Source organism: Liolophura sinensis, chromosome 1 (assembly GCF_032854445.1).
Source record: "Liolophura sinensis isolate JHLJ2023 chromosome 1, CUHK_Ljap_v2, whole genome shotgun sequence".
NCBI lineage: Eukaryota > Metazoa > Mollusca > Polyplacophora > Chitonida > Chitonidae > Liolophura > Liolophura sinensis.
Genome location: NC_088295.1, coordinates 15,354,247 through 15,640,318, shown reverse-complemented (window position 1 = coordinate 15,640,318; position 286,072 = coordinate 15,354,247). Strand labels below are relative to the sequence as shown.

The 286,072-nt window shown below is 38.8% G+C and overlaps 5 protein-coding genes across 8 annotated transcripts; 1 reads left to right on the top strand and 4 right to left on the bottom strand.

Annotated features, from left to right (window-relative positions):
• Positions 1-6,023: 6,023 nt before the first annotated feature.
• Positions 6,024-47,514, bottom strand: LOC135475710 (multidrug resistance-associated protein 1-like). 4 transcript variants are annotated; one of them, XR_010445065.1, is made up of 32 exons: positions 47,395-47,514; positions 46,908-47,033; positions 46,500-46,637; positions 46,028-46,153; positions 45,391-45,452; positions 44,504-44,635; positions 43,936-44,175; positions 42,176-42,353; positions 41,420-41,674; positions 40,765-40,830; positions 39,804-39,941; positions 38,874-39,020; positions 38,182-38,266; positions 36,920-36,986; positions 36,517-36,643; positions 36,037-36,213; positions 35,442-35,609; positions 34,270-34,462; positions 33,620-33,640; positions 31,403-31,481; positions 29,512-29,725; positions 27,746-27,959; positions 24,251-24,561; positions 14,236-14,435; positions 13,596-13,722; positions 12,690-12,791; positions 12,008-12,154; positions 11,532-11,690; positions 10,608-10,774; positions 10,104-10,298; positions 7,323-8,995; positions 6,024-7,215 (listed from the first exon to the last, which is right to left on the bottom strand). XR_010445065.1 is itself a non-coding variant. In XM_064755646.1 (31 exons), exons 1-31 carry the CDS (start codon positions 47,395-47,397, stop codon positions 8,881-8,883), a joined length of 4,479 nt encoding a protein of 1,492 aa, XP_064611716.1. In that variant the 5' UTR covers positions 47,398-47,514; the 3' UTR covers positions 6,024-8,880. The 4 variants fall into 4 exon arrangements, 3 of the variants coding, with proteins under 3 accessions (XP_064611716.1, XP_064611727.1, XP_064611734.1); XM_064755646.1 differs by having other exon boundaries at positions 6,024-8,995; XM_064755657.1 differs by lacking the exon at positions 24,251-24,561 and adding an exon at positions 16,580-16,890 and having other exon boundaries at positions 6,024-8,995.
• Positions 47,515-93,338: 45,824 nt separating this feature from the next.
• LOC135482008 (uncharacterized) lies at positions 93,339-109,279 on the bottom strand. The gene is made up of 2 exons (XM_064761817.1): positions 109,043-109,279; positions 93,339-97,378 (listed from the first exon to the last, which is right to left on the bottom strand). The coding sequence occupies exon 2, from the start codon at positions 97,376-97,378 to the stop codon at positions 96,497-96,499; it is 882 nt and encodes a 293-aa protein (XP_064617887.1). The 5' UTR covers positions 109,043-109,279; the 3' UTR covers positions 93,339-96,496.
• A 5,236-nt stretch (positions 109,280-114,515) lies between these two features.
• On the bottom strand, positions 114,516-128,809 carry LOC135477623 (uncharacterized). The gene is made up of 2 exons (XM_064757791.1): positions 128,346-128,809; positions 114,516-118,413 (listed from the first exon to the last, which is right to left on the bottom strand). Exons 1-2 carry the CDS (start codon positions 128,357-128,359, stop codon positions 117,759-117,761), a joined length of 669 nt encoding a protein of 222 aa, XP_064613861.1. The 5' UTR covers positions 128,360-128,809; the 3' UTR covers positions 114,516-117,758.
• An 849-nt stretch (positions 128,810-129,658) lies between these two features.
• On the bottom strand, positions 129,659-218,383 carry LOC135482067 (short-chain dehydrogenase/reductase family 42E member 1-like). Its single transcript, XM_064761899.1, has 11 exons — positions 218,375-218,383; positions 215,124-215,293; positions 206,041-206,136; positions 174,082-174,139; positions 157,799-157,914; positions 156,605-156,763; positions 136,810-136,947; positions 136,261-136,326; positions 135,457-135,518; positions 134,386-134,461; positions 129,659-134,113 (listed from the first exon to the last, which is right to left on the bottom strand). Exons 2-11 carry the CDS (start codon positions 215,289-215,291, stop codon positions 133,883-133,885), a joined length of 1,170 nt encoding a protein of 389 aa, XP_064617969.1. The 5' UTR covers positions 215,292-215,293; positions 218,375-218,383; the 3' UTR covers positions 129,659-133,882.
• A 261-nt stretch (positions 218,384-218,644) lies between these two features.
• On the top strand, positions 218,645-264,050 carry LOC135482176 (sperm-tail PG-rich repeat-containing protein 2-like). The gene is made up of 12 exons (XM_064762039.1): positions 218,645-218,751; positions 219,830-220,000; positions 220,686-220,807; positions 221,263-221,397; positions 222,698-222,862; positions 224,189-224,416; positions 230,185-230,298; positions 232,069-232,231; positions 236,528-236,781; positions 250,522-250,705; positions 257,489-257,604; positions 263,219-264,050. The coding sequence occupies exons 2-12, from the start codon at positions 219,892-219,894 to the stop codon at positions 263,348-263,350; spliced, it is 1,722 nt and encodes a 573-aa protein (XP_064618109.1). The 5' UTR covers positions 218,645-218,751; positions 219,830-219,891; the 3' UTR covers positions 263,351-264,050.
• The last annotated feature ends 22,022 nt before the right edge of the window (positions 264,051-286,072 follow it).

Below are 286,072 nucleotides of genomic sequence, written 5' to 3'. Positions count from 1 at the left end.
TAACGGCTACATGATAACTGTCCAAATCCACGTGTAGCGGCTACATAACTGTCCAAAATCACATGTAACAGATACATGATCACTTTTCAAAACCATATGTAGCGGCTACTTGATAACGCTCCGAAATCACATGTAACACCTGCTTGATGACGGTCCGAAATCATGTGTAACGGCTACATGATAACGGTCCGAAATCACCTGTAACGGCTACATGACAACTGTCCGAAAAAGCATGTAACGGTCACAGTTTCAAAACCATTCGAAATCTTGTTTAAAAGCCTTTCTTGTAAACTTCCCTTTGCTAACAAGTGCAGATTCAGTTTTTGAGAAGACAGGCGAAAGTTGATAACATGTAACTTCAAGCCCGCCTTGTCTTTTGTGATATTGAAGAAGATTCGTCCAGAACATATCTCAGAGTTGTGAAAATAGCATGTCACAAAGGAAGCCATGCAATCGTCCAACGGTAGCACCGTCTGTGAATATTTCGACACAGAACTATTCATTACTAAATAAATAATGTTTTCTAACGTGTAAAATACTTTCTCATGTCTGTATAGTAACAAATATAGATATTTAGCATTATAGTGTTTAGATAACTCTCCCTGTACCACTTTGTTATTTACTTCACCAGTTTCTCTTCAATTTTGGTATGTACCATATACTGTTGTCACGGTGCTGACTTGAGATCATCGTTTTCTTGTATTTATGTCGGGTAATATCGAAGTATCGCTAAGCTTATGTTGTGTTGGTGGGAAAATTGATTGAACACCTCTTTGCTGGTAGGAACTATCTAGTTTATTACACTCAAACCATTCAAGGTGGTACAGGAAGTACAGCATTTTACATACTTACACAGTATATGGCGGCTATACATATACTTACATTTGCGACAGCGATGAGGAATATCATTAAAACTTATACATAGTAACGTCTTCCTTTATGAAAAGGGATAGTCTATTTACGCTGATCGCGTCTATAGATTGCAGAATAAATTTCAATTTAGCTTGCTGTGTGCAGGCATAAGGGTTATCTATTTTGTACTTTGGGGCCTCCGTGGCTCAGTTGGTTAGCGCGCTAGCGCAGCGTAATGACCCAGGAGTCTCTCACCAATGCGGTCGATGTGAGTTCAAGTCCAGCTCATGCTGGCTTCCTCTCCGGCCGTATATGGGAAGGTCTGGCAGTAACCTGCGGATGGTCATGGGTTTCCCCCGGGCTCTGCCCGTTTTCCGCCCACCATAATGCTGGCCGCCGTCGTATAAGTGAAATATTCTTGAGTTAAAACACCAATCAAAAAAAAAAAAATTGTACTTTACTCGCAAGTTTTGGACAGATGACTAAGAAGTGATATTCGTCACCAGTGCAACCTGTTTCACAAGCCGTACAGAGACGTTGCGATCTGTCAGTTTTAGACCATCCTCCTTTTTCGATTGGAAGTCTGTAGCTGGATGTCCAAAATTTACTTATAGCTTTTCTGTCGTTTTCCTTTAGTGACAGAAGATATTTTTCTAGCTGGAAATCTGTTTTATATATCTTGTATATTTTTTCTTTGGGAGATGATTCAATATCACTGAACCATTTCTGGAGGAATTGACCTTTTACTGTTTGTTCCAGGACTTTTATGAGACAGATAGCACTGTTTACAGTTTGTGTGTCCCATATAAAGTTTAGACCTGTTGAATATAGAATTGTTTTAACATTGGTAAGCCATAAACTGTCATACATTTCTTGACTGTATATAAACCTGTACATAAGATTTCCCAGCTTTGTCTCTTTACCCTGGATGATCTTAACCCAGGATGAGATTTATTCTCAGGTACACCTTTATATACAGAGGGTAAATATACAGGAAGATGGATCACTAGTCCATGGGTAACGCGTGACCGACGTGCATAGCCTGCCAGCGCGGCGCAGTGATCCAGGAGCCTCTCGGCAATGTGGCCGTTCTGAGTTCAAGTCCAGCTCATGCTGACTTCTTCTCCGGCCGTAAGTGAGAAGATCTGACAGCGATATGAGGAGGGTCGGGGGTTTCGCCCTGGCTCTGTCCGGTTTCCTCCTACCACAATGCTGACCGCCGTCGTATAAGTGAAATACTCTTGAGTACGGTGTAAAACACCGATGAAAGAAATAAATAAATAGTAAATCACGCGTTCAACTCAATACATAAGCATTCTTCGTATCTAGACTTGAGCAGTCAAATACATAATCATGAGATTAAAATTTTCAATTATGGAGCATGAATATGATATGACTCTTCATAGGGACTCAGTATTTTGGAAAGCAAGATGGTCGTATAAATGTCAGGGAGTACCAATTTTAAGATGCGTTCTCTTGTTGTTTAGTTAGCACTTTTTATGCAGTTATTTTAAATAAATGTATATGTAGAGTGTAAGGGAACAAATAGGTAATATTTGGCGCTAATAGGTTATTAATATTAATTGCTAATTCCTGCGATACTTGGTCGATCTGTTTTATACAGATTGTCTATCAGTTTGGATCGTATTGTTATTCGAAACTGCTGAGTGACAGCAAATATGTTTATATCAGCTCAATCAGAACTCTTGGCTTCCCGCGGTTTTGCTAACCTCTGGAATTTCCGACCTCGCCAAAGAGTTGCACTCTCAGAGGCAAATAATGTGGATGTATCTGTATGATTTATACCGTATACATTGTGCTACTTGTATTTCGTGAATAAAATAAAATGAATTGAATTAAACGCAACGGTTTGAATATCTATGGATAGCTTTTTTTTTTAAATGGACCCTCAACAATAGAAACTTCCCACTCAGTTACGGTTGAACCTAAATTTAAACATTTTATTGATGTGAAAATCGTTTAACTAAGAGTACAAGGACCCACGAGCAAGATAATCACAAGACGATATATAACACTATTAACCCTTATATTGACCATCCGGGAAAATTATCATAAGACAACATCTTTGTATGGAACATCCGGGGAAATTATCATATGGCAACATATAGTACCCCTCACTCTTACACAAATCATCCGGGAAAATTATCATAAAATAACATCTTTGCACGGAACATTCGGAGAAATTAACAAATGGCAGGATGTAATATCGTTCGCTCTTACATGAACTATCCGGGAAAATTATCATAAGACAATATCTCTGCATGGAGCATGCGGAGAAATTATCACATGTCAACATCTAAAACGTTATTGTTCACCATCACACGAACCATCCGGAAAAATTATCAGACGATAACAGCATCGTTAAACCTTGCATGGACCACCTGGTTCTGCTCTCACAAGACAACATGAAGTACTAAAGATTATCAAAAGACAATTACAAATAGCATCATTAACATCTATTGGGGGAGATCATAGCAACGCAGTTTCACATAACATTATTAACTGTTACAATTCTGATAGGCAATGATCAGAAAGTCTGCCAGCAACCTGTAAATGGCCGTGGGTTTGCCCTGAGCTCTATCTGGTTTCCTTCCATCATAATGCTCCAAGGCCTCCATCACAGTATATTTAAATATTTAAATATCTCGATGAGGCTTTAACTTAATATTTTTAAAAGCTGCATAGCTTGAAGCGTAGTCTTGTAATATTTGTTCATGCATAGCTATAGTCATTGCAATTGAATTGGTAATGTTGTAGTTTTCTCTACTCCGTTATTGATCGTAACGAAATATGAATAACTACAATCAAGGCGCAACAGAGAAACATATTTTTGACTAACGACAATTCATATATTATACCATAGTACTTAGACTGGATACTGATTATATCAACGCGCCTGGAATATTCCGTAGGTCTTTCCAGCATCACAGAAAACCTTTGACTACATGCTTCGTTTTACAGGATTCCGTCCCAGTTTCTTTCCTTGTATACTTGCTCTGTTCTTTGGGAGACCGTCTTTAAAGTTGATTAATGTGTGTAAACAACCATACAAAGAAACCACGTATGTAATTTGGTAGGCCTTCATACTCACATAGACCACCATTAATTCTGGTTCGCCCTTTTGTGCTAAAGCTTTGTGACAGCTATCGTACCTGAACTCCGTCGGTGGTCCATCTACCAATGATTGTTCAGCATTAGTACTCCTCTTGTTCGCTATTCACCAGCACGGTCTGCTCTTTATGGTCTGATAATTCGACTTGGCAAAACAGCGTGTTTTGCTGCGTCGCCCGCTTGGGTAAACATAAGTTACCAAAATGACTGAGAAGCGAAATAAGGAGGATATACAAATGAGAGAAACCTAATGGGTCTTAACTAAACAATATTAGTCTGACATGTCGTCGTCCTGCACGTTTACTTGTAATTAGTAAATTCATATGGTTAATTAAAACACATCAACGGAATTGTGACCAAGATCTGCATGAGACTGGAGATCGTCGAGTGTCTCTTTGGCCGGAGGTTAGAACAGTAATGAACAGAGAAGATGCTCACCATAAATATCGTAGTAGATCATTTATGTGCTAATCCGTTCCGGCACATAAACTGGTACAAATTCACTAGAGTAGCATCACAGAACCACATATTACATTCCACCAAAACAAATTTACACTTGTTCCTTGAACCGTCTGATTAGTTCATATAAAACACCCTCGGTCGATGTTTGATATTTTCGCTGTGCAATAGAACTCATTTGTTCCTATCCAATAGCAGTGAACAGTTGGACTTACACTAGTAGACAGATCATCCGCTCACTGGAATACATCACTGAATAATAACAACTGGAGGGATTTTTAAAAGAAATGATGGTGACTCCATTTCAACCAGGTTCAACGCCAGATCGAACCAAATTTATAGAAAAGGTTTCCATGACCAGAAAGTTAATTGAAAACGGGCTTTGGTAGACGCGAACGCCATTGTCTGCATCCTTTCTGCACGAGGCAATTTTACTACAAAGAAAACAGGCGTATGTAATTTGGCAGGCAGCGAAATTTGGCGCGAACGAAACCGTCGGTCGCGCAACGGTTACGTGCGGTTCAATTTGGCTAACCGGAAAATCGGTTAGGCCAACTGTCCAACGAGAACGTCCTTAGAGTCAGTGTGCATTAGGTAACTACAGATAAACTGGACTGAACAGCTTTCATAATCACAACGCGGCCAGTATGCGGTCAGCCACAGCCAGCTGCCTGTGCTGGTCACATGGAAATGTAATCATTCATATATGCTTTACAGGCTTTGAGATAATACTCAAATTATTTATTTTGACTTATCTTTTCACATATAAGCCTGTATAACGGAATTTCACGTAAAAATGTGCCACAGGAGTCAAGTACCAACCAGGCAACACACAACGTTGAAACACCGTGTGAGTGTAAAATTTCTCTTTCTTTTGTTCACCAACCTTACGGTATGAGCTGCTAGATATAGAAAAGAAAAACAAACATAACATTGAGCTGAATACTTTTATTAATGATCCAGAATGATGCCTGAAACATAAACCACGTAAACAGTTAGCGTAACCGATCGGGTTGATAAACATACGTGGCGTAACCGAATGATCGGTTAGGCGAGGCGGAAAAGACGTAACCGATTTCTGGGTTTCGCCGGCAGGCCAAATTTCGCTGCCTGATTTGGTATAGAAATGGTTAACGCGATTGATGTCAGCGACTATCAGGCGCATGACAAACATGGTCGCGAGTTCGATTCCAGAAGGTCGATGGTTTACACCGAGCCCTCCGGCTTCCTCCACCTAAACACATGGGCTCAGGTCCACAAAGCCGCGTATATCAAATTTCCGTACCTTTACTCGTAAATTACGTCACCTTATGACACCATAACCTAGACAACGTCTTTTACGAGCAAAGCCAAGAGAATTGACTTACGAAATTTTGTGAAAGTGGTCCCTAACCACTGTCATGTAAGTGAAAAGCCTTTAAACAAGGCGTTGAGAAGCAACCCACCAATCAGTTGCTTTACGATCTTTTCTGTTTATTCACAAATGGTGCTTACATCACCGAATTTTTAGTGAATAACTTTAGCCATGACGGAATAAGCCACTTCCCATGTGCTTAAAATGAAGCAATAGATTTTGCTTATGATAATCCTGGGAAACAGAAATTTCTGGTTGTAAGATGGAGACACTGGCTCAATTGCGAGATAGTTCAGGCAATTGAATACTTTGAAATGGGTATTTTTGGTATTTGGCACGCCTATTCCCAGCTAGTGGCAGCAGGTCTTCGCCGTGACTCGGTGAGATCTCGTCTGGTGTTTCTCGCAGGACGTTTCAATGAGGCAGCACCAGACTACGATCCGCAAGGTGACAACTCACTGGTTTTTATGTTTGTTCCTAAAATATTGTGGTCCATCATGCTCGGTGCATGAGAAACCCTCCTATATTTTGCATATTTAAAACCTCTAAAAAGCATTGGGATTAATCAAGGTGAAACGTTATTGCTGGGAAACCTGTAGCAAAAATACCTCCAATGGTCCTGAGCTTGTTTGAGAGTTTAGCCCTTGTGGTCTGATTTATTCCATACGGAAAACTCGACAGGAGTGAGGAAATCTTCTGGGCGTTGCTTATTTACCAGTGGCTGTGTTGGCACTGGGCCACGATGACCATGGAAACTAGAGAATTCAGTGTAAGATCCTGAGATTAAACCATGACCAATTGTGCTTTTTGTCCACGCCAAACACATATCTTATTGCCGTCTGCGTAGTCCAAAATACATTTTATTTATCTGATTGTTTCAGGCCGAACTAAAGAATATTTCACTTACACAATAGTGACCATTATGGTGGGAGGAAACCAAATCCATGCCCATCCACAGGTCTTCTCACGTGCGGCCGGAGAGGAATCCAGCATAAGCTGAATCCAAAATGTTTACAAAGCAACTGTTTGATGTGCACATCAACAATATTCGCTATATTCTTTGTGGGACACAATATAGTTTTTTTTATACCATAGAAACATGCATACATGGAATTTACAGTTAACAAATACTGATATATTCTAAAGAATTTTGATGTGAAAAACAAGCTGAAATGAATAAGAGACAAACCAAAATATGAGACTACAACTAAAAGGCTTTCAAAACTGGATTCTCAATAGGGAGGCTATGATACGGAAGTTGAATGAAAGTTTTCAACAACGCTTATCATAGAAGTTTAGTCTTGAGACACATACACATAAAAATTACCTTCTCTCAAAGTTGTAAAGTGAATATGACATCAACAGTAAGCCTCATGCAAATTCACATGCAAGACGAGTTTCATTAAATATTTTGTTTCCTTTCTCTTCTATCCAAAAACCAAACCTTTCTCTGTTATCAAGAAAACCAAACCTTCCTCTTCTATCCAGAAAACCAAACCTTTCTCTGTTATCAAGAAAACCAAACCTTCCTCTTCTATCCAGAAAACCAAACCTTTCTGTTATCCAGAAAGTCAAACCTTTCTCTTCTATCCAGAAAACCAAACCTTTCTTTTATAACCAAACTTTTTGCTTCTATCCAGAAAATCAAACCTCTCTCTTCTATCCAGAAAAATTAAACCTTTCTCTTCTATCCAGAAAACCAAACCTTTTTCTTCTATCGAGAAAACCAAACCGTTCTCATCTACCTAGAAAATTAATCCTTTCTCTTCTATCCAGAAAACCAAACAGTATCATAATAAAGCAATCATTATAAAGCTTGCCTGAGACGACCCCTGCCTGATGCTCACGGTTTGTTATTTTCTCTACAAACCAGTGCATTGTACTTTTTGTCATCCTAGACATTGCCCCAACATAATGCTGTACACCCATAAATGTGATATGATTTAATAAGAACCATTACCTCTATAACTGACTAGGAATTGCAAACGATTATGTCAATCTGGCACCACAAAAAAGTATAAACAGACAACCAACTAAAAAAAGAAAAATGAAAACATGAAATTAGCATTTAATTACTCGGTGTTGCACAATATGAAACAAAACCAAAATAGTGCAGAACTTTACAAAACAAAAACACATGATGATTTATGTGCATGTAATATGCATGTAAATGACATCCTTATTCAACTATGAATTCCACACAAGTAACACTTGAGTTACCCGTGAAAAATAATTTTGAATTTTTTACAGAAGTTTTATTTCTTAAGTGAGAAAACCTACTCCCTATAGCCAAGAAAAATTGTATCCCTTCTACACAGCAGTTTCCTAACTTCTACATGCAACTACATCAAACAGCTTCCCAATGTCATACATGTAGTTAGAGTAACACAAAAATATAGCCACCAATTCGGTGGCTGTAGCACATACATACATGTAAGATCACTTCAGAACATAGAAACTTCATTTACAGAGACCTAATATATACATATACATGGCTCTAATGAAATCTAGTCCACATTTTCACTTAAAAAAATGATGTCAAAACTAAACTTCACCTGTAAAATATTTGCTTTCATTTAAAATGAGTACTCAAAAATGCATTTAAATATTGCGTCTCTATAAATACTACATTTCACCATAAACGTGAATATAAACGTAAAATGGAAAGTCACAGTGAAGTATACAATAAAAAGCTTTTTTTATAACAACCTAATAAATTACAAGGCAAAAAAGAAAAGTAAAAATTCATGGTAAGAGTAAGGGCAAAACGTGAATGTGTTTTCATACTGTGAGGGTTTCCTCAATACAATTTTAACCCAGCAAGGTAACAACTACAATCATCAGAACTCAAGCCTTATCCAAACTTTGGAGGTACACGCAACGCTGTGGGAACATGCACACATTCACTTTCGTTCTCTAGACAGCACTTATTTTTCCTGCTGGCATAGACACTTAGGCCACCAGAATAGCATCTTTAGCCACACTGTAGGAAACACTGGGATTCTGTATGAGAGCATGTGAGTTGTCAATCTTCTTCATTCTTACAAGGGAGAATATTTAACACATGTATTTCTATTAGAAAATTAGGCCACCAGATTGGCATCCTTGGCCATACCATAGAAAACACTGGAATTATCCTGTAATAGAGTCTGTGGGTTGTCAAACTCCTTCACCCTGCCTGCATCTAAGACCATGATTCTGCAACAAAAGAACACAATATGAAAACATAAGAAGGGGGAGCTTCCCACAGAATGGGGAAATTGCTGTTTGAGGGAAGGAGGATGGAGGAGGGATGAAGGATGGATGCTTTATTTTCATGGACCTAAAAGTAGCTCAAATTCAGGTCAGAAATTTGTGCAAGATCACTGTACTGATTACAACAGAGCACTGGCTCAATTTAACACCATAGCACACAGTCAGCTTGTGAAAACAGTCAGGATGATAGGTGGAGGAAACCAGACAGAATCTGGGGGAAACCAGGCAAGAGTCTGGAGGAAACCCCTGCTCTTATATCAGGTGCCAGCTTCATGACAAGAAGTCCATGATGGTATTGGGTCTGCATGCAACATACAACGTAACATACCCACCTAGAATAGTGTAGTGTAGATGGTACTAAGTCTATGAGTGATGATAAAGGACGGTACACATTTGATGTAGTCCATGGTTGTATTGAGTCTATGTGTGACGATAAAGTATGGTACACGTTTGATGTGATATAACATATACACCTGATGTAGTCCATGGTTGTATTGAGTCTATGTGTGAGGATAAAGAAGAGTACACATTTGAGGTGACATAATACATATACTTGGTGTAGTCCATGATGGTACCGAGTCCATGAGTTATGATAGAGAATGGTACACATTTGGTTTATTTATTTATTTATTTGATTGGTGTTTACGCCGTACTCAAGAACATTTCACTTTCACGACTGGGGCCAGCATTACGGTGGGCGGAAACCGGGCACAGCCTGGGGAAAACCCAGGACGATCTGTAGGTTGCTGACAGACCTTCCCACATACGGCCGGAAATGAAGCCAGCATGAGTACACATTTGAGGTGATATAACATATATACCTGGTGTAGTCCATGATGGCAATGAGTTTATGAGTGATGATAAAGGATGGTACACATTTCATGTGATGTAACATATATACCTGGTCCATGATGGTACTGAGTTTATGAGTGATGATAAAGGATGGTACACATTTCATGTGATGTAACATATATCCCTGGTCCATGATGGTACTGAGTTTATGAGTTATGTTAGAAGACGGTACACATTTGAGGTGATTAAACATATATACCTGGTGTAGTCCATGATGGTGTTTAGTCTATGAGCAATGGTAAGCACGGTGCAGTCTGCAAACTCTGTACGGATGGTGGCCTGGATCAAATCATCCGTCTCCAGATCCACTGCTGCTGTGGCCTCATCCAGGACCAGGATCTTTGTCTTCCGCAGCAAAGCACGTGCTAGACACACCAACTGTCTCTGACCAACGCTGAAACCACAAAACACACAACACGATCACAGGTAAGCATACACTTATATCATACAACAGATCACACAATTAAAGGTAAGAATACACATGTGGCTATTAAGAAAGTACTCATTTGTATAGTGTGTACATTTTATTTACTCATTTGATACTCAAGAACATTTCATTGATTTTGACTGTGGTCAGCAAACCAACAACTGGTAGACATGCACGACCAGTGAGGAAGTCAGCATGATGGCATTGGTGAAAGGCTCACCCTATGAATAGCTATACAGCTAACCACCTATTAAAGGCAACAATGTCTGAGCCTACCTGAGATTCTCTCCTCCCTCTGTGCACTTATACAGCAGACCCTCAGGTAACAAAGACACAAAGTTCTTCAGGTGAGCATGCTCCAGAGATTTCCATACATCGTCGTCTGTGTGTGCATCAAACGGGTCCAGATTCATCCTCAGTGTGCCAGCAAACAACACCGGGTCCTAAAACAGACACAGGTAAATGTCAGACAGGCAAATACAGGAACATACATGTATGAGCTCTTTATAATACATGGATACGTCATTACAGTTACAACAGTAAGTATTTACAAATACAAGGGTAAGTCTTTACATGTACATGGCTTAGTCCTTACAGGTACATGGCTTAGTCCTTACATGTACACGGCTTAGTCCTTACATGTACACGGCTTAGTCCTTACAGGTACATGGCTTAGTCCTTATATGTACATGGCTTTGTGCTTACATGTACATGGGTTAGTCATTACATGTACATGGCTTAGTCATTACATGTACATGGCTTAGTCCTTACATGTACATGGCTTAGTCCTTAAATGTACATTGCTTTGTCCTTAAATGTACATGGGTTAGTCATTACATGTACATGGGCTAGTCCTTACAGGTACATGGGTTAGTCCTTACAGGTACATGCCATAGTCCTTACATGCACATGGCTTAGTCTTTACAGGTACATGGCTTAGTCTTTACATGTACATGGCTTAGTCCTTACATGTACACGTCTTTGTCCTTACATGTACACGTCTTTGTCCTTACATGTACATGGGTTAGTCATTACATGTACATGGGTTAGTCCTTACAGGTATATGGCTTAGTCCTTACATGTACATGGCTTAGTCCTTACATGTACATGGCTTAGTCCTTACAAATATAAGGCTTAGTCCATACATGTACATGGCAAATGTGCCCAATATTAGAAGAAAAGAGACAGCAGTTTTCTTACCTGAGGGATAATGGTGATCTTAGACCTCAAGTCATGCAGACCAATCTTGGAGATATTGATTCCATCAATGATGATGCTTCCCCCGGCAGCTTCTATGATTCTAAACAATGCCAAGGTCAGGGAAGATTTACCCGCACCTGTTCTACCCACAATTCCAATCTGTCAACAAAAGCATATTACCCTTTCTTCACACTCTATGGCAATACTGGACCTTAACCTCCGTGTATCAAACAGGCTATGTTGACAATCCAGAACTTTATAAAGGTACAGCAATATTTTGCCTTCCTTTCTTCAGTCAGCACTTGATATAAGAGAAATGCAGACAAATGAACTCATTGGATTTTTGTGAGTGATTAATGTAATAACCAATATACGTCAAAGTTCGAGACATTAATATATCTGGTTTGACATGAACCACATGCTTTTCAAAATCTTGGTCAAAAAAAGTCTGCCTTCCAAATGCTCTTGATTCTTACCTTTTCTCCTGGTGTGATTTTACAATCAATCCCCTTAAGCACCAGGTCAAGCCCCTCTCTGTATCGGACACAGTAGTTCTCAAATTCCACAGTGCCTTCCTCTGGCCATTTGGCTCCTGGCCTGTTGTTCTCTATTACCCAGTCAGCCTGGAAACCAAACAGCAGAAACAGACCTTTGGAGATAATGACAAATTACAATACAACTACAATAAGGTAAGGTTGACAAATACATGTAAATGATAACCAAATTACAATGATTAGATATGCTGAAATGGTATAAATGTATTGAAAAGATGAAGTCTGATAAGAAAACAGACTGTTTTAGCCCTCACTATCACTATCATCATGATTATCATCAGCATTATTAATCACATAAAAATTGAGGGCAGAGACATTTCCTACATGTATATACATTACTGCGAATGAGTATGTGATCCTGGCCAGTGGGGATTAAAAACACTTTGCTGTTATGAGAGGAGTGGAGACTTTATTGAGTGAAGTACATGTGTCCTCTATAGCCTGGACATCCCCTCATTACCAGTCTACATTTATTCTAATTTATTCTGCCCTGCTGCTAAGTATTATCTACATTCCTAGTTTACTCTTCCACCGCCATCTGTTTTCCTGGCCTGTGGAGGTTTGAGAATGTATCATGATCACTAACAGTTAGAACTTTTCTCACCTCTGTAGGAGTTTCAGAGTACTCCTTAACTCTCTCCACAGCCACAATGTTAGTCTCCAGTTCGCTTGTCATCCGCACCATCCAGTTCAGTGTTTGGGTGATCTACACAACAGACACAGCATACATTACAAGACAGGTTCAGTGTTTGGGTGATCTACACAACAGACACAGCATACAGTACAAGACAAGTTCAGTGTGTGGGTGATCTACACAACAGACACAGCATACATTACAAGACAAGTTCAGTGTTTGGGTGATCTACACAACAGACAGCATACAGTACAAGACCAGTTCATTGTGTCAGTGATCTACACAACAGACAGAGCATACAGTACAAGACAAGTCCTGTGTTTGGGTGATCTACACAACAGACAGAGCATACATTACAAGATTAGTTCATTGTGTCAATGATCTACACAACAGACAGAGCATACAGTACAAGACCAGTTCAGTGTTTGGGTGATCTACACAACAGACACAACATACAGACAAGTTCAGTGTTTGGGTGATCTACACAACAGACACAGCATACATTACAACAGATGGGAAAGGGCCATCTCCCACCCATTCAGTTTGATCTGTGGACATGTGTAGGGGTTCCAGCCAGTAGATTGCGCAGGAAGGGGTCGGTAAAGGGCTGCCTCCCACTACCGTGGTTAGGACAGGTGTGGGGACAACACCATTGGTTGTGTTGTTCCTTATTGTATGTATAAACATGTGTAGCTTTACATTTCACGATGCTTTATCTTGCTTTAAATATATTTTTCATTGGACTCTGAAGTACATGTTTCCTATATATTGTTTTCTTTGTGAAGGCCTTGGGAAGAACAGTTTCATTGTAAACTGACCGAGTTACCTTGAAATGAAGATATTATTATACTATGAATGCCAAACAGGCCCACTTACACTGAGAGCGTATGTGATGGACAGCCCCACAGTACCAGGTTCCAGAGAATCCCTCTGTATGACGGCAAATAACGAGGCAAAGAAAACGATACAATTCCCAACAAACTCCAGGCGAATGGCCAGCCATCTGAAAAATAGAAATAGCTCATCATCAAACTCATTCCATCAAAATCAAAAAACAATACTAGGGTGACAACAGATCTGGTTCTTATCAGTTAAAGACAATACTGGGAAAACAACAAATCTTGTTCTCACCTGTTGCAGACAATAGTGGAGTAGTAACAGATCTGGTTCTCACCTGTTAGAGACAATAGTGGAGTAGTAACAGATCTGGTTCTCAACAGTTATAGACAATACTGGGGTAGTAATAGATCTGGTTCTCACTTGTTGCAGACAATACTAGGGTAGTACCAGATCTGGTTCTCACCTGTCAGAGACAATACTGGGGTAGTAACAGATCTGGTTCTCATCTGTTGCAGACAATAGTGGAATAGTAACAAATCTGGTTCTCACCTGTTGCAGACAATAGTGGAATAGTAAAAGATCTGGTTCTCGCCTGTTCGAGACAGTACTGGGTTAGTTATAGATCTGGTTTTCAGATGTTACACAATTCTGGGGTAGTAACAGATCTGGTTCTCACCTGTTAGAGACAATACTGGGGTAGTAACAGATCTGGTTTTCGTCCACTCTGGCCTCTGACTCCTCCATAAAGCGCTTCTGTTGTCGATACGCTCTGATTGTTGGGGCACCTGTGATCGTCTCCCCAAAGTGGGAATAAATGGGAGAGCGACTGACAGACTCCAGACGCTTGAGTTGACGTGAGGTCGCCACATAAAACCTCTATACACATGGATTACAGGACAGAAAAAAAAACAAGCTTAGATAATAAAGACATCTCATGAACAGGTTTTACAATAAACCATTTACAGTCAGGACAAATTTTCAATTAAAGTTCTTGTTTTATCAGTACAATGAAAAACATTTTGTACCATTTACTTAATGAAAAAAACACTACTCTTAACAAGAACTTAATGCACTGATAATGATATTGGTATTTAATTAATTTACATATTCATGAAAAATGTATTCTGTAGTAATAATATTACTGTTTAATTATGAGAACAAATACTTTCTGCTGAGATACACTGACAAACTCAATACTAGTCTCTGAATACCTAGTGTGTAGTAAGATATAGAAAAAGACAGGAAAACACTTCCAAATAGCAGAATTTAGAGTGAACTGCTTGTAACAAATTGTAACAGACAAGGTGAAAATTTTGAGTGGCTCTGTGAAAATCATCAAATTGTAAGGCACCCCCAGGAAAGATCATGCAGAATAACATCCATCATAGTACAAATGGAAACAAACAAGCACAGGTTAAGAGGAGATCTCAAAGTAAAAAGCCGCTAAAGCCAAAAGGTAGCAGTGCAAGCAGGAATACACACATGTATTAGTTTGAGAAACCCTGCAACTTTCTTTTGTTATACACATATAACTTGTGGCTAGCCACAGAGTTTGATCTCAAACAACGGCAAAGTCTTGTCTTGGAGAACTTGGATTTAGTCCAAGGGTTCCAAACAGCACGAGATATACTGACAGATCTTATTAAAAACAGTCGCAACTACCTACATGTACATTCTCACAGGCGTACTAGAAGGAATCTGCTACTGGCGCTTGTTAGTACCTTTCACTTCCTCCACCACTAACGGGTTGGTTATTAATTACTCGATCCCCAGCAGACAATAAGCTCTCTGCTCTATATTGTGTGATTATGAAGCACTCAAATCACCTAAGGGGATTATACATATCTCAATTTCAATAGAAAGCTGCTGAAGATTGGCTTCAAAGGGAGGCCACCGTGAGCCATTCTTTTCACACAGAAGCTGAACTATGTTAATGTAACATCAAAGCATCTACCACTTCACATCCAACTGGTTCATGTCTTAAGCACTGGTATGTCTCTATGATCCCAACTAAGTATATACCTGAGATGTTGACACACACCTGGTGAAGGGCTTTGCAAATCACATTTCCATTAAACTCACATTAAAATCGGAATGTCACTGAACTAAATGTACATGTACGTAATTTCAAAAGGGGGGCAACACACTGATAACCAAAGCATGTACACATATTAAACACTGATGACTGAGGTTTTCATTGATTTGATTGCTGTTAAAACAGTACTGTCAATAATATTTCATTTACACAATGGAAGTCAGATGGATGCAAGATGGCTTTAGGATGGGTTTAAGATGGCAGTGTTTAACATTAGACTCGAGAATTTTTCACTTAAACAATGACGAGAAAGTCTACGGGTCCTTTCTTGGATGCTTGATAAATCTTGCATTACAGATTAACAGGCGCAGCTGAATCAGAAAGAGCCTCACTCATCAGGGGCTGAACACCTACGAAAAGAATGCTTCAGCCCAGCGATGCATCTGTGTTTGTGTAATGTATCATGTCCAAATATATACTTTGATTTGTTTCATCAAAATCTTCTATGGCTAAAAAAATTATATATACATCTATATATACATTAAACATTTTCTATTTATTTACTTTATTATTTATTTATTTATGTATTTGTTTATCATCATAATATCCTGAGGGAGGATTAGAGAAAATGAGGGCAATGTACTGACCTCTGACCGTGTAGGACAAGAGTTCAGATGTGCATGTACAGATATAGGCAGAGTTTACTGCTAAGTATACACACCCTCCCACCACCAGAAGCTGAAGGTCCTCATTCACGAGTCAATATCCCATGTCACCAGCCTAGAAGTACTTCCAACTGACAGTGAGATAAGAACCATAATTAACCATAGGATCAGTGCAGTGTTAGTAGTCACAAGATCAGCATTTCATTTTGTTGCAATTAAATATGGAGATATTCTGATGATTATGTGTGTAATATTTGATTCCTGGTTGGTTGGTTCTTTTTTTAGATTATCAGTGCTGTTAAACTCTTAGACTGTTTTACCTGAACAAAGAAGTAAAGAATCACAAGGGGGATAACTGCTGCCAAGAATTGCCATGTGCTGAGCGAAATGATGATGATCGTTGACAAAACCCCCAAAAGGCAGTACAGAAGCATGTGTACTTGCTCCGGAATCAAGATATCAATCACATCCAGGTCTTTGCCTACGCGATTAACCACACGGCCCAGAGGGGTTGTATCAAAGAAGTTCATTGGCGAATGAAAGATGTTGTTGATTAAGTTTGTGTGCAGAATTCGTGAAGCTGTGAGAGCCCCAAGTGTTCTCAGCAATGCGGCAAGTAGAATGAAGATACCTGGTGGTTAAATCAAAAACACATACCCAATAGAAAAACTTAATCACAACGCTAAGTACTGTGGAGTGATCTGGTACTGGAGCATGGAGCCATTAGGAATCCCAGAATTAGCTATATGTATACCTAAATGCAAACAGGTAGAGTAAATAGCTTCCTTGACACGTTATCTTTGCAACGCATGTCACACTACTTTTCCCCACAATTTTACTTTAATACAATTGTGTTAGGATCTTTTTTTTTTTTTTTTTGTGTTTTTTTTTTAGGGGGGGGGGGGGTCTACAACTATTATATTCAGCTTTCGTTTATTTCACATGTGTTGTATGCCGTACTCAAAAATATTTCACTTATACGACAGCGGCCAGCATTGGTGTGGGAAGAAACCGGGTAAAGCCCAAGGGAAACCCTGGACCTTCCACATGTTGCTGGCAAATTTAACACATCTGACCAGAGAGGGAGCCAGTCGAGTAGGAGAGGAAGCCAGTTGAGTTGGAGAGGAAGCCAGTCGAGTAGGAGAGGAAGCCAGTTGAGTTGGAGGGGAAGCCAGATGCATTGGACTTCAACTCACAACGACCACATTAGTGAGACTCCCTAGAGTAATTGCATTGCACCCGCACACCAACCACTTGGCCATGGATTTTTTGTTGTCAGGGCCTCTCCATTAACATTTGTTATATGTTAATGCTTAGATACTAAAGTTTCAGATAACTTGACTGTTTAATCTTGTCATCAACAATATTAGGTGAATGACAGCCAATCCATCCTCACCATCATGACATCAAAAAGGTATACTCATCACCAATGAATGTAATTGGTTCCAACAAGGCTTCATGTAGATGTTGCAACTTAAAACATGTGTACAGCCTATACTACCTCAGCTCCACTCCAAATCCTACCAGGAATTGGGAACATGGTACAGAACTTTCATGCACCACATTAGTATTCAGACTGATAAGCAAAATCAACTTGTCCGCTGAGATGTCTGAATGCCTGCCAACTTTCACACACATGTATTTTTACACTTGAAGCTTTCATTGACCCTCTCCCACTTTGAAAAAAAAACTACTGCTACAAAATGGTAAATAGCACTGTCTACACAAAGAGATAAATAAAAGATACGTTGGAATGTAGCAGCATGTATATAGACATGCCATGACATGTAGCGCTATCTTTGATCGCACAATTCAATATTACAGACTACAGCACAGGTTAGCAACAACTGGCATGCAAATAAACCACAGCACTAACAGGAGCTGAAGTAAAAAGTAACACTATTACAGCTAATGAACTGGTTACGCAATCAAAAGCATGGACATGGACTGGACAAAACTATAAATGAACAGAACTGTTAAAGAGGCATCTCTGGTCAGGATGTCTGGGTCACGAGATTGCTAAGCACAAGGGACGGAGACATGTCAATCACGACAATCATGCAAATAAAGACAAAGAATACTAGGGCAGGTGAAGAGATTCATCATGCCGTGTTTACCTGAAGTAAAAAGTAGAGAATTCCCAGAGGGAAGATGACGGTCATGAACAAAGGTGTGCTGATTGACACCACCACTATGGTGGAGAGTACCGACATGACGCACATGAGGAACATGCCAACTTGCATGGGAATCATGATATCTATTACGTCTATATCCTTGGCAAAACGATTGACAATTCGACCCAAGGGGGTCGTGTCAAAAAATGCATTGGTGAGCGGATGATGTTGTGTAAGCAGTCCAAATGCAGCACTCTGGAGGCGGCCACTGCACCCAATGTACGCAAAATGGCCCCCAAAAACACAAAGATACCTGTAACCAATCAAAGGGCAGAACATTCCCTTGAGTAACAAAACATGAATGGGAACATTTCCTGAAACAGAAATAACAAAGCTAAAATAACAAAATAAAGAACTTTCAAGGATTTATCTTAACACCAAACTGTTAAAACGGAACATGAAAAACTGAAAGATTTTCTTCCCAGCTGAATAAAATATACATGTACCTGCATGTCCGGTGGGGAGAGACGCCACTTAAGTTCCACTTTGCAGTTTAATCAACGTGATTACCAGAGTCAGTAGTTTATTTACATGTACGAAAATGTTGCAGCATTTTGATCGTCTGAATGTTTACCAATTAATCACTGATGTATACCTGCAGACATGTAAGTGTTTACATGAACCTTGCTGTTAACATTCTGTCTGCCCTCAGATATCATATTACCCTCAACCCACTCTGATGACTGTACATCATCGCCAGCTTAAATGTTACCCCACATTAGTCGCGAATAACCTTTTGATAATACATGTATGCACCGTTTGAAACTGTAACAAGGTGTTTGACAGGCAACAACAGGTCCTGACATGTTGTCCTTCACAGCTATTTCAAAAAACATAAATAAATAAGATGAAAAAAAATTTTCAAGAAAAAAACCAGGGCATCCTGATATTAAGTGTACATGTAATGACTGGATTGCTTGGACAATCAGATACCAATATCCCTTACAAAATATTATATAATATACATTTTGACTGAGAGAGATAGAGGAGGCAAGAAATAATGGGATGCTATAATGTTGGATTCAAAGATGTTGTGGATGGGTCAGGACTTGAGCCTCACAAACAACACTATTCTCATTGTGATTCATTAGCATACTGCATGAATTTAATTTGAAGCTGTGCTCACGGTCAACCAAGTGGCAGCGAGGAAATCTATGAAAGGACAAAATGAATTACACAATGAATTACACAATTACCATGCTACTGAACAGAGAAGCTGAAACTCAACCTTTAACCTGAGCTGTCAACAAAAAACAGCCTCACACATTTTATCAACCTACATACCTGATTTTGCTTATGCAATACAGCCAAAAATGAAGTAAACAGGTAAACTGAATTACATCAAACTTTACAATTAAGTAAATAAATGCCAAAATGTGAACAGTGCTGTATGTGAACAATAATGTGGCTGTGTTCACGGAAAGCTTAAGCAAGCTGGTCTCAACCATTACAACTAACACTCACAGGGATTCATCTGTCTGCCAATGCAAGATGTTGGTTGTAAGAAATATTTAAGCACAAGCCATGACTGTAGTTTCTTGCCATCAAGAACGAGCACAAATCCGCACTGCGTTTTCCCTCATGAACACGTAGCTTTTTGTGTTGTCTTACACTAAGTTCCCTCATTAAAGGGATGGCCCATGTTAAAAGATAGGATGTCAACAATTTGACCAACCAGTACTGAGACTGGCAGACTTTTACAGCTATCTCACAATATAAACTCTGTAACCTTTCCCCAGAGCAGCACAGCTAGACAGATGTGTAAGCATTAGGAGACAGAAATCAGAATCATAACACAAAAGGTAATGTTCACAAGGGTTAGCCTCAGCCTGTACAACTGATAATTTGCAGAGCCACACAACATGTACCAAATTATTCAGGTACAGATAAACAAAAACTTTTTACAAGACAGCCAAGGTAAGCATGTTATTAATAACCAGATTAAAGTGAAAGACAGCACCTGACTGATGTTTATGTCCACTGAAAGACTACCATTCAAAGTATCTTAAACCGGCACTATATATTTTTCTAGATTTTTTTTCAACCCAGTAAAGTTTAGTGAAACACAGCTTCAGCACGTCTCCATTATCGAGAGCAAGGTGACCTCACATTAACTCTAGTTTTCTAATGTCAAAGGTATTTTCCATATAATAGTTTAAGCAGTAGCCTATGGCAGATAAAATTTGTGGCACAACTTCTGCAATAAAAGCCCAAGTGATAAATATAGTTTTCTGGGAAACTGGACATAGTCCACTGCTTGAACTGTTGATACAGGATGCCTACTATATCATTTACAAGGAAATCCAGTGACCCTGTTTAAATAGCCTAGCTGCAGATGCATGGCCGGGGTATTCCGAAGGGATCGTGCCGGTGATTTTGACCCCTTTAAACATTTACAAAATTACAATAGGATTGTTGTACAACTATTCATTCAGACTCAATTCTGAAACAAATGGAAATAAATCTAAGTACCACTTAGGCTGATCTAGGCATTCGACTGTCGCTTTAATTTTGTAGCAGTAGCATCCAAGATAAAAGCAATGCTCTCCTAGTTATCGCATCATCAGAGAAAGCACCACGGTTTGAACACAGCATTTCAATAATCTGACTGTATTTTATAAAAGAAAACAGAAAAAACATCCCATGTATGCAAGAAAGACAAAGGAGCAAAATTTAAATTCTTGAGTTGTAATAAATTCAGAGAAACAAAAAATTATAAGATTTAATGTTAAGTGTTATTGTCTTGAGATGCCGTCTTTTCAATCCCATAAACCTTTGGCATCCCTAATAAATTTTGCAGTGACTCTGATATTTGTTATTTAGAAACTGCTGACTAAACGCTAAAATGTATGACAAAAAATGTATTTGGGGAGATGAATGTGGTTTGGGCCGAGACAGAACACTAATGTCTGACACAATTTGTGATACCGTCATTGTAAATGATCTCAGAATGATGTCTTCTGCAGTAGATCTGTGTTACAATATGTCACTTCATGGAGTGAATGGGAAAAGGCTACATAACCATTCAGGTTGCACAATCTGTTAGCAATGTGTTTGATTGGATAAAATTCTCAAGATGGCTGCCTCAACTCACACAAGTCATTATGTTTTAGCCAGGTGCTGTCTTGTCCTTTAGTATCAGGCATGATCATCTTTTGTAAGTCACATCCGATTTACAACATTTCACCAGCAATACACTGGTCCCTGGATTACAAAGTTGCATGGGCAAAATATCCAAATTCTAAAAAAAAATTAAATCGCTAAAGTCTGTAAAACTGCATGAAAGCTCACTGATGTTAACTGAATTTTATTACATGGCAGATAAAACCCCACACTTATTAAAACTCCTTGTGAATTTTCAGGTCTATTGCTAAACACAATTAATGTCATCAAAGGCATATTCTTGAGTGCGAATTAAAACTCTAATAAAATAAATAAAAGGCCTATCAAGAGATAATAAAAATTAAAAAAAAAAAAAACAGGCACCAGTCAGACTTTCAGAATGGTTTGAAGGCCTTCAAGGCTTTAAATAATATGGAAAATGTGTGAAGACATTCACAGTATACTGTGTGCAGGAAGGCATTATACTGTAGGTAGCAAAGCTTGAGTCCAATCAATTTAGCCTTATGCTGGAATAAAGCAACTTATTACTGAGTTTCACAGGGATTTGCATTAAAACAATCTAGATTTCTCTTGGACAACTTAAAAAGATTTAAATTTAGATAGAATAATGTATGTATTGAAGCAATTTTCTGCTGAATGCTGGCATTGACACACATGTAGGAAACTGGTTCAATTTAGATATGATTGTATTCTACTGTGCCTATTTCGGGACTTAGTGCCCGTAGGTACCGTTTATTGACAAAGTTCAAGGACACCTCATTTCTTGCCAACAATGCATTGCCCTAAACCTGCCAAGTACAAGTAAATGTATTCTACTTGAGGAGTTAGTTAGATGGGGTGATTAGCCTGGGGAAGGGCTGAGCCATTAAGATGCTGTACCCTGCGAAGTACCTGAATTAAGTAGTAAAGAAGAGTTAGAGGAGGGATGACAACAGCAAACACTGGGGTGCTGAAGACAACCACTCCACAGGTAGACAGCGCCTGGATGACGGTGTTCAGCATAGAGCGCACCGTAAACGGAAGCACGTAGTCAATCTCGGCCATGTCCTCTGTTAATCGATTCGTGATTCGTCCCAAGGGTGTCTGATCAAAGAACTGGCAAGGTGCATGAAGCAGGCCAGACACAAGACAACGGAAAAAGTGACGGGATGCCACAATTCCTGCAGCGGCCATGACCGAGGCACTTAACACGACCAACACACCTGAGACAAAAGACCATACCCATGTCACTGTAATAAGCCATCATAAATCTACTTAATCAAGTCAACAACCCAAGTCTAGTGCTTCAACGCACGTATGAGCGTGACATACATGTGCAGTAATTGCACAAAAATCATTATTGGCTGAGAGGAGATCCCCAGAAGACATGATAAAAAAAACTTGCTTTGGACGACACAATTGGCCTTTTTTGCTCTAAATCAAAAGTCTGCTACTAGATCAAAATTAATGCTGAAGACAAAATTTGAAAAAAAAAAACAAAAAAAAACAGTAGCTGACACGTGTCAATTCTGCTTTACTTATAATTTTGCCATCCTTGGATGGTGTGTATGGACAGTTTAAAAGATTGATAAAATGACTACAGGGATCTCTTTTCAAACAACTGATCCTAAGATTATCAAGCATGGAAAAAATTAAACTTACTAGATACAAAACAATTCCTATATTAAAACAGAAGTGTTGTACATGTAATGAAAGTCTTTCCAGATGAAAGGGTAAATAAACAGTTAGTACAACACATCATTCCAGTAAAAGTAAATAAATTTTTCTTTTCTGGAAAAAAAAAAGTGAAAGTAGTAAAATTCAGAAGAAATACTGACATTATTAAGCTGCTACACACTCTCCTACTTGTTAACAACTGGATTTCAACTCATCCAACAGCCACTCTCATATGAGGTTCACTTCAGTAAGGTAGAAAACATTATTTAACTTGAAATTAAAGGTTGGAGGAGGGTGGATTGGGGATACCGGAGGTTGCAGCCAGAGAACATGCCATCCTACATGTATAATACTCTCATATCCAAACTAGAACGAAACATAAAATATAAGATGAGTGGAATCTAACGCAGAAACTACATGCAATAACAGTGAAGTGGAATGAATGTATGGTACAACTGAACCAAACATGAAACTGTTAAAAATTCACGCAAGACCACAGAAAAACAATTATCTGAGATAAACAAGCCGGATGAATTGCCTTGAATAAATCCACACCCATCCAGGGTCATGAACACAAGACACAACATCCACACTGTGTAAACAGGCTTCCATGGCTTCCATGCAATCCATGGAAACAGAATTGAGCACATTTACCTGCAACTAAGAACACCTACCAGACAACACAGATAACCGCAGAATTGGCGATGACATTTTCCCAGGAGGGCCAGTTCAACTTTAATTTTATCTTAATCTAAGAGTAGTATGGCATGGTGTTGGCACATTACTGTCCAAAGCAACACATTTTGACTTGTTACATAGACATTCATTACAAGCTAAAACAGCACATGTATAAAACATCCCATGTCTGAGTGCCTCACACTTTGTCATTGCACAGAGCCATTGCGCAGAAAGCTAAATTTGCCACCCTTCATTAGCTTACCTGTTAATTATCTGTGTGTGTAGATGTATGTGTTGTGGATTCAGGTTTCCAATACAAGAGGACAACAAGCTGGTGATTGGTGTTTGTGGGTTACTAACCTGAACTAAGAAATAGATGAGGGCTAGGGGCAGGATGACAGCTACAAATGGCGGAGTGCTGATGCTTATCACTAACAGCACGGCCACCACCTTCAGCACACAGGCCAACCACGAGCGGAAGATCATTGGCAAAGTCACATCTACTACATCTAAGTCTTTACCAAAGCGATTGATTGTGCGGCCAAGAGGTGTGGTGTCAAAGAAGCTCATGGGGGAGGCCAGGACATTGGTCAGCAGGTCACAGTGCAGTACTCTGCCTGCTCGGATATTCCCCCGATATATCAATAGTGCCCCAAGCAGAACAAATATCCCTGCAAACAAAACCATGCCATGTATTCCACAAATTATACCAGAACAAGTATGTGTGTGGCATAGAAACCTTGATCAGTGAACAGTGCTGAATGTGATCAGTGCAAAATTAATGTTCTCTCCTCCTATTGTGGACTTATGGTAATGTAAGGCACTGCTGATACAGTACATGTATTCAGTTCCTCTGTCCAGTCTGAAGATGATGGGTGCACGCTTAAGGATCTATCCAGTCAACAGTGTGCTGCAGGATTAACTGCATATAATTTGTACAAATCTTCAACAGTCCGCACACATCTTCAACAGTCAGCACACATCTTCAGCACACATCTTCAACAGTCAGCACACATCTTCAATCATCTCTTACTCATTACAGCCCTGTTGTTAGGGAACAAATCTGGCTACCATGTTATAAAAAGGTGCATGTTACACACGTACGTTCTTTAGCCTCTGATAGCAGAAGACAAATCTGACATGGGAACAGACAGTGTTGTGCTGAATGTTAATTGTATTCCAATTCAGTACATCAAATTTCACTCCACTGAAAAATTAAATAATAACCAAGCCTCTGAGCACTAAGACAATGGCAATCAGATCAATACAAGTGCTTGGTCCAATGTACAGTGCAACCAAAGTCAGGATGAAACTTGAACACCTGTTGATTTAGTGTATATTTATTTACTTATTTATCTATCTGATTATTCTTTAATCCAATAGTCACAAATTTTTCACATATATAATGGTTGTCCGTTTTATGGATAAAGGAAATGTTCACTAGTACACTAATGACGTTTGCTGTTTGATGAGTTACTGACAAACTGCATGTATCCCACAGTGAGACTTGCACGCCATTTGACAGATGAGCAGTGTTCCCTGAATGTAATAGTGTGTAGAAAATGGCCATACTAGGGCTACTGGCTGCTTCCTGTCACCAATGCCTCATGACAATGAGAGCAGGAGAATGTAAAAATTCCTTGTCCATGATGACTCACACCCCTTGTGTCCCATGGTCTGATGTCATGCATCTTACTTGATGGGTCTTTGTCCTGCCCATTTATCCAATGTATAGCTACATGTAGCTGTCACAAGCAATGATCGAGCAATAGGCTCTTCTTACCTACATGTAAGGATCTAGAGCATCCTGCTCAATCAAAAACAAGACTACCATCAAGTATTTCAGCCACAGATGTCTAATTTGATTTGGAAATCATAGGATTAATGTAGCAAAGTAAGGTTAGATAAATCAGCTGGTGTTTGTACAGCGTTTTAAAAGTCTTTAATTAAGATCAAATTATAACAAAGGATTAATTCAACAAAACTGACTTGCCATGTCAATATGGTTTCTCCTAGGCGATATCAACCAGCACTGAAGAAACAAGATGGAGTGAATCCATCACCGCTGAACTGGGACATGATATTTAGCTTATTGTTTTATACTCTTGGCAGAGTAAAAAGAAAAAAAACTCCAGATTTCTTCAAACATGAAGAGATACATGTACATGTAAACTTCAGACTGATAGGATATGCAGGACTAAATGTATTATCCAATTTCAACCTGCTAATCTCCTTTATATATGTAGTTATCACATTATCTAAATCCAGAAGTATGATAGGACATCTGGACCAACACACAGCCTTAAGTAGCTTGATACAACTTTTTAATAATAAATTTAGATGCGAAGTACAATATTAAACAGTTACGAATAAACACATTACATATTTCATATCTCTGTCACTGAAAGTCAAAGCCTTCATTAAGACAAAGTTGTGTGATTCCTCTATTAGAAAAACAAGAACACTCAGATGAACGAAACCACTTTTTTTTAAAAATCCAAATATACCGTGTTCAATGCAGAAAACAACAGTCAGGAATGTAATTCACATTCTATCACATCACCTGTATATAATGCTACATTGTGACAGTCTGTGCAAAACAGGAGGCTGAAATGAAACATTTTACTTCAACTTAAAAAACTGTTTAACAAAAAACACTGCAAAATAAGCCTAACCAAACTTTAGGCTGTTTTGTTTACTTTTCTTCTAGGCAAAAAAAGTCAAATGTACAGCTTGGCATCAGATCTGGAACATATTCAACAGATAATATTAAGAAAAAACTTAATCTGAATGTAATCTGAAGAGGAGAACTAGACATTCACTAAACTGACCAAAATAACGTCATGAAAGTGCACAATGATGAATGCCTTCGTGCCATTGTCTAAGTAACTTCATGCAAAAAGTTATTCTAGAGGAAAAGATGGGTCCAGAGAAAGAAGCAGTGTACAAATTTGAATGAAACCTGACAGATTTAACAATGATGGCTACAGTAGAGTTAACTAAACAATGATGTTTAGAGGTAAAAAGGAAAACAATGAAAAGTTTTTTGTTTGTTTTGTTTCGTTTTTGTGTTACTGGTATTTTTTTTTCTTTTTCTTTTCAACAACTAACAATAGATTAAGATGGTGCTATAACTGTGAACTGTCCAGGTTTACAGCTGTCATACTAGAGTGATAGTCACACTAGAGTGCCTCAATGCTGTATACTCACTATTTCAAATTGAAGAAAAGCTGAAGCTAAGGAACATGCATATACCGTACGGACTGAAGAGGACATTGTTGGTCTCCCCTTATTTCTTACACACAATGTGATACAAATATGTAGGAGATCACAGCCTCACAGGAAATGACCCAAGTCACCCAACTTCTCTGCAGTGTCTTGGGAACATGGTTTATACACTGGATTCAAATAATAAACTGAGTAAAATATTCTTACAATTGCAATACTATAATAGTGGAACATGCTTTTTCTTAATCAAGATTTGCAAATTTATTTTAAACCACTCATCTCATTAATATCATATATTTCATTGGTGTTTTATGCTGTACTTATTAAAATATATGTCACTTACAATGGCGGTCGGCATTATGGTAGGAGGAAAACAGGCAGAGCCTAAGAAAGATTCACGACAATCCACAGACTGACTTTCCCACATACGACCAGAGAGGGAGCCAGCATTAACAGGACTCCCGAGTCAATGTGTAGCGCTAGCATGCTATCTACTTGGCCATGGAGGCCCCCTAACAGATCTTTAAAGGCCTTGAGAGTTGTTTTGAAAATAATTCAAAGCACTAATTCAAAAGTACCATTTTTCAAGTTTTCAGTAAACACATTGAGAATAGCTAGTTGCCATACCTTGTAGCAAACCCAGTGCTCCATAAACCCCTAGCCTCATGTCTCTCTGTTCTGTTCCCATGGTAGCGTTCTGACTGGCATCATTGCTCCATTCACTCAGCCAGATGTTGGAGTAGATACTGGCCGCATTGTTCAGCACGTAGAACAAAACAATAAGGCAAGACACAGGTAAACCTATGGCCTTGAAGTATGCTAAAAACACTGCCAGCTTCACCTGGAAGTAGAGAGCAGAAGAAACAACACATCAGCACTGCACAGTCGCAAAGTTTATATTACAAGATCAAAAATTATAATAAGGATTCTTTCAAAAATAGTTACAAACACAAACAGTCAATCAAATGTGTCCCTATGTGTCCCTGTCATGCATGTCAAACTATGGATTAAATTAAGATGTCCACACTTTCATTCTGAAACAAGCTTGAAGGAACAAGCTCAGACAATAACAATGTAGGTTGTAAAAGATCTAACAATAATCTTTGTGTGGAAATTTTGGGGAGGGGGGTTCAATCTATAGCTGATTGAGTGTATTCAAATATAAACAGCCAAGCCGTCCTGATATGCAAATTGTGACTGCAATCTGACCAACTGTTGTTTTGGTTTACATGTATGTGTTGTGAACATCTTTGCAATACAATCTTCACTGGGCACCTGACAATATGTAAATGTTTCGACCTCCGTCTACTTGATTTGGCTGTAGATTTCACAACTGTGGGCAGGCCATGAAAATGAGGTCATCTAAATTTTACGACATTTGCGTGCATGCAAGTTCCAAGAAAATGTGTGTAGGAATAGAATTAGCCTTGCATTATCATAATGTTTAAAACTGTTGCAATATGCACTAACAAACACAATGTTCAAGCCATACATGTTGAGTTTATGATCAAGATTTCATGAAATCGGGAATGTCAGGAGACTGTTCTTGTCTACCATTAAGGGCTCAATGCAAATTTACTGATGTACAGACATGGCAATAGGCTGTAACAACACTGCAAGAATGAGAAAAAACTAAAGTTTGTTTCAGAAACCTTAACAGTGTATATATACTTTGCCCAACATTTTACAAGAGATTTACAACAGATACTTGTTAGTCAGGTCTTTATCATCGAAATGCATTAGCATGCTGATTTGTTACATTTATTTATGGTGCTGTCGTTAGCTTGCCAGGCTGATAGGAACATGCTTAGGAGTGAAAGTTCTAGAATTTACAGATTTGTAACAACTGTCTTTTGATACTTTCTTCACTTAATTCATGGATAAAAATAACGGTGTTGTCTGGAATTCTCCAAGCATATATGTGACTGACTTTGATTAGCAGCCCAAACCTCTGCGAATCTTAATAATGCAAAGGGTTTGTTTTTGTTTTGTGTGTATTTTTTCAAGGGGCAGCTAGGTGGTTAATCAGCTTTTTCTATCATCTCGCTGCCTACTGTGTGAAAATAACTGACAAAAGAAACAACTGTTTAACGATGGCCAGACCAATGAAGAATCAGAGAGGTCTAGGATGGATTCCAAACTTTATCAGAGGTTCCACAAAGCCAACTTACACACGTAAGTTTACTAAAATTGGACGATATTTGAAGGAACTATTGCACAGAAATCAAAGCTTGACAAACTGACAGATTGAGATGGAAACACCCAAATTTATATTGTTCTCTTTTCGCCGATTTCATGCGAGAGAGAGAGAGAGAGAGAGATCCAGAAAACTGTCAGGTCACGATGTAAATAGAGTAGGCTGACAAACCGTTCAGTGGGTCGCAGTTCCTTACCCTGCCTGTCATAGACACCTCCTTCTGGATCAGTTTATCCTGCTCCTCTGGGCCCTTGTACCAGGATGGAGGTTTACACGTCTTCCCATCTACATCCACAACCTTGTTCAGGGACAGCTGGGATGTGGAGTTCAGTTTTGATGCCTGTGATGCTGTCCTGGACACTGGTTTCTCTTCAGAATTCTCTGTCTGAGTGCGCACACGAGAAATTTGCCTGTGTATTGCCAATAATCAGTAAACAAAATCACCACCATATTATAACAAAAAGTGTCATTTGAATATTTTCATACATATCACAACTGTTACATATTTTAGGCATCAATATTTTACTTTATGCTATAAGAAGGGGAATTTCATAATTTACAGGAAAGATTGGTGGCTCAGTTTAAGTAAAAATCTGCTTCTTTAGAACCCTTCCCCATAAATCATTGCTTTAGGTTCAGTTAAAACGAACGAAACAAACAAACACTCAAACAATAAACAAAGTTTGTGTGTTTTGACCTAATTGAGAAAATCAAAGGCCCCATTTCCTGATTCCCTGATTCCCCACCAGAACTTGCTTGAAATCAGTAGAGGGAAAATGTGACTGTACCCGTCATCCATCACACACAAAACTACGTACACTTCATGTGGCACCTGTATCCCTGTTAGGTGTGAGGTTCTGGAAGGTATCCATCAATTTCCAATACAATATGACTGCCTGTCTTAATAATGTCTGCAGTAAATTTAGAACTGTGAATGGCTGCATAATCCATATGCATATTTATATACAATTAATTATCCTAAAGGTATGCTCGAATATACGAATGATGCAATATGACATGGAGTAAAGTCTATTTAAAGCAAATACATTTCCTCTTCTCCCATCCCTTGGAAGCCTCACCTCAGGCTTCGACTGAAGCGAATTATATTCTTGACAAACTTTTCAGTTGAACGATAATGACACAAACTATACAATGTATATGGGTAACATCACACTGAACGACAACTGGTACAGGTATTTACTTTAGAAATTATTAGCAGATAGAACAAACACAAAAGCACATGCATGATTAAAATATTACTTGAGAATTCAGACAAAAGCTGAGGCTGACAGCTTGTGTAGATTTTTAAGTAGCTTTCCGTAATCATGAATACGCCCGCTGGCAGGCTTACTTATGTTTGTGAATGAAAATTGCGTTCCGTCACATAAAGAAATCTGCACATTTTGTTTCACCAAGACTTGGTGTGAGTAGATGCTTGCACCTGGTTATATATGACAATTAAAACTTTTAATCAATGGGAAGCAGGGCTTGATCAGCAGGAATCCTCAACACCTGCCAGTTCCAAGGCTGGATATAATGTACAGATCATAATTAATGACTTAAATAGTCTTTATTAGATCTCAAGCACAGATCTGTACAAACATCAATACAGTGGTCAGCGCTCAACATCGGCTGGTATGAATCCTGCACAACACTGTATGATTCGGAACACGTGGACTTGTACGGAGAAGCCTAGGCCTGTACAAGTTTCTGCAATATATGCCCCACCACTTATTTAGACCTACGTATTGGCTATTGGTTGACTCTGGAATATCGTGAAAATAGGTAGATACAAAACTTGAGTTTCTTTTGGATAGGTATCACAAGTGGAACTAGTGTTGTTGTTGTATCTTTGGACATGTTTTCTTGAGCATTGAAAGCCTCTTTACCGATCGCCGGTTTACACAACGACCGATACAGGGATTCATTTCACTCCCTTAAACCTCGTTTAAACCAAATGGACAAATGAAGGGTGTAGACTGAGTTCGATTTATGGAGACTGTGCCTTACAGGATTGCTACCAGGGTAGAGTAAAGGGGACTCAGTGTGACAAGATGATGGAAACACTTATAGATGATGCTACTAACCTGTTGATGAGTTGTTTTGAGCCTTCATCTTCCATTATTGAACCCAGATGAGAAAGAATTTCTTCCCGTAATGTGGCAGCTAGAATCAGAACATCAGGGGAGATAATATAAATAACAATAAATGGCTTTTAACAACAAATATATCCATACGATTCACGTAATAAAGTCAAGCACACGAGAAGGTTTATAAGCTTAATGAGGTTAGGCTGTCATTCACCAAACATACTGAAAATAAATCCCAAAGTATGACGAAATCCAAAGCTTTCATTAAATTCACACATTTCATTGATCTAGTGGTCACTTGTATGGCAGCTGTCAGATTTATAACGGGAGGAGGAAAAACTTGATGACTATACCCATCAAATTAAACTTTTTAGCAAATATGGTCTTTTATAATTCTGTTGATATTTATTTTAGGACATAAGGGTATTTGTAAATATCTTTGTATGGTAGGTATTTGTGACCACCATTTGGTATTTATTTATATAAATTTGTTGTTTACATATAAAAATATGCATTTAATCTGAAAATTGATATTTATGAGTATATTAAAAACATAAATATGATCAAAATCCAGGTTGAACACATTTCTTAGCTATAAAAACCAAATTCTAGAGCAAACATAATTATTAACCAAATGCTAAATCCTTATTAATATGATTATTCCACAAAGACCATATATTCACAAAGGTGGTCCCAAATACCCACCATACAAGAATTATTTTCAAGTGTCTTTTTCTCTTTAAAGAAAAATTGAAAAAAATACTGAAAACCACATTTACGACTAACTTTTTGCACTCTTTCACCTGAAATTCATGTAATTTTAAAGTTTTCTCCATCTTTAAAACAGCAGCCGAACAGTCGCTTTAGTCAACTGAGCCAACAAGGGTTTCTCAAAATTGTTAACACTGTCATTAAGTTATACAGTTAACAACAGGAATAACAATTAGAGTAATCAAAACTGACTATCACTGAACCATTTTGCTCTTCATGTTGGATATATCATAAATTAGCATATTATTAACAATATGCATATTTTGAAATAGATATATTGAAAGTCAAAACAAAACAACTGTGTAAACACAAATCAGTAAAATGGGTTATTCAATCTACTTGGAGGTATGCACTTCAAACAGTAAATGAAATATTACGTAGACATCTGCTCACTGTATAGTACAGGCAGGTGCTTGTATATATCCATCAACATTCCATTACCCTCAACATCAGTAGATTTGTTTGAAAGAGAAATAAAAAAAGCCAGTCTACAATATGAACATATGCCTCATGTTTTTGTTCATGCACAGATATAGATATTCCACGCATTATCAATACAAATACCACACATTCCTTCACAATCATCTATCTCATACAGAAATGCAAATTCAAATAACTTTTGGGGAAAGCTTACACAAATGCCACTGAAATAATAACATTAAGGACAAAATTCAATGACAGCTGTCAGACACATACATGTAATAAAACATAGTGCACTATTCAAGTTTCATTAGACTTCTTCTTCAAGGTTGCCTCAAAATTTCTCTTTTACGGAGCTCTATTTTCATTTCAAAAGATAAATACTATTTTTTGCAGCATAATTATCACAAGTTTTGAATGTATTTCCTAAGCTCTATTCAGCTAATCAATTTATTTACACGTCATTTCATGTAAATATGACAATCACAATACTTTAGCAGGTCAATAAATACATTTTCAAAGAATAAAAGTTACAAAGCCTATCTGCACTGTAAACACAGCATCCGGCAAAATGAATCTTGCAACATGCAAACTACAAATAGAAGTTCCACGCCACACGTCTTCACATGAGTAAATAAACTAAATTTTCTTTGTCAAATCTAGATAGGCTTGTGTTCACATAGTTCTAATGATATGACAAATGAGGCCATAAATTTATATTAGCACACAGCATGTTCTCAAATGAAAAAAAAGAAAAATATAAGAGTTTTTTAAACAGATTTTGTGTAGACAGTGACAAACAGGTGTAAAGACAACTTTAAAATTTTGTGGAAAATTGTATCAAAACTGACAAAAAAATACAGCAAGAAACATTCTTTTGTAGATGTTAGTAAAAGGATATACACTGAATACAGATATATATATGTTAGACCATGACTCAGAAATGCATCAAAACATTCTCAACACAAACAGTATTATATAATTAAGAAGGCTGGTATTAACACAAGCTGTAACTACTGATACCTTCCATGTTGCTTACAGGGTCTATGAAGAGCATTCCATAGAGAAAAAGGTCAGAGAATTAGCAAGGTGCAGAGACACCGAATAGTATATAAGTATATTACAGACTCCACTCAATGTTTTAAACTTCAGATCTTTGAAAAATGCAATTTTCCATAAAAATACTGTTGCAGTAATATAGTGTCCTCTCGTGCAAAAACAACAAGGGGAACTAATTATTTTTAACTGTGTACAACGTATTCAAAACTATACGCCTTTTTTAAGCATGTGAAGTTTTTATCTTTTATTTTTATCATTAAACATCACTTTATTTAATGTTGTAACAAAGAATTTGTCACATATGCCATAGCAGTCAGTCATATTGGTGGAAACACGAGCGCCTAGTGTAAACACACCACCTTTGGTAAGTTACTGACAACCTTTTCAGCTTGTGATGTTCAGACTTGTGATATTAATGGAGGACAAATGGTCTTCACAGAATGAAGGTCAGCTGCACAAATGGCTACACAAGAGTCACCAAGAATCAACACAGTGTTCAAAGCTGAGCTTGAACCCACACTGTGGAAATGGAACACAAGCACCTTTAACCACTAGACCACAGCTTGCTCCCTTTTATCTTCATACTGCACACTATTTACACAGTTCACACTGACCTTCAGGATCCAGGATCTCCTCCTCTAGATCCTCTTCAGATGTCAGGTAATTCTTCAGGAAGTCCGCAAAAGCTCCAGCATGATCCATCAACTCTTTGTAGGAACCCACCTCAGATATCTGACCATCCACTAACACAATGATCTGATCTACCTGTGGCAGGTAACCTATCCCGTGGGTCACCAGGATACGGGTCTGAGGCAAGCAAACAAGAGTAGATGTTAATACAGGTAACCTATCCTGTGGGTCACCAGGACAAGGGTCTGAGGTAAACAAGATTAGATGTTAATACAGGTAACATCATGAGTCACCAGCACAGAGGATTGAGGCAGGTAAACAGTAGATGTTACCACATGTAACCATACCATGAGTCACCAACACAGAGGACTGAGGCAGGTAAACAGTAGATGTTACCAGATGTAACCATACCATGAGTCACCAGTACAGAGGGCTGAGACAGGTAAACAGTAAATGTTACCACATGTAACCATATCATGAGTCACGAGCACAGAGGGCTAAGGCAGGTAAACAGTAGATGTTACCACATGTAACCATACCATGAGTCACCAGTACAGAGGACTGAGGCAGGTAAACAGTAGATGTTACCACATTTAACCATACCCTAGTCACCAGCACAGAGGACTGAGACAGATAACTGTAGATGTTACCACATGTAACCATGCCATGAGTCACCAGCACAGAGGGCTAAGGCAGGTAAACAGTAGATGTTACCACGTGTAACCATACGAGTCACCTGTACAGATGACTGAGACAGGCAAACATTAAATGTTACCACATGTAACCATACCATGACAGAAAGCATTTTGGTGGGAGGAAATCGGGCAGTGCCCCACGACCATCCACAGGTTGCTGCCAGACCTTACCACTTACAACCAAAGAGGAAGTCAGTCGAAGCTAGCCTCGAACTCTCATCCACCGCATTGGTGAGAGACTTGGGTGATTGTGCTGCTCTAGCATGCTAACCACCAGTCCACAGAAGACCCACAAGGATTGGAAATAAAATAAATCACGGAAGACCCCCAATGATTGGAAATAAAATAAATCCCGGAAGACCCACAATGATTGCAAATAGAATAAATCATCAACTGCTGTGTAACACAAGACAACATTCTCAGGTCAGATGGACAAATTGAGAGACCCACATAACTCATACCTTTCCTTTCAGCACTCCATCTGGACCAATAACTTGTTCAAAGATATGCTTGCCGACATGCGAGTCTACAGCACTGAGAGGGTCATCCAGAAGATAGAGGTCAGTGTCCTGGTAGACTGCCCTGGCCAGACTGACCCTCTGCTTCTGACCACCACTGAGGTTTATACCCTGGTCAGATAAAACATGGGAGTATATCACTGGTCAGGTGCATAAATGACTATACAACATACACAAGTAGGTAAACCTCTGACTTACTTTATTTATAACCTTTCTAAAAGAACGATTAAGAAGTTTTGAGGCACAATTTGCTTTTTATCAGTTTGGTTGAATTGTAATTGAGGCACAGTTTCCTTTTTATCACATTTTGTCGATTTGGTTATCATTGTAACTGTGTCATAGGATTTGACTTTTTTCTTTACCACAATTTTTCCTCTTGTCACAAGCACTATAATCTCTGCCATACACACAAAACATTGTCCACTCAGCAACCATGTGCTCCAGAACAATGTTGGTGATACCAAAAACATTTTTTACAGCCATTTTGAGACTACATGAAGTATATGCTCTAATTAGGTACACCTGACCTAAGACCTACCTTTTCTCCTATCTCTGTTTGATCAGAAGCAGGTAACATCTCAAAGTCAGACTTTAGGGCGCAGGCATCAATCACCTTGTAATAATCACAGTCCTGTAAGCTCTTCCCAAACAGGATGTTGTTCTTCAGGGTGGCATTCTGAATCCAGGCCTGCTGGGGCACATATGCAACTGATCCCTACAACAAACACATTAATATGTGTTCATATCAATATGAACTGAAATCATCCTGAATACTTTTCTGAATTCCTGAAGAAGCTGTGGTAAAAGTATCCACTATATCTTGTCAATGTCATGAACATTGACTTTACAGATTAAATCCTTAGATTTTGAATTTTTACTTGTCTGAACCAAGTACAGATAAGAACCTCAAAATCCATTGGAACAATTTTTCAATTCTTAATGTCCATTCTCTGGAGAAAAAGACCAGTATGACTCCATTTTTAAGTAGTTATCTGTACTAAGGTAGAGGTTTTCTAACCTTGACATTGACAGACCCAGAGATTTTCTCCATGTCCCCTAGCAGAGCTGACAGCAGTGATGACTTGCCTGACCCCACAGCCCCGACCACAGCCACCAGGGACCCCTGGGGTACCATCAGGTCAATGCTGGAAGGTGACACATCAGGTTAACATCATCAGTAACTTTACCCAGTAACTTTAGATGGCAATTTTATATAAATCATGAGCTATTTCCAAAATAAGATGCTCTTACATATTCATATTTATAGCTGCTTTAACCACAACAATTGCAGTACAAGAAATGCAAATATATGTTGGTAATGTATCACTTATATATATATATTCTTGAGTTAGAGGTAGGCTTAGATTTGCTCAATGAAGTACATCTTTATACAATGGTGAACAATTCACAAATATGATTACCTTTTTAAAATAGGGTCGCCATCCTTGTCCCAGGTAAATGTTCCCTTTTTCACCTCAATAGCATGCTCTGAAAACCATGCATTAACATATCACCTGATGTCATTTCACCATTCCACATAAATGTATATGTTCCATCAAAACTTTACATTAACAGCAAGCCTGCAAATACTCAGCCAGACAGGGACATTGTCCAGTACAAAAACAGCCAATGTCAGAGGTCTGTGAAAAGATGAGATATTCAGCTGTGTAATTGTCTCTTATCTACTCATGACCATGCTTCCATGAGTTTGTTTCAATAAAAGAACATTCAGCTGTCAGCAGTTCGATTTTATTGATGCTTCTGTGTACAACATATTTTAGAACTAACATGTCTAAAACAAATTAAAAAGGTTTCTCGGGCGATTGGCCATTACAGCATTATACATCGTCCGAGTTCCATTACCTAGCCACTGCACATCCACAAGTTACTGATGATGTAAACAATAAACTGGGTCATTATGTATCGAACAGAGATGATGTCTTGGCTTCCATTCTTTTATCCTAATAGCATGTGGTGTTTTACTTATTCAGTTAAAAACAAAACAGGGTCAAGATACAGTTAATCTAAACATGTGGAGGGGATATCATAGAGGGCCCTGTTTAAAGTTTTCCCCACATAATACATGCTTGGTTGGTCAGTAGTAATATTTAGCTATGTCGCGTAGATATAATATTCTAACAGTGTCAATTCAGCAGAATCAGAAAAAATTCCATTCAGAGTATAATTTAGAAGTTTATTTGGTTGGGAGAAAAAGTAAGGCAAGAAATCCATTGAAGCCAAGATCTTACTATATACACTTCCATTATTTTCTCCTTGTGCGATTTGCATTTAATATCTCCCTCTAGACCAGAAAAAAATTTGTCCGCCACAAACTTTTAAATGTCAGGCACAGTCATTGGTACAGGACACATTGTCAGGTGCCACTCAAGTAGTTTTCTGCAGGCTTGTAAGTGATAGCAACAATAAGATCTGCTTGCAGGTTAAAGGTTTCAATCTAATATAGTAACAAACAAAGATTTACTCTGAAAAAAGACAGACTATGCCAACCAAACAAGAACACTGGTACATACCATCAACTATTCATGCGTTATTTCTTTACAAAATTTTTACATGACTTATTCTTTGGATAAGTTTTTGCATATGTTAAAGTCTTTTAGTACCGTTACATGAAAGTCATACAAAACCGTGCTGTAACACCATTACAAGTGGTTGGACAACTCACTGGCTTCCGGGTTGGTCTGAACAGCATCTGGATCCAGCTCATCATTACTGAGAAACACACGCAGGCGTTTCATGGAGACTGAGGTCTAGTGGGAGAAAAAACATATGATAGTTTATACTAAAAATTTACATGAGATACATGTGTGCAGTACCATAAGTTACAAATTCCCAAAAACAATAAACATACCAAAAACTAGTTGTGTGTGAAATTTTTATTCCAACACTGTTAACCATGTTGCTAATGAGTCGAAGTAAAATTCACAAGCGGAGAACTCACCTGCAGCATGATGCTGATGAGTTCAGGTAACATGGACAAGGGCACAACTCATCTGTACCATGCTACTGAGGAGTTGAGGTAACATAGACAATAGGAGAACCTATCTGTACCATGTTGCTGATGAGTTCAGGTATCACTGACAAAAAGACAACTGACCTGTACCATATTGCTGAGAAGTTGAGGTAACAATGACAAAAGGACAACTCACCTGTACCATGTTGCTGATGAGTTCAGGTATCACTGACAAAAGGACAACTCACCTGTACCATGTTGCTGATGAGTCGAGGTAATACTGACAAGGGGACAACTCACCTGTGCCATGTTGCCGATGAGCTACGGTAACACTGAGAAGGGGACAACCCACCTGTACCATGCTGCTGATGAGTTCAGGTAACACTGACAAGAGGACAACTAACCTGTACCATGTTGCTGATGAGTTGAGGTAACATGGACAAGGGGAAGCGCAGAATGTTGAACAGGGACAGAGAAACAAATGCTTTCTCTGCATCAAGGACATTTTCCGGGCTGGAGAGAACATACACTGCAAATGTGATCAGGGATACCTGTTGGGGAGAAAAAAAAAGTAAAATACCGTGCACTGCAAGAAATACTATCCAAGGTAAAACAAAATTGACCAAACTCTTGAAAAATAAATGAGTTCTTCCTAATATTTAAATGAGCATGTGGTATAAAATTGTTTTAAAAGGTTCAGGAAGAAGTATTAACAGAAAAAAGGACGATTGTCAACTGTTATAGCATACCCATTGATCAATTTTGGAGCAGGGTAAAATAATCTTGAAATTACATCATCCATTTAATCTATTCTATTTTTGACATCTTCCAGTAGGAAGTCTTTAAATCTTACAAATTCTGTCTTTATGTGTGTACCTCCAGTCCTAACCATGAAAAACAACAAGCTACAGCTGTACAATCAACCAGGGTTGACTAACTAACCATCCATGGACATAAGCCAGAGCTGAGTAGGCAGACACATACATGTAAGAAATGCAAAGTCTGTATGAAAATGAAAGGCACATTAGTTTTCTAAGAGGGGAACAAGACAGATTTATAAATTTTTGGTCATCTGCTATTCAATAGTTAAGTTTAGTTAAAGAAAACTTCACACATCATTTGTGTTTTGTGTGTGATAGTCTATTTCGACAGTTACTGAAGACTTTGTGGGTATATTGTATCTAACAATCTCTCATTCAAATATACTTCTGTCCGTACAAATGAATCTGGTTGAACATCTGTAAAAAAAAAAACAACAATGATCAATAAAAATATCAATTATAAAAAAATGTAGGAGCTACACTAAGGACATGTGTGTGTTATATAGCACTTACCAGGAATGGGGCGCACACCCACGTAAATGATGTGCCTGCATTCAGGTAGGCAGCCTTCCTCAACTCTACCAACTCTTTGTTCCGGATACCTAGTACTCTCTCCTGGAATGATCCTTCCCATGCATACAACTTCAGCACCTGTGAATCGGAATATTGGTCCCATTTAAACAACACATATTCCTTGACTCACAAATCTAACATATGGAAATAACTTATGGCAAACATTCATCATGTGATCTATCTCATGAAGTCATTAGGCAGTGGATTGCCCCATGTGTCTACTGATGCACAGACACAAGGACATGCAATTTATGCAACAAAACATCTTCAAATTACATGATTAAGAAAAAGGGGATAAAACTAAAAAATGACTGTTCGGCTGAAACCTGGTCAACAATCACACAGAGCACAAAATACATTCCTAACTCAATGAAATTAAAAACTGAGACAGGCTTTTGCACTTTGAGGAGGAAACCACACAAAATTTTAATTGTTTAATATTCCCTATGATAAAGTCAAGAAAAGTAAAAGCTTGCTTAAATTATTAACTTGTTTAATAATGAGTCACAAGAGTTGTAAAAGTGCAATATTTCTTACAGCAGGCAATATTCTACACGAAAGCAATCTATAACAACAAAAATCAACCACTTCAAATGTAAGAAAATGGTGTTAATTGACAGCACTAGAACCTGGCACGGTGACATACTCAACAGCCCTAAAACCTGGCACGGTGACGTACTCAACAGCCCTGGAACCTGGCACGGTGATGTACTCAACAGCCCTAGAACCTGGCACGGTGACGTACTCAACAGCCCTGGAACCTGGCACGGTGACGTACTCAACAGCCCTGGAACCTGGCACGGTGACGTACTCAACAGCCTTGGAACCTGGCACGGTGACGTACTCAACAGCCCTAGAACCTGGCACGGTGACGTACTCAACAGCCCTGGAGGATACTTACCTTGATACCATTCAAAATCTCATTCATCAGCTTTATTCTCTCATCTTTAAGAGTCATCTGCTTGACCTACAATCCAAACGTAGAGAATGAATCAATGAATATGGCTGAATGCCACATCGGCAATGTTTCAACCATGTCATGGCAACCAAATGTAGAGAATGAATGAATGAATATGGCTGAATGCCACATCGGCAATGTTTCAACCATGACATGGCAACCAAATGTAGAGAATGAATCAATGAATGAATGAATATGGCTGAATGCCACATCGGCAATGTTTCAACCATGTCATGGCAACCAAATGTAGAGAATGAATCAATGAATGAATGAATGAATATGGCTGAATGCCACATCGGCAATGTTTCAACCATGTCATGGCAACCAAATGTAGAGAATGAATCAATGAATGAATGAATATGGCTGAATGCCACATCGGCAATGTTTCAACCATGTCATGGCAACCAAATGTAGAGAAATCCAAACTCATGACCCTTATGTACATGAATGGTTTGAAATAGCAAGGACAGAACTTTTGCAATTTAAATGTTGCTATCAGAAATCATCTCAGTACAGACCACAAGTAATACTAGCAAACAAGATGCATGAGTCGACAGCTAAATGGACAGGCTAAAAATGTCTTCTATACTGCCCATACCTGTAACTGTTTAGTCTTGTTAGCGATGACGGCGTTCACAGGTATCAGTAAGATCATGACACCAAGCCCAGCCAGGACAGAGGGCCCCAAGGTCTGCCACAGGAAGTAGAGCGACACTGCTATCTGGAACGGAGCCGACCACAACATGTGGATGTAGGTCATCAGATCCATGAATCTCTGGGCGTCCACAGACATCAAGTTCACGATCTCTCCCACAGTGGATGACTTGCGAGCAGAGTTTGACAACAGCAAAGCCTGGAAACAACCAACACATCACGCATGAAATACACCTTTACCACTAATCAAAAGGGTTTGACTGAGAACGTTGGCTGTGAAGTTATACACATAACAAGCATGCCTGACATGAACACCTGGCTGGGACAGCAAAGACTGGACTAGGGCGGGCAATCCTAATGAACAAGGGCTAAAATTGGTTTATGTCATCTGAGGTCCTACTACAGAAGATCAATCTTCTAGGATTTTAATACAATAAGAATGCTATGTTTCCATAGTCTTATGCACAAACTTTTTCACCACATAAGTTAAACACATTTAACAATGTGTAACATACACACATTGGCCTATAACTATAAAACTGCTTTAATAATGAACAAGTATAAGTGAAAAATTCTTGAGTATGACACTAAAGCCATACCCATGTTAGATTTGCTTCATTCTTCTTTTTTAGACATAAACATACATGTACATATACGTATGGAAGTAAACAACTGATGTCATCCAGGAAACCAGCATTACCTTATTGTAGACGGCAGCAATAATGGCTGTCCTCAGCCTCATTCCCAGCAGAAAACAACCGTGGAAGTATTGGTGCAGGACAAGAGACTGAATGAGGGCAATGATGACCATCAGGGCGGCATACAAGTAACCCTTCCAGGTAGGGATGGACTTGTCATTTGTAAACTGTATCATCAACCTGAAACATATGAAGACACAGGCTGGTTTTCATCCACAAACTTAGAAAATACCATACTAGCCACAGATTTTAACTTGAACAAGGTCATAGATGTAATAATGCTCTTGAAACATTCCAAAATAGTAAAACAGATGAAGAATTCACTCTCCACATACATGTGTATATATAATGACACTGGACACACTGTACACATGTATACAAAGATCATTAAAGTCAGGGAAGGCACCTGACTAATGTTTATGTCCACTGAAAGACTACCTTTCAAAGACATCGAATAATTTTTTAGATTTTTTCAACCAAGTAAAAGTTTACTGAGATTTTGTCTTGACACAGCTTCAGTACATCTCCATTATCGAGAGCAAGGTTGTTGTCACGTATACTCTACATGCTCTAGCTCTCTAACGTTTAAGGTATTTTCCACATAACAGTCTAAGCAGTAGCCTATGGCATATAAAAGTTGAGAACTTTGGCGATGTAGTCCCAAGTGATAAATACAGTTTACTCGGAAATTGGTGATTTTGATTTTGACCCCTATTAAATGTTTTACAAAATTACAATAGGACTGTTACAGATCTAGATTCACGCTCAATTCTAAAACAAATGGAAATAAATCTAAGCACGATTGAGGATGATCTCGCCATTCAAATGATGCTGATTTTATGCTTCAATTTTGTAGCGGTGGCTTCTAAGATGAAAGTAGTGCTGATCTACTTATTGCAGACGTCAGAGAAGGCACCTCGGCTTGATCATGGCGTTTCAATAATTTTACTGTATTTTATAACAGAAAACAGAAAAGAAAGACAAAGACGAAGAAGCAAAATTTAAATGTTTCAGTTGTAATAAATTCATTGAAAACAGATTATCTGATAAGATTTAATCAATTTTAAGCATTGTCCGGTGAGATGCCATCTTCTCATAAACCTTCGGCATCCCTAATGAAGTTTGCTCTGACTCAGATATATGTTATTTAGAAACTGCTGACTAAATGCTAACATGATTGGCAAAAAATGTATTTGGGGAACTGAATTCTGTTTGGGCCAAGACGGCCTGCGACTGTCATAAATCGTTGAATATTATACAGTTTGTACATCAACTGATTTTACGTCTGTGGTTATTAATGATACAGACCTGCCCCACAACACTTTGTGAAATCCCTCCTAGACCACACATAAATAAATCATTGTAACCAATCTCAAAATGATGTCTTATGCAGTAATTATGTGTTACCATATGTCACTTCAAGGAGTGAATGGTTAAAGGCTACGTTGCAGCTTATGCCACACAAGCTGATAGCAACGTGTTTGATTTGATAAAATTCCCAAGTTGGTCCTCTCAACTTCCACCGGCTATTGTGCAGTATTGTCATTTTGTTCTACATGTTATTCGATGAAATCTCATTAAAATAATAAAGTACAATACTTTTAGAAAGCTTGAGTATCCTGCTTTCAACAGAAATATGTTTTAGCCAGGTCCTGTCTTGTCCATTTAATGACAAAAACTGATGTAATCTTATCTTTAATATTCAGAAACAAATTGTTTGCAATCAAATGAATTATAATACAAAACAGACTTTACTACTTACTTCAATAAATAGGGGCTGACAAATATAAGAATATCGTGCATGAGTTTAAACAACCCAGCGATGACTCCCACCGTCCCAAACGCCCGGGTCAATGCCATAAACAAGGATGGCTCTTTCTTCTTCTGTCCGTCCACGACTGTGACTTCTGTATAGACCGTACCATCCTCATAGCGGGTACGCGTCTCTTTGTCAGCTCCTTTCCCATCACTCTGGCCTTCTTTAGATATCTTGTATCTTCCACTATAGAATTAACATCAATTCAAATGTTAGGATCTATGGAATAAACTTGTCTTGCAAGGACATCTGGGAGTTTGATATAAATAAATTAATTATGTTTGTCATGGTGGTTTTAGGTACCATACTGGTGTCTGAGAAATAGACAAACTTCTCTACAATTCCTCTGGCATAAAATGCGCCATTTATAACCTCTGAACTGGTATTGAGTGCCGTGTCTTCGTCCATGAGCAAAAAATTTATTTCTTACTTCATGTATTTGACAGAATACAGAAAGTGTATTTTATTTTAATTCAGAATTAATAATTTGCATAAAAAGAACTGCACAACATACCACTTTGCTTTCCGCAATTCTTTGTCCCACTCTACTGTGAATTGTGGCACGACAGAGGAAGATTTGTCATCAGGGTTCAGTGACCACAGAGAACTCCTCTCCAGCGGATTCTTAAATCCTTTAATAACTAAGCTGAAAAATAAACATAAAACATATTCGAATATATATCACCTCAAGATAAAAACTTTCACTATTTCATGTCTATTTTAACAAAATTTATCTTTTTCCGGGTGACACATTTCTGTTGATTCTGTAAAGATTCATTCACCTTTTAGGACCACAGAGTTTTTTTTCTTTTATTAATCTCTTATCAGAAAATCTTGCATGATAACATCAAAAGTATCCTTCTAATGCCCTTTGTGCTTCTGTTCTGTTTCTTTTGTTCACTCTACATCAACCACTTTACGTAGAATACAGCAGATTGGATTCAATGCCACAGTACCCTGCCATATAGACGACTAATCTCTAGACATAACCACTGCCATATAGATGACTAATCTCTAGACATAACCACTGCCATATAGATGACTAATCTCTAGACATAACCACTGACAAAAGAGAAAGTTCTGAGCCTCAGTTTCAGGAGCACAAACCCATGAATGCTTTCAAGAATTGTAAAATTAACCAGTCAAATCACTCCAAACTTCCATAAACTCAAGAATTTAAAATATGAGAAAAACTAAAACTCATAACAGTCCAAGATTTTCAAAAATATTTTATGGAATATCTTTTAGACCATTGAGAAATGCATTCTTAAGCAAAAAATTTAAATGAAAAGTGTAATACATAATCTTACATTTCTGGGCAAACTAAAAAGCTGAAAGCAAAAATTCTTGCAAAATTGCATTGGTTATTAAAAGGGATAGTATTAGAAGTAATTTCCTCACCCAGTAAACCACCAGAATGTTATCCTGGAGAGAAAAGAGGCACTTCTCTCTGGACATGGATTCTGCAAAGAAACGAGTCCAAATATCATCTCGCATCAGAGAAACAGCAATCCTATGACATACAGTATAGGCACCACATTTGTACTGAGAAACGGCTGTTATATCCACACTTTCTTTGGCATATACAGACTATTAAGAGATAAAGGGAATTAAAAAGCTTTAATTTCAAAGATCTTCACTTTATGGATGGTGAGGTGGGGGCAATGTGCTCGCAATTGATACACTTCATAATGTCACAAGTTTATTCCAACCGATGAAAAGTTAATGTGACCAATACTCGTACAAAAAGTTCATATCAAGCCTATGAGCACTGATGTCACTTTGTTACATAAAAAGATAAGAAAGACAAGTACAGAACTTGTGGGCTTTATCTATGGTGGCCATCTGTTCTTAAGTTTTGCTTTGTCATAGTCCTGTAAGAGTTATCTCCCTTCTCCACAGCTCACAGGGCCCATCCTTTCCCACTAAAAGTTTGACAATGATATTCCATTTTAACACTGCATAATTCCATTATAAGTGCAATGAGTCATTAAGTCTTGCAGCAGATTTAGAATACACCACATATTGTACAACTTACCTCATCTCGTTCCACCTCATAAGTAGCAGGTTCTAAATCCACCAAGGCAGCCAGGACTACCTGAACTAGAACTATTGGGTAGAATATATAAAATGCAACAAATCTTGCAACATCTGTAACTCCTCCCTAAAATAAAAAAAAATATAAAATAAGAGGAAATAATACAGACCTTCACACTAATATTTGCCTTCTCAATAAACACAGCAAGTAATTATAATGCAGAAAGAAAATTGAATGACTTAGCAGAATTGAGTCATCTAGGCATATTACTCAATGACCTTAAACACTTACTGTTACATGATACTTTGACCTAGAAACTTGATGTCAAGTACATTCCACTCTCCATATTATATTTCCACAATGAATTACATTAAATAGCTACCATATTTCCCATTGTAAATTCCTCTACTTGCACAAGAGTTAGACAAAATGACAACTTTTTTTTTCACAATGTTATTGAATGGGTACTCACCTCAATAAGAGCCACTCTTATTTTGGAGCGAAATGTAACAATTTCAAACAATGCTAAAAGGAACCAAAATATAAATAGATATGCTGACGATCTCAATCCATGTATACGCTCATAATTGATGAGGAAAACTGTGAAGGCCTGAAGAAAATAAAAAACAGAATTTCTCACAGGCACATATGCATGATGACCACAAATAACAATGATTTGTGCTACCATGTTCAACAATCTCTGACTGTGGCCCTAAGAGGTAATGACTTTAATAAGCAGGCATTATTACTTGATATATCATTTCATCTATATTTACTTGTACACAAAGGAAGAAGTCAAGTGCAAATCAAACATATCACACCAAAGAAACGATAAGACAGGAAATCACATTAACAAAAATGGGTGTAACATTTAACCTACCAATGTTAAGACAAGAATTAATGATGAGACAAAGTTCACAGGTGGTACTGTTATGCCATTGGTTCTCTCCTGAATCCCCTTAAACACATCCACCAGGGTGAGACAAGCCAGGAGAACACTGCACACCTGTCAGACAACAGCAGCATATTACGGCACACACAAATTCATCCCACACTATCATGTGCATGTATTTAATCATACATTTAGCTATCTTTTGACTTTCATTTTTTTCTCCTGTAAATGCCTCTCAAGATGAAATATACTCAAAAAAATTAACTTTGTGCAGTTAGATCCAGGATTTGTGGAGGTGTTATTATTTGATCAAATGAAGCCACCAGACTAAGACAATCTTCAGTTCCTATGTTTTCCATTTAAAGCTAAGGAAAAGATCTTTGAAAGTTTTGTTTACTTGATTATTTAATACTTGTGTTATTTTTACAGATACTGTCAAGCCCTAGATCTAATGCTGATGACCAGAAAGTCTTACCATTTTTGTAATGTTGAACCATGATAAAGGTATGACCCCGTCCTTGCTCTTTCTGAGGGTATACAAGTGGTACGGGGCCAGTAGCAATAGAACCCCACAGGGCGCTAGGACCACCACTGTCTTTTGAAAACATGGTGTGAAGTCGGGATCTGTGGTATTACTGATGGACTGGTGATCCTACAAGGATTAAAGCAATGTGTAAGTTTATTATTCAATATTGGGTTTGGTTTACTTTTTCCCTGAAAATAAATAAGTAGTTACACTGCTAAACAAAACTGAACAAATAAGAAAACCATTTAGTGCTAAACACTAATAAACATGCAATAATTGCAAGCAGGTGTTGACTGTAAACAAGGAAAAAAGCGGGGATGTTTAATGTCATGATGCCAATGAAAGAGACACAGCTCTTGTCATGTTATAAGGTTTCCATTAACAATACTTCAAACCTCTAAAATTGTCAAAAACAACTGACAGGTAGCGGAAAATTCCCACTTCATTTATGATGAAAGTTCCTCTTGAAATTAAAACAGAAATTCCTGTTAAGAGTTTGTGGTAGATGAATAGATCATCTGCTAGGAACAGTAAATTGCTGATCAAGATTTAACTCATTTGCCTCTGATGAAGCCTTTAGACATCATAATTCTAGGTCTAATTTCTAAGGTCCCACTATAGTGATGTTGGCAAGACTGATTGATTGATTGATTGATTTGTGCATACCCCATACCATTTTCCACTTAAATGATGACAAGTCAGGTTTATAAGTCGAGGAAGACCCTATGTCTGGTGAAAACTACTGACCTTCACCTTAATGTTACAGAACAAGGTTCACCTTAAAGAAACAGTACCACATTTTAATATCTTTCTCACTCAAATCAATTTGGGCATTCGGTGTTGACGTCAGCAATTAACGTACTGAAATAATCAATTTTAATAACAGTGATCAATGGAACTGGGTAAGTGGAAGCATCGTGAATTACAAGTTTAGCCTGTATCACAAAACTACATATATGCACTGGGCAAAAAGGAAGTTCAACACAACTTGGCTACACCTGGGTAAATCATACTAGCCACTTGTAAATCTAACCAGAATTTGTTCGCGCCCTTCTTTAAGTTAAAACTTATGCCGGCGGGAATGTGACGTTTTCAGATCATGAGATGATCAGTTTTCGTCACAACTCGTAAGACCACGGCAGCCGTGCTTTCATTTCCACGCCACCAAAAAGACAGGGGGGGCAGTTGCAAACGTTGTATTCAATTTACTGCTATTTTAGAGTCGGCGGTATTTCAATGTCTTTTGAAGAACTTACCCAAAACGGAGAGGCACAAAACCCCTCGTTGTCTGCGGCCATGGTTTAAAGGTCAAGAACGACAACCCTGACTTGCACTTTCTTTTTATAGTTGGCGTCGGTCTTGCGCAGTTATTCTGATAAGTTAGTTGCCTTGGGCACTGCATCAATTTACCCTCAGAGGAGAAGTCTTTTAAAACCAACAAAAAAATCTGTACTCATTTATACAGTTCACGATGCTTCCTGTCTGACATTGTGATTAAGCAAAATGTTAATGGTATGCATAAATTATGACGTAGCTATCTCGATAACAAACAAAGGCACTTAACGGCATCAGTACGTGGACTGAATACAACAATGGCGGGTGGACTGAGAAGGAGGGCATGCCATGCATGCTTACTTTTTTGGCCAGAGGTACACAGGCCTATATATAGGCTCAATAAGTGTAAGCCCTTCACCAGCGAACACATAGCCTGAATTACTATGAGAAGACCTTTATGTAGGCATCAAAAGTGATCCTTTTTCTAATGAAGTTCTGTAAGTGGGTGGCAGCTGCACCAGTCTATGGAGTGTAGTTGGCTGAACACCTGTCACAAGGGCGAAAATCAGGTTTAGTTACAGACGACAACTGTTGCAGTTAGCCAGCATATGATCATGAAACAGGTTGATTTATTTATTGATTGAATTTTTCAAGCCATATCGGTACTCAGGAATATTTCACTTCAGTGTGACGGCAACCAGCATTATATGGTGGAAGGAAATCGGGCAGAGCCTGGGGAAAACCGCCGACCGCCAACACTTTTGCTGGTAGACGTTAAGTTTCATGCACGAACGACCAGAGAGGAAGCAAATATATACCATGAGCTGGACATGAACTCTACTGTGTCATTACGCCGCGTTAGCCACCTCGGCCACGGAGGTCCCTAAAACACAAATTATTGTGTACAGCCGTCCATTTGAACCACCGGGCCGATGTATACCGGGTATACGATAGCCCCAATCCTGACTTGAAGCCGCAGCGGGGACCATGCAGGCGGTAGATGCGCTTTACCGGAAAATGGTAATTCACATCGTGTATCATGCACCCTCAGCACAATCGGATCAAATTTTGCTTGTGATGAAAATTTAATTAATACGAATGTAAGGGACTAGAAAGAGCTACACTAAGCAGACATATCAAGATGCAGATTTATATACATGCCGAAGTGACATGCATAAGCACAAGAGTTTTTTTTCTGCGAATGGGTCCACGGAGATGAATAATATATAGTTAATTAGTTTTGGATTGAATTGTCATGAGATTTTCTGAAACCCAAATACTCATGCAAAGCGATATTGTAAAAAGTATTTATGCAGTAGGCTACATGTCATTTACATGCTGTTTTTTCAAACTATGTCACAACATTTGGCCCCTATGGTCATTAACCTACATACGTATGTCAAAAATAAACTTCTTAAATTTGCAAGTATCGTCAGCGGGCGTCCCCATCTATCCATTTAACGGTGCAAAAAAAGCCGATTCAGATCTACACTAGTTGTTTTTCCATTCGTTTAATGGATAATTTTTAACAGGCTTTTGCTGTGAGAAAGGTGAAGGAAAAACGAATAAAAACGTTATAGGCCCCCTGAAACATTTCGTGCACGAATACATAAACAGACTGCTCTATCCGCTAATGCGCTTACAATGTTCGTTGCAACAGCAACATCTTCACTGGCAAGAAAGGATTTAAGTTACATATTCTGTCTGCATATCTTTTTTTGCAGGATCAAGGATACCACTGTGCTACACAAAATGCTCAAATAAATTCACAGAGAAGAGTGTAGCCCTGGTGGTGGTTGTCCTCGCCAGGTATAGGCTTAAACATCTATCGAGGTGTGCTGGCCGTCAACGAACAAGGATTTTCACAGATGGGCTGAAAAAGCGGAGGCGAATTGTTATGCTCAGAACATTTTGGAGCACATAATCTGGTGTTAACTATGTTCTTTTTTGTTCGTTTGTTCTTACAGTTATTAGTTATTATCCCTTCATGTGTAGTAAGTTTAGCGTGCTGACCTGACAAACGACAAGAAAATGCCCAATTTCCATCGCATGGACTCACCATGTGACTAGCACGCACATATGGCTTGGTTCAACAGGGGAAGAGGAGGGGTGGGGTGGGGCATCAACGGACGCTAGGCCTACTACATTCACAAGTCTGCGATGTAAACTTTACACGTTTTCAGTCATGGATCAACAGAAAGTTGTCCGAAGAAACTGTGTGTAAATTTCTGTGTCAGAATTTGTGATAGTATTTGTAGGTGTTAAACTTCTACGCAGTGGAGCCCAGATGTTTAGGTATCCATTTCAAACGAGAGGCCAAGATGATGCCAATACGAAGAACGTCAATATGATAAAATGTCGTGTGAGCAGACGAATGGGCCGGACTGAAATAAAAATTTCTCAGAAAGTCCCATGATTGTAACTTTATGTCCTAAAACAACGGTTTGTTGAGTTTTAGATTCATAAAAAGTTGAAAAGCCTAGAGATACACGCCTATAGGTGGGCTAGAGGGGCAATGGCGATTTGGAAATTAATTAAGGAAGTGGTCTATGATAGGATGTCATTTGGGTGTCAGGAATTAAGACCAAGCAAGTAAGTTATATTGCAGTATACATAACAATGATAATTCATGTTTATCCGACCTGTTTATATATCGTATAACTTTGCGTTTTCATGAATGATGTGCAGGTGAATCGAGAAAAGATACTGTAGCGGGTTTTTCTTCCAATCGTTATCACTGTTCAAGTGTAGAGCGATTATATTTCCATTTACTCTGAGAATCTTATGGTGAGTACCAGTTCTTGTGAACTCATTCACCCTTTGGTAGCGCCCTGTGAATTTTGGTACAAACCAATGGATGATGTAAACATTTTATACCAAACTTGTGGAGGCACCGCTACATAATTTTGAGTTCCAAGTAGATTCCATTCTTCCTTGTTTAAATAAACCGGCCTCCATATTATAGACTGCAGAAAAACCATGAATTCCAGTGGTGAAATAAATGTGAATTGATGAAGGTCCAGACAGAATGTTCATCATTAAACAAGAACAGTTTTAATTTCCCAGTGTACAAGTACGTTGATGATAGAGATGTGGTGGTGTTTTTAATTCATCAAAACAAAGCATTTAGCCATCATTATGGTGAACCTATTACCCCAGGAGCTTCCCAGTTTCTGATACTTCATCTAGTAGACTCTATCCACAGACTCTATCCACACTAACGTTTAAACACTGCCGAAACTTCCTGTAAAAATATTCTACATCGACCGATCCCATTAACGTATAAGTTTTTCCCTCCATGACGTTAATTAAAAAGCTTGTCTCACACCTTTTGCTAAATGTCCAAAACAATGTCTTCAACTACGAATGGGAACTACCAACAAAATTTAGTTCTCAAGGATCGATCTTATAAAAACTCAGCTAATGTCACTGTTCAAAACGTCACCAATTATTATCTTTTAAACAACAAGTGACTATGATAATCTACATTCATACTGAAAAATAGTACTTACAAGAAACCAGATCTCTTATAACTGTAGCAACAACTATGAAATGTTAAATACTATACTGGCATTATCAATCAATCAATCAATCAATCAATAATGGAGCTGCGCCCATATATACACAAAAGGGGTGGGGTAATAAGCGACCACAATGATTAAAATATACTTATATCCAGAGTTAAACTCTGCTATAACGAGTCCGATATTCAGTAAAGTCAAATCTAGTGATGGTATCAGTCCCGACGCCTTATCTGTAAACTGTGAAACTTTAGACGCTCATGATGAAATGTGACAGGCAAATTGTGACCTTCGAAATATCAAAGGACAGGCAGTCTACAAATACATGCATATACCTGTATACACATTTGTTAAGGGTTTTGTTATGGTCTGAAGTGTAGATCTCTAGACATATATGTGTAAAGGTAACAGCTAAATCCATCCACGTTCAGATATTTGTTGTGTCCAAATGAAATATAGGCCATCCTGAAAACATCTTCACAATCGCGAAGGCCCCAGATTATCTCATTTCTATAACCAAGATATAGATGTCCTCAATCGCGATTTACATCACCCTGCATGTACGTATTATGAGGTTGCATATAGGCATCAAGTGTGGAGGGTGCAGCTAAGGAATTTTTAAGTCTGTATTAGAACTGTGCCTTTAGGAAAATTATGACATCGGCTACAGGGGAAAACGCGTAGTGTAGGAAATGCATGTACCAATTGTAGGCCTATAAATACTGGAGTTGATTTTGATATATATAGATATGCCTACATGCATAAATTACATAAAGAGCGCAGTTAGATGTGTATATTCTTATATAAAGTATGTACATACGGATGTTAAAGAAATTCAGGATACTTAATTGTAGGCCTTCATTCCTTACATTACATATATTCGTTTGCATAGGATTGCATATCGTGTTTCTCTACATAATCAAATGGTGAACTGTCGATGAACGTGCTGGTCTTCATGCTGCTCTCTCCGTTAAAAGCGATGTATACTTTGTTATATCATTAGATTAAATAACAACCGCCTGCATGTTTCTTTTTGTTGGATTGAAGACTGCTGAATGCTATATCATGAGCACACCTTTGTCGTCTCAGTCACTCGACTTGATCATGCAGAGCAGGGACCGGTTTCATGAAGTTCACTTAGCAAAGTTTGTCATAAACTACCATGACACATGTGTTGTAGAGATATAAAGTGCACTTAGCTAAGGGCTACTTAACACTAAGTATGCTTCATGAAGCCCCTGGACCACAAATCAATCTCAGACTTAAGTGAAAGTTTCAAATCACTTTAAAATTGTTGTTTCTTACATAACAAGATCAAAAAATTGCTTGACAGCATAAATTTTTGCTAAGTTATTGTAAAACAAATATCAGCGAAAATAACGAAAAGGAACATATGAAGTTTAATAAATGAAATTTTGACTTAAGTCTAAGATCGCTTTGTGACCCCGCTGCCAGGCCTACAGTAAAGTGAGCCTACACTGGGATATACCGTTTTGTACACCCATTCTGGCTGACCCTCTTGTCAACAGGTCAAAACACTACCTCGTGTATTCAGGAAGACACGCACCAACACACGCATGAAAAGATTAAGCGTCATAGAAATAGCCTTTAACTAGGCCTGAGTATGCGGCAAAGTGTTTATATTTAGCTTAAACCAACCGTGTACAAACTTTGTCAGTCAACGGTGGACGGTTTTGATGTATGCAGTCTTCATTCCTCCTGTCTCCTATATACAGGCATTTATACATTTAGAGGTGACATGCAGGATTCAAATTCTGAAGGGTGATAGTTTATGCGTATAATAAGTCATCTGTTACTTACAGCGCAGAAAGGGGTCGGTGGAACTAAAGACTTCAATATCTGTATTGATCTTTTGCGGGACCTAAAGGGAACCTCCAAGCTTACAAGGATCGATATCTAGAACCGAATGCTCTACTAGCTTCCGTGTATATGGGACACGGAGTTTAATGTTGGTAGGAATCACCATACAGCTGGCGGCTACCTAAACAGATCCACATTATAACCACCTGTAGACGTGTGAGGAAACAGAATACATTCTGAGGAATCATCATCGCATTTTGTTACGTTTCCAATGTCCTTGTGGATTCTCCAAGGCAGTGACAGGTAAACCCGACCAATGTGTCCGTTACAGGCCTGAATTGGGTACAGGCGATATACGATCCCTGTATCGTTACGATCGAGTGGTAAACGCACCTCGGGAGCTTAGTGTGGTATAAATACGCTTTCTATATAGTAGTATTAGTAGCGCTATATGCTTTACCTGTGTAAATAAAGAGTAGTGTACTTGAGATATGGTGATACAGGCATTAAGCCGTATGATATTAGATGAGAAGGTCTCGGTCCATTGGCTTGTTTGCAAATCAATCCTTGCCAGTGCATGGATAATCAAATGTACACGTATTGTCAACGGATTACACGTGCATGGAAACGCATTATATGATCATTAATGAATTATTTAAAGACGATTCAATACCCTTGACTGTACCTTCAATATTCAAAGCATTGTGACCACAAATGCTATGTGTGTAATGTGGCAAATGTTTATATGCCAGTTATGATTTGCAAACCATGTATTTCGCCACGATATTGCTGCAATATTGCCAGTGTCGTGTACGTTAATCTTTCATTCATTCATTAACATTCATGCCCGGGCTTTCCTGGGATTACAGAAATCATGTGAGTGAGTGAGTGCTTGGGGGTTAACTTCGTACTTAAGTTTTCAGTCATATGACGACGAAGGAATCCTTAGTGTGCATGTAATGTGCCTCCTCGTTGCAGGACGGATTTCCACTGCTTCACTGAGACGCCATACAGAAGGCAAGTAAGTCGCCCCGCACGAGCCATTATACTGATACGGGCCAACCAGTCGTTGCACTATCCCCTTAATGCTGAACGCCAAGCGAAGAATGTTTCAGAGCGTAAACACTGTAACAGTTAAGTAACAGTTAATTTACCAGTTAACACACAGTTTGTGAAATGGTATCCTACCTGGCAAAAGGCAAACTAAGTGAAAGGCAACAAAAGCACTAATGTGACGTATATATGTATGTCTGATGAAAAATTATTAAGCACTGTCCATGAAAATAGCCCGATTTATATGAATTTATTCTTTCTATTTCAAGTGAATAAAATGCGTAATTGGAAAATGGAATTTTTGACCACATCGTGGCCAGTGGCGTCACTTCAGGTTTTTGCCATTCGATATATACTAACACTACTAGACTTTTGCATTCAAAGTACATATTCATATAGAGTTATAAATGCAATTAATTCTAGCAAAAATATAGATGTGACCGTTGCGACGCCTTTGATACCCATTGGGTCCCAACAAGCCACCACAGAATCAAATGATATACCGCATGTCAACTCTTGGAGCCGCCACAATGTACCAGGCGTGCAAGAACATATAGTAAACTTGCTGATCGTGATCTCTATGCTCACGCGTGAACTCACTATTATCACTAGAGTAGTTTGTTTAAACAGAACTTTAACATGCCAAACATGACGACAGAATGCCATTAGCGCAAATGTGTGGATTTTATCCAATCATAATTGCTTTTCATCTTGTCGTTGTATGTTAAGCGCTTTTAGGTCACTAATGGTACACCTCATTACTTTGAGTCGACGATTTTGACTCTTATGAACATGTACATGTATGCATGTGGGCTTCATATCGCGACCTGATCGCATTTGTAATCATGCATGCACTGTGTAGGTCTTCCAGAGTTTTATCAGGGTAATTAAGGCAATTCAGGCTTATGCTTTTGTTGGTGATGAACATGTTGATAAGCTTTTCTCTTGTTCGTTGTTCGGTGAGGGAACTTCCCAGCCCCAAATCCATGCAGGTAAATCTCTTTGGAGTGGGCCCGGTCCTTCAAAACTGGCTTAAGACTTAATACCACACTTAACTTTAATCCAAGTCTTCAATTTTGTACTTAGCCTAAAAAAATTGTGTATCAGTATATTAAATGTGAACTATGACTGCTGCTGTTATACTTTGAATTTGAAGAACAGCAATGGCTGCGAAGTTTAGCTAAATTTTAAATATAAAGTATGACTTAATACCAGCATTAGCTGATACACTTTCGAACAGCTGGACCCAATACTTAAGCGCAGATTATATAATTCTGAAAGACATCCACTCATGCGACTCGAATTTGTGTGACAAGAGAAAGATACATTCATATATGGCGAATTGATTATTTCGTAGAATGATGCCTTATACTCCTTGGCCGCTTGCACGAAGTCTTCTGAACGTTACGGGCACGTAACTACCATGGAAACCAGCAATGTAAGGCATTACGTCGCCATGGCCGTTACGTGCTGGTAATGTTAAGTGGGCTTCATACAAGTGGGCCCTCATCTGTTACAACGATTGGCATTTATATGGTAAGTACACACAAAATCTGTTTTCTGCTCCGGCACAAAGTCGTCGCTTGGCGCAGTGAAATAGATATTGGGAAAATGGAGACTGTAATGACGATGAATGAGAATGTGCACATCTGGACATGCTTATACTTTGTGACAACGTATTAGTGCTACATATATGTCGATATTCTTCTAATCAACCCATCTATCGCGGGCATTGGCTGCAAATTTAGGCGGGTATTAGGCGGTCGAAAGGTAGCCGACCTATCTTTCATCACCAGCTGACAAAGTGAGATCATAGAATAAGTGTCGTCTGCTTCGTACATGTCGTTAGACCAGTCAGAAAAACATGGGCGATATGATCTTCCTCTTCCTACGTACAACTGTACGTAGCCTACGTTGCTTGTATTGTCCAAGAAACTCTCTTTTTTTGGATGTCATCCCTTTGCTCTTAGTGATGAACTATATGTAGCGTCTGCTCCCTAATGTACGGTGGATTCCTTCATGATCGACTAATATCCTACTTAGAACTAACTCGATTGTTTCTACACTCTCTAAATCATTCGTGTGCGTATCCGCTTTCATTAAACGCTTCTCACCTCGATCGTCCTCGCATGGGTCAGTTAATGCAAATCGATACACTGTGTAGTGTTTCCGTGATAGATAATGAGATAGGCTTGTTTCTTCAATTTTTGCATTGATCGCATTTGTCAGCGTACTATTTCTTATAAAATTTAGAAGAATACAAATTATACAGTGCAGAGACAGAAACGTAAAAACCTTTTGCCTATCATGAATTCCAATTATAGACATGAGTGTCAGTACCCCATACACCCGTCAGATGTATAGGCTGTACTTCCGAACATTCCTATGAATAAATATACACCAATAACATTTTCTGTAAAACTTAGTAGGAATATCTGCATTATCCAGATCGCTTACTGAACCCGTTTGGTTACCGAGGGCAGAAACGTTTTTCCTGGTGATCTGATATCGTCCGTAACTCTGGCAATCAAGACTCGTCACTCAAATTTCTTCCGTTATTCCTGGTGCTCTGGTGACTGTAAGGTTACTGTAAATTAGCACAGAATAGGTTTGATCCCGTTGGCTATATATGCGGAGCTAAGTCATCCTGTTTTGCATGTGATTTGCTTCCGCTGTTTCACGCATTCAGAACCACACAAGTCCCCAGGACCTTATTCGGCCTTACGTAATCCTATAATCAGAGGACCGACAATTGTCATTAGTACGCGGTATTGATGACATTTCCACCACAGCCAATTCTCAGGGAGGTGAAATGCATACTGATGCCTAAAAGCACCTAAATACATGTAGGTTCAGCCGTTCTTTCAGTACACGCATTCACGCAGGCGATTGTGCGTCGGGGTTTTGAAAATGTACGTATTTTCAACCATTTTGCCTGCATGATTGTATATACGTAATGAGGAGAGTCAGCTATTATAATGTACATGTAAAGGTGCGTCATACATTGAGTCTCTTCTCAACCGCGGTTGCTACTTTCTCTGGCGGTTTTGACTGGAAAATAAGGCTTTACTAACCGGTCCACTTGCTTATATAATGGAAAAATTTTAAGTATGAATGTAATGACAAGCTTGGTTTGTTTATAGGGGCCTCGCTGGTTTAGTTATGTAAAACGCATGTAACTCTCCAATTCTGTATGCAGTACTAACCTGGTCGAGTAAGCTTTGTATGCATGTATGCCAAACAGCAGCTGTACATTTCAGTTCTGTAGCATCTGTTCTACTTTATGCACGTGAATCTTGCGCAATATCAGCACTGGTTGTTGACTGAAACCACTCGGACTGAAACCTCCCGGGGCCATATAATACTTTCAATACGTGCCAACGCCATGTAGATGTTAACAGTACTGAATTGTTTGTTTGTTTTCTTTGGGTTAAAACTTGCTTTCAGTGTTGTTAGTTTATCTCACGATGGAAATATCACCTTGTGCAGACAGATTTCAATACCGTGTACCACATACCAACACACATATTAATACAGTGCTGCCTAACCGTAACGCCATTTCCAAGACAGTAGGTGAAGCTATAACAGCTTCGCAGTTTACTGACATCATTCTGCCAAGCAGTTGACCTGAGTACCAAACCATGAAAACTCTTAGGTCTGAGTAAGGCTTGAACCCGAGTACCCTATAACCTAGCTGAACTAGATGAACAGTAACCCAGCGGTTTAACCTTTTGAATCAAATAAGTTGAACCAACGTTCGCCATATGTTTGGAATTCGAACTTGCAGCAGGGTAATGGGCCGCGAAAAGTGTATCCCAGTCAACATTCTCTTTACAGCGCATGCAATTCTTAAAGAGAATATTGACTGGGAAAATTTTTCGCGGCTCATCGCCCTGCCGGAATTTCGAATTCCAAACGTTGCTTCGACTTCTTCGATTCAAAAGTTTAAACCGCTGATCAAAGATCGTTTACCGATGCTGGCTTTACATTTCGGTACATCCAGGTAGCTTTGGGCTAGATTGTCCAAGAGAAACCTCAGTTTAATATGCACGACTATATTCCTGAGCACATTACCATATTCTTATGATTTTGTCATGTCTTGGTATTTGTTTATCTATGCAGATTCCCTGACACTACGAGGATGTGCACCCCAGGCTGAAGTCTGATGCCTCGAAAACCCCGATTACCCCGCGCCGGGAAACATGGGAGACTCATCACGAATCGCTCCCAGACGCTGCAGCGAATTGGAAGCTGTGTCGTGTTAGTCGGAGTGCCGCTGTCAATCATGGGCGTCGTCTTCACAGTGGTTGCCTATGGCAACACAGACGAGGACGAACGTGTACCTGGATTTTACATTGCCGGGCCATTTTTAATCACCATTTCCTCCATCTGTTTTATTGCTGGCTTTATACTATTCCGAATGACGGAAGACAACCTTTACTGGTGTCACACCCGATGCCCCTGTCCGTCCTCTATGTCAGAACTGTGCATGTGCCTCCTTTGTTTCTTATGCCAACTAATAGCACTTCATACGTCAAAGGCAGATAACTCTCGTGCTCAAAGTCCCTCGCCAGTTTGTTCCGTGCCACCAAAGTCTATATTATCGACATCTGCATTCTCAAACAGTCAGCGCACCTCCCATAAACAATCTCACAATCACGTCCGGTTTGACGGCTATCAGGACGACGAGGACATGACGGAAAGTGACTTGTCCGCATCCTCAACATCTCTGCATCGCCACTGTCGCATTCTTCCTACGAAATCTGGGAGTGATGAGAACTTGAATAAGGTCCAGATGCATCAACCGCCAGATACGCTGACATCTCGCACAAATAAAGCGTAAGTCAAATTGGTAAACAATGTGCCCTATGTCAGATTTTCACCGTGATCTTTTTCTATTACTTTTGTAGAAAACAGTTACAAGACAGAGCAACTGTGACTAAATAACTGTGTAAAATATTCAAAATTTGTGAATCATTTTACAGGCAAGAGTACGCTTTGTTGTATTCCATAGGCCTACATTACATATCCAAAGCTTCATTTGTGTTCGTTACTTCTTTTGGAAGGTCCTGTGTGCGACAACGCGTGATTCTGTCCTTCAGACAGTAGGAAAAGTAAAACATTAAAGATGACCAAAAACAAAGGTAGCTCATAAAACTTGATCAAAAGAGTGTGTTCAAATTTCAATGTCGTGAGCTGACACTTCACCACTGTCACATTGAAATAGCGCCAAAGGTGTCCAGTATACTCCATACGGTTACATCTTTCGGGGTGTAATTATTAATTACAATATATGGAGTTCAAATTGTTAAACTCGTAGAGCTGAAAGAACTAGGTTGAAAGGGTACAGGCTGTCGAGTTTGAATTCATGCGGAGGCCAGTCAAGCTGTCATTTAAAATTTGTTTCCTCTTGTAACATGTACAGCCATTTTTTCTCTTGGCCTCCACCCCTTATGATAGTACAGTAAATGTGATGACCACACAACATTTTCAGTGCCTCTTGACATTTGACGTCTAATAAACTGTATTTTACATCACCGACATTTTTTTCACCCAGTCCTGTTTAAGCCGTGGCGCTGGGGGCGTATAAATGGCTAGTTTTTAAGCGTTTAAGCGCTGGATTATGGTGAAAAGTTTATGGTCTAACCATGTGCTGTTTTGGATGCATTTCAAGTTATAGCAGTTTGAAGATGGATTCTGGACTGTTGAACATTGAGCTTGTCAGCGCATCTCCTCTTATAGCTTTAAACAGATTTTCCTGACACTAGCGTGAACACGGCTCAAAGAAAGTTTTCTGTCTGTTGCAGGGATGGCCTGATGAGACAGGTGATGAGAAGGGGAACTGAACGACCTGCCAGTGCCAGTGACGTCACCGCGGTGTTTATTGTTAGCAACCATGAATTACCAACTACCTCAATGTAGTGATGTAACAAACGGGACCGAAATCGTTTTCTTGCCGTTAGCTTATTTGTACATGTAATATTCTGAGACTCAGTGTTCTACCCAGATACATGTTAAGTGCAGACTTATTTTAAAGTTATGCATGTGTACATTATAATAAAAGTAGTGGATTTATATATTAAATTATGAGAAAAAAATGAAATTTATTAAAATAAATATAATAAAAGAAATTAATTGATTTTCATCGGTGGTATATGTGTGTCTTCTTATAAAAGCGTATGATCGAAAAGGATAGCAGTGTTATGGATCTATCCGTCGAAACAGACATTCACATATCAGCCGTCAAACAGTGAGGACGTTCCAGGTCAATAATCGCATGGCCAATTCCCAAAAAGAACTAAGTACAAAAAGAGCGAAAATAGGATACCATGATTATCCCTGTGCCCATTTTGGTTTGGTTCTGTCCCGCTTGTTCGACGCCCTCTTGGCGTTTAGTGCACATCACCGGGGTCCATTTCTACTAAGCTGCCTGGACTACTGCCTGGGCAACTTGGACCAAGAACAATGTGTGTTCGTGCTGAGACATTTTGTCATGCATGTAAGCCAGCTTTGTGAGACACAAATGTAGGAGTTTCCAACGAAAGGAACTAATTAATCCTAATATTTTAAACTCAGATAAAGTTTTATTCCGACTGTTCCTTAAATCAAAAGGCCATTTACTTATTTCGTGAATGCATTATTGACAAGTGATAAAGATCTTTTCTGTTTTTTTCTTTTTTCAAATAAAAAGCTCATAGGTTATACAAGAACGTCGTGTGTAGACCGCCATGTCTCATATTTGTCTCCAATAATGATGCCTAAATTTGAATTCTTTCGGATGATAGCTCCTGTCGCCTGTTTCTTGTTTTGAGTATTTGGACCTAACTGTGTGATTTATATGAAGTATTAGTCCATTAGCTGCTTCCAGAACTTCCTAAACCAATTGTCAAGTCGTATACCACTCGTAGACCACGAAGGGGTGTTACAAGTCGACCCATTTCCATAGCAATCGTAAACACCAGTTCCAAAAAGGGTGTGAAAGAAATAATACATACATATTAAATAAAGCTGAGTGGTAACTGAATGAGAGACACAGACGGAAGATAGTCAGTATTCTAGGCATTACATTCATAAAAGCATCAATTTCGTGTAATAAACATGGGTGCTTATACACACCCTGATTATAGCCTCGGGAAAACAGAATTACATGTCGCAATGACACATCTCGTCAGAGATCCTGAACGCTCTGTCTAAATTTACTAACAAGACACAGAATTTCAAAGCGTTTATCTCAGTGGTGATATTCGTTTGTTTTGGATAGTAAACGTCAATATATTATGTTCAGGTATTTCTTTTCTTTTCTTTAACACACCCTAAAACCGTGTTTTCTAGTAATTAACATCCATCAAATTCCACCAGTTGAATGAAAATTGGACTTATTTCATATACGATCTGTTAAATTCTACAAATCGGATCGACAAATCGCACCATTTAAGGGTGTTACGACCCAAACTGTCTGTATTATAAAGAGATGGCTTGTTCGAAATACACGATAGTTTAGCCGCACAAAAAAGTAACCAAAACCAGCAGATTTTATTTTACAACAATTTATTAGGTTTAACAAGAACAGATAACAAAACTTTTACAAATACTAAAGTACTTAAGTTTAACAACAAAGGATAGCAGTATCTATACAAATACTAAAGTACTTACATGTACAATGGTGTCAAGTCCACATGGACGCATATATTCCACAATGCGGAAAACCATACAGGCATAAATGCACAAATAAGAGGGAAAATCCACACTATAACTGAGTGTATGACGAAATATACACAAAATTCCACAGACAGGGTCCGTGTACTAACAAGCGCTGTGTACACAAGAGCACAAATTAAATATACAAGTTCAGACTGAACAAGTGCTCGGTGGAGACATGATATAACAAAGCAAGAGGCTATAAAGACACCAAAATTCAGCACAAAAGACCTACTAAAGTAACACACAGCGAAAGCATCCAAAACTCTCAATAATTCTCCTTTCTCCTTGACCTGCTTTCGTAGGTCTTATATAGACTGTTGGAATTGTCTAGAATAAGAAAATTCTTAAACACTTGTTGTAAACAAACAGGCCACGAACTGAGGGTATTCTGGAACATTCTAAGGCAGAGGCAGACAGCAGGCCCTGAACTTAGCATATGTAAACAGTGGCAAGCTAAACTTAGAAGCTGACGGCAGTTGTGCACATAACAAAGGGGGGCGTAAATTAAACATTATCCACGACGTCTCCTCTCCATAAGAGCGTGCCTTGAACGAGATAAAGATAATAGATTTTTAATGGACACACTGTTTGATTACACGACTGGTATATAAAAGAGGAATGTACGACTTTATCCAAATAAATGTATAGGCGTCGTAACTGATATTCCTCTTTACCAATTTTGAACCATAATGAACGTTTCAGGTTAATAATTGCAAGACCGGGGAACAAACCGTGGTCGAGAGGCTAAGGTCCTTGCCTTTCAAACACCATATGTAGGATAAAGCTTGTGTGGATTTTCACACCCTCACGGCAAAAACTGGTATGTTAAGGCTATTCTATCAAATACATTCATTCCAAGTTTCTTAAGTTTTGCAATGGATTAAGTATAATTATCTTGTAAGAATCTCTGGCACATTATCTGCTCCAGAAATATGTCTAATTTCGCCTAACTAGCGGCAAGATATTCGTCATGTTGAATTAGATCGCCAAGACGGATATATGAACAGTTGCAATCAAAGCGAAACTGAGATAAATATTTTGTTGCCAACAACTTATATACTAGCATGGTACCAGCTTTGAATACTGATCTCACTCATTCGCCCAGAACACTCCTTGCGTCTCTCCAACAACATTGAAAACTCTTGTATCTGGATGCATGATTCCGTCCTAACTTCGTACTTTAGATCTTTTCTTACCTCTGTGGTCGTTAGCGTTAGACTCCGTTTTTGGAATTGGTCTTGCGGCCCATTTTGGTTGACAGCTGGTATCGACGCATAGATTTAGTGACTATAGACGATTGACGATGCTCGTGGGGCCGGTTGCTAGATGTAATGTTTGATGAAGACCACTTGTCTTCTGTTAACGTTGTGTGAATGTTTGTACAACACATATGGGGAAGTTCGGAAGTAAAAATACCTGCAAATCGGAACTCCGCTTTCCTCCATTCATAATAGGCCTACAAGTGAAAAATGTTTGGGTACAGTAATCAACATTCGAATAAGAATAGCAACAATCAAATAAATAAACAGTAAATAAGCCAGATCAACTGTACAAACAACAAATTAACCATAAATGATCTAGGAAACTGTACAAAGTCAGACATTATGGGACAGAGTCATAACGAGAATCCGCCTTCAACAACAGTTGTCAACGATTACGCTGGAAAGATGCAAGTGATATTATATGCTCGCAAACATTTTTATTACTAACCAAATCGGGATCCATGCTTGTTAATAAGTCGTTGTTGATCGTTGTAGTCTCATCTGCGCTTTGTTGGCAAATGTTCAAGTGTCCAACTTGGCGACGTTATTCAACATGGCGGCTGCATGCATGTGTACCTCTAGCCAGTGTTAAGCGGAAGACATTATTTCGAAACAGATCACAACAGGTTTTGGACACTCCGTTTATATTTACTCGTAAGACAATTATTCTTATTTTAAAAACTTAGACAGAAGGCGTTCGGTAGAATATCCTTGGCTTATTTATTTTTAATAATAATTTTTGACGTTGATCAGAAAGAGAATATGCCTTATTCCGAGTTCTTGTGAGTCTCAGAATCCAGGATCAATATGATATTGCTGCACACGCGAAATAAGGTTCACGTACACCCAACTAACCACTTAACATCACTATGAGTTTATTCCGATCGGTTTTGAAACTATTTGCGAATGAAAATCCTTACGAAAACATAATGTGTTAATTTCTTTTCAGATTTCTCAATCATGAATTGGTCGAGTATACCTGTAAAATGGACTAAAATTAATTCTGCAAATACAGCTTTCTGGGTATACCGTAAAGTAAATATACGGTATACAGCTTTGATGTATACCGTAAAGTAAATTTATTTTTTCCATACGAACTCTATAGCTGATGGAGAGCTACTGTAGTTCACAATTAACGTGTGTTTGGATAGGTGAGAAAGTACTATCTATAGTTTTAGTACGTCTCTACATTATATGACTGTATTATATCAAGCCAATATGTACCATTTCTACTTCGACAGTTGGCATCGTTTGGAGACTCGTGTGTAACCATATTTAACTCAACATAGTGACAAAAAGTGTCTTTGTCCATTCATGGTGCGTAACAATGTCTTTTATCCGCGTTTTTATTACTTGGTGCTGTACATCAATACTCCGCCAGAAGTAATCCATACAGACCCGGGAGAACATACAGGTCCACCTTAGCAACAGGGTTCGACACACACATAGACAGGCACACACATTCTGCACTGTTTATCTAAACCGATCAATAAGAGTTCATTGGAAACCATTAGGTAGCCGTTATACCTAGGTTTACACAAGGCGCCGTGATTCCTCTGGGTATATGTGGGTGAGAGTTAGTGGGTTTGGTGACCTGCGGGGCGTGTTTTGCTAGTTGCGCATGGTTTCCTAACCCACGGGGCATAATGGTGGCCCGTAGCAAATATGTCAAAGAGGGTTTTTTTTTACGATATGTAGTTACAACTTAAACTCGCTCTAAAATTATTACAACAAATAGCAGTTTCCATTTTCCCCTGTTCAGGTCTATGGACACGAAGCTATGCACAGGAACTTACGTAGGTTCGGCCTCTTCCGGTTTTCTCCATCCATGACACGTTGTCGTCGGCAAACAGTTCTTGAGCACAATGTATCAATAATTACTCCTGTGAATGAAAGCCCAATCAAAAATTTCCTGTACTTCTCTTGTTCATGTGGTATTTGTACACATCGGTTGACGGCCGATATACGAATGTCTGTTTGGACGCATTGATCCAGAAGAGTTTTCATGGATTCCACAGGTCGTCTTCACCAAACACCTTCCCAAAGCGTTTGATGAAACATTTGAAACTCAACTTGGGGCTGGTTTGGCAAAGAGATCGTAGTGTGACTTTGAAGGCAATGTATTACATCTATATAGCATCATCATGTGTAATTAACGCTGCAAAAGCTTTCTGAATTAAACTAGTCCACGAACTTAGAATTGATTGGAAAAGCAACCTTTCCTTGAGACTTTTATTTCCACAATATCGGTAATGAATGTCGTGGAATACTTGATGACTTTATTGTTAGTCTCTGACGTCATTCCGATTCTTATACCTGTCGAGACTATTCCATAGTTAACCACAACCCTTGCTGGGCATAGAAGTCGTATTTGTATTTGCACACACTTGTATGCTAACACTGGAACAGAAGACAGACTAGTCACACTAGGCAGGCCTTTACGAGAAATTAGTGCGTTTATCTGTTCCACTTACAAGCAGACTTAACACAACATAAGCTTTTCACTGGGAGCAATGAACACAACCCCGTACAAAGGAATGAAAAAGTAAATACAGCACGAAATTGAGTGATATTGCGCCAGTCCAGGTTTAAATAAATATATTCTGCTCAGAAATGTACAGATAAGGGGCAGATCGTTCCACCGGGATGGGGGGGGGGAGGGAGCTCTCAAATTCGTCCACAGGTAAAGACAAAATCTCATCTTTCTGGGTCATACTGCAATAGTGCTTACAATAATTACAAACAGCTGCGATAATTATAGTGTCTTTTACATATTACCATGAAAGGGAGCAAAACCAGAGCTGCGGCACCAGCGTGATACCTGGAAAATAGTCGCACGTATTTACGATGAAATCCAGTCGCTTGCCAATTTACGAAGTATTTAACAAGTTATAACTAAATATTTCCAATATTACAACTTCAATAAAATTAGGTAAAAACATGAGTGGTGATAATTTCAATTTATTAGACGTCGCTAGTCTACAATTACTCAAAATGTTGTGTTGTCATCACTTTTAACATACGAATACATTAAAACAAGCACATTCCAATAGCACCAGTCAGTGTAAATGGAATATGCAGTTCCAAATACGCCTACTTCAGTTGATAACATAAGGTATTCTTCTGAACTCTCGAGGCCTATTCTTTGGGGCGATTTTTTACTTATATCAAAACCAGTATATAGTGCTTATAGTGTATGGCCAAAAAAGCTGAAATTGCGACGATTGTCTATACGCCTGCTAGGCACACACAATTTCATCTCTGAAGCGCCGACTTACATCCGCGCAGCACTGGTTCGTCCTTCAGACATGTTCCTAATCCTATTGTTAATGGGGAATAATGACAAAGGCGGTTTGTTACGAAAAAAAAGTCGTGAGTAATCCCACGAGGATTTATTGGTGTGCCTGTGATTGGCATGAGCGCGATGAGATCACAGTCAGAGCATGAGCATTAAGTGTGCAAGTGACCAACAGATCAGACATCACAGAGGAACAACAACAACAACATGGATATATCACAGACCATAGATGAATGGATTAAAAACATCTCAATAGTAGAATATATGTACATAAATATATACAAATTTAGACAAAATATCATTTAAAAGTGACAAATAATCGTGGAATGTATAACAGTACTGGTTCATGCCATCACTCAGTGAATACATGCTTTTTATGCCATTCCCACTACCGGTACCTAAGAAGGAATTGTTGGCCCCACCCCAGCCTTACCCTCAACACCACATAGTAAAAGAATTGGGTTGTGTTTCATCTTGTCGCTCCTTACCATTAAATATTTCAATAATCCTGTGAAAACATACTCGTATGACTCATAAGGTTGACAATGATGTCAAAGATCTAAGCGTAGCAAGACAAACAATGACGTCAACTATGTCTTAACTAAATATGTACCTATCTACAATATAGAATTGTTACTTAAAATAAATCAAATTGGATTTTAAAAAAAATAAAATGCTTTTTCAAGCTGAACACACTTGTAGTATACACGCTCTTGAGATCTTTGCAAAGTTATTAACAGACAATCATATCAAGTCTATTTTTCGTACTAAATACTTTATAAAGCACTTTAATGTCTAAAGCCAAAGATTGCTATACGTGTGGTGGGGGGGGGGGGGGGGGGGTGCGGATTAAGCTATGAAAACATTTGGCTTATATAATAATAGTTTAGAAAGTTCATAGGATTGTCAAGTAGAAGGAGTTTTGATAACCTTAACTATGGATATACCAATTTTACGATGCATTTTGAAGAGTGGTTAGGCTCAACTTTCTCGTCATCAGATCGACTTCTTGTTTTGGCATCTTATGGTATGTTTACACTCAGATCAAGTTATTGCACTTGGTCCTTTTCAGAACTAAGCTGTCGTGCTGGTAAGGTCTGCCTTGGGGCTGTATGTGAACTGTTTACTCGTATCCTTCGCTCACTGGACGACAGATTGTCCTCGCTGTAGCTCTCTGAGACGTCCGCGTCATCTTCACTAGTGGACAGAACGAAAAGATTGGACAACCTCTTGCCAGAAGCTCCAGGGCGAGATGTCCGGTTTATGGGTGGACTGGTGTCAGTTTCACTGAAATATTAGAGAAGATTTATTTAGTTAATATAGCACATTAAAGGGTGGGCCTACATTTGAAATGAAGAAAGCTGATTACAAAGATAACTGTATTGTTCACACGTATAGACGTCACACTTGTACAATAGGAAGTCATGGGATAAGATCAAGAAGCTCATTAGAAACTACATTTTTTTTAATTTGAAACTTAAGATTAGGTCGAATAACAATTTGCCCTGATGGCAGAGTAAAAAGGTACGGTAAGTGAATGGAGGTTTAGTTGAGCTAATGGAGACGGTCTGTTTATATTGACCCAGTCAATGGTATTTAAACAGATTAGACTTACTACTAAATCAACAAAATACTAATACTAATTCTTCAAGCCACAGAAATATTCCACAGTGTATCACAGTAGATATTCATGTTCAATTACACGTTCATTTGACTTTTACAATTGTAATCATATATCCCAAGTTTTTCCGGAATGGAAAAGTATAAATACATTATTTAAAGTATTAAAATGATTATGGTTTGAAAAAGATATAAAAACCGGCTATATAAATATTAGTAAATTTAATACCGATTTAGAGCGGCAACATGTGCACAGACTAGGCTGATATCTGAAGAAAGGTAATATATGGACAATTCTAAAATAACAGAAAAAATTCAATTGAATTTGCGCTGATCGATAATTTGCAAAATTATCTACGATATATCCTCTTTCAAGTAACCTTGTGGACTCAGTGTTGATGCGATACTGATACAGAAAGTATGATAAAACGACTATAATAGTTTTTTTTAATACGATGTTATGACACGCTTAATGGTAATTTAAGGATATGATTAGCCTGTAAAATTCAAACATTTTATAGAGTAATAACGATTGCTTAAAACAAGGCCGTTAATCAGCTTATAGCAAATATATTTAGGCGACGCGAGAGTTGTTTGTGCAGCTTACGAAGCCTGTGAGTTCGAGGTGATTTTTGTTATTACGCTAGGAATAATCGCCAATGGTGTTTTAAGAAGTTTGCTAAACAACAAGCAAGGAGCCAATTTGATTTAGGTCGTAACTCTTCCCTATGATGAAATAGTTTTGGGGGTTGCTTAATACGGTGGTAGTTCCCGACGAAGAAATGGTATTCTATGCAGATTGCTAGCTTTGAATTATCAAAGAAGAACTGAGCCTGTGATCAATGTTGTCTTGACTGCTTTGAATGAAAACTGGGCTAAAACTGTAAAGATTGTACCAGAAGGTTTTGATTTTGATTGAGATTGATTTGCGCGGTCATTTCTAGAAACGGTCATTACTGTCAATGAATAAGATAAATTGTTTACTAACAGTACAGGAGGAGCGACGAAGTATGTGAAAGAAAGTTGACAACTCACTGAAATCTGTAGTTTCATGTGATTCCGGAAATGCCGATACCCCTGGACTTATACCAGTTAACAAAATGAGAGGAAATGAACTTGTTCCTTGTTTTTTCCTTGTGTGCAAGGAAAATGACGGATCCAGTTGTTAAGCGTTGTATTAGGTGTAGTTTTAGACTGTATTAAAACTGTACATATATTTGTATACTGGTTTGGGTTAAAAGTTTAGTTTTACATCCCTTTTTAAATAATAATTAATACCATTTGAATAGACAGTTGAATTTGAATTTGTCGAGGTAGACACAAAATGAGCAAACAAGTACATGGATGGTGGGAAGATGAAGCAATACTGACCACCATAAAGTCACAACCAAACAGCAAAATGTAGGTGGGAAATCAAGAAAAAGAATTGGGTTGACAAATGGTAAGTGGATTGGAGTAGATTGGGAAAACAGCAAAACTAAGAACAACAATTGGTGTCTTTGGACTTGATGATCTCAGGAAAGAATGTGAAGCACATTGTTGCTGCTACTGCTACGACTACAAGTGCTACTACTTCTAGTGCAGGCTACTGTATCATCACGGGATAATGCGACGGCTGTTCACATACCTGTCGCTTATATACCAGGCTCTGGTCGTTACAGAGGAGGGTTTGAGCTCCTCTGACTTCACGTCCTCATTTGGTCGTATACCAGTATCATTATAATGATAATCACCTGAATTTTGAGAACCTTCCAGTCGCGCTAAGTTGGCACGATGTGAACCAGTGTCGTGTGTTAAGCTCTCGAGTTGCGTAAACTTTCCACGTGCTGCCTTTTGTGTTGGTCGGTGAACAGTTTCAACATTGTTAGTAGCTACAACACCATCAGAAGCTGCGGCCACTGTGATGTTAGTAATTGTTTTGGGCTCAGGTGGGGGTGGCCTTGGCAGGGATGTTTCGCTAGCGCTGGTAGAGGTATCAGTACTAGAGTAACTACTGGACGTGTAGTCATCACTGTCTGTCTCCCCACTGCTTGCCTCAGAGCTGTCGCTTTCCACTCTCTGACGAGTTGACTTGTCTTTTGGATTAGTAAGAGAAGTAGATGGTTTTGAATTAGTAGCACTTACGTCATCATTTTGGCGGTTGAATTTCTCCGGCAGTTTCGTCACTTTGGACACCTTGTCCGATGAACGATGATTTTTCGCTTCATTCTCTATTCGAAAGCAGGTAGACGACTTGGCTGAGTTTGGTCGGATCTCAAAGGTGGGTCTATTATGGAAGTAGAGCCGTTGGCTATGTGTCAGTCGGAGGTCTGCATGAGACATAAGAACGATGGGCAGAGGTCCGACCTTAACTCTGAACACATTATACACCACACATCCTGCGCAGATCAGAAATATACCGATAGCCAGGAACACAAAGCCCGTGACGTGCAAACCTGTGAATGCTTCCACCCCCGTGTTACTAGACAAGGCCACACACGTTAGAGTCACCCCAGGGATCATCAGCGGGATCCCAAAGGAGATCATACAGGGACCGCAGCAGGACCAAGCCCTCAGCTCCCGCCCACAGAACATCTTCCGCTTCACATCCACTTTAGATGCCATCTCTGTCACACAGTAGGACACACACACCGGACTTACAAGTAAATCAGCTCCGATAGCACTGAAACAATAACCTCCCGCTCATTGCGTGCTGACCCCGGGGGCTTCGTACAGTGAGCAGAGCTCCCGCTACCTGTGAGAGAGAAACATTACACATTATTTACCATTTTAACCTCTGTGTGTAATGGACTGTTCTAATGGTCAAAATTAACTGTGCATGTTTATATACAAAAAATAGCAATGTTGTGGTTTGTACTCTTTCAAAACTGAGTTTGTTTTTTTTTTTCAACTTAATTAATTACACCTATTTTTTAACATGTCCACAAACATGTACATAACGTCAAGCCATTCAAGAGACGGATAATCCTCAGACCCCAGGCTGTAAATAATGAATGTACCCGCACAAACAGTTAACTATTGTCTCATTAATGTTACATATACGTTCAAAGAGAACATACCACCAACTTTAGTTTTCCGCTCCAGCGAGTAAAGTCGAATGCTTCAACAAACTAATACCGATATTTAGCTATGGGACAGGCTCTAAGCTGGTATACCGAACGTAACCCAGTTTAAGGTTGGGGAAAATGCTAAATGGAGTTCTATTCGGATTCGTCATTCGTACTGGAAAAATCAATACAACCTGACCAAAACCAGTCCGATGATAGTTTTCTTACCTGATTTATATTTGATACTGCTTCCAGTAATCCCACAAACAAGTAAAACACCAGTGATCACGGTACTACCGTACGGTTCCCTGAACGCCCCTCCATGTTCGGCTCTATTTCAAACGCCATTGCTTTCCGGGCACCTTACATCTTAACTCATTAACATATGCCGATTCTGAGTTGAGATCAATTAGGCGCCGTGACCCTGCTCTGCATTAGGGCACTCACAACAAATTCTGCCCTACCATACTAGCATATTCAATACAAACTACTCATACTGTCCATGTCACAATGGCTAGGTTGTATGGTCATAGCAGATCAAAGTAACATACCTGTTTGTTTACCTGGTCGGCATAACACCAGCTATAGGCCTAATCGAACCCGCAGGTATATTGGAAAACAGGCTCGCAGCTGAAGCACAAAACCAGGGGACGTCACTCTGATGTGGATCAATCTACAACCTTCGGCATTCAAAAAACATAGTGACAAGATTGCGTCTGCTCCAGGCTTTATACTCCTGCCTGTGCTGAGGCTGTCACAGCGGAGATCTTTCTCTCTACAGGGGACCTGTCTGAACGATATTCTCATACAGTTGTCAGCTTAGCCTCACCCAAGCTGACAAACAATATCAAACCTAGACAGGTGAGGAATAAAAATAGACAACATAAAGTCGCTTAGTCCCGTGAGTTTAATTTTTCAGAATAAATATCTGTAAACATTAAATGTCCAAAATGCAGATAAGAAAGGCAGGTAAAGAAGAAGAGATCCGGAGCTTACGGTGGGAATAAAAGGAATCGTTTGTTTATTACTCACACAGCATACTACGTGCCGTGTTTTTTCTGCAGCAAGCGATAATCAAAGCAGTGGTGAAACAGAATCGTAAAAATCTGTAGATCGTAGTCAACGTGGTGGGAAATCAACGAAGTCGTCTGTTTATTATCTGCATGGTACACCACGTGCCGTTTTTCCATTTTTTTTTTGTTTATTTTATTTATGTTTTTCGTGAACATCAAAACAGTACGTGTAAACAGTATCGTAAAAAAGACATCGAGTAAATCCCGAAGACATGCTTTATTTAATCAACTAGCGCCACAATCGTTCTTTTAAGTATAAAGATATCATGGTAGCAAACCTACATATTACATAATTCATAACATGGTGTGCTTAAATAGCACAGGACCCAAATTCTTCCTTCAGCAGTGAAATAATAATGCAAGCGGATGACACAGTAGCTATACAGTTTATGACGATGTTCTCATTTGTCCTTTAAAGGAAAAGAAAACCTAAAAACATGACACTATAGGCTGAAAAGAGCACGTTTTTTCTTTCTGGTGGTGCCTGCTGCATAATTTTACCATTTTTCCTCGCCATACATGTAATGCCTGAAAACGGAAAAGCTGGCATAAATCGCCGAGTCCATCGCGTCCTCCATCTTTAACACCTTGTAATTTATGCTGGGGGTGTGTTGCCTCTCGGCCAATGGGAGTCGTTAAAACTGCCGGCCTGTTCGTGTAAACTCGGAACCTACGTCCAACATTCCCGGTTTCCCGATCGTCAAGAGGAAAACGAACTGTAATGTTCGCTACCTTGGGGGAAGAAGAGTTCTACCGGAAATGTACGAACTGCACTTCGGCGATTTCCGACGGCAATTCTCCTCCTAACACAGAAGACTTCAGGGCTAGTTCTAGGCAAAATGGAGTCGCCCAAAACGGCTTTTTGGCGTTGACTTTATTTAAAATTTATCAACTTGAGGCACATGTTAGAATTTTTTATGGCATGCACCTGCAAGGAAATGCATACCCTTTTTAAATGGTATTTGTTTGATATTTTCATTTCTTCTCCTTTAAAGGTAGACTAACTACTCGGAATAACAGTTATGCAACCTCATAATCAACACTGTTTGTCGGAATTCACACTGATACAAGGGCATTTGTTACCTCGATTAGAACACCTAATGTCCCACATGTACATGGTGTTATTTAGGCTGGATAAATGAAGACACCCACCTGGATATTTAACACACCCCCAAAATCAGCACGAATATTCAACAGCGGGATTCGAACACATGTACAGTGGGAAAAGGAACAAAAATTTGTTCTATTTGGTCTATGGATACTATATACCATGAACCTCAATGCACGCAGATGCATTTTTGAATTATGTTAAGCTCCGTTCCACAATACTGTATTTAGTTTTACTGGCTTAGCTATACAGGTACCGTTACATATATTGAGGACGGTCAGTTAACTTACACGCTACAGTTCACTGAGGTATAAGACTAACCGATGAAGTCTGCTGGATATGTACATGGCTACACGATTTGTCCCTCTTAGACTGTGCTCCAGCCGTCGCGGATTGAAGAGCCTATGAAGATATCACAACAAGTGTGATAGTTGACAAATGGTCTCACGCATAAGCTGAGAAATCCTGAGAAATAGTTCTTATCAGTTTACCTCAGTTAGGGTTTTATTGTAACCGTTATGCAAAGGCTTAACGATGTTTATCGATTGTTTCTTTGATTACAGAGTTGACTGTGAATGTTTGTTGAATATGTTTGTTGCCCTAGTATGGTCACGAAAAGGATTCCAGCAAGATACACTGTTCTTCGCTTATAAATAGCTAACCCCGTTAGTAAATACTTCTAAAAAAATTATCACAGTTAACGAAAATTCAAAAACGATCTTTTAATAAAACATACTTTATTTTTGGATACACCTATTTATATCACTAGATCCTTCGGTCAATAGTAAGCTTCCATCTGTACAACAGCACACAAGAAAGCCTGACTAGAAAGCCGCGCTTTGCATGTTTTATTTTATGATTTGTCACGCTATTATCACTTGAATTTAATTTATTAGCTGAATCAGTCAGTGAATGAACCAATATACATGTATAGCCTTGATTGAACAAGGATGTTTCCAGGGAGCCTTGATCTTCGGCTCCAAAAATTACAAGCTCGGCGCAATGACCCCATGAGCCTCTCATCAATGCGGCTGTGAGATCAAGTCCAGCTCCTGTTGTCTTCCTTTCTGGTTGTATGTGGGAAAGTCTGTCGTGCAGCAACGTGTGGATGATCGTGGGTTTCTCCTCGACTTTGCCCGGTTTACTTCCACCATAATGAAGGCCGCCCGTCGTATAAATCAAGTATCCTTAATCGGAGAATGGCGTCAAATACCAGTGAATTAAATAAATAAATATACTTCGCCAAAAATATCTTTTTTTTTCTCATGGTTAATTATAATTGACAATAAATTCAAAAACGAGCTTTCAATAGAGCAGGCTTAATTTTTATAAATTAGTACAGATTGGACCGGCTGTCTGTTCTTGTCGACAATGAAGGAATTGCACCGTCTACAGATGACAGCTCGGTTTTCCACTATTCCAGTGTAAACCCTTGCATGGCTATCTGCGTCTATATTGACTCGGGACTACTGGTCATGAGAAGGAAGTATTGGCTCTGAGACACTTAACAACGTTAGCTGTTAGTTTATGTTTGGAAGACGATGAGCACGCGAGGAGATCAAGGGATGCAACTGTGGAGGATTTCATGGAATCCATCATCGCTGATGGTATAGCATTTTGTTTCTAGACATGCCAGTAATCGATGGATTCGATTAGCAAATTACTATTCTCGTCAATAATAAATGATTCCAGAAAATTTCGAGGAAGTGTCGAGGATAAAGCTTAGACTGGATTGATGCAGTCCGTCTACCATTAAAACAGACATTGCGTTGATGTTGTCACTTCTAAGGTGTAGCTTTCACACTCATGGTGTTATCCCACCTAGATGCACGACCATAAATTTTCATATGCAGATACTCGTTTAGAAAACGAACTTATATCGAAATAATGATAGTGTGAGAACGCACGCGTACTGAATGTGAAATAAAGTGAGTTAATATAACCCAGAGACGGGAATAAAATTGCAGTGTAACAACAGCTGTTGGCTTGATCAGACATCGAATATAGATGCACAAGTTCAACGGCCGGCTTATTGTTGTTGCTGTAGCATGTCGATGTAGCATGTTGTAGGCCACCAGGTGTGATGAGAAGCGGCAGGTAGCTGGGATAGATCGTGGTGACGAAGCTAATATGTTACAATAAACTTGTGGGGAACCTGGAAGACGTAAGTACAGTAGTGGTTTGAGGGTGAACCGCCGGGATATTGCGTGTATACCGCTCTAACTCCAACATGGGTTGAGGAAGACCTGCGATGACATATATACATATAATAGTCGGATACATATATCCAGATTCTATAGCCAAGCGTGGGTACAACGCGACCGCGATATTGGTCCATCCATTTGGTTTGATTTGTATACAATCGTATGAAAACTACAAACAGCAACGGCGAAGGACAGAATCGATGTCCGCGGAGTCTGACTTCACTCTGGTTACTGCCCAAACACGACGTTCTGACAGCGGACACACGGGACCTCTGATAATAGCACTCGGGACTTTCAGCCGGGACAATTTGATTAGAACGTTCAATTGTCAGGAATTACCGCCCCTGTCGTTGACTTTGGCGTCGTTTCACTGTATCCTGTAACGGCAGCCAGTGGGTTTCACACGAGGATACCACACAGAAGTGCGAGCAAGCTTTGAGTCGGCGTGTTAACCACAGCTGACATTATCGGGTAAGGTATTCATGAACCCATGTAATATCGACCCAATCCATCTGTTAAACATATCCATGAAATTGGTGGACGATATAACCATGACGTGTCTCAGCATTGGCTCTTCTTGGTTCACCATTGGTAATTTGATTTGCACGAGTCTGCGTGATCAGTATCATCCTTAAATCCATAGCGTGTTCAAAATCTCGATCAAATTGCTTTGCGTCCTTACCTTGTAAATCGTGTGTAACACATCTTGTGGGTACTGTCTCGTCATGTCCTCTATGGTTTAACCTCATTAATCAGATAAACTGATGTTAAACTATATTTGTAATACCTCACTGTATGTATATACCTCTTGTAAATCTGGCAGATTTGGACACAGTTTTGAGAGACTTACTGTTCGCACTTCTCGGCTGCCACATGCCTGTTGCGCTTGATGAAATACTAGCTACTGCATGTCTCCACAGACCCATGCTGCGGTTGGCACGACAAACAAACAACAGCATCACGTAATAAGTTGTAAATGTCAGAGCTTACTGTGTTAGTTATCTTCGGATTGTGGTCGGGAGGTTGTTGTTTAGAGTAATAAATTACTCGATTAGGTGAAGAGAGCTGGTAGAGGTATAGTCCTGTGACATATTGTGTGACTCCAGTGCCCATAATGGATAATCGTGCAACAGATGGTCAACAGACCCACAGATCTGGATTCTTTATGTTATATAAATATATATTAATACGTTATCTTTCCCATACCAATAAATGGTTTCTGCAAACCAAGTAAAACTCTGCTTCAGATAAGTTTTTAGATCTTCTAGCGTTGTATGTGAATGCACACTGTATGTGAGTAAACACCTTACAGTTCCAATGTGTGTTGGAGTGAGGTGGGATGGATACCGGCAAATCAGTAGGAAATTATCAGCCGGTTTCATTTAGGAAACTGATGTCAGTTTTTAAAGCTCAAAGTCTCAGAAAACAGAACAAATTTCTACATGTAACTATGAAATACTGAACCCCTGTATTTGTTCAAGAACTATAGATGAAATTAAGGTAAATCGAGATTTCATAAGGAAAGGGGAAGGCGCCTAAAAACTAACCTGTCTAAAAATGTGTTTGGCTATTAAAAAGCGATACAGTTAACAGATATTAGCATAAATATGTCGTAAAGCGAATAGTAGTTATACTTTAAAACGATGAGTACTTTGTCATCGTCCTGATCTAAAAGTAGAAGCGTTCAGAAGTTATCAATGACGTTACAACCACATATTATATATGTAGATTTATTTTACTATGTTATATCTATTACAGCAAATAAGGTGAACACGCACTGACCGTATATACTGTTAGCATTGCAAAGTTCAAATAAAAAAGAGAATTTAGTGCCCTAAGATGAGATTTCACTGAAAAATTATAATATACTGCATCATTTTTATATACGTACTTTTTCCTGACTTGTGGAGTAAAATAATATACTTCGCTTCTAATCTCTGAGCAAATAATTAATACCATAGTTTAATTAACAGACTTCGGGCAATTTCAGAGATGCCCTTGGGTTTTTTATCCATAATTATCGCATGTTTCGATCCTCAGCGGACTGGTGTTATTTTTATAGCTCAATGAGATTGGGTTCGCTACTTAAAAGTTGGAACGACTTCTACCTCTTCAATTGTCTGCGTCTATTCTCTCTTCATAGATTAACCCTTTGTACTTCATGGATATAATCCAATGCTTTATTTATCAGTTTATGTTTGTTTCCAGGCACAGATGCCATGCTGGATGAGCCGTCCCAACACTTCGAATTCCCAATATCCTGTTATAAGTTCAGTTTAATTCAGAAAAGATATGTTTTGAATATCCTGGTACAATTGTGTTTTCCTGTTAATCTTATGGGTGTATTGCTATTCCAGTTGAACACGCCTAAGAGGTCCATATGTGCCTAATGGATAAAACTTCATCGTGGAAATACAAATTCAACCAATGGGGCATTTATGCTGCAAATTCTGTGACTCGATAAGGGCTATGTATTCGCACTGGCCATCTGCTACCATGATTGTGAGAGACTAGCGTTAGCCTGGATTGACCGCTGTGTTGAAGGCCTAGAAGGTAACAGCTAGGGTTGTCAGCATCTGCGTAATTGCTGCAGGCGACTGGGTCAATTGCAGTTGTACATCATGGTTTTAGGGTGTTTGAAACATGTGCTCAAAAAACGTATGTGAAGAGTGAACAGGTGCCCGAAAATCGAGATTGATGATTGCACTAGTTGTGTAACGGCCGAGCTATGGTTGTCAAAAAGAAACGTGAGTGTAGTTGCAAAGACCGTAGTCCTTTGGGACTAGTGGGCATCTTGCTCATCACAGGTGGAGTCATTATCGCTATCTATGACGTCAAGGACGCCTTGCCCAACACGTCGGCTTCGTACGTTGTCGTGATTGGCGTCATCTTGAGTATAATGGGCGTGATATGCATCATACTGGCTTTCCTGGGATACAGGCGGTCACGTGCTTTGTTACGGGAGACCAATGGCAAGGTGAAATATAACGGGAGAAAGAAACTTCAGCGTCGACAATTTCGGCGAGTGAGCAGCAACTCTGCCAGCAGTGGCTTTAATCGGAAGGACAAACAAAACGATGAGTCTGGAGAAAAGATGGATGGGCCCGCATTGGTTTTGCTACCCCAGAATTACAACGTTGCCATTCCGTGTCATAACGGACAGGGTTTCCGGAGTACCACAGGCAGTGACAATTACGGCTTCGAGAAAAGCCCCACACATGTGCAAACATACACGATACTAGACAGCTCAGAAAACTGTCAGGCTAATGCCAGAGGTCCACCGAGACAAGCCTACCACCACCGCAATTCTGTATGTAGGTAGGTATCAGTGTATCATTGTTTATGAGGCCTAGATTTCGCTCAGTTGCTTTTAAAAGCCATACTTGCGTCAGTTTTACGTACCTCGTGGAAGTTTTCCCTGACATAATATTAAAGAACAATATCTGAGTCCAGTTAATAAGTGATCTGCGGTGCTCGCTATACACTTTTCATATTGATTTTGTTTTGCAGATATTTGTAATACGGTCTTGCGGGTTTTGATTTGAGGCACTTCACACATTTTTGTTTTAGTATCCAGAGTAAAGTTTCTTTTTTATAGCTGTTATTTAGAATATCGATTTTTTAAAAACAATTTATATTTTATGAATACCTGATGTGTGTTGACTGACATCAGAAGTGTTAGTACTGGATATTCCCTCATTGTTTTAGGTCAGTGATTGATCGGGAAGGATTGGACGGCACGTATTACTCACCCCCTCTTCCAAACACAACCAATGACGACGTGGCTAATTACATGCCACCTGTGCCCACTAATGTATGAATAACAAACTGATGTATAACTCGTGAGCAATAAGTTTCTGTATCGCGTAAAAAAGTTGTATGCGACTGTATTAACCACGTGTAGAAATGTCCCAGGGCTAATGAGCGCCTCAGTTTGTACGGACATTTTCCTCTGTATAAATGACGTCAACGTATGGCGCTACATCTCGGAAAGGCAGATACCCACACGAAGACAATCGCTCGAATTATGATTCAAATGGCATGTAGGTCATATTTCATAAAGCAATGTGAGCCTTTTGGTCATCTTGTCGCTTAAACTGTATACAACAACAACAACATTGCAGTCTTGGCCAAGCTTAGTGTGTCCCGGGGATATGCACTACGGTGTGAGCAACTGATTGACATATATTCATATTGTTAGTATCACAATATGAATAAAGGATAAGCGCTTAGCACACCCGACTTCTCCACCCATAAACGCTATATGTCTAAATTACTGGCAACAGAAAACATACCATATATTTGTAAAAGAAGAAACGCTTGTGCCTGCTGTCCGTGACGCACAGAAGTGGTTTGTGAGATGACTGCAATCACTTAAGCACGTCACAGTGGTGTTAGGATGTCCATGACACCAACGAGCTGAAATGCTTTATGAAATGACTGCGATTACTCAAATGGAGTGTACATGTATGTATCGGGGGACACAAAAGAGTTGAAAGTGGTGTGTGTATGACGTTTAGTAGAGAGACCTTACACTCCAAAGTATTGTCAGGGTGATGTCAGTAGTGTCAGGGTTAACCGTTATGTCAACTGTTCATGGATACAAAAGTGGTGTGTGCATGACGGTTATTAGAGAGACCTTACACTACACAGTGGTGTCAGGATTAATCGTTATGTCAACTGTTCATGGATACAAACGTGGTGTGTGCATGACGGTTATTAGAGAGACCTTACACTACACAGTGGTGTCAGGGTAGTGTCAGTAGTGTCAGGGTTAATCGTTATGTCAACTGTTCATGGATACAAACGTGGTGTGTGCATGACGGTTATTAGAGAGACCTTACACTACACAGTGGTGTCAGGATTAATCGTTATGTCAACTGTTCATGGACACAAAAGTGGTGTGTGTATGACGGTTAGTGTAGAGACCCAACATTCTCAAGTGGTGTCAGGATTAATCGTTATGTCAACTGTTCATGGACACAAAGGTGGTGTGTGTATGACGGTTAGTGTAGAGACCCAACATTCTCCAGTGGTGTCAGGATTAATCGTTATGTCAACTGTTCATGGACACAAAGGTGGTGTGTGTATGACGGTTAGTGTAGAGACCCAACATTCTCCAGTGGTGTCAGGGTTAATCGTTATGTCAGTAGTCCAAATACACTTACAATCCACAGTGGTGTCAGGATTAATCGTTATGTCAGCTGTCTAAAGACACTTACACTGTGCAGTGGTGTCAGGGTGAATCGTTATGTCAGCTGTCCAAAGACACTTACACTCCACAGCGGTGTCAGCTGTCCAAAGAGACCTAAGAGTTGAAAGTGGTGTATATAAAATGGCTAGTAAAGAGACCTTATACTCCATATTGGTGTGAGAACTAATCGTTATGTAAGCTGTCCATGGACACAAAAGAATTCAAAGTGGTGTATGTGTGATGTTAGTATAGAGACCTTACACTCCACAATAGTGACAGGGTCAATCGTTATGTCAGCTGTCCATGGATATGAATTGAAAGTGGTATGAAAGTTTATGACGGTGGGTCTACACACCTCACACCCAACAGTGGTGTCAGGGATAAACCTTATATCAGAAGTCTGTGCCAAAGACTTTATATTGGTTTGTGTGTGTGTGTGTGTGTTGGGGGAGGGGGGGGGGCGTGTGTGTGTGCGTGCGTGTGCATACACACTTGATTATGATAGACAATCACTTGATGAATTCATCGTTTCACGTAGAAATATGTACAACTCTTATTGTATTAATGTATGTGAAATGCAATACCAAATGGCAATATTGTTGCTCAAGCGGCGACTTCACAAAGCGTTTGTAAGCTAAGTTGATGGTAACTACCATGGCCACACATGCTAAAAGCATATGTTGCCATGGCAGTTACAGGCAACTTAGGCTGGGATCGATTTGACAAAGTGGTCCCAGTTGTTTATAGTGTTTAACACTCCAGAGAAAAGACTTTTAATGGTTGAGCTGAGTTCAGTTAATGTGGACAAAGGAAGACTGACAAAGTGACAGTCGTGGAATAATTCGCAATATAATAGCATCCCACTGTACAGATGAATCAGGTGCTGAGGAGTAACAGCAGACAGAACCTCCTTTTAACAGGCAAAGCCATACAAGTGCTAAACCTATCTAAGTCAGGCTCAGTAATCCTTGGGTAATGTTTGTCTCTTCTTCCATTATTACATGGCATGCTTAGAAGATAAACCCTTAAATACAACCGATTCAAGGGAAAAGATGGAGGTGATCTTCAAGGACAATCAGCGACATGAAATAAGTCTGAAGATAGAAGATTCCTTTTCACCTGATATAAGACGTTGCTAGTTTTCCTTATGACGATCATTGTGCTGCTAACGGTATTACTTTTACATTCAGTATGATAAAATTGCATATGTTATTGCTATATTTAATCTCAGCTTCCTTCCAAAAGAATAAATTTGATATCGACGATACATGATTTCGTTTGTAAGAGTAAAGTGTTACTGTGTTATGAGAAAAGCTATCAGACGGTGCTCTGACACTGTACTACATGTATATGTTTGAAACATTTAAATTTTTCAGTGTAATATTCGTTTCGAATTAAATGCAAAACGATAGATTTCAAAGACGAGCTTCAGATCTCTACGGACATTAAAACATAGCAGTTATGTGAGGTGACAAGGACATTCTTTCATCTTCATGTTCATGTTTATGGGCACCAATCTTTTGAACTTTATTCATAATACTTATGTGAATTTATTTGAATTTTAATGATTCTTATTTTATTTATACAACCATGTCTGTTACAAGTATATTTCTAACGTATAAAAGTGTGCCAGCTACATGGGGTATGCTACTGTGATACATTCCGTCAAGGAAATATTTAAAAAATAGGTAATGCTCTTTTTCTTATGTATAGTTTTCAGTCGCCGTGCGGTGATATTTAACTTCCAGTACGATTTACGCTTTTCAACTTCTGTAAAACAATATAAATGTTTGTGACGTATGTCCGTGTGAAAACACATTTTGTACTGTCAGTATTTCTAAAAGTGTTATCTAACGATTTTGAGTATGTTGTTATGCATTTTGATCTGTAATGTGTGATCAACTATATGTAGTTATAACCGCTACATTATTTTGCAAATAAACCGCTAATCATTCAGTCCATAATCCCATGGTGCTGCTATCTGTTACCAAGCTAACTGTAGATGGGACACGCATGGGAAAGGGGGTAAGGTACTCAACCATTCTGTACCTAAGATACTTGAATAAGATACTTGACAAACCTCCTGTCTCCAAACCATAGCCAATGCAATGAGTTCAGGAAACAACAATGCTGGAGACTACCAGCTAATGAGTTTTCCCTCATTTGAACGTGGCGTGCAGAGGGGCAATGTGTCGCTGCATCTGTGTATATATTTTATATGGAAAGCAGATTAGAGTTTATGTCCATGACGTCCCTCTTGGTTTGCCATCTCTGCATATCTGTCATGATTCAATTAATGAAGGTAGGTTTTATAATTCTCCAAGAAAACCTTTCTTTTTTATTGATTTCCAAAAAGAGGTCCCAGACTCAAAACTTAGTGCCGTTGTGAACATGTTTTCATCGAGTTCAACTCCATGAAATATGATACTATGAAACTTTTTAATTGGACAAAAAACATAGTCTATTATACATTCGGACTTACTCAAGTGCAGTACAGTATATGCTGTATCCTCAAAATGGTTTTCATTTGGCCTGTTCAGTTAATACTTTGTTGAAATAGTCTGTTGAGCAGTCTAGGTTTGCATGAAGAGCATACCATTACACATAATAGATGACATAATGGTTGCCAAAATCCCCACCGTCATTATTACGGTCCGAGCTCAGGCCCCGTCTTTTCGGAATAGCCTCTCTGCTTGGCATGTCGATCTTTCTCCTGTACTAGGAATCCTGGGTATTATTTTCACCTAAAGATGTCACCAGAAGTCATTGCTTCAGCAATGTTGTAATCTTTAAGTACAGGTGTATTAGTTTTGCATAAAGACACAACGGACGCTATATGTCAAAATCATTTATTTTGTTCTCTCGTTCACAATCGAAAAATTAGTGTTGGCCAACACCACTTTATAGTGTAGACTTCTACACCCAAAAATGGTATGGCCTTAGGCCCTATACAAAACGTATAGTGTAGATTTACATTGAAAATTAGTGTAAACCTCTGTTAAAATGTAGTGTAAGCCTGCACCGAAAGTAGAGTTGGCCTACACTTGAAATAAAAGAGTGAGTGAGTGCTTGGGGTTTAACGTCGTACTTAACAATTTTTCAGTCAAGGAATCTAAGGAAGGAATCCTTAGAGTGCATGTAATGTGCCTCCTTGTTGCAGGACGGATTTCCACCGCTCTTTATCTAGTGCTGCTTTACTGAGATGCCTTACCGAAGGCAATAAGGCGCCCCGCCCGAGCCATTATACTGATACGAGTCAACCATTCGTTGCACTATCCCCTTCATGCTGAACGCCAAACAAGGAAGTTACAACTTCCTCCTTTAACGTCTTGGGTGTGACCAAGGATTGACCCTGGATCTACCGCTCCCAAAGCGGACGCTCTACCACCTGTGCTATCGGGGTCGGTCAAGAATGTTATCTTACATGTTTCTGGAAGGTTCGAAATCGCGACCGTCTGCGTGAAGCAGACGTGATAACCACTACACTACGACAGCCACACTAAAACAAAAGAAGAGAGAAGGCTGTATTTCTATCACAGAATGTATTCATCAGGTAAGCCACACTTAAATGTGAAGAAAACATAAAAGGCATGGAAACTTCAGATGAAGTGGTTTAAAAGGTTATTTGCGATCTTAAACATTTTCGTAAAGAGAAAAGGACATCTGAAAATAATTTGTGTACGTGGTGGTTATTTAGAATTTGGGGTAATTATGTTCCAAATCAGGATGTTATGAATGTCTAAAATAAATTTATATTTTATAAATAAATTTAAGTTTTAATTGAGGTAAACAGACTGAACACTGTCCAAATATACAAGCAAATGGATTTCTCCTTTCATATATAATAAAGTAAGAAATGTCAAGTATTTCGGGTATGTTTGACAATCCATCCATGTACGCTTGCGCCTACCACATCCAAAATACAGACAGGGTTAATGCACCTATAACAGAGGCAGTATCATTCCACAGGCTATAAGAATTACGTGACACGGTATAGGCTACAATATATACTGTTGGTGTAAATAGCAGCTGAAATAAGCCCAGCAGTAGTGTATATACGCGAATAAATAATAGCATATAAACAGTGCGAGAGTGCAGTGAACAGATAAAGATGGTTGAGTTCATATCTACGGTGATTTAGTTTGTTTGACCTAATATAATATGGTATTTATACCATTCTGTGATAAGAAAAATGACATAAACGAGGTAAAAGACACACCTGTGTTACATTGTGAAACAATTGTTGATGGTTACGATATTTCACAACACTGTACCACAGTGTCGACTTAACGTCTGTAATATATTTTAGTGTAGGCATCTATCTACACCACTCCTGTGCACTACAAAAGTAGCGCAACCATGGTTTTTAGTCTACATTTTACCGTAAGCCTTACAAGAAACTTTTGGCTGTGTTGAAACAAACGTCAGCTGATCTGCATATTCAAATTAGCTGAATATATCAAAGTGACTCTTTTGTCATGTTTACTGTTTTCAAGTAGAATTATCAAAACAAGTCATGTTTTTGCTGAGGCAAGCGCTGTTTTGTTAATCATGCACTATATAATTTTAGGTGAAACACTTGTACCTGCAATGCATGGTAACATATTGCTACTAACATACTAACATTCTGTGCTTCGCAATGCTGGGTTACATACTAAGCGATTTGAGATAAACCTAGCAGTGGTTTTTCTGGGATGTTGTTACTACTGATGTGACATGAATGTGTTCATCGGAGGTGCAGATAAGCGAAGAAAATGCAGAATGCGACTTAACATCCGAGTATATACTATGTATAGACTGCATACCCAAGACCATGCCAATGATTGTTTTGTCGAAACTCGGAGAGAAGCAAAGGTTGATCTCCAAGAATGAGAACCGTGAAAGCTTCTCTCACAAATTATGGGTAGGTGCTATCATGTTTTCTTATGATTTTCTTATGGCTTTCTTCATTTCTGAATATTATCTCTTTCAGAACATGCAGAGACGATAATAGTTTACCTTTAAATCTTTGGTTTTTCTTTGTTGTTGCACTTTTCAAAACTTATAAATGTAAAAAAATGTTAAAATATCACCGATAATAGACACAAATACCGTTTAACTTATTATATACATAGAGGTTATATAAATACAAGAGACGTGTTGTTTTACGAGGCTCTTTAACATCTGTGGATCATTAAGAAGCGAGTGTAGCTGATTTATTCATAGTCTTGAATATTTATGAGGTCAGAGGCCTTTGTACCGTGTGGAAACAGAACATAAACATTATGAAATACAAAATAGGCCACACAAAACAAGCCCCTTGATGACTATAATGCTTATAGCCGACAAATAAAGGAAACGCCCCATTTCGTTCGAAGCATATTATTCACTCCCATGAACATTCTCTTCAAAAAGCAGACTTTACATTTCTTAGAAGATCATTTTTGTTGGCAGTCCAAGCTGGAGCCAAAGCAGTTTTTGCCGTGTGCAATCTTGTAACTTCATCAGTTTTACAAAGACAATGGAATGGCAATAGAGGTGAGCAATGGTCAAGAGAGTCAAGGAAAAAACTGCAAGTGAAAAAATATTACTCCGTCACGTTGAAAGCTTTCACTCCATTTCACTAGTTCATTATGACAACAGCAGAGAATCGCTCACAAGTGGCAATATCGGGGTTCGTTGTAGTGTGAGAAAAAGGATTACTTCCGATGAGGTTGTCAGCTGAAAAGAATGTTTCGTTCCTGGGTTCTCAAGTTGAACAGTCTGAAAAATTGAGCAAAGCACGGGGAATAATCTTGCTTCGTTCTAATCTATGTGTCGAAACAGACAGTGGTCAACGAAAATGGACGTTCCGGGTCAATAATTCCCAAAATGTACAAGATCATTTCTCAAATCATTAGTTATACCACTTGATACATTTGATATTTTGAACAATAAAATCCCAACTGATTTATTTGAGGTAAACAAAAACAAATATTGATTCGCCCTTGGAATACTTCTTGTAATCTTGGCTAATGTTCTGAAGATATGTAGGCCTGTATCGATATTAGGAGAGCAACATAATTTAATGGGATCATGGGCTGAGAATAATCGAGGGCAAATAGTTTGAATTACCATTTCTATAAAATAACAAGGTCTAATTGTTTGAATCCAGAAAACAAGTGTAGCCCAAATATATCAAGTGCTATATAATACAAGACAATATGATTAGACCTGTAATTTAAGAGTGTCTCTTTTAATTACGACGTTTCTAAAGGAAGGTCTGCACATCATTGCATGTACATGTATACATGGTTCATGGCACTTGTATAGGAGCATCTGTAATAGCCTAAGCAATTTCTTCCTGACGTGCTTGAAAACACTATAAATCAAGTTTTAATCTGGAAATGCGGTATTTCAGATAAAATAGAAATTAGACGTCGCGTGAGCTGAATACTACTCTCATTCACTCGATTTGACAAAAAGGTAAAAGAGAGATCGTTGACGTCATCATTGACAAAGGTGACAAGATGGTGGCGTTTTCGATTTTCTACATTAGCGCGATTTTGGTTACTTTGAACAGCGATATCTTTGTAATACATCTTGAAATGCAAGGTATCGCTGATTTTAAGAAACATTATATACAGTTTGGGATGTGCGTGGAAAGCAACCCCAAATTGTATATAATGTTTCACGCACATCCCAAATTGTGTATAGTATTCCTTAAAATCAGTGATACCTTGCTTCTTAATAGCCTCTGGCATAGCTCTGACATTTAACATTGTCTCATTTCTTTAATTTCACTCAAAAAAATAATCTGTTAAATTTAACAGAATGTGTGTTGTGTGAGTGATGCCGGAATGTATAGCCTTGTAACATAATGCTATGTGATATTCAACGTACTATCCTGTCTAAAATAATATTTATGTTGATCTGTTCGAAAATTTGTACTATATGTAACAGAACAATCTGCTACAACAACAGATCAAGTTGTACCATCACTCATAATACAGACATTCTGTTAAATTTAACACATAATTTTTCAGACAATCAGCACACGTGGGTCCAAACGAACAACAAAGGGGTGGGGAAATTGTTCCAGATATATCGCCACTATTTTGGTCGAAGTAATCCAAGCGAGAGAGCTCCTTAACACCCCACCCCCACGTACTAAACAAATACTTTGTATCAATGAGATTAGCTATGCACGCTATATAGTCTATAAAGACGGATTAGTTTGTTCTCTGTGGTGTTGTTGTTGTTTGTCTTATGCTTGTCCTGTTACTTGGGCTTAGTCTTGTTTGCACGGGTCAGCCGTATGATTATGTCGGGTCGTCAGTGCGTGGCGCTGCACAGGCAGAATGGCGTTGTTTTGGAAGGCAAAAATGGTAAGTCTTATACAAGCCCATGTTTTGGTGAAGAGAAACTGGTGTACATCATTTTTTTCTACGAAAGTGGTGACAATTTATCCTACAAATGATACATATGGCAGGGTCAAAGTGTTGTGGAAGAAGGGTAGGTTGTCCTTTATTATCTTCAGTTTTTACTGTGCCCAGTATTACAGTGTTTATCCAGGTAATGTTGGGAACCATGCTTCCCAACAACGCGTCATCTTCTACGACATGTGATATGATCTATAACATTACCAAATCATTTATTTCGTCATGTCTGACATATTGAATGTTCCCAGCAGTACATGCACATGGTTATGTATGCATTATAAGGTGCGCCAAGAAGTTACATAGGCAGATAAATACGTAACCGTCAGTATTCGATGCAAATCATTTCGAGAACATTGTTTCATGGAGTCGATATAACACCATTGCCATTTCTCATTTTGAGTTACCAACGAAAACCAGTACGTCAAACGACCAACATATATCTTTACCAACGGGTTTACTATTTTACTAAATGTTATGAGTTTTATTTTGCAGAAGTTCAGACGTAACCATGCAGGAGCGTATGAGTGTTGTTGGTGCTCAGTTGGGGTTTTCTTTCCTCTTATTGGATTTAGCCTGTTTTTCACAGGTTGCTGCATTGTGCTAAGCCACCACACCTTCCCTGGTGACAGTTCTTCCCCACGCTGGGATATGACGCAGGCCAGCTTAATGTTTGGCTATGTGCTATTAAGTATTGGACTCGCCTCTATTGCTGTCGGGGTATTGGTAGCTATGATATACTTTACCGGTAACTACAGGACATACAACAGAGTAGGCTGTGTAGAAAATGGACAAATACCCGGCGTGGTGAAGGAAGGGGTTAAACCCAGCAAGACCAAAGGCGCTGTGAGGAAATCCGTGTCCCCAAAGAAGAAAAAGGTTCCCAGCAAACACAAAAGGCACAGACATTTTCATCGGAGGAAGACAGGATGGTTAGAGCCTCATCCAGAGTCCCCCAAAGGGAAACAGTTGGAACTGATAACCTTTAAGAATCGGTGATGCCGTAAATTTTGCGCTTTTGTTATTTATTTAAATCAGGAGGTGAATCATCCATCAACCTCACATGCTTTGTTTCCTCCACTGTGTCCTATCTGTGTCACTTCTGAATGGTGTAACTTTCGTGGATACGTCAAAGGCAATTATTTGATAGCTTTGAGAAAAGTTGTAAAAATGTCTGTATTTCGTAGAAATTTACTGTCCTCAGCTATATTTGTTTACCCCTTTGTATATCATGCCCATGTCTCAGTACCATATCTATAGTGTAATGAAGACAATGTATATAACCACCTCTATTCCATCCAGTGCCAAATGATCTTACCAGTATTTGACACTTGTGCCAAACTCCATGCAGTACACAGCCCAACGCAAATCACAAGGAAGAGCCTGGTTACGCTGGATGATTCTCGATTTTTTCGAGACGAAGTTAAGTCGAGTAACATTCGCTTCAAAGAGTTGCAGTTTAATATCTGATGTTGGTCTTAGCGGATATTACATTGTGATTTGGGCACTTTGTTATTGAAGAATTTAAACACCTATCACTGAAACAGCAATCGTGCAAATGGATCTAATGATCATCAGCGATTCAGTCAGGTTCTTGAGTACGACATTACACGAAAATCATATAAACATACAGTATAAATTTACAAATAGTTCACTAGTTTACTATATCACCGACAACCATTATTGTCATAATAATGCGTCAGAATTAGATGCATCTTTCAGAATTGTTTCATTTCTGTATGTTAGTATAATGATACCTGTATGTTAGGTAGCGATAACATGTGGAAGAACAGTCTTACTTGAACTTCGATGGAGATGGCTCACCTTTCACCAATACAGAATACATCTGTACGTCAGGTGTAGGAAAGTTTGTTAGATACTGGCCAAAGGTAGAGGTGTTTTATTCTGACAAAAAAACCTACTGCTCTCCCCCTCCCCACCCATTCTTGAAACCAAACCACCGTCCTGTAAGTTAAAAAGTCTTTCAGTACGAAACCAAACAACAAGCAAATAATCACTGTTTATTGTATTTTGAATGCCTTACAGATTTAAATGACGGGAAGCCGTAAAAGTATCGGGCAACATCCTTGAACATGTGCTAAGGGTGTAAATGAGAGTATATCCAGCTCAATTATCTGTCTCACTTTTGTATACAAAATTTCAGTGATTAAACAGTATTTGCATTTATACAATATCCGTTAAATACTACAACATTTTGGAATTGCATTGTGATGTTTAGGCAACATACTATATGCAAAATCCATGATTTCTTCGTGTTGTTTCATTTGTTAATGATGTATGTTGGGCTTTCTCTTATTTATATTAAAGATACGTCCAGTTTTGATATATGTTTTGCCAATTGGCATAAAAGTCGTTTGTTGAAGGTCTTAACCCTGTGTTATACTTCTTGAAAAATTATTATGATTTTGCCACTTGTACGTGCGAATCATCGGTTGAGGAATGTACTTATTATTTATTTATTTCGTTGTTGTTTAACGCCAACCACAATAATATTTCACTTAAACGGACAGCACGTTACTGACCAACATTCTGATGTGTGACATACAGCTACACCCATCACATTGGTCGATGACAAGTCATCTTCAACGCAGGTTAAATTCTGCAAACGGCCACACAAGCGCTGTCCACAGCTTATATGCTTCAATAATTATCATCACACACACTGATCACACCTTATAAAATGTGTCAAAATTTAGATTAATTACTTCAACTACAAAAATATGTTACAATGTGTTAAACGGCACTTATTTGTTCTAAAATATAGCGAATTCGTGTTCAGTTGTATTCACTGAAAATGTAAACCACCGAACTCCTATTGTTAACACTTTGACTCTACGTGCCACGCAGTTTATTTCGATTATGACAATGTTATAGGGAAATGTGTATGGAATATTTAGAATCATCAAGGTATTCTTTAATACAGTACTGGTATTTCACAGTGAGTGAGCGAGTATATTACAGGCTACATTGCATTTATCATTTGCAAGATTTATCTCCCTGTATACGAGTACGTGACTGGCATGTGTAATATCCACTATGAAATGGAAATTTGACACCCCTACACCACCAAATATGTCTCCTGATACCGCAGGAAATCAATGATTGATGGCACTGTCGGGTCCCTTGTCTATTCTTTTCATCTGATGGACAGTATTAGTCAGAATTTCTGCGTGTTTGTACTTTCGTTGGAGCTTACTCCATGTTTCGCCGCAATATGGCTGAAATATTATCTATGTGGCGATAAGCCATGTAACCATTCCTCCATTCTGTAATGGGTTATGTTAAAAAGAAATATCTGGGCTGAGAGATTTCTTCATCGATTATGATAAAACTGTCACGTTGGAATCATAGCGCAACTAACATGTTTATTTGACTAACGACAACTAATAAACTAGATTAGAAAAAATTGTATACTGGGTGAATTTACGCGCCTATATGTAGAACATTTCTGGTGTTTGTCGTGTATCATTGTGAACAGTACCAACGCAAACTGAAACTTGTATACTTAGGCTGACAAAGATGCAATTAAATGCGCATCCTGAAATATTTGCTAGCTATTAGTAAATATTTGCTTACAGAAGTTGATATAGAAGTCTGTTTATTAGTTAATTATTAAAGAAAGAAGAAAATTAAAATAAGAAGTAAGGTTCATCAAACAGGCAACTGAAAACTTTATTTAATTTTCTTTAGATTTTTTACGTGTGCTGACAGGCATTCAAATATTTGAATACTATATTCAAAATAATCGGCGTTTATGAGCAATACTGACGGTATCTAGGAACTCTGACATCACATCACCCTTATTTCCTCATGTTCACCAGAAGGAATGAATTTTGAGGAACATTATTCCAGTAATCTTTTACTCATGGGTAAAACAAAATTATTCCAACATTCAGTGTCGTGATTAGAGTTGGATAAACTTTCTGTGACGTCAGAGTTACTAACCTCTGATAATATGTTTCATAAAGCCCACCATAGAATTCAAATGTTTGAACGTCTTTCACTCTTTTCACAAAAACCTAAAAAAGTAAATTAAAGCATATTTATACATAGTTTTAAGTGGTCTGTTTAGTGATGCCTCCTTCGATTTGAGGGCTTTTCCTTTCACTACCTTCTATGTACCTATTCTTTTACTGTAACGAAAGCCTCATGCATTCAGTTCACCTGCATATTGCCTGATGCTCCCCATTCCTCTCGCTTTAAATAATTCGTTGCAGTAAACCCAAGAATTTACAAACTAAATCAAAACCCAAGAAGACAAGTTTGAGCATCACAAATTTTATTCGGATCTTGCTCCAATTAGGCCACAGAAAGAAGTCAAATAAAAAGCAAAACAAATAAACAACTTTAAAAACTCAAAAGAGATGCAATCATCTACAAAAATATGAAATAACATTACATTATAACAAAGACGTTCTTCGTAATCTTTTATTATTTGCGTAGACATATTCAAGATTTTCTTTAAGCATGTATAAGCATCTGAAATTTACTAGCTGACAGATCAATGGTGGTCTAACCGACAGCAAATAAATAAGAAGCAAAGCTAATTTGATTATCAATATGCACAGGAAACTGTGATCCTATATACCAACATCTATCAGTAAATACTAGTAGATACTTGGAATATCGTAATCCCATGTTCGATACAAAGCAGTTTGTTTACTAAACTCGGGAATATATATTTTATGAAACATCATTACTGTGAAAAAACAATTAATTCATGTGGACGGATGAGATATCACATATAGCTGTATCACCGAAATACTGTAAAAAGTAGAATTAATAAATACATATTTTGCATTGACATTATAGAACTCTTTAAACGTCTCCGGAAACTGCCATGACACCTTCAGCAATACGAGCACATTTTACACACGCTTACACTGATAGAAAGTATTCTGCGATTTTGATTCACAAGGAAAAATAAAACAAGGTACTCTCAAAAAGAACTCCAAAATAGAGATGAGAAAAAAAAAACATCAGCAGGCCTATTGGGACTAACGATTTGTTCATTTGTTTCGTTATCACACTGGCTCACATTGAACACTGTCAAATTAATGATATAACGAGTAAAACTCAGTGACAAATATTTTCATTGTACATGTACATAACAGCAGTATATTTGATGAGCAATGCTATTCTATCCACAAGACCTAGAAAACGATGGTAAAATAAAATGTGCTCAAAAAATATAATTATCACATATGAAAATGACAACTTTGTTACATATTAACAGTGGTTGAGCGTTACCCTATATACGACTACCCTAGAAATGCAATCTTCGAGCAATACTTTAGCCCGGGGTCCTGTACGAGTGCAGTAAACACGTTTGCACGTGAACAAATAAACATCCACTACAAATAAGTACTCCACGTTGAATAACCATCTGAAAATTGCGTATCGTTTAATTTATTAAGCTTTTGACATTTGACATTGATAAAGAGTTCAAGTACAGTTAATAAATGTAAGTCAGCGGGGTTGTTGTGATCTTTGGTGTAGGTTATAGGAATTTGGTAAAATCCTAGGTCTCATTTGGTAAGACTGCACAGAACAAACAACTGCGGTCATAAAGGGCGACAGCTCTCACCGTCTTTTTTCCCCACCAAAACAATACTGGACATGTAATTTTAGCTGAATGTGCACAGCTAAATATTTTACTGAGGTCACTACAGCGAAACAATGGCTACCGACATATTTAAACCACTGAATGATCGAAACAAAACATTAAGACGTGTATCAACAAGTTTGTCCACATGCTAAACAGGAACTGCAGAATTGAACGTTGATAGAATTAAAACTATCGTGGAGTTTCGACACTCCAAAAGGGTACCGGTAATTAAAAATGCATTGAAATAAATACCAGAATGGCATAGATTAAACTGATCAGTGTCTCTTCTTTACTCTGTAACTACTATAACAACTTATGTGTTTAGTGTTGTAAATTGTTTATTGTTGTAAAGGCAATATGTTTTCGTAAAATGAATAATGCTCTGTGTGACTAATTAACAGTGCAGTAAGCCGTACGAATTAGTTGCCTGAATAAAATCCTGAATGACTGCCTATAGAACTATCCGGATATACATATTAGACAGACTTGCGCATAAATGACATATTGTTGATAAGAACTGGTTCGTTTAGTGCTGGTGTATGCAGACATGTAATGTGTGAAAGTTCTTTGAAAACAAAAACAAAGAAACAAAAACAAAAAAGGAAAAAACAAAATAGCCCGTTTCTTTAGAGATACATATAGAAACCACACTTCATACCTGAATAGTATCACCAATGGAGATTTATAGATTAATCTGATCTTTTGTACAAACCACTGTCTAATCTGAGAAATGGAACGTAAAATAATTTTTGTGACTGCTTGTGTTTTCAGCTATACAGTACTGTTTACATTTGGTATCCCTGGACAACGTTTATCGCTTCCGGGCCATTCTGTGCGCTGTCGGTGCGGGCGTGAGCATGTCTTCATCGATTTGGCGACGACCTCGTTGTATCACGTGACACCGGAGTGAGCAGCATTGTGGGGTTGCCCTTTGCATGTGTCTAAATGTATAAGATCTAACTCGCTAGACAGTTTTCTTTCTTTACTTGTTTACATAGCGTGACTGAAACAGGTTCAAAACGCTGAACACATGTATTACAACCAATAATTGCCCACATACGTCATACGGAAAGGCGTAGACAATAAAAGACCACAAGGAGATCATCCAGTACCCTGTTTATCAAATTTTAACGACGAAGTTGGCGATCACAAAAAAGGAAATAAATTCAAGAATACTAACAACTTGTACCAAATATTAATAATTAATAACTGATCTTAAACCTATGTAAAATCAGCTGTGCGTAGTATACAAGCAGTCAACAAACTGAACTACATAACCGTTCAGCTTTTGGTCGTAAAATTATGATCTTGTCAAACAGGAGTGGTATCAGGAGTGGTATATTTCAAAGCCCGTATATATACGGGCACTTCGCAGTCACCGGTAACGGAAAATCAAGCTAAATTTACAGCTGAATGTAATCCCCCGCAACTTTACAAATTGCTTTGGCATGACGTGTGGAATTTTACTCGGCCTTCCAATGCATGTCCAAAATGTTTCGCATGCCAGTGACAAGGACATGTGTTTTTTTTCAAGAACCATTGCATAAGATTGGCCAATTCGCATATCGATTAATTCGTAAATGAAGCATGTATAAGGGACAATCGATGGGTTATGGCGATCTACCGACCGGCGACTAGCCAAATCCATATTCCTATAAACTTCCTACAAAAAGGTACAATTTAGTCAGGCCGGTTTTACAGACGTTTTACTTGTTTGTTTTAGCACCTTGTTTGGGATATGGATGTGGTGAGATCACACTTGGTCGGAGACAGACGCATGGCGTCCATATTATCACAGATTGCTTGGTCCAGAACTTCCAGGTTTGAACAGGGGACATGGAAACTGACTCACTTGAGGATATCAGACAGTTCTCTGTCAAACGTTTCCTGCTGTGCAGTATCGCGCGGACTGGGCCATGGACGGACAGTGTCTTCAGTACTGCTGGAGGCAATGATAGACACACTGCCCTCACTGGACATTCTCTCTGGACTTAACCGAAACACTTCCGGTTCGTTGAATTTGGCTAAGCTAGTATTGTCAGCATCATTGATGGAGAACTCCTCCGGTGCAGAAGCTATGAGTAAAGGGGGTAGATTAGTGACAGGTTTGACCGCGTCTGACCCGCCGTCCATGTGATCAGGTAGTACGGCGCAGCCAGATTCTAGCTTCTGTGTTTCTCGTAAATGCGCGGAATTGGCGGAGCGTCTTTTAGCGCTGCGAGTGTCTCTGCCTTGCGGGTAATCATAGTGTTCCTCTATACTCTCGTGGTGAGTCTCCAACTGAACGAGGGCCTGCTTTCGTGATTTTTTCCTGCCATGCTTCCCTTTGCTGCGGCGATGTGACGACCTAGTCGATGTCGTATCAGAGGGTTTTGCCACAGTTACCACAACACTTAGCTTTGATGGCGATTCCTCTACGGGGTTAGGTCCCTTGGCTCCCGTCTCGCTGTCATGTGACCCTGTGCGACCCTTGTAACAACTGGTAAAGAACAGCACACTGGCCACCACACTGATGGTGAGAGACAGAACAGCTGCAAAGATCAGAATAATACCGAGATTCCGCTGCCCATCGGAGCTCTGCCAGCCCGAGGGCAGAGAGCTCACGTCGAAGGCGCCATAATCCAGGACCATAGAGATGCCTGTGGAAAGCAGCGAAATTCCGAGAAAGGTGAGGAGAACCCCTGAAACACAGCAGCAACAGTGAGTCTGCATACCCTCTTCCTCGGACATCTAAAACAAACAAGATGGAGATCGATCAAATGATTGATTGATTGACTGACTGATTGTTTGATTAGTGTTCAACACCGTGCTTAGGAATTTTTCACTTACATGAAGACGGTCAATTAGAATTTACGGATGGAGGAAACCAGAGTGGAAGGCAGTTCAACATCACAGTTCTTGTAACACTGTAGAAATGTCACGACCACAGTATATTCCTACAAGCAAACTTTTGACATCCAAAATTATATTAGTTCTAAAAATCGGTACGTGTCCTGGCAGCTCATTAACAGTTACTGTCATTCTCACCAATGCACCGTACTTATCGGCACCCTGCAGCTCATAAACTATCCTACCAGCGACTGGCTCATTGCATAAGAATAGCCAAATTGCATGTGGATTAATACATATATAAAGCATGTGTAAAGAGCAATCGATGGGTTATGGCGAGCTCCCGAACGACGCCAAGCCAAATCCGTATCCCACAACCTTCACAACTATATTGATTACTGGCGTATGCAGAATTACGTCAACACCAATGGTGCAAGGTTGATGAGGCACAATCACGCTACTTGCAAGACGAAATGCAGGTCAACAAGCATGACTAAAATCTCTTTTATAACTGTGTGTATAATACACTAAATACACATGTATTTGCACGCAAGTATATCTCCTATCAAAGACACTACTGGTCAATGGTTATGATCTACACCCGTTATTGCATAATTTACAGCATACTTACGACTTTAACATAATAATGTGATATGGCAAAGTTGGGTTTTGAACTTAAATATCTATTTATTTATTCATTCATTTATTTGACTGGTGTTTTACGCCGCACTCAAGAATATTTCACTTATACGACTGCGGCCAGCATTATGGTGGGAGGAAACCTGGCAGAGCCCGGGGAAAACCCACGACCATGAACTAAAATACGTGTGCATGGCATAGGCTTATGAATGTTCATTATAATACAACAGGACATATAAATATTCATCGAATGGTTCCGTTGGCACAGATTCAAAGATATGTCTTGGTTAAACATTTTCATCTAAAAATTTCATAAGCTTTGATTCAAGGATGTACCTCGATCATACATTCATCGGATGTTTCTGTTAGCTTGGATTCAAAGTTGTATCTTGGTTACATATTCATCTAATTCTTGTATTAGCTTGGATTCAAAGTTGTATCTTGATTACATATTCATCTAATGGTTGTATTATCTTGGTTACATATTCATCTAATGCTTGTATTAGCTTGGATTCAAAGTTGTATCTTGGTTACATGTCCGTCTAATGATTGTATTAGCTTGGATTCAAAGTTGTATCTTGCTTATATATTCATCTAATGATTCATGTGACATTTCTTTAGGCTTTCATTCTCTGGAAGATACTTCTAGAAGGTTGAACTGTGTTATGTTTATGGCATACACACGCTTCAATCTATGAATTCGCCTCATATCCGACACAGCCAAGTAACGGTTTTAAAAAAGGACAGAGGCCTACTGACAGACCAGGTAGTAGCTACAGCATCACCGGACGTGCTGTGACGGTCAAAAAGTCAGTTTGATGGGTTGGCGTTACGCTCCACGTGATATGTAACAACGGCAGAACCGGTGAAATATCGGTAGTCTGGAGAATGGGTAGTCGCACAGCACGGGCAGAGCACCCTTGGGAAATCATGTTTCGTTTGTTTATATACAATTCAGGAACATTGATCTTACGAATGCTGCATGCCAGCTCAAACATGCACGCATAATGCAATGACCTTTCTAAAAACAAGCCATTGACTTCACAAAAGTAAGCGACTGTTAATGGGTTAAATGCGGATGTATTAATATTTTCGTCTGACACATTCCCTTCATTGTTTAGAGCCATTTGACGAAGGAAACTCAACAAAGAAAAGGTGGAATAACACATCCTAATGACAGGCAGGATACTTTTTGATGAGACAGTAAACTAAGCATTAACGTTATCTAGTAATGACTACACCACCTTTCACGTGAATCAATTTATTTAAATATTCTAAGCGCAATTAATGTAATATTTAAAACCATTGAGAGAATGGTTGTCAAATAAATTAATATGATAATTTATGATTTAGCGACTCATGCCATATTCAAAGATATGCGAACGCGACTCTGAACTGCTGAGAATAACATCACCCAGGCCTAGCAATCTGGGTTTCATACATCGTGAAACCCACTGCACTTAATTAGTCACTATGCATGTATCTTATGTTTGGATCTGCCAACACCAACAAGGGCATTATAACACAGTGCGAACCCCCCAGTCTTTTGTATTTATTATTTATTTGACCGGGGTTTTACGAGGTACTCAAGAATATTTTCCTTATACGACGGTGGCCACCGTTTTGTGAAAGGAAACCGGGCAGAGCCCACGACCATCCACAGGTTGCTGTCCGACCTTTCCACGTGCGGCCGAAGAGGAAGCCAGTATGAACTGGAACTGAACACCCCCAAACACCACCGCCACCCCACCCCCCATCCCCACCACAATCCTCCACCCACATCCCCCGTCAACACAACCCTCCACAGCCAGTCTTTGTAAGATAGAATCCGTCATAAATTTAAGACAACTTAAATTGCACCAGAGTTGTGGAAAGGGCATATTCCATCATCTCACCACGCATCCTAGTCTGAGGATTCCAGAGCATGCCAGTCAATCCCAAATGAAACCATGAATTCCACAGAAAAATGACACATGATTTAAGTCGGCATAAGTGACACATATGTGTACAGCGTATACATGCATATGTTGTATCTGTCTGGTTGACCTATATATATATATATATATATATATATTATATATATATATATATATATATATATATATATATATATATATATATATATATATAGGTATATTCACATATCTATACTTAGTCGTATAAGATTTCGTGTGAGCTTTCGTGTGAGTGCAGACCTGGCGTTGCCTTGTATTGTCCTGTCCAGAGACGAATGGCATTAGGCCAACTCAAACCTCCAATAATCCCTACATTCAAAGCTCTACAAAATGTGAAGCATGCTGGGGATACATTTTACAAAACTGCATGAACAGCAGTTCCTTACTGACGTATTGTTGCAAATATGGCTTCACTGCACTTCTATACTCAACATTGTGGTAAACCTCGTGTACAATTTTATTCAGTTCAGCAACGGAATACACATGTCCCATGTTGTGACTAGCAACGGTCCTCCCAAAGAAAACCCGTGAAATTCGTAAGTGTATTGTTCACACGGTCGCTAAGCTTATGCCGAGAAGAATATTTCGCATGGTCAACCATTATGGAACCACTACCTCGACACTGACAGTACACTTCTTTCAATCATGATGTCAGAAGTGATCTCACTGTACACAATAGCCAATCTCGTGTGAAAATAACGAAAAATCCATAATTTGGATTTCCTGTAGGAATATAAATAAAAGACTATACCATAGAGAGTAAAACCAGAGCAGCCATGATGGTTGGCAAACGGTCACACATAACCAGTGAAATACAGCCTCTTGTCAACTTACCTCAGTTAGAGTATTTTTCTGTCTGAAGAATAACCAGAAAGTCTGCACACGACACGTGTATACCAGTCTAGATGACAAATTTCATTACTGTTGTATTGGTACAAAGGTCGTTTCCATACACGCCGCCTTGATAGCTTGAATTTTGACACTGTTAATTGGCCATAATTACTTGGATCGCAATATACCGAACTATCCTACATGTGACGTGTATTTATGCCTACATATCTCTCCTTGTGGTAATAAATCCAATTTGTTCGACAAATCTCCTGAAAGAAATGCCTAATACCTGTCATTCTTTGTTGCATTTGGAGGCCATCAACTTCCACATTTCGGCAAAGGGTGGGTTGGTACTGCTATAGTATGACAACATACATAATTCAGGAAGGCCAAAGTTTGCAAAGTGTGTATTCAAGAACATCCTGATGGCATTATTCTGTTCTGATATCGCTTCCTTTACCTCCGCAAGGCATAGGGTTATAACATGAACAACATATACTGTAATTCTTCAACCTTTCGGCATGCTTGCATATTCTGAAGGCATTATTCTGTTTTCAGTGATAAAATCATACTTTTTGCGACGCCTTAAAACTGGCCAAGACAACCACTGTAGTTTTGTTTCAAAAATCAAAAATATGTAAAAAAAAATGGTCTAAATATGCATAAATTGCACTGAAAGTTGCTCTTTCATATGCGAAAAGTTGCTGATTTAGGGTACATGCCGATATTTACTTATGTCATTGCGATATCCGGAAGTTATCCCAAAACTAGCTTGGACACTACTTACCTAGTAGTGTCACAGTTGGTTTTGGGCTATATTCACGGTACTGATCAGAAGAGAAATATAAATTTTCAGCACGGAATGGATATACCTATTCCTTAGTATTTGTACAACTCACAACATATACCTGTATAAAACTGTGTGTTTCCGCATGTTTAAGGTGTCCGCCACAATACATGATAGGTGGCTGCTAAATTCTTAATTATTGGTGGGCTTTTCGGCAACTGCACTGGTAGAATTTCTAGTAAACGTTCAGCAAATGCTGTGTACGTTTACATATATTGTGTAACTGTTTACCTCGTATAGCAAACATTCCACATTTATACGATGAACTACTAAGGTGTTTTTACTTGAAATAGTAATCGGATACATTGGGTAAGTAAGGGTCAGTAAACATGCACATGTTCGGGTACGGGTATATCTCACTCTCCACCCAAATAACTGAACGTTTACATTTGGCCATTTAAGATGAATGTGTTTTGTTAAATTATGTATATTAAATCACTACTTTCCTAAAGCAAATAGGCCTGTAAGCCGACTGCAGCATGCAAGAATGAGGTCTACAAATATATATGCTGCATTTTTTTTTTTAGTAAATGCTTCAGTAAAGGTTTACAGTTGACCGGTAAAAGTATACCAAGCTATATACATTACAAAAGTAAACGTACGCTTTTATGTGAAGCTAAGCTGCACCTTTTTCGGTAAACGTTTACGAGAAAATTTTAACAAAGTCACAATATTTCAAAGTACAATTTACTTAAATGAGACTTAAGATCCCACAATTTGTGTTTTCCATACAGTTTAAGCCTAACTGGGAGAAAATCAGTTGTCCGCGTGATATCTTTATGAATGGGCTGAATGTTCCGAGACTTGAGTACTGACCAAAGCGGACTTTTTTCCAACAGTCGAGACAGTGGACATTGGGAAATTAAGTATAAGTCCGTCCCGATTTGAATGCGTTGAAGACTTAGACCTGTTGAACACAATGAACTGTGAATCCAATTCCCATGTACACAGACTTGAAGAGCTTAGCTAGATCTCTGTAAACACTCGCACTCGACATTTTGTGATGAATGTTTGCTGGACGTGGCCGTTAAAAAATGGATAAATCAGCTTGTTTACTCTAATAATTGTTGGTTTTTAATAACCGAAATATTAAACACCAAAGGCGTTTTATTGAACACAGCTATTGGGATTAAATCGATAATTCTTCGTCCAAATACATATATTTGCGTTCTATGCATGTCAGTAAGTAAAACAGATATACACTTTCACTTCTAAGGAATTGTTGCCGACTTTCGTAATATCGTCGGGATGCAATATAATCCATCAGACAAAACAGGTGGACGTGATATTTGATTTAACTAATACACAACCAACATATAACACCAAGTAAATTTTGATGGATATGTTTGGAATTATATCATGATTGGTTGAATAATCATATCATGACTGGTTGAATAATTATATCATGATTGGTTGAATAATCATATCATGACTGGTTGAATAATCATATCATGATTGGTTGAATAATCATATCATGACTGGTTGAATAATCATATCATGATTGGTTAAATAATCATAAAACATAAATAAACATTAAAGCTAAAACTATGAGTTTTTATTCCTAAAAACTGGGACATAATATTGGGATTATGTATTGCCCGCTGAAATCCTATTTTTATAAACCTCATTGATTTACAATGTATAATATGAGGACAATGTTACAGTGAACAATCACCCTGATATCATACTGCCCTGCATTACAGCATGTCTTCAGCAGCCACAAATCAAATAGGCCATATGCTGTCAACAACCAAATCACGTGTTCCACTTGCACCTAAAAACCTGACAATATATACCTGACCTGTGAGTTAGTATATATATTTGTACAGAAATCGTTTGAACTAATTCTGGTACCTTATCTGACTTAGATACAAGCACATTATTTTGTATATGGTCTTACACATCCATAGTTTAGTCGCTTGTAGATAAGAGTGGAATTAGGAATGAAAATTATGGTGCATCTTGCTGGTCTTATCCAAGCTGTTTCAGGTCTCTCATAAAAACTTCATTTAACCTATAATATATTTTCCGAAACAAGCATATGCTGCGACAAAATTATCCTAAATCGTTGGGTCTGTTATGCGCATGCCTCGAAGAGGACGAAATACCATGATCACACTCCACTTACCACATCAGTGATACAATGTTTTGACAAGCAATTGACATCGTTGATGTGGTTGCTATAGCCATATCTGCAAACAACCGCATCTCGGAGACCTAATTAAAGATCGTTCTACATACCGCAGATGAATGTAATAAGGACACGCGTCACAGTTTTTAGCAATCTCTGGTCATTGATTATCAGGACTTTATGTGCCATTATTAACAATGATGGTGGATATGTCCAATGAGATAAGATAGATTCTGGTGAATGGGTCTACTTACCGTTTTACATTTTTGTGATCCTAACAATTTATATGGCCAGGTTTCTAATAAACCTGTAAGGCTTAACGTTTCTGAAACGTTCAATACTTCCATGACACGGTCAGTTTACGGTCAATTAAGTGATGAGTTGGTGTGTTTGATTATACTGATGTCCAAGGAACATGTCCATGCGCGTTACCCATGTAAATGTGTGTACTGTTAATATGTTAACTACAAAAGCTGCAAGAGATAAAGAAATTCTGAACAACATGTATTTTATAGGAGGTACAAAAGTTCTGAATTAAATATAGAAAATGTGAACTAGCTTCAAGGGATATAGCAATTGTGAACTACATATACGAAGTACAGACATTGTGAATTAGCTTCAAGGGATATGGCAATTGTGAACTACATATATGAAGTACAGACACTGTGAATTAGCTTCAAGTGATATGGCAATTGTGAACTAAATATACGAAGTACAGACACTGTGAATTAGCTTCAAGAGAAAAGGAAATCCATAATTACCTTTTAAAACTCTATAAAAGCTAATTCTGTGTGATATGGCGAAGGCTCGTGTTAAAGAACTAATATGTTGCTTGTCACCTTGACTGGATTGTTTAGTTACTTCATTACACATGAAAGATACATCATGATATCAATATCTATTAAAAATCATATTTTTCAGAGGGCTTATAGTGGTTTGTTTTCAAATTCGAGCAAAAACATCACATATTCCATTACCTTCCCAAAGTTGATGTAGGCGTTAGGCTAGCCTTCTATTTTGTTCTGTTGCGGCCATTATAAATATATATGTCGCATTTGTACTCGACAAACAAGATGTAGCGGAGATGTCAATTGCCTTTCAAACCATTGATACGGCTAAAGGATTTCAGCAATCGATAAGTTGATATGCAGAGATTGAACCGCGATGAATTGGGGCTAACAATGATCATATCCCTATGTATCATCATAGATAATGCTATCAGGGCCTCTGAATAATGATGTCTATTAGAAGCCGATATGCTCATGTCGTTATCATTCCTCGCACGCAATACCAAGGTGTAGTATATTGGCCACTGCTAACAGAAATGCTAACAAACGCTAAAATGGATCATTAAACGAAGCATTTAGATCCACATGTACTGGAAAATCAAGGAAGCATGCAAATCTACTTATTAACATCAATATTTCTATCTCGACACAAAAATTAATCATCCTTGGCAAAATATTTCAGTTCCAAAAGCGAAAGTTTCGTTTTCATGCGAAACGAAAGCATATATTTAAATTATGCAACAAACCGTCACATCATTTTCACCTTTCATCAACTACTATTACGTGCTTGTGCGAGATGCGTGCTATTATCTCGCTTGATAGAGAGACCCATTATAAAACTGACAAAATATATTAAAAAGGTATCCTATGTGTCTCGAAACTGTTGCAGAACACAAATATTCTGTCAATCATCGTGACTAATTTAACCCACTGCCAAACGACACAGTATTTATGGGTATGGGGATGTCGTGCCAAAAAGAATTTACTTCTTAAATCAATGTCAGTAATTCATTTAATTGATTTACAGTTGCTGGTACTGCATGAAAACAGCATGGTTAGCCTATGTTGTAGACATCCTTCCGCCATCCACGACCAGCCTGGCATTGCCAGGCGCCAACACTGTTCACTATTATAGCCCGAGTATATATCAACGAGTACGCGCAATTGTGCCTGTGACGCCATCCTCGTCAAGCAATATTAGTTGCTGTCTCCTTCACCCTCCCCTTCGATGCTCTTGATGACGTACAAGTACAGAAAAAGTCCATAGCATAATCAACACAAGTTTTTACATGCATATAAAATTTAATAAACATGTCAAGCATATATCTATAGTTAGGTCTACTGAAAGTAAATATGTCGTAAACAGCCGGCCTGTTTGTTTATTTTGTTTTGGTGGGTCTTTTACACCGCACTCAAAGAATATAATCTAATCAAATTCCATACAATCGCTTTCAAATTTGAATTATATCTAGTGAATTAAATGGTGAATGTCAGTCAATTGCGTTTATCTTAGGGTATAGTATAGTATAGTATAGTATAGTATAGTATAGTACCTTATTATGTTAATCAAATATAGGTTGCGTTGAGGGTTATCCTATAGTATATATTGGTCTTGTGTCATTTGCATATTGAAAACCATATATATTCACTATTGTTTGTTCTAATCCAATTAAGACTGCGTGACACATTTATTTATAAGGGCTTTCAAAGATAAGGCGAATGAAGCGAGATAAGAGAAGCTTTCAGCACAGTTATATAATTACATACGCAAGAAAAAGATGTTGTTGCGCGCATAGCAGGCTTTAGTTCAAAACGGTCGTGCGAACAGAATCATACTGTCATTAATGTTCCCTACTCAGATGGTCAATTGGCGTGCTGCCTAATGAATAACTCAACAGATCCAATGTCAATGCACCGTGCTCAAATGTTTGAAAATGTTTTAGCTTATCTGTGAAATCAGCCTTACGCATTGCGTAACCCTCTGGGCGTGTTGAGACACAGCTCATTGACGGGTTCGTCTTTTATCTGGTCCAAATAACAACGAAAGGGACAGTTTGAATATTTCTTTGATAAAAAAAATAGATGTCCTGTACAGAGTATGTATGTACAATATGCCTTTATTTCGTTTCTGATTAATTTTGTTTGTTTATTCTTTTGGTGAAATATCAGAATTGATTTTTTGGATTGGTGTTGTCAAGAATATATCACAACATATATATACTGACAACATATATGATTGTTTATATATGATTGAAAGTAAATCTCTAGACGTATGATTCTGAAAACCTCCTGAGGTCGCCTAGAGGTGAGATAAACGCCAACTGTCATGCGGGTTGGCAAAATATTTCGCGAATTCTACTGTTTTAGTGTGGCCTTCTCGCAATATCTTTCTGAAAGACACGTTTTGAAAACTGAAGGGGCAGGATTAAATACTTACCTCGCAAAATTTGGTTAATAAAATGTTATAGGATTATAATGCCTGACCTCGCGCTAAATGTTTATCTGTGTGTTTGAAGGTATCATAAGAGAAGTTATTTCTGGTTATACAACTCCACTTATTGACACGATCTAGGGCCTAGATGTTAACTTGCCGAAGCTATCGACTATTTCTGAAGATTAAGATTAAGACGATTTCTGAAGACTATTTCTGACCAGTTTTCTCTTGCACAAAACCATCCCTGAGTTTATCTTAACAGTTAAATGTGATTAATAATGTGATTCTGGCCCTTTTCAGTGAGACATACATACGTTACCTATTAATGATTCCCTGATATCAGAGTTTACACAATATATATCTGATCAATAGAACATGGCAATCTTGGCTAGCTGAATTCCAAGCAAGATTATTAAATTATATCATCATACTCCTTTGTCATCAGTCCGCCTCGGTAGTTATTAATTATAAATACAGGTAGAGAATGTCCAAATGAAAACTATATGAACTTCGGACAATTTAAAGTTCTGACTTGAAGGTGTTTGTTGCCTTCAGTATGATTGTTCATCACTATAAAGCATTGATGTCCGTCCTTGTATAGTCCTGCACAATGATGCATGACGAAGTATTCATTTATTCTAGAATATCTCAACGAAATCCTCATTTGAAGGCAAAATAACCAATTTAACGTTTTAGTTTAAGGAGAGATCAATCAACAACTCAACCGTTTATTGCCCTGCTTAAGTTGAACATCTTTTCATACGTAACGCAGTTTTATAACGGAGATGACGCCACTGTGCGATGAGTTGTGAAGTCTGACTATTGCAATCAACGACAATGGACGAACCCGCTGACCTACCCACCGATATAGTATGTTCACATATCCAGTATATCAGGATGATTTCACAATACAGGTCAAGTGAACCATGACAACCTTTACAACATAGGTATACACTCATCTCGGCTGAGGTTACCCCAATGGAAAGGCCACACAAAACAGTCACAACCATTCCTTATAGTCACAGTCTTGGCCGAGAAGTCAACACATGCGTGCTCGTCTAGCTATTACCTCACAAACCTTTGAGGAATTCACGAGGAGCTTCAAGCAAAAGCACGAATCCAGTATAAAGGATGTGTACGATAAAACAAACCCTGAGCCCTAACAAGTCACCACCAATACGTATACCAAACCTGAGTATCCCAAATCTTTGCACACCAAATTATCCACGTTCATCCCACAGAAACTCGAGCTTCACGTCAAGTCAGACTTGTCATTAACCGACCAACTTCGGCTAGTTAAACTTTCACACCTGAGAATATGTAACTCAGAATGTGCGTGAATAATTAACGAAGCATCATTGTGCGAGGAATGCTCAAGCAGCTTTGACGTATGGGCGATACAACGATTTGCTACGTACGGACCTGCCATTTGCTACATATGGACCGGTAATTTGCTACATACGGACCTACAATTTGCTACATACGAACATGAAATTTGCTATACCAACATGAAACTTGCTACATACGAACTGGCAATTTTCTACATACGGACCCGCAATTTGTTACGTATGGACCTGCAATTTGCTAAACAGCTATATGACTTCCTTGTCGTACCTCACGGGTAAAGCCGCCGCCGAAATAGTGATAGCTGGGTTTGAACACACGACCATTATGAACATTGGCATTGATAGGGTTTCCAGCAGAATAACATGCATGTTTGCTGTAGAAAATGAAACTGACTTACGCTATATATTACAAATATTTGCGTTTGAGTCACCTATCGTCATGCTCGTTATGCTATGAAATTAGCTTATACGTTATGAAATTAGCTTTGTTAGATCACCTGTCCTGGTACATCGCTGGACACAGGCGTTTATCCCCCAGGCTGGCTGCCCATGCTGTGTATAAGGAAGGCAAGTGTCAGTGTAAAGAGGACTCACCTATTGGGCTGCCGGATGCTACTCTTGGAGATCTCAGATCGTATGTAACTCCCCGTCCCATGTGAGTACCTGCCCTAGGACACACCCCGTCATATCTCTCGTGACATGTCCAAGCCTCGTACTGCTTCACAGTCTGCTTCACCCAGCTCACAGCTCGGCAAGCCGATATAAGACCATGCACAGCAAAGTCATGGGCCTTTTGTTCCACTCCACCGTCCTTGGTTAACGGGATACTGGCCCGATCCCACACGCTTCGTCCTATTACTGTGTGAGCGGGCCAGGAATCTATGGGCGTTCAATCAGGCCCTATCGACCCATGCCCTACTTAGTATACGGGGACTCCACGGGTGTTTGTTTAAGTCCCGATCACCACCACGTTCGGGGGAACGTCAGTTATGTACCTTCTTTTATCAACGTACTGACAAGTAGTGACAGATCAAAACGCACACAGCACGCACCACATTAGAAACACACAGATCATATTATCGAACTTTCTAACTTTAGCAGCCTTTCTAATATACACTGACAGAGATTGAAAACGATAATCACTACACCTTGTTTGGTTATCAGAAACAATTTGTCAGAAATCTTTGATGGTCTCCTCAGGTTATATTCAAACAAACCAAGGAAAAGCCAAGCACTCTTTGTCCCATATCTCCACGTTCAGTATAATACATGTGTTCTAGCTGGGACAGCAAGTATGGATGGTGGAAAACTTCACAGAATATTCTATCTATTCACCGCTATAATATATAGGTGTATGCGCAGTATAACTATCTGGCGAATCTTCTAAAATGAGTAAGCCTATTTTTTAAGCTCGTGTAACGGAATTCGCGTTGTTGACTGAGAATGCACCCTACAATAAACCAAACAGAAAACCGGAGAGATATTATAGAAAAGCCTCCCTATTCGCCAGGTTCCGGGCACACTTGCTCCAACCGGAAAACAACACACTTGTAGCAAGTTTAATTGGTCGTAAATTCTTACACTATATATACATTTTCCTTTATCACACTAGATGTAAACAAATTAGTAAAAGTAATTCTTCATTTATAACCTTGAAAAAGTAAAGTGTTGACGTCAGGAAGAGGACATAAAAATAGTGATTGTTATTCTCATAGTTAGTCCACATGGTGACTAATCCATGGCTAACATGTAGGATTGCCTCCACTGGCGAGATTTATGAAGTGTATCGAATACATGTTAAATGGAGGGATGAACTGTGTCTTGTCACCAACTACACAATTATGCAGGAATGGATTCTTTCTTCATGTTAACGTTTATGGATGCACCTTTAATTCAAGCTTATACCTTTTGGGTAAGGCATGCAACTCTTTGTTTAGGCGACAGGTATAGGCTTTAAAACACATTCTCAATGATATTTCTGTATTGCCTGTCTTCAAGCACTCTTCACGAACACAACAAGGGTTATCGGTCTTTGGTGTTCAACAATACTATCAAGCAAATAAACTGTCCAAATTTAAAGCTTCGTCTTACAGCAAAACTGCATGAATGCACCTATACAACACAATAAACAGCGACATGCTTAGCCCCGTACTTGTAGCTATCTGTTTATATTAGGGCTAAATGTGTGTTTTATTGCAAGGATATACCAGCGAAACTTGAACCATCCATTGTTAAAAGATACCTGAAAAGCAGCTCCAAAAAGGGGAATATGGTTTTAATGGTAATGAGTAATTGATGAGTCAACAATTTATTTAAATTTCATCTTTGACCTGCAGATGGTGGTGGGGCTCCCTGGGGTCTGTCTGGTTTCCTCCCATCACAAATACTGGCCACCGTCTTATTGACATATTTTGAGTACGGGGTAAAACACCAATCAAATAAATAAATAATTTCATTTTTGAGGCTTGTTTTATATTTCTCAGTAACGCCTCTATTTTGTCAAGATACAGTCTCCGAATTATTTCAGTTCATGTGAAAGGCAAATGCCGCGTGGTTTTACCTATCTCGTGCTGCACGTTTGTCAAATGATGCTAGATTAAATCACCAATTCTTTCATTCATTCATTCATCCATTCAATCATTCACGAGTAGTCGCTTCCATTCACGTTACATAACTGCCAGACTTGGGGGCAGTTCATGTTTATTCACAAACCCGGCCAACTCCTAATTACTGCGGGATACATAGTGACAGTTTTGGATGACATTTTCAACATCTTTTCCCATGCTCAGTTGGACTTGTCAAACTTTTCCAAAATGTTAATTTGTTTTTCAGAGACGGTATTCATAGTTTTTTGAAGTGAAAACCATTGGGGAAGGAGCCGAGGGGCAGGTCTGTACCTTTGGGTGGGGATGTTGATACATGTATCTTTTCGCCCATCTCCTCCAGCTGACCGTTTCGGTGGCCCAATGGTTAGAGCGTCCACCTCGAAGTTGGGAGGCCCAAGATCAAACCAAAGACTTTAAAAATGGTAGTTGTTGCTGCCTCGCTCAATTGGCACCCAGCACTGATGGGTTGGAGCATGGATTGGTTGGCCCGGTGACAGTATAATGTGATTTAGTATAAGGTAACCAGGTGAGGTGTCATGTCTAGTGTCTTCCACATGACACCTCAGAGGCGGCAGCTCTTTGTCAGCATGAACTCGCAATGCTCATCAGAAGACACAGTATACATACACAAACCTAATTACCCGTAACTGAAACGCCAATCATCCATTCATTATTCCTCTCCAGTTTTGGTCTTGCAGAATTGTCTCCTCGATTAATAAAAGTTAAATTGATTGAGAGAAGTATACATGTACCATAATTAATGCTTGGTCACCTCTTCAACCTCATGGATGTAAAATCTTTCATAACGTAGCTATCCAAGAATGTGGAATAAAATCCCATAATGTAATAATTAATACACTAGTAGCATTTGCTACCGCTAATGCCATTGCAGTATGAGTAATAATGACCGAGTGCTATCTGCCAAGTAACATGTACTACACAAAGGGTAGGCCTGCCCCAAACATGTTTCTGAGCATTTGTTTCTATGCGCCCCAATTGTAATACCCCTGAATTCACGATACATGTACATGTATGGCCACGATAAAAACATATCGTCCTTCCCCAATTGTCATGCCTCATTATCCTCTGATCTTATATCAGGTAGGCGTTTAGCGTGCTAGCGCGGAACAATGATCCACGAGCCACTGCAATTGCTGTGAGTTCAGCTCATGCTAGCTTCTTCCCCAGATGTAGGCCTACGTGGGGAGCTCTGCAAACTGCAGTTCGGTTTCTTTTAACCGTACTGCTGGCCGCCGTCGTATAAATGAAATAATTTTGATACATTGCTTACAGTTTGGACTTCCTGTTTAAGCTTGAACAATCCCAAATTCAAGAATTTATCATTATTCGGATATCTATGGTAAGACAGTTTGGTCTTCCTGATTAAGTTTAAACAATCCTCAAATTCAAGAATTTGTCATTATCCGGATATCTATAGTAAGATTTCTTTTGTAAAATGTTAGTGTGTTTAAATACATGGATATAGGAAACCTCACATAGTTCCTTAGTCAGGTTCCTGACAAATCACCTCAAGGTACATGTAAATCCACAGTCGTATGAACGGCCATTAGTTTCAAGAACGAGAACTATTTTTTAGTCAACACCAGAAATCTCTGCGGATGTAAATAAATGTTATTACATAATGAGCACAAAAAGGATAATCACTATACCTATTATGTAATACACTATAATGATTACAGTATGGTTAACATGCAGTAATGGCACTAATTATCACACTGCGGGATTTTTTATTACACTAAATCTGAACTAAAACAGACCGGTACAAGAAGATATGCACAATTGATTTGACCCGAAATGAAGAAAAGGGATACAACTCACCGGGCTTTATCGGCAATTCTCCCATGAGAGTAGCGTCCCTTACATATCGTTGCCTCAAATGATCCGCTCCCTCATTATTTCACGGTAACCTGTATGAACTATTTGTCTTAGCAGCGCTTGCGCCCTCCAGCCCTTGTGCTATGAGGTCAGTCTCTGGAATTTGGCTCACAATGGTTGTGTGCGCTGATTTACTTCGTGTCTCAAAATGGGTAATCAATAGTGAAAATAACGTCCCAGGTATAAAATCATGAAAGCGTATGTAAGTGGAAGCCTACATGTATATGGGTTGGATTCGTAATCCTTGATTCCGGTCTACATGTAGATTCCATTTTTGTTGTAATGAGCAGACATACTCTCTGAAATTTAGCTTGGAATAATTTTGGTATAGAGTAATTGAAGAACGTTTAGCCCAAATATCACAACCCCAATTTGCTTTTCCATCAAGTTAAGTTATTATGCTTTAAATTAATCCTTTTCCTGTAAAAAAAATAAGGCATGCTTTGCGATATACTGAGATTTAAAACTCAGGACCGTTACACATGTAGCAGTACACCTTGTCTGTGACATCGGCCAGGGAACGTTTCTCCCACTCACCATTTTATTTTTTATATTCAGTGACCCGTGAACTAGATTTGCGTTTCGGAAAACTAAACTCGGCAGTCACATTCGGGACCAGCAAAAATAAACACCCCACAAGTATGCCGAGCTCGTCTTCGTTACATGCCTGATTATCAACAGTTATTTGCAGGGTTTTTGAACTTGCTTCTAAGTTGGAGGGAAATAACGGTGTCCGTGTGATGTAAATCTGCAAGTGCTCACGTGATAGGGAATTCATAGTGAGGTCATCACCCCTACCGTTACATGAACTATTATAAAAATTTCCTTCTCTTATACCTTCATGAAAATTTTGGTTTTATCGCTCTTGTCGTTTTTCGATCACCGATGTTCCTGTATTTCACCGGTGCTTTACGTCGTTCTCATGCTTTTTATGTGAATGTGATCAATCATGTTTATGGGTGGGAGAAACCAATGTGTCCGGAGTATAAATCCGCTCTTCGCAAGGTGCCTGGCGCCACCGCCTTACTTGATCACAGCTATAGTAGCGACAGCTGGATTCGAAGATGCTACCTGATTTTTTGAAGGGCCTGACAGTCCCTGGGAACCAAGGCCGATATATATCAAATGTTTTAAAACTGAAGCCAAAACTTCAAACACAGTTACAATTACACTTTAAACACGGCTACAATTAAACTTTAAACACGGCTACAATTAAACTTCAAACACAGCTACAATCAACTTCAAACACAGCTACAGTTAAAATGTTTTTCACTGAGTATAAGCTGTTTAACATTTATGTTCTGTTAGAGGTAGTCAGAGACAGGGCAAAAGTTCTTTCGAGATAGTACCGGAATCGACAACGATTACAAACAGGACCGTATGCAGGCACATTTAGCCAGTGTAATACCATATAGTACCAAGAGTTGTTAATGGCGATAAGTCTGCGAGGTAACACGATACATTTGTCTTAGGCCTCTCTAGTTTTAAAAGCAACCTTCAACTTTTATCGAAAGCAAACAATGTGCAGCCTGTAAAATGCAAATGACAGAAAATGCAACCCTCCAATCATCACGAACGAACTTTATTGTCTGTAGAATGTAAACAAAACCTGTTTCACTTTCTTCTGTTACCATATAAAATCTTATCTTGATGGAATGTCAAACGCCCTCATGGCTAATCGGCTCAACATACCAAAATATTGAAACACAAACTTAATAATACTTATTGTCTGTCAAATTGCTTTCAGCACACCTCTATCTCTTCAGCTGTGATGTCCCTAATTTTGTGTGGAGACATTATCATACACCTGCACGGTACAAAAGAATAAATGTATATACATAATCGGTTAGTATAAATGCTACAATTAATCACAATGATTTCTGAGTGAATACTAATTTCTGTTGACCCTTCCATCTTCTAACCCTAGTAACTAAGTAGCAGGACATGTAAAACCATGTCACAAGAATATCGTACATAAACTGATGGTTTTAATTCCAATACCCAGTCATACTCCTTACAGCGCATGCGACTGTTTCGCTTTAGATCACTGCTACCACTATAAAAGCTTGACCTTAGAGGCCTGCGCGCGACACGTAGGACTGTTCACGCTTAACCCCACCCCCCGTGTCCTCTCGTAGATTAGTTAATCAGCATTCAGCAATAAAATTGTTTCAGGTGTTGATTAGAAAAATGTTGTGCGTGCTTTAGGTAAACAGAATGTATGTGTATAAAGTATTATTAGAAACATTAGAAAGAGTTGTGGTGTTTTCTTACATCAATTCCTGCCTTATCACCATAGCAGTGACCTCGGCGTAGTTCAAGATTTATATACAAAATTTGCCAGAGGTGGCGGTGATGTAAAGAACGTTGGGAGCGGCGCATGCGCATAAGGAGTATAATTTCCGATGCCTTTAGGGTGTATGATGTCGCACGTCCTGTAAAAGCGTTTAATACTATTATAACCCGGTCAACAAAAATACATGCAACATTATAATGTCTTTGTTGTAATTATCCGTATTGAAATGATACAAGTTCACAACTCTCATCACACTGCTCTTTCACACATTTGTAAAATATAACAAATGTAGGCTAACCACAAAAAAACCCACCATAACCAGTATTCTGCAAGATGAAACAAAAATTCGAGTGGTAGGAGTTGCCATGAAGTGCTGATGATGGAACTTTACCATTCCGCTGAGACGGCATCTTCAGTACACAGTGACTCTTTCATGACCAGGCATAAGGTTGTCATGACAACCTTGGATAAATCTGGTTGTGTTACCACATGTTGTACAAACCTGTGGTATCGTAAGAGTTTGGTCAGCTATGGATGAACTATAGAACCACAGGTCTATTCAAGACGCCATGCAACAAGTTTGATACCTGTGAGCAACAAAAGATCAAAGATCTCACTGGGAAGACATCTATATAACATGGATCGATAAGAGCTTGTGAAGAATGGACAACAAAGCAAGGAGTAGAATCCCTCGCTGTACATTATCGGACATATAGAGTCAGGAGTAGCTGACTGGCTGCATGTCTATTAGCGCTAAAGACAAGTCAAACTCCACCGTCATATCATTATAAATCAGTATACTATATTGTGATTGCACATGCGGAGATTTTTGCCAAGTAAAATTGTAAACAACATTTACACTAGTGGTATACTCTACACGTATGTATTACCAAGAAAAGTGAAAGACGTTAGGAATCTATACCAATATGGCTCGCAGTCCTGTGTGGGCCATCTATATACCATGCAGGGAAAATATCAACCTATAATTTGTGTCAAACGAAAATGTGAATATAGCAACTCTAGCACACTCTCAATGGATATTTCGAAACAGAATGCACGCATGTTCATCCATTCATGGAGAGTGTTTACATTTAAAATGTCCTTCATACATGACACTTACAAATACCCTGGACACATCGTTACTTATCCATACCTAACATACACTTATCTACACTCATTCCCTTTCCGGATTTGAACAAGGATACCGTCATTTCATAAAGACACGCACAAATATAAAAAGATAAATCCTATATTTAAGTTTCAGAAACCGTTATGGTCCAAAATTGCCATACGACACTTGTTCTGGTATAAAATGAACACAAAATGGTCAATAAATAGCTTAAAAATATCACCTGCTTTACCGTTAAAGACCAGGTAGCTTCATATCGATGGGACATAATGTATCTCATACCATTGAAGGCTTGTGTGGTAATGACACCATTCATTCCTGCGATCAATGTATCACCTAACTACGACCGAATTGTTGGTATCGTGGACAGATCGTAGACAGATGGTGTGATTTTCCGCAGAAGTCCTGGGTGATGATATACAAAACTTCTGACCTGCGATTTCAAATCATAATACTCTGTATGCACGAGAGCCTAACTGGTCGTATGCTGATGATCCCAGTGGCTGATGGCCGTACGACTGTGGATTAAACCAACATGCACATAACGACTGAAGCTTAAAGCCTAGCTCATCTCAGCCAGACTGCTGCGTCGGCTTGTAAAAGCTTATATATGATAAATAACGACGCAACTCAACTGGAGTTGTCCTGAAGTCGTTAAGTGTATGAACTCCATATGACCTTCAGCGTCTTGGGTGAATCTTGTACGACCCGTTGGGTTGAGTTAAGTCGTGTCTTATGCTCTCCACTATGCCGAGCTTTACTGGTCGCAGAAAGGTCGTACCACCAGTTGAGCATGGTTGCACCACCTGTCGTGGCTGATCGGGAATGACGCAGGCACACGATTGGTCGTGCAGTGCTAATGATCGTGCCAGCAGATGATTGGTGGTGTCGGTTCACCTCACGATACAGATTCCAAAAAGCCAGTTCTGACTTAAGTCAAAAATTGGGAATACGATCTTAACGCGTATTTTGTTCCCCGCCTTATCAATGTTTTCTCAAGACAAATGTGTCTAAATTTCAACTTTCAGTACCAAGAAATAATCAATTTGAAGAGGTTTTAAAGTTTGACTTAAGTCACAAGCAGCTTTGTGGAGACGGACCCAGAAATCATATAGATGTACGATCCAGTGTTACTGCGGATTAAGTGCATCATGAATATATGTACGTGCAACTGTGATAACAATAATTCTCTTCCTTCCAAACACAATATTACCATGGAATTAATCACTATAATATTACGCAATTCACATCAGGAATATTATGCAGCTATATATCGCGGCGAAAACAGGTTAATATCAAGATTTTAATAAAATGATGTCAATCCATGCATTTTATCTTTGAGTATTGCACAATTCCCTACTGTATTTGGCACTTTATGTGGAATTATATGGTAACGCTGTGGTATCTATGGACATCTGGGAACGTCTTCGATGCGTCGAGATTAACACTGGGATATTCTATCCGCGGCTCCCTATCCATGTCGAGGTCTGTACAAGTCTCGCCCTCCGATACACACTCAATGGCGTTGTTTTCTACCCCATCATTTCGCTTCGGAGATGGCTGTTGGAGAGCCTTAGCACCGGTGTTTTCCTGCTCTATAAATGCCACGTCGTAAGCACAGTCCACAAATGATACACTCTTTACATCAACAGTTCCGGACGACTTCGTTCTGGATTTCCGTTCAGTTTGGCACTTTTCGGATTCCTGTTTTTTCTCAGTTTGGTCCTCGCTATCGTTGTGAAAAATCTCGTATTTGTTATGTGATTTTTCTTTTGACTTCGGGGTCATACCAGTAGTGAGACAGCAGAAGGCTAACAGAATTCCGCTAATGAACATAACAGCACCAGCACTGCTTATGACAATGCCGGCAACTTTCGTCCAGTCCCCGGTCGGAAAGGTGCGCTCCGTTGAAGACATACCGCCAAATTTCTTGTAACTAAGAAGGAGGCAGACGCCTGTGGATGTGGACATACTGCCGAACACACACAGACAGAGTGTCAGGGCGCACACACAGCAGTTCCCATGGTAAGCCATCGTCCTGTCAAACAAAAACAAGCAGAATTTTATCCTCACCAATATATACATATATACACGTATATCTATTTCATACTTCAATATGACATTAACGAGCAATATCTTTACTAAAGATAAACTAAACATTACATAACGCATCTGAATCCACATTCAAGTAGACTACACATGCGTTTGCATTAGCTTAACCCTATAATAATAGCTGGATAATCTACCCAGTTACTTTCGGGATAAATATTTTAACAGATCTTAAATGAGTTTCCTATCAGGTTCACATACATGCATACACCGCCATTTTTGCTCTCAGCCTACCTATCAAGAATGAAGAACACGGAACATGAATACATGGTCTACTTCATACAACAACGTATTGGAGCATAGTCATATAGCCACGTAAAAGATATATCAAAACATTTACCTAGCATGCATTAATGTGAATTCACAAACTGTCAAATCAACGAGAACAGTATATTTCATCAGACATAAGAGTGAAAATGCAGCAAGTCATGCTTTCTTACTCATTCCGTGAATAGGAATATATGTATTTGATATATAGACTGTCGTGTTCGCCATGACAAATTTATTTACACGATATAATTGTGTTCAACCTCCCATTATACATTGCTGCCAGGAAGCCACCAGGCTCCTCCTTTGGGCACTATACATTTACCACAGCGGAGCTAATTCATTAACGAGAAAAATCTCCCAAAGTTATATTCTTCCACAAGACTGACAAGTTTGCTGACCAAGCATGTCTTAAAAACAGCCGCGATCATTTTGGTATAGACTGTGAGGTGTTCCGCAAAGACTCGAGATGATAACTGATGCACAAGTAATAGAACTATAAATTCTGAAATAAATAATTTAAAACTATTTATGTAACTATTAAATACTGTAAAACACATCAACCTCATACGGTTACTATAGGCGCATTATACCGACCCTTTAATATCATGCCAATCGCTTGGAAACGCATTTAGGTATACAGTCATGCGCACAACTTAGCAAACGACTAAGCTTACACACGATGATGATGATAGCAAATCAGAAATGTCAGATCACTTCATAGATTACCTTTGTAAATTATCACAGGGTGGGGGTGGGAGGGGGGGGAGGTGGTGGTGTCCATAAAAGTCAGCCACATATACCTCCATCATGCAAGTGGCGAATAACGGCATGGATATCATATAATAATGATTCCAAAATGACTTAAATGATCTTCTTGACAACATTCCATGCAGATATCCCTCTCTCCAATATTAGACACTACCAGGCATTCGGAACTACCATGGGCATTAGCGCGTCATCTGAATACACAACCTATACCTGCCGCGCTCTGTCCAATTACATGTAGATAAATTTATGAATTTAAGCAGAATTTAACCCTTAAGTTTCGTATTTCACAGACGTCATCATTGGTAAATCATACCACCACCCAGTGGACCACCTGTCTGTCGATCAGTGAACACCTGAGCGCCTTCGATCTTATACGCAGTTTAGTGCTTATGTACTTACCAAAACAGCTTCGATTACAGTGATGGATTGATGCACGGATTTATCTCTAACTGACCAGACTCGCCGACAGAGTTGCTTATTTATCTAAGAGATACACCACACACCCTAACTACCTGTCAACAGGTTTCCATGGTAATACTGTATATAACAATCATCTGTCTAATCCGTTCCCTATCCTACCGAAATGCCGTCTGGTGATTGTTGTTAATTAAAGACACGTGCGTTTGAGGTTAGTTATACTGTGAGTGATGTCACTTACTCATCACAGGTGGGACTCTGCCGATGTACAGAACCTAGGGAGCTTATGTAATAGACTGTAGATCAGCACGTGGAGGTGGAAATCGTGTGTCAAAGTTCCATACCATACTAATCTCGATGCTCGAACAAAAATCCCCGTATATCAAAATCACATAACACAGACAAATAATAATCATCTTTCAATCAAGCAATATAATGACATATTTGCTTTTAGCATGTTACGCAAGCCATGTATAATTTATGACAGCTAGTTGTTGCGTAATTGCCTGAAGTGAAAGTCTTCACACCTAGTTTGATCTGCGCCTCAGATATCCCCTGACATAAGATAATACTCATTTGATTTTATTTGATTGGAGTATACTCAAAAATATTTCAAGAAACTGGACGGAGTCTGGGGGAAGTCCACGAACAGAAGGTTGCCGGAGACAGTCGGGGCTTCTTTATAACTGTATTTCCCCCCATCTCTGCACTTTGATGCATGAATGTGTGACTGAACAACGCCGAGGTCCCTGGGGTCACAGTGATGAGGCAGGAAGTGATCACAGAAGATACAAAATCTCTGTCTATACTTAATGTTTCCATTAATGCTTGATGTACAAGCATTTCTCTCTATCTACAGTGTGCCTAAAGTATATTCTAACAATCACGTGACACAGTTTTATTGATGAATGCTGATTATAGGCCCGCGCAAGGACACCAGTGGCTCGCTCAGGCTCCAAAGGTCAAGCTTGTCTAGTGCTGGTAGTGATCTTGAGAGAGGGAGCGGCACATGCTGCCGTTTACATGTATGCAATGTACATGTCTCTTCACACTAACTGAGGTATATTAGCATCCGGTCACAAGCTAGTTAACATACGCACCATATATCGATGAAGGCATACGACGTAAAGCCGCTACCATCCATACAATGAAGACACGATGTTTTACACTCCAAACTTTTCTATTGTATTTTTCACAGCACTGCCTTCGCTCTGCTAAACATACCGCCTATCCACTTATCTTGTGACGATGCATGGCAACATTTTAAGTCAAGCCTTAGCAGAGAGCTTTTACTTTCCCACTTATCATCCCTTCCACCCTGACTGAGTGAGCGAGTGAGTGCTTGGGGTTTAACGTCGTACAAATTTTCAGTCATATGACGACGAAGGAGTCCTTGGAGTGCATCTAATGTCCCTCGTTTTTGCAGGACGGATTTCGAACGCTCTTTTATCTTGTGCTACTTCACTGAGACGCCTTGCCAAAGGCAAGTAAGCCGCCCCGCCCGAGCTATTATACTAATACGGGTCAATCAGTCGTTGCACTAGTTACAACTTCTTGTCTTTAAGGTCTTAGGATTGACCCAGGATCTGCCTCCCCCGACGGGAACGCTCTACCAACTGTGCTATCGGCAATGCTACGTGACCTCGTGACCCTTCTTAACCTTGGTTATATACTAATATAATGTAGCGTGTGCCTGTATGTTTTGGTAGCGTATTGTGATGCCGGTCACAATTTGTAATCAGATTCACACTAGCTGATGTAACTTCAGCTATGGCACAATTGTATCGCAGAGTCGGTGGTTCCGGGGCTCTTGGTTTACTTGACAAGTGACAGTACATTTTTATACAAAAACATACAGCATAGCAAAAAAGTTTTAACAAGGTTTACAGACATACAATTCTAACAATAACGTACATGACTGGTCCTGATATGCAGCGTTGCGGTGGATTAAAACAGTAGGTGGTCACCAAGCCTACAGTTCCACTGCAAGACCAGATTAAAACAGATTATAGCCCCGTTTACACTACCGCTTTTCAACCGGGCTCGGCCCTGATGGGGCACGGCCCGGCAAAAAATTGGGTAGTCTAAACGGGTTAAGCGTACTCGGCACCGTGCCAGATTTGACCGGGCCGAACCCCTCAACAGCCGCGTTTAGACTACAGCCGGGCCGGGCCCATTTTAGCAGGGTCGCGCTTGATCAGGGCCGAGCCCCCTTGACAAGTACCGTTTACATTACACGCCTCGCTGGCGGGCCAAATCCATTATCACAAACAGGAACGACAACTCAGGTTGAGTTGGGCTATTTATTTGTGGCACTCTTCAGACATTGGAGGTACAAACACTTTATTCAGCTGCGAAAATGGCGCTGCCAGTAGTTGCAAGTCGAATCCGCCCTTCTCTGCCAAGGATGCACTGATCTGCTCAAAAATCTTGTGGTTGTGACGAGCGCTCTCAAGTTGCGCCTGCACGTTTTCCTCGCCCCAAATAGCTAATAGCTGTTCTGTCTCCTCTTTTGTCCAAGTAGCGCCACGATTTGTTGACATATTTAAATTCTTATTGTTCGAAAAAAGTGCGCCAATTGAAAAGCCGCAAGTGGAAGGTCAGAGGAAGTTGCCTTTAAGCATGCGCAGTTAAGTCCTCTGAGCGGGCCAGGCACGTTGACGCGTCTACACTACACGTTTGTCTAGCCGAGCCGAGCTTCAGCTGGGTCGAGCCTACCTCTCGTTGAGGGGTTCGGCCCGGTCAAATCTGGCACGGTGCCGAGTACGCTTAACCCGTTTAGACTACCCAATTTTTTGCCGGGCCGTGCCCCATCAGGGCCGAGCCCGGTTGAAAAGCGGTAGTGTAAACGGGGCTCATGAGAGGTAGGCTCGACCCAGCTGAAGCTCGGCTCGGCTAGCCAAACGTGTAGTGTAAACGCGTCACCGTGCCTGGCCCGCTCAGAGGACTTAACTGCTCATGCTTAAAGGCAACTTCCACTTCCGGCTTTTCAATTGGCGCACTTTTTTTCGAACAATAAGAATTTAAATATGTCAACAAATCGTGGCGCTACTTGGACAAAAGAGGAGACAGAACAGCTATTAGCTATTTGGGGCGAATTTGCAAACGAATTCTCCGAGACTGGCTATGAAAATAATTCAACGAGAACATCATACGGGTGGATGTATATGAGTTTCGAAAAGGCCGTCTGTATCTTTGCCTTACAACTACTGGCAGCGCCATTTTCGCAGCTGAATAAAGTGTTTGTACCTCCAATGTCTGAAGAGTGCCACAAATAAATAGCCCAACTCAACCTGAGTTGTCGTTCCTGTTTGTGATAATGGATTTGGCCCGCCAGCGAGGCGTGTAATGTAAACGGTACTTGTCAAGGGGGCTCGGCCCTGATCAAGCGCGACCCTGCTAAAATGGGCCCGGCCCGGCTGTAGTCTAAACGCGGCTTATGTGTAAGGCCTGCTAACATTCACAATACAACAAGCGTATCAGTGGAACCAGGGTTACCTTCTCCGCAACTGGTCGCACTAGGCACCGGCCTAGTCACGACGGAATTTTAATTCAAACTGATCTGGTGTGGTCAAGAGGGTTGGAGGAGAACGCTGAAACGACCAACTGTAATGCAATAAAGATGAACACAGAACAAATCGGAGTGGTTTATTCAGAATGTACACAGCCTATAGAGAGCCTGCTGAATATGTCAAACTCCCCTCAACTGTTTCACGTAGCACACCGAACGTCGGTGACTGACCGCAAGATACCCGTGCTTTGTCAGAGATTGGTTTCTGTACGTCAAAGCGTCCAAACCCGGTTACATGTCAAGCAGTGTGTATCCACGACAAACGTGAACAGAATTACGGAGCTTCCCAGTGAAGGTATTGTGCAGGGTTCCACGGTATTTACTAACGTGCATAAAAATCTCTCCCGGCCTAACGGCACTCTCGCCCAGGGCTGTCAAGGATAGCGACACATAGCTCCCGCTGTCTTCTCCCTAGGCCTTCAAATTTCCCGGCTTTTATATTTTATGTCACGTGATAACCACACACGATAAGTTACCAAACATGGATGTCCTAACCAGTAAATCCAACCACACGACTGACGAATAAACACCTAATACACGTCCCGCAAAACATGAAATCTATCATGTATTTGACAATACCAAAAAATTTGACAATAGGGTAAGCACTGATGAAGAAAACAACACAGTATTTACCAGGGAAAGTAGTTTTATTATCGCCATGGGCGATATTAAGCTTCTTTAAAACATGTAAGGGCCGGTAACTCAATTCGCTACAATAATAACCAAATGTGTTCCCTTTTGAGTCCATTAAATTCTGTAATTTTACCGTCTCATATGGTTACAGTGTGCATGTATACAATACATGGAGAAACCCGGAAGTAAACTAGCAAGGATTTACGCATGCTGTACATAATGCATGGTTACCTAATGGTCGTTAAAACTTTAGTATAAAATATAACAGCATAAAGAGTAAAACCAGAAGAGTGATGACTGTGTGGTAGTTGACAACTGGTCACGTAACAGGTGAAATTCGGCTTCTTTGTCCATTTTACCTCAGTGTGTCTAAATGTAAATGTCTTCATGTAAATGTTTAAGCAGTAGCAACCTACACGCTCCCTAGCACCAGTGCTGAAGCAGTATTTCCTAAAGAAAATATGCACTGATGAAAATTAAAATTTATTACAAGTGACTGGTCTACAAAAAAAAAACGTTAAATAAACAAATCATGAAAACCTATGCAACGATAAGTATGCCTCGGGGCTTCATAGTCCACCGGCAGATCCTTGTTTATACACATGAATACCACATGAAAAAGACTCCATTATACAGAGTAAAAACAGAGCAAACGATGATAGTGTGATAGCCCTATATGAGAGGTCATGCCAGTGTATCACAGTCAAGATAAGGAAAGTTAACGCTTACAACTCCCTACCAATTTTCTAACCTAAATCCTAAAATAGACAATTATCGTTCAGATGATAGTTCATTCTTTCAGAATGCAAAATATTACAGAAATGTAACCTGAACTACGGTTATAAGAATTATACCTTTCTACAGTGAACGGTAAAGTTTTATCCTATACGGAATATATTTTGTGTTGAAGCTCGGCATGCGAAATTCCACATATCTAGCTCTGTGTGTTCAACCATGTCTGGCGTTTAAATTTGCATCCCTTGCTCAGACAACGGAGTTTCCACGGAGCTGAACTACAAGACAGCCTATATAGTACTATTATCGCTTTCTCGAATAGTGCATGGTAACTTCCGTGATGCTATTCAACACGATAATTGTTTTTTTTCCACACTACACTAGAGATAATGTGGCACCTTGCACACAACTAACGCAAGATCCATTCCAGAGTATCACCCACATAAATCCTATTTGTGTGTACGTGCGAGAGTGGTATATGTAGAAAATTTTTGGATTTTTTTTGACTGTTTGGAGAAGGGTAGAATGAGGTACAAATTCCAGTTCGCACATCTCCCTCCGCCTTGATACCTATAGATCAGTACCTTGGAATGTGCTCCATGTTCCGATGCAGTTGATGATTCATGCATCTGTATACTAAGAGATGTAGTGCCTGGTCACAATATAGAGAGCGATGGTATCCGGAAAAGATGACCGAAGCAATGTGAAAACTCTCGATTAATATTATATCTTTATCTGTTACTGTGTATGTCATAGTCCAAGTGTTGTTTTAAGATCGCTTCAATCCTGCCCTTACCACAGCGAGTGCAGGTGTATTAAAATTAACAAAAACCAAGGTTGAGACAGAGGTTTTGTGTTTTCTGATATCACTTCCTGCCGTGACCCCCAATGCCGTTGTTTCGGTACAACTTTTACGTGGTGGAGGTGATATACAGCAAACGTATAGAGAGCGGCACACGCTCTATGACATATAACGCAATGCCCTCTGGGGTAGTCATTCTTTTCCTTAAGGCAGATGCTTGCATGCTTCATGTTACCCGCGCTGCAACTCCACCACGGCACGCATTGTGGAACCTTGGTCATTACGACTTTAAACACGTTCAGTACGACTTCCACCTCGTCCAATACGACTTCCAACTCCATCAATACGACATCCATCTCGGTCAATACAAGTCAATCATTAAGCGAGATAGCAGTATCGAGTGTGCGTGGCACCCCGCACCTTCTTCGTAGCGGGGCAAACAAACCCGCGTGACGATCACACAATTCGGTAAACTCTGTGTATTATAGGTGTATATTTGTGACACTACAAGTTCGTCTGAAGTTGGCCTACATATACCAATCGTCAGCCACAACAGAGGTCAGTAACCGCAAGACCTATTTACAAAACCACTTTCAACACAGATGCCAAAGAACAATGGAAGAAAATAGTCCTAATACACCGGAACCATTATCCATGGACTTGAGTGTTGTTTCAAGTCCTAACCTTACAGACACAAATCGCCATTGGTTAATCGTTTTTATAGATGGAGCATGAACACGATGCTGCACACAGTGATCATCCATACAAAATTCTTATACGGTTTCTCATCCATATGCTTCAATGAATGAAAGTGCAAAGATCGTGCTGAAACCTGTCATGTGTGCAGTGAAGGTTCTTCATGTGTTAACTACTCAACGGTTATCAAATAAAGCATCTTCTCTAGCAATCACGGGACTGGCATCCATCCAGTCGGCGTTTATGACATGTTTTGAGGAAAAAGGCTTATAGGCGTATGTATAACACGCACATTATACCAGGCTAGCTTAGATCAGCATTGTTTCCAACATTGACCTAAAGGCATAATCTGCCCTCTTGATGTGTGAATAATTTCTTAAAAATTGTGAAAATTATATGACATGCACACAAGTATGATGACTTATGGTTTTCTCAGAACTCTACAACTGGCTATCAATAAATAGATCGTTCGCCTGCATCAGATGCGAGTGGATTCTTTCGAAAGGCCACTACTACAAAAAAAAAAAAAAAAAACGGAACTATTTTCATCAGACTACAGAATCATGCCGTGGTTAAGGTTAATATCTAATATCTTATATTAGTATACAACTGGTGATGAAGGCAGATATACAACTTCCAGATATGTATACACATCGGTGCTTTACATGACCGACTCGAATTCCATGAAGGCATGTTCAAACTTAGCCCAACTTACGGTAGGTCACTGCATGCTATAGCTGTACAAAAAACACAGGACTTCTCAAATACAAGTTTAGCCTGCAGAAGAATAACTTCTGTTCTTAAAAGTAGACAATTTACATCATAACACAACTCATACAGCTTGTGGTCTATTATAAATCAAACAGTAAAATTTTAATATCTTATATTTCGACGTATTCCATTAGCAAACAAATATACCTGGTTATCCGACTTCAACAGCCCCTGTGTGTGCAAGTCATAACCGTATACCAATAGCATGACACGAACACAACCAAAGAGGACGTGCCGATATACAAGCCTCAGACTGGTTTAAAAACATGACTCTACAATTTGTCAGATGACTTCAGCTGAAGTGTCTTTATGAGGTTGAATAAATATTGTAATTATGAATATGAGATACACATTAAGACGGACACTGCATCCCATGGGAATGATGGGCTTTCAGACGGACCTAAGTCCCAGAGAAAAACAAACCAGAATTGAATTAGGCAGATTAGAGCTTGAAATTGTGTTGTACTGTGAGAAAACTACACTGAAAAACCAATTTCACTGGATACCATACTTTAGCAACGGTCATATAGGGAAGAGGTTGTCTCTTATAGAGGTAGGATGTAGGGCTGGCGGAGCCATTGACCTCCATGCAGCAGCGTATTTCAGAGGGGTAACGGTATTATTGATTTATCCCAAACTAGGTTCATTTCCAGATTCGGATTACCTCGACCCTTCCATCGTATTTATATTAATTACTGTTCGTTACATATCCCCACACGCGAATAGCCGAAATAAAGGGAACAGTATGGCCGGTCAACGTGAAAATGTGCTCGTCAGCAGACGAATAAAACTGGGTCCCTGCCTACTTCTTTTCAGAAGCTAGGATACGAGACGATCTACAGCTACTGCATATAGCTGTTATGTGGTTTTTATTTGCCCCAAGACATTTACTAAAACGCTCAGCAGGAAATATAGGCCTACTTGGTGTTGATTGAACAGTCGTGTTAACCAGACGATATCTCGAGGAATGTCTGTCTTAATATGTAGGCCTACATAAGAGATGTAATCAACCTTCGGGACAGCTAGGCCAATGCAGTCCTCTAAACAGGCATATCTCTTAGCAGAGTATACATGGTATAGAAGTGAACTGCGTCTTCTAGTAATGAATGCAGGAGTCATAGCGTAGACCGGTCGGGGGCAGGGACACCAACCGGTCACACTGTTTAACACTTGTCTACTGTACCTTACGTCGACTTACCCTGACCTGTACATAGCCTCCGTGTTACAGCCTGCATTCAGCAAGTATCCCTTCCTCCCTGTGTCGGCACATCACTGCCTGTTAGCTAAGGAACTGACAAACCGTATCTTCTACAGACTTGGTCCAAATCGCCGAAGGCTATTAATGACGGCTGTACCACGGTCATCAGTGGCATGCAGGGGAACAGTTTTTTACTTCAGATCTACTGTCAGTGGTGGCGGGGGTTTTCCTGGCCAAAGCGCAGTTGGTCTGACTGAGCAGACTTGTGGTTGCTTTCCGTGGATCTCTCGCAGGCTTATTAACATACCGTGGTCAAATCAGAGGCACAACTAGAGTTGGGCTCTACGTAGCCTGACATTTTCAGGTCACATACACCGCCAGGAATTTCATTTCCCATCCGTCATTCACGGCTGCACACAACCTCACTAACATACATCACGTCCTATTTTAGTCTGTGATGACAATTTTTTTCCGGCACACCAAAGTATCAAGAATGAACTGCTGATACGGTTATCAGAGTCCAACGTCCTATTGACACGTGCCGCGCGCTGCATTCCCGTCAGCTGGGTAGGGTAAACACAGGTACAACGATTGAAAGGTCCGTGCACTCGATACCACCGTGTGAAATCGCCTCTTATTTGTTAAAAAAATATCTAAACCAGCTGTTTGCTACAACTGTACCGGTACTTCAATTAATACTTGACAAAGACTCGTACTTCCCTATAGCTGCCAGAAACTCGTAATCCTATCCGCGAATTCCTTGTGAAAAACAGTGTATAGTTATGGTCCTCCATTTAGACCCAGAACATCAAGTCAGAATTATTCATCAGCCAAATACAACCTGGCTAATATATGTGAATGGCTTACAGCAATGCTTGTAATAACAAAAACACACAACCCATCTGAATGATCTGATCATGGCTAACTACTTACTGGCACATAAGTGACTAGAGGACACACTGGAATCAGCCTAAAACTAGTCAACTATTTGTGAAATCAGTAGGAATCTTTTTAAGCACTCCCACACAAAAGAAAACTCAGTCTTCTACAGGTGCTGCAGGTATTTCATTCAGTTATCAACTGATACAAATCAATGTTGCTTGCCTTGCACAAACTAAAGCCAGATTAAAAAAATTAATAATACTTTAATAATAGATCCAATACTGAGACAATTCTTTAACATTTTTTAATGCTTACTAGCCCTCTAGCCCATTCAATGTAAAAACCTACAATCTATAGATCTAGCTTTATTAATTATGTATTATTATTGATAACAGTAAAGTCACTGACAAAACAACACAAAACTGTTCAAACATTAGTGTATTTTATTGAGAGCATCAGACAAGCACGTCCAATGGTTTGTGTGATTGTGATTAATACAAAGGCAATTGTAAGCCTATATAAACATTACATATTAATACCGCCATAATAATTCAAACAAAAAAACATTTTTTAAAAAATATAAAGTTTGGTGCCGACAATGTTGCAATCAAATATCATCCTATCCTTCAAAAGAACCTGTAAACACCTTCCAAAAAACAATACAATGCTCCGAATAAGAGGGAATCAGTATTCTAGTCACAGACAAAAACCTCACACACTGTACACATTGAACACATTGGACATTTTAGTTTGCGTCCTAAAGATCCCAAACACAAGTACTGCACAACATTGGCCACAGACAAATACATATACATTACACCTTATCCAAAAAAGACTGAACAGTTTGCAAATTGTCACGAGCAAGATGACACAGTACATATGTAAGCTTCTCAAAATATAGCCCGAGTACACAAACCATGTGAAGACATATATGTGGGTCACACTTCTATAGTCACCTGTAGAAAATTATCCCACATGTGACACTTGTATTTTCAGGTGGATGTATAAGAGGTTACATGTACATGTATTTACATATACAAGGCCTTGAGCCTTTCAAAGCTAAGAGAGATAACCATTGTCTACATACAAAGCCTTACACACTGGCCAATCACATGTGTCTGACGGGCATATATACAAAGATGTACCTATGTATCATCCAGCAAGTTTCTGAATAGCTCTAAACAGGTCAGAGGGGCTGACTGAGAACTTCCATCACATGTGTCTCACTAAAGACAGCCATGGTCACTGTGGCAACATCTAAGTTCATTTAAATCAACCTCAAGAATTAAAATTTGATATTATATGACAAAATGAATTTCCTGGTTTTAATCATATTTCTGCTATTCCAATCAGTAAATACTCTTGTAAATACATATCATTTCTCAACATTACCATGAGAATAAAAAATGTTCATTAATACACGTAGGAAAGTTGTTACTAATTGAAACAAACTGCCGAAGTCAGATACACACCAACACAAAATATAATTCGTACTTCTCAGGCAACTTGTCATTGGCATTATCACAATTTTCCACGATATACACATAACAGACAAATCACAGTAGTCAAAACTGTGTCGGGAAACCGTCAAAAGGTCAACAGAAAGAAATGATACCATGAGAATAAGTCACAATTATGCACAAAGGAAGTGATTGAAACTATTAAAACATGACGTTACCATGGAAGTATGCAGTGGTTTACATATTTTACCATACATACACGTTCCCGCCACGATATAGCTATAACACTGCCAAAGAGGCATATAGCTATAATCATTCACTCATTCATTCATATACGTATCCTAATACTTCAATCTTTTCAACCACCTCTGCGACCTACATTTTGAAACATCCTGAGAGAATTGTGAAGAGTACGAAAATAATTTGCACAGTTTTATGAAGCTTGTATATTTCATAACACAAATAAATCATGTTTAGCATCATTTTCATACTAATTGTATGGATAAATTCCACTGAAAAAAGTGCTTTAGTTTTTGAACAGGTTGAAGATTTACAGTATGTGTAGGTGATAATGGGAGACAAGATAAAACACAACAACCACAAAAGAAATGAAGTTGACACCAGTCGTAACACTGAGTATTCAGAAAGTGAAGCATCCATTTTGCAACAATGGTAAAAAGCTTATCTTGAATACCATAGAACAACAGATACAGTAGTCTCAATATAAAGTTCTCAGGTACTGCATCTGTCTTAGTACAACTACAGTAAAAACCTGAATACCACAGAACAACAGATACCATAGTCTCACTATAAAGTTCTCAGATACTGCATCTGTTTTAGTACAACTATGGTAAAATCCTGAATACCACAGAAGATGAAAGAACAGACACCCAGTGGTCAATCATATCAAAGTGGACACTAAAACATTTTACATCCAAGAAAAACCTGAAGACCTTCAAAAACAGTTATATTCTGCTTGATGGTCAGACAGGGGAATCACCATATAGCCATGGCCAAAATGTGCACATAAATTTGCAAGAAAAGGAGGCAAAGACGGGAATAAATGTATTACTGCCGCTTTAATTTTGAATGTTTTCAATGTCTTAACACTCATTCCACTTAAAACCAGTGACCTACAAGTACCATTCACACCAAATTAAATAAAGTAACTGTTTTCTGCAGTTATTACAACAAGTGAGGTATGACAAAAATAAACTCAGAACAAACTGATTAGTTAAAACATAAAGCACTTAACAATGAATGAAGTTAATGGTCAGGGTCCTCAGTGCCTCAAACTGTTCATGTGTTGACTTACTATCAGGCCTTTCAATAATGCCAAATGTTCTTTTTTCCAATAAAGCCTGCAGTTTAGTCAAGAGATCTTCCAGGTCCCTGGTGAAGGGTGGTGGAATACCCCAGGGAAGCTTGGTCCATTAAATTGGTCATCATTGTAAAAGTCCCCAGTACAGAGTTAATAATACAAATAAATAAATACAGACATCAACAAATGATTTTAGGTTTTAACTGACAACAGTTTTTGTACGAATATCAGGACAGCACTTTTATTACATCTTGTTTACACATGACAAATCTTTGGAATTTTCATGGTTAAAATTAGCAGTGTTGAACAAATCTACCCTGTACTTACCCAGTAAGAAACTTCATATTGTTAATTTTCAGCATACAAGGTAAATACACATGCATGAATAAACAAATTATAAACACATGCCTATCAATCTGTGCCCCACATCCCTTAGAGAAAAAAACAAACAAATCCATTGCACTCTAATGCAATACCCTATTTAATGAATGATGTAACACCTGCTGACTTAATGTCTGTACCATACTTGATATCAATGTCAATCGTGTCAGCCAATGGAAGAAGCAGTATTTAGAAAACAGCCATATTTATACAAAACATTTTTCGTTAATAAATATAAATGTTTGCATGCTTTGAAATTTGGTGGATAAAGTGCAGTGTAAACTTCTGTTCATTTATAAAAGCATGCAAACCTCTCAGGCCTGGGTAATGCTTTTCAGTCTGATTAACAGATTGCATTTACATTCACATGCCATAAACCTAGCTTAAATGTCAACATTCCCATAAACCTAGCTTAAATGTCAACATGCCAATTTTAAAACACAGCTCTGCTGAGAACTCTATGTTTGTCTTAAACCTTCAACCTAACTCACGCTACAGAACCCAGTCTTAACACTTTATCGGGAGTTGCATGTATAGGCCTACATGCATTGTGTTTACAACAAATGAGAAAGCCAATGAACAGCCAATATAATCTTATTTAACATGTGCAGGTATTTCAACCACAAATATGAATAGACAGTCCATTCATTCACTTTTCTTAGTTATCAACATTTCAACTTTTTGCATTTAACGAAAAAAACCTTATCGACGAGTGACATCCCGATCCTGCACAACTTTGCTAGTCTTTCAGTGATGTGTTTTGAAGCGATTGCGGCTATGTCATGCTGTATTTTTTAAGTTGCTTTCAAGTACAAGTACAATTTATTGGTTTGTTTGTTTGTTACTTAAAAAAGACAGCATAAACAAACCCTTATCAGCACAAGACTACAGTGGGTAAGGGGCTTTAAGTCATTGCATGCGGGATTAGTGTTGGTTTGGTTGGCTGAAGGGGACCCGGCTGGACACGTACTGTGCACACACACAAAGTTCTGCAAAGACAACATGCAGCGCAGTTTCGGTTTTCACAGATCTGATTATCAATGCTTGTACAAAAAGGGGCTTATAAATACATCCGGTGTTCCGAGTTGACAGCTTCCTGTATATTGAGGCGGCTGGTGTTGACAGGATTCCAGTATACAGAGGGTCTGATATTCACAAGTTTCACTGAACTACACTCTGTCTAAATATTATATACAACTGATGTGGGTCAGGACCACACTTGATGTTCAATCAAAGTTCATCACACAAAAAACACAAGGAAGAGCAGTTCATTTATACTCAACTACTGCTGTAACATATCTGGTTCTCCAGGGAGTATTAACCATTGAAAATATTAGTGGCAAGGAGATACAGGTTTCAGTTTCAAGTTTAAATAAATCATTGGTAAAATGCAAATACCTACATCTTATAATAGACGAAAACAAAAATCGCTTACAGGTAAGAACTGGCATAAATATTGCATAAAAGTTAAAATACTTATACATTTTGAAAATCTAAACAACCACAGGTATAAATGCCATGATGGCGATGGCACACAGAATGGCCAGAAGTAGACTTATCAGGATTTGTCGGCCATCAGACCCCCTTTTCCTTGCACGCGTATGACCCGTTTTACGGAAATATTCCACAATCCCGCCCATATCATTCTGACGAACAGGGGTATAACCCAAGTCCCTCTTCGCCTTCTTCACACTGAAGTAATGGGTCACCCCTGTCTTGTACACCTATGGGATGAACAATGAGGGGTGGATAAAAAACAGGTTAACAAGAAAATAATTACAGACCAACACACATTTGCTCCCAATTAGCAAACATTTACAAAAGGCAGACAAAAGCTGAGAAACAAGTACTATTTATTGAGATCTTACATTCATATTGTTACGTAATTTTAATCTTCTTTCTTTCATAATAGTGAAAACTGGTTAGCAAACTTGCTCAGCACTGTTAAACACTGCATTAAAGGGGAACAACTCCTTGAACTAAAAATTCTACTCACCTCTGTTCTGGTGAGCATGGGCTGAAAGTTGTAAATGTGACCAATAAAGAAATGTAACCATTCTGTTAGATAGGCTGAAAGATAATGGGAGGAAAAACATGTGATATATATAACATACAAGACTGTGCAACCTTGGAGAGGTAAAACCTGTAACACATCTGAATATAGCAAGCCACAGATGCTGATGGCATGTAGTTCCATTATATAACAATACAGCTTTGTTGCTCAGTACACTTTTATGTTCAGCCCAGCTCTAGCCATACAATTTTATGGTGAAATTTGTTCTGCTAAGGTCTATGCTCTATAACAATTATCATCATGATGATCCATAATGTCATTTCATGATGATCCATAATGTCATTTCATGATGTTCCATAATGTCATTTCATGATGTTCCATATACGTATATTTCACGTTAGAAATTCAGTACCAGTTATCAAATTTTGTCCACGTTGAACACTTTTGTTGTTGTTGTTGGTTTGGCAGTTTGCATAATAAAGCAGATTTCATTTTACCCTGGATGTAGACGCAATATTCAAGTCATACAAATAAATGTACGGTTAAAAATGAACTTTGAACAGATCACAATCTATTGAGTTGGTAGATGTGAATCTAGTGAGACCAATAAAAAGCCTCTTTAAATTATCATCAAGCTATTAAGACTGGTAAGAGAATGTTGATCAGTGTAGGACAAGCTTTGCTACAAAGCTGTATGGCAAGAGACAGGATGGACTGGGGTAACAGGGGAGGTCAGTTATGGATTAGAACTACTGGAAACCAGCTTTGGAGGGTCAGTTATATTTCCTTAAAACTAATTTCAAAACAACTTAAAATTTTATTTTGCAATAAACAGTAATCAGGTTGTACAATAAAGGTAGCCTGTATTTCAAAAGGTAACTTTTACAAGGCCCTTACATTGATTGACAGTTTGACAAACCTTATGCACTCAGTGCATGAAACGTTTCATATTTCACACATTTAATCCAACATTATTTGATCCTGAACTATATCTATGCATTAGGTCACTTACCACACATACACAAAAGAATTCATGCTTAATGTACTTACCAAAGAAAATAGACCAATATCATAGGTAGTTTGATGGATGGAAAATCATACCCTAAACCTTCAACCTGTGCAGTAAATCACATCTGTATTATTTCATTTCCTTCCATTTTGATTCACTTCATTTAGATCTCACCATATATTTAACTGTAATCTGCTACTAGACATATTTAAGTTCAATAATATATTACACAATAAATCACAATAAGTTACTTTATGAAACATGTACTAAATCCAGGATATTCTACACATACATTAAGATATTTACTTTTCATTTCACACAGTATCATACATTTACATCTAATCCCAACTTACCCAATAATTCCATTTTACAAGAACTAAGATCTTGGGCTAAATTCCAACAATATATCATACCATTAGAGTCATCTTAGAAGTCCCATATGAAAATTGAAGTACAAGTACTTATTACTACAAAAAAAATGATTAATTTATTTATCTGATTGTGTTCAATCCGTACTCAATAACACTTCATTTATACAAAGGTAGTCAGCATTATGGTGGGAGGAAACCGGACAGTGCCCTGAGGTTGCTTGCAGGCCTTCCCAGGTATGGCCGGAGAGGAAGCCAGCATGAGCTAAACTTGAACTCAAAGCAAACGCATAGGTGAGAGGCTTCTGGGCCATTGCGCCATGCTGGCATGCTAACTAAGGAGGCCAAAGAGGACCCTGAAAGAAATTAAGAACAAGGGCTAAAGTTAACAGTAAACCTATTTATCCAGATTCTGGCGTCTCAACTTGCTTGTACACATTATTTTCACCTAAAAATCTATTTATGATATGTTTTTCTTACCAGAGGGCGGAAAAATTCAAAATTATTGACTGGTTTGTTGTCCGAGATAAAATATGCTTGTCCAGCCTGAAAATATATAAAACCATCCGGTCAAAAGTTCGAGCTGGAACATGTGTTAAAGGGACACAACTCTGCAAGACCACAACAGATGAACATCCTTTTGCTAATGTCTGTTTGTACAAGCTTACTAGTGGAATACTAATATAGCAGTCTCCTAAGTCGCACTTCCAACTGAGCATGTTGTACTGCATGTTTTTAATTTTCCTGATATCAGTAACAATTTAAGCATGTGCCTTGTTTTAACTCAATTTTGCAATGAAAATGAATATTGTGCACTTGAGTTGTGGATGCATGAGGAATACTTTCCCCGATTCCAAAATAATCTGTTCAGATTGGCCTATTTCACAGAAACACTTTTTTCACACCAACTTTTCAAACTTTTCAAGATGTTCCCATAAATTTTAGGTTAACCCTCTTGATGAAAGCAATGACATTTTTCAAGAAAGTACTTATTATGTGGTGTTCATTTAAAATAAGACATAAACTTACTGCCACATATCCCTTCTCCTGAGTTAGGGCTTGAGCTGCCAGAAAGTGCACCTGCACTAAGTTGTCCACATGGAGGAAGTCTACAAGGTTAGTGGACTTGCCATAGGTGAACCTGAACATCCCCATCTCCAGGTAACTCTATAGCAACAACAAGACAGCTAGTTATAAGACCATGAGGCTATGTTCTGAATAAAATGGAACCTAGGAACCTCACATGAATTTATAGCAGTCTTGTCAGATCATTGTACCCAATGTTAACTTAGTCAGTAGTACTGTAATTTAGAGTTACCTCTTTGCAAGTACAAGCACAAGAAAACTGCCCACGGCCGAGCACTGTACAGCATGTCATCCAGAATAAAATTTAAACCCATGACCTCACTGCTGAGAGATGAAATGAACTCCCGACAGTAAACTTTTTCTCTATTTATGACTTTATGCTGCACAATTATCAAAGCCAACTGTTGAAGTAACTAAACCTTGTTTGCCTCAGCAGCTTGGGTTATTTTGTAGCAGTGTATACCTAGCCTAACATGTGCTTTGTCCACAGTGCACAGGTACATCTGCAAATAACTTTGCACCTTAAAGGATTAGTGTCCAGATTTAACTAATTGTCCTTAGCATGAAGATTATAACCTGTTTACCAATATGTTACCACGAGGGCCTCTGAGAAGGATAATTACAACTTCAAATCCATCAAAAACAATAGATTTACTACCCTAGCCGATCTCCAGCTGGTCGCCCAGTAAAGCTCAGAGGGTGGCGTCATAGATGGCCAACTCAGGTCTAGCTGGCCCATACGACCTAGGAATTTGTATCAAAACCATGTCATTTTCGAGGTGGGTTCTAGTGACACACAAGTAAATATACTGCCATATCAATTTGAACCCACAGTGAATGATGTTGAAGTTCCGAATCATGACAATGACATCTTTGGTCAGACTTCAGATTCTGACTTTTTAGGAATTACATTTGATCTTTGTCCAGGTATTTCCAACCACAATGACAATACGGACTGGTATAAACTATAGCTTTATCCTGTGTTACACTGTAGGTTTACGTTTCGTGTGTATATCAGATTCAACATTTACTATCCCTTCCTTCTGTCCACTTCACAGTAAATATCATTCTATTCCGTGAGTGAATTGGCTGCAAAAATGCTTGCAAGGGAATTAATGTTCGTGCATTTAACCAAGGCAAAGCTGAAAAAAAAATTCTTATTATATCACATGAATTACTAAGGCATGTCATACAGGTATTATAAAGGGTGGCTTTAATCTTCTTTTGTTTCCTGCGGTGCATTCAAAGAGATGTCTGTGCACATCTAAGTTTCTAAGTGGTCATCTGGGAAAGCGGCATTGTGTACAGATACTTTATCAAAATAAAAAGTGTTCAGGTTTTTCCTTGCAAAAGCATAAGTAATTAATTAAACTGACACTGGGATATAGTTAAAAACAGACTCATAATTTGCCAGGGGAAATAAAATTGTGTGAACTTGGGTAATCAATGTGGCCATATTCATGCCTGTTATATGATTATATGTCCACAGACACCATCATCCCATTGGTACATCTACAACAGTTACACACATATGACAGGGTCCTGCTTGTGTAACCATATCTCACATCAGCTTATCATAGACGATTGTTAGATTTACCCAATTTATTTCTGATCAGACCATTACTAGGTTTATTACAAAAAAGAACCGGAGCCAAAGCAAAGACAGAAGCTCAAAATTAATTGATTCAACAAGCAATTAGCAAAAAAGCTGCGAATGTTGGAGAGCTGAGCGCTTGGTTTCTGGCCAAGGTGCGTCTTAATGGTTGAGAGCATGAGGGTCGGCACCATGGCAGACAGCATACGTAAAGCCTCTTATGATGGCATTCAGCACACAATGCGGCGATTTGCCACAATTAAAGAGATTAATGTTCCGTTTGCATGATGAAGATTAGTTTCTAAACTTCCTGTACATTTGTGGAGGTTCTGTCAGTAACAAGGTAAGACTTGAAGCCGATTATAGCCTGATGGCTAGGCAAGCTCTTTTTCTTGTCAATCTATCACTGGTCTATCAACTCATACGAACACTTCAGAAGTCACCGAGGTCAGCCAAAATCAACACTAAAATCAATATACAACCAATCAGATCAAACTTTCATCATAAATACTACGTCCCAGGAACAGAAGGAAAATGCTGTTTGTTTTCTCTTTGCTTGTGTGAAATAACAAAATGGCAACAATCCTGCTTTGATCCAATTTCCAAATCAATATGACAGATGATGGTTTAAGCTGTGACTGTAGTGAATTGCTACTAGTGAGAAGCAATACACATTCCACAGCAGGCTCACCATCTCTATGTGCACAAAACAACTTTTACAGCAAGAAAAAAAAACACAATGATGTATCACCTGTCAAGACATAAATACGGTTACCTCCATCAAATGTCAAATCTCTGAATGCACAACTTTAAATTTCACTACAGCATGTACACAACTGCATGTGGCTTGGGTTACAGGCAACTTCTATTTTTCTTTCTAATCCATCTTTGTTACACTGTTCATACAAAGACCAAACTCTTCCATTGCACAAGTTCTCAGATGCTAAAAAGTTCTGGATAAAGGTGCAGAATTTTTCACAAAAAAAAAACAAAAACAAAAAGAAACACAAAAAAATGATTCTAAAGGCTTTCACAATACCAAATTGTCTGACAATATTTCCACCTGAAAAAAGAAACTGTTACAAATATTATTTTTAAAAAAGTGTTGAAACAACAGAGGAGAACATCTCTTGATAGATAATCTCATCTGACAATTATTACAGAAGAATATCAAATTAGTGTCACACTGTTACTCAAATTACATGTGTGCCAGCTGAAAGCATGGATCAGTTTTGAGCCATAGTCATTAATGAGATACATATATATGTAGGGTAAGAGGAGCAGTAGGCAAGTTAATAGTAGACCTAGCAGAGATGTAGACATAGAGCAGATCGTGGCTGGCAGTGGTCGTCTGATGCCAGTGATTTTAATCCACTGATTGCTGGCCCTGCATCATCATCATCCACATTGGCCTCATGCCAGACCTACCCAATCCCCAACAATAGAACATGTCACTAACAACACTAACCTATAAATCCTAGACTAAGAAGGATGTGGGATTTGTGTTTTCTCAGTAAAGCTGCAGACCTTGCCGTAATTCACGGGTGGTGTGAGATGTCCGAGTTAGCCCGACCCAACTGATCCGCACGTTAGTCAGGTCTCGAACCGCTAGAGTACCAATTGCAGCAGAGAGCGACATCTGAACGGCCGTACATGATGCTGATAATAGCTGCACATAACCGCAGCTGTTCAACCTACAGTTGTGTATACAACTGAATCAATGCTCAGGCTTTAAGATTTTAATAACCAGCCCAACTATAACGAAATCACAGAGGAGGTCCAGAAACTATAATGAGCAAGTACACGGTGTAGTACTGTTGTTCTAGCTCTAAACACCTAAGAAAAAAAAATACTTACGCATCAAATTCCATTCAAAGATAACAATTCATTACATCAACCAGTGTCAGTTTCAATAATACAACTCCAAGTGCTAAAACAAAGACGTGTAATCACTGAACGGCATGTACAAGAATTGAAGACCTAAATTTTCATTTTGAACTCAAAATGACAGCAAAGATCATTCAAGGACATAAGACCAATGTTTATGACCTAGCTACTCTAAAAATGATAGTGGAGTTCTAAACCAAAAATGTACCAAGAGTAAGTAATCAGACAATAGCAAGCAATATGGTAACACTTGTACAACACGATCTTTATATACATGGACACTGCAACAGTTGGCATCACCATCTGTGATAAAAGGGACTCAGTAAAAAGTAATCAACAAGTGTGAAAGGGACAGAGCTTGTTGGCCTTGCTCCTGACTGTACTGATCCCAGGCAGCCACCCTACACTGCTATGCAAGCCTCCCCACAAGCTGACTCATTCCAATACCACTAGGCCAATTCCAACTGCACTTTTTGTCAAGATTCTTGATTAAACTCTACAGTAGTCATATAAGAAGTTAAGCGCTAGAGATCTGGCAGAAATGACAGTGCTGTTTTGAATTGAGGAAAGGAAATGGTTTGTTTGTACAGTTCAAACTCTAACTAAATGGAGCCCGGGATAAAAAGCTACAGGGTAATATGGTAGAGTGGTATCTGCAGGGAAATTAGTGAGCATTGCAAATGTCCAGTTTGTCAAGCTGAAGTCAGGAATTCAATCATACCACATACACACCGATATTTTCACTTCATGACATGATAAATACATGAAGTCAATGCACATGAAATCTGCTCAACAAAGAAAAAAAAAGTGAGTAAGTACCACATATACTGTAATGTCCTATGAGGGCTTGCTCTCCCAGAAAGATGATATTAAATCTAGAAATCTATCGCATAGATTTATCATTAATTACAAAAATGCAGAAAATATACTGATTTATTTCAGGCTAATCTGATATGTATGTATAGTCTAGTTTTTAGTAACGTAACTTACTTATATTTGATAGATTAAGGTAGTCTATTTTTCTTCCACAACAAGACTATTCATCTCTGACACATTTACATCCTATGTATGAACATGGCTATTTCCTTCCTTAGCCATATTTTTCTGACCCATGAGTACACATATAATTAACTAACACTATTCATTAATTCGGGGGGGCGGGGGGGGGGTGCATGAAATAATCCCCTCAGTAGTAGTAATATTTCGACTACCATAATTGTGATCATCATCATGCACACATACCAAAACTAATCAAAAACATCAAACTTCTCAACTGGATCTGAGTCACACTCTCTGTGCTGCACATGTACATGTAACAATTCTAAACCTCTTTTATGACACTAGTACAAGTGCGTGAAATAATCCCTCAGTAATAGTAATATTTGGACTACCATAAATGTGATCATCATCATGCACACATACCAAAAACTAATCAAAAACATCAAACTTCTCAACTGGATCTGAGTCACACTCTCTGTGCTGCACATGTACATGTAACAATTCTAAACCTCTTTTATGACGCTAGTACAAGTGCGTGAAATAATCCCTCAGTAATAGTAATATTTGGACTACCATAAATGTGATCATCATCATGCACACATACCAAAACTAATCAAAAACATCAAACTTCTCAACTGGATCTGAGTCACACTCTCTGTGCTGCACATGTATATGTAACTGCATCAAGTTACATCCTTCATACTGAAGTTTCACTAACTGAAATCACAATGATCGTTCAAGAAACAAATAAAGAAGAGTTTAAAGGGCATAAGGAGTTCAGAATACCCAAGGTTCACAAATATTGCTCCTTTTTGTGAAAGCTTTGGTCTTTATGCAACCAATTAGCCTGTCCCACCGATTCCACAAAACCCTAGCTCTCCAGCTCTCTCTACTTTGGCATGTGTCTGATATCTGGGATTTCATTCACCCACAAACTGGACTGCTGTCCAATATAAGGTGAAAAGTTCTTTAGTACTGCATTTAATTACCTCCTGAAATTAATCCATTAAATCAATAATTAAATAAATAATATAACTAATAAAAAAATCAACCATAATCATCTGATCTTCTGAGGTGAAAATGCATATAGCCAGACCAAGGCTTTAAATGGTTCTATCACATTTATTTATCCAAATACATACATGTTGATTTTTAAGCAATGATTGAGTGGAGATGTACTGATATTGAGTAGGCATCGCCAAACTTAGAGATGGAATCCGTATTCTTGACAAGTCTATCTCTCTGGATCAGTGCCTAGTTTGGTCAGCTGACAATACCTTTGATGCTACTGTAGGAATAACAACCTGCTTGATGATGACGTCAAGCTGTTCGTGGAGCAACTCCTCATTGGAGAAAGGGGAGAAGCAAAGGATCATTATCAGAGCATTTTTTGGTCTAGTCTGAAACCATTTGATTGACTAAAATAACACTAACATTGTAAGGATGTCTGTTAACATATCCATTTTCCCTGTGTGATCATTTTAATCACTGTCCACGTATCATAAAAAAAGAAAGGTCATGTTTTGTACATTACGTCAACATTGGTCTTTCAGTTCAAGCCTGCTCTAGTGAAGTCATCTCCTGTCCTTCAATAAAGGCATTCAATTAAAACATACATTTAAATTTTCCAAGATTATTTGGCTCAATCCACTTGGGATAATCTGAAGTTAATTAAATCAAATCAGGAACTATTTAGTTAGGAAAAGCACCAATTTTTTCTTTGTTTAAATAACGGGTGAAATGCTATATCATTTGGCTATTTATTCACCAGTCTGTGCCTAATTCCCTCCGAGAACTGGTACAAAACTCCAGCTTAACATTACAACTATCATAAATTCATGTAGCTCCTGAGACAAAAGGCAAGAGCAATGATTGTCAGCAATGTGGATGGATTGTCATGGAGGGCAAACTGACAGGCGGCAGACATCAAAGGCCTCATATCAATCTCTGTCTCCATGTTACTATAGCATTTCAGCATTTTTGGAACTACACCAATCCTGTACAATGCAATCCCATTTCCAGTAAAAACAAAGCACAATGACCCAGTCACAGTATACAGCAAATTCCGTGAATCCATGTGTACTTGGCAGTAACTCTGGGATTTATAATGGACAAAGTATCACATGACCATCAGCACTCAATACCATCAGAATCCTAAACAGAGCAAACTCTTCATGTACTTACATAAACAATGTATGTTTAATGCAAATAAAGGAATCTCGTTTTACACTATTCATGGATTCACAATATTCTCAAATGGATTTTACTGCAAATGGGTGTTATTTGCACACGCAGTGTTGGGTGAATGGTATTCTTCATATTGTCAAGGCAGTTGTGCTGTCAAAAATCTACTTTTGTGCTGATTTGCACATTCTGAACTTACAAACATCTTACATTTTCTTAAGGAATTACATTTTCTTATTTTATTGCAAATTTCAATTTGGACTCATGGAAACATGCAATATCTTATAGGAGGATGGAATTCATGTGAGCCAAACAAGATGTTTTATTTTGCGATACTGATATAGTTCACATACCCACTGTAGAATCTCAGACAGAAAATAATCCCAGAATGAGAGAATTAAATAGTCTGAATGCAAGTTTATAAGTGTAATTGGTGGACACGGTGTAGCAACAAAGGCAGTTCCAACCATACAACAATTAATCCCCAAAACAACCATCATAATTATGAACACTCATCATAAATATTCATCAAACACTAATATGCTACCTGTCATGAAGTACATTAAAGTTTTCGTCACAGCGGATCAGAGGGTAGTGTATGGGAAGATAAAAACATAATCATTTTTGTGGAGAAAGTTGCCAGACAAGTTAGTTATTTTGTGTCCTTTGGAAGGGATACTTTTCAGACCTATATCACGTAGTAAAGTGTCATTGCTGATGGTCCTAGGCAGAGGGCTATCTGAGTGGACAAGGTAGTGGACATACCGGTCAATTAGAGAATGATTTACTGACCCTGGTCACACCAAATGAGAACTACCGCTGGACAGTTATGACATGAAAGGGAGTATGGTCGGACAGACGGACTGAATAAATGGCTTTCTGAAAAGGGATATGTGAAATGCCACACCAGAGCTGAAGGAAAATGATAGGGTCATGGAATTAGAGGTCATTACAGAAACAGGCAATCAAGAAAAAGCTGGGGCAGCATTAGATTTGAGAGCTGTTGGTTGAGCAGAGTCTGGTCACAGAGGTTGAGCATGACAGACTATCATACACACTCATTATTACAGCGCCTGTGTATGACAATTCAAGGAATTTCAACTGGGCCTTCAGACAACTCAGTAACTATCCTCAGTCCCTATAATCAGCACCAGTTTTTCTACCTACTGGTTTCCATGGCAATCACTGTCAGACTTTACCATTATAGCCCTAATATTAGAGATTTGGCTGACCCTTCAGTTTTCCCTTTCAATCAAAAAAAGGTGACCAGTTTCTTTTCCAGACAGCTGGACCTCTGCCAGTAATTCTTTGAATCCTCTCAGGTCTGCCATTCAACCTCACACCATTGTCTTCCATGTTGGCACTCTTCTCTGGAAAGAACTCATGTTGTCCATGACAGACTGTGTCTGAGGGAAAACAAGGTTGAACACAGTAATGTGGCCGAGCTGGAACTTTCTGTCCAACATAACGGAGGACTGAGACAGAAGGGGATCCAAAGTCATATATCATCTTCAATCCATTCATGTCAATAAACATTGAAATATGAGATGAACCAAAGAGAAAGACCATCAATATATCATTAAAGAAATATTAATATAATATTACGATTTTAAGAATTACAAAAGGTGACTTAAAAGAGAAGAAAACATAAAAATGATGCCAAAATCAGATGAAAGGGCGTCAGAACTTATCTGCAAATATGATCTTTAATATTTTTTTGGATTTTTTTTTTTCAAGAGAAAAGGGTATTTGAAAATATTTTTGTACGGTGGGTATTTGGGACCAACTTTTGATATTTATCATTGTCGCATAATAATTTTCTAAATAAGGATGTCATGCTTGTCTAATAAATTTATTTCAATATATATTTGTTGTTTATATCGAAAAATATGCATTTAACCTAAATTATGATAATATTTATGAACATATTAAAAATATAAATATGATCCAATTTGAGGTTTAATACATTTGTAAGCTGAAAAGAACAAATTCTAGTGCAAAAATATTTATTAAACCTGTCTTACATCCTCATTTATGACATTATTAAACAAAGACTATAAATACCAAAAGGTGGTCCTAAATACCCACCATACAAAAATTAATTTCAAGTGTCTTTTTCTCCTTAAGGAAAAATCGGAAAAAATATCAAAGACTGCATTTAGGACTAACTTTTCGCACACTTTCATCTCAACTTCATGTCATTTTTATGTTTTCTCCACCTTGAAGTTCCAAGACAGAAAGTCTGTAATCGATCTTGTTGCAGATGAAAAACTCGTATGTCTGTTGATAATCCTGCAACAGTTGACCAAATTAAAAGTTTTTAATGAGGAAAATGAGCATTGTTGTAGGGGGCATTGCAATGGCTACATGTCAGTACCTGAAACATTTTTTGTTTGTATTCCACCTTCAATTTACAGAATCATTGCCGTGAAAATGTGTCATGTGCAGCCTTAAACACTAATCAAATAAATCAGTCAAACTACTTAACATGTTGCAGCCACTCAGAAAATTGGGTTTAAACAGACAACAAATCAACCAAAAAATGTATGTCAACTTTATAAACTTATTTAGTGTATACCTCTTTTGAGCTCATGCTTGCTTCCTCTCCGTCCATACGTGGCAAGCTCTGTCTGTCTTGGTTTCTTTCCACCATAATGCTAGCCGCTGTCGTATAAGTGATATATATTTGAGTACGGCGTAAAACACCAATCAAATAATATACCTCTTTTGCTGTTACTAGTGGGGTTTAAAAGTGAAAAAAAAAAATTATTACATTAATTCCCTTTGCTAGGCACCTGACAAAAATTTGAATGAACTTCACAGACATGCCTTATTGGTAAGGGACAGAGAACAATGTTTCTACCAAAGTGGTTGAGGGTCCCTTCATGAAATGAAAATGGCAAGGAGAAAAGGCCTATGTACCATAATACACATATTTAGTAAAAGAAAACTTGCAAATGTTTTTTTTTTGGAGTTATCAAAACAAAACTGAATTGTTTTTCAAGAAGTGGAAATCTCCATACAAGCAACTGAAACATGTCAAGGAGACCTCACTTTAAAAAAAAAAAAAAAAAAAAAAAAACAGACACAGATTCTATAATACATGTATCTAAGCAAAAATAACAAATTTAATAACACTAACAGATATTCTTAGACAACAAATGCCACAAGTCTCCCAAAACAGTTGATATTAATAATCTTTTTGGTGCAACAGTTTTGTTATTTCCAAGGAACATACATGTAGAGGAGAAAACAGTATATACAGTTTTCGTGAATGTGATAAGAGTTGGGTGGACTGACATGGGGAGGAAGGATTGAAGAGACAGCCTCGGACAATTGGAGATTAGGACGTCAAGACCATAAATAAATGACTTCATCATCTGGAGTGAATCCCTACAAATAAAGACGAGAAAAGTTTGCCGCTCAAGTGGTTAAATCCACTTGGACAATGGCTATTTTGTTATGGCAGCCAGTCCTATGATGGACTGGTAAACGGTGGCTATAGCAATGATAGGCAGTGTGATCGAGAGAATCAATACCCAGCATCCAAGAACATAACACTCCTACAATAAGCCTCTGCAAACAGTTTAGCTACAATTCTTCCTTAATGACACAAGTCTCTACTGCACATCTACCTACATCACCGTGCCTACCCTGTTGGCAAGTACAGGATGCTTTCTGTCTGGAGAATACAGCTATTCCGGAACTAAACAGTAAAAGTTAACCGATCTGACCAGCAGGCTGCATGGGCTGGGGTATGGGATGCTGAGCACAAGGTGAGTGTGTGAAAACTTCAGGTTATGCACTATGCAAGCGATACAGTCGCCTCCCTTGACCATTCTTTTTCTTCCATACGAATGGTGCATGGTATAAGTTTCAAGTCCAATCTGTTTAAGACACTCAAACTCATACCTTAATATATGTTGTCCTCTTATACTGATAACACAAATACTAAAAAGGAAAAGCTGTACATTTTTACGTGCCCAAAGTTGCCCACGTATTAAATGTACATAACTACAGCTTTATAGCTGTTGTGCATGCTGAGCTGCAACCATCTGAAAGGATTTCAGACAAGATGTAGATAAGTAGGTATTGCCTTGCTTCCTCACAATAATTAAATTCAGTTCTAAATGCATTTTCACATATTGACCCACAAGCTAACATGTGAATTGATGGGTTGACTGGAGAATATATGGTTAACATTTGCCTATAGCAGTTACAGATAAATACGGACTGTACAGGCCTGCATGTAACTCGGGTAGCACTTAATGGTTTTAGCTCTGGGATATTATCCTCATTGATTCTTGTATTACAGTTTAACATTGCATCAGAGGTATTTAGGCATGTAATTGGCTAAGGAAAGTGTGAGTAACATACGATCGTGATGATTGGCTGTAAGAGGAATTGCTGCACGCCAGGAGTTAACTCTTGCTTCCATCTATGGCATATGCCTCTAAGTAATGATCAACTCTGATAGACATACATACATGTAATCTTTCCTTAAGAGCAATATTATCGCCATAATTTAGAAATCCATGGCACAAATACAGACTAACAGAAATGTTTTCATTTACATATGCTTCCATGTGATACATCTTATCTTCTTAAACAGCCACATGTAAATAGATGGTTCAATGTGACTATTAGGTCCCTTACCATTGTGGTTATGAGTTCAAATCCAGCTCTCACTGTTTTGGCAGATTCGTTTAGACTTTTGTCAGGTACTTGAAAAAATCAGTGGTTTCCAGAGAGCATTCTGGTTTCCTCATAATCTAACTGCTGTCACAAGTGAAAATGTTTTTAGCATGGCACTAAACCTCAACCTAGGAATCATTCAATAGTAAGATGCATACCCAATCAGGAAATTAAGGATACATGCACCACTGCCCACAGGTACCAGCGCCTGACAAATGGAATTTTCTTTTAACCAGAACCTTTCAGGAAATAACACACTATAACAAAGCTATTATTAATACACATACTGATGTAATAATACCTGTACACATTACTTTTCACATGAACTATATAATACACATTTATTTAAACTACACCAGAAATTTCTTAACATTGCAGCAGCTGAATGATCATGACAAAAATAATACCAAATATAGCTGCTAAAGCAGCGATGCCGGGGTTCATGCCAGTATTTCCAGCCTAGGTGACATCACCTTTGGTTAATTAAATTGTGTCTTTATGATCCATTACACACCAAGTTAATTAGAAAGTGTATATTCTTTATAGCCATTCATACATTGTATTACACTATATAGCTTGTCAATCTGGCACATGTGCTAAATCTGCCTTTGCACACTATACGAAAGTATGCATGGCCTGCGTTTTTTGACACAGGTCAAAGATTTTCACCATACATACAGTACATGTAGATCCCTTTAAATACAGCGATTTTCAGCTTTACACCTAAAATGAGAGACCAAAGCTGAATTTAACCAAAAATGAGAGAAATTGCAATTTTCGCGTTAACATGTCAATTTGCGATAAAAATACAGAAGAAGTAGAAGTTTTTCAATTTTGAAGACATAGAAAAGGCAGTTTTTTTTTGGCATGTACTACTTACAGTTTGCTGAGGTCACTTCCGGGTATGTAGAAGTTGTCTGCTTGCCTTAAGATGATGTTAGGCCTTAAGATTGCTTTTCTAGCTTTATTGGTTAAGGAGATGTACCCACTTCCAGTTTTGATAACGTCATTTCCAGTTCTGCTAAAATAGCATGTTCGAAATCAGCGTCCATAACTGCATCGGACAGAAATATTTGCCAGACATCATCTTTGGAAGTGTAGAAATTTTTTACTCACGTTTTCACCCAGCAGCGAGCTTGTACAATTTTCAATGGAGAAAGTGCAAATCACATCCTGAATATACCTAGGCTTTATACCACTGCAGTTAAAATTTCAGCTCATTCACATTAGCCGTTCTGGAGAAGATTTTTTTAAGTTTTCATGAAAATCCAAACAGGCTGCCAAGTCACGTGACCATTTCTACCCAAAAGTTATGATGTACAACTTCAAGTCATACAAACAAACATATTAAAATTTCATAAAACAAATTGAGCAATTTCGCTAGAAACTCGGTACAGTTATTAATAATAACTAGAACTGCATGCAGTTACATGGCTTCCAAGCAATCTGTACACAGCTTTTAGCATCCACTCACAAAAAACTTTCCACTTTCTCCACCACAGATCATTCAAATCTTTTAGTTCTATGCTCTTCTGAAAAGACCCCAAGTTTGTCTAATACCAGCAAAAAAAATTAGGCATAATTCATATTAGGCAACCCATTCCTGACTAGGATTAATGTAGAAATATTGTAATAATAATAAGTATGCCACCCAACGTGCGATCACAAATCCGCTTTTATTTTTTTCTTGCGATGTATATTTTTGTCGTAAATTGCAATCAAAACGCGAAAAAGCACAATTTCCCCCCATTTGTGCAGATCAAGTGACAAAACACTCTTACAGCTCTAAACCTGAAAATCGCTGTATATAAAGGACTATACACGTACTGTATGTATGTTGAATTTAGGCAGATTTACCACATTTGGCACATTTACATATTCAAGCTACATAGTGTAATACAAGGTATGAATGGCTATGGAGAATATGTATGATGTATATGTTCTCTGGATTATCACTGCAGTTGCAACTAAGTCACCCAGTGCCATTGCAGCCCAATGCTGTGCATGTATTTCTGAAAGTCAGCTTTGTTTTACGCAAAGCTTGTCTTTCTTTACTACAAGCTAACCAGGCCCCGGTGATTGACAGACATCTACATGTGCTCTGGTCCAGGTGTTCATTTTATGACAACAGCCGAGCTTTTAGTAAAGCAGTCATGCTGCGCATGGCAGGTAATGGATTCAGGGGCCATGTTTTTTGCGCTTTTTCTTAAAAAAAGGCATGATAAGTCTGAGAAGGGATCGCTGTTTCTCAATGGGTATAGTGCAGTATCATCAATCTTGCCGATCTATTCGCGGGAATAGATCTATTCGCCAACTGCCTCAGTGATACACGGTGTAAGGTCGCATTGAAAGTTTCAAAGCTGTGTATCTGGTTATGTATTTATTTTCAACCAATAACTTATGCTCTCTGAAGGAATAAGTGTATAGAAAATGTGTAAGGAAATTTGAAGTAAAAATTGCAACTGTCTATTGAACTTAGTTACATATATAATAGAGTAGATAGTAAAAGAGATGCTAGCAAAATTTTCCCCGACTTGGCCTATTTACAGAAGGAATTAAATGCTAACCGTCTTCCGGCTGTGTGGTATGACGCAGATGTGTCTCGGGCAGTTGAACCGTGAAGATGACTGATGTCAGGAAATTGACATTAGGCAGATCACGCCAGGCTTGTATCGCTCAGGCAGTTAGTCATGTCAGAGTTCGATCCCAGCTTACCAAATCTGTCACGTGATTAAAATTTTCTGAATTTAAATAATTTAAGTATGCTACTTGGCATAGTTTGATGTTCTGATCACTAATCTGGTCTTTTTATTTATGTCTGATGCACAGTTTTGTCGCGAATTGCCCTTAAGGCTGAAAAAAATACAATTTCCCCCCATATTTGGAGGTCACGTGACACAAACCCGCCAAAGCTATGAAGCTGAAAATGGCTGAGTGTGTACTGTATGTATGGGGAAAATCGTTGAAGTGTCTTAATAAATGCCGGAGTTGGAGTGCTTGAAAAATTATCCAAAGGCTGATTTACTATATTTGGCACTTTGAAGTCCCCATGTTACCCAATGTTGTTTTGCTTTTTCCACCTTCACCGGTTTTAGAGATATTGCAATTTTACCAGCTGACTATGAATAACATAACAAGTTTTAAACGCATTTTAATGGCAACACAATCAGTCGTAGCTACGCAGTCCAAAATAAAGATCTGTACTTGATCTATCCACTGACCAATTTTCAGCTTCATAGCTATCAGGGTGTTCGGTCATGTGACATTTGAAAAAACTGAGCTATAATTGCAATTTAAAGAAAAACTATACATCGTAGGAAAAAAATAAAACCACGGTTGTATTTTCAGCAGGCCAAACTACATCTAACTGATATCTTGCTTTTTCAAAATTCCTCCACAGGTCATCACCTGACTAAAACGACCAATAGCGAGCTTCCACATTTCTCAACCGATTTGCACAAAATTTTCAATCCTGATACCCCCAGTAGTCTTGTACATACATATCAATTTTCAATGCAATGGGATCAGCAGTTCTGGAGAAGAAGTTTTTTTTTTAGATTTTTGTGACCGAAAAGTGGGTCACAGGTGGGTAAAGTTTTATATTCAAGCAGGTAGCGTGTAGAAAGTGAACAGCTGTGACACGCAGTTTTCTCACAAAACAAAAAAAAATTTTAAAAAAGGTGTCAAAGGAGAAGAAACATAATCTGAGGAAGAACAATAGTCTTCCAAGCAAAGCTTGGAAACACAATAAAAACAAATAATCCTAACAGATATAGTCGGGATTCAAGCCTGAATGGCTTAGTGCATTATAAGGTTATATAAATTATAATGTTTCCTATGTTTTGTTTTGACAAAACATTTAATACCTGCTGGAGAAAGGCCAATGAATTTGAAGGTATATCAATGGCAAATATGTGGCCAGAAGGTTATTGATTTTTATACAGAGAATATAAATACAGCTCCACAGACTCCTGGGAAATGGCAAATGTGGTTCCCTAGTGGTTGATGAGGCAAACAGATCCCTGTTACCGGGACAAACCACATACTACCAGACTGAAAATGGAAAAATAATTATAATGACTAAAGAACAATAATTACTAAAGGCAGCTGTTGATGAACTAATAATTTAGAATAAATGTCAGACTGATCAAACGTAAAGTAGCACATCAAAGCCATGAAAAGGCCATCTGCATTGAGAGGGAATAAAACAGCCAGCATTGTATTCCCAAGACAAAGTCATTACCAGGAGGCAACATGCCAGCGTGGACTAAAATTACAAGCAGGGACTTCCGGAAATGCTGGGATAAATACGACAAATCTGGCTGAAGCCTGATTAATGCTCACACCCATATACAATATTGCTTTGGAAAGGTCCAGCTGAGCATGAAATCATTAGTGACACAATGTCTTGAACACGTTGCTATTGAGACCTCAGTTAATTCATACAAGCGTTTTTAATGTATTCAAGGAAATTTGTGAATCAATTCCTGACTTTCTTCAAAGTGGTCAAAGAATGATGTGTTTCGATTCTGCCAAAACCATTAGCTGATGGCTGAACCAAGGCATGGTGAAGTTCGCGCTTGACTAACAATGGAAACACGATGTTTTCTGCCTTCTTAAACACACAACAACACAGAGGCACTAATGCAGATCTAAAATGGCTGGGAATAAAACCAAATGATAACTGCATCACTGAAAACATTTGTTGTTATGGCAACTGCAAAAGTGTTTTCAAAATTCCTTTGATGACTGAAGCAGTCATAAAACACAGAGTTCACATCTTACAGAGGGGATTTCAGAGCTCTATATAAAAAGCTCCTGCTAACAGATGTAGGACAGGAATTATTTATAAGAAACTTGTGTCTGACAAATCAGTGGAACGAGAAAATTCCCACATGTACATGTACCACAGACAAGACATTTTCCCCTTGCACTCCCCAAAAATTAGACACCAAAAGACATCAGCAACTTCAATGTTTTCCTCATTACAGCATATAGTGGGGGGAAAAAAAACCATCTCTAGAGCTGTAAGAAAGACATTTAAAGTTCAGAGCAAACCAATTTTAAATGTAGTAGTTTTTAAAGAATGCAAAGATTTTGTGATGCCCTGTATCTAAAATAAAAATTAAATATCTCTATTTAATCATTTTAAAATGTCCAAAACTGCCTAAACGTTATTGAAAAAAAAGAGGGAAATCATATATCCACTTTTCTAAACAAAGCGCCTGGCTCTATATTATAATGTTCTACAGAGGGTGCTGTCCTAGAGAAGAAGTGGATTAGTCCATTCCCAGAACAAAGGGCTTTGAGGGCAGTTTTTGGAATATAGCGTCATGTGCATTGGCTGAAAGCAATCAGCTGATTATCAGCTTCAGTAGGTATGAAGCCATAAGCAGTTACCAAACTAGATAACCGTCTTTCCTCTGAGGCAGTGTAGAAATGACATCAACCTGTCTGGCACAAGCCTGATTGCTGTTTCTATCTACTGGCCAATCTGGACTGCATATTCCGGACCATACCCTAAATTGATCCAAAACTAATTATATCAACAGTGACTGTCCCAAATAAAGGAGATTGCAATTGATTTTTGGACTGTTATTTTCCAGCGATGTCATGACCAAGTGGATTTGTACGTGCAACAAGAATGCAAGTAGTTAGGTAATCTCTAATGGGGAGAATATGAGCCTATAGGAGACACACGGAAGGTGTAACATTGTCAGGCACAGGGTGTACGCGAGGCCGGTGCTTCCACCTCCCTCATCCTATTATCCTTAACATCCCCACATCGGCTGGCATGCACCCAGCACCTACATACAGTGCCAGCCATGTAATTCCAGGAAAAAACTTTGTCCTTTACATACTCGTCCAGGAAATGGCTATAGATAACTGTATTTCCGTCCAATGTGTGGATTCTGCTCTGTGCCAGATAATAACCAATTACCGTATACTGTAATTGTAAGGCTCGTCTTTCTTATAAAGTAATTACACAGCGCCTTCAGGCAAACAGAAAAGTCTATATGATTCCTGGCTCTGTCAGACTGGAAAATGCTTTCTACAAATACCCATGTAGATATTATAGAAATTATACGACCTAATACACTTGTCAATGGTAAATACTAAATCCTTCGAAAATGGTGATTTTCAATCACCCGACTTGTTTCTGAACTGGAAATAGTCAAATAATTACAAATTAGTTCCGAATGTCTGCATTAAAGGAGCTATTAAATAGCCACAATCACTAGAGCATGTTGTTTTTTCCTCAAAAAATCAATAATTGCTTACAGTGTGACAAGTGAATAGAATAAATGAACGAATGAATGATTGTGCCATATCAGCAATTTTCAGCCATCACTTAAATAGATGATGACTATACACACAGACATAGGGCCGGAACATCTGTTGAGAAGTCAATTGAATCCTATGCAAAAACAGCTCTGTTTTACAGCTAAATAGTCAATTAAACTGCACTCTAATAACCAAAAGTACATGTCTTCAGAAAATGGAAGGTAAATGGATGAATTGGGGGGTCAATTAGAACCACTTATACCAATCAATATACAGTATTTTTGGCAAACCTAGCTTCACATATATACACCATGATCAATTCCTTCAGACCATAAGCTGATTTAGACAGTAGAGTAGTTGTCTCCTGATAGTATACAGATGTATTGATATACCTGGCTAGCCAGTCCTCTCCATTAGCCACATGTAGTTTTGTTCTACCAAGGCTGGTTTACTATAATCCAGTTGACAACTGACCAATCCCCTTATGTCCTTAACCTGGACGCTGCAATCTGGCCCAATAACCCAATGAGTGAGACCGGTTCTAGAAGCAGCCAAATCTAACGGTGATTTTATTTACCACTAACTGCACTTGAAAGGACGAGTGGAGAACAAACATGTCCAGATACAGCCTCCTGCACACCCACTTAAACCCTACCAATCCAATTTGATCATGAAGCAGATGTTTCCAGCCTCTCTTAGCAGATAATAAAACTCTTCTCTGATACTAATACAAGGTATAATGGAGAAATATCCATTTGGACCGGCACTGTAGTGGTCCATAAATTGAGAGCAAATCATTGTCATGACTCCAGAACATGTGATGGCCTACAATCTCAGTAAGCTATATAACACAAGCCATTACAGAATACAGCGATATTCATACTGATCGATGTACTGGACATTGCACAGCATAAAACAATGCTACATGTATCTTATCACCACTGAACAATCAAACAGTACTTAAATCATCAGATTTTTCCCTTCAGCATTTCTTTACTGTTTTTTATGCTCATCCTCAACTCGGGTTGAGCTGGTGGATCAACAGACGATTTTGTACTTTAAATGACTTCTCTAATGATACACACTCACATATCATCTGGAGACCACAGCATACAATTTATTCCTCATATTCTCATAGCATTTCCCTATTTATCTTATCTATATTATGCAAATCATATTTTTATTTATTCTGCCAAAATTGACTACATAGCAAAGGAAAAAACACATCATACAGGATTTCGATATTCGTAATAAATGATGTCCTATGTCTAGCAAAAATGTGAGACATATGTCCGGCAAATTTCTGATGAATCCATCATTTGACAACTTCACAGGGAAAAACAAAATGAAAAAAAACATTCCAGCTCTGAAACTATACCTCAGAACATTACAATTCACATCATAAACACCTGTAATATCAAATTGGGTGCATTGCTGACTCCGAGGGTCAAAGTGATGGCTCACTGCAACTATCTGGTCCCCTAACCACCGATTTCTTGTGTTCACATCCAGCTCTAGCTATTTTGGCTATCACTTTAAAGGCAAAGAAAACACTAACATGAGGTATATCTCAGAAAAAAGACTATTAAAAACTGTCCAATAATATAGTTGGATCAATGTTTTTAGAATTTTCCAACCGAGTAAAATGGTTTTAAAACATCAGATTATATGATGGTCTGTAGTGAATAAGAGTATATGAGTGACGTCACATATATATTTTTTACTGGAAATGGCTCCTTTCAAGGTCCATTCAGTGACAATATTCATAAATCTATATGAAAATGCTTGTTTATTGATGAAATGTAGTAGTCTACGTTTGTTAAGTGGCAAAAACCTGATGTGACATTACTGGACCTGATATTGTCAAAGGTTGCTGGTTTACTCCACCTATAAACCTGAACACTTCAATACAAGTGAAACGACCTTTAGGATGGAATTAACCACTAAATAATCAATTAATATCAAACTGACCTTAATATTTAGTCCTGAATTTGCTATACAACCAAAGGATACGAAATTCACCACAATATGAAAATCTTGGGCAACAGGCTTATACTGGTATAAATATTTTATAAAGATACTTTCATTACTTACCACAATTCTGGGAAGATGGCGCAGTTCCCCAGGTCCGTACACTCCCGCCAAACGCAATGCGCATGTCCTCAAAGTGCCATTTCCCTTTATAGAACTGCCATTTGCCTTTATGACCTCAATCTCTGCTAAAGCCTTGGTTCTGGAATAATGGTCAGGATGCTGAAATCCAACAGTTTATGCAATAATAACATCTAATGATATGAAATCAGTGATTTCACAGCTTACTTTAACTATAACTGTGTTCATCTGCGTTTAAAAATGCTATGTGTTACACCATATATAGGCTGGGCATAACAAAAATGGGCCACATTTTGATGCTGCATTGCTCCATTATCCTTTGTTCAAACGCTGTCAAACTTTAGACATTCAAATGAGATGATTTTGTTAATATACTGACCAATTTTCAATGTCATAGCTTGAGTAGTCTGTACACAGGGTTAAAATGAAAACATAGCCTCAAAAAAAATCTTAAAGGATGAATTTGAAATTTAGTCTGTATACTTAGGACATAATGGCTTTTGAGTGTGTAAATTCTTAGAAGCTGACATAAGAGGGTTCTGGACACATTGAGTGTCAAAGTACGGCCCATTTTTTTATGCCCACCCGATATACAAATTTACACCACTATGGTATATGTTGTCTGAACAGTACTGTAAATGAATTATTTTAAAAAAAAAATTAAATTTATTTAATGCAGCACACACAAAATGTTCCTGTATATGAAGGTGGCCAGTTTCATTTGTAAGGGAAAATGAAGAATTTACACTGAGGAAAAGCACTGACCTTTGCCATATTGCTATACCTTCAAATGTAAAACTGTTCAATAAACTGTGCAAATTACCTTTCTCTTTCTTCAAATGTTAAACTATAAAAAAAGATGGTAAATGATCTAAAATTGCACCCAAAAAATTCCTCTTTTATCAGCAAAATAATGTCATAACATATTACTTTTGTTGTTGAAACTTACATTTTTCCAGTAGGATATCATTCTACCTTCTGAACAAACCACAAAACATCTCTCCATATCCGAAAAAAATTCAACTTTTTAATGAGCAAAGTTTTAGGTCATTTACTGTAAGGATTCAATGCTCCTTGCTTGATCTTTTATAAAGAAATCCTCAGGCAAACAAGCTGACTACATCCATTAACAGTAATAGTTTACTGTGTGTGGCATGATTCCAATCTGAGCGTTACCTGATCAAGAGGTAGATATGGTAAAGATTCATCTCCGTTAATGATCACCTGTCCTCCAAAAACAACATTGTAGGTACTGGTGTACACCAGTCTGGACACCCCACGCTTACAGCATGCTGAAATAGATAGAATACAGATAGAAACTAAAGACTGTAAAGAATTTATTAAATAATACTAATGGCCACAAACAGGCACTGTAATACTTTCATGAATAGGTATAGCTACACACAAAAAAATACTGTGCAATGGACTAAGGCATAGGTTTTAATATCTGAAATGAATGCATAGGCCAAATGACCTTAAAAAACATAGGCCAATGTCAATGAAAAACAAAAAGATTTTTCCACATAGGTGTGTGTGTGTGTGAAAAGTTTGATGAAACTTTCTCTCATCTCTTGAAAACTAATCTCTCATTGTCATGTTTACAGGTCTGTTACAAACCATAACTTAAATGTCACCTAAGACCTTGAAAAAAAATTGGCCAATGTCACCAAAACGAACAGGGCTCGTGTAAATGTGGACAGACAGGTGGACAGGCCTTAGGAAGGACAGGCACTGACAGCAAAAACCAGGGATAAAACTAAAATCATTAAAAAGATAACCTTCATCTTTGATGATCACCTTCCTTTTTATGTCACAGTAGGTATTAGAAACCATCTTGGCTACCAGTATTTTAGGTATCGCATTGCCATGGTAATTTTAAGTGTACGTACATCTATGTGTAATGTGCTTTGCAAAATAGATCCCAGGGGATTGTTGCACAAAGACATTCTCAGCCATATTCTTTTTTAATCTACCTAAAAAAATATGTTGTCAACATAAGTACTCAGATAGTCTTTATTCAAGGTTTATATTGAATGGTTTTATAATAATAAAAAAAATTGCAAAATGAAACATCAGGCTACCTGACAGCAAGAAACTGTGAGCCTATATAGCACCTTCAGTTTTAATGCTGAATGGCAGAAATAATACGACAATAAACGTAAGACGAGGAAAACAATCCCCAATCCATCCAGAGGGAATCCTATTCATTTGAGTGCTACATAAAGTCCTTTGAGAACGCCAATATGCACCTTACTTCCGTATCCTTGGTTTATAACTGACAATCCCTACAACTTACAAGGGCTTCAAAAAATCTTATCTATCACATCTGAGACCAAGTTGATCAGAATCAACACAGGAAGACATGTTAAATTACACGAACTAGATTTTCATCCCTGGGGATACATCAAAACCATATTTTATGCCAACTTTCATAAACATGTCAAACATACGTATCTCTTGAAGAAATGATCTGAGGAAAGTTTAATATGTTGCCGTTCACCAGATGAGGTAAGATATTATTAATGTCAGGTGACACTTGTTATTTCCTCATCGTTTTTCTCCACAATACGTGGAAGGTCATCTAACAAAGCAGTATATAGGAGCTCTAATTTAGAGGCTAGGTCCCTAAGTGTGTTTTTTTTTCTCTAAAATCCAATACAGCATTCTCCTAATATTCCTTGAAGAAACTCATTTTTCAACCTGACAAATGTGTTTTTAAAGAGCTAAAGAACGTTGACTTTCTATAGCAAACTGACTGTACACCAGCCTGATAGTTAATCAGCTGCAGGGCTTGCAATCTTTCTACTTTTTTAAGGCTGACATGAAACATTTCAATGAAATAATCAATAGTTCAATCAGAACAGTGTCATATATGATAGATGGTTGCCAAATGAATGTGCAAAAGGTCATAAAACCTTGTAGCCGGTCTACCTGTATGAGGTGACCTAGAGGAAATAATCTGCTGTCCGAGGAGATTTGTGGTGGTTATTAAATTCCTTGTCTAGTCAGAGTCACCAGGTCACACAGGCCAGCTGTACTTAGCTTTGTTAATGTATGGTGTCAAAGTGCTGCTTGAATCCAGTGTTAAACATTGTTTACACTGGTACACATTTGTAGCTACATGTATACATGTAAATATGTTTTTATCGGATTATTACTAGTTATTGTGAATTATTCCTAACCAAAAATATGACCATGAACTACGCCATTTGGCTTCTGCCAACATACAAATACACAACCATATGAGTGCCTGCCTAGATTGGTAGCTGGTCAATCAATGAGTTATATATGTTCTCACACTACATGTACAGCTTTTTTGCATCTGTATTGACCCGTTTGAAATGAATATACACAGATGTATATGTATCTAAGTTCAGCCTTATTTCTTATTTGCACATTTTTATTTTGATATTAACTCTGTTTACATCACAGCCAAATCGTTAAAGATCACTGCAGGTGACACAATGTTGAGTTTGCTAAACAATCTGTGCTCTATTCTATTTACTGTGCAGCTTTCAGAGGAGGTGTGGTGGAAAGACTGAAGGTGAACCTTTTTCTAGACCAGCACATAAATCCTCGGAGAAGCCATTGTCCACACTGGGGTATTATCTAGTTAGAGCACAGATTTATTGCTAATCACAGCATATGCTCGTTGTCTTCTCGCACAATGTGAGCTATCCTTGTCACTTCATTGTTGAGGTATCAGCATTTAACTGATGATCATTGTATATTGACTGTTCCCCGCCTGGTGATTTGTTCTCTGAGCAGTTACTGGGACATTTGAACTGCTCATCCAGGCCAGCATACATATAGCTTATTGATTCCAGCATACACCAGCGCTATACTCTCAAATATACCCCGTGTACAGCCTTTATCAAGGTACACAATGTAGGCAAATCAGTTAACACATAAGTGGACTATTCATTGTACTGGCCAGGAAACCTGTCACAATTTAATTAGGCTTAAACCTAACCTCTCCATCCATTACTACTCCGGCAGTGTACAGTTTTAGCTGATTACAAATGACAACTTTAAAGTCAATGTGTGCCCAGCATATCTAAAGTATATCCAAACAATGATCACAGCTCATAGCAACTGATACATCTAGGTCTCCCTATGTAGCTAATATTGCATGATCAATCCATTAGATGCCAGCCCAACACGCTGACTCACTAATCATCATGATGGACAAACTTATACACACTGACATATGAAGAGCAATTGTTTGCATGTCCTTGTTCTTAATGCATGTCACCTGTGTAATGTGAACTTTTGGTATACATGTAATTTGTCTGATAGAGCATGTACATAAAGTAATATGCAGTAAGTTTCATCTAAATTAATTAACTACATTTACCATGTACATACTGTACTTCAGAATATTTCAATTAACCAATGGCTAAACACCTAAGGTCTCAAAAGAATCTGGACCAGATTAAACAAAAAAAAACTCTTTCTTAAAGATACATTAATTTGAGCATCTTTTTCTAAAAAAAATCACCTCCTACAAGAGACAGAAGCTTTGGAATGTTGGTATAGGCACGCAAAGCTAGGTGGCACCAAAAAAATGGAATACATCCTCAAGTCAAGAACGACATTTTATTTCAGCCTACATGACAGCAGAAAAACTATAGACTTATCTGAATTAACATAAGAATGACAGTTGTCAGGTTTATGGGAAAAGAGGAAATTAGACAGTTGAGAATAAAAATTCCACTTTTTCTGACTTAATTAAACCTGATATATCCTTAACAAGCATCTCACAATTGAACATGCACAACCATATCTTACACCATCTAAATGAGAACAATAACAAACACTGTCCTTGCACGCCTGCATTGCATATCATTTCCAAGGAAACATGGATAGGTTAGGCAATACCTCTGACGGCCTACCTAATAACAAGCGTTTCCTGTCAGTGATTCTTGAGACCCTGAAACTCCCACGGCTTCTAAAGTGCTCTGTTCAGGCTATACAATAGTTCTTTCAGACACTGTACTATGTACATATGTTGTGGAATCTAAATGGTAGGTGTCTGGCAAGGGTCTACTTACTCCAGCCTTTCCCAGGGTACAGATAACCCAGAGATATGATCACACGAAGGAAGGTCTGCATGTGGTTTGAACAACTTCTGTTTAATACACAGATGAGTATCAGAGAAGGCATTTCACCCAAACACAACCCATTTCTTGGTTTATGAGGACAGAACAGATACCATCTTAGTATGGGTACTAAGATAGACTTTCCACTGGCTGGCATCCATGTACGTCTTAATCACCTTTGCACATATTTCTACCACTTAATGTCCATCAAATCTGTGAAGTTGATACTGTTTTACTGCTCACTAAATAGCAATCACAGGTGGCAAGGGCAATACCTGATAGCTCTTGCTGGAACTGGGATATGTAGCAATAAAGGTAGAGATGTACAGTTGTACAGTCATGATACCTGAGTATTGGCTGACAGGTGTGCTGTACAAGGATTTAGAGGAAATAATTCTGCTTCTGAGTACATAAACCAAAGCTCTGCCAATTATCAAGAGCTGTATCACTGTACATGTAATTGTACTTGCTTTCAAAAATCTTACGTCCAGGTGACAGAACTGCTTCATGGAAAATTATTGGCTAGAGTACAGCATGGTCTGCTAACTCTAAATACTTCAAATTTCCAGGCATTTTCATGGTTTTTCAAGGCCCCAAATCCACATCTTCCAGGCTATGTGGAATGAATATTTTGCACTTAAACAAGCTTAAAGCAATGCAAAATGACCTTAATAAGAACATCTTACAAATACAAAAAAAACCTTGAATTTAGAAAATTGCAAATTCTTGGCTTTTTAAAAGTTAACAAGGCCCTGTACAGGTTTCAGTCTTGCTGTTTAACTACATGAGATGTACATGCATGTTCTTCATAGAAGCAGAATTCTATTTCCAGTGCAGAAGAAACATGTAATACAAAAAGTAAAAGTGTACGAAATACATACGTACATTACACAGTGAAGCTGAAACATAAAAGATAACCAAGGACACTAGAAAATAAATACATGTACATGCATCATATTTTTACCTTTCATGAGAACAATATTTAAGGAAAGCACTGACTTCAGTTTTACTTATTGTTCATATCAATAATTGCATAAGTATGAAGTAAGGTTCTCCCACAATAGCAATTTATCTAGGTGTGTGAGAACAGATGCATTATTAAAAAATTTGAGGTGTGAACTCCCATGTTTACAGGGCAAGCAGATCAGGTAGTAACTTGTTTGACACCTGTATAATATAGAATGTCTATGAGAAAGACTCTACTCTTAAACCACGCCCAATGAGGAAAACACCCAGGAATTCACACACACTGGCCCAGACATCAGCAGTTTTACCTGACAGGAAGCACATTCAAGTCTATTTTATCTTCGTCATTTTGACATGGCAGGCTTTTAAACATTTCCACCTTGGTAATGTTTTACAATAGTGACATACATGTATGCTGAAGGCAGGTTTTGAAGTGATCTTGCAGGTTTGCTACCTGGTCTTTGTGGAAAAGAGGCATTACAAGGTGCACCTTCGGCCAGCCCAAGCCTACTTAATGGATAAATTGCTTCCTGAATTCTTTTAACTGGAAAATCAATGCTAGTTCTCCTGCAGGTCGAGCCATTGTTGTGACAAGATTAGTTCATAGGGCGTTAAGAAACTATTGGCCTTGCAAACATACAAGTGCACTTGCAACGACATTTATTCCTTTCGCATGTGGATGAACATTGATGGTGTTTCAATGAAGTCAAGCAAAAAATATGCTGGGCATTGTGTCTGTTGATCTGTAAACTGCAAACCTTGATGGTATTTGTGATATACAGCCCTTTCACCTTCAGGTTTGGTCCAAGAAGAAGCCCTAATCAAGAAAGTTCATTTCACTGTGATAGTATAGAGCACAGTTCATCAGACACTCACGATGTATTCACACAACCAGTACAAACATCCAAGACCTATATATTTCTGCCAAGTAAATTACAAATTAAATGTCCATCAATGATTTATTTTCACACACAGCCACATATGCATCCTCTCAAATTCAGTTTATTGGAACCTATCAATATGCAAATCTCATTTTATACCCTGACAATATAGAATCTGCATGTGTGCTGGTATAATCAACCAACATTAACGAACTATCAACTGGCAAATTTTGTCTAAAATTGGGTCTGACAAGTTAATATCAAAATCTGGGGCATCCAAAGATCAACATCCAAAAAGCAGTAAATTGCCAACTTTACCTTTGTAACCAAAAGGAAAACAACATCCCTTGTTTTCTCACTCAATGCATAAGTTAAGTAAAAGATGACTTCTTATAGTGGTCTGAATAGCTGCAAACACATACAAAGATTTTCCAATGTACTGTCCAGGCAACCGTATCAAAACTTGCCAATACCATCCTATTAAGGTTATAACCTACAGCATATGAATGTTTCACCACCTCCTCCCTATGTATACCTTAATAAGTACCTGCTGGTAAAGCTTTTGATTTGGGTGCAAAACTTCCAACTTATGCATCCCTGACTTAAAACTTGTTGAAATGATGTCCCAAATGGCATCTGGATTGAGCAAGAAGTGTTGGCTTTTTACAACTACATGTACGTGAGATGATCTGTGCGCTGCGTACAAAATTTAACATACACCCGTTCAGGATAACAACAGCGACTTAGTCTTTTTTTTATTAGATTTGGTGTTCAAGTTCCTGTCAACAAGAGAAAAGCTTTACCTCAATGAGTTTGAGAGGGCCTTACATACATATATATAACCAAATTAAAGGAGTTTTTAACAAATACATACTCCAAGGTATCCATATCAAAAGGGAGTATCCATGCCTCACAAGTTCAGCACCTCACAACAAGAGTACCGATAACTCACAACATGATTTACCCACTGAAACAGTATCAATACTTAACATCGTCTATACACGTCATACCAACAGTATCTACACTCACCATAAGAGTATCCATACCTCACAACATCAGCGTCCATATCTCAAATCAGCATCCATACCTTACAACACCAGCATCCATGCCTCACAACAAGAGTGCCCATAGCTCATAACATCAACCTCCATGCCTCACATCAGCATCCATTCCTCATATCCATATCTCACAACATCAGCAACCATACCTCACAACATCAGCATCCATACCTCACATCAGCATCCATACCTCACATCACCATCCATACCCGACAACAAGAGTACCCATTCGTGTACCTCATAACATCAACACCCATACCTCGCAACATCAGCATCCATGTCTCACAACAAGAGCCCATTCATGTACCTCATTAACTCAACATCCATACCTCACATCAGCATTCACACCTCACAACATCAACATCCATACCACACACCATCAGCATCCATACATGTACCTCACACCATCAGCATCAATACCTCACAACAAGAGTACCCATTCAAGTACCTCACACCAGTGCCCATACCTCACAACATCAGCATCCATGCCTCACAACATCAACATCCATACCTCATAACACCAACATCCACACCACACAACATCAGATTCCATACATGTACCTCACAACATCAGTATCCATACCTGACAACAAGAGTACTCGTTCATTTACCTCAAAACATCAGCATCCATGCCTCACAACATCAACATCCATACCACACAACATCAGATTCCATACATGTACCTCACAACATCAGCATCCATACCTGACAACAAGAGTACTCGTTCAAGTGCCTCATAACATCAGCATCCATACCTGACAACAAGAGTACTCGTTCAAGTGCCTCATAACATCAGCATCCATACATCACAACAAGAGTACCCATACTTCACCTGCATACATAACACACAACAGCATCTATGTCTAGCATCATATATACCCATACCTCACAATATCAACATCCATATCTCACAATAACAATATAATACCACACAGGAGTACCCATACCACAGAAGACTACCAACACCACACAGGAGTACCGATACTACAAAAGACTACCAATACCACTCAGGAGTAAACATACTACAGAAGACTACCAACATCACTCAGGAGTACCCATATTATAGAAGACTACCAACACCACAAAGGAGTACCCATACTATAGAAGACTACCAACACCACACAGGAGTACCCATACTATAGAAGACTACCAACAACACACAGGAGTACCATACTAGAGAAGACTACCAACACCACTCAGGAGTACCATACTACAGAAGACTACCAACACCACTCAGGAGTACCCATACTACAGAAGACTACCAACACCACACAGGAGTACCATACTACAGAAGACTACCAACACCACACAGGAGTACCCATACCACAGAAGACTACCAACACCACACAGGAGTACCCATACTACAGAAGACTACCAATACCACTCAGGAGTACCATACTACAGAAGACTACCAACACCACTCAGGAGTACCCATACTACAGAAGACTACCAACACCACACAGGAGTACCCATACTACAGAAGACTACCAACACCACACAGGAGTACCATACTATAGAAGACTACCAACACCACTCAGGAGTACCCATACTACAGAAGACTACCAACACCACTCAGGAGTACCCATACTACAGAAGACTACCAACACCACTCAGGAGTACCCATACTACAGAAGACTACCAACACCACTCAGGAGTATCCATACCACAGAAGACTACCAACACCACACAGGAGTATCCATACTACAGAAGACTACCAACACCACACAGGAGTATCCATACTACAGAAGACTACCAACACCACACAGGAGTACCCATACTACAGAAGACTACCAACACCACTCAGGAGTACCCATACTACAGAAGACTACCAACACCACTCAGGAGTATCCATACCACAGAAGACTACCAACACCACACAGGAGTATCCATACTACAGAAGACTACCAACACCACACAGGAGTATCCATACTACAGAAGACTACCAACACCACACAGGAGTACCCATACTACAGAAGACTACCAACACCACTCAGGAGTACCATACTACAGAAGACTACCAATACCACTCAGGAGTACCCATACTACAGAAGACTACCAACACCACACAGGAGTACCCATGCCACGGAAGACTACCAACACCACTCAGGAGTACCCATACTATAGAGGACTACCAACACCACTCAGGAGTACCCATACTACAGAAGACTACCAACATCACTCAGGAGTACCCATACTATAGAAGACTACCAACACCACACAGGAGTACCCATACTACAGAAGACTACCAACACCACATAGGAGTACCATACTACAGAAGACTACCAACACCACACAGGAGTACCATACTACAGAAGACTACCAACACCACTCAGGAGTACCATACTACAGAAGACTACCAACACCACACAGGAGTACCCATACTACAGAAGACTACCAATACCACACAGGATAATGTTGGCCCCAGTCTCAAACAAGCACATAATACCACACAGGAGTATCAATATCAAACAGGATAACTTTGGCCCCAGTGTCAACTAGGCCTGTAGTACCACACAGATGACTACAAATACGACATATGAGTAGGCCTACCCAAACTACAGAAGGCTACCAACACCACACCCATCTCACAATGTTAATCATCCATACCTCACAACTAGAGTATCAACAAAATGCATGTATCTAAAACAAGCACTCGTACCTCACAACATTTTAACATGAATAATACATGTACGTCCCTATTAACCAAAGAACGTTTGCTACACTTGGGCCATAGTGGCAGAGGAGGCACTTTTACGGTCATTATCTCCCTGAATTCATCATCCCACTCTCCCAGTGTTGCATAACCACACAACCATTCATCTGACAACTGTAAATATTTTGTTTAGTGGAGTTTTAGCAAGCACTTTCTACTGAACCTACACACTGGGATAATTTTGGCCCCAGTCTCAACCAAGCTTGTAATTATACACACAAAGCCCACTGCTGCAACTCCCTCATTTTCTTCAAGTCACTGTGATTTTTCTTCAACACACCCAGAAGACTAAATAAATATCTTATCTTCAACTATCTGAGCAATTCTAAACAAGCATAACAAACATCTGTACAAACAGTTCCACTGCTAATACCACAAGTAACAAACTTCTACTTTCTGCCTGTGACAGATAAAATACATGTGATCTTTAGATTAAACCCAAACATAGCATTATGTGCATCACCCTTAAACACATTAAGCGTACGCCACAGTTGCAATGTGTTTCTGTTGTAACAACTGCAGTGATGCAATGTCATGGGGCTACACAAATAAACGAACAAAACTACGATAGAAATAGCTGGAAGCTGCAAAAAGTACCTCTTACAAAAACTCGTCATGATGGACACGAAATTGGGAAAAGCTATGTGGCCTGGTTTTATCTTTCCTCCTTGTTTACTTACCACAAGAGAATGGTAGCAAGATGGGCTTACCATCTGTACGGGACCAACCCTCACGCAACCGCTTAAGTATGTTTAACTAAGGCCAAGAATAGTTGTTAATTCAGGTCTAGGGTAGATAGGTATTGGCTTTGTTTATCACATACCTACTGATGGGCTGCCCACAGACTCTCCTTTTGCCCTCTATGGAACAGTCAGAATCATGAACTAACTCAAATGGGAAACTCACAAAAGCACCATCATTGACAGTGATAATAAACAGAGTGCTTTCATTGGCCAGATAGCTTCAGTTTGAACACCTTCAGTGGTTCCTGATGCACTTGAGATGCAAGAGGACAGGTTTGAATGAAACAAGCCCTTTACCAAACTTGATATGTTGAGGTGTTACAACTGGCGCTTTCCACTCGCTCATGCCCACCTTTGATTGCCCATCTTCACAATCATGCCATCATTAAACGCCCCCAAACACCCAGCCTGCAAACAGTCAGCCGAAATAGGCCAGATAGGGTTTCTTATAATTAACCTTATCTGTTAAATCTTTTACCACTGGCTGCTCCTGAAAGGTGTGGGCAACAATTCAAACATCTGGTAAAACACAGGCTTCCTGTTGGAGTTGTACTTGTGGGGAATAGTGTGAGGAAAACCTATGAGAAATGTTCTTGATTCCTCTTTCTATCAATGTCCTCTCTTTACACCATGACCCTATGCTCATCCATTACATCAGCCAGATGAGGCCTTACCCATATTCAAAGTGCAACACGCCCCACATTTGCTACACGCAACTTCATTGCAACGTTGTACAAAAGAAAAGTTACAGCACATTCCACTTAGTGGGCCTTATTTTGTACTCTTGTTATGTAGTGGTAACTATACTAGTGAAAGTATGAATGTCTTTCTCCACAACAGCACCCTTATGTCACTATATATATATATATATATATATATGTATACACATATATGTGTGTGTGTGTGTACACCATGGGAGTAAATGTGTGCAGGCAACAAAGAAACTGTGCTATCTGGAGCACATCTTTATAAAGATATTGGTTTTATACCTTCTTCAAGGACAACTGTGTTACAGGACCTTTTACCATGTTGGTATTTACAAATATCAATATAACGGGAATAACTAGATTTGTTCAAACCCCTTTACATTGCATTAAAGATCAGGTTTCCAGAGAAAAGACAGTGAAAAGCGATGTCCATAAGTTAAAATTATTTGACCCTCTGGAATCACTTAATCACACGGTATGTTGCCAACGCTGCCAAAAGTGTGAAATTACAAGAATGTCAGAGTCTGATGACTTGCATAGTCTGGTAGCTGCTGGTGTCCCTGATGCTTCACCCCAATACCTGTAGAGAACACAATCAGTGACAGACTGGGAGACATGTTCCACTAAAGTACGATCGTGTCCAGCTTCCAACCAATGGACACCCACACAATAACATCTCGTGTTAATACCTACTGTTTCCAGACAGCTCAGTGGGCTTAATGGTCGCCGAAAATGGCTAACACAGGCACAACATTTGTTCTCGTAAGTCGCCAGGTTAGACACGGTCAATTGGATAGTTCTTAAGTTTTTAGACACTGGGGAGCGCTCTTTTTGGTATGGAGGAGAATTATCAATAGGGGTCCACGGCTATCGATTTTGGAGCGTCTCTCACTGAAAGTTATCCCTTCCGGAGAATCATCTTCCAAAGCAACATAATATCCTTGATCAATCTTTGTAATTAGTGCAACCGTCCTTGGCATTGTCCACCCAGTTACCTTAGCCAAATCCGGGTCAGACTTTCTCATGTACTTTGTCTCAGAAATCTCCATCTCAGAGATGGAGGTCATTTATGGCCTGATTCTATGCAGATAGTTCACATCTCTAAATATGTAACCAAACTGATTGGTCAAAACTTGGCACATATACAGCAATACTTCAGAATAATTGCCTCTATTGTCTTCCTCATGGTTTGTATCTGTTAGCAGAATCGCCTTGGAGACTGTCCAACACCAGAACAGAGAATCTAACACCAGTCTTGCCAACAAAAAGCCATTCTGTGGATGGTCTGCCAGGCTATATGCACCAAGCACTATACAGGGTTAGCCGGTACACATTATACACACCAATACACTACGACAGAATCAAGCTCAGAGTGCATCCACTGAAACTTCAGTGAGTAAAATATGCCCATTTCTCAAAGTGAACATAAATTCATCCACTAAACCTCAATTAATTAATTAAGTAGTATTCCAGAAATGTTCAAAATATATTTTAAAAAATCTACACTGCTTATCAACAAACCAAATAGCAAACAATTATCAATACCTAGCCACTCATTTGGCGATGCCATTTTGCCATGTTATAGCTATCAGAGTGACGTCACAAACCTAGAAGCTCTCCAGTACACTCAATATTAGACAATGTGACAATAAGAAAATACAAACAAAATGTCTGATACCCAGCCAAAGAGTATCAGATGTTTCTTTCAGTTTGGCACTCACTCAGGGTGATGTTCGTGGACACAAGCATCATGCTTTAGTGGCCCTGCGAATTCTTGTCCTGCATAGGTGTAACCATTTGGCTTAGCTGGCTGTATCGACTTCAGGGAATTTACCGAACATAGCAGGACCTTCTGACTGATAACAGACCCTTTCATTCAAACTTTGGGAAGATATTTTCGTAATAAATCTGACTTTGCTAAGGAAAAATAATGCAAAGCCACCATATTTTTCATCAAGTAATGACTCTCCCGAGGCAGTTTCCTTGCCAGCTCACCCTGACAAGTTACTGTAGTATCCTGCCCAATATGTACGCATAAATGTGACACAGGCAGCTGTTCTCAGTTCCCTGCTTATGAATGTGTGGTTCAAAATGCATCATTTTAACACTTAAACTCCAAAATCCAAATTATTGCATCCATATCTATCTATTCACCATAAGAAATCACACTGAAAATTGAGAGTTAATAGGTTTTTTGATGTGACAGCCAATTTTCACATGACGATTTCAGCGCTAGTGATTGGCCAAGTTCATAAGGGCCTCTACAAAATCGATACTCGGAGTGAATTGTCCGTTAGTGCCACATCCCCAATGGTGAGCTTCATCTTTTCCGCTTTCAAAACTTTACAGAATTTTTTACATATTTTTTTGTGAAAACTGTGTCCTATATCATTTTTTCATGTACATAGTGGCAGACTTTAGCGATACAGCATGTAAAACTAGTCTGTCTCGGCACCCACATGACTCCAAGGAATCAACTTTGGTATCAAAAAAATGCCAGAATCAAATAAACAAGTTATCATATTAGGCTCGTACCATCTGTTGTTAAGAATGAACTAACATCCTTCAATAGGTCCATGGTAATGAAAAGGCTGTTACAAGGTCTGTCTCCTAAGCTGGAGACCAGGTTCAATCCTAGGTAGGGAAATTCCCATAGATTTCAACATTAGAAATTTTTGAAAGTTAGGCCTTTGCTACAATTTAGTATAACCATTTAATATGTATGATTTTTAGGTATTAACTACATGTACACTAAGTACATAAATAAGCACAGCTGGAAAAAAAACAAGGATGATCCACAAGTTTAAAGCTGTCAGATACGTGTGCCCCGCATGAATATTCCAAATTCTGTGGTGCTATATAACACCTGTTTCTTATAAAATCTGTGTATTGCTGAATTGTATTGCTGAATCTTTGAATAACCCTATTGAAGTGTTTTTTTTCAGTTGATAATAAATTAATATTAAAAACAATCTATCTGTAACTTGTCCAACAACCACCCTGTCTTTGAATGATTTATGAAATAAGACTAGCTTTTCCTGGAAGACAAATATGGTCGTAATTTCAGCGAAGATCAGTACATTTATTTCTTTATGTATTTGTCTGTGATGACTGTGGTTGTGTGGAGCAACTCAGACAGAGAAAACCAACACAATCATTCCTTTACGTAGTACATGACAAATGTCTTGCGTTCAAGTTGTTGCATTTTGGAGTAAATGGCACACTTTTGAAATGCCTTATAAGCAAAATGGCAAGAATTAGGTCAATGTATCCCATACAAGTAAAAGCAGAAACAGGTGTGGAAAGATGACCTTCACCTCTGGTATAAACAGTGAATGATGGGCTACAGTTCCCCATCTTACATTAGTATAAGACCCAGCAGAACTAAACAAGACAGCCAAAGAAGATCCCCTAATGGCAGATCTTAAGATTAACAAGCTAAATGCTGGTTAATACCAAGCCCAGGCATGGAGAGATTGGGCCCATAGACACTTTCATGTCTATCTTATTTTGAGAGATTGATTACAAAAATATCATATTAACTAATATATAAGAACGGCTTGACCATCTGCCTAGTACAGGTATATATTAAACTTTAATGATAAACAAACCTTGACCTGTCCTGTAAACTTCAGCCAGGAACTTTTCTTATGAAGGTTGTTATGTACATTTCATAACTTGCTCTTTTATGGAGTTTTTCTCCATTAATTTCTTATGAATCATAGGTATCTCTTAATCAAAATGAAACTGCTATCCAATACGAGATCTGTTTAAAGGAGATCCTCAATGACTATTTTCACACTAAATGTTCCATAGATAAAATATTTATGCTATGTTAGTCTGTAATCTGCATTTAAAAAAAAAAACATTAAAGTTGGATCCTCTGTCCATCTTGTCCACCGGGAAGATGTAGCCTGGTGATGTCATGCCAGTAAGACCTGCTGGGATTATGTATTGACACGCACTGTAGAGCACTGTCGAATCCATGCATTAGGCCTACCCACTGCATGTGTGCTTTTCCAGAAGCCAAAATATGACCTGATCTGTAATTACCCCTGCGTGTACACCTTTTAATTACCAGCTTGGAAATAATATGAGTACATCAGTTTTACAACAAATATTTTGAAAGATAGGCTACCAGAGCTAGATCCAGGAAAACCAGGTATAGCAGAGCAACTGGGCAATACCATGACCAATTTCTTCTCACATTCCAGCCATGTAGATGACACAAACATGCTCCCATTTGGTTTGTCTGACACAAATTGGACATCAACAGAATTATGGAAATATCTGTGGAGAATGTGGCCAGGTTTTATAGTCCACTATGAATTTTTATAGCCAGGTCAAGCGAGACCAGCTGCAACACGAGGATCCATGCAGTGCGGCCAGTGGATTGTGAGTTGGAATGACAGACGAGAGTCTGTCATTAACATCGGTAAAAGTAACACTGGAGCTAATGTTCTATGTTTCAAAAAAGTATCACCCGCAAACATAGATAAGGTTTGAATTCTATTAAATGGAAACATCAATTGGTAACACACAGAAACACCAATTTAAATTTTGTTTAGGTTTGCGTTATGGGCTTCAAAGTACATCACGCACAGCGACCTGTGGGTGAGATGTGAACTCGGCTGGGGTTCCGCCCTGTAGCCTCGTAGCTGTTGTAGGGCAAAGGCTAGTGGCTCCCCTCAGTTCATGTCACAGCCTGCTGTTTCAAACAAGTAGGTAAACAACTTTTACATTCTGGGAGTGAAAATTTGGACACTTTTTCTTTTGCTGTTGTTTTTAGGGGGGGGGGGGGCATTATAAGACTCGTCCTTCGGCCTTTTCTTTCAGAAGGTATGGCTCATACGGCCACAATCGGGTTCCCGGTAAATCAAAGGGCATATTTAATGAGATCTGGTCCATATTTTCTCAATCTGTGGTATTTTTAGGTCATGTATGAAACTTTACAGTATCCTGCGTTGTGTTACTGGAGTCGCCAGCCACACTTGGGCATGGAATAATACCGAAATTGTCTGTAAAAGTATAGCGATTGTTTCCTGTACTCTGTGTTGTACGCATAGCAAAGACTCAGATGCCTGCAGCAAATGTACTGCTGTGATGTCATAAGGCCAATGATGGCTAGATCGTAGAGGAGTACATTTTCTGATCACCAAGTTCTGCCATTTTTCTTCGGTTTTAAAGAATCGGAATCAATTCAGGGGACATCAAACCCTATATCTGCAGTTTGGAAGGCGCAGCACAGGGCGATCTACTTTAAGAGCTTCCCACTTGTGATATACTTACCCTTGATTACATTTTTTGTTCCCAAAATGTTGATTTCTTCAATTAACTTCTTGTTCAACTGAAACACAAAGACAATGTGAACAATGTATGATATAACAGATATCAAGAAGAAAATATCAAACATGACAGTAATCATACATGAAAAGTCTGACAATGGTTTTCTGGACCTCAGGAATTTTCTGGAGTAACTTGCACTCAGCATAAAACATTTTCTGACCAATATTTTCAATTGTCTCATGTTCACTGTTTTTCTCATGGTTGCATTGACAATGTTACAACCAATATCACTGCAGGTCTTCTTCACTGACTGTTGAACCTGTTAAGCTGATAAAGCCTTTCTCTTAAAATGATCAATGCACCTTAAAATGATCAATATACCTTATGAGGAAGGAAAAGAATCTTATTTTACCCCTACATGTTTGGACATGACATAAACTTAATGAAAACGTTACGTTTCGTATATCCTTTAATACCCAGAAAATGTAATTTTTGTCTATGCACTTTGCATGATACCAAGGTTTGGATAAAAAAATAAAAAAAAGTCTGCTCCTGTCACAATTTAACATAATGAGCCGTGGAATGACGCAAGTCTCAGTGTGCTGTTTGACAGGCATATGACAGGAGATCTCGTCTGGAAGGGAAACTGACAAATGTAACCTGAGTGGTCAAAATGAGTTCTATCATTGGATAAGTTACCACAGGTCTGCTAGACTTAATATCCCATCAAGTGAGTTGGCCCCATGGGGGGAATGAAACTCCGATCAGCTGTGTGCTCTATAGTAGAGGCACAAGCTGAGATTTCCCCTCTAGAGGCAAGGATAAGTCTATACATTGAGATGACTGCTTCCGATAGCACACGGATCAACAGCACTCATGCATTTAGATGGTTCACAGGCGACTAAATCCCATTGTGTATTGTGTAGAAACTAAAGTGCCTGACCCACCCGCTTGTAAATATTGTTCTGTTTATGACAAAACCCAAGCAGTCAACTGGTTGCCATCATTTCTATTGATGAAGCAGGGAGAAAAAAAAAAGAAATGTTAAATTGATGAGAGTTTTAGATGTTTAGCCTCAAACTGTAAAGCTGGCCAGTCTTCTGCGTAAGAATTTATGAGCCATATATCCTTATTTCATCCCACAGACTTATTGCAAATTTGTTGGACTGAATTCCTGAGTGACCTGTCAATATTTGTGATTTACCAATCCTATGGCCTTCATATAACTCACAGCATGAACTAGGAGTCATGATGAACAGGAATCTCCAGTTTCTGCCAATAAATACCATCTCATATGACACACATTTACGTACAAACTATCCGTCTGACACTGAGCAATATCACAGTTTTTTAACCCAGGTCCCTTTCAGTAGCAGATCCTGAACAATGAGGTGTACCTCTTCTATGATGAAATCAATAGTTTGGTATCCTATGATATGAACCCTTTTGTGCCACAACCAGCAGGAACAGCTGGAATAAACTACATGTACATGAAAAGAAACACATTATGGCTTAAAAAAGGTTGTTTCCAAGGTATCAATTGGGAGAGTATTGAGCCTGTCATTGATTTTTACTTTTACTTACCTATATCCACAATATCATATTTCTAAATGGGTTGTTCACTCATTCTGCTGGATACAATACATATAACGAAAGAAAATTCTTTTTCTCCCCTTTTTGTTTTTGTATGTGATAATTTAAAGAAAGCAATGCATTCTCTGTAAGGCAAACCTGCCTCAGGACCAAAATTAATTTTATGATATTATGTGTAAAAGAGTATTTTCTAAATATGTACCTTATGACACACTAAACTTTATGTAAATGTATGTAATATGTCTACTATATGTTCCAAAGTGATCTATATATATAAGTCATAATAGAGTTCTATGGAGATAGCTGATGTACATCAACAACTATAATGAGAATAAAACCATGTTGCTGGGGTTAAAGTTTGCAGCTTAACAAAACTTTAGAATGGATAACAATTACGCTTTGGTTTGCCAATGGTTAGATGGTCCGCCTTAAAATCGAGAGACCAGTGGTCGAGTCATACCAAAGACTTCATAAATGGTGCTTATTTCCGGCTCACTTGGCACTCAGCACTATGAGGTTAAAGCAAGGAACAGGAACGGCTGGCCCAGTGTCAGTACAATGTAACTGGGTGGGGTGTGATGTCTGGTGTCTTCGGAATGACACTTCAGTGGCGACAGCACTTTGGCAGCATGGACTCGTCCTGCCACAAGAAGACAGTATATGTACACAAACCTAATGGCTCTTCCTAGTCACATGACTGAAAAATTGTTAAGTATGACTTAAACCCCATGCATAAATACATGCATGAATAACATTCAGAATGTTTCCTTGATTTAATTTTACACATGTAAGCATTAAGCTCAAAAGACTAATAGAGGAAATAGAGCAAATAAGGCAAACAAAATTAGCAGTGATGTTAATTTCCATACACTCACTATTTACAACCACTTTATAGATTGGTTAGTGTTAATCTAATTCAACAAGTTTATGGTCTGAATGATGTAGATTAAAATGAACTGCTCAACTTTAACTGATTTCAACAATTCTCAATTTCACGAACTTACCCCGACAGCTTATACATATTTATAACATATTTATTCTAGACCAAAGATTTCGCTGTCCAGTAAAATGAAAAGACAACAGAAGAAAAAATGCATCAATATAAATTGTGCATACTGTCCATAGCTCAAGTATGTCTTTTAGCTCTAAAAGAGTGGAGTACGAATGAGTGACAATGTGTTTTCGATATATCTAACACGGCATATCTCATTGCCTGGTAAGAATTCAGCATTAAAAGTTGATCTATAACTATCAATCACATGAGAAAATAACAGCTCTAGCCATTTAGGCCTGTTCGCACACCTCTTCCAAAACGAAGGTTGAATTGTTTGTTGTCTTTTGTTTTAAGCCTCTGAAAAAAGCCTTTCATTTGGTTAAATAAAATTATTAGCTAGAACCACTTCAGAAGATTTATATTAGCTCTGGTATCAATAATTACAAAAAAAATACATAGGCTTAGAGTTATGTTGCAGCAATAGGTGGCTGACTAACATACATCTATGCCACACATACCTGACTTTTGGACAATTTCTATGCGTCTTCTTAAGTACATGTAATCAGTACACAGTGTATCAATATGAACATACCCGCTAGGTAGTCTGATCATAAGGTCTTATACCAGAAAACCATAACCGTAATGATCATGTTTGCAAATTGGCCAAAAAAATGTCATGGTTATAGCTGTGATACATGTACAAAGATTGCTGGTAATTGCCTCCAACTGGAAGACAGAAACCGTGAAACTGTGCAACCTAACAATGTCTTTGTAGGGTAATTGGTAAATTGAAATTTTACGTCTTAACACTTCCCTGCATTACACTGCTCGCAGACATAAGTAAAATTTCCATAGGTGGTCGATAACGCTGTGGACTTCAGATCCCAACGGATCCAGCATATGCATAAATCATAAGCTCACCATGTTTTTCCATATGTTCTTATAAATACCAGGGCAGGATATCTCAGTTCCGTTTTAAAAAACCTAGCCAAAGGCTATCTACGTCCTGGAATAATCAATCAATATGCCGTCAGGATCAGAATATTTTCCCCGGGAAGTTCAGGCTGTGTATTGCCGCAAGAGATGACTTCACAACACACTGACTTACTTCCCTTTGAGTTACACTTCCCTGAACTGGAGAGAAACTGGGTAGCATTCTACAAGATATATAAGGTTCACCACAACAACTTTAGGAATAGTTTTTAAAAATGCTAAATGTAGACTCTGACACTGAATCTAAGGCTTGGTTGGAAATAAAGTGCCATTAATCTCGACAGCAAAACATGCAACTTAAATAGATAACAGAATACACCTTGATTGTGTAAAGTCATCATTTAGGCACACTATTGATTCATATGGTTATGGTAAGTGAAGTATGAGATATTTTAATTTTTAGTAAATTAAGGATGGCCAATAAAACTATTCCCCAATTAGAGCGTCAGATTTGATTCATTTATTTGATTGGTGCTCGAAGCCATACTCATTTGCTTCAGCAGTAAAAGATATATAAAGATTAAAGATGGCCGCCACCAATATTGACCAATCAGGACAAAATTCAATTAGAGGATTCAAAGCCTTACCTTTATGCATAAATGACATAACTTTGTTTTACCCAAGTACACTCTTTTATTGAGATATGCATATCTAATACACAGGGAAGGTGTGACAGACAGCAACAATACCCTGCAGCCAAATTTCAAAAGTAGCAAAAAGCAGCAGCACGTATTCTTCAATGACCTTGAATATAACTTACATAGGTCAAAGGAAATGAGCAAGGTACTTTCCAAATCCAAATTGTACCTGTATATGTGCTACAAGTATTGGTAAATCTAGCAATATGTGTTTTACAAATAAACAGGTGGACAGACACCAACCACTGTGACAATATCCCAAAGCCAATTCTGGTTGACATGTATGTCATATTTTCACTATCAAGGTGTTTTAGGAATACTGATCAGTATATACTACAATGTAACATGCTATTACTTAATTAGGCTTTCAAGTGAAAACTATTGTTCTCACTCACATTATTTTTCTTTTTCTGTTGTCAGAAAAAACAACTGTTTGTTTCATTTTGCGAGAAAACTGCATGCCACACCTGTTAACTTTCTACACATGTTCATTACCAAATCGCTTGGGCTACCTGGTGGAGTATAAATCTTTACCCACCTGTGACCCACTTTTTGGTTCTATTCTAGCAGTATGGAAATCTAAAAAAAACTTCTTACCCAGAACCACTCAGCCGATTGCATTGAAAAATGATATGCAGGTACAAGACTACTGGGGGTATCAGGATTGAAAATTTTATGTTTTTAAAAACTTGGTATTTTTATTTATAGTCAGTCCGTAAAATTGCAATATCTCCAAAACCAGTAAAGGTAGAAAACACATTTTAAATAGCCAACACATGAAGCAGCTTTTTGAATTTTGGATTTTATTGATACGGTTAAACCATCTTTTCCCGTAAATCCGCTAATGACCTTCGGATGAAATTTCACTTGCAAGTTTTAGGTGGATCTCCCTACCTATATTGTACAAAAACGTTTTGTTTGGTATGCAAATTGTGCTGTAACTGACCAATGAAATTAGTTTAAGAGTAGGTGAAGTCTAAAAACTGCTTAAAACGATTAAATAAACACAATGCCTAGTACTGCTTGATGTCCAGATTACAAATCTGTAAGAATTATTTTTGTACTTATACAAAAAAGTATAGTTTTCAGGTTATGACCAAAAAACCATTAAAAATATGAAGTATGACATAAAACCCCCCAGAGAACATACATACACTGACAAGACTTCCAATTCAAATAACACGAGAGCTTCGTTCTAGACTGCACGAAACCCATTCACTGTAGGGTGCTGGCTACAGGGCATGTATTCTAACTCTGTCCGGCAACAGGACCAGTAGATCAAAGGCACAATCTCTCTATAACATGTATATAGCACTGCAATTTGAGAGCAATGCTTTTTACTGTCTTTTACCAAAGCCCCATTGAAACATCGCCCCTAGCAGTCACCAGTTCAAATCCAGTTCCTTCCAGTCATTTTTGTTCTCTCCCAATTTCAATTCGGATTCAAGTATGGACACTAAGGTTCATTTGTGGGAGACTGTGAAATAGTTTTTGTTTTCGTTGAAAATACGAGATGTGGTTTCCACAAGGTGCGTGGAATTCACTCGTTCAGAGAGTTTATTGCCTAATATGGATAATGTTTATTTTTTGGCTCCTATTGGACAAACCTGCGGTCTTTTCAGAAGAGCAAAGAACTAATAGACTGAACGATCTGTGATGGTGTAAGTGGAAAGTTTTAGAAAGTGGATGCTACAAGCTGTGTGTACAGACTGCTTGAACCCATATAGCTACATGCAGTTCTGTTTATTGTTGCCATTCAACAGAAAAGCCTACTTACATGTATTTCTAACTGTTTTCTCAAGACATTTCTCAAGAGTTTTTGTATCATTTTACATATATCACAAAATGGATATTTATAGCTGGGGCCTACATATAGCACTAACCATTAATTAACCAAGAAAAGTCTTTCCACATTACAGCATTCAACCATCAGCAATATTTCATCAGTATTTGTAGCCAGTGATCTAACATCTTGAAAACTGGAGAAACAGGTGTAAAGTCCGGCTGGTGTTGCACACTTGATGCCACACTCAGGAGCAGGACTATTACGTGCTTGATGCATCACCGCTTACAGGGAGAATTGTCTCCCTCGGCAACCTCCAGGGAGTCACCATGTGTAATTCCTCCCTCTTTCATTAGGGTATTAGTGTACCACAGGCTAAAATCATTCAATGATCTCGCAGGAGCAAACAACAAGGTAAATCAGGCCGAATAATTACCCTCCCAAAGCAAGACCATTTCATTTTCCAGGGTTCTTTAGTATCTTGTAGATTCACTGCTCCGTGGTCAATTTAATCATTTAACTCTGCCACTTTTTCCAGCCTGCTGTCAGCCCACAGCGCCCAGGTATCAATCACCTGACGCCAAAATTGGACAGTTTTTCTCTGACAATAAGACAGCGGGCGTCCCTGTTATCACCCGCCCCAGATAAATGTGTGTGGATGTCGCCCCAGAGCCTCCTGGGTAGGGACACAATAGAGCAGCACTGTCAGATTTAAGCGGCAAATTGTGCAAGGCTGGATTCCAAACCAATAAATTTTCAAGATCAACCCAAGCAAATATCTGACCACCTTCTGCACAGAACGGGTATTTAAGGGACATGATCTGTGTTCATAGAATTGATTTTTATATTACCTGTGCTGAAGAACGTGTATATAAACAATTTTTGTGGCAAAGTTCATACCTGCACAAATGTGGTAATTATCATTTCGATCAGGAAGGGACGTGCAGAAACATGCGACTCACAAATGTATTTTTTAGTCCAACAGAGCAATGTCACAACCTAAAATGAGCTGACACATTCATAATTATATAATAATGATACCTTTATTTCATACGGGTTTCATATACATGTACAACTGTCAACATTTTACTGATTTTCTGACTGACTGTTTGTGGTGGCCTCAATATTAGTAAGCTCATTTGGCCATTTACACAGTCTTGTGTTTATTGATGACCATTATCCATTTGTTTTCCATCAACATGGTGTACATATCTGTATCTCACACATGAGGATGTTTGTCATTATCATGCCAAACATAAGTGGTCTACCCCAGAATTTTCCAGATTCACCACCACTACATGTATAACAGACTGCCATTACATAAGTGAAAAATAATTCAATATGGTGACAAATCAAATAAACACATAATAAAATTTAAGAAAAAAGGATGAAATATGAAAGATATCAAAGGATATACAGAACATACCCCTCAATAAATGTTCCTGAAATATATTTTTACAATATAAATTGCAAGTTTACAATAAGGCAAAGGTCCACAGCAATACCACACATAACAATATTTACATGAATAAATGTACCCACAGCATGTGGCCACGGATTCTGTTTTTGCTCATTTATACCTATAACTACAAAGTCTCAATAACCAAGTCATTCCGCGCAAATGGTTTATTAGAACAGTAAAGATTATTGAACACATACATATATATGTGTAGAAAAAGTGCACTGCATTAAAAACAGCTCACCACGCAGACAGACTACTTACATGTAGTCCGTGCTATCACAGCATCTGCGTGTATGCAGACAGCCATTCTGTACTGTGTTGACATGCACATACTGGCAGCTTATTCTAATGTTTATGTGTATCTGTTATACATGAACTCTAGAGAATTCTTTTCTTAATTTCCCAGCAGACCTCTCAAGCCAAGTAAAGATACATCAAACAACACTACATAGCCTGTTATATTCTGAATTAGTTAATGTAACTGCTACAGCAAAGTTATCCATAGTTTGCTTTAAATCCCTCCCACTACATGTATGAATGTTAAAGTCCAAATCAAATTGTTTATGTCATAATTGTCTAAAAACAACTTCAATGTGACACTGTTGATATTGTAAACAACAAGCATTAAGACTGATGACAACCAATCTTGGCAGAGCAGGTTCTTAAAGTGCTACCTCAAACACACACTGAGTGTAAAAACTGCTGTCTCTAAATAATGTTACAAGTTCTATTTTAGAAGCTACATGTACCTCATGAAACCATAAAATTACAGGAATATTCTTTTATTAGCTTGTTGTTTAACGGCGAATTCTAAAATTGTTCACTTCAAGGATGACTGTCAGTTTTATGGGTTACATGCTAAGGATAAACCATCAACATGTGATAAGTTTAATTCAACAGATTTATCACAGGTTTATCAAATATCTAGCCGCTACACTGACTGACACTACATTCTAACTTTCAGGCCATCACATTCCCTTGATCTCCTAATTCATAATCAATGAAGTATTAAAGGTTTGGAAATCATGATATTACACATATATTTTTCCTTTCTGAAAGTGACAAAAACAATTTATTCATGCATTAACCATGAGTAGACAAGTTTCAACCACATACATGACAATGAAATATCACACAATAAAATTGAATTCGGATATCCATGCAAGTTCAATGCAATTTATGAGAAATCAATACATACACACATCAGTTTTCCTTCCCAATTTCCAGTTGCATAATCGTATAAAACAACACAACCTCAAATCAATGAATACATAAAAACCCTGTTGTAGATTAATATTTTCTTTCACGCTTGTTACTAAAAGTGAAAAGTTACACTTATTAAAATTTCACTTCCATATACTTTCCATTAGACTACCAAAATCTGACCCAAGCGTACTTTTTATCTAAATTTATCTTTTTATCAAAATTTCTACAGTTCACTCCATTTAACATGCAGCAAAGGGTTGTGAAATCAGTTCTGAAATCTAAATGACAATTTATAGCCAACCATCTTAGAATGATATTGCAACTCACACAATTTTTGTCAGGTCTGAAGTTTTATAATATAAAATATAGGTCTGAAGCTGTAAATATTTACAGCATCTCCACCATCCAAAAGATGTAAAAATCAAAGACTTGGCATACCAGTGAAGTTTTTCAACTTCAAAATCAGATACCTAAAATGTCAAATTTTTCTCGCACTTCTACTTCATAATGATAATTAACAGGTTTACTGAGCTGGTATTTTGGTCGAAATACTTCCAACACTGTGCAAAAACACAGCCCACACATTTTTAACAAACAGAGCCTCAAGCAAGGGGGAGGGAAAAGCCATAAAACAATCAGGATAAAGTAATTAACCCACACAAAACAAACCCTGTATTCAATTAGACATCTAGTATTTTGAAAAATTCAAAAGAAGTTTCCTGAAAATGTTCAATCACAATGGCAATTACAGACTATGAGCTTTAACGAAGCAGAAAATGAAATGTATTTCTGATGCAATTCAAGTTGTGCAACCATATGGTCCCATAAGATACTGACAGGCTCATTCCAGAACAAAATCTGAATAATTAATGAAAGAGAATGTCCTTAATGTAGCTGGCACTTGTTCCAGCAGAGGCACTATCAAACGCATGCAAATGGTTAGACTGACCCCATGTTCTGTCGCGGGACTGACAAATGGTGAAGATTTTCTGCTCAAGTGATTCCCAAAAGAAGTAATCAGCACAGCACTTCAGGACAACGAATCAACTCATTGGTGGATAATAAAGCTCTTAGCTCTGTTGCTATGATCCATGATGTTGTAGCAGATGAATCATACAGACAGAGAAAAACTGGCCAGTGTAATGGCTCCCTACAATCCCAGAGCTAGGAAGTTACAAAGAAAAAAAAACAGTGTCTTTCTACCTTCATTACCACAAAAAGGTGAACCTTATTCTGATGTTCGAGTGTCATTTGGGCAAGTCTCTTCAAGAACATCTCTATCAGCATGTTGGTTATTCTGTTCTCTGAAGGCTTTGTAAAATGTTCTACATTCGATATAATGCAGTATCACATAAATACATGAACTTCTTTGATAAGTAAGTCTCCTGCATATAAGCTTCATTGCTATCAAATCATTTTGCTGACTGACATGATGCCAGTATTCGCTGACCATAGACAGGAGTGAATGTTATAATCAACAGTTCGCTGAGGGAAAATGTTGTAATTAAGTAACTCTTTGCTGTTTATAGAATTAATAAAGTTAATCAATACCCTACCCACAGATACATATAAACTGCATATGCTAGTAATTTCAAGTTCTTGGAGTGAGATGTAAAAGTTAGTGTGTGTTCAAATACATGTACATAACAACTGCTGGAATATGGACAAAAACATCATTTTATCAGTGATGATATTTTGGTGTGGATTCTACCACTTCACCAAGTCCTAGGTAACAGTCAAACATACATGTGGGTCTACATCCCACCAATGGAGATCTGACTTGAGATGATGCTGTACCAGCAGAAGTCAGCTTCCCCAGACAATACTTCACAACATAACTAAACCTTTCTTGCTTACCCCAATTACTTGAAGCCAAAACCTTGACAAGAATGGAGCTGTTTGATAAGCATCAGAACTTCATTTCCTGTGAGATCCAGGGAGCTTATCTCATTATATTATGTCATTATTACCAGGCATAATGAACAAACAAATACAGAGAAAATGAGCAGTAACAGCCTGTACATCAGATTAAGACACATGCTCTCACCCACAAGGGGGATGATCAAAACCATAGATAATTTGTTACCGCACTGGAAGATTCTTAAATGAGATTACTTTGCTTCAAATAAAGCACACAAATATCAATAACAAAAAACGATTCGTAAAAGTTGATTTATCCAGTTAAGCAGTGTACACAAAGCAATCAATAATAAATCAATGATTGGACAAATGGTTAGAAGGGAATGTACACACAGAGCCAGCCCGCTTCTGGTAGAATCATGCTGTACACAGTATCGCTTCAATCAATCACCATTACATAGAGAAAAGCCGGAGGTAGCCTTTAAGAGCGAATAATCACAGTCATCAATAGCTTAACATCCAGACCTTAGTTTAAAACGGTGCCACCTTTCACTACCAGAATCAAAAGGCTGCTCAGGGAAAATAGTTTGACAGAATCCTTTAAGTCTGTGACACCAGGTCAATTAGCTATATTTTGTCTGGACTGTTTAAATGCTTAGGGATACACTGCATTCAAAAATAAACAAGCTTCCATTTCCCCATATGAACAAGGACAACTATAGCCCTATAGTTGATACACAGCTGTTTAATTACTGCTGCTGATGAATCAATGGGAGAATCTTTTTTTTCTTTTTCTTATCAAAGACCTTTGCCTGCAACCAAAACAGTGCCCAGACGAAGCTGAAAGTTACCACTTGTGTATCTATAGGCCGTTCTGTCTCGCTCTCACCACAGCACACACAAGATGCTTTCCTGCCTTGCTTTTCTCATTTAATGGGAAAACATTGACAGAGTTGACCAGGTTAGATAGCAACAGGAGTTCCTGACTTGTCCTGCATTCCTTCTGCTGGAAAAACAGAGAAATTATAAAGGCAGGTTAGAACCCTGTGTGAACATGTACAGCTATTTCCAAAAAACTAAGCTATCCCCAGCCTAATTAGTTGGTTATGTGGGTTGCCAATCTATGGCCACTTACTACAAGACTTGACAATACTTTTTGTTCCATCAATATTGCCAAAAGGACATTTTTCCTACTTCTTATCTGTTGTCTAAGAAAAAATAAATCAATAAATCTATTGATAATATCAGCAAGTCTGCATTTACAAAAGGAATCACAAAATCCGTTTTAAAAATTGTTAGTGCCTGTGACCTGAAAATGTTACTTCTCGGATCATTTTATTAGGATCAGCCAAGCAGAATGAATTCACATTAGAGCCTATTTCGTGAAAGGGTTCAGGCAGAAACAATCCATAAAGGGTTTCCCTCTTATGCAGGGAGAAAATCTTACAAGAACAATCTGAGGACGTCTGTGTCTTCAATACTGAATACTGCTTTACTTGCATATATATCCCAAAACCAGGGAAAGGGTATATAAAGTACACATACTTTCCTATACAAGCCGGCTAAACAGAGCATGGAATAACCATAAAACAGCTACTGTATTAGATAATGTTTTGTTGCTCGAAAAAGGAAGACTTTAAAAGAAACTTAAAAAGACATGGAAAACAAGAACTTTTAGAACAAGACCAAGAACTTTGTATCTATGAGTGATTCATACACAAGCATTTCTGCATGTATTAAAATGCTATATACCTGAGAATTTTGGCAAAAAGTCCATATTTGCTTATCAAAGCAAATTTTCTGTATTTACGAAAAGTAGCTCAAATTATTGTGTTTCAAGACTCAAGAAATACTGAAAATACTGAAGGTAAGAATAGTCAAACTAATGTCAGAATAAGTGAGGGATAGCTGACATAGAGTTATATCAGTGAAATGTCACATTCACCATTCACTTCATTTTTATTTAAACTGTTGCTTAAGGTGCTCAATATTTAGCAAAACATAAAAATGGTAATCAAAATAGTATATATATTAAATACAGAATTTTACTATCAAAAGTTGGTTTACACTTACAGTATTCAAATACACCATACATCAGAAATACAACACATACTACTGTTTTTTACTAACTTTGTGGTGTGACTATCTTTTTATTTTGCATAGTGATATACCTGTACCTCACAGTAAATATAATCTTAGAGCCTGATCAGTGGGGAAGGCAGGTGCCCTGAATAAGGGGGTGGGGGGGGGGGGGGTGGGGGGGGGGGAGTGAGGAAGGGAATAAAGCAGGGAGGGAAGGAACTCGGCTTCAGCATGAAACAGTCTCCTTATTTACTATACAGCTGAGCTGGTTCTGCCTTCATGCTAATCCACAGCTACTGACCACATCAGTTCTATTACAGGAGCTGTTCACCATCTCTGACAGACAGCCTGGCAAATAGATGGGCCAGTCAAAGGCGAAGCTAGTGTATACAGACAAACACTACAAGTCCACTAGCCCATTCACAGAAAGAAGTAGTTAGGCGCAAGCTTCTCCGAGGGACAGGACATAAGCTACATTCCAGCAGCCCCACAACTTACAGAGACAGCAGAGTTAAAGACCTGTACAACAACAGACTGTTGGGTTCTAGGGATGTGGTCAATTGGCATTTCCTGTTCACTTTAATTCGAACTGCAACTGAAGTGTTGGTAAAACTGACTAGCATTCTAACAGGTTTTTGGTGTCAGGGACCTGAGCTAAGCCAAGTGTCTAGTCTGAAGCACTTGCCCTGGAACGGGTAATACTGACCAAGTGGGATGAGAGAAAGCACCGAGGGCTGCTGACACTAAGTTCAGGGTACGGCCTAGTGAGGGCAAAATTCTGGATTCTACTGATCACACCTGGCTTACAAGAGAGGTTGATAATTAGCTGTGTCTTCTGACAGACTCGGGTAGAGAGAGGGTGAAGAGTTATTATGTCAGGTCTTCTCTAAGACAACACTACCGCCTGATCAATGCTGGAGCATCTTCAGAGTGGACGTAAAAAAACTAATTTGGGAAACAGCCAATAATTGTCTGTGGGTAGAGATGAATGAAGTGTGCAATAGAGGAGACAACTGGATAGGTTAGCCCAGGTCTGGCTAACCTCTAACCCCCGCATTGATTTAATGGATGGTGCCAGTGGGCAGGCTAAGCCAATAATTGACATCATTGTGGCTATTGGATTGAGATAATGAGTCGGTACCAATCATTGACATGATTGCTAAGTGTACAACAGGTGCTTGGCCTGCCGCTAACCAGCCGTCAGTGTTGCACCCTCCCTATTCCAGTTGGTGTTGGACACTGGTCTGTTCTGACTGTCAACACACAAGCCGGGACGGAAGGAAAGCAACAGTTGTGAACTTTACTCTGTTTGACAAGTTAGCACAGATAATCATTTTTTCTTGCATGCCCAGTTGTTGGAACTGTCACGGTTGAAAGTCCTGCCGAGACCGACGCTTGGTGCGACAACTCTGAACAGGAAATGTACTGCCAGGTACTAACACTTAAGATTTCCCACAAAATTGACAGCATTTAACAGATCTGCCCACATTACACAAAGGCGAAGCTGGAAAAAAAGAAAATGCTAACATATTTCAGAATTTTGTGAAAATGAATGCACGCGTTCTTGGGATTCTTGCCCTGTGGGGGTATAACAAATGAGAATCTCTGGTAAAGGCATAAAGAACCAATAAAGCGGTACCATTGGTTTCTTGTAGATGTGCTGCAGTTACCCATGTTGGTGTCATAAAAGACAAGCATAGTTTGTGGAGGAGTTCTAACAGCAGTCTAGGTTCACATATGATCAGTTGGCTCTTATGATTGTGTTATATTAGCTGTTGAACAATCAACACCAGATTGGGTTTCTGTGGACTGATGAAGCTGGGATGCTGACAGATGCTATCTGAGTAAAGGAACTGGGGAAACTTTAAGAGTACCAGGAGGATAGCAGTTGACTGTTACAGCTCAACAGCTTTCGTCACTGCTCACTATTTACATACCCATGAGGACAGAAATGAGCGCAAGATCTCCTTAACAACGGCATCAGGGACACTTACCACAGATCAAAACACAAGGAATATATGGAGAAAATTTGAAATTTTCGCTTACGTTTCTGGCTTTATTAAAAGCTCAGTGAGTAAGTTTTGATGAAATGTACACATGAGATTTTATGCTGGTTACCTGGACCAACTCAGGTAAGTAAATTACATTTCTTGATTTTAATTTCATCAATTATTATCTGCAAATTTATTTCAAACAATTCCCTGTTAAAAACTAAATGTATACATGAAAGATATTAAATTATAAATCAATTATTGATGATAATTATTGATCATAATGCACATATACTTGAGCAACTTCTGAAATTGTAATTTTTTTCCTGAATTTTCACTTTGTTCTTTATAACTAGACTGTGATAACTCAAATAATTAAACTAAGTAATGTTTTGGTATCTGATTGTATACATGTACATGTTGGTTAGAGCCACAAGGGTGCAGAGCGGACATGCTGCACCCTTTTACAGCACCCCACAACTTTGGCCAAATCATTGCCAGTCCCACAGATAGACAGCTCAATGACCCCAAAGGGCTGTCTTATCAGAGGGTCATCGCGGATGCAATTGACATCTGCACATCATGCGACTGATGTGCACGCAGTACAAGTCGGCCACCCATAAGAACATCTTTTGCTACATTACGGGCCGATACAGTTACAAGCTGTGGCTGAGCTGGTCTCAGCAAGAGAATGACTGATTGCCCCATGACAGGCTTTCCACAGTCTAACCCCCTCCATGTGCCCAATACCATGTTGAAGTGTACACCCTGAATTTCTACATGTCTCGAACACAGTAAAAAGCCATGAAAAACAGTAAAACACATTAAAAAAAAGATAACATAAAAGGAATGAGGGTTGTACAAACGAATGCAAAGATTATTTATGACTTTAGGCTGTATGATGAAGTGGCCCTAGGTCAGCCTTTCTGACAGGAGATCAGGTACTCTTTTACCAGTGGCTATTTTAGAGAGCTGTTCAAAGTTAGGTTAGGAAGTAAGAAGTCCTACAGCCTTTAGAAATCTGCCCTACCCTACTGGATACATTAAATCAGACATGTACAAAAAAAGCATATTTAACATGTATGTATGAAAATTACAAATTCAATCAACATAAATCATAAAGAAAAACATATTTTCAATCCTTTTGTATTTCTACAAGATTAGTTCCATCATTTTGGGAAATTGCAACTGATTCTTGAGTTACATAAAACTTAGTTTTTTCAATGACTGTAATGTGTGTTATGTGCTACCATTCCAATCTGTACCATGGACATTACATAAAAATTTGCGAGTTCAATATCTGATTACCAATTTTATTAAACTACATGCTGTGTGCAAATTTTTTTGTTTCTTGGTTGAGAAAACATCAACACGACATCTCTCTGCACCACAGCAAATTCACAAGATTGAAATAACTTTTTCAAATATGTAGTAAAGTTTTATTCACACAATTTCCCAAGAAGGTTAACTTTGTTACTGGCTATCATCTGCACGGGCAATCTACATGTAAATGTAGTGTCTAGCACTCAACCTGAAGTAATCCCCAAAGTCCATCTGTGCATTGTTAGAACAAAAACAAACAAAAACAAGAAACTCATTGCAGCAAGAACATAAACATCTGGCAGAAAATAAACTAAGGTTTGTTTTTGCATTGGGGAATGCACTTCCTGCGGAGGCAACTTTAGAGAGAATATCCCATATTCAATAAAACAAAAGTCCCAGCTGTGCCAGTCCAAGTTCTAATGTCAAAGTTACGTTTATTTGCTTGTTTGCATGAAAAGATAACCAGGTGAAACGATTGACTGCCATCTGCCTCACTACCAATCCAACAATACATTGGCCAAGAACAATTTTATCTTGTGCCAAAAGTAAATAGTCACTGTACCTCATTCGGTCATCTTACACATTTTGGATTCTATTTTCACAGCAAAGACTGCTGCATGTTTATTAGTTCATCTCTATTGTTATTAACCAAGAGATGAGCCAGAGCTATTTCCCAGGGTGGTATATTCACTTTATGGTATAAGTATACATCCAACTCTGTATTCCTCCACTTGGGATGGAAGAATAGCTATGAGATGCTATCTACTTGTGCTCTGACCCAATAACAGGAAGCTGATCACTACTCCTGATATACATACAATGTAAACTGCCTTCGCATAAACATCAACTTTTTGCTTTGTTTTGCTAAGGCTGCATATTTGAAACTAGTGGTTGCGGCATCATTGTTTCCATAGTGATCAAATTGCAATTAATACAATCCAAGTGCAAACTTGGATTATGACTGCAGAGGATTAAGACATACCTTTTCGACAACCATTTGAAGTATTTCCGTAAATACTTGTACCTATGTTGCATCACCGATGCACTTATCATGCGATGACTTATCAAAATTGTTCTTGCTTCCATTCTAAGCCTTGCCAGGCTAGTAACAAGGTTCATATTTGACACAATTTGTCCAATTTGACTTCTCAACAATTTTCAACCAACAAGCTGTTGCAAATTCTCGACCACCAGACTAATTTTTGAGTATATTCTGCTCGCATAATACAAGTGATTAAATATCGAAAGAATCGTTTTTCGTATTACGCCATAAAACTGTTCATACATTATATCTGTAAATTTTATGTTGGCATTGACATTCAAATCTCTTACTTTGAGCAGAATGATGAGATTTATGAGAACAATCATAGCAGATTCACCTTCATTTCAAAAACTTTCAAGAGTCAGAAACAAAAACTAATGCTTTGAATGGCCAAGGAATTTCATACATTTCACACCAGCACTCTTTACTCTCTATATTACCCCACCTTGTGTGCAAATCCACACCAGCACTCTTTACTCTTTATATTACCCCACCGTGTATGTAAATCCACACCAGCACTCTTTATTCTCTATATTACCCCACCCTGTGTGCAAATTTAATGGCCATATTGTTCCCTGAAGTCCTCTTAGAGTGAGTTGCACATACATGTATCTTGAAATTTGACATTAACGAGACTGAGAGTGAACAGGTAAAATTTCCCCAATTTTTGAATTTCAGCATGTGGATTGAAACTTTGCTTCTTTAATAGGTTAGCAGATATTGGTTTCAACATACATGAGCTCTCTCTCTCTATCTTTCTCTCCATGGAATATAATATTTAACAACTGTCATAAAATGTAATAATCAACACGAGGCGTAATACTTTTGGCATGATGTCCAATTTTATGAGGTGTTCCCGGGATTACAACTATGAATTGTTGGCTGGTTACATTTCAGTAGAGCAGGTCAAAAGGCTACAATTCTGGTTCCTACACGGGCGATCTCCAGGGAACCTGCTACATCTCACCTGCTCACAGTAAACACCCTGTCTATAATGTGCCCTAATACTGGCACAGGTTTGACAGCACAGCAGTTTCTACCTTGGGGCAGTCTTCTTGGGCCCCTGTGGTGAGATGCAGTGAGGAAATGTAACACTGTTTTAGTGCTATAGCCTGCCAAACTCTCCTCTGAGTGCCAGAGAGAAAAAACTGAGCTGTCATCCTGAAAATGCTATGTCTAACATAAATGTCATTTTCTGCCTTTCTCAAGCCCGGATCTATTATTTCAAAGTTCCGCTAAGCTTGGTCGTCTTGAGAAAGTAACACTATGAACTCAAAATTCATGCAGTAATTACTTATTATTTTACTATCTGCAAAAGCTGAAGCATACTTATGCTTTCAAAAGGATTCAGTGTAAGTACATAATGGGTGAACACCAATAAAGTATTTAACAGAAAGGTATCAAATCAAGGAAGATATGTATAAAGCTTCTTGTTATGTAATAGGCTTTTTACACTAGGCTGCAAAACAGCTTAGATACATGATTGCCTAACGTGAAACATAGTGTAACTAATGATGAACTGGAGGCTGTGCTAGAGGGTTAGACAGATACACCAGATCCTCTTCCTTTTACAGTTATAGGGAACATTGAGAAACACACCCATATGCTTGATAGCTCATATCTGCACACAGTGTATCACTCAAACAAAAATTGCTAAAGTCCAAAATATATAAGATCTGTTGAAAATCGCAGAGATATTAAAGCAATAACAAAAGCAGTCAGTAGTGTGTTCCACATTTGATCAGTTTTGATATTAGTTTTTCTTAGTTTTTGAGATATTTTGCTGACAATTAAGTTTACATGATACACATACACATACAAGCACCCAGACAGACCCACTAATGGGCAGGCGCAGAACAAGACGCCCCCGTGGTATTTGCATGGGGGCATACAACGAACAAGGACAATGTTGCGCGATCAGAATGTTATGCCATGTACATGTAACCAACATACATTACCATGCTGTTGGAGGACAAATCTGCCAACCATGTCATAAGCAAGGTGTGCTTGTGACATATATAATGTAGGAACAGCCATAGTGTGATATTGGATGTAAACTAGAAGACATATGTGATAACCAAGCTTCTTAAAGCTACAAAACCTGAAGGGTTTCTTCGTTCATAATGATGGAGGCAGGGTACAGATCTGCTTCTGCTGTGTTCATTTGGACAGGAACAAGCATATTTCTCTGTAAATTTCCATGGATTTTAATACTCGTCAGGAGGGCGCAGCATCTCTTCAGACCATGTATCTGAACATGGTAAAGTCACAAATCAGGGGGGGGGGGGGGGGGATTTTAATGGCTGGCATCCACCATGACACGGGAGAAAAGTGTGCTCTGCACTGTGACAAGCTAAGGTTTAAGAGGTCCTCTGATATTGTTATTCTCAGTGGACATCATTACTGATGTATTACCCAGTGAAAGGCCACAAATATCAGATGACAATTACGCAGCAGAAGTTGCAGGTGAAGCTATACTGCGGGAGTGACATGAGAGAAGCCTGCAGAGCTCATGTTGAGCCCTCCCGGCTTACGGTCTGTCTCCCCTGGCAGAAAATATGATGTATGATCATACAGCCAGCCAACTGACTTCAACTAATTATTGCTGGACTGGAGAATGCTCAGATATACACGAAGAAACTTCCGTGTAAATTATGAAACGTCTCAGCTTTCTGACTAATAGTGTTTCTTGCCCTAAATTTTGGAGCATGTTCCATAAATCAGGGCTGGTTGACTGGAGGTAATTAGTCTACCTGAGGGGCACCTGGCACTAAGGGAAACACCACACTAACCTTTGTTTGTGTGCATGGCAAGTTACAGCCTTCGGCAAAAACAATGCAAGTTTTATGGCAGCCTTTAACTTCCAAACTCTACAAAAAGTGTACATTAAAGGTAACCTTCTGCCACAGGTATGCCTGTAGCTTCACCTAATCCATCATGCCAGTATTCCTCTTGCCTGTGAGTCTTTAACCAAATGTCTGCTTGATTGCCTTTGTTGAAAGATGCTCAATGAACTGAAATATAATCGAGACACAATGACATATTTGTGTATGTGTTACTTGATCATTGGCATCAACACAGCTTTTGGGCTTCATATTCTTCAAAATTTTCTCTTCACTATAAGAAAGAAAAATGAAATTCAGACAACAAATGCTGATTTATCTGCCATGTACTTTAGCCCTTTCCTAATGAGCTCTCCATTCCACTAAGCCATCTTAATACCCATACAAGTACTCTGCAACAATATTTATCTTCTAGTTATCTTGTGTTTTCAAACTACAACGATTACCAAGGAATAGAATCATACTTGTACAAATAACTGCTATCATTCTATTTCTCATTCTTTGAGTACTGCCAATAAATAGGCTTATACAGATTAACAGGTTGAGAGCCAAAGCATTTCATGCAAAAAAAAAAAAAAAAAAAGAGAGAGAGAGAGAGAGAAAATGCTACATGTAAATGTGTCCAAAACTATATTAGATCTCTGAATTGCATGTACAGGTGTAGAAACGTTCACATCAGGGGATTTATAGCTAACAAGGCCCCTGTAAATAAGGGCGAGGTCAGTGAGGAAAAAAATCTTCTCCAGCACTCAACCATGCTAGAAACATCAGTGAGCAAGAAGTGTGCAAGATGAAAGTCGTTGACAGGTGAATAGGAAACAAATAAACAGGCAAAGGTTTAGCAGCTTCCAGGTGCTGTGGTAACAGTCCAACAATCGACAGTGCTATAGATCAAAGAGGCCGTAGCCTGCTACTATTGTAACCTGTGCCAATGATGGACGTGGATAAAACAGAGGTCTGTGTTACACATGCTGCTGACTGGATGACCTGGGACTGACAGGGAGAACATGGCTAAAAGTCCTTCCCCCCACCTCCACAAACCGGATCTGCTGATCTTCTTTCCACACCAGAGATCTCCTATCTATCCCACGCAGCATTGATTATCACATCATCGGTACATGTAACTGTAGGAAGTCCACTCCAGTTTAAAAGGCAACCTGCCTAAATACACTTACATACAGGACATGTGAATACCAGGAGACTGTACATAATGAAAATATGAAGCCATTTGTGGCTCATTCATATCAACTTTGTTCCTACAGCTGCCACTTGATCTGGACCAATAAGGCTGTGGTCTTCAATCAAGTTCTACATGTATCTCAGGCGACACTTGTGCACAGAACAAAAAAAAAAAAAAAAGACAACATGATCTTCTATAAATTATGAACGAATAAAGTACGAGTGAGTTCTTGGTGTTTAACATCCATAAAGTACAAGTAAGGTGATAAAGTTAGTACATAAAATTTAGCAGTACGCACAGCTACATCTCTCAGCGGTCCCAAATGAAGCTAAAAAACATCACCATCTGCTCAGAAGACAGCAGCCAAAGGATAAACCCAACGGAATACCTGTATATTGCTATAACAGAAATTTGTTTATGATACATGACCAAAGTGACATGTTTCTGGTAGAACCTGACCCCACTTTCCCACCGGGTGCCCTTTAATACTTTATTCAAGTATGTTCTTTATCCAAACAGATCTGGAGCCAATTGACTGGCACTTTTCCTCAAGAGCATTATCAAGTGACTTTGCGGAACACAGGCTTACATTGAGAAGATGCACCTTGCATGTACACAATGGTGTATCCCATGCACATCTACAAATATTACTAGCAAAATGTTGCATTTTATCCGTTGATCAAATGAAACTTGTAGGATTACAGTAACTACAGAATTCAATAGAGCTCAAATGACCGCTTTGTGTTTTAACAATGGATGCCCATGAATTCTTATAGCAAAACATTTACCAACCTCTGAAAATCATGCATTTAGATGTACAACAATCACACTTCAGTGAAGTCAAAAAGATGTTTTCATCCAGCAGGATTGACATGTACTGTATGATCACCCAGCAGGTTAGACAGAAGAGGAAAAATAGATGTATATGTTATTTTCAGTGTTAGCATCCTCTGGAAGGATGTACACATAGTGTACAGTCTAGTTTGTTACTGTTCACAAATCTTCCTTATCAGACTCAGAACTGAAGTTATCCGTGAAATATCAGGTTAGAAATCTTGTCTGGTATTCATTAGAGACTAGAGGGGTGTAAGCAAAGATGATGTGGTCAGTGAATACTTTAATTAAGCTGTTAATTGGCTGACAGGGTTAGGCTAACTAAGCCAACACTGAACTGTCAGGAGTTCAAAGAGTAGCTAACAGGCTAATGTCTAGCTGTACTGTGTTTAGGACAGTGACCCATGGCCACTACTGTATCTGTAAACACGCCCCAAATTAATATCAGGTACCCCTTAAAAGATGGCCACATGCTGTACCATGTGTGCAAATATTTACTGACATCTGAGAGTAGGAAACACCGCTGATGGAAGTACTTGGCTCTGTGGGCAATGGTACAGCAAGGCTGTGACATTTGTCCAGTAGCAGTCAAAAGGCAAGCTGTGAATGTATCTACCCCATTCCTGTGTTACCCCTCCTCATCTCTGAGTCAGTCCACACCACCCTGGAATCTGTCAGACACCATCACCCTTACATTGCACAAGTACAAGCAACAAAAGCATGCCATCAAACCCTTCTGCACTCAGTCTCAAATGTGATATTCAAGGAAACTCAGAAAACCATTTTTACGGGAAGTTTATCAAATAACAGCCTTGTTCTCCAGCAAAGAACAAAAACACACAGTTTGCCAGGAAAAGATTTTGTTCATCCAGAGAGAGAGATAAAATGTCAATTAGCCCAAGAGATTCCTCTGAGATGCTGGCAAACTCAGTTAAGTGTATGCAGAAAAAAAGACAGATACATAAACACCAAAGTTTACAGGTTCTGTTTTTTCTAATGTTTCTTATCTAGCTATGGAGCTGCTTAGTCCTTCCTCTCAACACCCTAAGTGAGGTTACATACCTTGCCACTCACTTGCATCAAGAGCTGTCAGGTGTGCTTTTGTCTCAGGCAATGTATATGTAACAAAAATAGCCACAACTGGTTACTATGTACACATTCATCCGTATGAGAAATGCTTATAACTTCTCACAATCACTCCGACTGTGACCAAGATTCCTTTAAATCATTTAGACAACTTTTCCCTTTATATGAAAATCTTGTCTAAGGCATTTCATAGGTCAAGTACACTGGTAAGCACAAATGAAACTTTGTCAATATTTAAGTACCCAATGAATTACATGTTTGAGAACATTTCCATTAATTCTAGACCAGACAGATTGGTTCCATTAGCTCCACCTGTGGCCCCAGACTGTTGTAGAAACCATGATACCAATGTTTGGCTTAATCTGACAGCTGCATAATAATGTTTTGCAATGTTATCCTTGTTTTGAAACATACAAACCAATGGTGACATGGAAAACACTGTACTATGCCATTTTAAGATGCACTTTTAACAACTACAAGAAAATGATCACTTTATTCAACTTTTTTTCCGCTATGAAAACCTTAGAACTATTACCAATACCCGAATTTCATCAATGTAAGAATGTTATACAGTTTCATAAGAAAACAAAATAATGCCATATCTTTTTAAAACATTCTTATCATGAGTGATGTGTGAAAAACAAGTTGAACGTCCGAATGTCCGCAAGACACATTAAGGTTTATCTGGTGTTAAGGATGCCTATATGACTACTTGGTTGAATTAGTCAGGGAAGTGGCATGGGTCTTATTACTGGCTGTACATCAGCAGCACTATGGTGTGACTTACCAAAACCCTCAGCAGAAAATATACTGTCTCAGAAACAACAAACATCCACTCCCCCAGTGCCCCATATGGCTCTCATTCTCTGCCAAGCAGCTCTTGCCCGGCTCCCCTTTGGGCAGCCCTGGGTTGTGGGTAACAGGCCCTGACAGCACCCCACTCCTCCTTCTTGTCTGGCTATCAGTCTCTAGAGCTGAACACAAACATCCCATACTGGCAGGAAGATGGGTGTCTTTTACCAACCTATTCTTATATCTGTCAGTCACAGTATTGTCATAAGGGGATCCTGACTATAATGTATACATCCATGCTGACTTGTTACAATATGGAACATTACAGTACTGTTATGTATGTATGTAAATTCCTTCTTACAAGACCATCAGGTCTGTATAACCATACTATAATTAGTACACTAATACCATCGTTTGTTCCATACATCATTAAAACATATAATCTGCCTGTCAATATGTTAAAGTAAGCAAGAGTATTATCTCACTTGCAGAGAAATATCCTTCATTCCAAGGAAAATCTGATCAGAACTAAAAAAAACTCTATTTATCCTCTTGTCTTTTAAAGAGAAACAGTCCAGCCAAACCTTATCATACCTTCAGTCAATCATCTGTGACTTTTTGTTGTGGTGGCCTATAGGAGGGTAAGAACTAATTTCAGACTTATTTTTTTTTTTAAATCTAGCAATAATGTATCAATTACAAAATTAGTCTCCTCAACAAAGACGAACATCGTAAGGCCGCATCCTGGTTTTTCCCAATGTGGGAGACGGGTATAAAAATAAAACTTAAAAACTCCCCTAATTTGTGTGAAATGTGAACTGCCCTGGAATTTTTTTCTTTATAAAGGCATATTCACGTGATCAGAAAGCTTTGAAATACAGGAAAACAATAAAAATATCAAGAATGGACAAAAAAATTGGATTTCCACTTTTATTTTTATTCCATTATTTTTATATTTTTACAGTTGGCTCGCGTGTGAAATATATAATAAAACTGGTGATAGTAGTTAGCTAAAGTTGAACACATCAAGCCGTATCTAATATTATTATGTGTCAAATTTCAGAAACTTTGCCGATTTATGTCAGAATGTTTTCCAGGTTTGTGGCTCACTGGGAATAACATGTCTTTAATAAACATATATCCGGATGAACTCATACATTGCAGATACTGATGTAATGAAATCAGTTCAGATGATTTCTTTTCAGATGACAGTCTTTTCCTGAAGGTCTGACATCAAAGTACTTCTCCAACTTATTAAGTTAAATGTCAAACCAGGTAACTTCTGATTATTCTAGGCTGCTTGACAGCCTCGGGTAAAAAATCATCAGAGGGGAATAGACAAAAAACTTTAAGTAATAACAAAATGATATCTCTCCAGGGATAATCATGTAGCCAGAGCATTTTAATCAGGTTTAAAATTAGAAATATTACATACATAGGTAAGAATAAAAAAGACCAATCCTATCATATATAAATGTAGAATCTTACTTTAAGCTTTGGTAGAAATTAGTTAAAAGGTCAATGACAATATTTCCATGCTAGCAAGTCTGCTAAATGAGGACATTTTCGGCTGACATCTCTGGATAACCTTGTAAGTCTGTGAAACATCGACAGAATCAGGTTTGTGTTTAAAGCTCTTTTGTCTTCGCGAAGCCCACTTCTTGGGGCACAGTAGTCAGTTTCAGGACAGTAAAAAACCCCATTTCCTCTCCATTCGGGTGTAAACGGATATCTTGCTGGAGAGGGCTGTGGGGTTGATGTCTATGCAAGACACTTCAAACAGTTTGGTCTGACACATCACCTGAGGGGAGACAGGAAAAAGGTGTCGGGTTAGATATGGACTTGTACTGTGCAGAATGTGCAACACAATGTACCAGTGTATCAGGCTTCAGAAGGATGCACACATCCACTGATACAGCTCAAGTCTCTGTCATCTTGCCATCTAAATATTAACCCCAGCCTCAGCTTCCTTACATGCCCCAGACTGAAATCTTCACAATCTTGTCTTATCCATTGCAGCCAACACCTGCATACACATTCAGCTCAATGCGGACATGTCTTTACCATTTGCGAGGCCGTCCTACACGGTTGATAACATCATCCTGGTCTACACCTCACACATGAGAAACCTTGTCCAAATAGCAGTGCTCCCTAACTAGGTCTCTTTGATGAGAAGCACCCTGCAGACGCTTTGCAACTGACCCCTCCTATTAAGTCTATCAGTTAAAAAGTTTCCACTTGATCTGGACACCATGTGTCACCATGAGAAATTGTATATTGTCACAGGTAACACAATTCCCTCAGTGGGTAACCCAAGACCAAGGGCACCAGATCTTGTACCCAGTCAACTTTACAAAGTATACTGTATTTCATCTAAAAGTTCGGCCTGTAAAAATCACACTTTCAAAAGCTCATTTAATATCTTAAAATGATACTTTTGATGCCAACACTTAAGTTTTTCTGATAAGCAATTTATTAAACAAAACACGTTAACTGGTCCTATAGGGTGGAGTGTCAAGCAAAATGTGTCGCTTGATTCAAAAAACTGAACTTTCAGTCAAATACAGTACATGCTGTAAATCATACTGATGACAAGGGTCAAAGTTAACAACGTAGACATTCTGATCTTCAAATCTTTGAAATATTCAACTTTTTAAGGGTTTAACACGTTCGTCTTGGTGTTTGTAGTGTAACCCCATACAGCTGAACCTTGTTTCATACCGATTCAAATCCTGACAGCTTGCAGCCTTCGAGGGATTAGACAAGGTAGGAAACAAGGTTCAGCAATATTAGGTTACCCAAAAAACACCAAGACAAAGGTGCTAAAGTCTATTCTACCCCCAAAAAATGAAGAAATGGGGCAATAACGTCATATTTCAGGCTGCTTATTGCTGCCATTCTGTTTCCCTCCCTCCACAGAGGCCATGCATTTTAGACCAACCAACGGCAAGCTCATTCCATTGCAGTTGACCTTGATTTTTCAAAGTTATATATGACGTGTCTCGTTGTTGAGTGGGGTAGGAACGTAAAATTGCACTGAACATGTATTATGATGTCATACCGCTGAGCTCAGATTGGAACGTCATGAAACAAATGTCTCTTTTCCCCCGTCATTGCATCTGGGTGTGAACTATGAAAAATGTAATAACAGAAGCGATATCCATAAACTGTGCAAAAGAAAACTTTTATCACTGAAGGAAATTCCTATATATTTTTTAAAAACTTAACACTGTGTGTGATCACATGTGTAATTTTTGCAATTGCTCTTTTACCACATTGTTAACATATGAAGTAAGATCTAATATTTTTCAAATGTCTCCAATAAATTTACCAGTGTAAATAATACACTGCAGAAGTCAGAAATTTGATGGATTCGTTTCCTGCCTGATGACCACATAGGAATTAGCCTCAAATAACTTAATGTACAAGTCAGAGAAGTTTAAGATCACCTATCTCAGTTTGCTGGTTTCAGTGTGCACATGTGCAGAAAATGAAACACATTTCCCCTTTTTTAACAGTTGTTTTTCCACAACAGCTGTTAAATTTATTCAAATTCAAACTTGGTATGGACCTTTAATGGTTGGTCTAAATATGAAAATAATTAAATAACTAATTTAATTAAGTGAGTTTTGAAACTGAGACTGATTGCTACGGAAACAGTTTCGAGCAAATGATGTGTGAATCCTGAATAAATGATTCAAATGCACAACCATCAAACGACATACTGACAGCGACCAGGAAAATTGCTCTCAAAAAATCTTAACTTCAAATAGATCTAACCAATGACTTATATCATCAACTGTTAGGGAAAAAAATGTCATATAACTGCAAGGGCAGAAACAGAGCCATGTATCCCTCCCTATTTAACAGCTTAATGGAGCAAGCAGATGTTCAGGAAATGTAGTCAACATCCTAAGTTCAAGTCATTGGTACAGCCTGTACCCTCTCTGAATACCATGTAGCCCTTACTTAACCCATGGTCTTCTACAGCCATCAATATTTGTTTACTTAAGGCACTGTGGACAGCATGTTACCAACTGCCTTTAGAACCTCCCATCCAATAAAGTTTCTCCAGACTAGGAATGGATATTTTTTAAGTGACACAAGTTTCTCATTTTCCAGTGATGTCTAAAGGTTTAAGATACTCTGACATGATATGTGTTTATGCGATTTGGGGGATAGCTGGCAGTCGTTTTTCCATCAATATTCAACTGCATCGGAATTCTGTTGTAATGCCAGAACATCTCTTCATCAACATATATCATGAAGATGAAAATGGTAGTGCAGGGCAGCAAAGGTCTTGGGTACCATCATCCTACTAAGTTTATGGACGTAGATTGTGTCTAAAGATAATACAGTGTCCCGCAAGGCAAGCTCTGGACCAATCGAGTCATTTTAACCCCAGCCTCAGATTTAACATGGATGATTCCTCAAAATATTGATCTTTAGCAATCATGGTCACAGCAGTCTTCAAGCAGTGTCTTTGTAAATGATCAAAAAGTGGTCAAAAAAGCTGGGATTGAACCAAGACAACTCAGTGATAGTAAAATGAATTCTCTAATGCCCAGGATTTATTGTGGGTCTTTTCCTTCTCCAAAAACCGTCTGTTATCTGGCACCATCTAGTCACTTCACAAAACCCCAATATAAGGGTTCACTAAAAGCAGTAGCTAGTGAGAAAAAGATTGCCTATGATAAATTGAAATCTATGAACGGGTTTTTACAAGTATGAGAAATGTTATACTTTGTCAACTGAACACATGCGAGCACCACAAGTTGACAGGATGTTATGGGCATCAATTTACATGATCAATTACTCTCTTATGACTAGGCTTTAAAAATGGTTAAGCTATTTTATAATGAAATATCTGCCAGCATGCTGGCCAATGAAGCATGGAGAGCCAGCCTACAGAGAGTCAATATAACTCGCAGGATACAGCAACCTGGATGACTGTGTTCTGCAAAGAAATATTCCATTACTTTGAGCTCAAAAGTCAAAATAACAAAAAATATGGCAAATCTTATCATTTTCCTTCCATGAATTTCTGTATACATTGTTGACCCTTGATTGTTACATAAATATAGGGATTTCTTTAATGTTGTTTAAACACTGTTTTGTTTTTCCACACATATAATACTGTCTTCAACATCATCCTAAAAGTTGCAATGAAATTAGACACAAGATTCACCCATTTCAGCAGTTTTTTATATATATATATATTTTCACAAGAACATTTCTCCTGTAGGACTAAATGAAGTTTATGGGCTTATGGGTGTTTTGCGCTGTACTCAAGAATATGTCACTTATATATGACGGCCAGCATTATGGTGGGAGGAAACCTGGCAGAGCCCAGGGGAAAGCCACGACCATCCGCAGGCTGCTGGCAGACTTTCCCACATACAGCCGGAGAGGAAGCCAACTTGAGCTGGACTTCCTCACAGCGACCGCATCGGCGAGCGGCTAGCACGCTAACCAACTGAGCCTCGAAGGCCCCCTGCTAATTCCTAAATAAAATTATTTATGTAAGTACTCTGGCAATGCAAATGAGATGGATTTAGCCATGTCATCTCTTTAGCCAAGGCTAAATGGTCTTGAGCGCAGCCAAAGACAGCAAGACCCCTAGTTCATAAACACTATTTCTGAGTCCTGATATTCCATCACCATTCACACTGGATGTCCTTCTACATGTAGATGCACTTCCACAATTAACCCGCAAGAGTTCAATAACAACTTCATCGTATCATGTATCAGTTATTCTGGCTTGTAAATATCATTATTGCTGACCACAATGTGATTTTATAGTTGTCTACCAAATCCAGTAAATAATCTCCCTGATGGTGTTACAGAGTCTCTCAGAGAGCTCACCTAGCCGCTCATTAACAGAAATGTGATACCTGCCAGGTCATCCTCACCTTGTCCACTCACTGTCCATGTCCACACTAGTTATCTGTGAGACAATGTGCTTATTGATCAAAAGCTTCTTGGAAAAGATTTCCCACTGGGCCAAGTCTTTAGACATATCGTATAATCAGTTACCAGGCACTCTCTGGCTCATTTGACTAAAGGGTTGGTCTCAAAGAAGTTTGACTGACCAAGTCACAGGCTTGAATCCAACATTCACCACTTCAGATGCAGCTTTAAGCCAGGTGGTTTGTTGGCTAGCTAATGAATTGTAGTTGTCTACCCTGGTTTCTTCAACCTTTAAACTCAATGTTTTCATATAAAATAAAAAAATTCTTAGGATTGACTAACAACCAAACAAATAAATAACTTAATCAGATATCAGATGTTATGTAACAAGTCTGTCAAAGCATATCAAAGCAAAAACTCACACACTGAACAACAAAAAAATAGAGACTGTTCCACCACCATGTTCACATCAAGCTGATTGACAGTTTTCTCTTTCATCAAATTTTCAAGTGCTTTTTTCCTTTGTATGGTGAATCCTTCAGTTTCTAAACTGCTCTTATAAGAAATGTGTCAATTAACTATTTCAATGTGTGATAGCTTAAAAAGTCTTGCATTGTATTTTTCTTCCACTTAGCAATGATTGACCATTGCACTTATCTCTGGCTTTCTCCTGTTTGATCTTTCTGCTCTGATGAGGAAGAAACTGTGGCAACAGTGACATCACACCAGGTGGTAACATACCTGTGCTACAGATATAAAGAAGCCTGGGCATCAGCAGAGCAAATACTGCCCACTGGGCCCCAAATGAAATGTCTTTGAAATCAAAGGTACCAAAAGTGCTCTGTTTACACACAGCCGAGTAACAGGATGTTTAAACGTCACTTAGCGCTAAAACATTCACCTTTTCTCTCCCTTGATTTGTTAAAGGTGCAGATCAGATGAATGTAGTCAAGGTGAAGGAAAAAGCCATAATGGATAATGTTACCTTCTGAACTCAATAGGTTTTGGATGGATATTTAGATATTTGTATACACTGGCTAAATTTAAAACCTTACAAAGTACTAAGCTTTGTTTTTTCAAGGCATATATATGTTTACTCAGGCATATATATGTTCACTCCAATGGGTACAAGTAGAGCACCTGTGAGTTTCCTCATACCTGCCCAAGACAGTAGCAGGATCTGAATTCACTGTGGCTAATACACAGTTATGCTTGTCTGGGTACTCCAAGGAACACATATCTGGCTAAGCATGTGGCAGCTGTAGATGTGCTGTGCATGTACTAGATGAACTGCCTCATTAATACTGCAAATGCAGCTCTGTTTTAACCCCCCTTGAAGGTACATGCAGGATACCTGAGGGGGTACAACTTCCACATCTAAGGAACAGATCCTAGTTTGTTCTACAAATTCCCAACAAGCCTCATGGATCATTACTGTCTTACTGGATATATGGAGTGTGGAGATATAGCAGACAGACTGAGGAAGCTGTCTAATTTATTAGCTGACCACACTGAGTCTAAGAGTAGTAGCACCCTTTGCCTGTGTGTGGATGGGAGGGAGGGGAGCTGTTAGGGAGATGGCCACACCTGTGTTTCTGGAGTAATCACCAGAAGCAGTTTCCTTGGGCAGTGGGAAACCACAAGGCTGATACTTACTTCCACAGCCAAATTAAGCCTCATTCACAGGGAGGTATCACAGTGTAGCCACCAGGGACCACACTAATGTTAACAAGATGTGCTAAATGGCTTATAACCTTCACACCAAGTCATTTAATCCTTGTTCAGCAATTAACACCTACAGAGGTTAACCAGTGGATGTAAAACTGGGACAGTGAGAGCCATATTATCAGCTTTATCAATACCAAACCAAACAAAAGGCAATACTTAACTCTTCCGATTTTTCATTTATACTGCATGTATATGTGTCTATCACTAACAGTAATTATTTCCATTAACCTCAAAATCCCCTCCAAAAACTTAGAGAGTTAGCTAGCAATGGCTTCATAGCCAGAATAATGTACCAATTAACCTGCCTTGTTTAGTTGTTATTTAGACTTTGTAGGGATACAACGAACTGCTTTATTTTATGTCTTAGAAATGACTGTTTTGAATATTGTGATTACTATTCCACCTCAATCTCTGTAATTAAGACTTTAAGCAATTCTATAAATAATCTACTTACAATGTTATAAACTTACACAAGCTGAGGCATTTGCCAAGCAGTGGAAAACAGATAGTGCTCGTTGAATGATTTAACTATATTCTAATAAATCATTCATGTCTACATTATCAACACACCAACAACACAGAAAGACACAGATGCATAGATTGCAAATATCTTTTTACTCACCTGTTCTCTACCTGACATTCCGTATGAGGCCAGATGATAAGCACAGTCTACATCTTCAAAGGCTGCTTCCACTTCTGTCAGGTTTCTGATGTCACCCTGTCCAAAAACAACAAATCAGAAAAGATGATCTCCATGGTAAAATGACACAAAAGCACAAAAAACAGAAGAAATTGAAATTGAACCACCAACATCAAGCATCTTTGTTTCAGACCTACTATTGACAAGCTGTTATCAAGTGTGGTCATTCCAAAGCAGCCAGAAATGTCACTTATCAATAAATTTACCAGGTAGTATTTCTGATTTACAAAGTTTTGTGAAAATGGGTCCAGGGAAACAGGGTTTCAAAATGTATATATTACAAATGTACACCACAGAAGACAAGCAAACTGGACAAACAAACAAGCAAAATTACACACATTTTTTCCTGCTGGACCTTTTATTGACAAGCTGTTATCAAAAGCAGTCATTCTAAACAATCCAGACATTGAAGTGTTCAGTGTTGGGTACAGTAAATAATATTCTAGTAGTTCTGGGTTATAGACTTCAACATTTTATCTACATTTTGTTTCATTCCCTGACCTCTAATACTTAATGTAACAGGCTAACTGACAGTGTTACATGTATATGGCTTGTCATTTACAAACAGGACTGAAATCTCACTCTCCTGTGCCACTCATGTAAAACAAGAATAGCCGAAAATGTGAAACATTTGATTGTGAAAGTTCACTGTTTTGGTTTTCATTTACTGAAAGCTAGCTGTCCTTCAGCGTCTTTTATTTATGTCCCCATTTCAAACCGACTAGGGTGGCTTAATATAGCTGGCTAAGAGCATTGGTTTTCTCCAGTTATAATGTAGCCATTATTTGCCGATAAGTAGCCTTTTCAAAAGGACACCCAAGGACATACAGCTACAGTATCAAGATAATGGAGCAAGGATGGCTCTTAAAGCGATCATTTCTGTGAGAATGTGGGGGACTAGAACTGCCCCCCACTCTCAAGTGACCGGTTTCTGAATAGACTCCCCTGGAGAATCCCCACCAGAAGCTAGAGAAATGTAACATGTAGACCTAGGCCTACAGTGCCTGCACAGCAGCACTTCAGTCCTCATCCAAACTCTTTCAGCTACACCATGCACAGTTTATGGATCACTGGGAGATAACTGGTAGTCAGGAATCTTTAGCAGTTTGTTGGCAAATCCACACTAAGAGTCACATATTATGGAATTGCAGGGGCCTTAGCTTCACATACATGTAGCTACATCTAAGAGACCTCTCTTTGAAGGAACATCTCTGTCAGTATTGGAAGAGTATTCATATACAGTTAAATACACCGATACAAAGTAGTCATGTCCCTCGATCCCAACTGACTGCTGATATTGACACTTCCTATGTATTCCTACATTCTAAACCTATCTCACCTGTTACATACACCTGTCAATTTGTTCACATTCACCTGTATTCTAATCAAACCTCACCTGCATTCCAATCCTACCTCATTTGTCACACGTTAGCTTTTCCATATTCCCATCTCACCTCACTTCTATTCCCATGCCGCCTCACCTGCATTCCAATCCCCCATAACCTGCATTAACACACCACATAACCTGCATTTCCATCTTACCACACCTGTATTCCAATCCACCTCGTCTGCATTCCAATCCCACCTCATCTACATTCCAATCCCACTTCACTTGCATTAACATCCCACCTCACCTGGATCAACATCCCTCCTCACCTGCATCAACCGCTCTCCTCACCTGTATTCCAATTCCACCTCACCTGTATTCCAATCCCACCTCATCTGCATTAACATCCCACCTCACCTGCATTTCAATCCCACCTCATCTGCATTAACATCCCACCTCGCCTGCATTACAATCTTACCTCATCTGTATTCCAATTCCACCTCACATGTATTCCCACCCGACCTCACCTACATTAACATCCCACCTCAAATGTATTTCAATCCAACCTCGCCTGCATTACAATCTTACCTCATCTGTATTCCAATTCCACCTCACATGTATTCCCACCCGACCTCACCTACATTAACATCCCACCTCAAATGTATTTCAATCCCACCTCATCTGCATTAACATCCCACCTTGCCTGCATTACAATCTTACCTCATCCGTATTCCAATTCCACCTCACATGTATTCCCACCCGACCTCACCTACATTAACATCCCACCTCAAATGTATTCCAATCCTACCTCACCTGCATTAACATCCCACCTCACCTGCCTCCTACTTCACATCACCTGTATTCTAATCATACATGTATATCATTTGTATACATGAAATCTCATCGGCACTTTAATATTCAACTTTTGAATTTATTCATTTCTACCCTTCATATATTGTCCTGTCCCATCTCATCTGCATTCCCAATCCACCTCATCTTCCTTTCCAATCCACCTCTGCTAAATTCTCAAACCACATCAAATGAAATTCTGTCCTGATGCATGTATATTCTAAACTTAACTCTTCAAATTTCACATCATTCATAATTCAAAATTCTTTCCACATCTGAAATTCAAACAAGTATATTAATCTGTTCTCCCAGATGCCAACTCCTCACAAAACTGTACCTGTATCATTACAAGCTCAACATGCACAGTACCTGCCACACCAATGACACATGTATCAATATGCTTGAAACAGTCTGAAATTCAGTGCTACAACAGCTAAACCGGGCATACAAGTTTGCTTCTCTGATTTCAACATTCACACTGGCTTACTAGAAACTTTCACAATGTTCAGGTTTCATTTCCTTGACCTTTCTGTCTGTACACTGTTGGCGTGTGGTTGTGATAGCGTCCTGAACAGTTTACCTGACACCATCCGTTATTTTTTCATGAAGAGCAAAGCAGACTGCACCTATACATCAGCCTTAATGACAGATTAACCATCAGTCCTCAGACATTACTTCATCCATAATTCAGCAACTTCTGACCAGCCCTGCTCTGACTGCCAAGAAAGTTATTGTCTAATGATTATGAGTGACCTTATAGGTAGGCTATCCCTGGCTTAATGGTATCCGCTGACATCATAATGTTGTACATGTATATATATATATATATATATATATATATATATATATATATATATATATACAAGACACACAGGTAATGAAGGATTCATTTATTTATTTCGCTGGAGTTTTATGCCGAGGCTAAGAATATTTCAGATGAACCATAGCGACCAGCATTATGATGGAAGGAAACCAGATAGAACCCCTGGGAAGCCAATGACCATCCATAAATTGCTGGTAGGTCACGAATGACACCAATTAATATATGTACACTTTAATTGTCATTTTACCTGTTCATAATCAAGTGCACAAGGACAACACTAAGATGGCTAAATGTACCTTTGCACTTATCAGACAGTAGAGAGAGAAAGAAATGCTCCAACACTCTAGCTGTTAATATCTGAAAGCTGATTACAGCCATTAACATGGAAAACAAAGGCAAATTTTAGATCAAGTTCTGAAAATTTAAATCATTTACACTTCAAATGTAGAACACTCTTGCAACTGACATTATTGTCTGGCACAGTTATAGTTTGAGTATGATGAATAGGGCAGGACATTTACCAGAAAAGTGGCTGACCTTAGTGCACTAAAAAAGCAAAATGTATGCTTTAACTTACACGAATGGCAACAATTATGAGATTCCATAACACAACACAAACAGAGACGGCTGAACTATTTGAAATCTTCCTCTCACTTGTGTTATCAATAATACCAACAATACTGCCATGTATTTTATTGTTCATTACAACCCAGTCTGGTCAGACTCAGTCATTCAGATTTGCTATCCGTTTATCCAGTATATATGAGGCTTTGGTCAATGTCAATGCCAACTTTTAAGAGACATTTGAACAGGACAACATGAACTAGTGAATAACAGAAAAAAGTTTTGATGGGAACTTTCACGGTGTTGTGCAAGAAGATACCCTGTTCATTTGGTAAAGCTCAAATGGGTCAATTAGAGCTGAGTCTAGCAATGTACACCATTAGAGAATTGACAGGAAAATAGCAGGGCAAATTGAGCAGTTCCTCTCCAGGGAAGAGTCAGACATTTCCAGCTGGACGAACAGATTTCTATCTTGTCTAAAGAAACCAGACTTTATTCCCCAGATGATTCCTTCAACGAGGGCAAGAAAATTACATTAGAGTGCACAAAATTGTTTAGTGCAGGTTATATAGCCAGGCCCCCAGCCCATAGATGATATGTGTTTACACACTGGCCACACAAGAACACAAGTTAGACAACTGCCCCAAGAGCAGCTACATGTAGCGTTCAGTTCTGAAGATTATTATCATCAATTACAAACAATTAGTAACCATCCGAAATAGAACACCACAATCATTTCGACCTATCAGAGCAGAGTTGATAATCCATGTTATGGTACTAATAAGAAAATAATAAAATAATCCTGTTGAATATTTGGTACATCGGATACACTGCATCATTACCTCCAAAACAACTTTAAATATCTTTTGCTTCCTTTTTTTCAGCATGTTGTAGGCATTCACTTGATGTCCTAGGTGTAAGAATTCTCACAGAGCAAACAGAGTTAATACTTCTGTACATTCACCCTCAAAAGAAAACATTTCCAACATTATCATCCTGAGCTCTTACAGTTATGGCTTCTTAAATCAGTCCAGTCAATGGCTAAATTTGTACACACAAGGTATGACATGCAGAAAAACATCAAAACGTCCCAACTGATACAGAGCTAGATCTGAATACTACAAATGAAATGGAATACAACATTTATGATTTCTGTTCGATCAAGAAGCATGAGACAAGTCATTAACGCAAATATGCTCCATGAGAACAAGGCTTCTGCATTCATTCTCAAGTGTTAATCCTTCAGACAAAGGTTATGTCCACTGTCATGTAGACCATGCCCTAAAGTCACTCCCACAATGTGTTATGTTTGGATGTGACAAGGATTTCATATTGGAATGTTACCAATATCTGCACAAGAAATACTTCAGTTTGCACTTTCTCATACATGCAAGTTCAGCTGGTTTATGTCATATTTACTCTGTGAAGGTTCTATCCATGTGGGATTAATGTAACCAGTTCTGAGCATCATTATTTGGGATTTTGGAAACATTCTGTCTTCCATTTTTTCTGATGAGGTCTTCTTCCATCCTTCAGATTAAAAAAGCAACTCAACTGAAAACAACAATGTACTGTGCACTGCAACAATTTTGTGAAGAAACAAATAACCAACCCTATTCTTATACGGGAATAGCAGTTTCGTTTTGCTTTTTATCATATTCTTTGGAAATCACAAATTCATTGAAGCATTTTCATAGAAGAGATACACAGTGTGTAACAGAAAAAGCCTAACATTCACTCAATTGGTTTGTTCTGAAGACTGGTAAATACATGATAAATCAACTTGACAGTACAAAAGTGTGTGAGCGTATTGTCTTACTTAATAATCAACAAGTCTTTATCTTCAACAGTTGGCTTGGTTATCAGTCAACTGGTTTTTATTTTCTCAATGTAATTAGCTCATTACCAGGTGTTTAGGAAGTAAGGCCATGAAGTCCTGTGTTACTGTAACATCACTCTTGGGGGAATTTAATCCATCTGGCCTCTTTTTCTTCTCCGGATGTGATTTCATTTCTTTTCCCTTCCTTGGGAGGCATCAGTTTTGATTAAGAAAACTGTTGGTATTTAACTCCCCTAGACACACACAGGATCCCATCAACTAGCCCAGTATTTGCAGAATGATCGACAGTTCCTTCGGCCATCAGACCACCCAGTCAGTACAGAGGGAGTTTGGGTAATTTTTCCTTCTGATGGAATCCATTTCTATTGTGATTAGCCTTGAGATTGGACAATAATCAAAGACAGGATGATCTTTGTCAGCAAATGAACCGAGGAATGCACATCCCCAGCAAGGCATCTGCTGCATTTGTCAATCCCCATGACATGTCTATTACACATGTCCAGTTCACTTGGCCTTTTCTTTGCGTACCCAGGTAGGCCACACCATCAATAACGCTTTGGCCACTGCAGTCTTGGAGATAGCAAACAAGGCACTAATTGCCTAAATAGTCATAAAATATCCCCTCTGACATGACCGGCGCAGCTATATGGCCACAAGGCCATTACCCTGACAATATTACCTTAAATACATCACTGTTGGTAAATAGCTATCACTGTGGAAATGCCAGATGATACCAGTGCGAGCATCTCCTTGTTATAGAGGTCTTCAAGTCTACATCCTACTAATGCTATTACTCGTTTATCCTGTATAATAGAACTGTAAATAGCCCCCAAATGCTGGGTAATGGATAAAACAATCTTGGTTCAAGCTTTCAGTTGTTTACCTGTCCAGTCTCTGCAGACCAACCCTCTTATAATTAACCCTGTGGATACTAATGTCTAGGTAATTACTCACCAACTGCTACATATTTTGGTTCCTCATCAATCATTCATCCCTAAAATGAATGAACTTGAAAAAAATAACCAATGTAATAGGTGTCCATCAAGACCTATGTATATACGACATACATGTACATGGATCACAGTTGTGCAAAAGCTTTTGTTATGTCTTTGTTAAATTTTCAAACACACACAATGTAGTCCAATTTACACACCATGATTTTTGTAAGTGTAAACAAGGTCTACATGTACTCATTTGAACATTACAAAAAACGTGTTTTATCTACAACTAGCTCTTACACTTACAGAGCGAGTGCATGGGGTTTAACGTCGTACTTAACATTTGTTCAGTAATGTGACGACAAAGGAATCCCTAAAGTGCATGTAATGTGCCTCCTTGTTGCAGGACAGATTTCCACCTCTCTTTTATCTAGTGCTGCTTCACTGAGACACCTTACTGAAGGCAAGCAAGCCCGGGACACTGATACAGGTCAATCAGTTGTTGTACTATCCCCTCAATGCTGAATGCCAAACACCTTTTCTTATTTTATTTTCTATGACAGTCTTCAATTAAATTTCTCCAAAAAAAAAAAAAATAAGTAAATAAGCCAGCCGGCCGGTTTTCCAATGAGAAACAAGTAATTTGCTATAAGTGCTTAGTGGCCTTATGTGCTTGGGGCATCTCTGGCTTCATTATTTTACATGTTTACATGTGTAGTTTTATCTATCTGGTTAGTGAGCAAAAAACAGATATCGCACAATCTGATTCATGTATGTAAACAATAAAGCAATCACACATCAGTGAGTGTATCTGAACCACTGAAAGGGTAAGCCCCATGGTAATATTGTATCAGATTCCTTATGGTGATGGTTTATTACATAACACTGAACACTGGGAGCAATGGCTGGAGCTGTCAAAACACCAGGCAGTGATGGTGGTAAGAGAGTGACTATGATAAGGTCAGCCCCAGGCCCCAGACAAGCACCTGTTCCCCAGCATCAGGTGTTGTGCTGATACTATCCCTAGACAGCTGTCTTCCCCAGGCACCCTGCTCCTGTCAGGTCACCCCCAGGACATGTTGGCATGCTGCTCCTGGAACACCACCCTAAACAATATGTGCTGCCCCAGTCCTAACCCCATGAAGTTTCCTGTAAACTTACATATGTATTACCTCATGTGAAAAGTTCAATTAGTCACATATAAGTATGATGCATCACAGCTATATCTGCTCCCACAAATGTTTTATGTTATTTAACCAAACCAACACTTTTCAAAGAAAACAAAATGCAGAAGATTATAAGATTATAAGATATAAGATTGTAGCGACATTGTATTCAGATTTCTCCAAAGTGCTTTTCATCTTACTCAATAATATTTTCATTTCATCATGGCAGTCAAGTCTAGTGGTGGAGGACATAGGGCTTAGAAACAATGTCCCCATGTTAATCTTGAAATATGTCTTGACATAATTTCAAAAGAGTACACAATGTATCTGTAACTATATTACATGCTGAGGCCTCTATGGCCAAGGTGGTTAGTGTGCCAGCATAGCCTTAACCCATGGGTCTCTCACCAATGTGGTCACTCTGAGTTAAGTCTAGCTCATCCTGGCTTCCTCTGCGGCAGTATATGGGAAGGTCTGCTAGCAGCCTGTGGATGGTCATGGGTTTCTCTTGGGCTTTGTCTGGTTTCCTCCCACCATAATCATATGAAGTGAAATACTCTTAAGAACGGCGTAAAAAACCAATGAAATAAATAAATATTTATGCCAGGTGCTTTCTATAAGTTTAATCTAACTTTCAGTTAACTTCCTTTCTTTCATCATTTATTTGATTAGTGTTTATGCCGAATATATCCTTGTCTTAATGTGTTGCACTAGCATGCTAATCACTCACTCATGGATGCCCTGATCGTTAACTTCAGAGCATCAAAACTGATCCTATTTGGTGTTTTCCCAAAGTCAGAGACTTGACATGAAGGCACATGAATAGAAAAAACATATGAAAGTCATCCAGGGGGAATAGATGCATGGGGAATAGAAGCAGGGCTTTATCTATGCTCCCTCCTGACCTGGCTCAGTCTGCATCTGTATCAGTTGTACAGGTATGGATACCTGGAGCAGGACAGATGGAACTCGTCTTCTTGTTAACTAGCACCACCTGGACCATCCATTACCAGCTGTCCACAGAAAGCCTGTTAGGGTGATCTGCCCTTTGCTTGTATCCCATCTACGTGTGTGGCTACATTCTACAGGCTTTGAGACAGATTCATAGGCATGTACATCCAAGCAAATCTCACCTTTGTAATCTAACCATCAAGTATCAATCCCTAATGGTACACATTCCTCCTGTAACCCAGACACATTACTGATGTGAAAAAAAGGAGGCTATATTGTATACATATCACTTTAACACATGATACAAGTAAACCCCACATTTCTATCTTTGAAGACATACCATTTTAATCAAAAAATGAAATAGTGTCTGAAAGTCATTTAAGAATGCCTTGAAGTTTATCTGGGAAAAAATGCAAGTTTAAGACTCCTGATATCCTTCCACACATTTGTTCATTTTGAATCTCTCCTAACGTCAATTCGATGAAATGGATTCCACAGGATATGCAAATAGATTTGTTACTCTGAAACAGATATGTAATTTCCTTACCTTAACCAACTCCACATTTTCTGGCAAAGACCAAATGGGTTCTTTGACATCAAACAACCTGACTTTATGGCCAAGACCTACTAATTTTTTGGCCAGGTTAAAGCCTGGGTACCCGCATCCCCCTGTAATAAGATGAAGCTCGGGCCTTATTCTATCTTCTTCATTCATCTCTGAAATCAAAATAATGCAGTGCTAATATTACCTCATTTCCCTTGTTCATCAACATTTCTTATATCAGTAAAATAGAAATATAACATTGTTAGACAATGAGTTGGCACTCTTCTGTTGTCAAAGGGAAAACCTTTGCTGATATTAATTTACATATCACCTGTCCCAACCTGTTCCAGAGACACAAATGACACCTCTTTCCTTGAGGGACTTCACGTTCACAAACATTCAGCTTCTCAATTATATCATTCGTCTGGTCTAAAATGATGACACCAATAGGCAATTATCCCAATCCCCCATTCTTTACATACATGTAAAAATACAATCAAATATAAAACCAGTGAAAGTTCAGACACAAGCACTTAACAGGTAAAACAATGTTTGAAGATAACCTATATCCTGACTATGTACATATAAAGAGCAACTTTAAATGTCATATATGCACTTTAATATTTTGATAATGGTGATACATTTACTGTGACTGGATTGGACAACTTCAAAGCCCTACAAGTAATGTAATTTCATCAGTCTAGACAGGGGTTATGATCTCAAAATATCCCTACATTAACACAATGTTTAAGTTAATAGTAAGGTTCACTATGACTATGTCAGTGATGAAGCAGTTTCTAATATCATCTTTCTATATCATGATAACTGTGACCTATACTTGAGATCACCAGTCCACGTGTACCCTGAGGGCCAATCAGTTGGCATTCTGACAAAGAATACATCTTAGTGTACCTAACTTCATCTGAGTGAATTCCAACTTACTCTAAATGACCTCAAATTTCATCCACAAAAATGCACATTAAGAGGCAAATTAATGTCAAAAACATTATTTTTTATGCCGAAACTAACCATTTTCCAGTAGAATTCCATTTCATGTTCCAAGCAACCCTCAAAACACCTTTCTAACATCAATAGAGCTCTCACAATCTGGAAAAATGGGCAAGTTATTAATGGTCATTTAGGGTAGTTCGGCTGAGTAAGACGATGAACCTGTACTAACAATTCAACCATAATTATACTCAGTCCTATATGTCTAGCCCTGAAACCTTTTATCAGTATTTTCACTTCTGTGGCAAACTGTATACCAACGTATTTCTTCAACACTGTCTTTATACATGAAGGAAAGGGTACTTTCCCTAACACCTTCCATGAAGGCTTTTAAGAGAGTGTGCACAATGTTTAGACAACTAATACATGTGCTAACAACTTTGTTTTTTTTTTTTCTGATATACAGTAGTTAAAAACAAACTTATTTATTTATTTGTTTATTTATTTATTTGATTGGTGTTTTATGCGATGCTCAAGACTATTTCACCTATGTGACACCTGCCAGCATTATGGTGGAAGGAAACCGAGCACAGCCCGAGAGAAAGCCAAGACCATCCATAGGTTACTGGCCGACCTTCCCACATATCATAACTGATTATTTACATCTTGCAGCAGGTGAGGTGTACATGGTAATGCATGTGTTACTACAGCATGTTATGTAAGCATGAGGCAGAGCCCTTGAGGAATCAACACTGGTGTTAAAAATCATAACAAGTCAGAACAATATTTGTGGTCTGAATAAAGAAGAAAAACAATGTCCTTACACATGTATACAGGTAATGTACCATTAATAATGTTATGTTCCTCTGTGGTGTGATGTGATACTGTTTTGCGATGGTCAATGAAATGGTGGAAATACCAGTGAGCCAACGAATGCCAAAGATAATATCTCTATTCCGCATGAACAGTTACTCCAGTCTTCTCACATATTTGCTTGAGAGATTTTATATATGATTGTAATAGGATGTGGAAGAACTGAGCTCAATAACAATAAACAATCTGCCTTGTTCAATGCTGAAGGATATTCAAAAGTAAATCATGCCACAAAAGGACATGACTCAGCTGTTGAATGCCCAAAACTTTGGAAATCATACGCTAACCATTAAATGCCTGTTTTAAAATCATGCCACAAAAGGACATGACTCAACTGATGAATGCACAAAAGCTTGGAAATCAAATGTACCCATAAAATGCCTGTCAAGGACATTAACTCAACCCTGGAAATGAAATAACCATAAAACTGAATATTTACAAATGGTGACGTCATGTCAGAGTTCTACATATTATGTACATACTTCAAGATTTTTCACTGTTTTTCTAGTTTCCTGATATGATGGCTATTCCCATTAAATGTTCTTTGTATACTGAAAGAAGTTTATTTCTATGTGAAACCCATTAATTTTGGACTGTCTGTTTGTCCGCCCATTTGTATACTCAAGGCCGAAGTCCAACTTGGTCCAAGTTTGTGTATAAAGAATGGGATATAAATTTGCTGCTTGAAAAAGTTTTCAAATGCCCAATGGATATTTATTTACAGGCCTGTTTACATGTCTTGGTTACACTTAGAGTCAGCTGGTAATCTGCTGGTAAGGTCAACAACTGTGAGCATGAAAGTCACTGACGAGTCTGAAATAAATACATGTTAACATATCTCTATGAAAATTAATTTTGTTGTGGCAAGACAAGTTTGACAGAGACAGGCTGTGAATTTATTTAGAATCAGCATCGATAAGTCGAATCAGCAATTCAGGAGTCTTGCCAATTCACTGGGTGACGTCCACCCAGTCACTCCTTTACAATGAGAGATGCTGGACTTAGGCCTAAATAAACATGGATGGATGTTTACCTTTGGTATGATCGACATGTCAAGATTTTAACAGTCAGGTGCCTTAGGACCCTAAGCATTGTAAAAGAGTGACTGCGTGGGCGTGGTAGGTTTGTATTCGACTGTTTTCTGAAATTCTGCAATTCTTCCCACCGGGTCGAAGGGGACCCAGTCAGAACAAATAAAAAAGAGCGTGGAGTAGTAATCCCAAGGCTAAGCCAGTTATAAGAAAAGGAGTTAGAGTCTTTCGGGACTTGTTCAGCACAATACTTCCTACAATGGTGAACCAACGCATGTGAATCTGACATGGAGCAAATTGTAACTGTCATTGTCAGGGACAGCCCACAACAATACAATCGTGTACACGTAAATACTAAACAGTGACAGTCGAACGTTAATCGTCAGTCCCACTTTCTCTTACCTATGCCGTCTGTCGACTATCAGTAAATTTACCGAAAACGAAACTGGTTGGATTTCGCGCCTATTTGCGACATTCTATTGTAATCACTTCTAGGCATTATTACACCGGTAAGCATTGTATTATCGATAGGAATTGGTATTTTTGCACCTGTAATATTGTATGTATGAAAAAAAGAACAACGGAACCTTCGAAAGTACATTTTGATAATCAATATAACGACATGCCGTAAATGAGATCGTCTTAAACGCGTGCCATGCTGCGCCATGGTAACTAGGGAGTGTAAACAGTTGGATGGAAGAAGGAGAAGAAATGAAACGGGCAGAACGGGACGTTTTCGTATGATATGGCCGATTTTCTTCTGGACATATAGCTGTGTGGTAAGTACAGAAGATTGCACATGTATGACAAAATCAATGAAAAAATATGAAGCCCTGTTTAAATTCGACATTATAACTTTCACTATGTTTTGAAATCGGCCAAATCTCGGTGTGAGATGAGCCTTACTTCTCTTTCCTGGCGTGACTGGAGATTTTAATGGTGCGCTTTCCTTCCTCTTCCTCCGACGAGCCATGTCACGTATTATTAAGCCTAGATACAATCAGGGTTATATACATGTGTGAGTATACAGTAGTTGCATAGCAGTTTCACTGAAAAATTATGACATCATACTGCAAATGGAAACTTTTCCTTCTTTTTACCACACTCGACATAGTCTGCTCTGTTCAAGAGTATAGGCCCCCAAACATTTACCATTTCACTCATGCCTACATGTTTTAAACCCAGTGAAAATATTGCCGAAGTAACATTACTTTAATTATCTGAGATTGCTGTGACATTAGGTTTGGCAAAATTTGGTTCGGCCTAAGATGCATGGCCCCAAAACAGCTTCAGAGCACTCTCCATTTAAAAACCTGATGCAACTTAGATATTAATACAAAAGTTTGCTTGACAACCTCATAAGACCAGAGCTAGGCTTTTTTGACATTCATAAGTTTTATATCATGTGCAGGCTGTTCTGTTGCCTAACATTCTATAATTACTGTCAACCAATAGTTCTCAGAATATCATCCAACATATATATAAGGCCTAATCGAAAGGTGTCGCCAGATATATAATATTTTAGAAGACACATGTCACAGGTGTAGATATAGGGTGCATATGATTGTTGCAGAGCGTTAAATTATCTCTCTAATACATATGAATTTAAGTGTTGAAAATTTGGCTTCTTGATGCATTAAGTCATGCACAATATATGCATTAAACAAGATCTCTGTCATACCATTGTGTCATCTTTTAAAAGGTATTGCTCTCCATCTGTAACTAGCTGATTTGAAGTGCTACAAATCGGTGTTATCTGTTCAAATTTTTCAAAAGTGACATTAATTAACTGCATGCCATCAGTTTTAATGTTGGGGTGAAACAAAGATTTGTAATATATAATTTCTCTCTTTCTAGGTGAAGCAGCTTCTGTGATATCTTTTTTGGTGTTAGTATTTGATCTACAGTACAAAAACATCATGTATGATAGAGCACCAAGAGACCTTGTTCCTAAGGTTGGCTGCACCTCTGAGGTGGTTGGACCAGGGTCTTATGAACAACCTGTGGGGAAGCCAAGATTTAAAGCTGGTGAGTTCCATGTTCTGTTACTGTCATGCCATGCAAAAGTCCATTTTTTTTTATATCTTCTGTGTTTACATCTTATTTTACTATGGGTTAAAACTGCATGAACATGGTGTAATCCCATTGCAAGATAGAGTGTTTTCTAGATTCTTCTTCTGTCGTTTTCTGTTCTTGGGGCCTTATTGGCAATAAGCCATTTAGTTGGCCTTACATGAAGGGTTTTGGAGTTGACTTGCTTTCCACGAAGGTGACATGCTCACACTGAGCTCTTTGCCAGGTGAGACTGTTAGTCAGTTGCACTCTGACCATCATCTAAAAAGTCAAATAATCATGACTGTGCCCCTTTCCAGGGATCTTTGTAGCCCAGCGGTCAGTGTGCTAGTCCAGCACTATGACTCTCATTAGAACTTCTCACGAATGAGAGCACAGTGAGTTCAAGTCCAACTCAGGCCAACTTCCTCTCGTAGATAGGACACCTATCAAATAAATAAATAAATGTGGCACTTAACATCAATCAGTATTAAACAAAGTCAACCCTTTTCTAACTCATGTTTTTCTCTTGCTGCTGTGAAAAGCGAAATCCATCACATGGAGCAATGCTCTAACAGTATGTTCTCATCTGAAGCTTAGAATATTTTATATTGCCCTTTAATTCTTGATCTTCCTGTGTTCATTTTTTTTTTTTCAATAGATGGGTATGCCCCTTTCCTGTCAATGACTAGTCGAGGATCATTTCTGAACGTTAGTGATCAGCTTGTAGCTGCTCCAGGACCTGGTCACTATGATCCAAAGTTAGCCGCAGAAAACACAAAGGTATGTACATTTAAACTGCTTCATCATACTGCTGCATGCATTACGGTGGTGTGGTGATGACATTTATAGGAAGTATTCATAGGAAGTAATCTATTTTTTCCACCCAATTTAGTTTCATTTCTAGTTTCTCTTATATACATGTAGTCATCAAGACATATATCCAAATGGTGAGAGATGTGTTTATCAAGGGAGGTAATAATCCTGATAATGCCCAGGTTATTACTTCCCTTGATCTGATCCAAGCATCATACTGTTTGTACTCGCCATATGCATTATGCACACCTACAAAGCCATGGACATACAGTACAGCAGGTGTCCAAAGGTTTAATGATGTATTACATTGTTATTGTACATGTACTTGTATATATATATATATATATATGTTATATATTTTATGGTAGCAGTTTTATTTTTTCTTTTCATGTATTTATTTTTCTGATATTATTCTGTTGTAGGGTAGTATGGCAATGGCTAGCAGAGCCAAGCGTTTCCAGAGTCCAGTCACAGATACCCCTGGCCCTGGCAGTTACAACGTGCATAATGAGATTAAACCGCTATCCAGTGCCCCAGCGAATAATCCACACTCATCTGTGAGTGATACACTATGTTCACATATTTAATATCTGAAAATTCACAAATAGGCTTATATATTTTGTATTTAATATTTTAGCCAAACTCAATTGCCAATTCAGTTCTCCAAAGTCAAAGTATAATAGCAGAAGTTTTAGTTCGTATTTAATATACTGGTACACAATTTTTTTATAGGCTAAATATAAAATTTAAGACTTTGCTTAAAGTTAAATCTGGGATTAAGTCTTAAACCAGCTTTGAACAACCAGGCCCTGATCATTAGTGTTTTAGGGGAGTGAGATGTAGCCTGATGGGTAGGGTGCTTGCCTTCCAATTGCTTTGACACACAGGGTGCATGTTCAGTCCTGGTCTTGGACAGGGACTGTGACTTCCCCTGCTATAGCTGTTTGTGGAGCCTTTGTGAGAATAAGCAATCAACAACGTTTGTGCACTGTTATGTTCATTAAAGACCACTTGTATGTCCTCCATCATTATGGTGTGCATATCTCTGTGTCACCCATGCAAGAGTTTGTCAATAATTTGCTGAAGGTAATTGGTTTACTCTGGGCATTCCAGTTTCCCTCTCCCATAACACTGACCGCCATGATATTTATAAGAGAAAGATCTGTGAATAAAGCATTAGGTTATAGTCAGATAAGTTATCAAATAGCTTTGCGTTTGACCTGTAATATAATGTTCACATTCAGCCTGGGATGTAAAATAAAAGTATACCACAGTACTAATCATGTTCATCCATCTCTCCATAAATAAAAAGTTCTAAACCATTCAAGTACCTTTGTAAAATTTGCTGAACTTGGTTATTGTTTCTTCAGTAGAAAACCTTTTGACAAACTCAGGAAAGCAATAGATGTGTGTATTTTACCGTCGTTCAACCTGTCTTGTATCAGAATTCATATTTGGCTTACATTTTACACTATGTTTATTCAAAGCTAGAATCAATCATATCTCCAAAACTGTTAAGCGAAGTGCAGTTAAGTTTAAGACATGTATATGTCGTTTTACTGCTTGGTCACCCTGATTAGAATAGAGTGACCTTTAGTGACCTTTGACTTACTTTCTGAGATTTCCAGGTTCAATCCTGCATGTATTATATCTCTGAAATCATGAAGTCTTGAAGGATTCACTGGCAGCTCCCCTAGAGGAAGCGGAAAGGAAGTCACCATCTTTTGTTTATACACAAATTGCGTGGATGTAATGAATATGTCTTATGGTTCAGTTTTAATGCTTTTGTTCCTAATATAGGTGCGACTTCATGTGGAATAACTGTATAATCATTGCTCATATTTATATTACTTGCAGCTAATGACATGCCGAATTCGTTTCCACCGAAAAGCAGATGCCCCATCAATTCCAGCCCCGAGACAGGCGTATGGTTATGAGGAAAACAGTGACGGCTCGCTGAAGAAACAAGACCCACCCAGGAAAGACACTTCCCTTGGACCAGCATACTATACGCCTAAAGTAGTAAGGACAGACAATTAAAGTCTGACATACTTTGTGAATCTTATTCACTTGTATTATAATATATATGATCACTGAATTTGAACATATAGAGCAGGATACTACCTGACCTTGTCTCCTTGTCTGTAGGTTTGCACAACTGTCATCTTCCAACTGTCATGATAAGTCACAGTAAAAGATCAATATTGATTTTCTTTAGGTATTTTTTCCTCTGTGCATTTTCTGACTTTTGCCTTTCTCTTTTGTTTATGATGGTGAAGTTTAGTTGCAGTAATTTTTTTCTCCATTTTGCTCCTCTGATGTAGTTTTTAGACCCTAACTGAAATATAAAAGCACATGCGTGGTTTACGCCTGTTGCACCAATGTTTTCACTTCAAGAGACATCAGAAATGTTGTGCAACTATTGCTGTTTTGAAGGATACATGTCAGCATGTTTTCCTCTTTGCACACTGTCACATATGACACATTTGAAACACGCCACCAGTTTATTCAACAGATTTGACATGTGTTGTTTTCCTCAGTGTGTGGACAGCGACATTGAATCATTATTATTGTATCTTATTCCTGTGTGGCAATAACCTGTATGATCAAGTCTGCTTGTTGAACATCTGCCAGTTATGATGGATCACCTTTATCATCATAGTGCAGAAAAATCAGGGAGCATGCAAAACAAATCCCATTTTATCTGGTTATGGGGTCAGTCAGGCAGACTTTAGTGGAGTGAAGAATTAATTTGTCCAAGTAGCTTCCCTTCATCCATGCCACGATCATTTCATAGGCATTAACTCAGATAGGGGTTTTGGACTGGGCCCAAGGCTACTGTTACCTCTGGAGTAATTTTTCTGGCGTCTAATTTATAAATGCAGTTTTGACAGATTTATTCTCCAATTTTTCAGCATGATGTGATTTTCTGCTTTTATTATACAGGAAAGTTCCTGAATTCCCACACGACAAATATAACCCGTTTTCTGCATCTGAGAAATATAAATGAATTTCCCTACACCTTATGGCATACATGTTTATAGAAGAACACATTCAGTATTATATAGCTTCATAGTTGATCTGGTACATATCAGAAACTCACTGTCTCTTTCATCACCCTTCTGGAGTGGTGTTTAAATCATATACATGAACTGAGCATTCAAAAGATGTATTTAACATCATACATGTTTCATTTGATATATTTGAAGATATGTGTAATATAATTTTTGGCATGGCCAGCACACATGCATCACCATGCCAGGTAGAAAAATGTTCACACTTATGTGCATATTCATCAAATTATAATATAATCTGTGTCCTAAAATGAAACACGGAATTTTTTTTCAGGACACCAACAGAACATCTAGTAGATATAAGGGGGTACACTTTGGTCAGATGACCTCGCGGCGGTCAGACATTCCTTGCCAACAAGGACCTGGCCCTGGTCAGTATGATCCCTTTAAAGAGCCTGAAGTACTGGTGGAGAACACCAACATTCATGAGGAAGACAAAAGCCGATTTGAAGCTCGTCTCCCGCGCTACCATGAGTCCATTCCCAAAGACGAGGAAAAAAAGGTATGACACTCTGGTTATTACATCAGTGTTGTCCTTAAGTCATCTGTGATATGGGATGTTATAAAGACATTTTCTCTTAGAAGATGAGATTGTTTTAACTATTTATTAGAGCAATGCCCAACGGACAGAAGCTGTTAAAATTTCCTGAATGACAAATGCACACATTCAATTAACAGTCCAATTGTTTGAAGGGTTTGTTTCAAAAAGCCTTGTAGGGCTTTACCCCGATGGGGAAGAGCAGGGAGCCAGTGTCAACAGAGGTGATTTTTTCGCCCCGTCTGTGGCATCGTCAAGCTTGGGGACATGATTAAATAAGCCCCTGCGGGAGGATGAAGAGTGTTTTCAAGAGTCCTATTGCTCATTATCATCGTCAATTCCTGATTACCCATCAGTTGGTGCGTGTCTGATCAGACTCGGACCTACAGTTTGCCTAATCCAGGTCACCCATTTGCCCAACTTGCTGGAAAAAACATTCCTCAAAAAGGCTGCCGTGCCTGTATGATTTCATTTGATTTGATTAGATTTTCAATCAGCGCGATTTATACCGCTGGTGGTTGTGTCAGCGGGATGGGTGGGGGGAGAATATGGGTGACACATTGTCAGGGGACGGCTGGCTGGCCTGGTCCACCTCCCTCAGGGATAGAGAATGAACAGAGCACGAAGATCGGATCACCTGAGTGGCTTTGTGTGGCTCAAGTGGTTTGGCATGTGGCTCCTGTACCAGCATAAGGGGCTCTGGCCTAGCCGCACAATGCTCCTCATGTACACTGTGTCTCCACAAGCCTGGTCAGGCCGGAAACTGACTGACCCTACACGTGCACAACTCATTGACCAGTGATGCGCCATAACTCTGAGTGAGACACTGATTGTGGCTGCAAGCAGTGAGAGCGAGCACTGAGACCAGTAACCATGCGGGACATGAGACAATGTGACAAAGCTGCTTCTCCCCTCAGCTTTTATTTCCCCCATAGGTATCAGCCAAAAGCATGTGCTTCTTCCCTAATCCAGTAGTAATAAGGCTTGTGTGATATCTTTTTGTGACCAATCATGAAGGATGTAATTCGCAGCTTGTCGCTGGGCTGATCAGAGCGCGTCGGTGTAATTATCCACGTAGAGGACGTTGGGATGGGGTAGTGGGGAGGGGAGCTATTAGTGGGGACTCTCTTCTTCACCACAGACTCAATAACACAGTTATCCTCTGTGTGTTAATCTGACACAAAGGCTGCTGGTCTGCGTACGGAAAACTCTCTTACCGCCTCTTTAATTAGAATGCAGGGGAAGAGTTCCGTTACTGCCCAGCCTTTTACCTGACAGATATATGGTCACAGATGAGTCATAACTTCAAAGATTCTCCACCTCTCCCCCCTCACAACAAATGCCCCCTCCCTACCCACCTTGTTTGTCATGTAATAGCTAGCTGTTTGATCATGTACTCCACTTCTCTATGCTAATGATTCCTTGTGGAACTCACTGATATGTCTGGTGGAATTGTGAAGATCATCTTTTGTGAAGTGAAGGTCAGATGGAAGGTGTAGGGATGTTTATGGCAAGTGTCTATGCCGCCATTCTGGAAACTGTTTGAAATCCCAATCCAAACCCAACCGTACACATGTATACCACAAGACATTCAGTTTATTCCTATTAAAAAGAAGTTGAACATCTATCTCATTATTGTTTCTAAGATTTTACCTGGAAATAATTCAAATATGAAATTGAACTTGAAGCGAAACTCTGTCATGAGTGTCAATATATCACCCAGCAAATGGTGGCAGATTTACTGATGTTGTATCACAATTCAGCATTATAACTTTTCTTTCATCTTCGTCTCTTGTAATTTTCCCTCTGAGTGTATTTTTTGTCTGTATGACAGAGGTCATTGTGGTTGGTGAAAGAAGCCAGCACTCCACCACTCACCCCTTGTCATTTCCTCTCATCATTACCACCGGCCATTGTCCCAATTTGCAGAGGCATGCCCACACTCACACACTCTTATCAGCTCACTGAAGAAATGTTCCAGACAGATATTGATTAAAGAAGTCCTTGTAACAGATAAGCAGAAACAGCAGATATCCCGCTCAGTGTTTGATGAGATTTTAAACAAAACTCAGACTTTATGTCAGAGGTTGAGGTCCCCTTATGAAGCATGAAACATACAAATGTGGTTGTAAATGATCTGAAACATTACCCTCCCAACCCTACCTTGGACTTAGAAAAAGAACTGACCCTATTGCAGTTGGTTTTATTTGTATTTCGCATGCAGTGGTAAACTGGAAAGCCAAAGGCTGATTAAATTTTTTTTCCTGATTTTGTTTTTCATAAATTATTTGTTAAGATTATAGGTTTTCATACATAAGACCAGTGTGGAATCGGCTTCATGCTGAGTACCCTCTGCTCTTTCAAAGTGTTTTTTTTTTTTAATATGTGTATTCTGTTGCATTGCACTTAGAAACTTCTTCCAAAATGTCACCACTGTTCTGTTCTGTACAATGCAGCTGAACATTTCACCCTAGGATATGAAATTAATAAGTTTAGCATGTACAAGCACTTTGTCCCTGTTTACCTTTGTGTAAAAGTTGCATTAGATTCTGGTGCTGGTATCAAGAAAAACAAAACTGATTTTTGTTTTTTTTTTTAATATTGAACATGGTTGACAGCCCAAAGCAACCACAGTGCTTTTGTTGTACATTGCCACGTGACGTAAACTGTTTCATACTGATTTAAGTGCAGTGCAGTGAGGTCAGAGTGTGTTGTGTTTAGCTAAGCACATGTGTAGGCTAGTGCAGTGAGGTCAGAGTGTGTTGTGTTTAGCTAAGTACATGTACATGTGTAGTTTAGTGCAATGAGGTCAGAATGTGTTGTTTAGCTAAGTACATGTACATGTGTAGTTTAGTGCAATGAGGTCAGAATGTGTTGTTTAGCTGAGTGCATGTACATGTGTAGGTTAGTGCAATGAGGTCAGAATGTGTTGTTTAGCTGAGTGCATGAGCAGGTTGGTGTGGGCACTGTGTGATGTGCACCGCATTCGCCCCCTGTCCTCACTGTTCTTAATTACAGGGTGTGGGACACTCGCTGTTGGCCCACTAGCCTATATGTCAGACTGACAGGACAAAGGGGCCCTGTCAGTCCATGTAACCTCCCTACTGCACGCCACTTTCATTAGAGCCCCATTTCAGACAAAGTGGACTCAAACTCGCCCAATTAAACACAATCAAATTTAATCGTAAGAATTGCACTTCGGAAGAAATAATAATTATCACTGCATGATGTAGCTGTCACTTTCCGTTCGTTTAAAGCCTCTGTAAAACCCTATAAATTCACTCTTGCTTTTTTCGTGCATTAATTGAAAATGGATTTCCATTCAGGATCAAATGATTTAATCTGATTTAGAGTAACATTTTGACGGTTAACCCTAACTTATTTAACACTGACATACAGGATAAATTGATGAAATCTCTAAATTTTTGCTTTTGTCTTCTTAAATGGAAAGGGAAGAGGGTTGATGTTGGATTTATTATCCTTTGTGTTGAGGTTTGTGAGTGGCAGTGTACGAGTCTGATCCGAGAGGATCAATCTCCTGCAAAACACCCCGGAGACATGTCTCCATAACCGACATCCCCTCAGATCAAGCCTTGTTTGGCAGCCTCTTTGTTTTAAACACTTTGAAGAACTTGTAATTAACAAATTAAATGACTTCATTAGAAACTTGCCTGTGGTACAGAATGTAGTAAATTGGCCTGTCCCCCAGAATGGATTGATCTGGAGACCCTCAGTACTTCTGTGTAGTGGGAGATCAGAGAATTTGTGGGGTGGGGGTGGACATAGGTGGTTGATAAAGTCGCGGGGATGTTGGCTGGCTGAAAGTCTGCAGAGCTAAGGAATGTGCGTGTACATGGGCATTACATTTTCAGAATCTCGTTTTGAGTGCTTTAGAAATAAACACATCTCTGTGACTCATATTTAACAAGTGATTATTTTTTAAAGAAACTTTCTTTTTTTTGTTTTCATTTTTTCATTCTTTGAACATTGACGAAATAACTCTTGACACATCCTCTTAAGACGCGAAGTAAACAAAATTCCTCCCTGATGAAACCTCTTCTTGTTTGTCATGATAATTTCATATTGTTGCCTATTATACTGACACACTCTGTGAGTTGTGTGGATAATGTATTCCATGCTTTCACTTTCATAATATTTGTAACATTATAAAAGGATAGGAAATGACTGGTTCACATTGAAGGTAAACTGCTATCGTGTTGCACAGCAGCTGTCAGACTGTTCTAATTAAAGGATTTGTTTCCATAACCAAACTGGTTTTTCATTCATCACCCAAATTCATAGGACCACAGAATGGGAGAAGTGTACATGAAGACAAAAGTGCCTTTTCAATATTCTATTAGTTTATTAGTTGTGGAATGTTAAATATTTGTGGGTTGCCATAAAAATGTTGGTTGAGACAGCACACTTCCTACTAATTGCTGTGGGGAACTGTCATTGTTATTCCTCTCTCTTTGTCTTCAGGAGAATTAGAGAAATCAGATGTGTAGTCAGAGCTAACACCAATGTTGGGGGCTGAATGGCCAACCTGAAAGCTGTTAGCCACGCAGCGACAAATCAGCAGCTGCACATTCATTATTTATAACTTTATGGACAGTTATATCGCTTTGTTGGTCCTGTCTTTTTAGCCGACTTGGTTAGGGAGAGTTCTACCCACTTCTCCCTGACACCCCTTTGCTTGCAAACCTCTGTCCCGTTCCACTTTGGATCAGAGTGTCCTGCTGTTTAAGCACGAGATCATGGCCAGGGTGCCATTAGCCCAGACTGAACACTGGCAGGGGTTAATCTCATATTAATTGTTGTTTCACTGTCAATATTTGCTCAACTGATTTTACGTTCTTGCTTGCAATATGTTTGGTGTTTACATATTTCATTTTGGGGCATATCACTGGATGACACATCGTGGAGAAGTTTGACACGCGGTTGCTTGTTGATGTCCATGTTACGCATGCATAATGACAGTCTTGAGATAAAATCTCGCACGGTTGCTGACAAAATTTCAGATATTGTCACAGGGCAGATGTGTGAATCCATTCTGACCAGCTTTTAGTCAATGCCTCACAACACGACGCTAAAGCGTGCGATAAGCTCCAGTTACACACTTGCCACACATGATAGGTGTGATTTATGGCATGCCAGCACTGGGTGCTGGCCAAGCTTGCATATTTACAATTTAGATATGATGTTACCCAGATTTAAATAAAATAAACATTTACCAAAAATTCTAATTTGGAAAGGGTACAAAGTTTTTTGAGTACCATTATTCATTAAGTTAATGAGTTGTCTAATGGCTCAGAAGTGCATAGGGAACATTTCATGCAGGTTCTATGTATCAGTAACAGACTGAAAACAAGATTGCTTACCTTCATAAATCTCATTTCAATGCATGTGTCATATGTTTTAATTTACTGATAGTTTCAGATTCATTTTGTGACATACATTGTATGTATGTTATACAACATGCAATGTGTACATATATATATATATATATATATATATATATATATATATATATATATATATATATATATATAGATACATGTCATATCAGATTGAAACCTTGTCTTTACTTGCAATAGTTTAATGCTGTCGTGTGGCTCTGAAATACAATTATTCTTTTCAGTTTGAACACTTTATTCTAATACTCAGTGCTTAGTAATTACTATAATGGTCAGTTATTTGAACATTACAAAAGTTTTACGTGTGCATTCCAGGGTGTTCCAGGGCCAGGGCGCTATGAGATAAAGGGACAGTTTGAAAAGCCACAGCCGAAACTGAATACAGAGGGCCTGGAAGTTGAACATCCCCCCTTCATGACACAGTCCAAGGTGAGAACAAGAAAAGGTCATCTGACTGTTACAAAAGCTTTCACAAGACTTAAACGTAATGTATTTTGCAGGTATTGAAATGTAATCACTAAATGCTTTTCCTACATGTAGCTATCACATATATCTCTCATTCTGATGTCTGAAGTATTAGTTTACAACATAATCAATGTTTACAACAGAGAATGTCATTGGTAACATGAACTAGAGTGTGTTAAGCTGCATTTACATGATATAATTTGTTGTTTTGACACTTTGAATTCGATCCATCAATGAAAATTGGACAAGCTTTATTCCGTAAGCTGCATTCACACGCTCCGATTTGTTAAATTCTACAAGAAGTACGAGATACCGGTAGCATTTGTCCCATTTTCATTTGATTAGTCGAATTCAACAAATAGCAGCATGTGAATGAGGTTTTATGAATAAATATGAAATGGCATGGTTTGACAATAAACGATGAGCTGATGGTCCAACTGATCAGCATGCGTGGTGGGAGAGTGTGAGGTTATTGAAGCTGTTTTTATGTCACCTGGTTCAGTGTGAACAGTCATGATTTATAGCAGGTGTGGGGTTGAATGTTTTATAATGTACACAGTAGATGTGAGACATTTCCTCTCAGACAATGTAATCAATCAGGCAAAGGTGCCAAATGTCTTCCTTGCTGCTTTTTCCCTTCATGCATTATTGAACAGTTTATCACTGTACTATCCATCAAAGTGGAACTTGAGTAGAATGAATATCTCGCGTACAAAATCAGAAGATCCAATATTTTGGCCACGCAGAATTGTCCTGTTGGACATTTTGACCAGGCATCTCCTCTGTAGATCTACAATGATACTTTGGAATAAAACATACAACATTGGTGGGTAAAAAAATACATGTACTGAAGCTGACCGTGCAAAAAAGTACACCTCAGTGTATAACCACCCAGATACTAAATCAGTTGCCTGCCTGACTCATCCTGATGTGAGTGGTCAACAGTGCACACTCTAGACCTAGAGGCCTTTACCAGTAAGATCACACATTCACCTACATTGTGGCCTCTTAGCTTACATCCTTTGTAGAAACATGGGGTAAGCAGCTGCTGATTGAATAAATCAAAGAAGTGCATGTAAATAAATCGGTGTACACAGTAGATAAGCTTGGAACAATGTTAGTGTGCTAAATCCAGATATTATTGTCATGTTAATAAGATGCATTCATAGGAAGTAAAAACAAAAATAATAGAGACCTTTACTTACAAGTTACAAGTTATGACTTTTAACTTGTAACTTCAATTAGTTTACTCATTCTAGTTTGAAGTTACAAGTTACAACTTGTAACTTCTATCTGAAGGTCCCCTATATAAATTTTAGTTGACATATTGTCTAGTATGTATTTTATCCAGTGGATAATATTTTAACACAACTGTATTGATTTATTACATTTTCTCTTAGCACTCAACTTAATGGTTTCAAACATTACAACTGATACATGTTATTGTATGTTTTTACGTGTATGTTAGCCATAAAGAAGATGTCATCATTTCCACCTACACTAAGGCATATTATTCTTTACTGTAATGGCTTTATATAGTGTACATAAGTGCACCTTAATTGCATACTAGTATAGAAAGATTGGCTTGTACTGACACAAAATCCTTACCAGTTATAATCACATCCACATTTTTGATCCTTTAAAGGTACTTCCTAAGGGTGAAGTATGATTGTCACATGTGATTTGGCTACAGTTTATGCATGTTATTTACAAATATTTTTTGGTGATTTCCAGAGATTTGGAAACAATTCAAAAGGCCCCACCCCTGCTCCAGGATCATATAACGATCCCCGCCATGCCTTTGAGACACTCCATAGGGTGAGTGGACTGAAGAGAAGTCCATTTGGGCAAACCTCAGTCCGCTTTGAAGAGAAACGTCGTACAAGGAAAACACCAGGTGAGAGCTAGATGTGAAACACCAGGTGAGAGCTAGTTTTGAAACACCAGGTGAGAGCTAGTTGTGAAACACCAGGTGAGAGCTGGATGTGGTCATGATGGTGAGATGGTGTGCTGGTGAGAATCTTTGGGTAGTAACAAGGTGTCCAGAGGTGGCTTGCACAAATATCCATAAGTATTAACAAGGTGTCTCAGTTGAGAATGTCCATGAGTAGTAACAAGGTGTCTTAGGGCCCCTTGCACAAAGCGATTGTAGGCCAAGTTGATTGTTTAACATGTATCTCCATGGTAGTTACTATTAACTTAGCCTACAATCGGTTTGTGCAAGCGTCCCCAAGTGAGAATGTCTGTAAGTATCAACCAGGTGCCTCATGTGAGAATGTCTGTAAGTATTAACAAGGGACCCAGGTAAGAAGGTCTGTGAGTGGTAGCGAGGTGCACAGGTGAGAATATCCATAAGTAGTAACTAGAGGCTCCAGGTAAGGATGTCCATGAGCTGTAACAAGGTGCCCAGGTGAAAATGTCCATGAGTAGTAACAAAGGACACCAGGTGAAAATATGCATAGGTGTGAATGTCTGCAGCAAGAAGGTGTGTCGGTGGGAATGTGCGTAAGTGGGAAAGTACATAGGTGCACTACAGGTGAGACGGTGTATAGGTGGGATTGGCCATAAGTGGGGAAGCACATGAGTGGAAAGGAAGGTACATCTGTGAAAACTTGACTGGTTGTCGAGAGCTGCAGATGGAAAAGTGAGCAGATATTTTGGGGCACCCATAAGAAACAGGCTAATATGATAATTGTAATGCAGGCTTCACTGCTCCAGGTATACATGTATTTTCACATCTCATCAAATACATGTACAATTGTTTAACTGTTGTCAAATCATACTCAGTGTTCTCATACACACACAAGTTTCAGCTTTTCTTGGAGAATGCCAGCATTTGTAAAGGTATGTTTAATGAACTTCTAAAGAGTCATTGTTCAGAGAACTGCATTTTTATAGATGGGACATAAAGTCGTGGAATCTCTGTGGCCTTTGTTACAGTTATTTTTGTATATGTTACATCAATAAATAGCTGCAAATCTTCCAGGTTTTGTATGCAAATTGAGAGATGTGGTTTGATTGAGTAGGATACAGTGGCTTTGGAAAGAGTCTATGTAAACATTGTTGCTGAGTTAATTGGCAAGCTCCAGGTAGCTCTGGAGCACTTTGATCTTTCATCAGCCTTGGCATGTGTAACTCTGCCTCTGTAGTTACCCTGCAGTTAAATATAAGTAGAATCAATTTGTTCCCTGTATTTATGGGTGTACTTTACTCAGGATATTGTTTATGATGAATGAGTGTTTGGCTGCCACTGGACAGACTGTGCCACAGTGCGGCCTCTCCTGCTAGCACTGCCCATTGGTGTGATTTCTTAGGTATAGGTGATCCATCATGGTATTGTCATATCCCACTAAAGTGGTCAATGTTAGACTGGGGAGGTAGATTGATGTATGTGAGTCAACCAGAGCTTTGGGAGCTGGCCTCATCAATTTCCTTCCATCTTTTCATCAAGGTGACAATACTGGGAAAAACACTTGCCTTTCCCCATGTGCCTTGGTGGCGCCCATCCTGCCATGTGTCCACATGGGCCCTGGTGCCCAAATGGGGCCCTGTGGCTGGGGTATTCTCCCTGGTGGGCACATGGCTGCCTGAGTGACAGACGTGACAGACCAGGAGACACATCACCTGCTTGTTCACCATTGTCCTGTCATAGGGTTTGATCAGATGAAATCACAGGAGAGTTTAGCCAGAGCCTGCTCTAATGCCGTTTATCATGGGAGCTTGATGGCTGATCACAACAGCAAAACAGATGCTCTGCCCTTTGTCTTCACTGCTCATACACTATCCTTCCAGGGATTTCACTCCCCATACTTGTTGATATGTGGCCTGCAGAGTACATATGTTTGTATGACAATTTTATCTGTCTTTCAAAGCTGAACATGGGTCCCAGGGGGTTTTTGGGGGTTTTTTTTGTGTTTTTTTTTTTTTTAACACTTGAAGTTGTGAACTTAGAAAAATAAAATGATTGGGTGAAGAGAGTGGATTATGCAGTCGTGTATGGCGGAAACTGAAAGCGACAATTGCGCAGGGAGTTGATGGGAGGTCGTTGTTAAACTCTGAGCTTGATGACTCCGTCCCTGGCAGTTTTAGAGTCACTCATTTGTTTAATTTCCCTCCATTGTCACACGTGCAGTGCACGCTGCACATTTTTTTCCTGTGAAATGACAAGCCTGCACACACATCGTCATGTCACCACCCATCAGTTTTTTACCAGAGATGTGACTGTTGCTCACTGATTATTCCTAATTTACCCATAATACCTGTCCCAGAGGACGGCTTTTGTGGAGCGAAAACGACTGTTCTCCCATTTTCAGTTAGAGCAAAGGTGATAGAACAAAGGCTGAGAGAAAGCCATGTTAAAATCTGGATAGCCCTGGTATTGAACCATATTTATCAGACTACTCTGCTCCTGGGTGCCCTGAACCTAAGCCTAAATCCTCAACTAGTTCCAGCATAAAGTCTAAAAATTGAACTAATTTTATCCAATATTATTTTTATACGTTGTTAGTAAGGACTTGTTTTTAGCTGGGCCACCAACAAGTAATGGCCATTAGTGAGAGTGCGTGTTCACCATGCCGGAGAGTGAGTCATAGGCATTAAATATTTAACAATTTAATTAGTTAGGGGAAGTAATTCACGTAGGGTGCCAGTCCTGCCACCCCTAGTTTGATTTTGTTTAAATTGCTTGGAAGTAAGCTACTCTGGGGACAGTGTACCCATTGGGGGTGCGATTAACTTCTTGAAATGACACCAGTTTATCTTTTCTTTGTCTTTGATATTCTCCACTTTTTATTAACGTCTGGCTTATCAGAAACAAAAATGCACTTTTCACCCTTCATAAGGAGTCATAATTGTAAAGCTTCCCTGAGGTGAAAACAGAATATTCAGCTGTTCCTCTACTGAGCCTCAGCTTCAGCCAAAGGCAGATTGCATCATTTCTGTCTGACCCTTATGTTTCTAAATCATACTTGACAAATACAACTCATCATGCTGAGACAGATCAAATTAACCAAAGGCAAACATTTTGGCCAGTTATTCATTTGCCAAGTTTCAAATTTTGACTCAATTTGAAGTTTTGTTGATGAGTATCTGTACATGTAGGTGGCTGGAAGTTGTCCACAAACAACTCTCCTCAAACCTTCAGACACAAAATATACCAAGGTATCTGTGAACTTTTGGGATGAGACACAGTATTGGCAATTTAAACTGTTGATAATAAAAAATGAATGATGGATACACCGTAATCTTTCAAAATTAATAATAATAACAATAATAATAGTACTTTATTTTCATGCATATGTGTACATGCATACAGTACATATAAAATATAGATGAACATGTTATGATCAAAGACTATATGCCATGTAGTGAGTCATAGACAATTTTGTACTTAACAGAGGCATATTTTGACGTGATAAACATTTTTTTTCTTTGAAAACATAGACATTCTGTGATTTTTTAACATGTTTAGGTAGTTGGTTCCACAATGTCACTCCAGAATATCTGAAAGAATTTTAATGACATTGCTTCTAGGTTTTGGGGGGATGATGTTCATGGAGGTCGTAGTTCGAATGTTAGTTTAATGCGCAGTTGCGGCATAGGTAAACTGGCTGAAAAGGTAGCTTAGAGTCAATCGATTAAGGCATTTAAACAGTAGTACAGCTTTGGGTAACATGTTTCTGTCATATATTGTCATCCATTTTAAAATTTTGAACAGCTCTTGACTTAAATATTGTCGTATATTGTGCATTTAAAATAATCTGTGCTGCACATTTCTGGAGGCATAACATACATTCAAGTGACTTTTTAGCGCCACAGCCCCAAATTAGACACTATTAAAAACACATGCTTCTCCAAATGCCAAAGTGATTGTGGCTTTGTTCTACTTTTTCATTTCTAATGTCCTACAGCTGAATGAATTGAATTATCTCCCGATCTCCTATTTGGGTAGGGGTGGGGGGTTAAGACATCTTTTTGTAAGTTTTGATGTGTGTCATTTCCTCCATTCCATTATGCTCCCAATCATAATAATCAGTGGTATAGCATCACACATTGGAATTTAAAAATATAATTGGAAGTTTTTCTATCAAATTTGAAATCAAAGTCTAAACCACGGGAATGTTTTGCTGGACATGCACAAAATCTTAAGACAAACATCCCCCCCAAAATACATTTAATTTTGTGATTGTTACAGGTCCTGGGACGTATAACATAACAGGTCTTGGGTCAGAGAGTATGAGGAAAGCTTACATAGAGAGTACAAGAAGGGGAGTGTTTGGAACAACATCAGTACGGGCAATCAAACTGACCGACAAAGAACAGACAGAGCAGCCAGGGCCTGCTGAATACCAAGTGAAAGAAAAACCCTTTCAAAGTCGCTACCAGCAAAAATCATCCATGTTTGCATCAACTAGTTCAAGGATTGCAGACGTGCCCAGTGTAATCAAGGTAAGATCTATAGCTTAACCTGTCGACAACCCTACCCTGAAATTCATGTGTAGGTTTGATGTACAGGTCCATATTAATTACACAGAATTTCTACTTAGACTGTAGTGTAGATGTCTGTGGGGAGAAATGTATCATATGCTGATAATTTAGAGAGAACATTTGCAATTCATGCACTCTGTGGCACATCACAGGCATGTGACTCGCTGAGATTTATATAGGCATGTCCATATGCAGATCCGTGTTTGTTTTGCCTAATGAGCCGGTTGCAAACATACTGTTGGCTGCTGACTCACTCACACTATTTTTAGGCATATCTAAAGACCAGTGCCTCTGTGGCTTGGCTTAATGAGTCTGTTACAAACACACTGTTGGCTGCTGACTCACTGATATTTTTATAGGCATGTATAAAGATCTTTGCCTCTGTGACTTTGCCAAATGAGTCAGTTACAAACATACGACTGGCTGATGACTCATTAACATTTTTTAAGGGCATGTGTACAGGCCTGTGTCTCTGACTTGGCCTAATGAGTCTTACAAAAATACTGTTGGCTGCTGACTCACTAACATTTTTATAGGCATGTATAAAGATCTTTGCCTCTGTGACTTTGCCAAATGAGTCAGTTACAAACATACGACTGGCTGATGACTCATTAACATTTTTTAAGGGCATGTGTACAGACCTGTGTCTCTGACATGGCCTAATGAGTCTTACAAAAATACTGTTGGCTGATGACTCACTGGCATTTTTATGGGCATATCTACTGTTTCTCGCAGATAAATCACTGACTGCTGTGGTGTCAAGTCCACATAATTGTGTGATACAGCCAGAATGGTAACCCCTGATAGCAACATGAGCATATTCACCTAGCGAACTGCCTGCTGAGTATGTTACAATTAACATTAAAACTGATGTAGTAGAAAAGGCATCTATTTTATCTCTATCATTTTTACAGTACATCCAGGGGCCTTATTGTTTTGCATATTTAACCACTTTCTTATTTGTCTGTAATAATTTGTCTGTGTGAAGACTTGTAGCTGAAATTTCCCATCATGGAGCTCAATGATTAGCAAACCCATATAGTGTCCAATACATACTTAAACATCATGTGTATGATTTGTCATAAATTCACACGTGCTGCAGCTGCAATAAGACGTCAGAGCTGGGCAGTTTTCTTCACCGGTGTGTCACCATTGTTGTCTTCTTTGGGAAAGGAATCCTCTACATTATTAATGTGTTGTGATTAAAGATGAAAACCGATGGCACTCCCCAGCCTCTGAATCATTCCTCATATATCATCCCTTCACATTTGCTGTCAGTCTTTAGTTTTTAGTATAACGATGAGTTAACTTAAATTCTAAATTGCAGTTGCTTAAGTTTTGAAGTTTTCCTTCATACGCACAGCTTTCAAGTGAAAAACTCCCTTGCTTTCACATGCATTAAGTATTATTATGTGCATGTTTACAATCCCCCTCCCAATATTCATTTCATCATTTTGATTCAAGGCCATCACACCAAGCATTAAATATGAACACCAGGAGGGAAAGGAGTTTGAATTGAGATGGCAGTGAGTCAGTCTGTAAAAAAGGCAACCAAAACAGTTTCATGAAAGAGACAAAAACCTCTTACAACCTTCACAAAAACTTAACATGATTTCTCAGAAAATTATCAAATTTTGTGCAAGATACTGATGATTTAACAGACTTTGACCGGAGAGAAAGTTCCACTATGACTGTTTCAGCTTTGCCAACTGTGCATGAGCACACAGACTATTGTGGAAAACATTGATCGGGTAGTACTGTACTGGGTTGTCTCCCCTGCTCCTATTAGCCAAGACTATATGCACCAAGATCGGTGTGGTTCAGAACTCACTGATCAGCCTTGTAGATACGGGACCTTGTGGCATTTTACCAGAGCGTAAACCTATTCAGGGTGGAGTTATCTAATGTGTTTGACATTCAAGATTAATTACACGTGTGTAGATAACATCTGATCAGTTGACAAGATAACTCATTTGGAATATGGGAACACTTGTCAAATTTTAAAAACCACTTGCACTTTTAACATTTGTTTTAAACTGTGGGTATAGAATTTATCATATGTTATCTGGAGGATGTAGATTTGTCTGTAAATGGGTTAAATGCCAAACTTTTGACTTCATGACAACTCTTTTATCCTGTAAAATGGATAATATGGGCTGAGAAGGTTGACCTGGCTGAGCACTGAAAGTCAAAGAGGGCTCTACAGATATGTCCTACTGCATGTCCTGGATTCTAAATTGATGGGTTTGAATGGGATTCTGTGTAATGGCTTTGATAAAACTGGTGGAAGTCACTGGTGTAGAACAATCTCTTGGTTTAACAGCCCTTTGTTCTCAGTCGCCCTCTAAACTGTCATCTAGGTTGACGCTGTCACTGGACATAACTCAGCTCTGTCGTCATAGATGACCGAGCAAATGTCCTCAGTGGACGGTGACGGCTTCTCAGCGGGTAATGTTGTCACCTGCTCGCTGCGTCAAGATGCGCTTCACTCTCCTGAGAGGGGTTGAGGTTGAACGGAACAAAGGAAAGAGGATGTCGGGAGCATGCCCATCACACCCAAACAAGCCTAATTAAAGATAAAGTATCTCAGACCCACTCTATTATCCCTTTGCTCAAGCTCCCATTTTCATTGTCAGCCAGAAATTAAAAAAAAGGACTCATTAGTAGAATGTTAGGCTAATCACTTGGCAAAGATTTGGAGAGATAGTGGCGTGTGGGATGCAGAACTCTCCCTTATCACGCCTCATGTGCTGCTCAACAGTGCTGCTCTATCATTTATTATACAAGATATGATGAATTTTTCATTGGATTTTTCTTTAATCCATACATGTAAACCAATCAGTGTGAATTTTTCAAAGTTAAGAGTATTTAGATTTTAAGAATTTTTTATGTAGTCCCCCATGTGAAACAAGCTAAACATGTCACCAATGCTGGTGTGTGCATGTAACACTAAATGAATTTCTGCAAATAGATAGGTGTAAGCCTACATGTAGAAAGTTACCTCCCTTGAGCTTTACGTAGACAGTGTATATGCATGTATATTCAACTACATGACAGTACCTATTACACAACAAGAGTTTAATAACAGGCAACAGCATCTGCAGAAAATGACTAAATAGGTGTTTAGACTTAACCATTGCTTTCCTGATGATTCATAGATTTTTCCAGGGTAAACCTGTACATAAAACACTTAAAGTTGGCTGTTTAATGTTAATGTGTGTGGGAAAGTAACGGTGAGTGAGAGGGAAATGTCCTCACTTCTGGTTTGATTCCTAGATCAGTTAAAATGACACCTCCTCCCAGTCTCTGCTCTAATTAAATTGACAGACCCATCAAGCATGTCGGTTTGAAGATTTCCCCTTGAAAATTCGCTGTGAAAACAATAAAAGTAGCCTTTTATCTCATTTCCAGACAATATTTCTTCAATCTGCCATTGCCTAAAGGGGTAGCCCAAGTTGAGTTGAGTGTAGTGACATCTGATTGGTGGATAGAACTCTCCAGGGAGTTTAGTCCCCCTTATTTTAACGTAGCTTGAAATAAAATGTCTTCAATAATTCATGGTTCTGGCCATTGTCTTTGTTTCAAGAAGAAATATCATAGTAAGGGTGTCCCTTTAATTGGTTGACAGAGCCTTTGTTTGCATGTTACTCTGTGCGGACTGGGTTGTGATTATCCAGGATCCCATTGGCTGTAGCCTCTGGCGATTTGTCCAATGCGACAGAGGAATGACCTGATGCTGGTGGATTTTCATGCATGTTTTAATGTTGAAAAGATTTGTGTGTGGACGGTGTGTGTTACTCAGATTTTCCTCAGTCTGACCTGATGTTGTGTAATTGAAACTTGGTAATCAGGGTGATTTTTCACCTGGGGCTACGACAGCCAGTTTGTTATGAATTATACTGCATTATCGTTAATATAGGAGACGTGATTAAGCCAAGCTTCATGACAGCCCCCACATTATCTTCCAGATGTACAGAACATGATTCCCTTTGTTCACTGTGAGTGCTCACAGAGTCACAGCTCATCCCATTGTTTGAATTTAAACACACATATGTTAAACTAGTAAAGCTTCCTTAATCTCTCTTAGTGCAAAAATGAAATAATTAAATTGTCTTCCAGAGAAAAAATATGATGTACAGATAAACTTTGATAAGTGAATCAATATTTTGTGAATAACCAACACAAGTGTTTTGTTCTGCAAAAGTTGATGATCGTATGCATATATTTTGTTAGTCTTTATGTCTAAAGATTCTTTGACAGGTTAGTTTTTGTAATAAAGAAAAGAAACCCTTGTCTTCCTACAAATGATGGCATTACAATTGTAGTAGATGACACCTTTGTTGTTTTGAAGCCGTGTGGAATGATGTTTGATTTCAAAGTGTGTTTATTGTGTATATGATTACGATGCCATTTTTAGCTTGCCGTTACGAAGTAAGGCCAGGTATTGTGAGTGTAGGGGTGTTGGTGCCGGTGTTGGTGTCAGTGTCTGAGTAAGCCTTTTCGTTTGGGTCATTTGAGTAAGGTTTTATGTTTGGGTCTGCTAGTCTCACACTCTTCCCATCACCTTTATGAAACTTGGTGGGAATGATGAACATGATTTGGACATTTGCTCATTTTGATTATAAATCAGGGATATTTGCATTTTTATTGAAATTATCAGGTTTTGGACTGCTCTAGTCGGCCAGGGTAAGGTTTTTTGTTTGGGTCAGCCGGTGTCACAGTTTTACACCATCTTTGCTGAAATTTGATGGAGACAATGGTTATGCTTTCAGGACCTCGTCAAATAAATGATTTTAAATAATTAGGTATATTTATATTTTTTTTTAAATTATCTGGTTTTGGACTTGGCCATTGTACCTATTGTGGGCCAGTGGAAGGTTTAAATAATTAGGTATTATATGTTAGGTTTTATGTTTTGGATCAGCTGTTGTCATGGTTTTTATACCATCTTGATGAAACTTGGTGGGAATAATGGGCCTGCTTTGAAGACTTCATGAAAATACATAATTTTTAAAAATTAGGTTTATTTGTATTTTTATTGAAATTATCAGGTTTTGGACTTAGCCATTTTATCTTAGCCAGTACTATTCAGTTTTGTTATCCAGGATAAGGTTTTAAGTTGGTGTCAGATATTCCAACTTTCCAACCAATGAGTTTTCACATCGTCTTTATGAAACTTGGTGGGAATGATGAACAGGATCTGGGGATTTACTCATTTTGAATAATTAGGGATATTTGCACTTTTAGCTCACCGTTATGAAGTAAGCTTTTTTTTTGGGGGGGGGGACAGCATTTGAACTGAAGCCATTACCAGTGAGCTATCAGGTTTCTTATAACCCTTGTTTAATATTGTAACCATTTCATATATTTCAGTCATTCAGTATATATGACAATGTTGTTTGTGATGACCATTAATTGTTTATTGTGGTAATTAATTGTATATAATAGCCATTACTTTAAAATGGCAATAATGGTGTTTTTGTCCTTTACCTCTTTTCTGATGTGTACTCTGAGGTGCTGGCCTCATCTTTCAGATGTGAATTAAAAGACAATTAAATCAGTTGCTTGTGGACTGAACTAATAGGTTTAATCTGGTGAGAAATCCAGGGTACATCACCTGATGAGGAGTTCACTCTCTTTGTTTGTGTCTCCTCAATGTCCCATTCTCGCACTTCAGGAGAATACAGATGGTCTAATCCAGTAATGGCCATCTTCATTTATAATGGGTGTAATTTTAATTTATTTGATAACACCTTGAACACTGACATCTGTGATTGCATGTCATAAAAGAGAAACCCATGCTACATTGGTGGGGGAACACCAACACTCTGCAGGTGATGACTGATAGTTCATGGCTGGGTTAGTCTTAAAGGGCTGGTGCGTGTGGAGGCGAGACAGCCAGCAGGACAGACCCTGTCCCACAGAGATGGACATTTCCTGGTTACTGCTGAATTTCTCAGGGTGTTACTGCCAGCTGTGAAGGGAGCTTGAAGTATTAGGACCTGTTATGAAACATTGTTGTAGCTGTTGTATGTGGGTTAAAGATATGTGGCTTAAGGAACAGCAGGCAAACAGGACCAGCTGCCCCTGCCCAGTCTGAGCACCCTCCTACATGCAGAGGGGGTCATGTTTTATTCAGGTACCTCTCCAGACAATGCAATCACTCAGATGGTTGCCTTTATACACAGCCTCAGGCAGCACAGTTATAAATATTGTCAGATCAGATAAAAACCGTAATTTCCACAGCAGGTTAGAACTTTGTGATCTACATGTTCATAATGATTGCTGTATTGGGTCAGACAATGAGGTAACCATAAAACATAAATATATAAAATGTAACCAGCAATTGCCCCATTCTTGGGAACATTGTCTCTTTGATTTATGACTGGCATTGTTTTGTATCTTTTCAGAAATCAAGATAATGGCATGCATCAATTTTATTTAAACAATGGAAAACTATTCAGTCTGAAAAAGTTCAAATTGCTCAGCCCAAAGTTATTAACTAAATCAGCATACAAATTATTCAACATTTTGCAAAAATTACATACACTAGTTGAAGTTCATTATGCTGAAAATATCCTCTAATACCAGTCAGTTTTACAGGATCTATTCCAGACAGTTATCCCTCCAGTTCTTCTGTATAAAGGCTTTTCTAAAATCATCTAGCATATTAACCATTGATTTATTATGTTGGTATAAATTATCTGTTGATATAATTATTAGACCTGACATGAAATCAAATATCTTTTTAAGAGATCCTTGAAATTTTGATACTTTCATTGCTTTTAATATACTTATATAAGTCTGTGATCAAAACTTTTTCTGGAAGTTCTCCTAATGGAAATGTGTTAAGTTTGGGTTGTTTTAAATATGTGACCATGTAGACATATAATCAAAGATTTCTCTGGAAATTCCATGACTGGAAATGCATTTGATTATCATATTGTTAGAGCAGCGGTTTATTATTTTGTGGGGTGCCTTCATGGCTTAGTTGGTTAGTGCGCTAGCGCAGTTTAATGACCCAGGACCCTCTCGTCAATGGGTTTGCTGTGAGTTCAAATCCAGCCCATACTGGCTTCCTCTCTGGCCATGTGTGGGAAGGTCTGACAGCAACCTATAGTCGTGGATTTCCGCCAGGCTCTGCACTGTTTCCTCCCACCTTAATTCTGGCTGCCATGGTATGTGAAATACTCTTCAGTACGGCATAAAACACCAATCAAATAAATGAATCAAATAAATATTATTTTGTGTTGGCCCTGTGTGTGTGTTGAGATGTATAGCCTGACTCACTTGGATCTGCACTTGATACTCATGCTAAACCATTACTCAACTTTTTGATTTGGTGTAGTCTTTAAGACACGTAGCAAAAATGATCAGGGGTTAGTTGGAAGGCTTTGTTGCGATCAGAAGAGGGCAGAATCTGCGAAGGGATGGATTTAGAGAATTATACACCTCCATTTATCATCTGTATCAATATTCTAGAAGCAAAAGTAGCTGAGAGTTAATCTGTTTCATCAAGGGAGATAATTAATCATCATGTATCTGGAGTCATCCTGGTTTGCTCGTAAACTATTGAGCATGAGCCAAGCTTACAGTGGTTCCCCAACCCCTGAACTACAGGCTGTTAGCACCACACCCCAAGAATACCAGGCCTGATGTTTTATTGCCGTATTCAACAGGGGGCAGTACCATCCACTTATTGTCCACTCTGGCCACAAGAAGGCTATGTCAACATTTGGTCATGTCATCTGCACAAGAGATGGATCACTGTATGGTAATCACTTGGATTTCCCACCATGTGCTTTCAGACTTAGGGCTTATATCCAACATAATAACCATTGTTATGAATTTAGCTTTGATTTATGGTCTCCATGAAGTAAGACAATTCTTGGATACAGAAGTGAATTGTGTTGAATTTGGCCTATGTTTTCAATAATATTGTGGTTACATGAGATATATTTAGGCCTATGAAATAAACTGCTTCCCCATTTTCTCTTACATATAGAGTATTGATATGCACTTATTACAGATAAGCACATTTACACAGTTCTAGGTGCAGATACATGTAAAGTACTAGAGGTTCAGTTGAGTTTAGTTTAAAACAGTGTGCTGTAATTTGCTAACTAATTTTTCCTGGTTTAAGTTTTGGGACATCTGGTCTACTCTTTTTAGAAAATATACATGTAGTTATAACAGGAATACACAGTTTATCTTTTCTCAAATGGTTAGTTCATCTGGTGAACAAGCTATAAGTAAATATATTTACTTTTCCTTTAAGTTGGTTAGCGCGCTAGCGCAGCCTAATGACCCAGGATTCTCTAACTATTGCGGTCATTGTGAGTTCAAGTCCAGCTCATGCTGGCTTCCTCTCCGGTCATACATGGGAAGGTCTGCCAGCAACCTGCGGAAGGTCGTGGGTTTCCCCTGGGCTCTGCCAGGTTTCCACCCGTCATAAATGCTGGCCACTATCATATAAGTGAAGTATTCTTGAGTTTTTCAACATTTCTAATACCTGTCCTAAAAATTAGAAGAATTACAAGCAAGAGAGAGGGGTGAGGAAAATTGTTAGATGTCATTTTATGGTATAATATGGACACCTTTCTATTAAATGAAGATGTGCCACATATAGTACATGCGTCTTGTGAGAATTCTGTTATTTCTTTGTACCCTTCTTCTAATTCCTGAACGTTAACCTCAAACTAACCCCACCATGTTACATTTAGCACAAGCAGTATTTGGTTTTCTGGTGGGTGGATCTGAACCATCTTACCCTGACTGTTGGTGCCTGCATTGTCTCTCCACACAGAGGAACTGATACCCGTAATGATGTCATATATCTCTACACCTGGATAACCCTGCTGGGAGAGAGCTCTTGGTTGAGTAAGATAGGTAAACACCGGTGATATAAGATGGAGCAGAGATTCTCTCCATCTGTCAGCTTTAAGTGTGCTTTAAATCTGCCACAGAGAAGACTGCTATACTAACAAACCCACATGTGGCTTTCTTTGAACCTGATAATAGTCCACACTGTTTTCAGATTTCCCGACCCTATAGTTCCACTTACTGTTCACTTATCACCTCTGTAAATTTCAGTGAGGAGCATTTCTTAGGATCAAAGAATGTTTACATATATGTATGAAAAAAGTTAGATTCCAAAGTCTTGCTTTTGTTGCATTTTCATGCATGTAATACTAAAAATTTTCAAATAATTTAAAAAAAAATATCTACAAATGACTGTGCCTTAAAATACCATCCAAAAAAGTGCATTTTTGGGGGCAATTGAAGGTCTTTACTTTTGGTGTCGGATTTTTTTTTTTTTTTCAGTAGAATATCACCCTGAAGCAAACCTCAAAACGCCTTTGCTGAGATCAGTAGAATTTTCAGAATCTTCCAAAATGAGTGACTTGGCCATACACAAAATATTAGGTCCAATAAAGGTTTGGAGTATGGGTGGGAACAGAAAGCCCCGAGGTTTATAACATCCCTTTGTTGGCTATAATACATGGTGTAGATGTATGAAGGTAGATGTAGTATGACACTTAGGTGAGATTTATGACCTGCTATGCTGATAATAATACAAATATGAAAGGAAAGAAATACAACCCATGATAATTTACTGACAGGGTCCCTATTGATTGATTTTTCAAGGCTCAGTTCAAACCTAGAAATGAATTCAGAAGATGTAAATTGATTCCCAGTTGTTGTAGTTTTGTCACTCAGTAATCGCCAGTAAATCTTAATATGATGTAATTGAGAAGCGTGTTGTATTTTGGTGTATAACCCAGGCGACCTGGAACTAGCGAGTGGTTTGGGGAGCTGACTGCCAATAGGCCTGGTAAATGCTCAGCCTTGTGTAGAAGCGGTAATTGACATCAACCTATTCTCAACGCTTTGACAGGCTGTCCTTGTAAATTAACTTGTTTGACAAAGACGGAAAAACTAAAGAGTCTATAATTTTGAGATCAAATTTAAAAGCATTACACAGTGTATTAGAGCTGAGATTAAGAAGGGCTGTAATGCATACAAAATAGGCAAGTTGACAGGTTTATTGATCCAGCCCGGCTCCAGCTGCCTCTTACAGCCATCGACGCTTAAGTCAATAGTTTGTACTAGAGCAATCAGTTACCTATTGCCTTAGCTAGTCACCGCACAAACTTAATATTGTTCAAACCTATTTGGTTTTGACGTTTAGCTAACTTTGAGGAGATGAATGCATGCACAACATTGTTGGCGGACAACCCGATCCAATTTGTGTACAAATGGAGGAAAATTGGCAATTTCTGACTGCTATCAATCAATGAACGATCAATCGGTGTCCAGTTTAGCATTCCTCGCCTATTCTCTGTCTGTTTGTAGTGTGGGCTGATGTGTGGGTGGAGAAGCTGTGGATTGTGGTGGAATGGCACTGACAATCACTAGCCAATTGTTGCTGTCAGACATTTAAGTCCAATTTACTTCACGATGGCTGATCTAGTGACCACGTGAACTTTTTGTGTTACATCTTGAATGCTCACCATATGCTGATAGACACCAAGTATGACTTAACACTATCGTTTTTCTGTTTATAATCTTTGACAATTTCGCTCTTTCTTGCAATTTAAAGACAAGAAAATTCTTAACCTTCAAATGAATGTTGAAAGCCTAAGTGTTTTCATTTTGCACTATATGATGTTGTGTTTATGCAAATAATTATAATAATTCTATAAATGTGATAACTGGCTGGTTGATAGTTGGAGTTATTCAGACAGGAGGGGCTTATATTCCCTCTAAACTTAGGCTATATCCAAAATATTACTATCTCAACTCATTTTTTTTTTCATTCATTATTACTGTGTACAGGATCTCTTACATACATGTACAAGTTTATCTGGTCATAAGTACTAAGGCTGACATGGGAGTTAAAAATTTGAGTTTGCATTTGATTTGTTCATTGGTACGGATTAATATTTAAAGATGAAGTGCAAGGCTTTCAGTTTTTCCAAAAGCTGACGTTCACAGGCTTCTCCTGCTGTTGTATAGAATTGTGGAAGCACAAAAAAATTTTGTGCCTTGTTGATGGTCTTGGTCACTTCCAGTTTTTGTGACATCTTGGTCACTTTGACATTATGATTTCCAGTACACAAAGGGAACATGCTGAGGCAATGAGTGAATTTATACTTTCCGGATTTGTACAGATTATTTCAGGTTATATATGAACTACAAACTGCATATGCAAAAACAAAAGAACATAAAAATGCAACACAATTATCACCAATTATCACTCAGATAACTTTGGGGAAATCAACAATGTTTGCAAGTCACCTTTAAGCATGAGTACCAGTACTTCATACTCCATTCATGTTCACAACCACTTTTTCTACCACACAACTACAGGAGTATTTTGACTTTTCTGTTTCTGTGCCTTCTTTCGGCGCATGTTCTTTTTATTCCTGGCTGTGCTTTGAAATGTTTCTCAAATAAGTTTCACTTGCTTCGAAAAATTTGAAAAATGCCCACCCAAGAATCAGTGTCTTCACTGAAAACAAATAGAACTGAGGCACTAGTTAAAGTCTCCCAGTCCCAGGTCAAATCAGTTGAACTTGAGACACTTAAGACAAGCCTAAGCAGCATTGTAAGCATCACCAGTTTGCCTGTAGACAGACAGGCTGTAAAATTTGTAAAAAAAAAAATAATCATTGACATCTAGGTCTTCTAAAAAAATCTTACATATTGCCATTTTTTGAGAGTAATTTACTTCATTGTTATGTAAGGCCCAGCTGAAAGCAGAATCCTTGCTGTGATTCAAGTGTAAGCTGGTGTCTTACATGAATTTCAGCTTAGATGCTGTGCTGGTATGTTAAGTTGCTGTACACATCATGTAGATAAACTGCACATGTGAGATAGTGTAGAGTTCAAGCTTGATATATCTTATGTTTTGTACCAGGGGAAGTCTACAACAGCACCAGGCATCTTTGCAGTTCCCTGTCACAACAGTTTAGTGTTACACAGCCGTGTGGTAAACTCCTCACAGCGTCTTAACTGTTGCTTAAATTGCTGGTCTACATTCCTGCAATCAAATCTGGACTGTCTCTAAAGTGTGGGAATTTCCTCAGCAAAAACTGTCGCTGTATGGTACTGAGAAACTTCATCTATGTCAAAAAGATTTGATTTTGTCAGATTAGTTCCTAAAAAGTAACTATGTTTTGTGAAGATCCCCCTCTAAGTGACCAGGCTAATGCGAACTCTGGCAGCATGTAGCTGGCCACATGGGAGGAACTGTCTCTTGTATTTATTACAGAAATCACTAAAGGAAAGTTAACCATTGGTGTCTAGGTAGGTTTTATTGCATAGGCTGTGGAGTATGTGACTCATCCGGGCCTGGAACTGTTGCTTTGGATTGTAGTCATAAAAATTGAACTGAGGTTTCCTAAGCATTTGACAAGATGGTGGTTGATGTCAGTTCCATGCCGCTTTTTGGTCATTTGATAGGTTTTAGTGTGATTGGAGGTGATGTAATTCATTTAGTAAATCATCCTGCTCGACTGAAACTCTCGAGATTTTTCCATGTTGGTTTATAAGAAGGATAATGTCAGGAATTCTGTAACGGGGCATGCCGCCACTGTCTATAGGAGAGGTTTGTCTGGTGCGAACCAGCTGGGAACATAACCGCATTCGATTGGGCTCTGAATGTCAGTATCATTGAATGAGATTCCGGTTAACAATTGATCATCGTGTGCAGTTCCTAACATCCAAGTGAAGCACTATTCTCCAGACAAGATTCCCCCAGTTGCCAGTTTATCTGGAGCCCACTCTTTTGAGAACAAGCTGAAACACTTGACATCTCCTCACCATCATAACTAAAGCCCCTGAGCCTACCATTTTCTGTCCATATTTGATCAGTCAAAACAATTTCTCAAGCCATGTGTCACAGATTAGCCTAAGAGAGAAATATTGGTTTGGATGTGAACTGGGGCAGCCATTGAGCGAGCTATGTGAGGATCATGTCCCTACTATTCCAGTTGACTGAAACTAAACTATCAACACGGTTTTCTCTCTGTGTGTATCAAATACTCATTACTGCAAATTGGTTTCTAGTCAAAGGACTGTTTGAAGCATTTCTTTGAGGGAAACATCAGAAAGCTCAATATTTCACATGGGTTTTTCAGTGGAGATGACATTAGCTTAGGATGTGGAGTACACTGATTGTTAGACGAAAAATACGCATGTGATGATACAACAAATGGCCTAAATCTGTTCTTGACTGTTTTTGTTTGATGTTATAAACTCTTGGACAGTTATAAATTCCCTCCATGGGACTTTTATTAATTGAACTGTGGCATGAATCAACACTTATCAATAAATTTGTTTGAAGGGCCACATTAAAGCCAAATAAGCTAGCTGTAATAGCCAACTTCATCAGTATTATTTTCACTGGATGAAGTGCCGTGTAGTAGACAACCTCATACTTAACAAGGCTACTCTCCAGTACAAAAGTTTGAGATGCAATGACAGAGTACTGATAAACCACAAATTCTTTATGCAATGGTTGATAATAAGTAGATATGCTTCTAAAAGTTTTCTACATTCCAAAAGAACATATTACTGATTGCGAAACAAATGGGAAACAAAAGTTTGGAAATTAATTTCTAAAAATTGGTATCAATGCTGTTCTTCTTTTGAAATTGTCTTGTAACATTTGTCTTGTCATCTATCTCTTTCCAGGAGATCCCCCCACCTGGCTCCTATGATGTTGGTGAGTCGTTTGAGAAATCGCAGGTCAAACTGGAAAGAAAGAAAGCCCGCAGTGAAGCTGGTGCCCGCAAACAAGGCTCATTCATGTCATCCTCATCTCGCTTCGCTCCACCAAGAGACATCCCTATACCTGAACAGGATGCTGACTTTCCAGGTAGAGACTTCCTTAAGCCTGTCCTTCTTTATCAGTCCACATTTTATGAAGTTCTAGCCATTGTTGGTACGATGACTTAGTAATCCGAGTGTTGTATAAGGGTCTTTCGGAGTTTAGTGGTCAGACGGAAAATACCCAAGACTTAGAGGAAAGAACGGGCCAAAACTGAAGTCTGCATAATCAGATAGCCTGCTGAAAACTATGTCTAAATGTACTTTTGTGTTTTTAGACTTTTTACATGTAAATGGAATTAAATGTATTTGGATATTTGATTTCTAAGGCAAGCTATATGAACCACACCACCAGAACTCTAGAACTCTAGGAGACATATAACATCACAATTTTTAACTTTTTATTCATCTACATTTTTGTTAACACTGTTTAAGTAATCTTTTTATTCCAATACTACAAGGTATCACTTTAATGCCTCTATGTACCTCTGAAAGTGCATTTTTACATCCTGGTACGAAGTTTTAGGTGAAATTTGGTATTTATTGTAGGAATGACATTTCGTTAAACATTGTAATGAGAATTGTGGCAACAAATTTGAGCACGTACAAGTATATGTTTGATAATCAGCAGAACTTCATCAAAGAATGCTGCCACCCTTTATAACTCTGTGGTATATAATTTTACCTGGTCATGGAAACGCATACTGCTGAGATGGCAGTGCTGCACAGCCACAAAATGTCACCATGGAAACACGATTTGCATGTGGGTTTTCTTAATGGATCCAATAATCTTTGAACATTTAATCAGTTTTACATCCACTTTTGCAAATGATCACATTTAATATTATGTAGAAATTTGTTTGCACTTAAATTAATTTTCAATCAAAAGTTATGAACAAATCACCAACAAAACAGTTTTTTCTGTTATATATCTCATAAAGTATTAATTCATCATTTTACCCCCTCAATGAAAGAGTTCAGCGGGAACTATCAGACCCTTGCCCTGTTAGCTTGTATTGTTGAGATGAATGTCAGAGTGTTCAAACAGGAAATATCATCAGAGGAATTTGATATATTGGATGTAGCTCTCATGTTTATTGGTTTCCAAGCTGCCTCATTACATTCCCCCACTCAGAACTGCACCAGCTGAAGGATCGGGTTTTGTCTACTGGTTTCCGATGGCCAGGAGAACTGACCAGTTGATGTTTAGATTTACTGTTACTTCAGAACATAGCCTCCACCACAATCTGTTGATCAGGGGCTTCCCCTTTACAACTGGCCAACCAACAACTCCCCATTTATGATGGACCATTGACAAACAAAATCAGTGATATCAAACATTCCCCCAACAGTGCCCCATTAGACTGCTCGGAGATGTAATTATTGATATTACAAGGCTGCTAGGCTGTCCATCTTTTGAGACCTCAATAACTGCGTGGTGGAATGTGTCTCATAGTCCAGAGGTTCAGAGACTGGATTCCCAGTGCTGTCTGATTTTGGTGAAGAAGGTTGCGCCCTGTATGGTCATAGTAACCTGGCCACTAGCTATAGTGTTGGTGTTTGCCCTGAGAACCACACAGTCCTCCCCATCAGCTTCTGTCCCCAGGCATTCACCAGGGAGCCATTCTCCACACAACAAAACATGCTTTGGTACTTATGTTCTGGAGGCTTGTAATGATTGTCATGGAAATTGGATTGAGAGTGATTAAAGGGGTGTGTAGACCACAGAGGTTGGGATATTGCAGAAACAAATTGCTACCCTCCATCGATAAATCCTCCTCAACAGTCAAAACCAGAGGACTTTTTAGGCAATTGGATTCAGCATGAGTCACGATTCTTGGCCTTTGTCATTTACAAAACTTGGTACCATTGTACACAGTCAATGCTCTCTTGTCTCACCAAGATTTTTTCAACATACATTTATTGTTTGTTCATTTTATATGTCCAAGTTCAAGATCATTTGTTATTTTTATGAATTCTAGCTTTATTAAGCTGACAGATTTTGCGCAAATTTACACACACAAAAAAAATTCTTCTCAAAAACTGCTTTTCATTTAAAATCTTTCTTCTTGCTCCACCTGGATAAATTTGGACCGGAGTCTTTGATGAGCACATGAAACATCTCAACTTTTTCTTAGAATGTTTGTTTCTCCCAAAGTGTTCAAGTCTTGATTAATCTGATAGTGGAATAAAGACCTTGTCTGTCAAAGAGGAACATGGTTTTGACATGTTGATATCCCTGATGGGTGATAATGTTAATATTGTGCTTGTGAACTACATGGTAATTTAATGTCAAAATATTATGAGAGCAGAGTTGAGTGGCAGAGAGCTGTAGAGCTGCCGATCACGGTGGTCCAGGACTATTCTGCCCGGCAAATGATAATCACAGCTCCACAGCCCCCTCAGCTGTTAACAGACTTTCTCAGCATCCTTCCCGACATCATTTTGCCTCATACCCTTCCCTTATTCATATCTAATCTTTTCTTTTCTTTGGTCAGATTAGTTTTACTCCCCATTTGATGCAACGTGATTGCAACAAGTTCAGCTGAATCATACATCCAGGTGTTTTTAGTAAAGTAAAAGTATACCTGTAGGTTTACGGTGGCATTGTGGTTTACTAAACTCCTGGTACCTGTGTGTACACTTATGTATAGATGGCATTATTTTACCAGGAACATGAAATTTCCATCACACACTCAAAGAAATGATTGATAAATTAAATAAAACTCTCCACACTCTAATTACGCAGTGTGTAAATTTGTGAACTTAGACAAGTTTTGTCTTTGAGGAATATAGGGAGGGACACTGATATTTGGTACAGTTAGCAAGAGCAATAAAGTAAGGACTCCAGGGCCCTGATGTCTCCAGGATTTGTGGTGCTTGAAGGAATTAAAACTGAATTGTCCAATGTTAATTCTTTATACAGTCACCTGCTACCATGACAGTATTTCAGCCATATGCACGTGTATCAATCAGGCATAGCGGAATCACACTTAAGAACAAGATTTGTATGTTATTTAATCGCGCTCATGTGTCAATCCTATCATTTTGAAGGAAATTTACATTGAGAAGCAGGATTTTGCACTACATGAACTGCATCCCGATATACATGTACAGTGTAGTGGTGATAGTCATTTAGACATTTAGTGGTTCTGCATAACCAAAGTGTCTAACCATTTTTACCCTTTGGCCAAAATTGGCTTTAGGATATTGCTCTGGTGGCCAGCATCAGTCCATCTGGGTCTTTGTCCACCCATTCATCCCTCTGTTATATCTTTGTAAACGCTTGTCGTCATGGTTTCCAAACTTATACCAAGTACATACATGTACACACTTAGACATTGAGAAGAACTCTATTCAATTTTTACTGACCTTGGCCAAGTTTTTCAATGTCACTGGGTTTGATTAAGTGTCTTTTTTTGTGATAGGTTTGTAAATATGATATCTATATGATATGATATATGTTAAATATAAAGAAATTCAGGGGTGTTACTTATATGTATATATAAGTACATTATGCACTAATTCTTCAGCCTTTTCAACTGCCTCTGCAGTCAATGTTTTGAAACATTCTGGGAGAACAGGGGGGGGGGGGGGGGTAGAAAAATGATACACACGGTTTCATTGAAGCTTGCATCTTTCATGACACAAACAAATCATTTTTAATGTCATGTAATAATTGTATGCATAAATTCTACTTTTCACTAAAATAACTTTAAGTGATTGAAAAGGTTGAATATTTGTAGTACTTATACATATCTTGCCTTGTAGCATTTGTTAGATTTGAAAGATTTGTTGTATGACATTTGCAATCAATGTCTGAAGTTATTGTCCTAAAAACTTGTATATCGAGGACATTCCATCTTCACACCTTCACTGTACATTTCTTGGAGTTAGTTCAATATGTGCTTCATAAGTTTGTCTAATTGAGTTAGTGGCCATATATTCATGGTTTTCAACAGGATCGCCACACTGGACATGTATGAACAATTAATAGCAATCAAAGTCCATTGGAGATATATATGCTTAATTAACAACAACTCACAATCTAGCCTGGTACACAATTTGGATGCTGATTAAATTCATTAGCCTAGAACGTTTCTAGATTTAGACCATTGTGGCAGTGCTCAGCAGGGTGGCCAAATGTACATAGCAGGATACCTTTGCTACCAACTCACTGAAACAAATGAATCACTACTACATTTAAGAGGGATAACATTGATAAACTGCTGACAAAGCTGATTGCACGATGCTGTCTGGACTATACATATTACTGCTGCGTGTGTAATTCAATAGAAATGTAGTTTAAATGTTGAGATACATCGAGTTCACTGGATAATGAGCCTAGAATGACACAAGTTAGTAGCATTGGTTCAGGAGAGCAGGATTTGGCTCCTTTAAACTGTATTGCTACTTGAATGCTTGGTAATTGTAGATGGTGATTATGTCAATCAGTATGCGTGTGATTAATGTAGAAATGGAAACATTTTCTGCGAGAATTGGTAGCAGCCTGTCTGCACATTTTACAACAAAGACTACAGTTGAAGAAATCTGAAGTTTATTGATGAGATAAATTTCTTTCAAAGAGGCCTGTGTTAGGCCAGCCCATGTCTGTCACAAGACAGGCCTGATAACAGTAATCAGAGCAATGTACCATCAACTCGCTTACACCATCCAAAAGTCATTTCCCATCTCTGTAATTATGCGGGAGTTCATGCTATCTGGGTGGACCATGGTACCACACACAGCAATAAACTAAAAGGTCTACACTTGTATTACCACAATCAGGACTTTTTTCTTGGCTTAATGATTGGAAAGTTTCTCTTGACCAGAGACATACCAGATGACAACCACTTAGATCCTTCCTGGCAAGTCCTTCACGAAGTCGGCCCATGGCACTGGTTTATGGTCTTGTCTGAGAGGCTTGGCATAAGAGTACCCATTGTGAGGACATTATCTCTGAACAACTCTACCTCATTGATGTATATTAAATCTAGACTTAACATAAATGCTAAGAGCAAAATACCTAGCCCTGGGGCACTTGGTATTTATCTGTAGGTTCTGCTTAATTTGGACATATTTCATATTGTTACACTGAGTCACAAAGGGCCTTTATCTACCAATTATCGTATTCCTGTCACAGTGAGCCATAACACATGTGTTTGGGCCACATGGTTGTCGCCCTATGTAATATACATAAAAACCAAACTGTTGGTGGCCAGTGATTTATCAGCCGGATTGGTTAAAATTGTTTTGCCTGAGGGAGAGTTTGCTAGCTGACATGATCAATGAGTAGACGACATGCTGGCCATGAAAATGAAGGAGTGGGATATGGAAGTTCACTATTGTGAACCTTAAATCTTTGGCCAAGTTATATTAAACAGTGTGGTCAGAAAACATACGAAAGTCTATTGTTCCTGACAGAAACTTTGCCTGAGTCGTCACTGACTGCAGGAAGATGCTGAGTAAACCCAAACACTGCCGCAGACCTTTAATCCAGGGGCTTTTGCGAAGGAAGGAAGAACTTTATTCCCGTTCTGTCTTTTTTCCTTCTTATAACCCATGCTGCATTTCTGCAATTGATTAACTATTTATGAAGGGTAAAAAGTGAGTCTTGTATAAAACAGGGGAGAGAGTCAGAAGTGGCAGCTGTTGTTTGGAGAGTGCCAGTCTGAAATGCGCCCCATTCCTGGTTGCGTATGTCACCACCAATTACCATCTCTACTTCTACCAGTTAACCTTGCCACTTAGACCAGAACAGTACCCTGAGTACTTGACCTGGGTACAGACAAAAACACACAACAGTCCCACAGCTTTCCTCATCAGTTCCCCACAGACTTAAGGGTGTCGCCCCATATTTGTGTCAATGTCTGGGTAGGGAATGTTACAAAATTAAGGCCTGTAACTCATACAGACATTTACTTTATATTAAACTCCATAACTCACAATGAGCATATGTCCAGGTGAAAAGAATGCTAATGGACAGGAATTCTCCAGCAAATGCCAATGAGCATTCCTACTCTGAAATCTCCACAAAACATCAGGCTATTTTATGTATTATCTTGACATTTGTCATTTAGCCAGAACAAAAATATTGAATTTGAAACCATAGCCAGACAGATTTTAACAGTTAAATTCCCCATGCTTTCTAAGAAGCTGTGTTCAATGTGTTCTACTGTCAAAATGCCAGGATTGAGTGTGAAGATCTTGCAAGCCCAATGAAACTACAAACTTTCACTTTGACAATCTGACAGTTTAATGGAGTCAGTAGACACATACAGTTTGTAGTGAAGGCCAGTGCTTAAGCTTTATTTTTACATCATGATACTTGCTGCAGTACAGATTTTGTAACACAGAAGTTATTATTTTCTTTCCAGTCTCAATGTTATGTAAATTCTTGGAATTGTATTGACTTTCAATAAAATATGGTATGAATGAAATATGAATGTATGAATGTGTTCCTGACTCACTGCTTTCCAATTCATTGGTATAGACATGTGTGATGAAAGTTTTACCCCTGTGCTGACAAAACAGGGACGATATGTCAAGTACTTGAATGGCAGATTTTTTAGCATTATTCTTGTGTTCCAGATATTGGGTTTCTGCTTAATCATTTAATACTGCATTGTACGTAATTCAGTATTTAAGTTACATCTGTTGCATGTATGTTCAGCATTTAAAATGAATAATATGTTATTAAACATATATACTTCCTACATGTAAAAACATGTACACAGTTTATTATTACAGATTCTGTCTTTGTGTTATTACTTACATTGATATAACTTAGTCATTACCATTAGTTTTTAATGACCAACTTTTCTTATGTTAGGTCCAGGTACCTATGAGTCACTGAAGCCCACCCCTATGCCTGGAGGCTTGATAACTACCAAAGACAAGAGGTTTAAACAAGCCAGCCCAGAGAATCCTGGGCCAGGGGCCTATGAGGTGAGCAAAACCATTTTCAACACCTTTGACATTCCATCCAATTATAACACTTCAGATTTACATAATTTTCATTTTTGTTTGTCAATATTTGCAAAACTCCTTTCTGTCCTTCCTCCATGCAGAGTACTCCATTCTGTCATCACCAAAGTTCCATGATGTTACCCATATTCCATGTTGTTTGTTACCCATGTCACATGATGTTACCTACTTTCCATTCTCACTTCTTTGACATTGAGCTGGTGTCTTAAGTGCTGACCGACACAGTTGACTTTGACCTTGTGCAGAAATTTGCTAGTTTTTATGAAAGATAGTGTGTGTTCTGGCACCATGTGCATACAACTTGTAAAGCTTTGATGCTTAGTGTCAGAGTATGATTTTGTCTGATGTTGTCAGGATGGTGGGGGGAAATTCTCAGTGCGTTGAGGCACTAGTGTTACCCTCCCATTCATCATTGTTGGTTGCTTATTAAAGGTCATTAGAGTGACACTGAACACTCCTCTGAGGGGAGAGCTGAAGTAATGGGGTAAATATTACCCTCCAGATGCATATCTCTTAATATGTACAATAATGAGATACAGTGACTAACCAAGGCACTCTGGGTAGGCTATGCACACAAGGACTAAAGCAGAGTAAAGCTGGTGCCCTGTGACCACTGTCTCTATCAACAAGTAAAGGGTTGCCAAGCCATCCATTGCCCTTGATTAGCACTGTCAGATGTGTTTTCTGGCCTTTGGTGTGGTACATAAAATAGTTACACTAATGATACAAAGTTACACTTTGATAGTGCCAGGAATAATGCCATCAATTATGCGCTCTATGCTGCTCCATTTTCCTTGTCATTTCAGTTCCGCATCTCTCTGAGTGCGGATATAAGCTAAGAACTTGATGTAAATTTACTTTCATATATGCAAGAGGTGGGCTTGTAAAACAGAGAAAAACATTTCTTACCAGTGATGTAAATCTGTTCATAAATAACCTAGTAAAATTGTATTTAAAATTATATTTATTTTATTTAAGTCAAAATAGACTAAATCATGATTTCTTGAATATTTCATACATCTGGTCTGTGTATAATAAGAACAGAGTTTCTAGTAATCTCACTGCTGTTCAGAATCAAGGCATTTTTCAGGCTTATCCACTCTTCAGAGTCATTCCACTCTTTCTGTGTTCACCACAAGCTATTGTTCAGCAGGTGTTTCTCAGGCTTATCTCAAAGTTCTGCTGCTGATCACGCTGCATAAGTTGTCCTGACAGAATCTCTCATTCAGAGTGAAGTGAAACAAATGAATACCTGTCATCAAAGCTAGCAGGAGAGTTTTGTATAAAGTGTATGTGTAGGAGATAGATGTCAGATATACATATCTCCTGGTTTATCAGAGTGCTAACACATGTCAAAAGTTATTTTGCAGTTGTTTTGGTGAGTTTGAAAAGTACATATGTTATGTCTGCTCACAAATAATATCCTGTCCACACACTAAAGATCTTTAAAAATACATAAAGCTCCTCCTCTCATGATCAGGACCAAAAAAAAAACACAACTTCATTACATGTAGATCAGTATGAAAGACCCTATAGAGAGGTGAATTTCAAAAAATGCCCTTCCATCCTTTTGATGACTGCATATTCTCAGACTGTAGAGAACAGTTGTGATAAAGCAGCTTTTGTCCATAGCACTGGTCATTCATTGCTCGCATTAGCTTTTATTTAGGTTGGCAGTTGCAGGAATTAGCTGTCAAGCTGTAGGCCAGTGCCCTCACATACACCATAGGTCACCCCCTGGTATATTTGCTATTGTCTCTGATTGGCTTCTGCTTCAAAGACTCAGTGGTATTTATTGTGTTGTGGGGGACTTTCTCTGCTCTTCCTCTTATCCTTCCAGCCCAGGAGTAGGGCTGATCAATCAACCACAACCTGCAGGGGGCCCAGACCCAGACACTAACCCTATTTCCTGTTACATCTGTTACCCCTCCCCTGATGCACCACTCAGTATTGAACCAGCCCCCCTCAAAGGCTTTGCTGAGCAGAAGAGAACCATTGGGGACATAAGGCCTGTTCAAATATTAGTGCAAGGACTAGATATTGAGGGCTAATTTTGTCTCATGACACAGGGCCACCTGACCTGTCATTCAGCTGGCAGAATCAAACTCTTAACCCAGGCCTCTAGTTCCATGCCCATATGTGCACACCAGTGTCTTGTTGGTGCTGTCCTCTGTGACAGATCACCATCGGCAGACATTGTCACTAATGAGGAAGAAAGGAAACTGGTATCTCACACCACAGGTGATGCGGGCAGAGTACAGCTAGGCTTTGTGGGGTTTCCCCTTCCTTTGTATCAACCTAGTTTTTCTTCTTCAAAGTGTTAGAGATTGTTATCGGTGTTAATTGTCAAGCTGTTCATATATTTCTTAGTGTGATCTGTAAGAAGCACATATGAGAGTGCATGACTGTTTGAATGAAGATTTCAGCACCTTTCATCCAGACTGTATGTACCCGTCAAAGAATATTAGAATTGATTTCCATGTGAATTCAAGAACATTTAATCAGTTCATTTGTATTCCATATTATGTAAATGATACTGTTGCCAGCATATTAAAATTCTGTTGTTAATAGTTTCTCATATTTGATTGTTCTTATTCTGGGTTAACATTTAAGGGATCTATCTATACCTGACACGATTTCATAGCTACTGCTACCTGAAATTCCTGATACCACTGTAACCTTTATATCATGTTTATGCCCTGTACGGTTTAGTTAGGCAGTGCTGGAATCTGTGCATGTCACTTTAGCTGAACCTTGTTTTACATCTCCAATGATGGAGACTGGCTTCATCTCACAAACCTTTGACCTTAATGGCCTTCAGAAACATCAGTTTTATGACATAATGTCCTCTGGCAACTTGAGAAATGAGTAAGTGAGAGAAGCAGTCTGCCTATGTTATTTGTCAGAGATCTGGGAAGCTTCCCTCTGATAGCGGGCCATTTTTATGATCAGGGTATACAAAAGCGATTCATTTTCCATTTTTATGATCCTTCGGCTGGAACAGTGATCAATTATACATTCTCTCAGCAGTGGTTTTTATCTGCTTGTTTCTAGGCTTTTAGTTTTGTCTCCTTGTGTGTGTGTGTGTTTCGTTTTTTTTTTTTAAATTGGGCGAAATAACCACTTGTTTTGGATGGCCTGGAATGGTTATCAGAAACCCTGTGATAAACTGGATCCATTCCTCCATTTATCAAGCAGGGGATCTATGATGAGCTTTGGTCTGTTGTTAGAAGTGGCCAGCACCCTAGATCCACTGGCCCTATGCACAGCTCAGCTTACTGTTTATGAGGTAAAGATGGGACAGAACCAGTTTGTTACCATCTCTTATCTTCAAAAATGAAAGCACTTTGGCAAATGTTTTATCAAAATATCTTCCTTTGCCACATCCATGTGCTTAAAACAAATGCCATGGAAAGTTTGATAACCCAAATGATATGCAAGCTTTGGAGGGATGTGATTTGACAGTACAGTTTTACATGCTGTTGGTGAAAACAGAGGCCAGATACAAAAACACCACGTCCTAAGAGCATCATTGGAGGTGTGTGGCTGGAAAGGGCTTGATGTGCTGGAATCCATTTCAGAGAATTATCTGATTAGCTGTGTAAGAAGTGACAGATTTGTTTTTGGTCTTGTCTTTTTCTAGGCTATATGAATTCCCAAATGATCATTAAGGTTTCACTGAATTCCAGCACATTTACATGGGTGATTTGAATTCTTCCATACTACCCATGGTTAGAAATGAGATATTGAAATATGTAAATGCCTGTGGATGTGTGTGTAACATGTGTCCAATGGCTATGTATTTCACTGGCTAAGGCACATTTTTATGAAGCCAGGTTGGTAGAAGGAGCACTTAATGGTGGATTTGTCATAGATTTATTACCGCAGTCTCCAGATAATCTGCCATCCCAAAGGTGGATTTAAACACATGACAAATGGAATTATAAGACTGGCTGCTTTAATGCTGGCCTCTATGATGCCATTTCTCAGGCAGATTCCCATGGCTCCATCTATGTTACATGGCTTAGGGAGTGCTGATTGATATATGGGACTTTAATGCTACAGTGTGGTCATACCTGCTCACATTTTGAGTATGTTTCTTGAGGTACTGACTTTAAATAATACCCTGCACTAACTGGTTGACTAAGTGATATTTGAAGGTGTGGTTGAGAACAAGTCTGCCATCTGATGCAAAACAGTGTTAGTCACTCAGCCATTGGTTGCTGAGATGAGTATTGCACAAATGTAGTCTTACTTTCAGGACTTCTGCAAATGTGTGAAGGGAATAATGGTCACAGTGACATGACTGCCTAAAGACCTGAAGTCTTCAATGGACATTTGTTACCCTGATTGTCGACACTGTTAACCCTTTGCCATGGGGGTCTCTTTTGGGGTAAAGCTTTGTTGTTGTCACCCACCCTGTCATCGCCCTGTTCTCAAAGCATCCTGTTTACTTCACCAATCTCTTGTTCAGAATGGGTTGCGTTGATTCCATTAACTGATAGATCTGTGACAGGGGTACAATTAATTTGGGACGCTGTTACGTTGTGGAGTGTGAACTATTGATTGGTGTTTTCCTGGACCGTGGAACTATCTGTCTGGCTCCAAGGCACCACGACCAGCTATGCTCAGTGGTGCAAGCAAACAATAAATTTCCCATTAGTTAAGATTTATCAGTTTATGAGTGTGTCAGCCCATCAAGTTTATCCATTTATTTTCATATTTGTGCAGTACTAGATAGCCTGTTACATTACAAGCTACGTCTTTCATATAAAGAGAAGGGCATCTTGTTTATAGGGCAGAAGTGGGGTGCTCAGTTGGTGAATGAACATATGGTCGTGAGATGTTGGTCAGCTCTGAAATTACTTTTCTCTCTCCATCTCTCCACCATTAAGTGTCTTCAGCCCAGGGACAGGCAGCACAAGACATTATTTTTTCCAGTGCATCTGACTGGGATTTGGGTTTCAGATCTGGCTAGATTCTGACAATAGGATAATATGTTGGTGTCAGAGCGGGTGACCTGCTATTAGCCCCTCATTTACCACTTGTTGTGTGAGTCACGGCTTGGTGCAGATCTAATCTTTCCCCCTCTCAGACTAGGCCTGTCCCTCTCACCTCTGCTCAGGCCACTATTATCCTGTATAAACTTGAAATAAACAGATATTAATTAGTGTGTTACATCATCTTTGGGGTAAATGGCCTTTTCATCAATCATCTTCTCTTCACCATCATCTTTCTTGAGGTTTTTTAGTTTTTTGAGATTTTTTCTATGCCATCTTATTGCATTAGCTGTCTGAATATTTTTATTAATGGAAGAAAGGCTATATATGTATATGTTTTTGTGCTCAGTTTTCTTTGAAACCCAGTATTATCTGATTCTTAGCTTACAAGTCTTATGTCAATTTCATTACATTTGTGTTCGGCATAGATATGAAAATTGGCAGACTAAATGTAGGTGACATTTAAAATTGATAAAATATGTTGTAAATGTTCCATACATGTACACGTAAGTAAAGATAAACCTTTGCAATACCTTTGCTTTTCTTATTTCTTATTGGCTTTCTTGTCTTTGTAGTTATCTCCCCTGATCCAGGACACAGTTCTCAAAGGAACCTTCAATGCCACCCTCAACAACCCACTGGCACCTCAGATGGATACCATGAGGAATGTGTCAACAAATAAACAAGCACTTCTTTTGGGGGTCTAAACAAACTTATTTATCATTGGGATGGAGACGATTGATTGACCTACAAGAATAACAATTCATGAATGGATGAATCAAGACCTGCCCAACAAACCCAACATCATCATCACAAAATGTCAGCTTTCGTCAGATTAGAGATATCTGGATATAATGTTTTTCTGAAAGGAATTTAGTTGATAAAGTATTTAATATGCAGTTGAAAGGAGGATATTCATATCCTGTATTTTGTTTTAGAGTTTTGGGTTTTTTTTTCTTTCTCTTCATTTTTGTTGTTTGACCAATGACAGTATTATGGTCTCATGTTAAAGACAATTTTTACCATAAGCATTATTGAGTGGTATAAAATAAAATACATTTGTGCAAAGCTGTGATAAACAATACAATCATTTTGACAAGGATTTTGATGGGTTTTCTATATATTTAGAAATCATTTGATATACATGTATAATTCTGTACATTTGTGGTTTCATTTTTTACCTTGTAAGTTACATATTAAAGGTCTAATGTTTTGACTGCTGATTGTGATTGCTCACATATTTTCATATTTACTGTTCTGCTGAATTCCTTCACAAGTGTGTGAATTTCAAACCTACTTATTGTCCAAGACTATCTTTACTTATTTACTTTTTTAGACATTTCAGAGTCACCAAAAATTAAATGAATTAGTGTATATCTGTGAATAAAATATGACTTTATAAAACAATTATGTGTTTCCTTGCAAGTTTCTGTATATTTTGTCACAGTCAGTTGATGTATATTATGACTGTCAGGCTTAAAATTATCTCCTCAATTTATGTATTGTATGAAGTGAATTAAATATTTGGCATATTGTATTATTTCAGTAAATTGACTTTTCAGGAAATTTTCAAATGATTTGATCTCTTAGCTGCAAAACCAGTTTGTCCTGCTGAATGTGCATGTAGGTCCAGTACACATTTAATCTTAAAAGCTCATACTGGCAGGTCTGCATCCCTTATAATAAAATAAAGAATAGTGACCTGGTTAAAATTAGACCATGGTATTGACAAGTTGACCGACTCAACACTGACAGACTGAGAATACTAGGCCGTATCAGCAATATTGTGGCAGTCAGGTGGAATGTGATATATAGAGTATGAGATCTTAATCCTGCCTTATTGAGCTGCTCTTGTCCTGATTGTACCGTAAATGGCTTAATGGTTGACCAGCAGACGGCAGAACTCACCCCATCAGCCATATAGGGAATGATTACATCTAATGCTAATAGATTTACATTAGGTACCTATGTATATTTGCAGTCAGGCAGTCACTGTAGTAGTGGCTATCTGGATTATCCCAGCTAACAGCTCTCTTGGGCATATCACAGATGGACACGTTGCTCTCCATACGGCTCCATCAAACACGCTTGCTGATTGTCTTAGAGGCTATGAGCCGATTGCCTAGCATCGCTTTGGTCATGGTTTACTCGTAGGACAAGCAGCCGTGGAGATATTAGCCGATAGAGATTAGAAATATGTCTCGCTTTCTCTTATCTGTCTGGCCCGGAGGTGGTATTGTCGACCATTACCTGAAAATGGACATAATTATAGATGATGACGACAAATGGCCAATTGTGCCGTCTGCTATATATTTACAGGCATTTACAGAACATTCATTGTTAATGCAAAGTAGAGGGCTGGCTTGGCTCCTGGAACAGTGCTTGACTCTCGGAAGTGCAATTATGTTTGACGCTATTTAGGTGCATGGTGTTCACCTCAATCCCTGTGGTTTTCTGGCTTTATTTCTTTATACAATTAACGTTTGGTCTGCTAGATGGCATTTGGAGCGTATAAATTTTTAAGTCAAGTTTGGCGAGTAAGACAATGTGTTAAAACGGTTAAGCGAAACACTTTGCTTCTTGTGGGTAGTAATGCATGTACAGCATGGTACTGTCACTTTAGTAGCATTTTCATTTAATCTAGGGTAAACATTTTAAGTCTTCTTTTTTCACGACCCAGCTCATCAAACAGACCAATCAAAGGCTACTGTGTGGCAGTCTGCCACATATTGAATGACGTCATGAAAACTCTGATGCGGGTGACTGCATACAGCTTATCAGTCATTGTGAATCCTTTAATCCTGTTATTATATTCCAAGCAATCTCCCAATAACTCTTTTATATATTTTATTCATGGGAATACTTTTTCCAATGAAAAGATAACAGACCACTGGAAGCAGTGCGACTCTCGCCCACAGGTTTAAGATAGAGTTGATCTTCATCAAATTATATATACATTAGCTTTATATACGCTTTATAGGTTGAGTTTGATCGCCATGTATATAGGCATATGTTTATCCTATAAGACTTCAATCGACGTGTTTCGCTCAGCTGGGAAAAGCGAATTATCTGATTTTTATCGAAAGTCGTATAATATAAAAATTACCAAATGTTCTGTTATTTCAACCATAACCTCAGCAAGGTTTAGCCAAATATGTTTAACCAAATACATTTGTACTATGCGAACTTTTTGGTAAGCCAAGTACGTGTATAGCCTGTGGTAGCATATGCTATATTTACCAGCAAGGCTAGGCATAGCTTTGGGCCTCTTCAGTTGACGCTGAAAGCTTGGCTAATTTTGATATAATTGATACCATCTTCTGCCATAGTCTTTCTTGGCTATGGCCGTGAGAAATTCGCGACAGAACGATATTGGAAGTTCTCAAACGGTCAAAGTGCGAAAGAGGAAGTGTGGAATGTTTGCTGTGGAGACTGGCGTATTGTTAGCGGTATCATGTGACTGGTTTGGAAAGAACGCCAAGATTGCTCAGATGTTGAAAGTACTGTTATTTCTCCTTCTCTCAGCTGATAATACGAGGCAGTGTCTCGAGCTGTTTGACATGGTTTCCATCACACTATAAAGATATAAAAAAGGAGACGTTGTGCAGCTTTCTTCAGCAAGGTTCCCTGGTCTGAGATAACTCTTTGAAGCTGAAATTTTGTGTTCTTGGGTGTTCCTTTTGATTTCTGGAGTAGCTTTGGTCGCCCCGCTTGACGTGGTCTGCAGTATGACGGGGAACTATCTTGTGTTCTATGAAAAATGTCTAATTGTCGATAAACATATGGCTGTCTGTTGTTGGTTGCTGATGTGCCTGGTTTGCCTATGGAATCCCATGATGGGAATGTCTGCCATAGGTTTAAATGTCGGTAGTGACAACCTTGTGCGGTTTTGTAGACGATGACACCTTGTCAGTGCGTAGTTAACAATATGTCAGAGGAATTAATGTTTAGCCTTATAATGTTGTAGGTCTTCAGATTCCGCACCGATTTAGCTTGTTTGACTGTAGCCAAGGTATAAAGGTTAATACATGAATAAATCATGTATTAACTGTTGGCAGACAAATATACGTTTATATATATATATATATATATATATATATATATATATATATATATATATATATATATATATAGCATGTCCGCTATCGTGCTTTACCAGATGTAGATTGTTGATCTCATCGAAAACACATGGATGTGTATAAACCTGGCATATTGCAAAGAACAAGGAGGCCTAGAAGGACAAATATATATGCAGTGGTGGCATGTTAGCAAGATCATAAATTGTGGTCATTAATTGTCCATATTAAGTTACATTTCACATTGTTTCTTTGAAGGCACATATATATCGTTATTGCTGTCAACACACTTACCATGTTCTGCTGCGCCTTAACAATGATCTGGTGTGTTCGAATCTAATTTTGTTAATGTAAAAATAGCGTGGGTTAAACGCAAAACGTCAGTCAAGCAAAATAAACACACTATTGAATTTTGAAATTAACTTAATTTTCCTTTTTGTTTTACAAATTTAACCAGTGCCTATGCAAGATTGAAACTTAACGCGTTCATAGTCTATTGTTTATATGCATTGCCCTATGAGTGAGTAGTTCAGGTATTTTCAGTGTGTGACAAACGGTATAAATAGGTAAGGGTTAAACGCACAGCGGTAGTATTTGAGCTATAATTTTGTAAACTGACACTTACTCAATAACAGTTCTAAAAAGGAAACCGTAGGCCAAATCACAAACTAAACACTACAAAGCTCAATTATACGCTAATACATCAATGTTTTCTGCATTTTTTATTCCATTCCGTAGCGCTTTTATTTCTTGAATATTAAAAAGCTCAATCAGCAGCTACATGTTTTGGAACTGAATACACGGAGACTTTCCACACATCCAAAAAATCATAATTATACAGGATGTTATGAAAGTAAATATCAGAACGGTTTCAAATATGTGTGTTCATGAGGTCTGCTTTTAATTTATTTAATCTTTTATGATGTAATCAAGGGTTCTTTGAACGACCGCATTTGCTTTGGCGGCTCTGGTCCCTTGGTCCCTTCGCATCCGCCCAATATCCCTGTTATGTCTCCGACGATCTTCTGACCACGTGGTATTGATAGTCAGGTCGTAAACAGAAGCAGTTTCTCGCCCTGCTTCAGTCCAGTATGTATTATAGACTTCAACCTGAGTCAGAGTTGAGAACAACTGTTACGTAACGTACCGCAGTAAGGAATAAACTGGCCCCCGAGCATGGCAATGTAGACAGGGAATTAAAACCGCTTGACCACACAATAAAACCTGGGACAATAGCCCTTATGTCCGTGGTCAGACTTATCTATTCATCCACGGCTGGGAAGTCGGCTGACCAACGGTCACTTCTGGAGGCCTGCCACTAAAATACTTGTACGACAAGAGCAAATTCAGTACTGCTGATTTCACAGCTTGATAGTGCCACCGAAAAATGCGAGTTCGCCTGAGAATGACATCTTTTATTGTAAGTCAAAGAATGGCAGTAATTTAGTCTGTGTTGGTATTTATCCACCAAAGGGCTCTACGGGCCGTCCTTCCCTTGTATGTTGTGTTGTCAATAAATGGAAATATTTGAATTCTCAGCAGTTTCCAAATCTGTCTATTACATGAATGACACTATGTACTGAATACTAACAAATCTCCATCGATGAAACCCTACAAGCTCACCCAAATATCTAAGCCTCTACCATTTGTTGCTCCTAGCACATTTATTGGTCCAATATGTTCATGAAAAATATTTTGTTTCTCACCAAGATTTGGTTTATTTTACCATGATTAGGTTCATTTAGTCGTTTGATTTCATTGCTTAACAGAATTTACTCACATCTAATGTGGTTACCTGAAACAACTAATGGCTATGGACTAATTTGCTTCCTTTTTTAGTAACTTTCAATGGCATTTAACTTCTATGTAGCTAAATGTATACGTTTCAGGCTGACCAAGATCAAATCAGCATAAATTTAACTTACATGTATAGATATTTTGTTTACTAGTATATTTGTAAGACACATAAATACACTTGTGTCTTACAAATATTGTTGTACATGTGTGAAATGCCTCCTTATCAACCTTCAGGTAAAATAATGCTGTCTTAACGTTATGAACTTTTATACCTCAGGACCACTTTATGCCTACAGAAAAAGTAAATCACATGTAAAAGCGTGCACGCATGTTACTTAAAGCGGCTTAGTCGCACTTCTGAGAAAATTCCCCAGTTAAAATGTATATAAGCGAATCTGACCGTGTGGTGAATTTATCCCTGCAGAATTATTCACTCCATATATACAGCCTTGCGCTAGGACATTTCATATACTGTCTTAAATGTAACAGAGGTGTCAAGTGGGTCAACCTTCTAAAGACAAAAGATGTTATACAATCAGGAGAACTTCGTGTTTGTCATCGCTTCCCTCTGTAAGAGTCGTTCCTCCCTGACTTCACCTGTCAGCGTTCCCCGTATCTTCACTCCTGCGGCAGAAAGCTCCACTGGATTTCACTCTAATCCTATAACAAACAGCCAGAATTACGACCTCCCAGAGCAAACAGGGAGACAGTGGAATTAGGCCAGTGCCGATGGAAGACAAAGATCTGATGGGCATCTTTTTGCCCGAAGAGGTCAGCCTCAAGTGCTCGGAGATTCACAAACAACAAACTTGAGAAAGCCATAGATACATAAGAACCATCTTTGTATACAGGGCCTATACCTGATTGCTACCTCCGAATACCCAATAGGCATATACATCGCACCTGTATTGAATCAAAGAAAATTCCATGTCTGCTCTATTGTGTTATGTACCGCAAATCATATGGACTTGATTCACTTAGCTATGAAGAGCGCCCCATGATAGTTCTTCTGGAAGTAGATTATACACACACTACACAAAGCCATCCATTGTCTTACCCCGAAGACCCTGTTCGTGTTATTACTGTCCGACGTTCAGGTACAAGAAATTAGGCTGGCCACGACCTTTACCGAGCCTAATCCTGCTGTGAACGCCTTTTGTTTGCTGTTTATCCTTCTATCGATTAAATTTGTATTAGAACTAAGCCTTTGATTGAGTTGAGCGCTAAAATGCTCGACATAACCTTTCTCTGCTTGGCAACAGTGAACAGTTATGGGGCCGAACATGGATCGGTCGCATGCAGTAAGGGTAAACACAGCTTTGAGCAAGAGACAGGTGCCTGGCATTCAGATAGAGTAGTAATGATCACAGATATGAAAAGTCATGATATATACGATAAATATGGCAGATAAGAAAAGTTAAATACGAACATGGGCCCTCGCTGTCTCAGTAATTTAACGCGTCACTCTCGCTACAGATGGCGTGTACGAGTCCAGTTAGCTTGTGTTGCAATGCGGCTTTATGTCAGGGTGATTTTCAGGTGTCTGACATAGTGCAGTGGTTTCGTCTTGGTTCTTTTCGCTTTCTTCAATCTCGCAGAATTTACCGCCGTTGTGAAAATAACACAACTAAATGCGATCAAACCAAAGTTAATTATCGAAGTGGTTATCCACGCGTCCCTTAAACAATTTATCTGTATTAAACTCTATACACTGTATGAACAATTTAGCATGTTTATATTTTATACTTTTATCCATATCGTAAACATCAAATAGATACTATATGTGTAGATACGTAATCTTCGGAATAAAATTGCATTGCTAAGCAAATGAGCCAAACTGTACAATGAATGCATAAACCATCCAAATTCCATGTAATAGGATACGCCCGTAACGTAATAGTCATGTATAGGCAACTGAGGGCTTTGATTTCTGATCGACCTGTTTATGTATGTATATGTATATGTCTACCTTGATGAATTATGTATATATATACCCCCATCATGGGGTGATAATTTATAACTCGGGGGTTTCATGGTTTTGCTCTGACTGTTGGATATAGACAGGCGAATACTGATTACCGAACCCTCGAGATCTGACCAAATGTTAACTTTACTCTTCAGACGACCAAGGGGTAAACAGTTGATAACTTAATCAAATTACGATAAATGGTGGAGCATAATCGGCTGTGACCTCGTCTGTGGTCCAGCTGAAGATAAGCCAGCTTATTGCATCTGACATGACTCCAGACGACGTGTAAACATCGCTGTAGACTGCTGTATATCAAACAGAAGTCGATTGAACAATACTCCACAAATATTATAATAAGCGACGCGCATATGTCTATGGTATTGGGTCCATTTGTATAGTTTAAATCATGTTCACTCCCAGACAGCGCGCGTGAGCTCAAAATACCTCCCCAATTTTGTAAGATATGCATATGTCTGAAACAACGCTTGACGACATTTCCGTTTTAACTGATGACATGTTTCTCCGCTTAAGAGGGTATTTTGTAACAAAGGTTTTCCCGGTACACATTAAGCTTTTAATGACCTCAACGTCACAAAAAAGAGAATGTAACCGAATTTATGCCCTTATAATTTGTGTTCACGATGGATTCGCTTGGCCTTATACATTTCATTAATCTCGTTAATATCTGTGTAATTGGTAACAAAAAGATCAGAGAAATCATTGGGGTAGAAGGAGCGATCCTTGACTAACGCCACGGGCCACATGTTGGCCGCATTCTAAGAAGATACCCCGAGCCCATTAGCAGATTATGTAATTGATGGCCTAGAGTCATTATCACAACGTAATACAGCCCTGTGGTAAAGATACAGACATCCTTGGCAGTGCTGTCTATGTCTTGGAGACACTCTGCTCAGCTAAGACCGACCTGGCGCTGGTGTCCAGACGAAAAACGGGAAAGGCAGTTCGCCTAGAGACAAGTCTGGCTAGTTTTACCGTCCACCGCCAGACATGGTGACATATGGCCGCCGCCATGACGGTCACTCCACCAGACATCGAATACAGGAATTCAGACGTTATCAGTCTGTCTATATCTTTCACTTCAGTCTCTTCCAAGTGAATCCCGCTGGGCATGCGACATCGATCATCTCTCTGCACGGAGCAAGACGTTGTCCACAGTGTTCACAGTGTATGCACGGCGTATCAACCATTGTCATATCGACATAGTATCCATTCATTGCATTGCATATTTTACGATTTACAAGTATATGGCCGATAGTGAAATCGTCCTTCTCAATGGAATGAGACTCCTCTGTTCTATACATATGCATGTATACCGTATATATAGCCTTTCACACGCATGTATATCGTATATAAAGCCTTTCACATGCATGTATATCGCATCTGCAGCCTTTCACAATTTTCTGACATTGACACGCCAGGTAATACGGTTTTCTGTGCATGTAAGATCCGCTACCACAATGGCCTAGGCGTTGTAGAATATGGTCATTTTAAGAAATATTAACAGATGCGGGGAATCAATGACGCGATAGTGTTTCTGCGAAAGTCCACAAGTCCTAACTATCCTAACTGGCCCTACAATGATTAGTACTTGTAGCGCCACTCCAATATATATACATATAAGTCAATATGTACTAAACCACGCTAAGTATAAATTAAGCTGGACGTTGATCTCTTGCACTTATAGCCTATAAGTGTATACTTTTTATCATATTCTGAATATGACGCTACTATTCTGTTAATGTTCACTACTACATTTTCATTAAAATAAACTCTGTGTAACGGCTTATTCAAGTTTTCTCTGTTCATACTATGGAAATCAATTTGCAAGATGTTCTTATGACCACCCAAGGCTGCTCTAGGTGTATACGCTTTCGTTGTCACTGATTAAGTAAAATGGCATTTGTAAAAGAAAGTCCTCCATGTGGTGGACTGAAGAGAGGATTGCGCCTTCGGGTTAAACTGGTCCTATTCCTTTAATCTTCCGTAACTTGTCGAGCTTGTAGTATGATCTTTCCACTCATCTTAAAACATACGTCACTGTATTTTAGGATTGAAAATGGTGGTAAATTCTCCTGGTGCTGGTTAGGGTGCTATATTTTATTTAGTAAGTCTTTATCCGTAAATACATATACAGTGATGATGTCCGGGTCCAAACTCGTAAAATTTCAAATTAAACCTGAGTTGTTTGTAACGTTACCGTTCTTTGCAACTATGTATAGCAACTCTCTGTAATATCTGATTCAATCTCAAAGCTGGTGCATGGAAGATGTTGTGAACTTGGTCCCAAACGGTAGCACCTAGAGTATTTTTCATGAAAGTTTTTGTGTCAAGATGAACACTATATAATACAGTCATGTATCATTAATCTCATCGCATGATGCAATTTCTTTTACTTCATATTTCCCAAATTATGTCTTTGAAGAACACAACATGGTTTCCGTTCTTGCCACCGACATTTTTTGTGATGTGCTAGAAGTTTCCTGCATGATAACAAGCGTGCAGAGAGCAGCTGAAAACGAATAAATGGCCTCTTGTACTTTGTTGCAAATGCTTCCCTATATATCACTACAAGGTTCCTGTGTTGCTAAGACATATGTATTGCGATAAATATCCGTTTATACCAATGTGCAAAGGCTTAGGATGTCTAATGAAATTAGAAAGCGTTAATGGTGTGTAATGAGGGAGACCGGCCCTGGTTTTGTTGTCGTATACTGCACAGTATCATCGGACAGGGCTCGTGCTGGCCTGGTCGTGTAATCAGCAAGGATACAGCCAATCTGCAACTGTAACACTCAGACACCCTCCTGAGTTGTGTTTAATTTGGTTTGCATCAGCGCTTGTCACATGGCCCTTGCTTACCAGCGGGATCCTTCTAGACATCTTGGGCTAAGTCCAGATGAAAGAGACAGCGCACCGAGCCACACATATTTCCTGGACTCTGGTATATCTCAGAACTGCATCCACAGACGGATTGCTAGAAGTCCTGGGGCACCATTTGTGTATATCTGCGATAATATATGTATCCAAAGAATATTTAATTTCTTCACAACAGATAATGTTAAACTTATCATTCGCATGTGAACTAAACGCGAGGCTCGTGATTCTGTGTTGAATCACGCCTGTAGTTTCACTCAGATTTTAATGTATACAAAACTTGAATTTAAATCTACATGTTTGCTCTGGAACTTGATGTATCCAGTTTCTGTGTGGGAAGGGGAAACGATCCCCTTACTGGCAACAAATATGTAAGGTCGAGAAAAAACGTGTGTGTCAAAAGATGACACGAGAAGTTAACTCAGCTTTTTCACCAATTCTTGTTCCTTGAAATCATAGTTTCTTTTCCATTTTAGTTGTAAATTAAATTGGCGTCTAAATGGACTGATTAATACCAGTTGTCAAAGTCTGAGTGCCTACGGGAAGTTTTTGGCAGTGTAAGCCAGCATCTGTGCTAGAAACCATATGGCGGACAAAATCCAGTCGGTTCTATAGCCGAGTATTAAACGAGGAAATCAAAGCAACATGGGGAAAATGGCGGGGTGAATTTGAGTTTGGCGACAAATGACCGACAGAAGCAGTCCCAGGTGAAATAGCAAAATACCACTTCAGGATACTTGGGAATGTTTTATTGTGAAGCTGTGAGAAAATGGTTTCTTCTCACACACACACGGCACGTTAACTGTTGTACAGCGGTCAAAGAACCGCTAAACCCTGGGCTCGACGATGATGAGAAGAGTGGAGATACTCCTGAGAATTATAACCCTAACAGATCTGGTGGCCTCAATCATGTGTGGTCCTAAAATATGCTAGTTATCAGATCACATTAAAATTACCAAGCTACGCTGATGAAACAGGTCTCCGACGAAAGAAATCGAGACGCTGAATGGTCAAGAATGCAGAGTTATTCCTGGCAATCTGACAACACGCAGGTTGATATTTTAGATTCTGTTCCATAATATGCCATTTATTCTTACTATGGATTACATACACACTATGCACATGAGTATTTGGGATGGCGCAAATGTGTATATACACGGGCATGAATGGCCAATGTGGCATTTCATATGCATGTATAGCACCGCATAAATATGTCACAGCTAAAAACCCCAAACGTGATACCGAACCAATCCCACAGTTATCGAAAATATCTAAAAACAGCTGTTCACGCAGCAGATTAAAAACGACGATTAAAATGAATTTTTTAAAATGTGAATTGGGTTCTAATTTTAATTTAATTATGTAGCTGCTTAAAAGCCCCTTCGATGTTTCTGGGTTTACTTTTCGGGAGACACCAACTAAAATAACGATAAAAAGATCATCTGAGACCAGGATGGCGGTAAGCTAAGAACATTTACTTATTTACTCTGAAAGCTGAACACAGTTGAAGCACGGCAAAGTGAATTTTCGACGACTGTGGCAACCTTTTAACAGAAACAGAGTGTGGACAATTGACAACACCGGCTACAAATGCCATGTTTCTACCGCTATCACGACAACCTGGCGTGGGAACTGCTTCAGCGGGTTCATTCCTGCATTAATACAAAACACACATGCATCTAGTCGTTGTACGTATATAGTCCGTATATGATTTATCATAAAAGTTAGTCTGGTACGTTTAAAATGGGACATTGCATGCATATTTTGACGACCAAAACGCTGTATGTGCTACCTGGGCTAGGCCTTGTGTCCCTGATGGGATTTACCAATGATTTGTCCTCGGGTTTGATCAGTATTTTGTGGTTAAATAATGAGACTATACTCTGCTATTATATACATCAATTATACTCGCTGTGCGTGTATGGTTCATAAGTTATATATGTAATACTTACAGTCGTGAATCATGTGGTAACAGCTTGAATATGATACGCCTGCTTTCGGGACACATAGTTTATATCCCCGTAAATAAGTGGGGTACAGTGACAGCAGTGTAACGCCAGTCACGTGCCACACCTTTGTCATCTTGCCTCTACTTAATGGAGCTTTCAAACATCTAATTATATTAAATTGAACACACACGTGTTCTAGGCAGACAGATTGGCATAATTCTTTCCGAAAAATTATTCTGCGGGGATAGAATAAAAAAAAAAATCAGATTACAATCTTATAAATGCTGAGATTTTTTCCCAGCGGTTCTGTGGTAAGTTTAAGGGAGAAGTGAAAAGTATCAGCTTACTATTGTTAAGAAAAAAGTGTGTCACCCTATTCGAAAAGTTTAGAGCCTATAAAAGTCAAACGCTTGTCTCCGCGTCATTAAAATGCTTATCAAAATAAAGACTTAACTAAATACAAGCAGAGAGAAAGGGGGTAATTTGTTGTGTCATTTTCCGTCCCAAAGGGCGATGCACGCCAGTAACTAACAGAAAAATCCGCGAATGGTTAATACATGGCCCTTTATAACAGGCCAACAGCAGTGAAAAGTATCATACAAATTTATAGTCTTTATGATAGACTTACAGCAGTGGAAATTGATACTTAATTTGCCATTCATTAGACAAATGAATTTCAGCATGTATTCCAAACTGATACAAAGTTATATTATTCATCAGACGAACAGCAGTCAGAATGATAATTAATGTTTGTGTGAATAAACCTGTGTCACCTTCCAAAAAGCCTTCAGATGAAAACTGTTTTCAAGGTAATTAAGTGTAATACCTGAAGCATAATAAAAAAAAAAACTTTTTTCAATGTTAATTTATAATTTAAGAAATACTGGAACAAATTATACTACATTAAAATCCCCTTCTCGTGCAAGACATTATATTTTAAATATTCTTTACACTGAACAACAGAAACAGTACACACGTGGGTTTTGGTCTTTTTTTTTTGTCCTTTACTTATCAGTCCTGGTACAGCGTTTTAACATAAATTTAGCTTTCATCGCTTATCAAACTGTGCGCTCCACGAGATTAAGGTTGTTTTGTTTGTCAATTGACCTGGATCTGAGTCGTGTTCCCCGTTACTGTGTTGTTGACATAAGCCGTAATCGTGGATAAACTGTAAGCAGCGCCGTGCAATCATAACAGCCATGACAGTCCCACCGAATTTACCTGACACGTCTTATATCCGTCGTTAATTTGTTGACCATCTCTTGGAGAAATTGAGGTATGACACACCAAGGGATTTGCACTAAAATTGATAAGCCTTTAACGGCAAATCCCGGGATTAAATTTTGGCAGATTTCCCAGATAAGCGTCATAAGTCCAATCTCTGGGACGACAAGGGTAAAATCCAAAACCTATAGCCCTGTCCCAGAGGCCGAACGGACCAAAAGCAAATCGACCAATCAACTACCTTTATTTTATGTTTAAACACGCCCATCTTGCCCTCTCATCCAATCCTAATGGCGTCCTATTCGTTCCATTAATGTTCTCTCTGTGCGGTTGGCCATGGTTGTAGTTTGTGCGACGGTTTTAAGATCACCACATGCTTGCAAGCGCCGCGTCAATGAAGACGGCTTGTTTGGGGTGACTAGAGACCGTCTCATGCAAAAATCAACACCGTGAAAAATGATCTCTTTAATGTCACATTGCAGGTTGGAAATCGTTGTACGGGGCTGAATTGAAGAATTGACTCAACAGTGTGATGTTTTTGCGGCTCAAGTAGCAGCAACAAGCGACGTGTGAGCTCCCGACAGCGCCTTCGCTTTGTCGGGCATCAAGTTAGCGTAGGACCTATGGCTATCCCCTGGTGTGGAAGTACTACTAGGAGTTGTTGGGTCTGGGCTGTTGAACTTGTCCAGGGGAAGTGATCTTTACCGCCAGCCTGCGTGTGGCTTTCCCTTGGCCCATTCTACCACGCAAAATATAAAACTTTCCCTGGCTATGTTCGTGATCTCACCGAGTTGCTGGGGAAGGATGGCTTGTCTTTACCACATCACAGCTTGTCTACTGGTCTCTTACTTACCCACTATGTACGGTAAGTCTCATTTTCATATCATGTACTTGACCGGCCTGAGCACACTCTCGGCGCGCGGGCCAAGGCTTACCTGCCGGCCCGTGCTATATATATATATATATAGATATATATATGTGTGTGTGTGTGTGTGTGTGTGTATATATATATATATATATATATTACCTGTTTTCTCTGTAACTGCACAGGTGTGACGCTTGCACTTCTTCTTGTATCATCCGTCCCAGACGTTTGTCTCTGTGTTAAGGCCTCATTAATCTATGCAAATTTGACCGTTTGAGGGCACGACTTCTATGTACATCATTTATCATACTAACATTGCTTTAATTTTACATTGTTTACCATTATGAAGGTTGAACACAGATGTTAACCTCGTATAATTAATGATTCTAAATCTAAACTTGAGAACAGACCCTTGATCCCGATCCATCATATCTTGGCTATTTTAAAAATATTTTTAATAAAGTGTATAGCTCTTGGTTTTCTTTAGGTTAAAAAAAATCTCGAGATAGCTGATGTATATTCATGTAATTGACTAGTGGTTATTTGAGAGTAAAATGTTGTAATGGTGCAAGAAAAAGAAGTCTTAGACGGGTATGCGGGTTAAATAACAGCCCATATCACCTTGAAATGGACATGTTTTAGTTAATCAGTAGGGTTTTACTGTGAGGCAATGGCTTGCCACTTTACGGCTCCATTATGGCGTATTTATGCGCTGCTGTGTTGGTTATGTCAGAGGTTTGCCGGCTTACCAAGAGCCTGCTTGTCTGATTTACAAGCAACATCGAAGTTTGATAGCCCTAAATTTGCACAGGCGTCCCTAGTGCTCTGATCGACTCGGTAAATGACGGTTTTGGAGACAGTATTGCGCCAGAGTGGATCAGTCGAGACGGGGATATGTCTGAGGTACATCTGGTGGGTTCAGGACAGCCGGGTAATTACTCCAGAGTGTAGCCCTGTACCCCGTTATCAGTCAGTATGACGGATGCAGCTTGACTTCTTTTACAAGCGAACCAAGTTCTTAAGCGTAGAGATGGTAAACCACGGCGGATAACAACGAGTTTCCTTTAATCTTCACTTACTTTAAACGGAAAGCAAAGTTAGACTTGCTGGGCCATGTACAAGCACTTCTAAAGCTAGAGTCGTTTAGAAATATAAACACGAACACAAGTTATGTGGGGAGTTGAAGGCCGTTGTTTGCTCATCGTCTGACTTTGCTGAACGTTCTAATCGGGGTAAAATTTAACGCTTGGCGGAAATCTCATACCAGAGAAAAGTTTTTGCCCAAAAACAAGGAATAAAGTCGGAATTAACTACACATTACAGAGAAATAAGAGTAGATTTTTCCTTGTGTTCTCCCTTTTGCGTACATAAAATCTATCACAATGTATTTTGCCTCAAACTGATAACAACGGCCAACGTAAGCGATGAGTTACCATCTGTTTGGGCTAGCACTAAGCCTTATCAGTAAGAACAGGTCTTAATGGCTGGTCAAATCGTCTACTCGGCCTGCTATAATTGCTCCCACGACTGGTCATCCCTGACCCACAAAGCTGGGCCCTCACCCACCAAGACCAGTAACAAGTCACGACACTTAGCGGAACTTATCTCTTAGTCGATTAGTTACACTTTAAATAGACTAGGGAGAATTACCCTTAGGTACACTAGGAGGCTTATGCTTAGGGCTGTATCACAAGGAGCACATACTTATAGAAGAAGCATGGTATAGACAGTACTAATAGATAAACTGGGACAAAACAGTTCGACAAAGACACGTCATTAACTTCTTGCCGCATAAAAGACGAGGAGTTGGTGAAGAACTGCATCCCCTGGTAATTTCACCAAGCTCTTCTCCCATCAGTGCATTTGTATCGCAAGGATAATTGCGGATCTAGCAAGGCCACTGGTACAGTACAGTTGTGCCGAATGGAAACCAGCTCAGTGTCTCACGCCATAATTAGGTGTATTTACTTTACGGAATGGCTTAAGCCCTCCGCAGACAGCCGTTTACGCAAATCATCGGCCCCTCAGGGCTCTCTCTTGACCAAACCTAGCACTTGAGAGGGAGTCCGTCTTATTGTCCGGATCATCATCATCATACAACAGACCAGCATGGTACGGCGTCCAGGTGAAGCTGGGCACAACATCCAACCCACCGCCTTAGATCATATCAAACTAAAATGATTCCAGACTAAACTTTCTAAAATTTACCCGAGGATTCTACCCGGGAGCTGTCTGGTCCTAAATACTGATCTGTTATTGTACACTTTCCAAAACAAGCATGGCGTAGTGCAGTATGTGTGGCAGGAACAGTTTGTTCGCGCTGTACTCCCACTAAGAGAAGTAAACATAGCTGGGTGGAAAATCCTTTTGTTTATTTTCTTTCCTCGATATAGGTTCGAGGCACAAATATCGTAGGTCTAAAATATTATTTGACTCTACCCGAACGTATTTATTATCATTTCTTTCATTATTTGTTCCCGAGCTTGTTATTAGTAGTTATCGGGTGAAGTTCGATATTTACTGCTGACATAAGAAAGAAGGAATGTGAGCAGCAACAACGTGGAAGAAACACAGGGTGTCGCTTGTCTGGAAATATGGAATTTATTCTTTTGTGGAAATTCGTCATAAGCTATACCCTGTATAACTTGCACATGGCAACAACTTGTCCTATTGCTCATAGCAGAAAGATATTCATTTTCATAATGAAACCAAGACGGTGGTTGTAGGACAGATTTATATGTTCTGTATACATGTCACTGTGCTTTTGCGGAAAGAACAAGTAACAGTAAATGACAAATACAGTAATAATTAACTCTGAGCAACACAACACTACAATGAGTTTTTAATATAAATTATTATAGTATAAAATAATTTTTATATTTAAAGAAAAGGGTAAGTAAGCACGCGCGAAATAGGCAAAATAAGAAGTAATTGTTTGAGTATGTTACTTCCCATGCGTCATAGCTATAGTGGTTTCAATTTCCATCAACGCTGTTAAAGAATGGTCCACTGGCAGAAGAGTTAACTGGTTTTGTCGGCAGATACATCCATCAAACCAAAGACACGAACGCAGCTGAACCTGATGTTGTGTATATATATTTATTTCAATCGGATCGGAGGGTTTCGTTGCGACATAACCGGTTGTATTTGATTGATTGTGAGCTACTTTCGTCCTTGCTTTTGCTATGGTATTCATTTGCGTGTTTTAAATTGTGTGTGTACAGGACAGGTAGGGTGTAGCCAACACAACAAAGGTGCCAATGTGTTATGAAGAGAATATATTCGCGTAAAGACCCCACCTGATGCCTGTGGCTTGTGCGACTTGACCGTGGGCTTCTGGCCCGGCACACTTGTCTGTTTGTGGATAATCTTAACACCTTGTTGTTAATAGGCTGTCGGCATCATTACCCTTTGTCGGTGGGTCAGCTTTGGAGTAAACTATTGGCCCATTAAAGTTGGGTTCAATGAGGATGGGGTAGAGTGTACAACGGGTTCACAGACGACTGGAGAAAGTGGGAGGTTCCGACTGTAGTGTCATGCCGGGGTAGACGAGGGTCTTCAGAGTACCCCAAGGGGCACTTCGGAACCATTATAAAAAAATACTCAAACGAGGGCCCTTCCGACACGACCTCGTTATTGTGTTCATTTTAAACACAATGCAAATTCAACAAAGAAATTAATGTCCTGTAATTATGTTTGTCTATCGGACAGAAGACCTCAATTTCTCAAGGGGCCAGTTTTTTGTGATTAATTTTCTCGCTCCCCTTCCCAAGGTGGCCTCCCCTTTCCCCACCCACTCTACGCCCATTATCCTACGGCCACTTTCTCTTGGCCTGGAATAAAGGATACAGTGACAAAACCACCACAAGGAATTGAAACTTTGTTTTCGCATTACCCAATTCCGACAACAGACCCCACGGGATAACTGAACAATAGGATAAGCTAATTTGGTTCACGAATTCCACCCAAATCTTTCAGCGATTATGCTGTTGCCCAAACCAATAAAAAGCAACAAAGAATCATGGACCTATACCAGAAGCCCTGCAGGGAAGTATGTAGTCTGGGTCATATACGTTCTACCAGCTGTCTACTTGGCTGAAATCATGAGGCCTTGTAGCAACTTTCTACTGGTAAAGTAAAGGCAGTAGACGAAGGTAAATGCAAACGTGAATGTCCAAAGTTGCTGAGCCAGCAAATATGGATTGTCGTCCTGTCTCTGGATGCCTTTAAGCACGCCCACCTGGTATACTACTCCTCACTGGCTCAGATGAGCTAGAGGCGATAGGACAGTGTCTTTAACCCTGCAGACCGTCACCTGTGTTTGTAGAGTGGTTTCTGTGTTTGTGTGTACCCCGGTATCAAACAAGTGCCAACTCTGGTTGGGGCAGTGAAGCTCACATGTCATCTTCGAGTATCGCCAGTCTTCTGAGGTGAAAGGCAAAATTGGCCACAGTATTCCATCTGTTTGTGCTCCCTGGATGCTACATACGTGGAGTTTGAGCAAAAGAAACACTGCTAAGCTGTTCTTAGCGAAACTATGGCGATCAAATATGAGCAAGCCAGCGGCAGAGATGGCGAGCAAATATTTACTCCCTCCCAACCTCTTTACCGAAGAGCTTTGTTTAAAGCGGACGTCTCCCTTCCCCCTCTGTCTTGGCTTTTTTTTTTCATTCCCAAGTGGCTGTTTGCATCACACTCCTTTGACAAGATACCTATGCAACTGATCCCACATCCCTCTAACATTCCACGGGTATCTCCAAACAACCGGGCTTGTCATTGAAGTCCCAAAACAATGAAGTTATCTAGTCGACAAATACAGGTCCAGGCTTGGGCCAGCACACACGTTTTTTACCCGTGCCAACAAAATTGATTAGCTCCGTCAAACATCTGTCCACGACCGTTTGGTTATTTTTAAAACTACTCTTTTAATGCGTCGGTGAATTTTGGAACGGTAGTGAAGGTGAACGGAGGTGCGAAACACCTGAGTTCGCCAGGTAATCACCGAGTGCAGGTAATTATCGTCACACCACCGGTATTGGTCCCCGTGTCCTGAGGGGCTGAGGTTGTTTTAATGCTTAGCGATATTGGACCGTCCCCTCCTACCCCCAGGAGCGCCCCTCAGACATCAGTGGACATCAAAACCAAGCCCACTGCTGAAGTATGCCCTTCAGGCTCTTGACTCTAACTATAATGACTCTTTTATGGTGTTGGTTTTTAGTGCCTCTTCACGGTCAGATCAAAGTATCTGACCATCTGAAGTGGAAGAAAATGCCTGCTCTCAATCGGAAAAGTACACAAACAGTTTTAAGACGGCTGCTCTAAATACTCGATGATATTATTATTCCATTTGAACCTCACACTTGTGTTTTCAATGTTTAAACTACTAATTCGGTACACTTTTTGTTCATTGCATCCATCGAAATCATTGCAAGATGTGAAACACAGCTATCTTTTGAGTAAGTCCGGAGTTTTGCTTACGGATACCCATTTGGACTGGAACAACTGTTACATTCGGGAATTTGGGATAAGAGAGTTGAGGAGAGGACTACTTGTACATGTCCTTGGGGGTCAAAGAAAAACTCTTGCTTGGTTGATGAGAAATGGCAGGCAGCAGCTGAGTTTCGGGTTGGGCTGGGTGCACTTACCAAGAGATAAATTAGTCTGCTTCTCACTTTTTACATGAAGCACACAAACGGTACCCATGCAATCCCGTCTTAAATAGCACCCATTGATGATCGAGAATGCAAAAGGGGAGGAGACATCTTGCCCGTCACAGCTAAACCTCCTGCGCAACTATGACCTCTAAGCTCTAAATCTTCGAGAAGGGACAGAAATTAACATAGTCATAATCATATCCAAATGCGTACACGAATGGTCGGTGTAGGCAAAACGTTGCAATTTGTTAAAAAATGAGATGTGCAGCTAAACTTGTCGGCGAGTCTCTGTTTCAATATAGATGTCACTTGTCTGGCTTACATGTGGCAAGTGTCACGTTATGTCCTTAAAACTGAGGAATTTTCAGAATGGGTCGGGGACGTTTACAGCACACGTATCACAGCATTCTCTCTCCCCCTCGACCCGGCCGGGTTGACGGCATCCCGTAACCTTTACTACACAGCACAAAAACTACACCCGCAATCTTTCAGCACCACACTTCGCCAGTGTCGCGGAATCGGTCAAGTACACTGGCAACCCACCTCACGGAGCAACATGTCGAGACACAGCAAAATGGCCGGCGGGATACAAAAAAACACGTTTCCAATGGGATTTAAAGGAATTCATCAACGGTTTAAACTCATTTTTAGAATAACAAAAAGACAATTTTGTAACAAGTACACATATTACTACATATATAATGTCTAAATACTTTTTGTGCTAGGCCTATCAGTGTTTTAAGAGTTTATTTGACATGATCCTGAATGACACCAAGAATGACCGTAAAAAAGGTTTTTCTATATGATCTTCTATATTACACCAGTTTGTAGGTTGGGACATTTTACATCTACAATATTTATGCGGGAGATATTTTCATGTGTGGCGTTAATTACAGTGTAACGCGGAAGAATGTGCCATATTTTTGAAAAATGGGTAAATACGAAAAGTTTAGTGATATAAAATGTATACTTCATCAAATAGTTCAGAGACAGAGCGCCTGGGCCTATGCCATAAAGTAAAAAAAAAAACTATTACTCTTGTGCGTGAGAGTGACAGTTGACGCAGTGGTGGTATCCTGACAGGCCACCAACGCGCTGACAGAGTGGTCAGGACGGATCGTGCAAATATGCCAACAGAGAACTTTGTAAGTCCACCCCCCCCCCCCCCCAACAATACACACGCCCCTAAATGAGAGGCAACGACAAAATGTTCCATAAAAATGTGTCATCGGTATAGAGTACACATTATTGGGATCATTTTGATTTATTTTGATTCGTGTTTTACGCCGTACTCAAGAATATTTCACTTATACGACGGCGGCCAGCATTATGGTGGGTGGAAACAGGGCAGAGCCCGGGGGAAACCCACGACCATCCGCAGGTTGCTGATATATATATATATATATATATATATATATATATATATATATATATATATATATATATATATAGATATGTATGTATGTAGGCCTATTAAGGCCGATATATTAATGTGATTTTTCTTGATTTAATTGAAAAGAAAAAATACATGATTTGTGTAATTTAAAATGCGCTGTAGTCAAATGGGTTGCTTGGACTAGTTTTGAGTTGTGATGTTATTTTTTAAAAGGAATACATGCACCTGCGTTATTATATCACACATATAATGGCTTCACGTCAAGTTATTTCTGAAAATTTTTGAAAAAAATTTGAATTAAATTTATGGTGTTTTGTAGAACTTCGGTGTTGACATTGACATCACCTGAATGTCTGTCGGAAGCTGGAATTGGCTGTGATCGTTGCCACACAGGAGATTTGTTATATTCTCCCACTAAACAATGCCAACTCGGCGGATGCAGGGCAGTGTTTTTGTCACCCAAACTGGGATTCTTATCTGGATTTACGAGAAAGGAAGCCAGGGTTCTGAAAGATTGCTTCCATTTCACACATGTTTAAACGACAAAAATTATCAACACCTAGCCTAAAGTACTTACGGGCTTCCAGCGGGCCTAAATTGCATGACCAATACATTTCGCCTGTTTACAAATGGTATAGAACGCTATATGATTTTAGCATGATTAGTTTCATTCGCAGGCCTGTGTCATATATAAGATTATATATTCAGTGAAAAAATGTCAAATTTCTCATTCAATTATTGTAAAAGAGAAAGGAGATGGCTGGCTGATGTGCTCGTAGCATATAGATCTGTCCGCCTACATTGAGGTTAAAGGTCATTATGCTGGGTCAAAATGGCGGGACGACATTTGCCAAGAGCACAGTCTCCAGGCTGGAAAACAACTCATTTCCGACTAGAAGAGTAGAGGTTTGAGTTTAAACTGCACGAGAAAATGCCCATGGCGTGTGTTTAAAGATGAAAATTCTGCTGAGAGGCTGGGTGCTCACGTCACTTGATGGAAATTGTATGATATAAATTCTAGATATGAGCGGAACTTGAATTTTGGGGGAAAAGATTGAGCTTTAAGAAAAATCATTTATGTGGGAAGTTTATTTTTTTAGATATTTTTCTAACTCCACTTGCATAAAATAAAAGTAAACAAGCCTTAAAAATATAGTATAGACCTAAAGCTTGTAACCTCTGAAGATTCATTAAGTTATATAGACCTGTCCTGTATTTGTACATTTATAGCTTCTTAACAGATACACTGACATTGCTGAAGTTTGGTAAATATTGTCCAATTACAAGGGAGTTTATTTGAATGTAAATTCTATTCTTCCATCCACAATTAATAATTTTGACCACTATGATAATGATACATGATTGCAAATTTAATCAATTTGGGGGTGTTATCAATTTACATGTTACTTTTTTTGAAAAAGCATAGGGCCCAAATGATATTGGGAGAAAATATGATACTGATACATCATAACCAATTTAATAAATATGGAGATATTTAAAAAATACTATATTAAAAATATGAAAAGTGTTACTTTATGAAAAAAAAAAGGTATATGGCCTAAATAAAAAGGGAGAAAATTAAATACTTTATGATGGGGAAATAC

Coding starts and splice junctions, on each gene's coding strand:
- LOC135475710 (XM_064755646.1), bottom strand. Junction 40,831..41,419: donor ACAAGACTAAACAGTTACAG/GTATGGGCAGTA, acceptor TTTGGATTGTAG/GTCAAGCAGATGACTCTTAA. Junction 31,482..33,619: donor CCCTGTAAGCAACATGGAAG/GTATCAGTAGTT, acceptor TTCTGATTCTAG/CTGCCACATTACGGGAAGAA.
- LOC135482008 (XM_064761817.1), bottom strand. CDS start 97,378: ATGTCCGAGGAAGAGGGTATGCAGACTCACTGTTGCTGCTGTGTTTCA.
- LOC135482067 (XM_064761899.1), bottom strand. CDS start 215,291: ATGAATGAAGAAGATAGAATAAGGCCCGAGCTTCATCTTATTACAGGG. Junction 136,948..156,604: donor GCCATCTTCCCAGAATTGTG/GTAAGTAATGAA, acceptor TTGTTGCTATAG/AGTTACCTGGAGATGGGGAT. Junction 134,462..135,456: donor ATGATATTGGTCTATTTTCT/TTGGTAAGTACA, acceptor CCATTATCTTTC/AGCCTATCTAACAGAATGGT.
- LOC135482176 (XM_064762039.1), top strand. CDS start 219,892: ATGTATGATAGAGCACCAAGAGACCTTGTTCCTAAGGTTGGCTGCACC. Junction 220,001..220,685: donor GAAGCCAAGATTTAAAGCTG/GTGAGTTCCATG, acceptor TTTTTTCAATAG/ATGGGTATGCCCCTTTCCTG. Junction 236,782..250,521: donor ACGTGCCCAGTGTAATCAAG/GTAAGATCTATA, acceptor ATCTCTTTCCAG/GAGATCCCCCCACCTGGCTC.